Source organism: Oncorhynchus masou, chromosome 31 (assembly GCF_036934945.1).
Source record: "Oncorhynchus masou masou isolate Uvic2021 chromosome 31, UVic_Omas_1.1, whole genome shotgun sequence".
Classification (NCBI taxonomy): Eukaryota; Metazoa; Chordata; class Actinopteri; order Salmoniformes; family Salmonidae; genus Oncorhynchus; species Oncorhynchus masou.
In genome coordinates this window covers 6,950,223-7,217,078 of record NC_088242.1, presented here as the reverse complement: position 1 = coordinate 7,217,078, position 266,856 = coordinate 6,950,223, and the positions used below count along the sequence as shown (strand labels likewise).

Below are 266,856 nucleotides of genomic sequence, written 5' to 3'. Positions count from 1 at the left end.
CTGAATACGTCAGGTGTAGGTAGACCTTACAGTGAAATGATGAATACAACAGGTGTCGTAGACCTTACAGTGAAATGCTGAATACAACAGGTGTAGGTAGACCTTACAGTGAAATGATGAATACAACAGGTGTCGTAGACCTTACAGTGAAATGCTGAATACAACAGGTTTAGACCTTACAGTGAAATGATGAATACAACAGGTGTAGTAGACCTTACAGTGAAATGCTGACTTACAAGCCCTGCAACAATACAGTCTAAAGAAAATCCCCCCAAAAGTAAGAGATAAGAATAACAAGTAATCAAAGAGCAGCAGTAAATAACAATAGCAGCACTATATACAGGGGGTACTGGTACAGAGTCAATGTGGAGGCTATATACAGGGTGTACCGGTACAGAGTCAATGTGGAGGCTATATACAGGGGGTACCGGTACAGAGTCAATGTGGAGGCTATATACAGGGTATTACGGTACAGAGTCAATGTGGAGGCTATATACAGGGGGTACCGGTACAGAGTCAATGTGGAGGCTATATACAGGGGGTACCAGTACAGAGTCAATGTGGAGGCTATATACAGGGGGTACCGGTACAGTGTCAATGTGGAGGCTATATACAGGGGGTACCGGTACAGAGTCAATGTGGAGGCTATATACAGGGGGTACCGGTACAGAGTCAATGTGGAGGCTATATACAGGGGGTACTGGTACAGAGTCAATGTGGAGGCTCTATACAGGAGGTACCGGTACAGAGTCAATGTGGAGGCTATATACAGGTGGTACCGGTACATAGTCAATGTGGAGGCTATATACAGGGGGTACCGGTACAGAGTCAATGTGGAGGCTATATACAGGGCACCGGTGTCGAGGCAATTGAGGCAATTATGTACGTGTAGGTAGAGTTATTAAAGTGGCTCTGCATGGATAATAACAGAGAGTAGCAGCATCGTGGGGGTAAATGCAAATAGTCTGGGTAGCCATTTGATTTGTTGTTCAGGAGTCTTTATGGCTTGGGGGTAGAAGCTGTTTAGAAGCCTCTTGGACCTCGACTTGACCCTCCGGTACAGCTTGCCGTGCGGAAGCAGAGAGAACTGTCTATGACTAGGGTGGCTGGAATCTTTGACAATTTTTAGGGCCTGTGGCAGTGCACTCGGACCCTTTCACCCTTTTCCACATGTTGTTACGTTACAGCCTTATTCTAAAATGGATTTAAAATACATTCAAAAACTCTTCAATCTACACACAATACCCCGTAATGACAAAGTGAAAACCAGGGTTTTATAATTTTTTTACAAATGTATTAAAATAAAATACCTTATTTACATAAGTATTCAGACCCTGAAATTGAGCTCAGCTGCATCCTGTTTCCATTGATCATCTTTGAGATGTTTCTACAACTTGATTGGAGTCCACGTGTGGTAAATTCTGGAAAACTGTCAAATCCCTGAAGTGTTCTACTTCCTCTCTACCTCAACAAATTAATTCAGACACAATGGGGGTATTACTATTACACTCAACTGAACGACTCGATTAGCGTAGTGTCAGCTAGCTACATAGTTGTCTTCGCTGTCTTCGTATCCAAGATAATTGTGTAGTTTAGAGTGTGTAGACTTAGAGTGATTATCTTAATTTACCGAGGTTAGCTAGCCAGCTATTTGTCGTCCTTAACGTAGGAGATGCTGCTAGCTAGCTAGCCAACAGCTAGCCAACCTCTACCGAATTGAACTTCAACTACCCGGTCAACATTCCGCGTCGCTCCACAGGTAGTATCACATTTTCATTTCACTTCATTACAGTACAACGGTTTGATTTGTTTGATCGTAGCTAGCCAGCTACATAGCCGTCTTTGTATCTAAGACAATTGTGTAGTCTAGAGCGATTTTCTAGGTTAGCTGGCCAGCTATTGTCGTTCTTTTAACGTAGCTAGCCAGCTAGCCCCCGAATAGCAGCACTGTAGAAACTAGTACAGTACAACGGTTTGATTTGTTTGATCGTAGCTAGCTAGCTACATAGCCGTCTTTGTATCTAAGACAATTGTGCAGCCTAAAGCGATTTTCTAGGTTAGCTAGCCAGCTATTGTCGTTCTTTTAAGGTAACGTAACGCAATCAACCTGCTAGCTAGCCAGCTAGCCCCCGAATAGCAGCACTGTAGAAACTATTACACTCGACGGAACGACTTGATTAGTGTAGTGTCAACATCGCAGCCACTACCAGCTAGCCTACTCCAGCAGTACTGTATCATTACAATCATTTTAGTCAATAAGATTCTTGCTACGTAAGCTTAACTTTCTGAACATTCGAGACGTGTAGTCCACTTGTCATTCCAATCTCCTTTGCATTAGCGTAGCCTCTTCTGTAGCCTGTCAACTATGTGTCTATCTATCCCTGTTCTCTCCTCTCTGCACAGACCATACAAACGCTCCACACCGCGTGGCCGCGGCCACCCTAATCTGGTGGTCCCAGCGCGCACGACCCACGTGGAGTTCCAGGTCTCCGGTAGCCTCTGGAACTGCCGATCTGCGGCCAACAAGGCAGAGTTCATCTCAGCCTATGCCTCCATCCAGTCCCTCGACTTCTTGGCACTGACGGAAACATGGATCACCACAGATAACACTGCTACTCCTACTGCTCTCTCTTCGTCCGCCCACGTGTTCTCGCACACCCCGAGAGCTTCTGGTCAGCGGGGTGGTGGCACCGGGATCCTCATCTCTCCCAAGTGGTCATTCTCTCTCTCTCCCCTTACCCATCTGTCTATCGCCTCCTTTGAATTCCATGCTGTCACAGTTACCAGCCCTTGCAAGCTTAACATCCTTATCATTTATCGCCCTCCAGGTTCCCTCGGAGAGTTCATCAATGAGCTTGATGCCTTGATAAGCTCCTTTCCTGAGGACGGCTCACCTCTCACAGTCCTGGGCGACTTTAACCTCCCCACGTCTACCTTTGACTCATTCCTCTCTGCCTCCTTCTTTCCACTCCTCTCCTCTTTTGACCTCACCCTCTCACCTTCCCCCCCCACTCACAAGGCAGGCAATACGCTCGACCTCATCTTTACTAGATGCTGTTCTTCTACTAACCCCATTGCAACTCCCCTCCAAGTCTCCGACCACTACCTTGTATCCTTTTCCCTCTCGCTCTCATCCAACACTTCCCACACTGCCCCTACTCGGACGGTATCGCGCCGTCCCAACCTTCGCTCTCTCTCCCCCGCTACTCTCTCCTCTTCCATCCTATCATCTCTTCCCTCTGCTCATACCTTCTCCAACCTATCTCCTGATTCTGCCTCCTCAACCCTCCTCTCTTCCCTTTCTGCATCCTTTGACTCTCTATGTCCCCTATCCTCCAGGCCGGCTCGGTCCTCCCCTCCCGCTCCGTGGCTCGACGACTCATTGCGAGCTCACAGAACAGAGCTCCGGGCAGCCGAGCGGAAATGGAGGAGAACTCGCCTCCCTGCGGACCTGGCATCCTTTCACTCCCTCCTCTCTACATTTTCCTCCTCTGTCTCTGCTGCTAAAGCCACTTTCTACCACTCTAAATTCCAAGCATCTGCCTCTAACCCTAGGAAGCTCTTTGCCACCTTCTCCTCCCTCCTGAATCCTCCCCCCCCCCTCCTCCCTCTCTGCAGATGACTTCGTCAACCATTTTGAAAAGAAGGTCGACGACATCCGATCCTCGTTTGCTAAGTCAAACGACACCGCTGGTTCTGCTCACACTGCCCTACCCTGTGCTCTGACCTCTTTCTCCCCTCTCTCTCCAGATGAAATCTCGCTTCTTGTGACGGCCGGCCGCCCAACGACCTGCCCGCTTGACCCTATCCCCTCCTCTCTTCTCCAGACCATTTCCGGAGACCTTCTCCCTTACCTCACCTCGCTCATCAACTCATCCCTGACCGCTGGCTACGTCCCTTCCGTCTTCAAGAGAGCGAGAGTTGCACCCCTTCTGAAAAAACCTACACTCGATCCCTCCGATGTCAACAACTACAGACCAGTATCCCTTCTTTCTTTTCTCTCTAAAACTCTTGAACGTGCCGTCATTGGCCAGCTCTCCCGCTATCTCTCTCAGAATGACCTTCTTGATCCAAATCAGTCAGGTTTCAAGACTAGTCATTCAACTGAGACTGCTCTTCTCTGTATCACGGAGGCGCTCCGCACTGCTAAAGCTAACTCTCTCTCCTCTGCTCTCATCCTTCTAGACCTATCAGCTGCCTTCGATACTGTGAACCATCAGATCCTCCTCTCCACCCTCTCCGAGTTGGGCATCTCCGGCGCGGCCCACGCTTGGATTGCGTCCTACCTGACAGGTCGCTCCTACCAGGTGGCGTGGCGAGAATCTGTCTCCTCGCCACGCGCTCTCACCACTGGTGTCCCCCAGGGGTCTGTTCTAGGCCCTCTCCTATTCTCGCTATACACCAAGTCACTTGGCTCTGTCATAACCTCACATGGTCTCTCCTATCATTGCTATGCAGACAACACACAATTAATCTTCTCCTTTCCCCCTTCTGATGACCAGGTGGCGAATCGCATCTCTGCATGTCTGGCAGACATATCAGTGTGGATGACGGATCACCACCTCAAGCTGAACCTCGGCAAGACGGAGCTGCTCTTCCTCCCGGGGAAGGACTGCCCGTTCCATGATCTCGCCATCACGGTTGACAACTCCATTGTGTCCTCCTCCCAGAGCGCTAAGAACCTTGGCGTGATCCTGGACAACACCCTGTTGTTCTCAACCAACATCATGGCGGTGGCCCGTTCCTGTAGGTTCATGCTCTACAACATCCGCAGAGTACGACCCTGCCTCACACAGGAAGCGGCGCAGGTCCTAATCCAGGCACTTGTCATCTCCCGTCTGGATTACTGCAACTCGCTGTTGGCTGGGCTCCCTGCCTGTGCCATTAAACCCCTACAACTCATCCAGAACGCCGCAGCCCGTCTGGTGTTCAACCTTCCCAAGTTCTCTCACGTCACCCCGCTCCTCCGCTCTCTCCACTGGCTTCCAGTTGAAGCTCGCATCCGCTACAAGACCATGGTGCTTGCCTACGGAGCTGTGAGGGGAACGGCACCGCAGTACCTCCAGGCTCTGATCAGGCCCTACACCCAAGCAAGGGCACTGCGTTCATCCACCTCTGGCCTGCTCGCCTCCCTACCACTGAGGAAGTACAGTTCCCGCTCAGCCCAGTCAAAACTGTTCGCTGCTCTGGCCCCCAATGGTGGAACAAACTCCCTCACGACGCCAGGACAGCGGAGTCAATCACCACCTTCCGGAGACACCTGAAACCCCACCTCTTCAAGGAATACCTAGGATAGGATAAGTAATCCTTCTCACCCCCCTCCCCCTTAATGATTTAGATGCACTATTGTAAAGTGGCTGTTCCACTGGATGTCAGAAGGTGAATTCACCAATTTGTAAGTCGCTCTGGATAAGAGCGTCTGCTAAATGACTTAAATGTAAATGTAAATGTACTATTACATGCAGTACGTTAGGAAAGTGTCCAGACCAATTCCCTAGTTAATAAGGGTTAAAAAAACACATTATTTGGTCAATTTTGTTCCGCAAAAAATGCAGTGTATGATATAGAATTTTGTAGCTCTGAGTCTCTATTTTTATTATTTTATATTATTTATATTATATATATATATATTTTTATATATATATATGTATATTATTTTATATATATTTATATTATTTTATATTTTATATTATTATTTATCTATTTTTTATTTTTTTATCCAATGTAAAAAAAAAAACAATCAAATTTTGCTACATAAGACCGATTTGAGCCGGTCGGTCACATATAAGGTTAGTTGACAGTGCGTTTCAGAGAGGAAAAAAACAAAGCTGTGAGGTCAAAGGAATTGTTCGTCGCGCTCCGAGACAGGATTAGCAGATCTGTATATGTCCAGTACTTTCTGAATGCACTGTGTACTGTGTAAGGTTGGGGATTGTTTGCATATTGATGTTGTATATAGAGAGCGCATTTGTAAAAGACACCTAGGTTTCAATATATCTTCCCTACTAAAATAAAGGTTATAAATTAAATAAAAAAATTATTGCAAAAATGATCTTTCCAAAATCCCAGCACAGAAGGAAACTTTTGGCATTACAGTCAGTCAATATTATTTAAAATATCTCAATTACTTTTACATGCATTCAAAGTAAATATTCAGATATATTGTATTTAAAAAGTAAAGTAGTTAAATATTTTAATGTATTTGTAAATACACTTGGAAAGTATTTGAAAATACTCAAATACTCAAAGAATCTGAATTTGTCACACATTTATTTACTATTTTTCAGTGGCTAAGGATGTGGAATGCTGAACACAGTATACAATTAAACTGTGGTTCAATTCATCATAACTTACCTATAAGGAATCAATGCAGTGGTTAGAGCATTGGACTAGTAACCGAAAGGTTGCAAGTTCAAATCCCCTAGCTGACAAGGTACAAATCTGTTGTTCTGCCCCTGAACAGGCAGTTAACCCACTGTTCCTAGGCCGTCACTGAAAATAAGAATTTGTTCTTAACTGACTTGCCTAGTAAAATAAAGGTAAAATAAAAATTCCCTACAGTGGATACAATTTACCAAACAAACAAGTTCGGTAGTTTTGTGTTTCTTGGTATTTTACATATACCCACAGTCAAAAAACGAAATATTAGATGACTGTACATAATACCCACATCCAAATCAAATCAAATTGTATTGGTCAAATACAGATATTTAGCAGATGTTATTGTGGGTATGACAAAATGCTTGTGTTCCTAGCTCGGACAGTGCAGTAATATCTAACAAAATGCTTGTGTTCCTAGCTCCGACAGTGCAGTAGTATCTAACAAATCACAACAATGCACACAAATCTAAAAGTAAAAGAATGGAATTAAGAAATATATAAATAGTAGGATGAGCAATTGAGTGGCATTGACTAAAACACAGTAGAGTAGAATACAGGATATACATGAGATGAGTAAAGTGGTGTGTAAACATTATTTAAACATTATTAAAGTGTTCAATTATTAAAGTGGCCAGTGATTTTTTTGTCTATGAACATAGGGCAGCAGCCTCGAAGGTGCTGGGTTGAGTAACCAGGTGGTAGCTGGCTATTTAACAGTTTGATAGGGCTTGAGATGGAAGCTGCTCTCCTTCCCTTCTCCTCTCCTCTCCTATTCTTTCCTTTCCTTTCCTCTCCTCTCCTACCCTTCTCCTCTCCTCTTCTCTCTCAGCCTCCTCTCAACTCCACTCCTCTCCTCTCCTTCCAACACCTCCTCTCTTCCACTCCTCTCTACTCCTCCCCTCCTCTGCTTTCATCTCCACTCCTCTCCTCGCCACTCCTCTCCTCTCTTCCTCTCATCATCAGTGACACACAGCTACAGCCAAGCAGCCCAGGCACCTCCTCTCCTCCACTCCTCTCCTCTCTTCCTCTCATCATCAGTGACACACAGCTACAGCCAAGCAGCCCGGGCACCTCCTCTCCTCCACTCCTCTCCTCTCTTCCTCTCATCATCAGTGACACACAGCTACAGCCAAGCAGCCCAGGCACCTCCTCTCCTCTCCTCCACTCCTCTCCTCTCTTCCTCTCATCATCAGTGACACACAGCTCCAGCCAAGCAGCCCGGGCACCTCCTCTCCTCCACTCCTCTCCTCTCTTCCTCTCATCATCAGTGACACACAGCTCCAGCCAAGCAGCCCGGGCACCTCCTCTCCTGCACTCCTCTCCTCTCTTCCTCTCATCATCAGTGACACACAGCTACAGCCAAGCAGCCCGGGCACCTCCTCTCCTCCACTCCTCTCCTCTCTTCCTCTCATCATCAGTGACACACAGCTACAGCCAAGCAGCCCGGGCACCTCCTCTCCTCCACTCCTCTCCTCTCTTCCTCTCATCATCAGTGACACACAGCTACAGCCAAGCAGCCCGGGCACCTCCTCTCCTCCACTCCTCTCCTCTCTTCCTCTCATCATCAGTGACACACAGCTACAGCCAAGCAGCCCGGGCAACTCCTCTCCTCCACTCCTCTCCTCTTTCCTCTCATCATCAGTGACACACAGCTCCAGCCAAGCAGCCCGGGCACCTCCTCTCCTCCACTCCTCTCCTCTCTTCCTCTCATCATCAGTGACACACAGCTACAGCCAAGCAGCCCGGGCACCTCCTCTCCTCCACTCCTCTCCTCTCTTCCTCTCATCATCAGTGACACACAGCTACAGGCAAGCAGCCCGGGCACCTCCTCTCCTCCACTCCTCTCCTCTCTTCCTCTCATCATCAGTGACACACAGCTTCAGCCAAGCAGCCCAGGCACCTCCTGTGACAGTAAGATTCGCATGATGGATTGCCCTGCTGATCAAAGGGGGTCAAAGGTCAAATCTGGGGCTGCGCTATCTGAGCATGTGCAAGAGAGATGCACTGGACATGTGAAATCATCCCAGATAGCCACTTTAGATCTTGTCTCAAAAACAAAACGCTGTGAAATCTGGATTTGTATGATTTTGGATTTGTTTACAACATGTGTAATGGATTTATTTGATCAAAGCCACATTATTTGAAGTATGTTTTGGACTGTGAACATAAACAGTAATTGATATTTGGGGCTCATCACTATTATTGAAATTGATTGTGCCATGGGATATGTTACGGAGTGCAGTTGTATTAGTGATCGTCTCACTGAGAAACATTGCACAATGTTTCTCAGTTAAATGTCAATGTGTTTACAGACGACTGGTACTGAGAGTCACAAGGGGAAGATACTACGATCTGCACCCCATCTCCCCTCTCTCCTTTCTTTCCCTCCTCTCTTACCCTCACACACACACACACACACACACACACACAAATTTAATCTCCATCCAGGTCGGACTGAAGAGGCCCCCTCTGCTGAAAAGAGCAGACATCTAAAAGTTTGTGACATATGTGACAGTAGTATTGATCCGGTGATCGTGACATAGGGAGAGATGACAGCATTCCAGCCACAGAAGATAGCTCTGGGACATTCCCAGTTTGGTATGTGTCATGTCCTATTGTTGTCATGGTCACACATACAGTATCAACATGATGCAGAGGTCCGTACGTAAACAGCGCTGTTAAAAACAGTCCTGGTTTTAACTGGCACGTGTTTTAGGTAGGAGAAATTACATGTTTTTCTTTTAAGGGAATTTATCTTGGATATATTCCACATTTTTTGTATTTAAAGGTTTAACGAAATGACAAAAATTACTATGGGCCCCCCGATTTCGAGCCGAGTTAAGCGGGCCTAAATGGAACGGATTCCCTTTTCATGCACTTTTGTCTTGGTGACCTGGAACTTAACCATGATAACACCATTCTCCATGCACTGTAATGTACAACTTGATAAGAGCCAGGTAAATGATCCGTTTGGATAAGGGAATTGTAAATATAAATTAGATATCGATAGTTTTAGATATAGATCGTTTTAAATATATTTGACCTTATGATCGCTGGAGACAAATGTGAAATCATATGGCTGCAAACTGAAGCATATCAGCATATCAACATATCAGCATACCAGCATACCAGCATACCAGCATACCAACATATCAACATACCAACATATCAGCATATCAACATACCAACATATCAGCATATCAACATACCAACATATCAGCATACCAGCATATCAACATATCAGCATACCAACATACCAACATATCAACATACCAACATATCAGCATACCAACATACCAACATATCAGCATATCAGCATACCAACATATCAGCATATCAGCATATCAGCATACCAACATATCAGCATACCAACATACCAACATATCAGCATACCAACATATCAGCATACCAACATACCAACATATCAGCATATCAGCATACCAACATATCAGCATATCAACATATCAGCATATCAACATATCAGCATATCAACATATCAGCATATCAGCATATCAACATATCAGCATACCAACATACCAACATATCAGCATACCAACATACCAACATATCAGCATATCAGCATACCAACATATCAGCATATCAACATACCAGCATATCAGCATATCAACATATCAGCATATCAGCATATCAACATATCAGCATATCAACATATCAGCATACCAGCATATCAGCATATCAGCATATCAACATATCAGCATATCAGCATATCAGCATATCAACATATCAGCATATCAACATATCAGCATATCAACATATCAGCATACCAACATATCAGCATACCAACATATCAGCATATCAGCATATCAACATATCAGCATATCAGCATATCAGCATACCAACATATCAGCATATCAGCATATCAACATATCAGCATATCAGCATATCAGCATACCAGCATATCAACATATCAGCATATCAACATATCAACATATCAACATATCAGCATATCAGCATATCAGCATCTCAACATATCAGCATACCAACATATCAGCATATCAGCATATCAGCATATCAGCATATCAACATATCAACATATCAACATATCAGCATATCAGCATATCAGCATCTCAACATATCAGCATACCAACATACCAACATATCAGCATATCAGCATACCAGCATATCAACATATCAGCATATCAACATATCAGCATATCAACATATCAGCATCTCAACATATCAGCATATCAACATATCAGCATATCAACATATCAGCATACCAGCATATCAGCATATCAACATATCAACATATCAACATATCAGCATATCAGCATATCAGCATCTCAACATATCAGCATACCAACATATCAGCATATCAACATATCAACATATCAACATATCAGCATACCAGCATATCAACATATCAGCATATCAACTTATCAGCATACCAACATATCAGCATACCAGCATATCAGCATATCAACATATCAGCATATCAACATATCAACATATCAACTTTCCCACAGTGAAATCAAATCAAACCAAATCAAATGTTAATGGCCACATACACATGGTTAGCAGATGTTATTGGTCACATACACATGGTTAGCAGATGTTAATGGTCACATACACATGGTCAGCAGATGTTATTGGTCACACACACATGGTTAGCAGATGTTAATGGTCACATACACATGGTCAGCAGATGTTATTGGTCACACACACATGGTTAGCAGATGTTAATGGTCACACACACATGGTTAGCAGATGTTAATGGTCACATACACATGGTTAGCAGATGTTAATGGTCACATACACATGGTTAGCAGATGTTATTGGTCACACACACATGGTTAGCAGATGTTAATGGTCACATACACATGGTTAGCAGATGTTATTGGTCATATGCACATGGTTAGCAGATGGTCACACACACATGGTTAGCAGATGTTATTGGTCACACACATGGTTAGCAGATGTTATTGGCCACATACAAATGGTTAGCAGATGTTATTGGTCACACACACATGGTTAGCAGATGTTATTGGTCACACACACATGGTTAGCAGATGTTATTGGTCACACACATGGTTAGCAGATGTTATTGGTCACATACAAATGGTTAGCAGATGTTATTGGTCACATACACATGGTTAGCAGATGTTATTGGTCACACACACATGGTTAGCAGATGTTATTGGTCATATGCACATGGTTAGCAGATGGTCACACACACATGGTTAGCAGATGTTATTGGTCACACACACATGGTTAGCAGATGTTATTGGTCATATGCACATGGTTAGCAGATGGTCACACACACATGGTTAGCAGATGTTATTGGTCACACACACTTGGTTTGCAGATGTTACTGGTCACACACACATGGTTAGCAGATGTTATTGGTCACACACACATGTTTAGCAGATGTTAATGGTCACATACACATGGTTAGCAGATGTTATTGGTAATATGCACATGGTTAGCAGATGGTCACACACACATGGTTAGCAGATGTTATTGGCCACACACACATGGTTAGCAGATGTTATTGGCCACATACAAATGGTTAGCAGATGTTATTGGTCACACACACATGGTTAGCAGATGTTATTGGTCATATGCACATGGTTAGCAGATGGTCACACACACATGGTTAGCAGATGTTATTGGTCACACACACTTGGTTTGCAGATGTTACTGGTCACACACACATGGTTAGCAGATGTTATTGGTCACACACACATGGTTAGCAGATGTTAATGGTCACATACACATGGTTAGCAGATGTTATTGGTCATATGCACATGGTTAGCAGATGGTCACACACACATGGTTAGCAGATGTTATTGGCCACACACACATGGTTAGCAGATGTTATTGGCCACATACAAATGGTTAGCAGATGTTATTGGTCACACACACATGGTTAGCAGATGTTATTGGTCACACACACATGGTTAGCAGATGTTATTGGTCACACACATGGTTAGCAGATGTTATTGGTCATATGCACATGGTTAGCAGATGGTCACACACACATGGTTAGCAGATGTTATTGGTCACACACACATGGTTAGCAGATGTTATTGGTCATATGCACATGGTTAGCAGATGGTCACACACACATGGTTAGCAGATGTTATTGGTCACACACACATGGTTTGCAGATGTTATTGGTCACACACACATGGTTAGCAGATGTTGTTGGTCACATACAAATGGTTAGCAGATGTTATTGGTCACACACATGGTTAGCAGATGTTATTGGTCACATACACATGGTTAGCATATGTTATTTGTCACATACAAATGGTTAGCAGATGTTATTGGTCACATACACATGGTTAGCATATGTTATTTGTCACATACACATGGTTAGCAGATGTTATTGGTCACATACAAATGGTTAGCAGATGTTATTGGTCACATACACATGGTTAGCAGATGTTATTGGTCACACACACATGGTTAGCAGATGTTATTGGTCACATGGTTAGCAGATGTTATTGGTCACATACACATGGTTAGCAGATGTTATTGGTCACATACACATGGTTAGCAGATGTTATTGGTCACACACACATGGTTAGCAGATGTTATTGGTCACATGGTTAGCAGATGTTATTGGTCACATACAAATGGTTAGCAGATGTTAGTGGTCACATACAAATGGTTAGCAGATGTTATTGGTCACACACACATGGTTAGCAGATGTTATTGGTCACACGCACATGGTTAGCAGATGTTATTGGTCACATACAAATGGTTAGCAGATGTTATTGGTCACATACACATGTTTAGCAGATGTTATTGGTCACATAAAAATGGTTAGCAGATGTTATTGGTCACATACACATGCTTAGCAGATGTTATTGTTAAATAAGAGACATACATCAGCCAGGTCTATAAGAGATGTGTTAAATAAGAGACATACATCAGCCAATACTTCTATGGTACAGTAGAGACTTGCTGAGGACTATTGATTTAATGCCTGAATGGATTGTGTAAAATAACTTCATTTAGGACCAAAATGGGAGAGAATAAGAGAATAGGGCTCTAATTGTATTCTCAATCAGAGGGTATTGGGCAGGAGCAGACTTTGGCTGGTACCAAAACTGGCACCCTATTCCCTTTATAGTGCACTACATCCTATGGGCCCTGGTCACAAGTAGTGCACTACATCCTATGGGCCCTGGTCACAAGTAGTGCACTACATCCTATGGGCCCTGGTCACAAGTAGTGCACTACATATGGACAAGGGTGCAATTTTTTGTGGGGGGGGGGATTCATACTAAAAGGCAGTCTGGTTTTAAGATTAGTGACATTTATCACTTGTGAGAGAATATGGTATAATTAGCTTGCCAGTCTACTTTGGGCTGTGGTAGTGCTCGGCAGAAAGAAGGATGGACTGCATGCCGAAGGACCTGACAGCCAGTCGATAATGTGGCATTTAACGTCATCAATTATTCTAAAAGCCAATTATATCAAAATGGACACTGCGCTCTCCAGAAATAACTTAGTTCCCTACCATTTCCCCTCTAACAGCAGGCGTAGATTTCATTCTTTTTGTCTACAAACGGCACTAATTCAGTCATATGGTGAAACCATGATAATTAGGGATAGGATTTATACAGTAATTGTCATTATGTGCATTTGTACAGTCGATACATCATTTCTTTGTCACGTTTTTTTTTTCTCATCAATTTCTTTGTATAAATTGGAAAATGTCAAAACATATATTGTTCATACGGGCTGATACGTATTTAATTTTTTTCATCCAAATGAAATCTCTCGATCTCTTCTCATGTCCGGTCATAAAACAAAAATGCTTCTCCACCTCATAAAGAATGTGAGTCAGTAATTTAACGAGAATGGCAGTAATATATATCAGATATGTATCTCATTCTTCCGGGAGGCCTCGAGAGGCAGGGTCAAGCTGCCTGGTAATATATAGAGTAGACTGTGATGTCTGAAGGTCGTGTCAGTTCTCTTCTACGTAACGCATGGATCCTGTAACTCATCCTTCGGGGAGGCCTTGAGAGGTCAAGCTGAGTGTTAGTATATAGAGTAGACTGTGTCTCCCGTGTGGCGCAGCGGTCTAAGGCACTGCATCTCAATGATAGAGGCGTCACTACAGACCCTGGTTAGATCCCGGGCTGTAACACAACCGGCCGTGATCGGGGGTCCCATAGGGGATCGTTGCACAATTGGCCCAGCGTCGTCCGAGTTACGGGAGGGTTTGGCAGGGGCAGGCCGTCATTGTAAATAAGTATTTGTCCTTAACTGACTTGCCTCGTTAAATCAAGGTTAAATAAGAAGGTCGTGTCAGTTCTCCTCTACATAATGCATGGGATCCTGCAACTCAGACTAACTCCAATCTTCTGATCCTGAACTTTGGGGATGAACATTTTACTGAGGAAATCATCCGTCATGTCGGCACTTCTATCAACCCACCAATGTGCTACTGACAGGCGTGAATCATAGTAAATAATATCTTGTAAATGATAAAGCATGTTTTACCACTATGGGGTTTAGGGATAAATGTTGTTGGATACATACCGCCAGCTGTTTGCACTTATGGCGAGTTTGTTTTTTAGCAGAGTAGTAAGTAGTAAAATGGAATGTTGTGTTTTAGAGGGTTGGGCGTGAAGTACTAATAAACAACTAGGAAGTAGAGTAACTGGTGCCTTCTGGGGGCTTGTCAACGTACTGCTGTAATCAATCTAGCATATTCTCAGAATATAATAAAGTTGAGTCCTCGTACTGAATAATCTTTTTGGGAACATGGCATTTTTACCATGAAACCAAAGACCCTGAATATTGACTGTACAATATAGTCAATACAGTAAGGTCCACTACCAAGAGGTCAGAGTGCAACATGGTAAATCGCCTATATCTGGAAAAAGAAAAATGACTTCACATAGTGTCTTCTCAAGGTAGTCATCTCTGTAATATTGGATATGATGAATGTGTAATATGTTGCATTATATCTAACTGTAGTTACCTTATTATGGTTATATCTAACTGTAGTTACCTTATTATGGTCATATCTAACTGTAGTCACCTTATTATGGTTATATCTAACTTTAGTTACTGTATTATGGTTTTATCTAACTGTAGTTACTGTATTATGGTTATATCTAACTGTAGTTACCGTATTATGGTTATATCTAACTGTAGTTACTGTATTATGGTTATATCTAACTGTAGTCACCTTATTATGGTTATATCTAACTTTAGTTACTGTATTATGGTTTTATCTAACTGTAGTTACTGTATTATGGTTATATCTAACTGTAGTTACCGTATTATGGTTATATCTAACTGTAGTTACTGTATTATGGTTTTATCTAACTATAGTTACTGTATTATGGTTATATCTAACTATTGTTACTGTATTATGGTCATATCTAACTGTAGTTACCGTATTATGGTCATATCTAACTGTAGTTACTGTATTATGGTTATATCTAACTGTAGTTACTGTATTATGGTTATATCTAACTATAGTTACTGTATTATGGTCATATCTAACTGTAGTTACCGTATTATGGTCATATCTAACTGTAGTTACTGTATTATGGTTTTATCTAACTGTAGGTACTGTATTATGGTTATATCTTACTGTAGTTACCGTATTATGGTTATATCTAACTGTAGTTACCGTATTATGGTTATATGTAACTGTAGTTACTGTATTATGGTTTTATCTAACTATAGTTACTGTATTATGGTTATATCTTACTGTAGTTACCGTATTATGGTTATATCTAACTGTAGTTACCGTATTATGGTTATATGTAACTGTAGTTACTGTATTATGGTTTTATCTAACTATAGTTACTGTATTATGGTTATATCTAACTATAGTTACTGTATTATGGTTATATCTAACTGTAGTTACTGTATTATGGTTATATCTAACTGTAGTTACTGTATAGTTACTGAAAGAGGCAGAAATCATGCCTCGATTGACAGCATGGCCAATATTGAATGTTTATCCTTTTAAATTTAGAAAAGAGACCCTTAAACCCACACATCCACTCCACTGAATAGCAGGCTAATGATTTATTTGCAATGCTTGCAGTTAGCCACTGATTCCTTCCAAACCACTCACTATTGAATTGGCCATTTCCAAATGGTTGTGTAATGTTTATGTCCAATGGCCGATGAGCACCGATATGTTTCATCTATAATTTCTCTTGATTTGTCAGTAGATTGTCGAATTGATTCATGATGAAGACGATTTTGAAAGTATGATGTCCAATCAAAGCCACTGTAGATATAACGTGATTTAACGTCATGTTATGCTTATATGCAACTATAGTTACCGTATATGCTGATATCTAACTGTAGTTACTGTATTATGGTTATATTCAACTGTAGTTACCGTATATGCTGATATCTAACTGTAGTTACTGTATTATGGTTATATTCAACTGTAGTTACCGTATATGCTGATATCTAACTGTAGTTACTGTATTATGGTTATATTCAACTGTAGTTACTGTATTATGGTTATATGTAACTGTAGTTACCGTATATGCTGATATCTAACTCTAGTTACTGTATTATTGTTATATTCAACTGCAGTTACTGTATATGCTGATATCTAACTCTAGTTACTGTATTATGGTTATATTCAACTGCAGTTACTGTATATAGTTATATCTATCTGTAATTAATGTATATGCTTACTGTACACTTTTTAGGGTTGATATTTTGTCTTTGAAGCAGTGTAACACCCCCCCCCCCCAGGACACAGTGGTTCAAACATTGACACAACCGAGAGCTTTGATTTATGCATGCAAGCACTGAAACAAAGGAGTGGAAAATGTTGACCTTTCCAGATAACAGAAAAAGGCTTGAGGGCCTTGTGAAGAGCAGCAGGGCTTTCCCTTACATTTAGGGATCAAATGTTAATCTGTTACTGTTTGTACCCCAGAAAATGTACCAGTTGAAATAGGAACTGAATCACTTTGTTGTCTTTCTTTCCTACACCTGTATACTAAACCTTATTTTTTTCATTAATGCTAACCCTTTATTTTTTTCATTAATGCTAACCCTTTATTTTTTTCATTAATGCTAACCCTTTATTTTTTCATTAATGCTAACCCTTTATTTTTTTCATTGATGCTAACCCTTTATTGTTTTCATTAATGCTAACCCTTTATTTTTTTCATTAATGCTAACCCTTTATTTTTTTCATTAATGCTAACCCTTTAATGTGTGCACGCATGGTTATAATATTATATAAGAAGAAAAGGAAGGATTAGTGATATTAGAAGTGATCAAAATTATATTATGAACTGGATGGTTTGATCCCTGAATTCTGATTGGCTGAAAGCCGTGGTATATCACGGCTATGACAAAACGTGTATTTTTACTGCTCCAATTACATTGGTAAACTGTTTATAATAGCAATAAGGCACCTTTGGGGGTTTGTGGTACATTGCCAATATACCACGGCTGTAAGGGATTTCCTCCTCTTCTTCCGAAGAGGAGAGGCGAGAAGGATCAGAGGACCAATATGCGGCGTGGTAAGTGTCCATGGTTCTTTTAATACGAAATAGTACACATGAACAACTGAATACAAAAAAAACAATAAACGTGGAATGAACGAAACCCAAAACAGTACCGTGTGGTGAACAACACAGACACGGAAACAAAAACCCACAAACACACAGTGAAACCCAGGCTACCTAAGTATGATTCTCAATCAGAGACAACTAATGACACCTGCCTCTGATTGAGAACCATACTAGGCCAAAACATAGAAATACCCAAATCATAGAAAAACAAACATAGACTGCCCACCCCAACTCACGCCCTGACCATACTAAATAATGACAAAACAAAGGAAATAAAGGTCAGAACGTGACAACGGCTAAGGGCTGCATCCAAGCACGCCACTTTGCCTCGTGCGTAACAGTGGATTATTGGCCATATACCACACCCCCTCGGGACTTATTACTATTAACTGACGTTGGGTTTATTTAAACGTTTTGAAATGGTTGCAAAATCCACTAGTGTACCGGTCCTGTATTGTTCAATATTTCTGCATGCGTGCTACCAGGCCTGTGGAGTGAGAAACCTTCTCTTCTCATTCATTTCTGTATCAGAGAGGAACCTAATGCAAAATGAATGTAGCCCCTTGGCATAGAAGATAGAGGCACAGATCTAAAAGCCTTGGAACACCTGTGTAATAAAACGTATGGCTCCCCCCCCCCAACGATGTAGGCAATGTTCTCTTAGCCTTAAGTTAAGATGTCCAATGCAATATACCTTTGCCCTGAGGCTCTACTGTACCAGTCTGACTCTCAACATCTGTAAGCCCCCACCAGATCTACATGCGTTGGGTCTTTGTTATTGCAAATATTTTCTCAAACATTCAGCTTATTAGTGTAGAAACATTTAATAACATTTAACCAACCATATTTCAATATTCGGATTTTGTACCGAACATTTTTTTGGTGGTGTGGTAGTCTGCTAATTGCATATAATCAGTTGCCATTATAAAGATAAGCAGACCTTTGTAATATTGAAGAACAATACTTTCAGACATTCAGAAGAGATAATGTGGTCTGACATGGCGGTTCCATAAAGGTCATATCTGTGGGCTTACGTGCGTTGGTAAAAAATACAATAAAAAAGACTAAAAGAACAAGAAATACCAGTCGAGTTGAAAACAACGTGAGAGAAACAAGCTCCTCCATACCTGTTCCGTTGTTTCATTTCTGTTAAGGTAAAGATGTATCTGCTGTTGTTAATTTACTTCAGCTTCAAATAAAACAGCCCAAGGTCACGTTTTTTCCTCTCTCCTTCTGCCGGGCCCCACAGGATAACATTGTCGTGTCTCTCTAATAGGCAGCACAGGGAATCATTAGTTCTGCTCAGCTTTCTGCCTGATAGGCTTTTCAGACCAATCATCAGTCTAACTGCATCCCAAATTGCACCCTATTGCTTACCTAAGTGCACTACTTTTGCCCAGAGCCCAGGCTAATGTAAGAAATAGGCTGCCGACACAGACAAAGCCACAGCCGAGGGCTTCCCTCCACCAGCCAGCCAGGCAGGCAGTATTGACACTGTCAGGGCAACAGCTTCATCAGGCAGGACACTGTGAACATTGATTTGAGGAGCCTGGCGTAATGCTCTCCTTGTTTTATCCACAATGGTATTGATGCGCTAAGAGCCACCACTAGCTAGCTAGCTCACCTGCCACATTGTCATGGAAACTATGTGTGTGTGTGTGTGCGTGTGCTTGCGCAATCAACAGCCCCTCCGGTCCCCTCTCCTCTCGAGCCTCGGAGGTGTCAGACGGTAAATATTATTGGCATGCTGACAGTCCCCCGCCAAGCAGGGGTGTGTACATACGTTAATAAACAACATGATGGGCCCACTTCATCCCAAGGTGAGAACGCGGAGACTGTTTTATCAACCCTTATCCGCAGGCTGCACTGAGACAGCCAGGCCTCCCGTGTCCGATGATTTGTCTGGCAATCGTGAAGTGCCTTGTGTCAACAGGGAGCGAGGGCTCCGTCCCAAATGGCAGCCTGTGTACTTTACGGGCTTTGTAGAACACTAAATAGGGCATAGGGTGCCTTTTGGGCACGCAGACAGGGGAGAGTTTATATGGGACAGTGTTTGGTCTCTGCTGTGGTAGAGGTCAACAACGATCACATCCAAATGTACAGTACAGTATATAGCCTAAATCAGAAGACTGTACTGTATTCTTAAAATGTATAAATGGGTTTGACACTTCATGTGTACATGGGTTGATGCTTCATGTGTACATGGGGTTGATGCTTCATGTGTACATGGGTTTGATGCTTCATGTGTACATGGAGTTGATGCTTCATGTGTACATGGGTTTGATGCTTCATGTGTACATGGAGTTGATGCTTCATGTCTACATGGAGTTGATGCTTCACGTGTACATGGGTTTGATGCTTCATGTGTACATGGGTTTGATGCTTCACGTGTACATGGGTTTGATGCTTCACGTGTACATGGGTTTGATTCTTCATGTGTACATGGGTTTGATGCTTCATGTGTACATGGGTTTGAAGCTTCATGTGTACATGGGTTTGATGCTTCATGTGTACATGGAGTTGATGCTTCACGTGTACATGGGTTTGAAGCTTCATGTGTACATGGGTTTGATGCTTCATGTGTACATGGAGTTGATGCTTCACGTGTACATGGGTTTGATGCTTCATGTGTACATGGGTTTGATGCTTCATGTGTACATGGAGTTGATGCTTCACGTGTACATGGGTTTGATGCTTCATGTCTACATGGGTTTGATGCTTCATGTGTACATGGGTTTGATGCTTCATGTGTACATGGAGTTGATGCTTCATGTGTACATGGGTTTGATGCTTCATGTGTACATGGAGTTGATGCTTCATGTCTACATGGGTTTGAAGCTTCATGTGTACCTGGGTTTGATGCTTCATGTGTACATGGAGTTGATGCTTCATGTGTACATGGAGTTGATGCTTCATGTGTACATGGAGTTGATGCTTCATGTGTACATGGAGTTGATGCTTCATGTGTACATGGGTTTGATGCTTCATGTGTACATGGGTTTGATGCTTCATGTGTACATGGAGTTGATGCTTCACGTGTAAACTGAATTATTATGTATGTATTATATTCTTTCAACAACAGAAAATCTGATCACAAATGGCAATATGTAATAGAACACAATACAGCAGTTGTTTTAATTTGTGAAAAATACAAAACTAAATCATGTGCAAGATATTTACAATAATTTTGTAAAATACAATATACTGTATTTAGCATTCAGTATTGTACGTATGACATAGTCAGACATATTAAACTTAGCACTTGTCAGTGTCCTCAAATCAATGTGCTAAAATAGACAAACAAAACCAACTAGACTTCCAATGCCAAAACTCCCTCTTCACCCACAGTCTACTGTGTACACACATTAGGGATAATCCAACACAGCTTTTTGTTGACTTCTTGAAAGGACCAAGAAATGACAAAGAGGATCATTACTTGCTACATGCTAATCATCTTAATCTCCAAGGAATCTGTATATTCCCCATAATGTTTTACAATTAAATGTCTTTAAAAATATATGTACATGTTTTGATGCGAATGTGATGAGAGAAATATGTTATTTATTAAATTTGAACACTAAACTGGCAAGATATATCTAGATGTATCTATTGAAAATCAGGTGGTACAAAGTTTCACATTTATGTATAAACAGTTATAAATAACTATCTCCTCTGGTAATATCAATTTTAAATGCCCTGTTTTTATATAATTCCTATCTTGTTAAGCCACTTTTCGCTACAGTGGATCTTTATCCTGAGTCCTCCTTCGACGTTAACACTGCCGAGCACATTGCTGCCACAGAGGGGCGGCAGGGTAGTCTAGTGGTTAGAGTGTAGAGGTGGCAGGGTAGCCTAGTGGTTAGAGTGTAGAGGCGGCAGGGTAGCCTAGTGGTTAGAGTGTGGAGGTGGCAGGGTAGCCTAGTGGCTAGAGTGTAGAGGCGGCAGGGTAGCCTAGTGGTTAGAGTGTCGAGGCGGCAGGGTAGCCTAGTGGTTAGAGTGTAGAGGCGGCAGGGTAGCCTAGTGGCTAGAGTGTAGAGGCGGCAGGGTAGCCTAGTGGTTAGAGTGTAGAGGCGGCAGGGTAGCCTAGTGGTTAGAGTGGAGGGGCGGCAGGGTAGCCTAGTGGTTAGAGTGGAGGGGCGGCAGGGTAGCCTTGTGGTTAGAGTGGAGGGGCGGCAGGGTAGCCTTGTGGTTAGAGTGGAGGGGCGGCAGGGTAGCCTAGTGGTTAGAGTGTAGAGGCGGCAGGGTAGCCTAGTGGTTAGAGTGTAGAGGCGGCAGGGTAGCATTGTGGTTAGAGTGGAGGGGAGGCAGGGTAGCCTTGTGGTTAGAGTGTTGGACTAGTAACCAAAAGGTTGCAAGTTCGAATCACCGAGCTGACAAGGTACAACTCTGTTGTTCTGCCCCTGAACAGGCAGTTAACCCACTGTTCCAAGGCCGTCATTGAAAATAAGAATTTGTTCTTAACTGACTTGCCTAGTAAAATAAAGGTTAAAAAAATAAACAGAGACATGGAACGCTTGGATGTTCTCCATTCCAGCAAAATCCCACTTTCTTTCTGCAGATTCCCAACTTTTATTGGCTCCTTTGGGGGCAGGTACTACATTGGAGTCTCTGTATGCTTTAATATGCTAGTGTTGTTCTGGCCCTCACTGATCTCTCTTCACCACTGTCCACTTGGATGGTTAGGGGGGGAAACGGGGATCACGTTGAAGATATTTCTAAATGGTTAGGGGAGAAACAGGGATCATGTTGAAGATATTTCTAAATGGTTAAGGGAGAAAAAGGGATCATGTTGAAGATATTTCTAAATGGTTAGGGGAGAAACAGGGATCATGTTGAAGATATTTCTAAATGGTTAGGGGAGAAACAGGGATCATGTTGCAGATATTTCTAAATGGTTAGGGGAGAAACAGGGATCATGTTGAAGATATTTCTAAATGGTTAGGGGAGAAACAGGGATCATGTTGAAGATATTTCTAAATGGTTAGGGGAGAAACAGGGATCACGTTGAAGATATTTGTCATTTGTTGTTCACATGAAATAATTATTGTCTGACTCTTTCTCTCACAGTAGCTAAAAGTTGTTTATTAACAGAGATTAACAAACATGATTATGGTTTATAGACATATCAAATTAATGAACATGTTCATTCATTGAAGAGTCTTCAGTTTGAGTGTCAGTGATGTTACACCAAAACATGGTTAACCTGGCATTATAAAGCAGTGTACTGTAGTTAGACAAACTCTACATCTATGATTGAGGTGTTTCAGAGTATAACTACATCCGTAAAATTCTTCTTCTACTGTCTGAATACAACGTTGGGACTGGTCTTCTACTGTCTGAATACAACGTTGGGACTGGTCTTCTACTGTCTGAATACAACGTTGGGACTGGTCTTCTACTGTCTGAATACAACGTTGGGACTGGTCTTCTACTGTCTGAGTACAACGTTGGGACTGGTCTTCTACTGTCTGAGTACAGCGTTGGGACTGGTCTTCTACTGTCTGAGTACAGCGCTGGGACTGGTCTTCTACTGTCTGAGTACAGCACTGGGACTGGTCTTCTACTGTCTGAGTACAGCGCTGGGACTGGTCTTCTACTGTCTGAGTACAGCGTTGGGACTGGTCTTCTACTGTCTGAGTACAGCGTCTGGTCTTCTACTGTCTGAGTCAGCTTTGGACTTCTACTGTCTGAGTACAGCGCTGGGACTGGTCTTCTACTGTCTGAGTACAGCGCTGGGACTGGTCTTCTACTGTCTGAGTACAGCTTTGGGACTGGTCTTCTACTGTCTGAGTACAGCGTTTGGACTGGTCTTCTATTGTATGAGTACAGCTTTGGGACTGGTCTTCTACTGTCTGAGTACAACGTTGGGACTGGTCTTCTACTGTCTGAGTACAGCTTTGGGACTGGTCTTCTACTGTGAGTACAGAGCTGTGACTGGTCTTCTACTGTCTGAGTACAGCGTTGGGACTGGTCTTCTACTGTCTGAGTACAGCGTTGGGACTGGTCTTCTACTGTCTGAGTACAGCGTTGGGACTGGTCTTCTACTGTCTGAGTACAGCTTTGGGACTGGTCTTCTACTGTCTGAGTACAACGTTGGGACTGGTCTTCTACTGTCTGAGTACAACGTTGGGACTGGTCTTCTACTGTCTGAGTACAACGTTGGGACTGGTCTTCTACTGTCTGAGTACAGCGTTGGGACTGGTCTTCTACTGTCTGAGTACAGCGTTGGGACTGGTCTTCTACTGTCTGAGTACAGAGCTGGGACTGGTCTTCTACTGTCTGAGTACAGCGTTGGGACTGGTCTTCTACTGTCTGAGTACAGCGTTGGGACTGGTCTTCTACTGTCTGAGTACAGCGCTGGGACTGGTCTTCTACTGTCTGAGTACAGCGTTGGGACTGGTCTTCTACTGTCTGAGTACAACGTTGGGACTGGTCTTCTACTGTCTGAGGACTGGTCTTCTACTGTCTGAGTACAGCGTTGGGACTGGTCTTCTACTGTCTGAGTACAGCGTTGGGACTGGTCTTCTACTGTCTGAGTACAGCGTTGGGACTGGTCTTCTACTGTCTGAGTACAGCGTTGGGACTGGTCTTCTACTGTCTGAGTACAGCGTTGGGACTGGTCAGGGAGAACATCCACGCTTCTCCGGTGCCTCCATGCCAGGCCAGTGGTAGGCAAGCCAGCTCCAGGCAGGCAGGCCAGCGCCAGGCAGGCCAGTGGCAGGCAGTGCTTATAGCCAAAGGAGGACCTGTCTACAGGTATAGATAGGTGCATGAGCTCTGGTCCAGGGCGTTAGTGAGCATTCCTCTACTGTACGAAGAGACAGTTGCAATGGGACTGGAGCTACGGGTATTTATGCCCACTTTATGCAATATGTGACATGCTCGATCGTTCACCTCATCCTTGGTGTATGATGTTATCATCATTTTACAGTATAACCCACCCTTTTGGTTTCAGGTAGGCCTATCAAAGTCAATAAGATCTTGATAGGGCGGCAGGGTAGCCTAGTGGTTAGAGCATTGGACTAGTAACCGAAAGGTTGCAAGTTCAAATCCCCGAGCTGACAAAGGTACAAATCTGTCATTCTGCCTCTGAACAGGCAGTTAACCCACTGTTCCTAGACTGTCATTGAAAATAAGAATTTGTTCTTAACTGACTTGCCTGGTTAAATAAAGGTAAAATAATATATATAATATATATAGAAACAGCTCACATTTGGGTTATAGCATTGTCATTATAATGACAGGTCAAACGTGCCAAATGAATAGAGAATGTGTTTTTTATATGTATTTCCAGTGTCATTCCACCCACATCACACATTGCCTATATATATATATATATATATATATATAGAACATTTGCAGGTTGTTTGGGATTTGATATGAACACTAAAAAGGCAACAATCATACTGTCACTCAAACAAACTGGCCAATCAAAAGAAGGCTGGGGCCAGTACAATACCATGTACCATTCTGACATGAACTCTGACTATCAACCACAAACATAGATGGTGATTTTACTCTCATCCCAGTGACGGTCCACAAACGATCCGCTAATAATATGATTGGTGTGGGACTGCGTTTAACAGAAAAGACCGTCATAGCATATACCATTGTTTTGGATTGAATCTTACCTGGTTTGCCAAAAAACCCATGGAAGCAGTATGACTATTCAACCCTCAGTCGATACGTGTCAGTCTTCAAATGTCCAAATGTACAAATGAAAGTCAACAACGTATATATGGTTTTTATTGGCAAATAATCAGTCCAGTTTGATAACACTCCATTATAATGTTTCATCATATGTTATCTGGCATTGCGTTGCTTTGCTACTCTGACTGAAGCGACCCTCATTCTCCAAAATGGTTCAACTGATGGAGTCTGGTCACTATGGAACTGGCTGTGTAAACTACAGTGTTAGCATGAGTGACTGACTGACTTGTACATCTGATTGACATCGGATTGTATTTATATGTCTATTACTTCATGTACATGTATAGAACATGTCAAGAAGCCTGTTGGTATGATGTTACTGTAGCTACTGTACATACGCACTTTTCCATGAGGTTTATTATGCAGCATAGATGTTTTGATCATTCATTTATAAGTCCATAAATTGATGTAGCAACTAAGGATCCTAGCTTTAAATTGTTCTTCAGATTCCAGTTCCACTGGATCAAGGTCGAGTTCCATGCGTTCTCTAGGTGGGTTCTAGCTGTTCTTGTGTTCTAGTTCCATGCGTTCTCTAGTTGGGTTATAGCTGTTCTTGGGTTCTAGTTCCAGGTGTTCTGTAAGTGGGTTCGAGCTGTTCTTGTGTTCTAGTTCCAGGTGTTCTGTAGGTGGGTTCTAGCTGTTCTAGTTCCAGGTGTTCTGTAGGTGGGTTCTAGCTGTTCTTGTGTTCTAGTTCCAGGTGTTCTCCAGGTGGGTTGTACGGTAGGTCTCAACATTGGGTTCTGTAGTTCAGTATTCGTCCTCCACCTCTCTGATGGACGGGATGAGGTTGTTGGTGGATTTGTAAGGGTTCTGGTTGACTTGGTGGGTGACCTGGTGGTTGGCTGTGTGACTAGAGTGTGACTTCCTGGGGTAGGCTGGGTTCTCAGGCTCATCTATAAAGCATGTCTTTCCTGAGAAACAATGGGGGAGGAATCAAACAGTTAATGGTTTGTGGATGTCACTGGTTCCACACCAAATGGCCCCCTGCTCCTTATGCAGTGCACTTCGTTTGACCAGTGCCCATAGGGGTCTGGTCAAAGGTAGCGCCCTATATAATATGGTGCCATTTGTTACGTAATCACTGTGATTACTAGCTATTTCATTAGCATTCCAATTACTCTGAATAGAACCCATTGCCTAACGTCAGCGAGTGAACAATGCAAGCTCTTTTTAATGCAGTAGTTCGCCATGCTGTTGTATCGGTCAGCGGTCATGCAATGCAAATATCTCATATTGTGGCGTCAAATCAAATCAAAGTTTATCACATGAGCCGAATACAACAGGTGTAGTAGACCTTACAGTGAAATGCTGAATACAACAGGTGTAGTAGACCTTACAGTGAAATGCTGAATACAACAGGTGTAGTAGACCTTACAGTGAAATGCTGAATACAACAGGTGTAGTAGACCTTACAGTGAAATGCTGAATACAACAGGTGTAGTAGACCTCAACAGGTGTAGTAGACCTTACAGTGAAATGCTGAATACAACAGGTGTAGTAGACCTTACAGTGAAATGCTGAATACAACAGGTGTAGTAGACCTTACAGTGAAATGCTGAATACAACAGGTGTAGTAGACCTCAGTGAAATGTGAAATGCTGAATACAACAGGTGTAGTAGACCTCACAGTGAAATGCTGACTTACAGGCTCTAACCAATAGTGCGGAGGAAAAAAGGTATTAGGTCATAGAACAAAACAAACACTCAGTGCATACAGCTTAATCAGTAATCTGGGGAAGTTGGAAATGGACCCATCTTTGTTGTTGTTAGTGGGTTTTTTTTACCCCCTTTTTTCTCCCCAATTTCATGGTATCTCATTGTTAGTAGCTACTATCTTGTCTCATCGCCCGTACGGGCTTGGATGAGATGAAGGTATCCTCCGATACACAACCCAACCAAGCCGCACTGCTTCTTAACCCAGCGCGCATCCAAGGCGGAAGCCAGCCGCAACCAATGTGTTGGAGGAAACACCATGGGCCTTGGTTAGCGTGCACTGCGCCCAGCCCGCCACAGGAGTCACTGGTGCGCGATGAGACAAGGATATCACTACCAGCCAATCCCTCCCTAACCTAAATGACACTAGGCCAACTGTGCGTCGCCCCACGGACCTCCCGGTCGCAGCCGGTTATGATCGAGCCTGGGCGTGAACCCAGAGTCTCTGGTGGCACAGATGTTAGAATGATTTCAAACCTTGCACGCCCTTAACCACTGCGCCACCCGGAGGCCCGTGGACCAATCATTGATCAATATAGTTTTAGTCAAGGTTTGAACTCATTCTAATATCCTTTGTGTTTTATTATACGAGGGGATTCACTCTTTGGCTTGATGTAACCTGCCTTGTGAGGATCCAATTACACATACAAGACAAGTTGACAATTGATTTGATATCCCGCACTGTATATAATAAATGATTCAATGACTTATTCAACGACATTGTCCTAACAAGAGCATTTTCACAGAAACATATGGTGGTTGGTATGGAAAGATATAGAATGGTTGAAATCATTTACTCTAGTTTGTTTGAAGTATCATTTGTCTGAAAACAGATCAAAGTGGCATTAAACCATGTGGTTGTATAAAAGTATCCATCCTGTCGTATTAAAGAGGGACTGATGATGAGCTTATAGCCATGCAGGTCTGGGATACTGTTGAGTGAGGCAGCTATATCAGAAACACCAGAAGTTTCTTTGCCCCCTGCCATGTTCTACTTCATGCATATTCATTCATCGCATCCATACCGTGGCAAATTCTATTCATCCTTGTTGCATTTTAGAAAAAGAAGCATAAACTATGTCAGACAAATAGTCGCCATGTAGTGTAGTAATTATTGATATATAAAGTACATAATCGTAATAAGACTAAGCAATTAGTATATTAACATGTTTATCTGACCCCTAAAGATAATTAGCAATATACAAGAGACTATGGTTGAGTTACGGGTAATAAGCAATGAAGAAATGTCTGGGGATGGAATTCTAAATGCAAGTGTATTTCATTACTTTGTAAAATGATGAGACAATGGGGGGGGGGGGTGAGATCAACACAGAGAATGCTAAATTCCTAAGACAATACAGAAGACATTCATGCATACAATTGATAAGAAGACTGACTTCGGGGGGAATGGGCTGGCCTAGAACCATACATGTTAACACCATATGTCTAAAAACACTGGCTGGCTGGGATAGTAGACTGGACTGGGTACAATTCAGGTCCAAAATCTGCGACATGCGTTATTTTTAAAATGTTCTACTAGCCTGGTTTGGAAAGTACTAGCATCGGGCAAGCAAGCTAGCTTAACTGGCATCCCATCAAAAAGTTGCTCATGTTCTGAATACATCAAGGTAACATGGTTTCAACTCATTTTGCTGCTTAAAATGGTATACATTGATGTTACAGCATGTACACTGCATGTGTAATACACGTGCACATCAACTACAGCATGTACACTGCATGTGTAATACACGTGCACATCAACTACAGCATGTACACTGCATGTGTAATACACGTGCACATCAACTACAGCATGTACACTGCATGTGTAATACACGTGCACATCAACTACAGCATGTACACCGCATGTGTAATACACGTGCACATCAACTACAGCATGTACACTGCATGTGTAATACACGTGCACATCAACTACAGAATGTCCATGCTTGTTTCCAAAGCATTCTGAGAGTTGTCCATGCTATGCACAAGACTTGATTTTGCTGTAAATCCCAAATATGTATGAAAAGCGTGCAAGTTCCATAACAAAATCTAATCTAATATTAGTATTCTCTTTTTATAAAAAATGTTGTTTTTTTTAAAAAGCGTGATTAAAAAGAAATACAGGATAAACAAAAAACAAGCTTGGATGTCTATAATTAGTCTCACCCACAATACTAACCCCAGTAGTATTCACTCAGCAACCTCAGTAAATGGTTAAGATATCCTGTAAACCCATACTTCAACTTTAGTATTCTCACGGAGACCAAACACAAAATAATCATTATTAATAGTTCCTTGTTTATAGATCACATGAATTTTAATGTGTTATTATTCTGCATTATTTTCTGCTGTCATCGAGATGAGGTGATCTATGTGCCATTTTGACTTCTCTGTTATAGAGCAATCAGTGAGAAAAAACACTAGATTATTTAGAAATTATAAGAAATGCAGGACTTCATGACAGGCAGTTCACTACTGGACAAATACAAACAGACACGTTCTCTACGTCCCAAATGGCATCCTTATTTTCTTTGTTGTGCACTACTTTTGACCAGAACACATAGGGCTCTGGTCAAAAGTAGTGTACTAAATAGGAAATAGGGTTTGCCATTTGGGACGCAGTCATCTTCAGAGGAATCACATACTTTTGTTTATCCCGTGAGTCCCTGCTCTTGGTGCGGTTGGTGCGGTTGGTGGCGGGGATAGAATGGACGGAGGAGCTCTTTTTGCTGGAGGAATGGGAGGAGTGGGAGCTATGGGTGAGGCTGGCCTGGGACTGACCCGCGTTGTGGTCAAACTGCATCAGGCAGAAGATCAGGTCTGATGGCACCAGCTCAAAACCATACGGTGGGTTGGTTATTACATATCTGGAGAGGAGAGGAGAAGAGAGGAGAAGAGAAGAGATGAGCAGAGAGAGGGCAGAGAGAGGGCAGAGAGAGGGCAGAGAGAGAGAGAGAGAATCTGTTCATGTAGTCCTTAATATTAGCAAGCATGTCAGTTACAAACTAAATTCATATTTACAATGTTGGCCGGGCAAATGTAGATACAGTAATCAATATGAAGTTATCGATTTATCCAAATGTATCAAAACGAGCCATCTACAGTTATTTTAGTGGACAATATGTCAACAGTAACTCACCTCCTAACATACTCACCGTTTAGTGCATTGACTTGTATGACTTTGTGTGTTTAGATGGGCGTCCCTCAATCGGTAAATTCCAAAGCAAAGCATGTTGTATGTTTTTAACGCTTTACAAAACAAGTCACCGTAGCAACCACCATCCTGGAAGACAGAGGAGCAAAAGGTTTAACCTCTCTAGGCAAGGGGGCAGTATTTTCACGTCCGGATGAAAAGCGTGCCCAAAGTAAACTGCCTGACCAGAAACTAGGATATGCATATTATTAGTAGATTTGGATAGAAAACACTTGGAAGGTTCTACAACTGTTTGAATCATGTCAAGTATAACAGAACTTATTTGGCAGGCAAAACCCTGAGGACAACCCATACAGGATTTTTTGTTGTTGAGGGGACAGTGTTTTCAAATGAGAGTTCTATGTGGATCTAGATTTCTAAGGCACTTAATTCCAGTTCCCATTGCTTCCACTAGATGTCAACAGTCTTTAGAAATTGGTTGATGTTTTTCCTTTGAGTAATGAAGAAGTAGTCGTTTCCTATCTGGGTGGAGAGCTAAGTGTACTGTTGTGGTTGGGGCGCGCAATCTGAAAGCTCGCTCCACTCTGTTTTTATCCGCTATTATACTCAGTTTATCCCGTCTTAGATTTGATCGATGATTTCCATTTTAAAAAATACCTCAAATTGGATTAGGAAAGTTGTTTGAAATGTTTGAATAAAGTTTACAGGTAACTTATTAGATAATGTGTAGTCATGTCGGGCGAGTTGGAACCGGTGTTTTTCAGAATCAAACGCGCCAAATAAATGGACATTCTGGATATATAATGACGGAATTAATCGAACAAAAGGACCATTTGTGATGTTTACGGGACATATTGGAGTGCCAACAGAAGAAGATCTTCAAAGGTAAGGCATGAATTATATCGTTATTTCTGAGTTCTGTGTCGAGCCTGGCGGGTTGAAATATGATTGTCTGTGTTTGTTTGATGGGGTGCTGTCCTCAGATAATAGCATGGTTTGCTTTCGCTATAAAGCCTTTTTTCGAAATCTGACACAGTGGCTGGATTAACAAGAAGTAAAGCTTTAATTTGGTGTATTGCACATGTGATTGTATGAAAGTTAAATATTTCTAATAATTTAATTTGAATGTGGCGCTCTGCCATGTCACCGGATGTTGTCAAATCAATCCCGTTAACGGATTTAATCCCTAATAAGTTTTTAATGTTAAGTCTTGAGTCTTGTGGAATTCCTTTTGTGATTTCTCTGGAAACTACTGTAGATTTATGTCCATCCACATTGACACACAGTAGCCTCTGAAAATGAGCCTCACATTTCATTACATACACTGGATCCACTTCATATGTATGGTTCAGCATACCACAGAGGTTAGGACACATCATTCAGCCTCCTCTACAACCACAGAGGTCAGGACACATCATTCAGCCTCCTCTACAACCACAGAGGCCAGGACACATCATTCAGCCTCCTCTACAACCACAGAGGCCAGGATATACAATTCAGCCTCCTCTACATGCCTTGTCCTCCCCTACTGGTCTCAGTGAGTAAACAGCCCTGAAGGACTTTTCTGTACTGCAAGCAGAGGTGACAAAACACAACCAGTCACTTACCCCCAAGTCAGCGAAAGGCCCGTCGTACAAGGCTAGCTGTGCAACACGACACCTGTCCCGGTTAGCGAGGGTCTGCGGCGTGCTGTAGCCTCCCCGTAATGCGTTCTCCTCCGCCAACAGACCCTCCAGCTCCGGAGTGGCCCCCCCTGTTACCAGCGTCCGGATCAGGGTGAGGATATTATCATTGAAGTATGTCTGAAACGATGAATGAGACGAGAGAGAGAGAGAGAGCAAGAGGGAGAGATTGTTAAGCATGAATCCATGACATGCAGCCAGCCATCTAGGCCCGAAGAAATTCCAATTACTGCAGGTTTCTCTCCCTCTCTCTCTCCCCCTCCCTCCCTCCCTCCCCTCTCTCTCCCCCTCTCTCTCCCCCTCTCTCTCCCCCTCTCCCTCTCTCTCTCCCCCTCTCTCTCTCCCCCTCCCTCCCTCCCTCTCCCTCCCTCTCCCCCTCCCCTCCCTCTCCCCCCCCTCCCTCCCCCTCCCTCCCTCCCTCCCTCCCTCTACAGCCAGGCAGAGCCACAGTGACTTGTTTCTACACATATTCATGCTGTTGAGGTACTCTTAGGACTGGTAAGAATGAAGGGTTTGGATAGAGAAGGGACAGTACAACACTGTAGATTTAGTGAACATGTTCAGGTCTTCTTCTTTCTCTGTTCCGTCTGTCTGTCTCTGCCTGCCTGTCTGTCTGTCTGCCTGTCTGCCTGTCTGTCTGTCTGTCTGTCTGTCTGTCTGTCTCTGCCCGCCTGCCTGCCTGCCTGTCTGTCTGTCTGTCTGTCTGTCTGTCTGTCTGTCTGTCTGTCTGCCTGCCTGTCTGTCTGTCTGCCTGTCTGTCTGTCTGCCTGCCTGTCTGTCTGTCTGCCTGTCTGTCTGTCTGCCTGCCTGTCCTTGCTTGTTCTACACAGGAACATGTTCCTTGTCTGGGATGCTGTCAGGGCTCCAGAGTAGAATGACGGATGAGCCTTGTCTATTAGGTAACATGACCTTTGTCTACACCGAAACACACTTAAAGGCAGCTTCTGTTCCAGCCTCAGTCAAAGCGAAAGACAGACAGATGAAGCCATCGTACCAGGTAAAGTGCCAGGCTTTTTTCTTTACCATGGGGACATAACATTTTATTGTCCCAATGGGATTCAAAGACCTGGGATTTTAGTCAGTAACATCAGTAACACTTGAAGGTACACATATTAGACACAAATTGGTGGATTATAAGTGTGTATATAAGTAGCTTATAAGGCCTTTATTATGTCTTATACGACCCTTTCTTATAAGGTTTGATGATGTCTGTGTAGAGACCTTTTAGTCAGTAACATCAGTAACACTTGAAGGTACACATATGTATGACACAAATTGTCTTATAAGTGGATTATAAGTGTATTATGTCTTATAAGGGTGTATGTAAGTAGCTTATAAGGTCTGTATTATGTCTTATAAGGGTGTATGTAAGTATCTTATAATGCCTTTATTATGTCTTATAAACCATATATTAGTGTTCAAACATAAGTCATGTCTATTACTGGTCAGTCCTTCATAACCTCATTGTTAGTTACAATAAATGTTTATTACTAGTTAATAAAGAGCGAGTGACACAAGAAACAGGCTGTTAGTAAGCTGTCTCAATGTGGGGCTAATAAGGGCATAGTACCACTATATGTGTTCCCTGGTCTAAAGTGTGACCATATGTTGACTTGCCAAACTTTTTTCTAGAAATGACATCATTGGACAGAAAGGGGCCCGCCTCCTCTCATATACAGTATGCCATACAACCACCATTTAAGTTTAAATGTAATGCTTAATAACCTCATTAAACAAACAAGACATAATAAAGGCATTATAAGCTACTTACATACACTCTTATAAAGTATAATAAAGGCCTTATAAGCTACTTACATACACCCTTATAAGACATAATACAGGCATTATAAGCTACTTACATACACCCTTATAAAGTATAATAAAGGCCTTATAAGCTATTTACATACACCCTTATAAGACATAATACAGGCCTTATAAGCTACTTACATACACCCTTATAAGACATAATAAAGGCCTTAAAATAAAGTGTTACCGTAACATCTATAGTTTCCCATTCCTATTAACCGATTTCTTTTGTTGAGCATTTATGGTCTAAAATCTGGAAACCACAAGCTCTTTGCGTTACCAACTGGAGTCTGAAAGCGGGTCTCTTTGGGTCTGAAACCGGGTCTCTTTGGGTCTGAAACCGGGTCTCTTTGGGTCTGAAACCGCGTCTCTTTGGGTCTGAAACCGCGTCTCTGGCAAGCCACAATGCTGTGTGAGCCCACCTTGCTAAAGCCTATATAGGCAATCGCTCAGGGGAGCCAAACGTTAGCATTTCGCTTCACTCGCAAATAACATCTGCTAACCATGTGTACGTGAAAGAAAAAAAAATGTTGATTTGATTTGAAAAAGGATTCAAGTCTGTGTAGTTAGTGCATGTCTTACAGCACTCATCAGGGAATCCAGCACGCTGACTGCGAAAGCCGTCCCACAGGCGAAGGGCTGAGTGAGGTACAACTCTGTGTCAGGGTCGTCGTCGTCATCCTGGTCCAGGAACTGAACATTGGAGTCATTCACTGGTGGGGCAGACATTAAAACATGGACTCATTGATGTGTATGATACTACAGTGTTGTGGTATAGCATGACAGTCAGGCTGTTCAACATACAGTACACTATAACTAAAATCTGATCAACAGCTTAACCATCCAGCAGGAAATAGTTATCATGCATAACATATACTTTTACACACAGTCGTAATCTCAGACATTAATCACGTAAAACAGCGATTCTGAAGCATCATAGATTCAGTCATAGAACATAGACAATGCCAGATGGCACAGAGGGATTGCTTTAAACAGTCAATGGATGTGGATATATGGATTGTTAAAAGAGTCAGAGGGGATTTAATACGTAGGTATTCAAATCATTTGTTTACTTGGAGAAGATCTCAAATATTTACAGGCATCCTCCGTGGAAGCAAACATATTGTATGTGCGAGTTTTGTCTCTGGTTGGCTTTGTGGTCAGCTACAGAATTACAACCCATATCCCCAGGCCATTCATGGACTCATGACTTCATGCACATTAAAAGACTTAAGCTTTTGAATTTCAACATAAGCAATCATATCAACAACATCAATAAGATGGTGTTAAGTCTTGTAAATATAGCTATAGGTCCAGCTATAGTTATTCATTTGAAAAGAAAATATGCTAATATTTTTTTAAACACACCTTTGAGCACAAAAAACACCTAGAGCCTTAAAAAAGAAAGTATTGATGTTGTTTGGTTTCAGAAGTGCTACTCCAACCGTGTGCTAAGTAAAAATCAGCCAGACCTGACAAGAGTCAGATGAAAGGAAGGTCATTGGCAAGAGAAATGATCTATGAACAACTAAGATGATACTATGGAAACCGAACTAAGATGCTACTACAGAAAAAGAGATAAGATGCTCTAATGGAAACAGACCTAAGATGTTACTACGGAAACAGAACTACTATGGAAACAGAACTAAGATGATACAATGGAAACAGAACTATGATACTATGGAGACCGAACTATGATACAATAGAAACAGAACTAAGATGATACTATGGAAACAGATATAAGATGACACTATGGAAATAGAAATAAGACGATGCTATGGAAACAGAACTAAGATGATACTATGGAAACAGAAATAAGATGATACTATGGAAACAGAAATGAGATGATACTATGGAAACATAACTAAGATGATACTATGGAAACATAACTAAGATGATACTATGGAAGTGGAACTAAGATGATACTATGGAAACAGAACTAAGATGATACTATGGAAACAGAACTAAGATGATACTATGGAAACAGAACTAAGATGATACTATGGAAACAGAACTAAGATGATACTATGGAAACATAACTAAGATGATACTATGGAAACAGAACTAAGATGATACTATGGAAGTGGAACTAAGATGATACTATGGAAACAGAAATAAGATGATACTATGGAAACATAACTAAGATGATACTATGGAAACAGAACTAAGATGATACTATGGAAACAGAACTAAGATGATACTATGGAAACAGAACTAAGATGATACTATGGAAACAGAGATAAGATGTTCTTATGGAAACATAACTAAGATGATACTATGGAAACATAACTAAGATGATACTATGGAAACAGAACTAAGATGATACTATGGAAACAGAACTAAGATGATACTATGGAAACAGAGATAAGATGTTCTTATTGAAACATAACTAAGATGATACTATGGAAACAGAACTAAGATGATACTATGGAAACAGAACTAAGATGATACTATGGAAACAGAGATAAGATGTTCTTATGGAAACAGAACTAAGATGATACTATGAAACAGAACTAAGATGATACTATGGAAACAGAACTAAGATGATACTATGAAACAGAACTAAGATGATACTATGGAAGTGGAACTAAGATGATACTATGGAAGTGGAACTAAGATGATACTATGGAAGTGGAACTAAGATGATACTATGAAACAGAACTAAGATGATACTATGGAAACAGAACTAAGATGATACTATGGAAACAGAACTAAGATGATACTATGGAAACAGAACTAAGATGATACCATGGAAACAGAACTAAGATGATACCATGGAAACAGAACTAAGATGATACTACGGAAACAGAACTAAGATGATACTATGGAAACAGAACTAAGATGATACTACGGAAACAGAACTAAGATGATACCATGGAAACATAACTAAGATGATACTACGGAAACAGAACTAAGATGATACTATGGAAACAGAACTAAGATGATACTATGGAAACAGAACTAAGATGATACCATGGAAACATAACTAAGATGATACCATGGAAACAGAACTAAGATGATACTATGGAAACAGAACTAAGATGATACCATGGAAACAGAACTAAGATGATACCATGGAAACATAACTAAGATGATACTACGGAAACAGAACTAAGATGATACCATGGAAACATAACTAAGATGATACCATGGAAACAGAACTAAGATGATACCATGGAAACATAACTAAGATGATACCATGGAAACAGAACTAAGATGATACTACGGAAACAGAACTAAGATGATACTATGGAAACAGAACTAAGATGATACCATGGAAACAGAACTAAGATGATACTATGGAAACAGAACTAAGATGATACTATGGAAACAGAACTAAGATGATACTATGGAAACAGAACTAAGATGATACTATGGAAACAGAAATAAGATGATACTATGGAAACAGAACTAAGATGATACTATGGAAACAGAACTAAGATGATACTATGGAAACAGAACTAAGATGATACTGTGGAAACAGAAATAAGATGATACTATGGAAACAGAAATAAGATGATACTATGGAAACAGAACTAAGATGATACTATGGAAACAGAACTAAGATGATACTATGGAAACAGAGATAAGATGATACTATGGAAGTGGAACTAAGATGATACTATGGAAGTGGAACTAAGATGATACTATGGAAGTGGAACTAAGATGATACTATGGAAACAGAGATAAGAAGTTCTTATGGAAACAGAACTAAGATGATACTATGGAAACAGAACTAAGATGATACTATGGAAACAGAACTAAGATGATACTATGGAAGTGGAACTAAGACGTCTGCTACCGAGTGTTCTCACTATTTTGAAAAATGTCATATTGTAGGGCTTTCCTCATGTCCCTAAGATGCTACGACACTATCATAAGTAAAGGTTTAGATTTGTTCTTTAACGTCCCGAACAGTCATTCTGATTCCCATGTAAAATAGCTTTTTAAGTTACTAAATCATAACCCATATTATGTTTTCCTGATTAAAAATACTGAAACTAAAAGGAAAAATGACTTTTTCTCTCATGTAAAACTACCAGGAAGTGTGAATAGACAAACTGAATGGGCGGGGAGCAAGTAGGCAGTTATGTCAAACAACATGGACCATTTGCTGATACACAAAGCTGCTCAAACAACATTGAAATTGCATGCAACATCCAATTCTGTCATACATCACATCATGGTTTCACAAATTATTTGTTTATAGTGTTTGGCTATTGTAACAGCATCAATATAGACAAGATGTTGGCTATATAATTTAGTTAGCTAGCCCAAATGGAATGTTCAGCACTGTTTATCACGCTAGCTAGTTCATCTTGGACAATTTAAATTGAAACTTTACAGCACGTGTCAAACTCATTCAACAGAGGGCCGCATGTCTGTGGGTTTTCGCTCCTCCCTTGTACTTGATTGATGAATTAAGGTCCCTAATTAGTGAAGAACTCCCCTCACCTGGTTGTCAAGTTCTTAATAACTGAAAAGAGAAACTAAAAACTGCAGACACGGGGCCCTCCATGGAATGAGTTTGACCCTGCTTTACTGGGTAAGGTATATATAGGTATATATATATATAGGTATATATAGGTATATACAGTATAAAGTATAGATATATTGACTGTTAGACAATGTTCATATGTCATGATTATCAATGTCAAGAAGATGTCAAGAAGTTTATATGACATTTTTATTTAGCATGTCTCTTGACGTCATGACATGACAACTGTGTCTGAGTTTTGAGCAACCCTTCCCCCGTGTTTCTTCCATGCTGGCTGAAGACCTACAGTAGCTAGCCAGGTACTAGCTAACACCGGACACAGATGATAGCAGTAACCTAGAAGTATCTTTGCCTTATATGAATAGGGGAAACTTTAGTTATAATTGCTGACATGCTGCAGTCAAATGTTGGAGCTAGTAGATGTAAAACAGTGTGAAACACGCCTTCTACGATGTTCATTACCACGGCCATACTTATTTAAATAAGGTAAGAGAATAAGACATTACCATTGGTGCATTAAAATGGTGCTTTTTGTGATAACTGAAAGCCATGCCTCCGATATCATTTTCAGGTACGCCTTGCCTTTTCGAGTGAATTCTGGAGTTATCACCATGACTGTAATTTGTTAGAGATAGAGATGTGGTTTTTGAATTGGGACATTGTCAGTCCTGTGGTCTTCATCAAGGGACTTCCTAGGCATATGTCATCATTCAAATTAAACTCTTTATGACAATTTGTGATATATCTCATGAGGTCATATTTTGAGGCCTAATTTGACCCTAATACAGTGAACTGTAATTAATGGTTGACTGGCCACATCAGGCCGGCAAGTAGGATTTCAAAATGCTGGTAACCTTCCCCAAATTCTCAGATTTTCAACAAATCCTGGTTGAAGGATTTCCTGTTTATTCCCTCCTGTTTCCAGGAATCTTCCAACTGGGACTTCTGGGAAATGTGGTAAAGTTGCCAGTCACGTTATTCTGGGTTACAATGTGATGTGTAATTCCTATTGGAACAGGGACAGAATTAGGATAACCAACAGATGGCATTTTTATTCTCCCGCAACCTGCATTAATAAAGACTGCCATGGTTAGGAACATTGTGAGGAGACTACCTAAGCCATCTAAACTGGACAAGCATTTCAGGAATGGTGCAAAAAGACTGATTCGATAAGTTTAGAAAAATGTATGTTATTGTATCTTTGTGTAGCATAAGATTAATGAATAAATGAAACTACATGCAAAATCACAGATATTAAAAACAATTCTATAATCAACCTGCAGTAAAGCATTCTGGGAAATATGATAATAATTATTGTACAAATGTGCCTTTTTTTGGGTACCACCCCAGTGACAAACCCGTTAGTTCCTTTAGGTTACAAAAATGTTGTATTGTAACCGATGGTGGGTTTTGAGGGTACACAAACTACGCTTGTACCCTGGGAAACATTTATATTTTAGTAATTTAGCAGATACTCTTATCCAGAGCAACTTACGTGAGCAATTAGAGTTAAGTGCCTTGCTCAAGGGCATATCGAACTAGCAACCCTTGAGTTACTGGCCCAACGCACTAACCACTAGGCTTCCTGCCGCCCAGAAATGTACCTTCACACTGTACCTCTTTTGTTGAGAGTGTGATTATTGTACCTTTATATTCAAATTATTGGATACATAAATTATAATCTTCATCCACACATTACCCTAAAAAGTACCGAACTGTACCATGTGAGATTATAGGTGTACCTCTGAAGGTACATTAAGTGTTTTTAATATTGTTGTACAACAGGGAACAATACTATACCCTAACCATAACATTATTTCTAAGTGTATGAAAACAGAACTAAGATGCTACAATGGAAACAGAACTGCGATACTACTATGGAAACAGAACTAAGACGCTACCATGGAAACAGAACTAAGATGCTACTATGGAAACAGAAGTAAGGTGCTACTAAGGAAAAAGCCACGATGACTTGTATTGGGATCAAAGAGCCTAGTGATTCTCAGAAAAGAGAAATAGGCCAAAACAAGACAGACAATTCCAACAAGAAGAACCCAGAGTAACAGAGTACAATCTGCTCAAAGTGATACCCTGGGAATGAACCAGACTCGGGTTACATCCCAAATCACACCCTATTCCCTACATAATGCACTACATAAGGAATAGGGTTCAATTTGGGGTGCAACCTAGGCCTCTTGGACCAGGCAGAGAAATCAAAAGGAAGCTGGAGGGAGGACGAGGCGGCTCGGCGGCGGTAGTGTAACACCGAGACAGCGGCTTCTTACCCAGTTCTGTTATTATGTGTATGTTGATCCCACTGCTTGTATCCTGACTGAATGAAATCACAGGTAGGACTTTGCCTGCTGCTTTTACTAACGGTGCTACAGACAAGTGTTAGGGAGAAATAGTTACGAGGTTAAAGATTAGATAAATGTATTAGTCATGAATGGTTCAAAACATGAAAATCACCTTCAGAATGTGTTAGAAAGCATAGATTGACTGAGGAATTCTGGTCTGTTTACTGTATTAAAAATCTGAAATATCCGTACTATTACCACACTGGATTAGATTAGCAAAAATGTTTTATTCTCAATCAGGCAATTCATTTTTGTGGTTTTTCATCACCCTAAAACTATACAAAAAATGTACGTATATAATTCCATGAAACGTTCCTTTTCACCCATTTCACACTCTTTAAGGACAATGCCAGAGTGACATTTCATTCACACCTGCTGACATACCTAGTTCAGTGATGATGGGGACATTGGCTCCTGTTGTGATGGAAGCCTGTCGGACCAACCCCCCGTGAACTGGGCTGCTTTCAGGAGAGGACCTGTCCATGCCTGGCAGGGTGAAACCTACATGGAAACATACATAGAATGCTGATGACAGCCTACGACAGATGATAAAATGCCTTATGTAGCTGTTATAAAGGCCTTATGAATGCATACATTCGAGGCCTACAGTAACATGTTAACACAAAGCATATTCCTGTCATGAGGCACTTATCTATTCTCCAAAGGAAAGTATAGAAGTATAAGGAAAATGGAATTGATATGATTATTTATCAATACTGTATAACATATTTGAGCCATTCTTGGTCACGTTCAAGTCATTTGTAGTAAGCCCATATTACACAATGTTGAGTCAATTCAGCTGTATTCATGAGAGGTGCCTCCATCCGTAAATATCACAATATAAATGTTTACATGTCGCTCATTTTGTTTCCGTCAAAGTGGCGCCGTGTGAGTGGAGTCTTAAAAAAAAAAAAATCTTCTAATGCGAAAAAGTGTCATACACGCATAACACAGCCACGAAATAACAGAAACAAGTGACGTGAGAGTGAATCTAAATGGACTTGACATGCCCCTTTTTCCTCTCTCCCTGACAAGTAAAAACATGAATTCGGGGGCCGCTGCATGAATAATACACGGCCTGTGAATTTGACATCTGTCACTTGCTGCTGACTAAAGCCCAACCACTAGGTCATACAAGCATTACAGAGGAACAACCAGGTCAAGAGGTCCCTTAAAGTATTACAGTCAATGGCAGGACAGGAATGACAGTCCATTATTGAAGCCCGTTTCATTTCACTTCTACGTCTCACACGATGTCAGGAAATGTTTTGATATAATATTCATAAATGACTTACTGTATCATAAAAAAAAAAAATGATTACAGAACATTAGTAAGAATCAAATGTGTAAGATAATCTATAAATTAATTTGCTTAATGCCAGGATAGTATCAGGATAATGTCAGGATAATATCAGGATAATGTCAGGATAATATCAGGATAATGTCAGGATAATATCAGGATAATGTCAGGATAATATCAGGATAATGTCAGGATAATATCAGGATAATATCGTGATAATGTCAGGATAATATCAGGATAATATCAGGATAATATCAGGATAATGCCAGGATAATGCCCAGATAATGTCATGATAATGTCGTGATAATATCAGGATAATGTCATGATAATATCAGGATAATGCCAGGACAATATCAGGATACTGCCAGGATAATGATGGGATAACGCATAAGACAATGCCAGGATAATGTCAGGATAATATCAGGATAATGTCAGGATAATATCATGATAATTTCAGGATAATGCCAGGACAATATCAGGATACTGCCAGGATAATGATGGGATAACGCATAAGACAATGCCAGGATAATGTCAGGATAATATCAGGATAATGCATAAGATAATGTCAGGACAATATCAGGATAACACATGATATAATGTCGGGATAATGTCGGGATAATGTCAGGATAAGGCATGAGATAATGGCAGGGTTATGTCAGGATAATGTATAAGATTATATCAGGACAATGTTACGATAGTATCATGATAATGCATAGATATGCCCGAATAATGCATAATATATTGTTAGGATAATGCCACAATAATGTCAGGATAATGCATAATATAATGTCATGATAATGCCCAGATAATGCCAATTAACAACAAGTAGCCATAGTCATTGTAACCTGAGGAACAATCATCACCAGAGATTCCTGTCAAACACAGTGACATCAGGTCAAACACACGCACGCACGTGGACATGCACACACACACACACACACACACACACGCACACGCACGCACACACACACACACACACACACACACACACACACACACACACACACACACACACACACACACACACACACACACACACACACACACACACACACAGTGTTGTACAGCTAACCTTGTGGGGACACACAATTCAGTCCCATTCAAAATCCTATTTTCCCTTACCCCTAACCCTAACCTGTACTCTTACCCTAACCCTAACGTTAACCCTAACCCTAACCTTAACCCAAAAACCTAACCTTAACGCTAACCCTAACCCCTAACCCTAAACATAATTCTTACCCTAACTCTAATGTTAACCTTAACCTTAAACCCCCTAGAACTAACAAAATGTCCCCAGTTGGTCAAATTTTCTTGTGGGGATTTCTGGTCCCCACAAGTATAGTTAAACACGTCCACACACACACACACACACACACACACACACACACACACACACACACACACACACACACACACTAATCCCTAACCCATACCCTTACCTTATCCTGAAAACCTAACCTTAACCCTAAACCTAACCTTAAACCTAACCTTAACCCTAACCCTAACACTAAACCTAACCCTAACCCTAACCTTAACCCTAACCCTAGATCCTAACCCTAAAACCCTTCCTTACCTTGGGAGGTGGCCTGCAACACCCCGATGCTGTCGTCAAACTGCATAGACTTGATGTTGAGTGATGCCAGGATACATTCCTTGTCCTGCAGTGAAGCGTCGTCGATATTGCTCTGATTGGCCGACAGGATGACACACATGTCACAGAGGTTGATATTGACGGCCCTCAGATCGGCCCGGCTCAATGGTGTGCCCTGTGACAGGAGGTGAAACAAACATAATGCTATGTTATAATGACTCGTACAACACTGTACGTAAAAAAGACAAAGTCAATTTGGCATGGGCACGCAGATCCTTAGAAATTTATACACCATCGAGAGAAAATTGACTGGCTGCATCACAGCTTGGTATGGCAAATGCACCGCCCTCGACCACAAAGCGCTACAGAGAGTGGTGCGGACAGCCCAGTACATCACCAGGCTGAGCTCCCTGCCATCCAGGACCTCTATACCAGGTGGTGTCGGAGGACAGCCCGAAAAATTGCCAAAGACTCATAGACTGTTCACTCTGCTACAGTCCTGCAAACGGTACCGGAGCATCGGCTCTTGGACCAACAGGCTCCGAGTCAGATTCTACCCCCAAGCCATAAGACTGCTAAATAGCCAGACTGCTAAATAACCAGACTGTTAAATGGCCAGACTGCTAAATAGCCAGACTGCTAAATAGCCAGACTGCTAAATAACCAGACTCCTAAATAGCCAGACTGCTAAATAGCCAGACTGCTAAATAGCCAGACTGCTAAATAACCAGACTGCTAAATAGCCAGACTGCTAAATAGCCAGACTGCTAAATAGCCAGACTGCTAAATAACCAGACTGCTAAATAGTCAATTAATGGTATCAGACTATGTGCACTGAACCTACGCACACTCACTAGACTATATATATATATATATATATATATATATATATACATATATATATATATATATATACACTATATACACACTCACGAGAATATATATATACACTATATACACACTCACTAGATTATATATACACACTATATACACACTCACTAGAATATATATATACACTATATACACACTCACTAGACTATATATACACACTATATACATACTCACTAGACTATATATACACACTCACTAGACTATATACACACTATATACACACTCAGTAGACTATATATACACACTATATACATATTCATTGACATATACAACACATTGACAGTCCCACACAAACCCCACACACATTACCATACACTATATACACACATACATAACACACACACACACGCATTCCGACACAACACAAACACACGTACACGTTACACACACACTTTCACACTCATCATGTGTTCTTTATTGTATTGTAGTCTTACTGTTATCTATCCTGATGTCTAGTCACTTTACCCTGGCTTAAAGTACATATCTACCTCAAATACCTTATTATTATCTATCCTGATGTCTAGTCACTTTACCCTGCATTCATGTACATATCTACCTCTAATACCTTATTATTATCTATCCTGATGTCTAGTCACTTTACCCTGCCTTCATGTACACATCTACCTCAAATACCTTATTATTATCTATACTGATGCCTAGTCACTTTACCCTGCCTTCATGTACATATCTACCTCAAATACCTTATTGTTATCTATCCTAATGTCTAGTCACTTTACCCTGCCTTCATGTACATATCTACCTCAAATACCTTATTATTATCTATCCTGATGACTAGTCACTTTACCCTGCCTTCATGTACATATCTACCTCAAATAACTTGTTATTATCTATCCTGATGTCTAGTCACTTTACCCTGCCTTCATGTACATATCTACCTCTAATACCTCATTATTATCTATCCTGATGTCTAGTCACTTTACCCTGCCTTCATGTACATATCTACCTCTAATACCTCATTATTATCTATCCTGATGTCTAGTCACTTTACCCTGCCTTCATGTACATATCTACCTCTAATACCTCATTATTATCTATCCTGATGTCTAGTCACTTTACCCTGCCTTCATGTACATATCTACCTCTAATACCTCATTATTATCTATCCTGATGTCTAGTCACTTTACCCTGCCTTCATGTACATATCTACCTCTAATACCTCATTATTATCTATCCTGATGTCTAGTCACTTTACCCTGCCTTCATGTACATATCTACCTCTAATACCTCATTATTATCTATCCTGATGTCTAGTCACTTTACCCTGCCTTCATGTACATATCTACCTCTAATACCTCATTATTATCTATCCTGATGTCTAGTCACTTTACCCTGCCTTCATGTACATATCTACCTCTAATACCTCATTATTATCTATCCTGATGACTAGTCACTTTACCCTGCCTTCATGTACATCTATCAAATACCTTATTATTATCTATCCTGATGACTAGTCACTTTACCCTGCCTTCATGTATTATCTATCCCTGATGACTAGTCACTTTACCCTGCCTTCATGTACATATCTACCTCAAATACCTTATTATTATCTATCCTGATGACTAGTCACTTTACCCTGCCTTCATGTACACATCTACCTCAAATACCTTATTATTATCTATACTGATGCCTAGTCACTTTACCCTGCCTTCATGTACATATCTACCTCAAATTTCCTCGTACCGCTGCACATTTATCTGTTGTTGTACTTCCTGTATATAGATCCATTGTTGAGCATTTTATTCTTCGTGTTACTATTGCATTATTCATTTTTCGGAAGGGCTCGTAGAGCAAGCATTTCACGGTAAAGTCTGCACAAGTTGTATTCGGAGCATGTGACAAATACATTTTTATTTATTTATTTATTTAATTTATTTTTGTGTCTTTCTTCTGCAGGAAAACAAATTGAGGATATCAATTTTGTGATTTAACTCTACTCACAGGTAAGATGGAGACTTTGGGGAAGTTGTGAAGGGTCTCCCATTCCCTCTTCAGGTACTCCAGAGAACCCACAAACACGATGGGTTTCAGCTCGTGGTAGTGGAAGTTGCTAGCTCTCAGAGGCATCACAAGGTTCCTAAGGCCCACCAACGCGGACTTTGCGTCTCCAAATATACAGACGACCACGTGGCCGCTGAGAACAGTCATGGCAGCTTCGCTCCGGGTCTGCAATGGTCAGACAGAACCAAACGGGGATGTAAAATTACAACAATGCAACTTTGTCTAATTTATATTGTAAAATGTCTCTATTACCATTTAGCAATGTGTTCATATGATTTATTTTAGAGAAGAAATTGTCCATTAAAATGATAATTAGCCTACTGTAATATTTATAGACTGTCATTGTAATTAACAAAATTGCAATATAACATATTGATATAAGAGATGTCCTATACACAGGACCCCCTCAGTGGAGCAAATGGCATGTCAACCACCTCATTACAACGTGTTTAACTGCCCTGTTCATGTCTGGTGGAACTTTGTGACACGACAAATCTGTCACGGGGAGAGAGCCGTGTCCCAAATGTCACACTATAACCTTTACAGTGCACTACTGTTGACCAGGGCCCATACGGAAAATCCCAAAGTAGTGCACTATATAGGGAATAAGGTGATATAGGGCTCTGGTCCAAAGTAGTGCACTATATAGGGAATAGGGTGACATAGGGCTCTGGTCCAAAGTAGTGCACTATATAGGGAATAGGGTGACATAGGACTCTGGTCCAAAGTAGTGCACTATATAGGGAATAGGGTGACATAGGACTCTGGTCCAAAGTAGTGCACTATATAGGGAATAGGGTGACATAGGGCTCTGGTCCAAAGTAGTGCACTATATAGGGAATAGGGTGACATAGGGCTCTGGTCCAAAGTAGTGCACTATATAGGGAATAGGGTGACATAGGGCTTTGGTCCAAAGTAGTGCACTATATAGGGAATAGGGTGACATAGGGCTCTGGTCCAAAGTAGTGCACTATATAGGGAATAAGGTGACATAGGGCTCTGGTCCAAAGTAGTGCACTATATAGGGAATAGGGTGACATAGGGCTCTGGTCCAAAGTAGTGCACTATATAGGGAATAGGGTGACATAGGGCTCTGGTCCAAAGTAGTGCACTATATAGGGAATAGGGTGACATAGGGCTCTGGTCCAAAGTAGTGCACTATATAGGGAATAAGGTGCCATTTGGGACCCACCAAGATGACCTTCTCGATGTCTTTAGACTGGCACCAGTGGAACATCCCTGTGGAGTCGTACTTCTTCACGTTCACGTCCATGTTCTCGATCTGTTCGTTCCCCGGCATGAGGAGAGGGTCATGCCTAATCAAACAAAAGAAAGAGGGAGGAGAGAGAGAGAGAGAGAGAGAGAGAGAGAGAGAGAAATGGAGGGATGAGAGATAGACCTTGAGGGAGGATTGTAGGCTTGTCGTCGTTGTGTCATTTTAAAAACGTATTGAACTGGCGCGTTGTCGGCGGTCGCCGCTCAATATCTGAACATCAAGGTGAAGGGATTATTAGGCAATAAATTGAGAAGCATTATTTATACGCGGCCGTATAGCTGGAAAGTGGATCGTTGGTTGGTGAGACATATTCATCTGGTTGATATTTCATCTGAGCAGATATAGACACATGTACTGAATATCGTGCATAAAAGCAAGAGATTAAGGACGTCAGGATACTAAAGGATGTTTAGTCTACATCTCAGAAGAACCTTCAGGTAAGGGAACCTGACTGCTGCTTACAGTATGGATTTGTCCAAATGGCACCCTATTCCCTATATAGTGCACTACTTTGGATCAGAGCCCTATGTCACCCTATTCCCTATATAGTGCACTACTTTGGACCAGAGCCCTATGTCACCCTATTCCCTATATAGTGCACTACTTTGGATCAGAGCCCTATGTCACCCTATTCCCTATATAGTGCACTACTTTTGACCAGAGCCCTATTGGAAAGGGTCCCTTTGGGACACAAATTGTGTTCGCGCCCTATTTCACGGGTGTTAAGTGTCCCTGCACTCAACATAGCACTTTCCTTCCTTTGGGTTTTCACATATCAGCATGACTTCCCATCAAATGTCCGTTTCTATTCTCCAAACAGACTCATCAATATAACATTAGAAACATTTTAAAGGGGATCTGCAAACAAATCACATTTACTCAAAATCGAAGCTTTGTCATATACATTTTTTCCCTGCTTATTCCTGTCAGAAGCGATCAGTGGAGACGACAGTGGAGACGCCAACAAACTGCAGAATCATCAGAGTGAGTGACATCTAGGACAGCGGTGTGACGGAGGAAGGAAGGAGAATGCATCAGTACACTGCCACTTGATGCCTCCGAAATGGCACCCTAATTCCCTAAATATAGTGCACTACTTTGCACTAAGGCCCATGGGGCTTTGGTCCAAAGTAGTGCACTTATATAGGGAATAGAGTGCCATTTGGGACAAACCCTCTGACTGGCATGAGCATGGAGAATTACGGCCTCCTTACAGCTCTTCACAGTAAAGACTTACCAGAACTCACTTAATATTTCATCGATTTGCCCAAAATCATATTTTCTTTCTAAACTGAAGCCTATTAATGTTTAAGCATCCAAGCGTTGTGTGTGTGTGTATGTCAGGACCAAATAAACAATGTTACTAATTACGGAGAGAGGTTATGAGCATCTGAGCTTGATGCTATCGTACACTGACCACTGAAATGGTCTCAGAAACAAGGGTACCTATCTGTGGTTGTAGTGTGTGCTGATGCTAAAAAAAAAAAGGAGGTGAGATTTTGAAAACAGTTGTAATATTAATGTTGTGGAGGCAGATAGGGCAGAGGAAAGGCATCTCATTTCACATGGGGCCAATCTTAAAGCTCATTGTATATGTATATAATTAGGATATAATGACCAATCACCAAGTGCTACAGGCCGAGAAAAAAAAACATGTTTTAGTTCCATACATCGTCACTAGCTCTTGTTACAACATGGATTTGTCAAATTAGTGAAGATATATAGACAGGAAACATCTGCCTTCATCCCTAGACCTTTAAATACTTTATATATTTTATTAGTTAAGAGCACTGTACCTTTGCTCTGTATGGACATTAGAAGAACGCCACCCTAAGTAAGGTTTTAAGTATGACGGTGTCAGCATGAAACTGCAATCCCTCAGGCTCCATGAGACAGGAGAGCTAAAATGTCTGTCTGTGGGGATTTACCCCAAGGCTATAGCCATAATGTCCTCCCTCTCAGGAAGGTAGTTGGATAACGCAGGCAAACGTCTTCTTTAAAATGCCTTCTACTTCCCAACCTCCAATCTGTCAGGAGAACTCAATTTCACATTCAAAATGACCTGCATATATGAGAGACACAGAAAGGTTGTGTTAAAATGGGGCTAGCTGAGGTAAATGTGTTTAAATGGGGCTAGCTGAGGTAAATGTTGTGTTTAAATGGGGCTAGCTGAGGTAAATGTTGTGTTTAAATGGGGCTAGCTGAGGTAAATGTGTTTAAATGGGGCTAGCTGAGGTATATGTTGCGTTAAAATGGGGCTAACTGAGGTAAATGTTGTGTTTTAAACGGGGCTAACTGAGGTAAATGTTGTGTTTAAAAGGGGCTAGCTGAGGTAAATGTTGTGTTTAAAAGGGGCTAGCTGAGGTAAATGTTGTGTTTAAAAGGGGCTAGCTGAGGTAAATGTTGTGTTTAAAAGGGGCTAGCTGAGGTAAATGTTGTGTTTAAAAGGGGCTAGCTGAGTTAAATGTTGTGTTTAAACGGGGCTAGCTGAGGTAAATGTTGTGTTTAAAAGGGGCTAGCTGAGGTAAATGTTGTGTTTAAACGGGGCTAGCTGAGGTAAATGTGTGTAAATGGGGCTAGCTGAGGTAAATGTTGTGTTTAAAAGGGGCTAGCTGAGGTAAATGTTGTGTTTAAACGGGGCTAGCTGAGGTAAATGTTGTGTTTAAAAGGGGCTAGCTGAGGTAAATGTTGTGTTTAAATGGGGCTAGCTGAGGTAAATGTGTTTAAATGGGGCTAGCTGAGGTAAATGTTGTGTTTAAAAGGGGCTAGCTGAGGTAAAGGGTAAAGTTTTGGTTGTAATCATATATCGTGCATTACTTGAAAAGAGACACTTCATGATCAGAAATATGTGGACATCTGCTCGTCAAACATCTCATTCCAAAATAATGGCGATTAATATGGAGTTGGTCCCCCTTTGCTGCTATAACAGCCTCCACTCTTCTGGAAAGGCTTTCCACTAGATAATGGAACATTCCTGCAGGGACTTGCTTCCATTCAGCCACAAGAGCATTAGTGAGGTCAGGCACTAATGTTGGGCGATTAGGCCTGGCTCTCAGTCGGCGTTCCAATTCATCCCAAAGGTGTTCGATGGGGTTGACCTCTGTTAAGAGCCCTGACAATGCGCAAGTTCTTTCACACCAATCTCAACAAACCATTTCTGTATGGACTTTGTGCATGGGGGCATTGTCATGCTGAAACGGGAAAGGGCCAAACTGTTGCCACAAAGTTGGAGAACAGAATTACCTAGAATGTCATTGTATGCTGTAGCATTAAGATTTCCCTTCACTGGAACTAAGGGGCCTAGCCTGAACCATGACAAACAGCCCCAGACCATTATTCCTCCCTCCACCAAACTTTACAGTTGGCACTATGCATTCGGGCAGGGAGCGTTCTCCTGGCATCAGCCGAACCCAGATTTGTCCGTCGGACTGCCAGATAGTGAGGCGTGATTCATCACCCCCAGAGAATGCGTTTCCACTGCTCTAAACCACTCCAGCCGACGCTTGGCATTGCGCATGGGGATCTTAGGCTTGTGTGCGGCTGCTCAGCCACGGAAATCTATTTCACAAAGCTCCCGACGAACAGTCAACGTTACTTCCAGGGGCAGTTTGGAACTTGGTAGTGAGGACAGCCGTTAGACGTTTCCACTTCACAATAACTGCACTTGACCGGGGCAGGGCAGGGCAGGGCAGAAATTTGACAAACTGACTTGTTGGAAAGATGGCAGCCTATGACGGTGCCACGTTGAATGTCACTGAGCTCTTCAGAAAGGACATTCTACTGCCAATGTTTGTCTATGCAGATTGCATGGCTGTGTGCTCAATTGTATATGCCTGTAGTGGCTGAAATAGCCAAATCCTCTCATTTGAAGGGGTGTCCACATACGCTTGTATATATAGTGTATGTTAAACATTTATTTTTGTAATGAGGCTTGCTTCCCTCTTATGGCTAGAAATAAGCTTATTCAGGCCACTTTTCTCTCTGTTATTGATTATGGTGACTTGTTTTATATGCATGCAACCTCCTCTGTCTTACAGAGACTGGACTCTGTTAATCATGCAGCCTCCTCTGTCTTACAGAGACTGGACTCTGTTTATCATGCATTCCTGTGCTTCCCAGTCTCTCACCCGCCATTGCACATTGTATCAAATGGTAGGTTGGACCTCACTTTATATGCGCAGAAAGATACGTATGTTTTCATCTACAAAGCCCCTCTGTAGTCTGGTCTCCTTCACCACCAGCAGTTACCATACCCAGTCTGCTAGGTGGTTGCTATTTAAAGTCCCCAGGACATTTACAGTATTAGGCAACACTGCCTAATAGACTGCGTGTTGTTGTTGTATGTTTTAATTCTGTAATGTTTTGATTGTTGCTGCCTTCTTGGCCAGGTCTCCCTTGAAAAAGAGACTCTGGGTGTCATTGGGCTTTTCCTGGTTAAATAAAGGTTAAATTAATAAAATAAAATAAACATTTTAGGATAATACATTTTACAAAATTGGCCTTGCACTCACAATGGTTGATCATCACACAGAACCACTTTCATTGGCTTATCAACATATATTTTAGCAATTGGTCCAGTAGTTGCCTTCACTGTAAAACTTTCCCTTGTAAATTCACAGCAAAGTTGCCACATAAATACTGTAATTTTGCTTTACAGCAGGGATGCTGTATAATGTTTTATACTAAGAAAAACAGTTCTGTATTATACAATAACATTAATATGCTGGCAACTCTGCTGCCAGTATAATCCTGTAAATGTACACTACAGTATGTTACCATGATCCGTTTAACGATACCACTACACTTACTGTAATCTATTTTCTGTGATTGCAATTCATTCATTCATGTTTGAATTAATTAATTAAATTAATTGAGGGCAGGCAGGGTTTGTACGTTACTGTAAATGCAAGGGATTGGTGCAAGCAGGTTGACATCCAGGTAATGTGTTTACATATTACAGCATATCAAATATATATTAACATGTGGCTTTAATATCTCTTACACTTCAAGAGGCCTCAATACTCTAATAAAAATCTTCAGCTGGAGCACCTTTATTTGACCAATCAAGAGCAAATTGTTATTTACAAGACCGGCCTGACGTAGTGTTTTTTTTAATGCTCTGTGGGAAGGTGAGAGGAAGAACAGAACAGGTGTTAATATAAGAGTGAAAACATTTAGTGGTTTTTACACACACCCCCCCCCCCTACCCCCCCACCCCATATTTCATTACCAAGCACATTTCACCACTCACTCAGTGGAGGCCTGTCACTTCAATCTGCGCTCTCCGCCAATACTGGTGAGTGAGGCACAGACTATGTCTGCCAAGATAGCTATCTCTCACAGTCTCAGACACGGTGAGTCCCAAATGGAACTCTATTCGTTATATAGTGCATTACCTTTTGACCAAGGGTCCATCTGGTTATTAGTAATTCACTATGGTCGGGAATATGGTGCCATTTGGGACGTAGTCACTGTCAAACCTACACAGCCGCTCGCCTCAGCTGCACTGTTCCCGACATGACGTGTGTCGCGGTGCGGATGAGTGCGAGCTAACGCTGTGTGACTTTGTCTCATGACCCATAAGGGCTCTGTGGAAATAGAGTTCGTCTCAGCCAGGAGGAAATCACCAACGAGGGGGTAGATGTGACTTGTTACTTCAGTGACACGTCACATTCTCTCTCTGCCATCATCAGGCTATATCGCCATGTCCTTTTCTCAAATAGCACCCTATTCCCTACTTTTGATCAAAACCAAGTGCACTATGTAGGAAGGAGGGTTCTATTTGGGACACAGCCCCTATATATAATATCTCTACAGCTGATTCTACTTCCAGGGATAATTTCTATAGTTTTTGTCTTCATAAAGGTGTTTCTAAAGTGTGTTATAACTTCTTTTTTTTTACCAGGAGGCAGGTAGGCTAGCGGTTAGAGCATTAGGCCAGTAACTGAAAGGTCGCTGGTTTCAATACCCCAGCCGACAAGGTGAGAAAAATGTTGATGTGCCCTTGAGCAAGGCACTTAAGCCTAATTTACTCCAGGGGCATCGTACTACGATGGCTGACCCTGTAAAAGAACACATTTCACTATCTGGTGTATGTGACAATACAGCTATTATTATTGCTTTCATCAACACGCACTGTAGGCTATGTGTTTCATTATTTTCATTACGTAGATTGAGTGGAGTTGAAATTGTTGTGAATGACATGGGTTTCAGATCCAAATAAAAATAAATGTTTTATTTATTTTTTAAATTCGAATTAGTAAATATTTATTCTGACTAGCTACTGTACATTGTAGATTTATCACTGTGATGGATGGATTTTAGATTAACTTTCAACATGAAAGATAAAACATCAGTAGCATATAAAATCCATGCATTTTAGAACATAGGAGTTGACAGCTCAACTGAGTGGAAACTCTGCTAGAAGCTGGGCATTTTAAATGGGCTCTTCCAGCATTCCCTTTAGTAAGAGCACTGTAGCTCCTAGCTGTGAATGAGCATTCACTCCTCCCCGCTCCGCTCCAGCAGGCAATGGCTTTGAACCCCCCCCTCCCCCCCATCATACAAACTGACAAAGGCATGCTTTTCAAAAACCCACAGCCAATCTGTTGATCATTACTTATTTACAAGGGCCGAGGGGCCCCCAGGTCCTGTAGAAAACACATGGTATACGTATACCAGATGTTTTTTCTATCAGCTTGTAGAAATAAAGTATCCCTTAGGCTACTGCAAACAATCACTTCTTCGAGTTCACAGTGCAGGCAGCCAGACGATGCACCTTAGTATTTCATGAAAGATTAGGTCAGTATACATTATTAGATCAGATTCCACCTGTATACATTAATAGATCAGATCAGTATACTGTATTAGAATCAGATTCACATATATACATTATTAGATCAGATTCACCTGTATACATTATTAGATCAGATTCACCTGTATACAGTATTAGATCAAATCAGTATACAGTACTAGATCAGATCGTTATACTGTATTAGATTAGGTCCACCTGTATACCCAGCACTATTAGCATGGCTAACAGCGGAGTATGATAGGATGAACTTTCATGTCCAGGGGGGTAAAAATTGTCTTAGACACACAGTGCCGCTGTAAACAAAATAAACACTGTACATACACACTGCGGTGTGTTAGCGTCCATTTAGCTCAAGGCTATAACATGAAAAGTCTGAATGTCTGAATAGTATTAAAAGATCCCCAGAGCTTCGACTACCTTTCCAGGAGCCTCCGAAAGCGCTACTGTACAGCTCTGACGTTCACTTTGAAGCAAATCAGACGAGGCCAAATGCCTCCAAATAAATTTTACCAGTCAAACAGATCAAAGAAAACATGCATAAATGATGTGGTGAACACTGTATTAGATCATATATACTGTATTCACCACATATATACTGTATTAGAATCAGATTCACCTGTATACATTATTAGATCAGATCAGTATACTGTATTAGAATCAGATTCACCTGTATACAGTAATAGATCAGATCAGTATACTGTATTAGTTTAGTTACTGTACAAAGATGATTTTCCTCATGTAAGCAGGTGAGCAAATGTTTGTTGGTAACTGTAGGACTGTGGTATTATCATAAATAGCATCGAGTTACCTTCAATTACAACTTGCTTTTACACAAAGTATATACAATAGCAATGTACAGTAGAATTCAATCATATTTTATGCAGAGAGTTTTACAATTGTTCCACACTCTGCTATGTGACTTCCCTCTGATCTGGTTTGTCTATTACCTTTCCCCTTGAATGATAATGTCTCTTCTATTCCTTCTAATGGCCTCGTGTTGAATAGCAGTTGCTATCACCCGTCAAAATCAATAAACACTCAATTAATTCCATGGGACAAGATAAAAGCAAGGTAGCATTTGATTTTCAGTTTGTATGGCGATGAGACATATCACACGTGGTCTTGTGAACCAAAAATAGAACTCAAAGGGATCGCTACAATAGAGTTGCCGGGGGCGATAGAGCCACAGGAGTCTCTCTGATTGGTTGGTGCTGTCATTAGTGTCACTGATGTTTAAAGGTCCAGTACATGTGGATGGGACTGGGAGGGGTGACAGTTGAGGCCTTAAAGCTAGAGTATTACTCAAACCGCTTCTCGTGATCGGTCTGCCTCTCTCATGAAATAAATATTGAAGCTTATGTCTTGTCTTTTTAACAGCTGACAAATTGACAGCGTAGAAATGTTTCAGCTTTAGAGAGTTCTCTGTCTCGCTCTCGTTCTTATTCTGTGTAACGTGTATCATCAAGGAAGTTACGACTTGTGACTGAATTCAGGAAGGTGAACCTGTGTCAAATTTTGCAGACTTGGATTTAAGAAGAAAAAAAGTGAAGCTTGTGGTGCGTTAGCGTCCGGTTCAGCTAAAGCATGAAAAGGTCTTAGTCTGATTAAATCAAAATGGCATATCATACACTGCTGTTGGGGGGAAACATGGGAAAGTTATGCATCTTGTAAATTTGATAAACTTGTTCTCCCAATTTGGAGACAAGTAGGAGAAAAAAAATCACTTGAGTCAGCATCGTTCACACCCTCTTAATTAAGCCCCACTCATCTCCTTAAGAATAAACAAATGAGTCAGCATGGTATAGTCCTCCAGGAAGTAGTGTCTCTATTATTATCTCAGCCAATCAGGGATCCTGCCTTTCTCGCCAACATAGCTCAGTGCTTTCTCCTTGGCTAAACTAGGCTCATAATAATTTTTATGAAATTCATACAGTATTAACAAATCCCAGACCAGTCTGTAATCAATGCATACAAAAGTTTCCATGTTCAAGAAGGCATTTCTGCAAAAACAAATACATATTTTTTTAACGGCCCTACTGTGAAGTAGAAAATAGCGTCAAACGCCTATGATCCTGAATCCGAGCACATATAAAGAAACACTAACGGAACAGTACTGATAGATAGTGTTCTCTTGAAGCTGTTGTCTTACCTCATCATTTTTGGTGAACCGTTGGGTGAGTTCCTCGTGTTTCCATTGCCTTGTTTCTTTTTAGGCGAAACAGCTGACTGCTGCTCTTCTTCCACTGCAATAACAGGCGAGAGTGGGAGAAGCCGAGGAATGGCTAGGTGAGATCACATACAGTAAGTCTTATACATTAACTGTAAGTTAGTACACCAAGACAACACAGGACAATCGGTTCAAAGGTCAGAGAAGGTCCCAAAGCAAAAGAGGAAAGACAGTCAGGAACAGGAGACCACAGGGTGAGGAAGGGGAAAGGACGGGACGGATGTAATGCATGATAAAGTACGACCTGACAAATCCCCCAAAATGCAACTCAATAAAAATGCATGTGAACATCGTCTGAATTAGTTTAAACATAACGATACAACATGCCATCACCATCATGCTTCTCATTTAATATACCATTGATTTACTGTAAAAGTGACTTATTATAAAATGGACTTACTGTAAAAGTGACTTATTATCAAATGGACTTACTGTAAAAGTGACTTATTATAAAATGGACTTACTGTAAATCTGACTAATTATAAAATGGACTTACTGTAAATCTGGCCAATTATAAAATGGACTTACTGTAAAAGTGACTTATTATAAAATGGACTTACTGTAAATCTGACTTATTATAAAATGGACTTACTGTAAATCTGACTAATTATAAAATGGACTTACTGTAAAAGTGACTTATTATAAAATGGACTTACTGTAAATCTGGCTAATTATAAAATGGACTTACTGTAAATCTGGCTAATTATAAAATGGACTTACTGTAAAAGTCACTTATTATAAAATGGACTTACTGTAAATCTGACTTATTATAAAATGGACTTACTGTAAATCTGACTAATTATAAAATGGACTTACTGTAAAAGTGACTTATTATCAAATGGACTTACTGTAAATCTGACTAATTATAAAATGGACTTACTGTAAAAGTGACTTATTATAAAAAGGATTTACTGTAAAAGTGACTTATTATCAAATGGACTTACTGTAAATCTGACTAATTATAAAATGGACTTACTGTAAAACTGACTTATTATAAAATGAACTTACTGTAAATCTGACTTATTATAAAATGAACTTACTGTAAAACGGACTTATTGAATATCTTACAGTATCCTACATACTGTGCGTATAATATGATAACAACACAGTATCTATTTTATTAGGCAAGTCAGTTTATTAGGCAAGAACAAATTCTTATTAACAATGACGGCCTAGGAACAGTGGGTTAACTGTCTTGTTCAGGGAGTTAACCCACTACAGATTTTGACTTTGTCAGCTTGGTGATTCGATCTAGCAACCTTTCGGTTACTGGCCCAACACACAAACCACTAGGCTACCTGCCGCCCAAGTATTTTAACATCTCACGAAAAACCAAGCCCACAATTTAATGACATTTACAAATTATACTTTTCCATTTCTACCTTGATACTGTATATATCTGTTCAAGTTTTGTATATAAATTGTAATCATCCTCAAGCCATTTCTGAATCATTCTAGTTTAAAAACGTACAATGAAATCAACCCCTTGGAATAAGTATCACTAGGAGTGTGTGACTGACTGTGACACATGCATTAACCCCAGTATGTATGCTAATTCAGTAGACATATGTCCATGTCCTATTAAATCATTTCATTAGAAACTTAAAGGAACTGCCCAGGGACAATCCCTTGTAAAAGTTCATTCTCTGTTAACCTATATGCAAATAATGTTGTTGACTCGTTAAGTGTATTTGTGGCCAAAGCATATGGATAAGAGAAAAAAACACTTCAATAATCCCATCTCAAACTTGTATCTCAAACAGATCGTTTTAAAAAGGCATGCTATTTCCTCATAGAACATGATGTCCTCTCTCTGAGGTGGATGAGCTGGCCAATCAACTGTCTAGAGGAAGATGAGCTGGCCAATCAACTGTCTAGAGGAAGATGAGCTGGCCAATCAACTGTCTAGAGGAAGATGAGCTGGCCAATCAACTGTCTAGAGGAAGATGAGCTGGCCAATCAACTGTCTAGAGGAAGATGAGCTGGCCAATCAACTGTCTAGAGGAAGATGAGCTGGCCAATCAACTGTTTCGAGGAAGATGAGCGGGATAATCAGCACTCTACTCACATGAATATTTTTTATGACAGCTATAGGCCCACACCATTCTGTTATTGGGGTACGCCCACACCATTCTGTTGTTGGGGTACGCCCACACAAATCTGTTATTGGGGTACGCCCACACCATTCTGTTGTTGGGGTACGCCCACACCATTCTGTTATTGGGGGACGACCCGCACCATTCTGTTGTTGGGGTACGCCCACACCATTCTGTTGTTGGGGTACGCCCACACCATTCTGTGGTTGGGGTACGCCCACACCATTCTGTGGTTACGCCCACACCATTCTGTTTTTGGGGTACGCCCACACGCCCACACCATTCTGTTGTTGCCCACACCATTCTGTTGTTGGGGTATGCCCACACCATTCTGTTGATTGGTTGTTGGGGTACGCCCACACCATTCTGTTGTTGGGGTACGCCCACACCATTCTGTTTGTTGGGTTGGGGTACGCCCACACCATTCTGTGGTTGGGGTACGCCCCACACCATTCTGCCCACACCATTCTGTTGATGGGGTACGCCCACACCATTCTGTTGATGGGGTACGCCCACACTGTTGATGGGGTACGACCCACATCATTCTGTGGGGTACGCATTTCTGTTGATGGGGTATGCCCCACACCATTCTGTTGATGGGGTACGCCCACACCATTCTGTTGATGGGGTACGCCCACACCATTCTGTTGATGGGGTACGCCCCACATATTCGCCCCACACCATTCTGTTGATGGGGTACGCCCACACCATTCTGTTGATGGGGTATGCCCCACACCATTCTGGGGTACGCCCACACCATTCTGTTGATGGGGTATGCCCCACACCATTCTGTTGATGGGGTACGCCCACACCATTCTGTTGATAGGGTATGCCCCACACCATTCTGTTGATGGTGTACGCCCACACCATTCTGTTGATGGGGTACGCCCACACCATTCTGTTGATAGGGTATGCCCCACACCATTCTGTTGTTGGGGTATGCCCACACCATTCTGTGGTTGGGGTACGCCCACCATTCTGTTGTTGGGGTACGCCCACACCATTCTGTTGTTGCCCACACCATTCTGTTGTTGGGGTACGCCCACACCATTCTGTTGATGGGGTACGCCCCACGTTGATGGGGTACCCACACCATTCTGTTGATGGGGTATGCCCCACATTCTGTTGATTCTGTTGATGGGGTATGCCCACACCATTCTGTTGTTGGGGTACGCCCCACCATTCTGTTGATGGGGTACGCCCCACACCATTCTGTTGATGGGGTACGCCCATTCTGTTGATGGGGGGTACGCCCACATCATTCTGTTGAAGGGGTACGCCCACACCATTCTGTTGATGGGGTACGCCCCACACCATTCTGTTGATGGGGTACGCCCACACCATTCTGTTGATGGGGCCCACACCATTCTGTTGATGGGGTACGCCCCACACCATTCTGTTGATGAGGTACGCCCACACCATTCTGTTGATGGGGTATGCCCACACCATTCCAACAAAGAAAAGCTGTTTTTAACATACCAGATTAACAATTTTTGTAAGGAAAACTATTTTATATTTTATATTTCATAGAAATCTGAGAACCCCGGGCAGTTACTTCAAGATGCTTCTACTGCTGGCGATGCAAATCTCTCAGAACGTTCATCTAATGAAGATAATAAAGCATAAATATCACAGAGGTGACATCATAAATATGGGCCCTTTGTTCCAAAGTCTGAATGCATCGGAGATGGCTGGTCTTTAGTTTCCTCTCTCTTCCCAGGCCCTAATGACACTGACTGCCGATGCCCTTGGCTCGTGTAATTAGATTGGTCTGAGTGCCACTATGATTTATTCACAGCTCAGCTGCCCCTTGGACATCGTCTTTACCACTACATGAAACTACACCTACCCAGGGCTCTTCTCTTCGCGGGAAAAAAAAAAGAATGACAAGTTTCGCCTTCCAGTGAAAATGAATCAGGCTAATTCTTTACGCTAGCTGATATCACATTTCTACACGTGAAGAGAAAGCAGAAAGAACAGCTCCTCAGTGCCAGTTCAGTGAAAATGAAATAAAAACAGCAAGGTGACATCTAGCGACTTCTGTGGTGGGCCGGGCGCAGTGCGCGCTGACACAGTCACCAGGTGTACGGTGTTTCCTCCGACACATTGGTGCGGCTGGCTTCCGGGTTAAATGGGCATTGTGTCAAGAAGCAGTGCGGCTTGGTTGGGTTGTTCTTCGGGAGGACGCACGGCTTTCGACCTTCGCCTCTCCTGAGTACATACGGGAGTTGCAGCGATGAGACTGTAACTACCAATTGGATACCATGAAATTGGGGAGAAAAAGGGGTAGTGAGCAACAACAACAAAAATTACAAAAAAAAATATTCTGGTCCTCAGATGGACTAACCTCCAATCGCAATGCTGTTTATCTATGACAGTATAATGGAGCGAGTAATGAAGCAAAGGGAGGAGTGGCTGGAGATTCCTCAGTCAGTGTGTTCAATATTTAGTCGTTCCCAGCTGACAGCTGCACACACTGGGTCATTAGCAAGGAATGTTCCACGTGCAACCACTCCACCCCAGCAGTACAGCCTCTGCCTCAGTCACAAACACATGCGATGTGGCAGTGTCGAGCGGGGTGTAGTAAAGCCTAGCTACACCAGACCTCAAGGGGGCTTACAACCCCAGTGCTCTACTCCAGCCTAGCAGCAGCCTCAGTGTTGTGATGTTAGCTAGTATCATTGAGGTTCAACCCGAGGGCGCTTGCATCTACTCCACTCAGCTGCAGTCTAAAACACAACACGTTGTGTGTTGTTATCTAGTGGTGAGCAGGGGCCAAACTAGCCACGCCGTGCTGCATGGCACCACAAGTAGGGTTCTCACACGTACAGTGTGGTGTTACTGGATTGACGTCTGTATTTAACTAGCAGACTGCTGGCATCCTCTGCTGCCAGCCCCCTGGGCCAGCTCTCGGAGGCTATACATTAACACTGGGATGACTGCAGGGCCTGGAAGACTGCAAGCTTCCTTTACAGTTGTTGACCAGAGGAATTGACCCAGACATGGGCAATACTACTCCACTGTTTCTGCTTTATGGTGGGCTGCGTTGGTTGTGGAGTTGTAGTGCACTTATTGTTTATTTGTTTACCTTCATTTAATTAGCCAAGTCAGTTAAGAACAAATTCTTATTTAGAATGATGGCCAGCCCCAGGCCAAACCCTAACCTGGATGACACTGGGCCAATTGTGCGCTGCCCTATGGGACTCCCAATCATGGCAGGTTGTGATACAACCTGGAATCGAACCAGGGTCTGTAGTGACGCCTCTAGCACTGAGACGCAGTGCCTTAGGCCGCTGCCCCACTCTGGAGCCCCGAATAGACTGGTTTTGATAGGTTGACCTTTTGATAAAGGGGTCGTCTGTCGGACAGAGAAGAATGAAAATCAGCACTAGAGAAGAACCATAGATTATAGTCTATACAGTCTATACGGATATTCTATACAGTCTATACTGATAGACTATACAGTCTATACTGATAGTCTATACAGTCTATACTGATAGTCTATACAGTCTATACTGATAGTCTATACTGATAGTCTATACTGATAGTCTATACAGTCTATACTGATAGTCTATACAGTCTATACTGATAGTCTATACAGTCTATACTGATAGTCTATACAGTCTATACTGATAGTCTATACAGATAGTCTATACTGATAGTCTATACTGATAGTCTATACTGATAGTCTATACAGTCTATACTGATAGTCTATACAGTCTATACTGATAGTCTATACAGTCTATACTGATAGTCTATACAGTCTATACTGATAGTCTATACTGATAGTCTATACTGATAGTCTATACTGATAGTCTATACTGATAGTCTATACAGTCTATACGGATAGTCTATACAGTCTATACTGATAGTCTATACTGATAGTCTATACTGATAGTCTATACTGATAGTCTATACAGTCTATACGGATAGTCTATACAGTCTATACTGATAGTCTATACTGATAGTCTATACTGATAGTCTATACTGATAGTCTATACAGTCTATACTGATAGTCTATACAGTCTATACTGATAGTCTATACAGTCTATATTGATAGTCTATACTGTCTGTAAATTAGGTGCTGTGGGGTTGAATTCAACTGACTTTATAATGGACCGACTATCAGCGGGAGTTTTATTTGACAGACGTGTCATTCACCATTATTTTAAGTCGGGGTTCATTCTTTATGGCATAGAAATATGAATAGTTCAATAATTAAGACACTCATTGTTATTAAACACCACTTAAAACCACTAGAAGTAGACTCTTAAAATGAAAATGTTAGATATGACATTTACTTTGCTATTCATAATAAACATGAATTAGTCAACAGCAGGGCTTTCAGGTGTTTGATTGTTCTACTATTCTACTATGAGAATAATCACAACAGACACCTGAAAGAAACATATTTTATCACAACAAATCTAACAAATTGAATATTTTGAATCCCTAATTAAAGCTGCAAAATCAATGTGTTTATTTAGTTTTGACTGATCTAGTTTCCTAGTGTTAAAAAGATACTTTTTTTATTTTTATTATGACAAACAAATCTAACAATACCCTCAGGAGAAAGAAAATATCTTTCCACTTCTTCCAAAGCTAGCTGGGATCAGAAGCCAATTTGTATAGAGATGATTATTTAAACGGTCAGCTGTCCAACACATTACGGTTCTGGCTCTAAACCTCCTGCACTCATCTGTCCCACGTCAAACACGCACAGCTTTACAGCAGGGACAACACATTGTGGCAGATGTCCTGACTTTCTAAGACCCTCTACTTTAGATGGTCTATAGTAACGTTGTCTCGTCATCCAATACTTGGAATGAATTGTGAAATCGTAGAGAATAACGCTCAATAATTATGTTTTGTCAATCTAAAAAAAAAAATCTAAACAAGTGAATGGAATGAATTGGTTTTGAAAATCTGTTTGATTGGTTTTGGTAGTTTGATTGGTTTTGGTACCTGTTTGATTGGTTTTGGTACCTGTTTGATTGGTTTTGGTACCTGTTTGATAATTTTGATTGGTTTTGATAGCAATCTGTTTGATTGGTTTTGAAATTGGTTTTGGTACCTGTTTGATTGGTTTTGGTAAATTTAAACTGTTTGATTGGAGTTTGAATAATTGTTTGATCCATTGGTTTTGATAGCTGTTTGATTGGTTTTGATAGCTGTTTGATTGGTTTTGATAGCTGTTTGATTGGTTTTGATAGCTGTTTGATTGGTTTTGGTACCTGTTTGATTGGTTTTGGTACCTGTTTGATTGGGGTTTGATACCTGTTTGATTGGTTTTGATACCTGTTTGATTGGTTTTGATACCTGTTTGATTGGTTTTGATACCTGTTTGATTGGTTTTGATACCTGTTTGATTGGTTTTGATACCTGTTTGATTGGTTTTGATACCTGTTTGATTGGTTTTGATACCTGTTTGATTGGGGTTTGATACCTGTTTGATTGGTTTTGATAGCTGTTTGATTGGTTTTGATAGCTGTTTGATTGGTTTTGGTACCCGTTTGATTGGTTTTGGTAGCAGTTTGATTCCAGGTTCTCTTGAGATTCACCAGACATAACTGTTATCTGAGAACTACAACGCTTTACTCTACAGTGCAGTGATCTTAGCACTAATATCCAGAGATACACTACCTTAGAGCAGTAGCACCATCTACTGCTCAAATTAAAACGAATACTGACTGAAACAAAGTATTGGGATAAAACTGAAAAACACACATCGTTCTGTGTTATAAAAATGTAATGTTATCATGAAAGACATATACGTAGTTAATTTGCCTCACGTACCATGACAGCCATGACAGTATTTTCTGTCACAGGGCAACATCAGACAGACACTAACCTCCCTCCTAAAGACACACAGACCAGTCCAGTAATAGACAGTGTCTTTTTCAACGTCAGTGGTTGGAGGATGTGGGATTGTTGAGCAGTGAAACACAGCAACTGGCGAGCTGGGTTGAGGTCAATTATATAATTCTGTCAATTCAGGAAGTAAACAGAAATTCCAATTGGATTTTTTTCTCAAAGAAATCTAGGAAAACTGTAATTGGAAATTCCGTTTACTTCCTGAAATAATTATTTAACTGAAATGACCCCAAACCTGCTGACAAGCAAACAGGAAAATATGGAGAGTTAGATAGACACAGTCAGAAAGATGTAGGCAGGGAATGGACAGGGGACTGAGAGGAGGGTTAACGACGTTAAGAAACAAATTTAATAACAGAAACCATACATGGAAAATGAAAACTTACTTGATTTGATATATCCGTTATAGTTATTTTTTGCTGAGAAAGATGCAAAGACAATGAAAAGTTACAGGGTTGTTGCAATGAGAGCAAATTATATAGCCTGATAATACAGGGTATAACGGAAGGTTATAATGTCAGGTATAAAGCTGCTGTTGGGTTCAATCTCTTTAAGGCACTTCTGAACTGAGGTGTGCCTTGAAGACAAAAATGGACCAAGCAATGGAAAATAACAATTGGTTAGTAAAAAATAAGGACGTTTCGATGACTTGCGGTGATGCCGTCAGCTCAGCCAGATCTCACCATATTGACTTCAGTATTCAAAGTGTTTCCAGATCCCCAAGACGTTAGGAGATGCGCCCCCCCCCCCCACCCCACCCCCCCTGGACAAAGGTTTAATAATGAAGTCAGACTGTGATACTTCCTTGGTCAGGGAGCTGAAATTATGAATGGTTAACTTAAAATGATAAAGCGTATTGTTACTGACACATACAGTACCTCATACATCGTGACGGAGTCCTATAGAACAGTATATTTACAAAGGAAAGGTTTTGGGGAGTAGGTTTCCCTACTCCCCATGAAAAAGAGTATCCCAGATTCCACATGATTTACTTTCTGTAAGTCAGCTTTTTGGACCCCTGTAGAGTCCAACATATTCAACAATACCTTACCTATTGGACCCCTGTAGAGTACAACATAAAGCTCAGGTTTTTTAGCTAATGGCAGGACAGTGAGGTGACATGTTCAACCAGGGAGCATGCTGGTCCTGGCATCTGTCGCCTGAGATTGGCCGGCACAGAACTAACAGGCTAGCATCTGTCCCACAACAAGAGAATGAATAGAGGGACACCTAGTCAGTTCTGAATGCAGAGAACCGAAAAGTGTCTTTCACATTTAACCCAACCCCTCTGAATCAGAGAGGTGTAAGGGACAGCCTTAATCGACGTCCACAGCACCTAAGGAGCAGTTGTTGACGGTTAACTGAATTGCACAAGGGAGGAATGGCAGATTGTTTCACCTTGCCGCCCCGGGGAGTCTAACCAGCAACCTTTTGGTTACTGGCCCAATGCGCTGAACCGCTACGCTACCTGCCACCCGAAGAAGAGAGAGAGATGGGGAGAGCGATGGACTGGGAGAGAGAGAGAAATGGAGAGAGATGGAGCGAGAGAGAGAGAAATGGAGAGAGAGATGGAGCGAGAGAGAGAGAGAAATGGAGAGAGCGATAGAGTGAGAGAGAAAGAAATGGAGAGAGTGATAGAGCGATAGAGAGAGAGAGAGAGAGAGAGAGAGAGAGAGAGAAATGGGGAGAGAAAGAGAGAGAGAGAGAAATGGAGAGAGAGATGGGGCGAGAGTGAGCGAGAGAAGGAGAGGGGAGGGGAGAGGGGGCTCTGGGAGGCCTGGGGGTTAGGAACTGTCACCCTGAGTTTCATGACAACTGGTAACACTCTCAAAATGAAAATGCAAACATAATTTTCATGTCAGCCCGCATGAGGCCCTGCTCTCAGCGTTCAGCGCTCCGTGTAGACAGCGACTCTGGAGTATTCTCTGCTAACTTAGCCATGCAGCCAGACTACGGCTAGCCAGCTAGTCACATCCACAACAGTCCTAGCTGGAAGACCGCAGCTGAGGGGAGAGGACAGCCCCCAGAGACTAGACTATCTGCTTTTGATTTTATTAAACAAATGTGGACTGACTTAACATTTCAAAGTAACATGTACCAACACATTGCATATTCTGCTCTTCCCATGCCACGCAACATACACCAGTGTGGGTTGATGACGTCATGCTCCGACACACTCAGAGGAGATACAAAATGCCTTCGTTATCTGAGACTAAAGCCCCACCCCCCCCCACCCGGCTCCATGTCTGCATTTCTGTCTGTAGGGACTTGTTTCTTGGCAAACTGTGTTGTCTTTACAGCCCCTTGAATCTGAAAGCATCTACTATAATTGAGTGAGTGTGATTCAGGTCACTAGTAAAGAAATGTAAAAGTCCTACGGTTGGTAACACACAGGGTACAGTGGTATGAAACCCTACTACAATAACATTAGATTATAAACATTACAAATAATAAAGTCAAGCAGAATTTGGTATTTTCTCCACTAAAAAACATTGTAACATTAACAGAAATGTATAATATGGTCAATAAAGAGTTATTCTTCTATTTAAAGTATTTAAACCCACTAAATAAAGTATTTAAAGTATTTAAACCCACTAAATAACCAACTATAAAACGGTAAATGATGTGTCACTTACTAAAGGATAACCAAAACAGCATTAAAACACATTCCAGACGAACATAGCATGCTCTAGAAGACAACTAGGAGCAGGACAAAGACACGACAGGATAACCAACATCATCGTAACACTGATCTCCAACATCAATCAACAACATCAACAATCACGGCAGTCACTAAACAAAACTCACATATGTAGACTATTAGACTATTGATGCATTCTGACCGACACAGAAAACACACAAACCAAAGACTCTGTATTGCATGTTCATGCACACACAAACACACACACACACACACACACACACACACACACACACACACACACACACACACACACACACACACACACACACACACACATGGATGACACACGCTGTGTGTGTCACGTTGACAACTTACAGGCACGTAAAGTGGTTGAGCAATCATTAAGAGAGACAGGAGAGAGAGGGAAGCCACGCTGCTGAAGGGTGTCCTTCGCGTTACTATGGTGATGCACATTGGCTGACATGCGAGAGCAGTCACGCTCTGAACGGCCGCAATCAAAACAACATGCCAGCGTCATTCTCTTGTAGACGGACACCTTGGCTACAGTCATGGGACGGTTGGAGAGATGGAAGGATGAGAGGAAGGGGAGGAAAGGAAGCAGGTTAATGGCAAGGCAAGGTTATTCTGTAACCTAGTGAGGGGGGGGGAATTGGGAGAGACGTGGGAGGGGCGCCAACAAAAAGGAACAGGTGCAGAGTCGGACCCTAAATACCAAGTCACTGACTAGTACAACTTCTATTCTACAATCTGAGACAGACCAAAGTAGCTAAATCTCAACGAGGGCTTTAGGTTGAAAATATTCACTGATGCTAAACTTGTGTTGGTATGCACACAAAAGGAGGATCTTCAGTCAGTAGAGCTGTCGTCTCAGACGAGAGGACGTCCATATCAAAAGGTCAGCAGGTTAAATAGACTGTCAGGAACACTGCTTGACTGTACCCATCTAATAGATGAGAGGCTGAGTTACTGTGGATACAGTGAGTGACTGGGTTACTGTACCCATCTGATAGGTGAGTGACTGGGTTACTGTACCCATCTGATAGGTGAGTGACTGGGTTACTGTACCCATCTGATAGATGAGTGACTGGGTTACTGTACCCATCTGATAGGTGAGTGACTGGGTTACTGTACCCATCTAATAGGTGAGTGACTGGGTTACTGTACCCATCTGATAGGTGAGTGACTGGGTTACTGTACCCATCTGATAGGTGAGTGACTGGGTTACTGTACCCATCTACCAGGTGAGTGACTGGGTTACTAATGGGTGAGTGACTGGGTTACTGTACCCATCTGATAGGTGAGTGACTGGGTTACTGTACCCATCTAATGGGTGAGTGACTGGGTTACTGTACCCATCTGATAGGTGAGTGACTGGGTTACTGTACCCATCTGGGTTACTGTACCCATCTACCAGGTGAGTGACTGGGTTACTGTACCCATCTACCAGGTGAGTGACTGGGTTACTGTACCCATCTGATAGGTGAGTGACTGGGTTACTGTACCCATCTGATAGGTGAGTGACTGGGTTACTGTACCCATCTACCAGGTGAGTGACTGGGTTACTGATCTAGGTGAGTGACTGGGTTACTGTACCCATCTACCAGGTGAGTGACTGGGTTACTGTACCCATCTACCAGGTGAGTGACTGGGTTACTGTACCCATCTGATAGGTGAGTGACTGGGTTACTGTACCCATCTGATAGGTGAGTGACTGGGTTACTGTACCTGTATAAAAGGTGAGTGACTGGGTTACTGTACCCATCTACCAGGTGAGTGACTGGGTTACTGTACCCATCTAATGGGTGAGTGATTGGGTTACTGTACCCATCTGATAGGTGAGTGACTGGGTTACTGTACCCATCTAATGGGTGAGTGACTGGGTTACTGTACCCATCTGATAGGTGAGTGACTGGGTTACTGTACCCATCTGATAGGTGAGTGACTGGGTTACTGTACCCATCTAATGGGTGAGTGACTGGGTTACTGTACCCATCTAATGGGTGAGTGACTGGGTTACTGTACCCATCTAATGGGTGAGTGACTGGGTTACTGTACCCATCTGATAGGTGAGTGACTGGGTTACTGTACCCATCTGATAGGTGAGTGACTGGGTTACTGTACCCATCTGATAGGTGAGTGACTGGGTTACTGTACCCATCTACCAGGTGAGTGACTGGGTTACTGTACCCATCTGATAGGTGAGTGACTGGGTTACTGTACCCATCTAATAGGTGAGTGACTGGGTTACTGTACCCATCTGATAGGTGAGTGACTGGGTTACTGTACCCATCTGATAGGTGAGTGACTGGGTTACTGTACCCATCTGATAGGTGAGTGACTGGGTTACTGTACCCATCTACCAGGTGAGTGACTGGGTTACTGTACCCATCTACCAGGTGAGTGACTGGGTTACTGTACCCATCTAATGGGTGAGTGACTGGGTTACTGTACCCATCTGATAGGTGAGTGACTGGGTTACTGTACCCATCTGATAGGTGAGTGACTGGGTTACTGTACCCATCTAATAGGTGAGTGACTGGGTTACTGTACCCATCTACCAGGTGAGTGACTGGGTTACTGTACCCATCTAATGGGTGAGTGACTGGGTTACTGTACCCATCTGATAGGTGAGTGACTGGGTTACTGTACCCATCTAATAGGTGAGTGACTGGGTTACTGTACCCATCTGATAGGTGAGTGACTGGGTTACTGTACCCATCTGATAGGTGAGTGACTGGGTTACTGTACCTGTATAAAAGGTGAGTGACTGGGTTACTGTACCTATCTGATAGGTGAGTGACTGGGTTACTGTACCCATCTAATGGGTGAGTGACTGGGTTACTGTACCCATCTGATAGGTGAGTGACTGGGTTGCTGTGGATACAGTGAGTGACTGGGTTACTGTACCCATCTAAAAGGTGAGTGACTGGGTTGCTGTGGATACAGTGAGTGACTGGGTTACTGTACCCATCTGATAGGTGAGTGACTGGGTTACTGTACCCATCTGATAGGTGAGTGACTGGGTTACTGTACCCATCTAATAGGTGAGTGACTGGGTTACTGTACCCATCTAATAGGTGAGTGACTGGGTTACTGTACCCATCTAATGGGTGAGTGACTGGGTTACTGTACCCATCTAATAGGTGAGTGACTGGGTTACTGTACCCATCTGATAGGTGAGTGACTGGGTTACTGTACCCATCTAATAGGTGAGTGACTGGGTTACTGTACCCATCTGATAGGTGAGTGACTGGGTTACTGTACCCATCTGATAGGTGAGTGACTGGGTTACTGTACCCATCTAATAGGTGAGTGACTGGGTTACTGTACCCATCTAATAGGTGAGTGACTGGGTTACTGTACCCATCTGATAGGTGAGTGACTGGGTTACTGTACCCATCTGATAGGTGAGTGACTGGGTTACTGTACCCATCTAATAGGTGAGTGACTGGGTTACTGTACCCATCTAATAGGTGAGTGACTGGGTTACTGTACCCATCTAATGGGTGAGTGACTGGGTTACTGTACCTCTAATAGTATAAACCCATCTGATAGGTGAGTGACTGGGTTACTGTACCCATCTAATAGGTGAGTGACTGGGTTACTGTACCCATCTGATAGGTGAGTGACTGGGTTACTGTACCCATCTGATAGGTGAGTGACTGGGTTACTGTACCCATCTGATAGGTGAGTGACTGGGTTACTGTACCCATCTAATAGGTGAGTGACTGGGTTACTGTACCCATCTAATAGGTGAGTGACTGGGTTGCTGTGGATACAGTGAGTGACTGGGTTACTGTACCCATCTAAAAGGTGAGTGACTGGGTTGCTGTGGATACAGTGAGTGACTGGGTTACTGTACCCATCTGATAGGTGAGTGACTGGGTTGCTGTGCATCATACGTCTCGTACTGATCCACCGTATCACAGTTACACCACAGTTAAATCACATGGTATAATATGCAGCCTGGTGACCAGACTGCTCGCGCGCGTCTGTCCATGTGCACCATGTTGATTTTGTCCACTCACACCGGACACGCAGGTTGAAAAATCAAAATTAACTCTGAACCAAATATATTAATTTGGGGACAGGTTGAAAAGCATTAAACATTAATGGCAATTTAGCTTGCTAGCTTGCTGTTGCTAGCTTATTTGTCCTGGGATATAAACATTTGGGGTTGTTATTTTAGCTGAAATGCACTCCGAGAATTTATCCACAGATAAAAGTGTAAATCTGGTTAGTTTCTAGCAATTTCTCCTCCTTCAGGCTTCTTCTTCTGTGGACTTTATATGGTGGTTGGCAACCAACTTTGAAGTGCATTACCACCACCAACTGGACTGGAGTGTGAACCTCAGTTCATCTTTCAATCACCCACGTGGGTATATGCTCCTAAAAACCAATGAGGAGATAGGAGAGGCGAGACTTGCTTGCTCGTCAATCGTCACAAATAGAATCAAGTTCTATTTTAGCGCCTGGCTAAGCAGACGCTCGTTGACGCGCACAAGCAGTGTGTTGTTGCAATGATTGAATAACATGTATGTGTACATTTATTTTTTGCAACGCTCGTGCATTTGACGCGGGCAGTGTGGTCAGCATGTAAATGTTTAAATAAAACAGTTAGCTGGTTTCGTGATGAACATGCTCTGTAAGCATTTGGTAACCCAAGCAAAGCGGCACTGTGAAATCTCAATGTTACACTGAAGCATATGATGCTAGCTATATCTTCCTCATGTTGGTATCTGTCCACAGAGAAGTTCACATGATGTAGACGCAGGATGAGATGTTTAGCCACATACAGTAGAGCACACATGTAAGAACGTGGGACTGGGCACCGGTCTCCTGGCTGCACGGGACCGGTTTGACTCAATCAAAGTGCCCTATATAAAGCAGTCCTCACCTTTTTGGATTCATAATGTAAAAGTGTGCCCATCTATTCACGATCACTTGATCAAAGTCCAAATATCACTCACTGCAGCAAAGATCACTCACTGCAGCAAAGATCACTCACTGCAGCAAAGATCACTCACTGCAGCAAAGATCACCCACTGCAGCAAAGATCACCCACTGCAGCAAAGATCACCCACTGCAGCAAAGATCACCCACTGCAGCAAAGATCACTCATTGCAGCAAAGATCACTCATTGCAGCAAAGATCACCCACTGCAGCAAAGTAGCTGCATTTGCATTTGTTTAAGCTGTTTTCTAGTTATTTGGATACATCCAAATGGGCTAATGAGGTGCGATTTCGCCTGGCATAGAAAATGTGCTCTCTCGTCAGGACACTGTTGTTTAGAGGAGCTAGCCAACAACACAGCTAACACGATCATTTCAAACTGAGTCTGGAAAGACTGAAAACTAGCTGCACCTTCATTTAGTTCTACCTGTTTTCTAGTAACATTTCTTTGTATATATCCATAAAAATTATGCCAGCTGATTCATGATTTAGACTGGCTGAGAAACGTTGTCTGTCTGTCTGTCTGTCTGTCTGTCTGTCTGTCTGTCTGTCTGTCTGTCTGTCTCTCATCCCGACTCCCGACACGTTCATTACTATGGGACAGTTAGAGATCGAATTTGAATATTGAAACCATGTTGCAAATGTCAGAGAGACAGACAGCAAGGTTTATACAAATCTCCGCTGTTTGAAACTTAATGTTAATCTAAAACAAATGTGAGATAATGTCTAGATGCTTTTTATAGTGGAGATCAAGTGGTCTAGGGCACTGCAACACAACGCAGCGCTAGCTGTGCCACCAGAGACTCTGGGTTCGCTCCCAGGCTCTGTCTCAGCCGGCCGTGACCAGGAGGTCCGTGGGGCGAAGCACAATTGGCCTAGTGTCGTCTGGGTTAGGGAAGGTTTGGCCAGTAGGAATATCCTTGTCTCATTGCGCACCAGCGCCTCCTGTGGAGGGTCGGGCGCAGTGCACGCTAACCAAGGTAGCACAGTGTTTCCTCCAACACATTGGTGCTGCCGGCTTCCGGGTTGGAAGCGCGCTGTGTTAAGAAGCAGTGTGGCTTGGTTGGGTTGTGTTTCGGAGGAGGCAGGGCTTTCAACCTTCGTCTCTCTCCTGAGCCCGCACGGGAGTTGTAACGATGAGACAAGATAGTAAGTACTAACAATTGGATACCATGAAATCGGGGAGAAAAGGGGTAAAATAAAATAAGAATATATATATATATAAAAAAAGTTTATAAATTGTCTGGCTGGGCTGATGAGACAGTGGATTGCTCAGTCAGATGGAACAGAGTGAATAGGCATTTTAGCGTCATAGATTTAGCCGGTGGTAACTTGTGGAATCTGGTTGTAACCAATCAGCATTCAGGTTGTTGTATAAAGGCCAACAACTAAGTCAATATCCTATATTCAATATCCAATCATGTTTGCTGCTTTCACAGTATCTTTTGATTTATTTTGAGCATTTCTGAGTTCTAACCATTGACTCATTCTAAACTCATCCAGATTGTTGAAGTGTTAGGAGGACATCTGGTGGTAGTCTGCAGTAACTGTTTCAAGTGAAATTGAGTCCAGAGATATGGGTGGTACATTCTATCTTAGGTTTTTGACTGCATTCAATGTTCTCCTTGACCAGAGAGTAAAGCGTGCAAATGAGAAATGAATGAAGAACGCAGGCAGGTAGCAGTATTGACCTTCAACACATGCTATATGAATGAATAACGCAGGCAGGCTGCAGTATTGACCTTCAACACATGATATATGAATGAATAACGCAGGCAGGCAGCAGTATTGACCTTCAACACATGCTATATGAATGAATAACGCAGGCAGGCAGCAGTATTGACCTTCGCCACATGATATATGAAGAAAGGACGCAGGCAGGCAGCAGTATTGACCTTCAACACATGCGACATGGACAGTAATTTCAACAATAACAGAATTGATTCACATGGTATATGAAGTACTATGGAGGGGAATGGTAGGGTACCCATATCACTCACAATAGATCACTATAAGTGAACCGTTAACACATTGTTTAATGTTCCAAGGCAGCAGGAAGAGAACACATCAAGAGTTAGGGTCAATAGGTATGGACATAACATATAAAAGACAAGACAAGCGTCTCCAGTCAAGGCACACCGTTGAAAAAGCCTGTTTGAAATCACCAAAGGAGAAACCTAACACAGACATTAGACAGATTAAAACTGTTTTCGTTGCTGTTGAGACTGGTCCCAGATCTGTTTGTACTGTTGTGCCAACTCCTATAATCATTGTCACGCCAAAACTACAATACATTAATGTATTGATTATCATTATGTATTGATTATCATTATGTATTGATTGCTACATTAATGTATTGATTATCAGTATGTATTGATTGCTACGTAAATGTATTGATTATCATTATGTAGTGATTGCTACAGTAATGCATGGATTATCATTATGTATTGATTGCTACATTAATGTATTGATTATCATTATGTATTGATTGCTATGTTAATGTATTGATTATCATTATGTAGTGATTGCTATGTTAATGTATTGATTATCATTATGTATTGATTATCATTATGTATTGATTATCATTATGTATTGATTGCTACGTTAATGTATTGATTATCATTATGTATTGATTGCTACATTAATGTATTGATTATCATTATGTATTGATTGCTACATTAATGTATTGATTATCATTATGTAGTGATTGCTATGTTAATGTATTGATTATCATTATGTATTGATTATCATTATGCATTCATTACCATTATGTATTGATTGCTACGTTAATCTATTGATTATCATTATGTATTGATTGCTACGTTAATGTATTGATTATCATTATGTATTGATTGTGACGTTCATGTGTTGATTATCATTATGTATTGATTGTTACGTTAATGTATTGATTATCATCATGTATTGATTGCTACATTACTGTATTGATTATCATTATGTATTGATTATCATTATGTATTGATTATCATTATGTATTGTTATCAGTACGTATTGGTTATCAGTATGTATTGATTACTACATAAATGTATTATTTATCATTATGTAGTGATTGCTACATTAATGCATTGATTATCATTATGTATTGATTGCTACATTAATGTATTGATTATCATTATGTAGTGATTGCTACGTTAATGTATTGATTATGATTATGCATTGATTATCATTATGTATTGATTACCATTATGTATTGATTATCATTATGTATTGACTATCATTATGTATTGATTGCTACATTCATGTATTTATTATCATTATGTATTGATTGCTACGTTAATGTATTGATTATCATTATGTATTGATTGCTACGTTAATGTATTGATTATCATTATGTATTGATTGCTACGTTAATGTATTGATTATCATTATGTATTGATTGCTACGTTAATGTATTGATTATCATTATGTATTGATTGCTACATTCATGTTTTGATTATCATTATGTATTGATTGCTACGTTAATGTATTGATTATCATTATGTATTCATTGCTACATTAATGTAATGATTATCCTTATGTATTGATTGCTACATTCATGTTTTGATTATCATTATGTATTGATTGCTACGTTAATGTATTGATTATCATTATGTATTGATTGCTACGTTAATGTATTGATTATCATTATGTATTGATTGCTACATTAAATATGAATAAGGGTACGTTCCAAATGGTTCCCTATGGTTTATATAGTGCACTACATATATTGCACTACTTATGACCAGGGCCATGCGAGCCCATTTGAAACCCAGCCTTAGAACACAGATGGAAAATACATTTTCTGTCGACAGTTATTTATGCACTCACTGCTTGTTAAAAAGGGGCACTCTGCAGTTCTAACAAGAACAAAGTGACCCACCCTGCCACAGGTTTGGTAGCCAGTTGAGGGATGGGGCTGGAGAAATTTAACTACTCTCAAATTCATGAACAAAGTTATGGATACAAGGACTGACCATCTGTGATATCTACATGATCGTTATACTGATATTTTGAGGCTAGAAATATTTACATTATTTACAAATAAAGGAACGAGACAAGTTTATATTTTGGTTTCTGATGGGGTACGTCAGTTTAACTAAGCTCACGTGGCATCTATAAATTATATTCTTCAAGAATCAACGGGTCTATATATCATCAATTTGAATCTTAATCTTAAAATGGATATAAGAACTGCAGATTTGCCCCTTTAAACTAGTCCTACGGCCTTTCCAGATGCAGAGGTTAACTGGTTTTATCCTGTAAATTGTCAATAAAGGACTTAACTCTTTTACTGGCTATGTAGGTCATGTCAGGACAATGTCTGTATCCCCAATGACACCCTCTTTTCACTATATACTACACGTATTTTGACCGACGCCCCAAAGTAGTGCACTGTAAAGGGAATATGGCTCCATTTGGGACACAGGCCAACGACACTACAATGTTTATGCTAACGTTAGCTCTGCTTAAACCTAGACTGTACACAAATTCCTGTCAACACTCATCTATAGTATAGTATACACATAGTATAGTACACATATAGTACAGTACACATATAATATAGTATAGTACACCTATAGTATAGCGTAGCACACATATTGCATAGTATACATTTAGTATAATACACATATAGTATTGTAGAGTACACGTATAGTATAGCACACTTATAGTATAGTATACATTTAGTATAGTACACATATAGTATTGTAGAGTGCACATATATATAGTACACATATAGTACACTAGTATAGTACATGTATAGCATAGTATATTATATGTATAGTATTTTATAGTACACATATACGATTGCAGAGTACCTTCATAGTACACATATAGTATAGTATATTACATGTATAGTACATATATAGTATAGTATAATACATGTATATTATAGTACACAAAGTATGGTACGCATATAATATAGCACACATATAGTATTTCTAGAGTACACATATAGTATAGTAAACAAGTAAACATATAGTATAGTACACATATACTATAGTACAGTACACATATAGTATAGTACATGTATAGTATACACTGTGTTGAAATATTGTGCATTAAAACGCTCAATAAATATTATTTTTAAAGAACAGTAAATACTTACATCGTTTGCATCCACATTTCTTTATCCTTTTAGGATCTGTGATGTCATCGTGGCAAGCTTTGCAGTAGAAAAGTGCCCTATGAAAACACCCCGGACATATTTTAGTGTCCAACCATCAGTAAGTCCAAGACTAAGTTAACATAATTTGATGTCAAACTCTATTTGGAGGCTTTCTGAGTCTTTTCTACAGAGAACAATTAAATACTTTCACATACAGTGCATTCGGGAAAGTATTCAGACCCTTTGACTTTTTCCACAACCTTATTCTAAAATGTATTTTACCCCATAATTATACCCCATAATGACAAAGCAAAATAGGTTTTTAGAAATGTTTGATATGTGTAAAAAAAAATGGAAATATCACATTTACATAAGTATTCGAGTCTTCTTGGGTATGACTCTACAAGCTTGGCACACATGTATTTGGGGAGTTTTTCCCATTCTTCTCTGCAGATCCTCTCAAGTTCTGTCAGGTTGGACGGGAACTTTGCTGCACAGCTATTTTCAGGTCTCTCCAGAGATGTTCGATTGGGTTCAAGTCCGGGTTCTGGCTGGGCCACTCAAGGACATTCTGAGACTTGTCCTGAAGTCACTCCTGCGTTGTCTTGGCTGTGTGTTTAGGGTCGTTGTCCTGTTGGAAGGTGAACCTTCGCCCTAGTCTGAGGTCCTGAGCACTCTGGAGCAGTTTTTCATCAAGGATCTCTCTGTACTTTTCTCCGTTCATCTCTCCCTCAATCTTGACTCCCTGCCGCTGAAAATGCCCGTACAGCATGATGCACCACCAAGCTTCCCCGTAGGGATGGTGCCAGGTTTCCTCCAGACGTGACACTTGGCATTCAGGCCAAAGAGTTCAATCTTGGTTTCATCAGACTAGAGAATCGTGTTTCTCCTTTCCAAATCATCTCCAATCAATTGAATTGAACACAGGCGGAACCCAATCAAGTTAGAAACATCTCAAGGATGATCAATGGAAACAGGAAGCACCTGAGCTCAATTTCGAGTCTCATGGCAAATCTCTGAAAACTTATGTACATTTTTTTGATACATTTGCAAACAAATCTAAAAACCTGTTTTCACGTTGTCATTATGGGGTATTGTGATGTCATTATGGGGTATTGTGATGTCATTATGGGCTATTGTGATGTCATTATGGGCTATTGCATATAGATTGCTAAGGACATTTTTAATTTAATCAATTTGAGAATAAGGCTGTAAAGTAACAACGTGTAAAAAACATCAAGGGGTCTAAATATTTGCGAAGGCACTGTACAAGTACCTACCTCTTAACTTCTTTGGCATCGCTGGCGATAAAGAACCCCAAGGTTCCTTCCTGCATCTTCACATGGTTCCCGGGGTTGATGAGAGTGCTGTTGTAAATAGAAAAACAAAAATAGATGCTCGTCAAGGAGGAGAATCAATCTGTTACAGGCAGTTAGCATCCTAATGCTCTAAACACGAGGAATGGTACACACTTAGACAAGACCACTATCTGGTATGGACAAACAGAGGATGGTGACTGTAACGTAGCTCATGAGAGTCACTGTAAAACAAAATGTAAATCAAAGTTGACACTGGTATTATGAAATTGACTGCATCATCCAATGGGAATTTGTAATGATGTAATGATGTAATGATTATGACATATAGAACCTCCATCTGTCAAGGATGAGAATGAACATTCAGGTAAGGTTAGGTGTCTTAGAGAGAACAACATTAGAGCTAAGGTACTGTATTCTAGCCTGGTCACCCCAGACCAGTTTGAGCACAACCATACCTGTATTCTAGCCTGGTCACCCCAGACCAGTTTGAGCACAACCATACCTGTATTCTAGCCTGGTCACCCCAGACCAGTTTGAGCACAACCATACCTGTATTCTAGCCTGGTCACCCCAGACCAGTTTGAGCACAACCATACCTGTATTCTAGCCTGGTCACCCCAGACCAGTTTGAGCACAACCATACCTGTATTCTAGCCTGGTCACCCCAGAACTGTGACAAATCACATAATATATTACATGGACTCTGTTTTAAATTATATGGGTAGACATGATCTATGAATGACTAACCCTACATCTGCAAGGTCCCTGTTCCTCAGTCAAGTATTGAATGTCATTGTATTGAATTGTATTGAATTGAAGGACAGATTCAACCACAAATACCAGGGAGCTTTCAAATGCCTCATAAAGAAGGGCAGTGATTGGTAGATGGGTCACAATAACAAATCACACATTGAATATCTATTTAAGCATGGTCAAGTTAATAATTATGTTGTGGATTATGTATTAAACACCCAGATACATCAAAGAGGCAGGCGTCCTTCTGAACTGAGCTGCAGGACAGGAAGGAAACTGCTCAGGGATTTCACCATGAGGCCATTGGTCATTTTAAAACGGCTACAGAGTTCAATGGCTGTGATGGGAGAAAACTGAGGATGGATCAACAACATCGTAGTGACTCCACAATAATGACCAAAATGACAGAGTGAAAAGAAGAATACAAATATACAGAATAAAAATATTCCAAAACATGCATCTTGTATGCAACAAGGTACTAAATAATAAGTAATAGTGCAACAACAACAAAAATCACAGCAAAGGAATACACTTTTTTGGCATAAATACAAAGCCTTATATTTGGGGCGATTCCAACACAGGGGCTTCTCGAGTGGTGCAGCGGTCTAAGGCACTGCATCGTAGTGCTAGAGGCATTACTACAGATGCGGGTTCTATCCCGGGCTGTGTAGCAGCCGGCCGTGACCGGGAGACCCATGAGGCGGTGCACAATTGGCCCATTATCATCTGGGTTTGGCCAGCCGTGATGTCCTTATCTCATCGCTCTCTAGCGACTCCTGTGACGGGCTGGGCGTATGCACGCCGACACAGTTTCCAGTTGGACAGTATTTCCTCCGACACATTGGTGCGGCTGGTAAAGCAAGCAGTGTGTCAAGAAGCAATGCGGCTTGGTCATGTAGGGTTTCGGAGGATGCATGGCTCTTGACCTTCGTCTCTCCCGAGTCCGTACGGGAGTTGCAACGATGGGCCAAGACTGTAAGTGCCAATTGGGGAGAAAAAAAGTACTAAAAAACAACAACCACACATCACTGTGTAACTGCCTCATTATTTTCAAGCATGGTGGTGGCTGCATCATGTTATGGGTATGCTTGACATTATCAATACTGGGGAGTTTTTCAGGATAAAAAGAAAGGGGATGGAGCTAAGCACAGGCAAAATCCTAGAGGGAAACCTGCTTCAGTCTGCTTTATACAAGTCACTGGGAGAGGAACTTTCAGCAGGACAATAACCTACAACACAAGGCCAATCCTACACTGGAGTTGCTTACCAAGAAGACAGTGAATGTTCCTGAGTGGCCAAGTTAAAGTTTTGACTTAAATCTGCTTGATGTATATGTATTGCAAAACTTGAAAATTGCTGTCTAGCCATGATCCCCAACATCATGACAGAGCTTTAAGAAGTTGCAGAGTATGTTGTGAAGATTGTTCACCAAAAACATGACAATTAAATACATTTGTAACACAATAAATTGTGAATCCAAGGGGGTCTGAATACTTTTGCAAGGCACTGCATGTGTCATGCATGGCTGTGGGTCTGTTTGGAAAGATAGTATCAGCATTGTGACATTATGTCAGAAACATTCTGTCATAATTCACAAATGTTAACATTTGGCAAATGGATAACCTGTATCGCGCCGCATGTGACTTGTTCAACATTACATCAAGATGTACAATTGGCAATTTCTTCCCAGGTTCCTGCCTTTCTAAGGAGTTTTTCCTAGTCACCGTGCTTCTAAATCTGCAATGCTTGCTGTTTGGGGTTTTAGGCTGGGTTCCTGTATAGCACTTTATGACATCAGATGATGTAAGAAGGGCTTTATAAATACATTGGATTTGAACTGTACCTGCTTTCCCGTATATTAGACTTGTACTCGATAGCGATCAGTAGCAGCTTTAGCTTCACATAGCAGAGTCTGGAGAGGAGCATTCAAAAACATCAATATTATTAAACAATCAATGTGACACACAGAGAGAGAGACAGAGAGAGAGAGAGAGAGGGAGAGAGAAACAAAGACAGAGAGAGAGAGAGAGAGAGAGAGAGAGAGAGAGAGACAGAGATAGAGAGAGAGACAGAGAGAGACAGAGACAGAGAGAGAGGGACAGAGAGAGAGAGAGAGAGAGAGAGAGAGAGAGAGAGACAGAGACAGAGACAGAGACAGAGAGAGACAGAGGAATGTCGAGGGAACGAGGGAACGATGGAGAGAGAGACAGGTAGAGAGAGAATGAAAGTTGTAAGAGAGAGGAGAGAGACAGAAAGAGAGAGGTGGGTGATGGTGATTTGAATATAATTGATATAGTAGGGTACTTCAGAAAACAGCATCATACTTACTCACAAATGGTGGGGAAGGATAAGCCCACAAAGGCACTAGACAGGTACTCAGTGTACATTTCATTGGCTACTCCTTCCAGGTAATACTTCTGCCACGTGTCTTCTTCAATCTGAAACAATAACGGATAAAACATGGCAAATGACCCTGTAAGTGTATGTACATCAACGGTCACGTCTTATCAAGGTGGGTGGAATCAGGCGCAGAGAGCAGATTAGTGATACGACAGTTTATTCTCCGGCGAACAAAAAACACGGTCAACCCAAAACACACACAGGATGAACAATCCAACACAGGATCAAAGACAGACCGGAGAATAAAAACAGAAGCACGACACCAACTGACATGAATACAAATAAACAATCCCGCACAAAACAAGGGCGGGACAACCTACTACATATAAGGACGTTAATTAAACTAAAATACACACAGGTGAAACTAATAAGACAAAACCAACAGACAAACGAAAAAGGGATCGGTAGTGGCTAGTAGGACGGTGACGACGACCGCCGAGCACCACTCGAACAGGCAGGAGAGCCAACTTCGGCGGAAGTCGTGACATCAACGGTGTTGTCTTAAATATAAAACAAGTATTCTGAAATTACAAATACAGTCAGAATATGGAATAGTCTGTACAGTTGTGGCCAAAAGTTTTGAGAATGACACAAATATTAATTTCCACAAAGATTGCTGCTTCAATGTCTTTAGATATTTTTGTCAGATGTTACTATGGAATACTGAAGTATAATTACAAGCATTTCATAAGCGTCAAAGGCTTTTATTGACAATTACATGAAGTTGATGCAAAGAGTCAATATTTGCAGTATTGACCCTTCTTTTTCAAGACCTCTGCAATCCACCCTGGCATGCTGTCAATTAACTTCTGGGCCATTGATTCCAGCCCATTCTTGCATAATCAATGCTTGGAGTTTGTCGGAATTTGTGGGGTTTTGTTTGTCCACCCACCTCTTGAGGATTGACCACAAGTTCTCAATGGGATTAAGGCCTGGGGAGTTTCCTGGCCATGTTTTGTTCCCCGAGCAACTTAGTTATCACTTTTGCCTTATGGTAAGGTTCTCCATCATGCTCCATCGTGCTCCATCATGCAGGAAAAGGCATTTTTCTTCACTAAACTGTTCCTGGATGGTTGGGAGAAGATGCTCTCAGAGGATGTGTTGGTACAATTCTTTATTTGTGGCTGTGTTCTTAGGCAAAATTGTGAGGGAGCCCATTCCCTTGGCTGAGAAGCAACCCCACACATGAATGGTCTCAGGATGCTTTACTGTTGGCATGACACAGGACTGATGGCAGCGCTCACCTTGTCTTCTCCGGACAAGCTTTTTTCCGGATGGCCCAAACAATCAGAAAGGGGATTCATCAGAGAAAATGACTTTGCCCCAGTCCTCAAAAGTCCAATCCCTGTACCATTTGCAGAATATCAGTCTGTCCCTGATGTTTTTCCTGGAGAGAAGTGGCGTCTTTGCTGCCCTTTTCTTGACACCAGGCCATCCTCCAAAAGTCTTCGCCTCACTGTGCGTGCAGATGCACTCACACCTACCTGCTGCCATTCCTGAGCAAGTTATGTACTGGTTGTGCCCCGATCCTACAGCTGAATCAACTTTAAGATGTCCTGGCACTTGCTGGACTTCGTTGGGCGCCCTGAAGCCTTCTTCACAACAATTGAACCGCTCTCCTTGAAGTTCTTGATGATCCGATAAATGGTTGATTGAGGTGCAATCTTACTGGCAGCAATATCCTTGCCTGTGAAGCCCTTTATGTGCAAAGCAATGATGACGGCACGTGTTTCCTTGCAAGTAACCATGGTTGACAGAGGAAGAACAATGATTCCAAGCACCACCCTCCTTTTGAAGCTTCCAGTCTGTTATCCGAACTCAATCAGCATGACAGAGTGATCTCCAGCCTTGTCCTCGTCAACACTCACACCTGTGTTAATGAGAAAATCACTGACATGATGTCAGCTGGTCCTTTTGTGGCAGGGCTGAAATGCAGTGGAAATGTTTTTGGGGGGATTCAGTTCATTTGCATGGCAAATAGGGGCTTTGCAATTAATTGCAATTCATCTGATCACTCTTCATAAAATTCTGGAGTATATGTAAATTGCCATCATACAAACTGAGGCAGCAGACTTTGTGAAAATTAATATTTGTGTCATTCTCAAAACTTTTGGCCACGACTATATGTTTAAAATAGTCTGAATATTCTCTTCATTAGTCTTTACTAGGACCCAGGCACCTACAGACAAAGTGATTAAAGGATGAAGAACAATGCTGTACAAAAGCCTGTGGACAAGTGGAATAATCTCCAGCTCTTCCTGGTCATTCGAAATGGATTTGAACCAGCGACCTTAAGGATTCTGTTCAGGTCTCCCCAACATGTACCTTGATAAAGGACCTCATGGAGAAGAGGTTGGCCAGCATGGTGGAGAGGCCCTGAGCCAGACAACTCTGTGCGATGAAGCCAAGCTTCAGCTCAGCAAGGCAAATGGCATCGTCACCCTCCTTCCAGTTCCAACTGGGAATGTTCAAAAGGTGGGCCTGGGGACACGCAGGAAAGATGCAGAGAGATTAGGGTTCCAAAATGTCGGAAAGTGTCCCAAAATCTCCAGGCTTTGTAGCATTCCTGGTTGGAGGATTCCGAATGTCCTCTTAATCCATTATGATTCCTGGGAATCTGGAAAAACCTAGCAATTTTATGAAAGTTACAACCCTAAAATATATAATTGAGGTGCAGGAAGAATATCAGTAGAGATCTCATGTTCTCAGCCTGCCTCTGCTGGAGTTCAATGACACATTGTAATAACTCTGATGGGGTTGTACTGCACTCACCTTGTTGTGGTACTGCAACATCTGGGTAATGATTCTGATCTTCGGGTGGTAGTTCTTGATGGATATCACCCTGAGGTAATGTTAGAAGAAACAATGTAAGAACCCGTCTACAGGATCTTGGACTCAGTAGTAACACAGTTTTCTTGCTCAGGGAACTTGAGAGTTGACATTGGCATATTGTATGGCAGTCAGTTATAACAGTCAATTGTTTTTGGTACATTATCTATTGTCAATGCATTACTCCAGAATACATACAGTTGAAGTTGGACATTTACATACACTTAGGTTGGAGTCATTAAAACTCATTTTCTCAACCACTCCACAAACTTCTTGTTAACAAACTATAGTTTTGGCAAGTCGGTTAGGACATCTACTTTGTGCATGACACAAGTCATTTTTCCAGCAATTGTTTACAGACAGATTATTTCACTTATAATTCAATGTATCACAATTCCAGTGGGTCAGAAGTTTATATACACTAAGTTGACTGTGCCTTTAAATAGCTTTGGAAAATTCCAGAAAATTATGTCATGGCTTTAGAAGCTTCTGTTAGGCTAATTGACATCATTTGAGTCAATTAGAGGTGGACTTGTGGATGTATTTCAAGGCCTACCTTCAAACTCAGTGCCTCTTTGCTTGACATCATGGGAAAATCAAAAGAAATAAGCCAAGACCTCAGAAAAAAAATTGTAGACCTCCACAAGTCTGGTTCATCCTTGGGAGCAATTTCCAAATGCCTGAAGATACTACGTTCATCTGTACAAACAATAGTACAGAAGTATAAACACCATGGGACCATGTAGCCTTCATGCCGCTCAGGAAGGAGACGCGTTCTGTCTCCCAGAGAGACAGTGCAAATCAATCCCAGAAGGACCTTGTGAAGATGCTGGAGGAAACAGGTACAAAAGTATCTATATCCACAATAAAATGAGTCCTATGTCGACATAACCTGAAAGGCCGCTCAGTAAGGAAGAACCCACTGCTCCAAAACCGCCATTAAAAAGCCAGACTATGGTTGCACATGGGGACAAAGATGGTACTTTTTCGAGAAATGTCCCCTGGTCTGATGAAACAAAAATAGAACTGTTTGGCCAAAATGACCATTGTTATGTTTGGAGGAAAAAGGGGTAGGCTTGCAAGCCGAAGAATACCATCCCAACCGTGAAGCACAGGGGTGGCAGCATCATGTTGTGGGGGTGCTTTGCTGCAGGAGGGACTGGTGCACTTCACAAAATAGATGGCTGCATGAGGGAGGAACATTACGTGGATATATTGAAGCAACGTCTCAAAACATCAGTCAGGAAGTTAAAGCTTGGTTGCAAATGGGTCTTCAAAATGGACAATAACCCCAAGCATACGTCAAAATGGCTTAAGGCTTAAGGACAAGAAAGTCAAGGCATTGGAGTGGCCATCTCAAAACCCTGACCTCAATCCTATAGAAAAAGCGTGTGCGAGCAAGGAGGCCTACAAAACCTGACTCAGTTACACCAGCTCTGTCAGGAGCTTCCCCAACTTATTGTGGGAAGCTTGTGGAAAGCTCCCGAAACGTTTGACCCAAGTTGAACAATTTAAAGGCAATGCTACCAAGTACTAATTGAGTGTATGCAAACTTCTGACCCACTGGGAATGCGATGAAAGAAATAACAGCTGAAATAATTAATTCTCTCTACTATCATTCTGACATTTCACATTCTTAAAATTAAGTGGTGATCCTAACTAACCTAAGACGGGGGGATTTTACTAGGATTAAATGTCAGGAATTGTGGAAAACTGAGTTTAAATGTATTTGGCTAAGGTGTAGGTAAACTTCCGACTTCAACTGTATTCACATGCTTTCAAGTATAATTTTTGTCCTCTAGTCATGTTTCAATGGGATAGTAAATGTAATATGTTTTGTAAATCAACAATATCTTTGCAAGGTATATTTGTACAACACAATAGGTTGATAACGTTGTATCTGTACCTCATGATGTTGGAAGCATCCTCAGCATCAGGGTCTGCACAGTATTTATTAGCTAGGATCAAACAGGCATCTGCTGACTCTATCTGAGGGATGACAGAAGACTAGATAAGACCTGACTATCTGATGGATGACAGAAGACTAGATAAGACCTGACTATCTGAGGGATGACAGAAGACTAGATAAGACCTGACTATCTGAGGGATGACAGAAGACTAGATAAGACCTGACTATCTGAGGGATGACAGAAGACTAGATAAGAGCTGACTATCTGAGGGATGACAGAGGGACTAGATAAGACCTGACTATCTGAGGGATGACAGAAGACTAGATAAGACCTGACTATCTGAGGGATGACAGAAGACTAGATAATACCTGACTATCTGAGGGATGACAGAGAGACTAAGTAAGACCTGACTATCTGAGGGATGACAGAGAGACCAAGTAAGACCTGACTATCTGAGGGATGACAGAGGGACTAGATTAAGACCTGACTATCTGAGGGATGACAGAGACCTAGATTAAGACCTGACTATCTAAGGGAAGACAGAGAACTAGATTAAGACCTGACTATCTGAGGGATGACAGAGGGACTAGATTAAGACCTGACTATCTGAGGGATGACAGAAGACTAGATAAAACCTGACTATCTGAGGGATCACAGAGGGACTAGATTAAGAACTGAATAGATCTGGGGGATGACAGAGAGACTAGATAAGACCTGACTATCTGAGGGATGACAGAGAGACTAAGTAAGACCTGACTATCTGAGGGATGACAGAGAGACTAAGTAAAACCTGACTATCTAAGGGATGACAGAGAGACAAGATATGACCTGAATCTATCTGAGGGATGACAGAGAGACTAGATTAAGAACTGAAAAGATCTGAGGGATGACAGAGAGACTAGATTAAGAACTGGATATATCTGAGGGATGACATAGAGACCAGATTAAGAACTGAATAGATCTGAGGGATGACAGAGAGACTAGATTAAGAACTGGATAGATCTGAGGGATGACATAGAGACTAGATTAAAACCTGTTGAAACTCTGGGGGCGCTATATCATTTTTGGATAAAAAGACGTGCCCGTTTTAAGCGCAATATTTTGTCACAAAAAGATGCTCGACTATGCATATAATTGGTAGCTTTGGAAAGAAAACACTCTGACGTGTCCAGAACTGCAAAGATATTCTCTGTGCGTGCCCTAGAACGTGAGCTACAGGCAAAACCAAGATGAGACGGCATCCAGGAAATGAGCAGGATTTTTGAGGCTCCGTTTTCCATTGTCTCCTTATATGGCTGTGAATGCGAGAGGAACGAGCCTTCCCTTTCTGTCGTTTCCCCAAGGTGTCTGCAGCATTGTGACGTATTTGTAGGCATATCATTGGAAGATTGACCATAAGAGACCACATTTACCAGGTGTCCGCCCGGTGTCCTGCGCCGAAATTGGTGCGCAAAACTCAGCTGCAAGTATTTTTCCATGGAATTTAGAGAAGAAAGCAGGCTTCCACGAACGATATATCAATGAAGAGATATGTGAAAAAACACCTTGAGGATTGATTCCAAACAACGTTTGCCATGTTGCGGTCGATATTATGGAGTTAATTCGGAAAAAGTTTGACGTTGTAGGTGACTGAATTTTCGGTTCGTTTTGGTAGCCAAATGTGATGTACAAAACGGAGCGATTTCTCCTACACAAAGACGCTTTCAGGAAAAACTGCACATTTGCTATGTAACTGAGAGTCTCCTCATTGAAAACATCCGAAGCTCTTCAAAGGTAAATGATTTTATTTATTTGGTTATCTGGTTTTTGTGAAAATGTTGCGTGCTAAATGCTACTCAAAATGCTAAGCTAGCTTAGCATACTCTTACACAAATTAGTGAATTGCTATGGTTCAAAATCATATTTTGAAAATCTGAGATGACAGTGTTCTTAAGAAAAGGCTAAGCTTGAGAGTAGGCGCATTATTTTAATTTTATAAGCTAGCTTAGCATACTCTTACACAAATTAGTGAATTGCTATGGTTCAAAATCATATTTTGAAAATCTGAGATGACAGTGTTCTTAAGAAAAGGCTAAGCTTGAGAGTAGGCGCATTATTTTAATTTTATTTGCGATTTTCAGAAATCGTTAACGTTGCGTTATGCTAATGAGCCTGAGGCTTTAGTCACGATCCCGGATCCGGGATGGGGAGTTTCAAGAAGTTTTAAGAACTGAATAGATCTGAGGGATGACAGAGAGACTAGATTAAGAACTGGATAGATCTGAGGGATGACATAGAGACTAGATTAAGAACTGAATAGATCTGAGGGATGACAGAGAGACTAGATTAAGAACTGGATAGATCTGAGGGATGACAGAGAGACTAGATTAAGAACTGGATAGATCTGAGGGATGACAGAGAGACTAGATTAAGAACTGAATAGATCTGAGGGATGACAGAGAGACTAGTTTAAGAACAGATTCTATACAGACAGATTCTGAGTCCCAAATGGCATCCAATGGGCCATAATGCTCAGGACATTAGACAGATACCAACCGCCCTGGTGTCTAAAGACACCACAGCAGAATCAAAGAGATCACAACTACATCCATTCAGAGCTATGAACAGTAGCTATCATACGTCACAGAGCGTTAATTTCTGACTTCCAACAAAGTATTATGTTCCTGTCGTATCTAGCCTATTTATTTCCCCTTTATCAATCTCAATGATTTACCTGGCTGTGTCAACGAATGTTTGAAAGTTAAAAAAATGTTTATATAAAGGTAATCGATTTTTAACTCTTTATAAAGGTAACATTATCATAACTCTTCATAAACGCGACCGTATCGTAAGAGTGACCAAATTGACTTATACGATAAGGACCTGGTATAGTTCTTGAAGAGTTGGTTGGAGATGCCCTGTTGAGGCCGTTTTGCTCTGCTATAGCAGCTGTAAGGAATGAGTCAGGTAGGTTCATACATCATTGAAACAGGCCAGTTACCTTGACTCTGGCCAGGTCGTGTGGGTTGAGAACAGATCCCTGGTAGAACTCCACCTGGGTGAAGTGCCGCTTGAACAAGGCTTCCAGCTCAAGATTAGGGGAAATACTGGGACAGAAAGTAGAGTGTGTTAATGTTAACCGGGGCTTCCTGCTCAAGATTAGGTTGTGTGCTGAGACAGACAGTAGAGTGTGTTAATGTTAACCGGGGCTTCCAGCTCAAGATTAGGGGAAATACTGAGACAGACAGTAGAGTGTGTTAATGTTAACCGGGGCTTCCAGCTCAAGATTAGGTTGTGTACTGAGACAGACAGTAGAGTGTGTTAATGTTAACCGGGGCTTCCAGCTCAAGATTAGGTTGTGTACTGAGACAGACAGTAGAGTGTGTTAATGTTAACCGGGGCTTCCTGCTCAAGATTAGGTTGTGTGCTGAGACAGACAGTAGAGTGTGTTAATGTTAACCGGGGCTTCCAGCTCAAGATTAGGGGAAATACTGAGACAGACAGTAGAGTGTGTTAATGTTAACCGGGGCTTCCAGCTCAAGATTAGGTTGTGTACTGAGACAGACAGTAGAGTGTGTTAATGTTAACGGGGCTTCCAGCTCAAGATTAGGGGAAATACTGGGACAGAAAGTAGAGTGTGTTAATGTTAACCGGTGCTTCCAGCTCAAGATTAGGTTGTGTACTGAGACAGACAGGACACTTGTGTTAATGTTAGGGCTCTGAGTGAGGTCTCCTCCTCAGCAAGTCAAATTGCCATTCATTGTGTAGTAACTGAAGGGTAATGTATTCTAATGATGCAACGGGTTGGCTATACCAAACGGTTTCCACGGTTTCCATGGATCTCGGTGCTTATCAGGATATAGTCATTGTAGAGTCTGAGTATTCCAAAACAAGGAAAGGTGGTAGCAGCTCCCAAAAGGTTTTTGGGGTCAATTTTGGGAGCTGCTATCACCTTTCCTTCTCTGAAACACTCAGTATTGTTATGAGTCTTGGGGCCAGTTTCCCAGACTCAGATTAAACCCATAGTCCTGGAATAAAACACACTTTCAATGGACTTTCAATTGGTTTTTATGGTTTTTAGTCCAAGACTAGGTTTAATCTGGGTCCGGGAAACTGGCCCGTAAAGTGTAAGGAAAAAACATGGTACACTTACTTATGGAGAAAAACAATTTCTACATTGACATCATCCCTGTCCTTGTGTAGGAAGTCTTTAAGGAAGTTGGACACACTTTCAAGGGTAATATGACCACAGACCACGATGTGCCTATAGGAAATAAGATCCAGGAATAGTCATAAGATTTTAACTATGGTTTGCTAAAAGCTGCAGCCAAAATAAAGATGTTGATAGACTGCTGACGGATGTTTCACGTTCTTTCTTGACTCTGGAAAAAAAATATCATACGTTGGATCTGACAGATGTAAAAAAAAAAAATGTTTAAAGACCTGGAAAAGTCGGTTTCCGTGTAGACAACACACACAGCCAGCCAACTTTTTATTACCAAACAACACATCATTCTCCCTGACTTCTACGGTACATGTTCTTTGATGAACAATAGTCCATTGTTATGTGAACAGTTGACAGTACTATAGCCCTTTAGACTGTACAGTCCGTCCTATGTAAGGCCTGAAGGACAGGTCAAGAGCAGAGAGCATTCTGGCTTCCCACTAACAGATTAAAAATAATGACAATTTACATTGTTGGAGATTACGATGTGATTGCTACATTCTACAATCCAGAAAATAGATTATCTTTAGCAAGATTCATGTTGTCTCCACGGAGGGGGGGGGGGGTGGTAACCTTCCATCAGACAGTATCCCTGCTACAGGATAGTACCCACAGGATTGTGAGATAAACTCAGGATGGGGTTAAGAAGGGCATTTCTTTAAGCTTGTAATGATCAGTTCCATCACATATTGTACCAAACTTATTGGTTTGAAGATTTACAGTGGGGCAAAAAAGTATTTAGTCAGCCACCAATAGTGCAAGTTCTCCCACTTAAAAAGATGAGAGAGGCCTGTAATTTTCATCACAGGTACACTTCAACTATGACAGAGAAATGAGAGAAGAAAATCCAGAAAATCACATTGTAGGATTTGTAATGAATTTATTTGAAAATTATGGTGGAAAATAAGTATTTGGTCAATAACAAAAGTTTATCTCAATACTTTGTAATATACCCTTGGTTGGCAATGACAGAGGTCAAACATTTTTTGTAAGTCTTCACAAGGTTTTCACACACTGTTGCTAGTATTTCCTCCATGCAGATCTCCTCTAGAGCAATGATGTTTTGGGGCTGTTGCTGGGCAACACGGACTTTCAACTCCCTCCAAAGATTTTCTATGGGGTTGAGATCTGGAGACTGGCTAGGCCACTCCAGGACCTTGAAATGCTTCTTACGAAGCCACTCCTTCGTTGCCCGGGCGGTGTGTTTGGGATCATTGTCATGCTGAAAGACCCAGCCACGTTTCATCTTCAATGCCCTTGCTGAAGGAAAGAGGTTTTCACTCAAAATCTCACGATACATGGCCCCATTCATTCTTTCCTTTACACGGATCAGTCGTCCTGGTCCCTTTGCAGAAAAACAGCCCCAAAGCATGATGTTTCCACCCCCATGCTTCACAGGATCATTGTCATGCTGAAAGACCCAGCCACGTTTCATCTTCAATGCCCTTGCTGAAGGAAAGAGGTTTTCACTCAAAATCCCACGATACATGGCCCCATTCATTCTTTCCTTTACACGGATCAGTCGTCCTGGTCCCTTTGCAGAAAAACAGCCCCAAAGCATGATGTTTCCACCCCCATGCTTCACAGTAGGTATGGTGTTCTTTGGATGCAACTCAGCATTCTTTGTCCTCCAAACACGACGAGTTGAGTTTTTACCAAAAAGTTCTATTTTGGTTTCATCTGACCATGTGACATTCTCCCAATCTTCTTCTGGATCATCCAAATGCTCTCTAGCAAACTACAGATGGGCCTGGACATGTACTGGCTTAAGCAGGGGGGCACATCTGTCACTGCAGGATTTGAGTCCCTGTCGGCGTAGTGTGTTACTGATAGTAGGCTTTGTTACTTTGGTCCCAGCTCTCTGCGGGTCATTTACTAGGTCCCCCCGTGTGGTTCTGGGATTTTTGCTCACCGTTCTTGTGATCATTTTGACCCCACGGGGTGAGATCTTGCGTGGAGCCCCAGATCGAGGGAGATTATCAGTGGTCTTGTATGTCTTCCATTTCCTAATAATTGCTCCCACAGTTGATTTCTTCAAACCAAGCTGCTTACCTATTGCAGATTCAGACTTCCCAGCCTGGTGCAGGTCTACAATTTTGTTTCTGGTGTCCTTTGACAGCTCTTTGGTGTGTGACAGTTTGAGGTTGTGGACAGATGTCTTTTATACTGATAACAAGTTCAAACAGGTGCCATTAATACAGGTAATGTGTGGAGGACAGAGGAGCCTCTTAAAGAAGAAGTTACAGGTCTGTGAGAGCCAGATATCTTGTTTGTTTGTAGGTGACCAAATACTTATTTTCCACCATAATTTGCAAATAAATTCATAGAAAATCCTACAATGTGATTTTCTGGATTTTCTTTCCTCATTTTGTCCGTCATAGTTGAAGTGTACCTATGGTAAAAATTACAGGCCTCTCTCATCTTTTTAAGTGGGAGAACTTGCACAATTGGTGGCCGACTAAATACTTTTTGCCCCACTGTGGATACAAGTAATTTATACTAACAACTTCTCACATACCTGCACATGATTTTGAAATAAATCGAACATTGTGTATCTTATGACATTTCTTATTTATCATATTGTATCTTGTTTACATTATAGAATTGGGTCTTTATGTGAATATTACAGATACATTCTATTCATATTTGTATATGATAAGGTATGAAAAAGGGAATATACTAGGACAGTAGGACTGAGAATTAAGAATACGAATCACATGAAACAGAAATACACATCCTTCAGAATGCAGAAGAAAGGAGAAGAGAATAAATTACCAAAAACAGACACTGGCAATAGAGACTTGACTAAAAAAAATATATTAATTACCCTATCAGACGCTGGCTGAAGAGACTTGACTAAAAAAATATATATAAATTACCATATCAGACGCTGAAGAGACTTGACGAAAAGAAAGTCCCCCAAAAATGATCCACAACAAATTAAACAACAAAAAAATTGTAAAAACGAGCCAAGAGAAGTTTGTTCAGAGGGATGAGGCCGTAGGGATGAATCCTACTGTACTTTGAGATACACACATTGTAACTTGAATTTCTGCATATAATCATTCATTGATTGATGTCAATGGGAGATTTGCATGGAAATTTGAGTTATGAGCACACATCTCAAGGTAGTATTTGGTCCCTTAGGTTGTAGGTCTGACTGCAGATTAAGGCCAGGAATGTAGCAGGGCAAAGGAATATCAAATGAACTGGTGGAACCACACAACAAAAAAAAGGAAATAAAAGTAAACTGGAAGCAAGCGAGGAACATGCAAAAGCGTGGACATGAAAAGATAGACCACTTCATTAACATTCATTTGAAATAATCTGGGAATAAATTAGATTTAGATTAGCTGATTATTTAACTAAAGGTTAGTCCCGTTTTTGTAAGTCTGTTTCCTAGGACACTTAATTAAGACACTATTTTTTTTATTTTTAATTGTGAAGTATTTTCGATGACAACATCTCTGTCATTAAGATAGAGCATATCATGTTAAAAATTAAATATATTTGTGAATTTAGAAATGCTATATAAAATGACTACGACTCCAGTTGGAGTCAGTCCAGACTTTACGTGCCCCCCCCCCAAAAAAAAAACAAAAATAATAATAATAATATGTGCATTGTGGTGGGTGGTAAGATGCATATGACCGGCAAATACAAAACACAGACACAAACATGTAAGCATTCTAGTAAATAAATGAGTAAAACATTCAAGCATATAGCAAATAATGCTTTTGACACGATGAAGGCTAGCACACGAATACCGATACAAAACAACAGCATAAGCTTTTCATGGCCAAACTCTCCAGTCACCTGTGTGACTTAAAAATATATATATTTTGAAAAAGGTCTAAACTTTTCAATATAAAACATATTAGAATCATTTACTGGTACTCCTCTTTAGGAGAGGGGTGGGGGGAATTTGAGAAGTCACACCAAAACCAAACCTTTTACAATAATTTTGTTTGTTTGTTTATTTGTTTGACTTACTTTCTGCCTCGTGTCGAGTTATAACTCCCTCCGTATTTCTTCCGATTAAGGATGAGAGCAGCAATTTCTGGCACGTAGCGAGCAAACATGGCCTACATGCATGGAACAGAGAAAGAAAAGGGCATGCAGAGGACGATTCTACTGCGGCAGAGGCAGTAGAGCCTCCCGGTAATACTTACTTTCTCCCATTAACAGCACTATAGGAACCACCATATTTCTTGCGGTTTCCTATTAACTCTATGATTTCAGGGACGTAGCTCGCAAACATGGCCTAAGGAGAAGATAGGAGACAGAAGAAGAGACTAAAACAAAGATAGGCAAAGAGAGAGAGAGAGAGCAGGGCGTCTATTTTTGCTTCAAATATATCCGTAAAATCTGAAAATTCTAGAAAAAAATAAATTAAAAAAGAATAGAATATAAAATTTGCACACCAAAAAAGGTTAATTTCTCTCGATACAATTTGTTGACGGATAGAACAGAAGTCAGATTATTACATTATAGTAAAAGTTAGAACAAAATCTGAAATTATGTAAATGTTATCATATTCAGATTCTAGGGGGATAAAAGAATGATAAGCAAATGAAGAAAAAAAAAATGTCAGGAAATTTAACTTAACGAGCTTTTCCGGATATTTAGTTAGGATAAAAAGCAGGAAAAGAACACAGCTGACACGGTGTGCCAATCTGTTATTGATAATAATCATTATTAATAAAAAGGAAGGGAGAAAACCTTATATGCCATGTTTTGTCCAACAAACACTTATGCCAGGTTGATTTGAATAGCACAGCCTACCGTAGCATGTCTGCAAATTTAAATTAGCTGACAAATGTGTTTATCCAATAGATTTGAGGCCTTTATGCTTAAATTTGACTTGTAATTATAATATATAAACGTACAGTATATACAAAGTGTACATAACTGACTTGCAGTATTGTATACATGTATATAAAACTATATAATATAACTTACATAAATGTTACTGAACTTGGGTACAAGAGTGATTGGTAATGTCACTGATAAAACTCTGAACTACTGTAGTAGTACTGTCCTACTGTCTGAAATGACAACTGTAGTATTGTCCTACTGTCTGAACTGACTACTGTAGTAGTACTGTACTACTGTCTGAACTGACTACTGTAGTAGTACTGTACTACTGTCTGAACTAACTACTGTAGTACTGTACTACTGTCTGAACTGACTACTGTAATACTGTACTACTGTCTGAACTAACTACTGTAGTACTGTCTGAACTAACTACTGTAGTAGTACTGTACTACTGTCTGAACTGACTACTGTAGTAGTACTGTACTACTGTCTGAACTAACTACTGTAGTAGTACTGTACTTCTGTCTGAACTAACTACTGTAATACTGTACTACTGTCTGAACTAACTACTGTAGTACTGTCTGAACTAACTACTGTAGTAGTACTGTACTACTGTCTGAACTGACTACTGTAGTAGTACTGTACTACTGTCTGAACTGACTACTGTAGTAGTACTGTACTACTGTCTGAACTGACTACTGTAATACTGTACTACTGTCTGAACTGACTACTGTAGTAGTACTGTACTACTGTCTGAACTGACTACTGTAGTACTGTACTACTGTCTGAACTGACTACTGTACGACTGTCCTACTGTCTGAACTGACTACTGTAGTACTGTACTACTGTCTGAACTGACTACTGTACTACTGTACTAATGTCTGAACTGACTACTGTAGTAGTACTGTACTACTGTCTGAACTAACTACTGTAGTACTGTACTACTGTCTGAACTGACTACTGTAATACTGTCCTACTGTCTGAACTGACTACTGTAGTACTGTACTACTGTCTGAACTGACTACTGTACTACTGTATGAACTGACTACTGTAGTAGTACTGTACTACTGTCTGAACTAACTACTGTAGTACTGTACTACTGTCTGAACTGACTACTGTAGTACTGTCTGAACTGACTACTGTCTACTGTCTGAACTGACTACTGTAGTAGTACTGTACTACTGTCTGAACTGACTACTGTAATACTGTACTACTGTCTGAACTGACTACTGTAGTAGTACTGTACTACTGTCTGAACTGACTACTGTAGTAGTACTGTACTACTGTCTGAACTGACTACTGTAGTAGTACTGTACTACTGTCTGAACTGACTACTGTAGTAGTACTGTACTACTGTCTGAACTAACTACTGTAGTAGTACTGTACTACTGTCTGAACTAACTACTGTAGTAGTACTGTACTACTGTCTGAACGGACTACTGTAATACTGTACTACTGTCTGAACTGACTACTGTACTACTGTACTACTGTCTGAACTGACTACTGTAGTAGTACTGTACTACTGTCTGAACTGACTACTGTAGTACTGTGATACTGTGTGAACTGACTACTGTAGTAGTACTGTACTACTGTCTGAACTGACTACTGTAGTACTGTGATACTGTGTGAACTGACTACTGTAGTAGTACTGTACTACTGTCTGAACTGACTACTGTAGTACTGTGATACTGTCTGAACTGACTACTGTAGTAGTACTGTCCTACTGTCTGAACTGACTACTGTAATACTGTACTACTGTGTGAACTGACTACTGTACTTCTGTCTGAACTAACTACTGTAGTAATACTGTCCTACTGTGTGACCTGACTACTGTACTACTGTCTGAACGGACTACTGTACTACTGTCTGAACTAACTACTGTAGTACTGTCTCAACTGACTACTGTAGTAGTACTGTACTACTGTCTGAACTGACTACTGTAATACTGTACTACTGTCTGAACTGACTACTGTAGTAGTACTGTACTACTGTCTGAACTGACTACTGTAGTACTGTACTACTGCCTGAACTACCTACTGTAGTACTGTACTACTGTCTGAACTAACTACTGTAGTATTGTCCTACTGTCTGAACGGACTACTGTACTACTGTCTGAACTAACTACTGTAATACTGTACTACTGTCTGAACTGACTACTGTAGTAGTACTGTACTACTGTCTGAACTAACTACTGTAGTACTGTCTCAACTGACTACTGTAGTACTGTACTACTGTCTGAACTGACTACTGTAGTACTGTACTACTGTCTTAACTAACTACAGTAGTACTGTACTACTGTCTGAACTGACTACTGTAGTAGTACTGTACTACTGTCTGAACTGACTACTGTAGTACTGTACTACTGTCTGAACTGACTACTGTAGTAGTACTGTACTACTGTCTGAACTGACTACTGTAATACTGTACTACTGTCTGAACTAACTACTGTAGTACTGTCTGAACTAACTACTGTAGTAGTACTGTACTACTGTCTGAACTGACTACTGTAGTAGTACTGTACTACTGTCTGAACTAACTACTGTAGTAGTACTGTACTTCTGTCTGAACTAACTACTGTAATACTGTACTACTGTCTGAACTAACTACTGTAGTACTGTCTGAACTAACTACTGTAGTAGTACTGTACTACTGTCTGAACTGACTACTGTAGTAGTACTGTACTACTGTCTGAACTGACTACTGTAGTAGTACTGTACTACTGTCTGAACTGACTACTGTAATACTGTACTACTGTCTGAACTGACTACTGTAGTAGTACTGTACTACTGTCTGAACTGACTACTGTAGTACTGTACTACTGTCTGAACTGACTACTGTACGACTGTCCTACTGTCTGAACTGACTACTGTAGTACTGTACTACTGTCTGAACTGACTACTGTACTACTGTACTAATGTCTGAACTGACTACTGTAGTAGTACTGTACTACTGTCTGAACTAACTACTGTAGTACTGTACTACTGTCTGAACTGACTACTGTAATACTGTCCTACTGTCTGAACTGACTACTGTAGTACTGTACTACTGTCTGAACTGACTACTGTACTACTGTATGAACTGACTACTGTAGTAGTACTGTACTACTGTCTGAACTAACTACTGTAGTACTGTACTACTGTCTGAACTGACTACTGTAGTACTGTCTGAACTGACTACTGTCCTACTGTCTGAACTGACTACTGTAGTAGTACTGTACTACTGTCTGAACTGACTACTGTAATACTGTACTACTGTCTGAACTGACTACTGTAGTAGTACTGTACTACTGTCTGAACTGACTACTGTAGTAGTACTGTACTACTGTCTGAACTGACTACTGTAGTAGTACTGTACTACTGTCTGAACTGACTACTGTAGTAGTACTGTACTACTGTCTGAACTAACTACTGTAGTAGTACTGTACTACTGTCTGAACTAACTACTGTAGTAGTACTGTACTACTGTCTGAACGGACTACTGTAATACTGTACTACTGTCTGAACTGACTACTGTACTACTGTACTACTGTCTGAACTGACTACTGTAGTAGTACTGTACTACTGTCTGAACTGACTACTGTAGTACTGTGATACTGTGTGAACTGACTACTGTAGTAGTACTGTACTACTGTCTGAACTGACTACTGTAGTACTGTGATACTGTGTGAACTGACTACTGTAGTAGTACTGTACTACTGTCTGAACTGACTACTGTAGTACTGTGATACTGTGTGAACTGACTACTGTAGTAGTACTGTCCTACTGTCTGAACTGACTACTGTAATACTGTACTACTGTGTGAACTGACTACTGTACTTCTGTCTGAACTAACTACTGTAGTAATACTGTCCTACTGTGTGACCTGACTACTGTACTACTGTCTGAACGGACTACTGTACTACTGTCTGAACTAACTACTGTAGTACTGTCTCAACTGACTACTGTAGTAGTACTGTACTACTGTCTGAACTGACTACTGTAGTACTGTACTACTGTCTGAACTGACTACTGTAGTAGTACTGTACTACTGTCTGAACTGACTACTGTAGTACTGTACTACTGCCTGAACTACCTACTGTAGTACTGTACTACTGTCTGAACTAACTACTGTAGTATTGTCCTACTGTCTGAACTGACTACTGTAGTACTGTACTACTGTCTGAACTGACTACTGTAGTAGTACTGACTACTGTCTGAACTGACTACTGTAGTACTGTCTCAACTGACTACTGTAGTAGTACTGTACTACTGTCTGAACTGACTACTGTAGTACTGTACTACTGTCTTAACTAACTACAGTAGTACTGTACTACTGTCTGAACTGACTACTGTAGTAGTACTGTACTACTGTCTGAACTGACTACTGTAGTACTGTACTACTGTCTGAACTGACTACTGTAGTAGTACTGTACTACTGTCTGAACTGACTACTGTAATACTGTACTACTGTCTGAACTACCTACTGTAGTACTGTCTGAACTAACTACTGTAGTAGTACTGTACTACTGTCTGAACTGACTACTGTAGTACTGTACTACTGTCTGAACTAACTACTGTAGTAGTACTGTACTTCTGTCTGAACTAACTACTGTAGTAATACTGTACTACTGTCTGAACTAACTACTGTAGTACTGTCTGAACTAACTACTGTAGTAGTACTGTACTACTGTCTGAACTGACTACTGTCTGTACTACTGTCTGAACTGACTACTGTAGTAGTACTGTACTACTGTCTGAACTGACTACTGTAATACTGTACTACTGTCTGAACTGACTACTGTAGTAGTACTGTACTACTGTCTGAACTGACTACTGTAGTACTGTACTACTGTCTGAACTGACTACTGTACGACTGTCCTACTGTCTGAACTGACTACTGTAGTACTGTACTACTGTCTGAACTGACTACTGTACTACTGTACTAATGTCTGAACTGACTACTGTAGTAGTACTGTACTACTGTCTGAACTAACTACTGTAGTACTGTACTACTGTCTGAACTGACTACTGTAATACTGTCCTACTGTCTGAACTGACTACTGTAGTACTGTACTACTGTCTGAACTGACTACTGTACTACTGTATGAACTGACTACTGTAGTAGTACTGTACTACTGTCTGAACTAACTACTGTAGTACTGTACTACTGTCTGAACTGACTACTGTAGTACTGTCTGAACTGACTACTGTCCTACTGTCTGAACTGACTACTGTAGTAGTACTGTACTACTGTCTGAACTGACTACTGTAATACTGTACTACTGTCTGAACTGACTACTGTAGTAGTACTGTACTACTGTCTGAACTGACTACTGTAGTAGTACTGTACTACTGTCTGAACTAACTACTGTAGTAGTACTGTACTACTGTCTGAACTAACTACTGTAGTAGTACTGTACTACTGTCTGAACGGACTACTGTAATACTGTACTACTGTCTGAACTGACTACTGTACTACTGTCTGAACTGACTACTGTAGTAGTACTGTACTACTGTCTGAACTGACTACTGTAATACTGTACTACTGTCTGAACTGACTACTGTAGTAGTACTGTACTACTGTCTGAACTGACTACTGTAGTAGTACTGTACTACTGTCTGAACTGACTACTGTAGTAGTACTGTACTACTGTCTGAACTGACTACTGTAGTAGTACTGTACTACTGTCTGAACTAACTACTGTAGTAGTACTGTACTACTGTCTGAACTGACTACTGTAGTAGTACTGTACTACTGTCTGAACTGACTACTGTAGTACTGTGATACTGTGTGAACTGACTACTGTAGTAGTACTGTACTACTGTCTGAACTGACTACTGTAGTACTGTGATACTGTGTGAACTGACTACTGTAGTAGTACTGTACTACTGTCTGAACTGACTACTGTAGTACTGTGATACTGTGTGAACTGACTACTGTAGTAGTACTGTCCTACTGTCTGAACTGACTACTGTAATACTGTACTACTGTGTGAACTGACTACTGTACTTCTGTCTGAACTAACTACTGTAGTAATACTGTCCTACTGTGTGACCTGACTACTGTACTACTGTCTGAACGGACTACTGTACTACTGTCTGAACTAACTACTGTAGTACTGTCTCAACTGACTACTGTAGTACTGTACTACTGTCTGAACTGACTACTGTAATACTGTACTACTGTCTGAACTGACTACTGTAGTAGTACTGTACTACTGTCTGAACTGACTACTGTAGTACTGTACTACTGCCTGAACTACCTACTGTAGTACTGTACTACTGTCTGAACTAACTACTGTAGTATTGTCCTACTGTCTGAACGGACTACTGTACTACTGTCTGAACTAACTACTGTAATACTGTACTACTGTCTGAACTGACTACTGTAGTAGTACTGTACTACTGTCTGAACTAACTACTGTAGTACTGTCTCAACTGACTACTGTAGTACTGTACTACTGTCTGAACTGACTACTGTAGTACTGTACTACTGTCTTAACTAACTACAGTAGTACTGTACTACTGTCTGAACTGACTACTGTAGTAGTACTGTACTACTGTCTGAACTGACTACTGTAGTACTGTACTACTGTCTGAACTGACTACTGTAGTAGTACTGTACTACTGTCTGAACTAACTACTGTAGTAATACTGTCCTACTGTGTGACCTGACTACTGTACTACTGTCTGAACGGACTACTGTACTACTGTCTGAACTGACTACTGTAGTAGTACTGTACTACTGTCTGAACTGACTACTGTAGTACTGTACTTCTGTCTGAACTAACTACTGTAGTAATACTGTCCTACTGTGTGACCTGACTACTGTACTACTGTCTGAACGGACTACTGTACTACTGTATGAACTGACTACTGTAGTAGTACTGTACTACTGTCTGAACTGACTACTGTAGTACTGTACTACTGTCTTAACTAACTACAGTAGTACTGTACTACTGTCTGAACTGACTACTGTAGTAGTACTGTACTACTGTCTGAACGGACTACTGTACTACTGTCTGAACTAACTACTGTAGTACTGTCTCAACTGACTACTGTAATACTGTACTACTGTCTGAACTGACTACTGTAGTACTGTACTACTGCCTGAACTGACTACTGTAGTACTGTACTACTGCCTGAACTACCTACAGTAGTACTGTACTACTGTCTGAACTGACTACTGTAGTAGTACTGTACTACTGTCTGAACGGACTACTGTAATACTGTACTACTGTCTGAACGGACTACTGTACTACTGTCTGAACTAACTACTGTAGTACTGTCTCAACTGACTACTGTAGTACTGTACTACTGTCTGAACTGACTACTGTAATACTGTACTACTGTCTGAACTGACTACTGTAGTAGTACTGTACTACTGTCTGAACTGACTACTGTAGTACTGTACTACTGCCTGAACTACCTACTGTAGTACTGTACTACTGTCTGAACTAACTACTGTAGTATTGTCCTACTGTCTGAACGGACTACTGTACTACTGTCTGAACTAACTACTGTAATACTGTACTACTGTCTGAACTGACTACTGTAGTAGTACTGTACTACTGTCTGAACTAACTACTGTAGTACTGTCTCAACTGACTACTGTAGTACTGTACTACTGTCTGAACTGACTACTGTAGTACTGTACTACTGTCTTAACTAACTACAGTAGTACTGTACTACTGTCTGAACTGACTACTGTAGTAGTACTGTACTACTGTCTGAACTGACTACTGTAGTACTGTACTACTGTCTGAACTGACTACTGTAGTAGTACTGTACTACTGTCTGAACTAACTACTGTAGTAATACTGTCCTACTGTGTGACCTGACTACTGTACTACTGTCTGAACGGACTACTGTACTACTGTCTGAACTGACTACTGTAGTAGTACTGTACTACTGTCTGAACTGACTACTGTAGTACTGTACTTCTGTCTGAACTAACTACTGTAGTAATACTGTCCTACTGTGTGACCTGACTACTGTACTACTGTCTGAACGGACTACTGTACTACTGTATGAACTGACTACTGTAGTAGTACTGTACTACTGTCTGAACTGACTACTGTAGTACTGTACTACTGTCTTAACTAACTACAGTAGTACTGTACTACTGTCTGAACTGACTACTGTAGTAGTACTGTACTACTGTCTGAACGGACTACTGTACTACTGTCTGAACTAACTACTGTAGTACTGTCTCAACTGACTACTGTAATACTGTACTACTGTCTGAACTGACTACTGTAGTACTGTACTACTGCCTGAACTGACTACTGTAGTACTGTACTACTGCCTGAACTACCTACAGTAGTACTGTACTACTGTCTGAACTGACTACTGTAGTAGTACTGTACTACTGTCTGAACGGACTACTGTAATACTGTACTACTGTCTGAACTGACTACTGTAGTAGTACTGTACTACTGTCTGAACTGACTACTGTAGTACTGTACTACTGTCTGAACTAACTACTGTAATACTGTCCTACTGTCTGAACTAACTACTGTAGTACTGTAATACTGTCTGAACTAACTACTGTAATACTGTACTACTGTCTGAACTGACTACTGTAGTAGTACTGTACTACTGTCTGAACTGACTACTGTAGTAGTACTGTACTACTGTCTGAACTGACTACTGTAGTAGTACTGTACTACTGTCTGAACTAACTACTGTAGTACTGTACTACTGTCTGAACTAACTACTGTAATACTGTACTACTGTCTGAACTGACTACTGTAGTAGTACTGTACTACTGTCTGAACTGACTACTGTAGTATTGTACTACTGTCTGAACGGACTACTGTACTACTGTCTGAACTAACTACTGTAGTACTGTCTCAACTGACTACTGTAGTACTGTACTACTGTCTGAACTAACTACTGTAGTAGTACTGTACTACTGTCTGAACTGACTACTGTAGTACTGTACTACACTCTGAACTGACTACTGTAGTACTGTACTACTGTCTGAACTAACTACTGTAGTACTGTACTACTGTCTGAACTAACTACTGTAGTAGTACTGTACTACTGTCTGAACTGACTACTGTAATACTGACCTACTGTCTGAACTGACTACTGTAGTAGTACTGTACTACTGTCTGAACTGACTACTGTAGTACTGTACTACTGTCTGAACTGACTACTGTAGTACTGTACTACTGTCTGAACTACCTACTGTAGTAGTACTGTACTACTGTCTGAACTGACTACTGTAGTACTGTACTACTGTCTTAACTAACTACAGTAGTACTGTACTACTGTCTGAACTGACTACTGTAGTAGTACTGTACTACTGTCTGAACTGACTACTGTAGTAGTACTGTACTACTGTCTGAACTGACTACTGTAGTACTGTACTACTGTTTGAACTGACTACTGTAGTAGTACTGTACTACTGTCTGAACTAACTACTGTAGTAGTACTGTACCACTGTCTGAACTGACTACTGTAGTACTGTACTACTGTCTGAACTGACTACTGTAGTAGTACTGTACTACTGTCTGAACTAAGCCTTCTTCCATTGTTATCCATAAATAGAAATAATCAAGTCAAATGAACATAATAGTTTTGGGTGCAGCATGCTAAGGGTCTGCTGTGTGTAACTGGTCTAAACTGATGTGTCATGTTGACCATCCCGCTGGTCTATAGATCATTCCTTTCACTGTGTTTGTTGGAATTTGGGGAGGGGACCTCAAGCATTGAGTGATCTGAAATCACGCATTACTTTAGTTTACAGTGGAAATTATAAAAAACAATCTTATTCGGTTAGAACCATATAGCAATTCAGTATAAACTCAGAAATAAAACTATACAAAATATAATAATACATGTAAATGTGTATTCCGTCAGTACAATTATTATTTAATAAGTACTATAGGCGTATAATACTTACAAATATAATGAACTTGACAATAATAAACAGCGATGGGTAACTACAACTACAAGACAACAATAGAGAGCTTTGATTTTCAACAGGCTTTTTGAAGTGCAGAGACTTCCCAGCTGTTGTTAAGGGCAGCAGTGGATAGGTATCGTGATGGCTGGAGGTGTGATCGTATGCATGAAGGATAGAAGCGGGTTAGGTATAAATAAAATAAGAGAGTTTATTTATTTCTTTTACCAAACCACCGAGGATGAAGAACACCATGAAAAGTCGTCCCAGGGTAGTTTTGGCATACACGTCTCCATAGCCCACAGTGGACATGGTAACCATCAGTAAGTAGACACATTCCCAGTAGGAAAGTGACTGGGAGTTTTGGAAGTTTTCCCAAGGATCCCCTGAATTTTCCACCTAGAACAAAGGTCACAATACTGGATATTGAAAGAGAGGAACATACAGAGAGCCCTTTTTCTTGTACTCAATCTTGTATTACAACTTACTAACTCACTCTCAACTCACTCATCTGATTTAGTACTTACTTACTCAGTTATTTCTTAGTTACTTTCTGACTCACACCTTTATCAATGATGTGCTGTCTTCAGAACTGTAATACACATTTACATTTTCAGAAGCAATGACTATGCTACCATCTAGAGGCCCTACACATTCTAAAAACACTTATTCCACAGGTATAACATGCATCAAAGTACTGTAGCTATTTCTCTGTAGAATGTATCTGTATGTATACACTGTATGTAGGATATCTCTATAGGATCTCTGTAGAATATCTCTGTAGCTATATCTCTGTAGAATTTATCTGTATGTATCTACTGTATGTAGGATATCTCTATAGGATCTCTGTAGAATATCTCTGTAGCTATATCTCTGTAAAATATCGGTGTAGCTATGTCTCTGCAGGATATCTGTGTAGCTATATCTCTGTAGAATAGATCTGTAGGATATCTCTGTAGGATATCTCTGTAGCTATATGTCTGTAGGATATCTCTGTAGAATATCTACTGTATGTAGGATATCACTGTAAATATATCACTGTAGGATATCTCTGTAGGACATATCTGTAGGATATCTACTGTATTTAGGATATCTCTAAAGGATATCATCTGTAGGATATCTCTGTAGCTATATCTCTGTAGAATATATCTGTAGGATATCTCTGTGGCTATATCTGTAGGATATCTCTATAGCTGTATCTCTGTAGGATATCTACTGTTTGTAGGATTTATTTCTGTAGAATATCTACTGAATGTATGATATATCTGTAGGATCTCTCTGCATGATATCTCTGCAGCTATATCTCTGTAGGATATCTCTGTAGGATAACTACTGTATGTAGGATATCTCTGTAGCTATATCTCTGTAGGATATCTCTGTAGGATATATACTGTATGAGGATATCTCTGTAGCTATATCTCTGTAGGATTGCTACTGTATGTGTGATATCTATGTAAGATATCTCTGTAGGATATCTACTGTATGTAGGATATATCTGTAGGATATCTCTGTAGCTATCTGTCTGTAGGATATCTCTGTAGGATATCTACTGTATGTAGGATATCTCTGTAGGATATCTACTGTATGTAGGATATCTCTGTAAATATATCACTGTAGGATATCACTGCAGCTATATCTCTGTAGGATATCTACTGTATTTAGAATATCTCTGTAGGATATCTCTGTAGGATATCTACTGTATGTAGGATATCTCTGTAGGATATCTCTGTAGGATATCTACTGTATGTAGGATATCTCTGTAGGATATCTCTGTAGCTATATCTACTGTATGTAGGATATCTCTGTAGGTATATCTCTGTAGCTATATTGCCATAGGATATCTCTGTAGGATATCTCTGTAGCTATATCTACTGTATGTATGATATCTCTGTAGCTATATCTCTGTAGCTATAACTCTGTAGCTATATTGCTGTAGGATATCTCTGTAGATTTATCTACTGTATGTAGGATATCTCTGCAGCTATATCTCTGTAGCTATATCTCTGTAGGATAACTACTGTATGTAGGATTTCTCTGTAGGATATGTCTGTATTCCTATCCTGCAGGCAAATTACCATTCCACCCTCTAGTAGTGCCATTGGTACATATTTTTCACCATTTCCTATACTTTCTTTTTTTTTAACCTGAATATCCAGTGTTTCAATATCAAACGGTTGTATTATATTTCAGTCTTCTGTGATGTACATAAAGTGTAATATTGGGATTCAAACTCAAAATGAAATACATTGCAACGCTATATCTGACATGGTGCAGGTGTCTTCTTTATTTAAACCATGTGTGTGAGGTGGATACTTTTGTTTCAGAGTAGATTTGTTTAAGACCAAGAAACACTCTGTGTGACCCTGATTTAGCCCACTGCAGTATTAAATGGGCTAGGTTGTACAATACTTTACTTAAATTGATGTCTGTTAGATGTGTCAGAGACTGAATATTTACAATCATATAGTTCTTCTGTTTTGCCTTTATGGTGTTGGGTAACTCACCAAATGTATGAAGCCTGCAGCTGTTAGCCATGTGCTTATGAAGATTGAACACAAGTTCACCAGTTTTATGGAATTGCTATTGAAAACAAGAGAGCCAGACAATATCAATGAACATTGATAGTGTTGAACACCAAAAATACCTGCCTTGTGAAAGTTTCAAAGAAGTGTACAGGATCCATATTTGTACAGGACCCATATTTGGTTATAAAATGTCGGTAGCACTTCAATTGACCTGTTTGTCAGAACAGTGCCGTAATATAGTCATGAACATAACAAAAAGTAGTTTGGTTTCTCCAGTTGTTACTATATTCCCTTGCACTATAAGTGCCTACCGGGGATTTTGTTTAAAGAACATCCTTTGAGTAAAAAGGTGATATCTGGTGATATCTGGTTACAGAACCTCCTTTAGGATAAAGGGTGATATCTGGTGATATCTGGTTACAGAACCTCCTTTAGGATAAAGGGTGATATCTGGTGATATCTGGTTTCAGAACCTCCTTTAGGATAAAGGGTGATATCTGGTGATATCTGGTTACAGAACCTCCTTTAGGATAAAGGGTGATATCTGGTGATATCTGGTTACAGAACCTCCTTTAGGATAAAGGGTGATATCTGGTGATATCTGGTTTCAGAACCTCCTTTAGGATAAAGGGTGATATCTGGTTATAGAACCTCCTTTAGGATAAAGGGTGATATCGGGTGATATCTGGTTACAGAGCCTCCTTTAGGATAAAGGGTGATATCTGGTGATATCTTGTTACAGAACCTCCTTTAGGATAAAGGGTGATATCTGGTGATATCTGGTTTCAGAACCTCCTTTAGGATAAAGGGTGATATCTGGTTATAGAACCTCCTTTAGGATAAAGGGTGATATCGGGTGATATCTGGTTACAGAGCCTCCTTTAGGATGAAGGGTGATATCTGGTGATATCTGGTTTCAGAACCTCCTTTAGGATAAAGGGTGATATCTGGTTATAGAACCTCCTTTAGGATAAAGGGTGATATCTGGTGACATCTGGTTACAGAACCTCCTTTAGGATAAAGGGTGATATCTGGTTACAGAACCTCCTTTAGGATAAAGGGTGATATCTGGTTATAGAACCTCCTTTAGGATAAAGGGTGATATCTGGTTACAGAACCTCCTTTAGGATAAAGGGTGATATCTGGTTACAGAACCTCCTTTAGGATAAAGGGTGATATCTGGTTATAGAACCTCCTTTAGGATATAGGGTGATATCTGGTGATATCTGGTTATAGAACCTCCTTCAGGATAAAGGGTGATATCTGGTGATATCTGGTTACAGAACCTCCTTTAGGATAAAGGGTGATATCTGGTTACAGAACCTCCTTTAGGATAAAGCGTGATATCTGGTTATAGAACCTCCTTGAGGATAACGGGTGATATCTGGTTAATGAACCTCCTTTAGGATAACGGGTGATATCTGGTTATAGAACCTCCTTTGGGATAGCGGGTGATATTTGGTGATATCTGGTTACAGAACCTCCTTGAGGATAACGGGTGATATCTGGTTAATGAACCTCCTTTAGGATAAAGGGTGATATCTGGTTACAGAACCTCCTTCAGGATAAAGGGTGATATCTGGTTATAGAACCTCCTTTAGGATAACTGGTGACATCTGGTTACAGAACCTCCTTTAGGATAACGGGTGATATCTGGTTATAGAACCTCCTTTGGGATAGCGGGTGATATCTGGTGATATCTGGTTTCAGAACCTCCTTTAGGATAAAGGGTGATATCTGGTTATAGAACCTCCTTTAGGATAAAGGGTGATATCGGGTGATATCTGGTTACAGAGCCTCCTTTAGGATGAAGGGTGATATCTGGTGATATCTGGTTTCAGAACCTCCTTTAGGATAAAGGGTGATATCTGGTTATAGAACCTCCTTTAGGATAAAGGGTGATATCTGGTGACATCTGGTTACAGAACCTCCTTTAGGATAAAGGGTGATATCTGGTTACAGAACCTCCTTTAGGATAAAGGGTGATATCTGGTTATAGAACCTCCTTTAGGATAAAGGGTGATATCTGGTTACAGAACCTCCTTTAGGATAAAGGGTGATATCTGGTTACAGAACCTCCTTTAGGATAAAGGGTGATATCTGGTTATAGAACCTCCTTTAGGATATAGGGTGATATCTGGTGATATCTGGTTATAGAACCTCCTTCAGGATAAAGGGTGATATCTGGTGATATCTGGTTACAGAACCTCCTTTAGGATAAAGGGTGATATCTGGTTACAGAACCTCCTTTAGGATAAAGCGTGATATCTGGTTATAGAACCTCCTTGAGGATAACGGGTGATATCTGGTTAATGAACCTCCTTTAGGATAACGGGTGATATCTGGTTATAGAACCTCCTTTGGGATAGCGGGTGATATTTGGTGATATCTGGTTACAGAACCTCCTTGAGGATAACGGGTGATATCTGGTTAATGAACCTCCTTTAGGATAAAGGGTGATATCTGGTTACAGAACCTCCTTCAGGATAAAGGGTGATATCTGGTTATAGAACCTCCTTTAGGATAACTGGTGACATCTGGTTACAGAACCTCCTTTAGGATAACGGGTGATATCTGGTTATAGAACCTCCTTTGGGATAGCGGGTGATATCTGGTGATATCTGGTTACAGAACCTCCTTCAGGATAAAGGGTGATATCTGGTTATAGAACCTCCTTTAGGATAAAGGGTGATATCTGGTGATATCTGGTTACAGAACCTCCTTCAGGATAAAGGGTCATATCTGGTTATAGAACCTCCTTTAGGATAACTGGTGATATCTGGTTACAGAACCTCCTTTAAGATAACGGGTGATATCTGGTTATAGAACCTCCTTTAGGATAACGGGTGATATCTGGTCATAGAACCTCCTTTAGGATAACGGGTGATATCTGGTTACAGAACCTCCTTTAAGATAACGGGTGATATCTGGTTATAGAACCTCCTTTAGGATAACGGGTGATATCTGGTCATAGAACCTCCTTTAGGACAACGGGTGATATCTGGTCATAGAACCTCCTTTAGGATAACGGGTGATATCTGGTTATAGAACCGCCTTTAGGATAATGGGTGATATCTGGTCATAGAACCTCCTTTAGGACAACAGGTGATATCTGGTCATAGAACCTCCTTTAGGATAACGGGTGATATCTGGTCATAGAACCTCCTTTAGGATAACGGGTGATATCTGGTTAGAGAACCTCCTTTAGGATAACGGGTGATATCTGGTTACAGAACCTCCTTTAGGATAACGGGTGATATCTGGTGATATCTGGTTACAGAACCTCCTTTAGGATAACGGGTGATATCTGGTTACAGAACCTCCTTTAGGATAACGGGTGATATCTGGTTACAGAACCTCCTTTAGGATAACGGGTGATATCTGGTTACAGAACCTCCTTTAGGATAACGGGTGATATCTGGTGATATCTGGTTACAGAACCTCCTTCAGGATAAAGGGTCATATCTGGTTATAGAACCTCCTTTAGGATAACTGGTGATATCTGGTTACAGAACCTCCTTTAAGATAACGGGTGATATCTGGTTATAGAACCTCCTTTAGGATAACGGGTGATATCTGGTTACAGAACCTCCTTTAGGATAACGGGTGATATCTGGTTACAGAACCTCCTTTGGGATAAGGGCTGATAGCTGGTTACACACTGAGCTGCTCAACCCACAATATTATGTAACAGCAACAAAACAACAATTTTATGATGTTGCGGTCTTTACTGTGTTTTCCTATGGTAATGTTACAGTCTTTACTGTGTATTCATATGGTAATGTTACAGTCTTTACTGTGTTTTCTTATGGTAATGTTACAGTCTTTACTGTGTATTCCTATGGTAATGTTACAGTCTTTACTGTATATTCCTAAGGTAATGTTACAGTCTTTACTGTATATTCCTATGGTAATGTTACAGTCTTTACTGTATATTCCTAAGGTAATGTTACAGTCTTTACTGTATATTCCTAAGGTAATGTTACAGTCTTTACTGTATATTCCTAAGGTAATGTTACAGTCTTTACTGTGTATTCCTATGGTAATGTTACAGTCTTTACTGTATATTCCTAAGGTAATGTTACAGTCTTTACTGTATATTCCTAAGGTAATGTTACAGTCTTTACTGTATATTCCTAAGGTAATGTTACAGTCTTTACTGTATATTCCTATGGTAATGTTACAGTCTTTACTGTATATTCCTATGGTAATGTTACAGTGACTTGCATTGTCCTGTCCAGTATTAGTCTGGCCTGACCCCAGCCCATTTATGCACTGTTTGTTCTGTCCTGCTCTGCCCTTACCTTCATCACAGTTAATGAGTCTGGAGATTATTCTGAAGCATTTTGTTGAGCTATAAGCTCTTCCTGACATCTGTGCCTCACAAAGCTTTAATTCTAAGCAGTAGGGTAAATGATATAATTCATCATGCTGCATCATGTCCAATAGGTTTCCAAGAGCAGAATCATCAATTCAGAATTAATTTGGAATTGAAGAAAAATTGAATCTAGGATATATTATACATCCTAAAGAACAACATGTAATCCCTTTAGTTTTTAAAAGTGAAATAGATGATTTGCTTGTTATCATAGCAGTACAATATAATATAATACGGTAAGTGATTTAATTCCCCAAATATGACAGAAATATACCGAACTGTTCCCTCAGTTATCCAGCAGGACTGAAAGTAGGCCATGCTCACTTGACTAGCTGTCAATAACAAAAAATATTTGATCCAATAACAAAGTTGCACAAGTTCTGAGATTAAGTTCTATATTTAACACATGTTCAGTAGCTACTGTGCATTAAAAAGCCCACTGTGCATTAAAAAGCCCACTGTGCATAAAAAAGCCCACTGTGCATAAAAAAGCCCACTGTGCATAAAAAAAGCCCACTGAGCATCAAAAAGCCCACTGTGCATTAAAAAAGCCCACTGTGCATTAAAAAAGCCCACTGTGCATTAAAAAGCCCACTGTGCATTAAAAAAGCCCACTGAGCATTAAAAAGCCCACTGTGCATTAAAAAAGCCTGCAGACGAGCCAGTAGATGTATTGTATAATTGTAAAACTGCGTCAATATTCATCACAAATGAAGTCAGAATTAGAAACGTTGTCATAACATAGCGCATGCAAATATTTGAAATACTACTAATTACAATGAATACAAATATAATTCTAGTTAACCTAAAGACACAGAATGTGGAGAAAATTAAAATGCACTTACCTTGTTTTTAATATATTCAAAAACTGTAAGATTTCTGAGAACTGTATCAATCTTAAGGCCCTTAAAAACCGTAAGCCTGTGTAAGAGAAAAGTACAAGTTACTCAGAGTGAATTCTTTGCACATGTTATTTACATCGAGTCATTGTTATTCGCCTGTACACAGTAAAGCAAGTAAAATCACAGCAAACCAAATTGCATACCTTTGAGGCCTTCATCCATCTTTAACATCTTTAATGGACTCATAGATAATAACTAATGAGCCCTTAAAAAAAATAGCAGCACCAAAGCACAACCAAGGTATAGGTCTCTCAAAACATCAGCAGAGAAGCAAGTAGCAGAAACTACAAACAAAACAAAAATATTTAAAAACCTTATTCAAAACAACTCAGTCTGCATCAAAGAATCTTCTGAGGAATAAATACACTGGCAATGTCTCATACAGAGCAATACATCTCAGGAGACTCACTAAATCACAAAGCACCAGCATCTACCAGAATCATTTTTCATTACGAAAAGGACTAAAAGAGTGAAAAAGCGGATTAGTCGGACCAAAGACAGGTGGACCGGCCCAGTTTAGACGGGTCAACAGCCATGACGTCAAATAATCCCACAGTTGTAGCCATAAAAAAAAAATATCTAAGTACCTTTCCAAGAGCTCAAGGTCAAAGGGTGAATAGCCACAAGCTGTTGCATCATTACCTTCAAAGGTCTGTGCCACACACACACACACACACACACACACACACACACACACACACACACACACACACACACACACACACACACACACACACACACACACACACACACACACACACACACACAGACACACAGAGAGAGTATAATCTGATCATCCAACAAATGGATGTGAAATAATTAATTGCTTATTGTTATAGCACCGAGGGCTGTTGCAGTATGGCATGCTACTGTATTTTAATCCCACAATGCCCTGCTGGGGATAACTGTGTACTACAGCAGATGCACTGTACACGTAAGCCTACTGTGTTGTCAACGTTGTGTTCCACTGAGAATATTTATTTACGTTTGTTTTAGAATTGTATTTTCCTCCTTTCTCAATGATTATTGTCCATAAATCCCTAAAGTATAACATCAGATTATGTAACTCATAATAAACTTGGATAGTTAATGAAATGCCCTCAAAACAAAAATGTGTTGACTGTGTCAATCCCAGACAGTTACTAAAACAAAACATTCCAATAATGCACAATTCTAGGCCACTAAAACCTCTTACATGTACTCTACCAGCACTAGAGCTGTGTACCATGGTGTTCATGACTCACTCTGAAAAATGTGTCAACTGGTTACAAGTAAATTAGTTCTTAATTGAAATACACTAAATTTGTCGATACCAAATAAATGATTCTATGCTGTTATATTTGATTATTAACAAACCGATATTTTAAGTTGTAACCTATTTTTTTCCCTCAACCAAATTTCCCCTTTGTGTTAAATAAGATAAATACTCACTAATGTATATACCAAGTAGATTTTTCACTTCAGAATAACAGAATAATCCACATTTCTTACATTTCTTCATTTCCTGTTGATCAAATATTAAATTGGTTCCATAACATGAAAAAATGGCTAGAAACACTTTCTTTACATAACACTGTCACATTAACTGTACTTGTAATTTACTGGCAGCCAGTCTTGTCGCTGCAACTCCCGTACGGACTCGGGAGAGGCGAAGATCGAGAGCCATGCGTCCTCCCAAACACGACCATGCCAAGCCGCCCTTGCTTCTTGACACACTGCTTGCTTAACCTGGAAGCTAGCTGTACCAATGTGTCGGAGAGAACACCTTCCAACTGACAACCGAAGGTACCTGGCCTGCCACAAGGAGGCGCTAGAGCACGACGAGACAAGGACAACCCGGCTGGCCAAACCCTCCCCTGACCCGGGAAAACGCTGCGCCAGCTGTGAAAGAAGCAGGAAGACGCAGGTTGTCCCGGTCCTCTTTCTCCACGACCTGCTGCTGTTGTTCCGTCTTGACCCTGTAGCCGTTCTGGAAGAGCACGACTTCTTATGACGCTGCGTGTTCTGAAACGTCGCAGAGCGCGTGCCCCCGTCGGGCCCTCTGTACACTAACAACTTAGTCAGAATCATGATGTCTAATATCTCCTAAGACTGACAAATAATTACGTCGGGAAAAGCTTCATGAAATCCATAGTACGTTTCCCAGTTGTTGAGTTTCTCGCTGAGTCAGTGTGTAGATATGGTTCTGTTTAAGGCTTCACAACATCCCTTGGATCCAGCGTAACCCAATTCCTTACAACAGCTTAGTCTATCTATCCCATGCTTCTTTCCCCTTCCTTTATCACACAGCAAATCAATCACAGGCTCTCCGTATCCACCTCCGACAGCAGAGAAGAAGAGGAGCAGGTGGGCACCACATGTCTCTGTCCACCAAGAAGAGATCAAATAAAACATGTTCTGTAGGCGTGTTGGGATCAGATTTCCCACAGATACTGTAGTGTCCTCGTTGTGATCATCAGAGGTGTAGGTCAAACGGAAAACAAGCCCCTGTTCTGTTCCATCGGGATATTACAGCATAAGCTCCTTGTTTGAGTTCCTTGTTTGAGCTCCTTGTAACGTAACATAACGTAACGTAACGTAACGTATTGTAACGTAACGTAACGTAACGTAATGTAATGTAATGGAACGTAATGTAATGTAATGTAACGTAATGTAACGTAACGTTAACGTAATTTAATGTAACTTAATGTAATGTAATGTAATGTAACGTTAACGTAATGTAACGTAATGTAATGTAATGTAACGTAATTTAATGTAACGTAACGTAATGTAATGTAACGTAATTTAATGTAATGTAACGTAACGTAATGTAATGTAACCTAACGTAATGTAATGTAACGTAATGTAATTTAATGTAATGTAATGTAACGTAACGTAACGTAATGTAACGTAACGTAATGTAACGTAACGTAACGTAACGTAATGTAATTTAATGTAATGTAATGTAACGTAATGTAATGTACTGTAATGTAACGTAATGTAACGTAACGGTAACGTAATTTAATGTAACGTAATGTAACGTAATGTAACGTAACGTAACGTAATGTAACGTAATGTAATGTAACGTAACGTAATGTAACGTAATGCAATGTAACGTAATGTAATGTAATGTAACGTAATGTAACGTAACGTTAACGTAGTTTAATGTAACGTAATGTAACGTAATGTAATGTAACGTAATGTAATGTAACGTTAACGTAATGTAACGTAACGTAACGTAATGTAATGTAACGTAATTTAATGTAACGTAACGTAACGTAATGTAATGTAATGTAACGTAACGTAATGTAATGTAATGTAACGTAACGTAATGTAACATAACGTAATTTAATGTAATGTAATGTAACGTAACGTAACGTAATGTAACGTAATGTAATGTAATGTAACGTAATGTAACGTTAACGTAATGTAATGTAATGAAATGTAACGTAACGTAACGTAACGTAATGTAATGTAACGTAATTTAATGTAACGTAACGTAATGTAATGTAACGTAATGTAATGTAACGTAATGTAACGTAATGTAATGTAACGTAATGTAACGTAATGTAACGTAATGTAGCGTAATGTAACGTAACGTAATGTAATGTAACGTAATGTAATGTAATGTAATGTAATGTAACGTAGCGTAATGTAATATCATGTAATGTAATGTCATGTAATGTAATGTAACGTAACGTAACGTAATGTCATGTAATGTAACGTAACGTAACATAATGTAATGTCATGTAGCGTAACGTAATGTAATTTAATGTAACGTAATTTAATGTAACGTAATGTAATGTCATGTAATGTAACGTAACGTAACGTAACATAATGTAATGTCATGTAGCGTAACGTAATGTAATTTAATGTAACGTAATGTAATGTCATGTAATGTAACGTAACGTAATGTAGCGTAACGTAATGTAACGTAATGTAATGCTTTTCAGTCTGTTGTACAGTAGGATTGCTGCCTTTTCCTGCTTTGAGATACTATGTGGTATGTGACAATAGCTAGCAGTTATCTTTAATAACATCAGTTGTCATTAATTCAGGGTCACAATGAATGATTGCTAAAGCCTCTCAGCTCTAGACGGAGTTTGACTCGGGGCATTGCTGCCTTTTCCTGCTTTGAGATACTATGTGGTATGTGACAATAGCTAGCAGTTATCTTTAATAACATCAGTTGTCATTAATTCAGGGTCACAATGAATGATTGCTAAAGCCTCTCAGCTCTAGACGGAGTTTGACTCGGGGTGATACGCATTCTTTCTGGTGACAGTTTTGAGGAGTTACGATACGTTCTACCCTAAAATGACTGTCTATGACAGAAGGTGACTGCTGTCTGATGAGATGTACTGTACATTGTCTGGTAGTAACGGGGCAGACTTGCCTCACACAGTCTGATTGGTCTCTGTCTTTTCCTGTATGGGTCTGCTAAGTCATATCAGAACATCGTAGGCCTATAGATTTCCAGTGAAATCACAATGTCCAGAATCAAGCACAACATAAAACCTGTCCAGCGAGATTAACAGAATAAAACATTTTCAAAAGCATCTCTTTAAGTGCAATCGTTAAGGCTTCAGTGGACAGCTGGACGGTAAAAGCCTATTTCTGTGTTTACTTGTAAAGCTCATGAGTAAAAAGCTGAAGCATTTGGAACAGACTTTTTTTTTTACATTTATTTAACCAGGCAAGTCAGTTAAGAACAAATTCTTATTTTCAATGACATCCTGGGAACAGTGGGTTAACTGCCTGTTCGAGGGCAGAACGACAGATTTGTATCTTGTCAGCTCAGGGGTTTGAAATCACAACCTTTTGGTTACTAGTCCAATGCTCTAACCACTAGGCTACCCTGCCTCCCTACATCAGCTGCTGTCTTTTCTAAAATGGGTAATGTTCTGTTGCTCCCTGGGTTTCTTCCATACAAGGCTCTTACAAAGTTGCTTACTACAACAGCAATGGCTTGAATTTAATTGGAATGACAAACTGGTTTTATTTTCTGTCCAGAGGTGTCAAAAACGAAATCCGTTGAACTTCCAACTAAGAATCATTCGGCATGGAAACTCCACTTGCAGAGTAGCTAGGCAACAGCAATCAACAGAATTACTTAGTATGTTGCCACGGGTAGCCTATAAGCAGTTAGCTACAGAACCATCTTGGAGGGTAGCCTATAAGCAGTTAGCTATAGAATTATCTTGGAGGGTAGCCTATAAGCAGTTAGCTATAGAACTATCTTGGAGGGTAGCCTATAAGCAGTTAGCTATAGAATTATCTTGGAGGGTAGCCTATAAGCAGTTAGCTATAGAACTATCTTGGAGGGTAGCCTATAAGCAGTTAGCTATAGAATTATCTTGGAGGGTAGCCTATAAGCAGTTAGCTATAGAACTATCTTGGAGGGTAGCCTATAAGCAGTTAGCTATAGAATTATCTTGGAGGGTAGCCTATAAGCAGTTAGCTACAGAACCATCTTGGAGGGTAGCCTATAAGCAGTTAGCTATAGAACTATCTTGGAGGGTAGCCTATAAGCAGTTAGCTATAGAACTATCTTGGAGGGTAGCCTATAAGCAGTTAACTATAGAACTATCTTGGAGGGTAGCCTATAAGCAGTTAGCTATAGAACTATCTTGGAGGGTAGCCTATAAGCAGTTAGCTATAGAACTATCTTGGAGGGTAGACTATAAGCAGTTAGCTATAGAACTATCTTGGAGGGTAGACTATAAGCAGTTAACTGTAGTAGTATCTTGGAGGGTAGACTATAAGCAGTTAACTGTAGTAGTATCTTGGAGGGTAGACTATAAGCAGTTAACTGTAGTTCGAGGACAGAACAGGTCTTATTTGGGTCATTCGAGGACAGTATATCTCTCATTTGGGTCGTTCGAGGACAGTACAGCTCTCATTTGGGTCGTTCGAGGACAGTATATCTCTCATTTGGGTCGTTCGAGGACAGTACAGCTCTCATTTGGGTCGTTCGAGGACAGTACAGCTCTCATTTGGGTCGTTCGAGGACAGAACAGCTCTCATTTGGGTCGTTCGAGGACAGTATATCTCTCATTTGGGTCGTTCGAGGACAGTACAACTCTCATTTGGGTCGTTCGAGGACAGTATATCTCTCATTTGGGTCGTTCGAGGACAGAACAGGTCTTATTTGGGTCGTTCGAGGACAGTATATCTCTCATTTGGGTCGTTCGAGGACAGTACAGCTCTCATTTGGGTCGTTCGAGGACAGTATATCTCTCATTTGGGTCGTTCGAGGACAGTACAGCTCTCATTTGGGTCGTTCGAGGACAGTACAGCTCTCATTTGGGTCGTTCGAGGACAGTACAGCTCTCATTTGGGTCGTTCGAGGACAGTACATCTCTCATTTGGGTCTCGAGCTGAAAAAAGCTAAAGAACCTCTGGTCTAGACTGATGCCAGCCCAGCAAGTAATGTACGCCACAACATTGTGAAACCAGAAACCATTAAAACTAGGTAAACACAACATTGTGAAACCAGAAACCATCAAAACTAGGTAAACACACCATTGAGAAACCAGAAACCAATTAGAACTAGGTAAACACAACATTGCTGTCAGCCAACAACCAACACCATTATCACAGTCAGAATAGTCCCAAATGGCACCCTATTCCCTTATTAGTGCACTACTTTTGACCAGGGCCCTATGGCCAATGGCACCCTATTCCCTTATTAGTGCACTACTTTTGACCAGGGCCCTATGGCCAATGGCACCCTATTCCCTTATTAGTGCACTACTTTTGACCAGAGCCCTTCAGTCAACACAAGCAGCTACTCCCTGTGTCTTTTAAAAAGAGGGAGGCTGTCCAAGATAAGATAAGCAGGTCAAACCAGAGACAAAATCCACGTGCCTCAACTGGAAAATAATTTAACAATTCAACGATCCAGTTTAAGGCAGTGTAATACACAGAATATCCACTGGGGCGCGCTGCAGACCTGGTCTCAATCAAAGCTGAACTGGAACACCACTCCCACATTTGGCAGGCGCTATATACTGGTGCTGTACTTACCAAGCCAGCTCCTGTTGAGATAGACGGACACGAACACCGGGGGAACAGTGAAGAAGTCTACCACCGAGTTCACCTCCAGCCAGAACCACAGCTTGTCATTGGCCGCTATGAACTGTGGGGGATAGAGAAAGATATCAGTTAACTATATTCCACCATCCTACTTTTTAATGTTGATACATGACTGTAGGTTGTTCAGGGTACAAAAGGCATTAAAGAAAGTCATGAAAGACAGCCACAAAACTGTTGAATGCTTCCACAGTTTTATTGAGTGCAATGTTTTGACTTTAATGCCTATATTATGTCTGGGTATATTTAAGCAATAAGGCATGGGGGTGTGGTATATGGCCAATATACTACGGCTAAGGGCTGTTCTTAGGCACGAGGCATCGCAGAGTCCCTGGACACTGAACTCTGCCGTGGTATTTTGGCTGTATACCACAAACACCAGAGGTGACCTAATTGCTATTAATAAACTGGTTACCAACGTAATCATGGCAGTAAAAATAAATGTTTTGTCATACCCGCGGCATATGGTCTGATATACCACAGCTGTCAGCCAATCAGCATTCAGCGTATAAATATCTTTATTGGGGCGGCAGGGTAGCCTAGTGGGTAGAGTGTTTGGCTCATAACCAAAAGGTTGCAAGCTCAAAGCCCCGAGCTGACAAGGTAAAATTCTATCGTTCTGCACCTGAACAAGGCAGTTAACCCACTGTTCCTAGGCCGTCACTGAAAATAAGAATTTGTTCTTAACTGACTTGCCAAAGTAAATAAATATCTTTATTCCACAATTGAAACTACACTAGCATAACAACTTGTGTACATGTCTACCGTAGCATTTTCCTCATTTACCCGTAGACCAAAGTACAAGAGGAAGAAGACGTTGAAAGCCATGTCGATCTGTAGCGTGAAGTCTTTGTAGAAGTTCTGACAGGACTCGATGGGGCTGTCAGAAACACACAGAAAACACACATGTTAGAAACATCTCACTTATTGAACATGCACTTAAAGAATAAAAGGAAATCAAAAGGTGCGACATTTTGCATTTTCTAAATAACATTAAAAAAGACACGTAACTATAACGTGTTCTTCTATCCTGATTAAAAGACCCTTAGAGAACCGTGAACTTTACTCTTCTGAAAATCGCTTTGACATAGAAGAAATGAATAAGTAGTGATTCCTTCAATATCCTCACAGTACAGTGTGTACAGTAGAAGGGTTATGGCTGGGTGGAGGGGGGGGGGGTGTTTTAGTACATCAAAAGGCTATTTTGACACGGGAATAAGAAGGACCGTTCGGGATCTTTAACGCTAGAGGTGGGTACAGTGCAGTGGCAGTAGTCTAAGGGTTAATAGCCACGCAGGGGTTTTGGTGTCTTTCATGTCATCAAAGCAGCCATAGCAGATGCTAATAATGCCATAGCAGATGCTAACAATGCCATTGCAGATGCTAGCAATGCCATAGCAGATGCTAACAATGCCATAGCAGATGCTAACAATACCATAGCAGATGCTAACAATACCATAGCAGATGCTAGCAATGCCATAGCAGATGCTAACAATACCATAGCAGATGCTAACAATACCATAGCAGATGCTAACAATACCATAGCAGATGCTAACAATTCCATAGCAGATGCTAACAATACCATAGCAGATGCTAACAATGCCATAGCAGATGCTAACAATACCATAGCAGATGCTAACAATACCATAGCAGATGCTAACAATGTGCTGTAGCAGTCTCACCCTCAACGCTTCTACCTGGCACGAAGAATTAAATCAAATTTAAAAATAAATAACCAATGATATGTTATGAGTTTGGAATTACTGTCACCACTATACATCTTGTGAACGAAATCCAGGTATGTGTAATGACAGTCCAAGCTTATTGTCAACATCATTTGAGGTTACAGTACAGACATATAGCTCTATAGTGCATCTCACGTGGATACAACCTACCATATTGTGTGAACACATATAGTGCCTGACCTACATAACTAGGTAGGCTATATCCTAAAATATGTCAGAGAGCCGTGTATCTGGCCAATAGAGTAGACAACATGAGACAGACAGCCCCCCCCCCCCTCCCCCCAAAGTCATACAGTCACCAAATACACTCCTCAAGTAGAAGCCCTGGACACAGGCTAAACTGCCCAGATCTAAGAGTGTGTTATACATTTGTCTAATCGTTTATACAATAAGATACATTATTGTGTCAATAAATAGGCATATAAAGCTTATGATGCCAGTTATTCTATGTATTATCAATAACAGCAACTGCCAATTCTGAGAATAGTCCAAGCATTGTGAATATTTCAACCCTTCACTTCAGGTGATAATAATTACAGTATATCTAGAGCGCATCCCAATTGGAGCCCTATTCCCTATATATAGGAGCACTAATTTTGACCAGAGCCCCTATCTATGTAGCCTAAAGGGAATAGGATGCAAGGCAGGATTCATCCCAGTGTGAATCCTCAACGGTAGCTAGATAACAGAGAAGAGTAATGACCATAGGAAGGCCAGATCTGGGCTGCTCAATAATTGAGTGGCTGGTCAGGAAGTGGTGGCTTAGTTTCTATAACAGCCATAAAACACAGAGGGAAAAGGCTGCCAGTGGCGACCTGCCTTTAACCCAAAGATGCATGAACAGTGAAGGAGACTGAATATAATGGAAATGTTATGATATTCAGCAACTCTTGGTAGGACAATGGAAATGTTATGATATTCAACAACTCTTGGTAGACAATGGAAATGTTATGATATTCAACAACTCTTGGTAGGACAATGGAAATGTTATGATATTCAACAACTCTTGGTAGGACAATGGAAGCTTGATGATATTCAACAACTCTTGGTAGGACAATGGAAGCTTGATGATATTCAACAACTCTTGGTAGGACAATGGAAGCTTGATGATATTCAACAACTCTTGGTAGGACAATGGAAGCTTGATGATATTCAACAACTCTTGGTAGGACAATGGAAGCTTGATGATATTCAACAACTCTTGGTAGGACAATGTAAGCTTGATGATATTCAGCAACTCTTGGTAGGACAATGGAAGCTTGATGATATTCAGCAACTCTTGGTAGGACAATGGAAGCTTGATGATATTCAGCAACTCTTGGTAGGACAATGGAAGCTTGATGATATTCAACAACTCTTGGTAGGACAATGACATTCTATCTTTTATTGTTAAAATCTTCTTCATAAAAACCCTCTGAGCGCTCTCTATCCACTTCCTTGTACTCAGAGGCATGGCCGTGCATGAGTCACTGAGAGTAGTAGCATTTTGGCCAAACTGTGGAATTGTTAATTGGCTCAGATACATGTTTATTTACAAAATGTAAAACAAAGGACGCTGTTGTACACAAATGGTAATCTGAGGATATCAATTCAACCAAAACTTAGATCAGAGAAAAACGATTATTTGGGCCAAAAAACAAGTGTTTTTTGCTTGAGATAATGTCAAAAGACTAACACGCTAAAAAAAAAAAGAGAGAGAGAGAGAGAGATTGGTTGCAACTTGGTTCTGATATAAAGCTAGCCTTATTCTAGGTCAAGTGTCCACAGGCCAGCCTGCCAGCTGGATAGATCTCCTCCTTCTCGCTCTCTTTCTGTGCTTAATGGTGTTATTTATGAGGACAGAATAGTGTTGACTTTTCTCAGTTGCTTCCTGGTGATTTTTGCAATGAGATCTGTCAATACTAAGGTGTACATTTGAGGACATTCTCAGCCTTTTAAGAGGTTGACAATTCACTCAAGGATGATTGAGACTTGAGGCTGAGAGTGTCCTAAAATGTACACCGCACTCTGTCTGTCGCAAATACTGTTTCAGTAGACCTCCAAGGCTAATTACAGGAAGTTCACATATCTGTTACAACCTGCTGTCACTGAACACACAACACGCTAACCAACAGGTTGCTGCTGCTGTGTGTGTGCCAAAGTGAGACTGAGGCAAGCAGAGAGCCTTGTTGTTAATGACATTGGGTCAGTTAACGACATTGGGTCAGTTAACAACATTGGAACAGTGTCACGGTTTTCATATGGTGAAGGAGAGTCGGACCAAACTGCAGCGTGTCTATTGTGATCCATGTTTAATAAAACAAACGAAACACGAATCCATACAAAACACTACAAAACAAATAAACGAAAACAGCCTAAACTGGTGTCAACTAACACAGCACAAGGACATCAAGACACTAAGGACAATCACCCACGACAAACTAAAAGAATATGGCTGCCTAAATATGGTTCCCAATCAGAGACAACGATAAGCACCTGCCTCTGATTGAGAACCACTCCAGACAGCCATAGACTTTGTTAGATAACCCCACTAGCTACAATCCCAAATACATACACACCAAAACCCCAAGACAAAACACACCACAATACAAAAACTCCATGCCACACCCTGGCCTGACCCAATACATGAAGAAAAACACAAAATACTTAGACCAGGGCGTGACAGACAGATAAAAGTGAGATGACACCTGCATGACAGGGGGAGATTACACCTGGATGACAGGGTGAGAATACACCTGGATGACAGGGTGAGATTACACCTGGATGACAGGGTGAGAATATACCTGGATGACAGAAGGAGATTACACCTGGATGACAGGGTGAGATTACACCTGGATGACAGGGTGAGATTACACCTGGATGACAGGGTGAGATTACACCTGGATGACAGGGTGAGAATACACCTGGATGACAGGGTGAGATTACACCTGGATGACAGGGTGAGAATACACCTGGATGACAGGGTGAGATTACACCTGGATGACAGGGTCAGAATACACCTGGATGACAGAGGGAGAATACACCTGGATGACAGGGTGAGATTACACCTGAGTCCTGTGATGACAGGGTGAGATTACACTGGGGCCACCCATATGGATGGCCCCAGCAGGGTGAGATTACACCTGGATGACAGGGTGAGAATACACCTGGATGACAGGGGGAGATTATACCTGGATGACAGGGTGAGATTACACCTGGATGACAGGGTGAGAATACACCTGGATGACAGGGTGAGATTACACCTGGATGACAGGGGGAGATTACACCTGGATGACAGGGTGAGAATACACCTGGATGACAGGGTGAGATTACACCTGGATGACAGGGTGAGAATACACCTGGATGACAGGGTCAGAATACACCTGGATGACAGAGGGAGAATACACCTGGATGACAGGGGGAGATTACACCTGGATGACAGGGTCAGAATACACCTGGATGACAGAGGGAGAATACACCTGGATGACAGGGTGAGAATACACCTGGATGACAGGGTCAGAATACACCTGGATGACAGAGGGAGAATACACCTGGATGACAGGGGGAGATTACACCTGGATTACAGGGGGAGAACACACCTGGATGACAGAGGGAGATTACACCTGGATTACAGGGGGAGAACACACCTGGATGACAGAGGGAGATTACACCTGGATGACAGGGGGAGATTACACCTGGATGACAGGGTGAGATTACACCTGGATGACAGGGGGAGAATACACCTGGATGACAGGGTGAGAACAGAATACACCTGGATGACAGGGTGAGATTACACCTGGATGACAGGGTGAGAATACACCTGGATGACAGGGTCAGAATACACCTGGATGACAGAGGGAGAATACACCTGGATGACAGGGGAGATTACACCTGGATGACAGGGTCAGAATACACCTGGATGACAGAGGGAGAATACACCTGGATGACAGGGTGAGAATACACCTGGATGACAGGGTCAGATTACACCTGGATGACAGAGGGAGAATACACCTGGATGACAGGGGGAGATTACACCTGGATTACAGGGGGAGAACACACCTGGATGACAGAGGGAGATTACACCTGGATTACAGGGGGAGAACACACCTGGATGACAGAGGGAGATTACACCTGGATGACAGGGGGAGATTACACCTGGATGACAGGGTGAGAATACACCTGGATGACAGGGTCAGAATACACCTGGATGACAGAGGGAGAATACACCTGGATGACAGGGTCAGAATACACCTGGATGACAGGGTCAGAATACACCTGGATGACAGAGGGAGAATACACCTGGATGACAGGGTGAGAATACACCTGGATGACAGGGTCAGAATACACCTGGATGACAGAGGGAGAATACACCTGGATGACAGGGGGAGATTACACCTGGATTACAGGGGGAGAACACACCTGGATGACAGAGGGAGATTACACCTGGATGACAGGGTGAGATTACACCTGGATGACAGAGGGAGATTACACCTGGATGACAGGGGGAGATTACACCTGGATGACAGGGTGAGATTACACCTGGATGACAGGGGGAGAATACACCTGGATGACAGGGGGAGATTACACCTGGATGACAGGGGGAGATTACACCTGGATTACAGGGGGAGAACACACCTGGATGACAGAGGGAGATTACACCTGGATGACAGGGGGAGATTACACCTGGATGACAGGGGGAGAATACACCTGGATGACAGGGGGAGAATACACCTGGATTACAGGGGGAGAACACACCTGGATGACAGAGGGAGATTACACCTGGATGACAGGGGGAGAATACACCTGGATGACAGGGGGAGATTACACCTGGATGACAGGGGGAGAATACACCTGGATGACAGGGTGAGAATACACCTGGATGACAGAGGGAGAATACACCTGGATGACAGGGTGAGAATACACCTGGATGACAGGGGGAGAATACACCTGGATGACAGGGGGAGATTACACCTGGATGACAGGGGGAGAATACACCTGGATGACAGGGTGAGAATACACCTGGATGACAGAGGGAGAATACACCTGGATGACAGGGTGAGAATACACCTGGATGACAGGGGGAGATTACACCTGGATGACAGGGTGAGAATACACCTGGATGACAGAAGGAGATTACACCTGGATGACAGGGGGAGATTACACCTGGATGACAGGGTGAGATTACACCTGGATGACAAGGGGAGAATACACCTGGATGACAGGGTGAGAAGACACCTGGATGAGAGGGTGAGAATACACCTGGATGACAGGGGGAGAATATATCTGGATGACAGGGTGAGAAGACACCTGGATGAGAGGCTGAGAATTCACCTGGATGACAGGGGGAGAGTACACCTGGATGACAGGGTGAGATTACACCTGGATTACAGGGGGAGATAACACCTGGATGACAGGGTGAGATTACACCTGGATGACAGGGTGAGATTACACCTGGATGACAGGGTGAGATTACACCTGGATGACAGGGTGAGAATACACCTGGATGACAGAGGGAGAATACACCTGGATGACAGGGTGAGAATACAACTGGATGACAGGGGGAGATTACACCTGGATGACAGGGTGAGATTACACCTGGATGACAGGGTGAGAATACACCTGGATGACAGGGTGAGATTACACCTGGATGACAGGGGGATAATATATCTGGATGACAAGGTGAGATTACACCTGGATGACAGAGTGAGATTACACCTGGATGACAGGGGGATAATATATCTGGATGACAGGGTGAGAATACACCTGGATGACAGGGGGATAATATATCTGGATGACAGGGTGAGAATACACCTGGATGACAGAGGGAGAATACACCTGGATGACAGGGTGAGAATACACCTGGATGACAGGGGGAGATTACACCTGGATGACAGGGTGAGAATACACCTGGATGACAGAAGGAGAATACACCTGGATGACAGAAGGAGATTACACCTGGATGCCAGGGGGAGAATACACCTGGATGACAGGGTGAGAATACACCTGGATGACAAGGGGAGAATACACCTGGATGACAGGGTGAGAAGACACCTGGATGAGAGGGTGAGAATACACCTGAATGACAGGGGGTGAATATATCTGGATGACAGGGTGAGAAGACACCTGGTTGAGAGGCTGAGAATTCACCTGGATGACAGGGGGAGAGTACACCTGGATGACAGGGTGAGATTACACCTGGATTACAGGGGGAGATAACACCTGGATGACAGGGGGAGAACACACCTGGATGACAGGGGAAGATTACACCTGGATGACAGGGTGAGAATACACCTGGATGACAGGGGGAGAACACACCTGGATGACAGGGGGAGATTACACCTGGATGACAGGGTGAGAATACACCTGGATTACAGGGGGAGATTACACCTGGATGACAGGGTGAGAATACACCTGGATGACAGGGGGAGAACACACCTGGATGACAGGGGGAGAATATATCTGGATGACAGGGGGAGAACACACCTGGATGACAGAAGATTACACCTGGATGCCAGGGTGGGGAATACACCTGGATGACAGGGTGAGAATACACCTGGATGACAAGGGGAGAATACACCTGGATGACAGGGTGAGAAGACACCTGGATGAGAGGGTGAGAATACACCTGGATGACAGGGGGTGAATATATCTGGATGACAGGGTGAGAAGACACCTGGTTGAGAGGCTGAGAATTCACCTGGATGACAGGGGGAGATTACACCTGGATGACAGGGTGAGAATACACCTGGATGACAGGGTGAGAAGACACCTGGATGACAGGGTGAGATTACACCTGGATGACAGGGTGAGATTACACCTGGATGACAGGGTGAGATTACACCTGGATGACAGGGTGAGATTACACCTGGATGACAGGGTGAGATTACACCTGGATGACAGGGTGAGAATACACCTGGATGACAGGCTGAGAATTCACCTGGATGACAGGGGGAGATTACACCTGGATGACAGGGTGAGAGTACACCTGGATGACAGGGTGAGAATACACCTGGATGACAGGGGGAGAATACACCTGGATGACAGGGGGAGATTACACCTGGATGACAGGGTGAGAATACACCTGGATGACAGGGTGAGTTAGCCCTGCAAGCTCAGCTAGCCCCTCACACCTTGAGTCCGACATGGCAACCAACAATGTTGACGACCTAAACCAGAACCAGAGCAAAGGGGTCTTGGAAGCAATCTCTGCCATGAGGGCAGACCTTTCCACCAAACTTGAAGCTGTCCTAACGTGGATTAGTGAGGTTAAACGTGACCTTCAAGTCTACTCCACGTGCTTGGACAAAGCAGACGAGCGCATTAGCACAGTGGAAGATACTGTAGTCACTGTCAAAACAACAGCTCCTACAGGCCCGAGAAGCCACCCCTCTTCCAGAGTCCTTATCATGAAGTTTCTCAACTTTCAAGACAAAGTCAGAGTGATGCGGAAAGCCAGGGCTAAGGGCAAGGTGATGAACGGGGACCAAGAGATCATGTTACATCTACGGACCTGCATCGAAAAAGAAAAGGCTACAATGGGGTCAAACGCCAGCTTCGGTCCCTCAATATATATATATTTTTTAATATATATATTTTTTCTACTGTGTTATTGACTTGTTTATTGTTTACTCCATGTGTAACTCTGTGTTGTTGTCTGTTCACACTGCTATGCTTTATCTTGGCCAGGTTGCAGTTGTTCTCAACTAGCCTACCTGGTTAAATAAAGGTGAAATAAAATAAAATATAAATAAAATATTGCCTATGTAATAGCATTTCCAGCTAAATTAAGTCTGACAAACAATGGATGGTCACACAAGTTTGAACCTCCCTTTGAAGCCGAGGCGTTCATCTGTGACATACAACATGAATCTTCTTCCTAGCCTTGGATAATGTGGATAATGTGGATAATGTGACTGTTGGCTAGCTAACTGAAACTAGCGAGCTAGCATAACAGTTTGCTAAGTGAATAATATGGCGAGCTAGCCCACTCAAAGTTTCCTTATATTATATTATTAAATAAATGTATTAAGCCATAATCTATGGATTTCATGGGAAAGGCCTAGTCAGTTGTACAACTGAATGCCTTCAACTGTATGTGTCTACCGCATTTAACCCAGCCCCTCTAAATCAGAGAGGTGCGGGGGACTGCCTTAATCGACATGTCTTTGGCACCCAGGGAACAGTGGGTTAACTGCCTTGCTCAGGGGCAGAACAATATATTTTTACCTTATCAGCTTGGGTTTTCAGGTTTAGAAATTACAGCATTTCATTAAGGACTTAAATGTATGTGATCATAGAGGACTCAGAACCCAAGTAACAGGGATTATTCAAGTTACTCGTCAACATTTAAATCATATTCTCGTAGACTACTTTTTATTTTCTTGCTCATTGTTTCCCAATGTAGCAGGAAGTGGATAAGATAATATTGTTCTGAGTGACCATTCCCGTGTCATTATTCTACAGGGATACAAAATTCGTCAAAGGATCCTCTAGATGGCGCTTGCACCCAGGTGTTTACAGGACCCAGACTTGTTACATTACGTTGTGCATGTAGTGCATGTAGATGTTTATTTTAGATTTTACATTGAACACTGATCAAACATCAGCGAGTACCAGATGGGAGGCTTTCAAAGCATATATTAGTGGGCAAATGAACCGTTTTACCAGTTTCAAATAAAATCAATTAAATCTGAAAATGAGAGAGATGCTTCCCGGGTGGCGCATCAGTCTAAGGCACTGCATCGCTACAGCCCCGGGTTCGATCCCAGGCTGTGTCACAGTCGGCCGTGACCGGGAGACCCATGAGGCAGCACACAATTGGCCCAGCGTTTTCCGGGTTAGAGGAGGGCTTCGCCGGTCAGGATTTCCTTGTCCCATCACGCTCTAGCGACTCCTAGTGGCAGGGCGGGTGCCTGCAAGCTGACTTTGGTCACCAGCTGTACAGTGTTTCCTCTGACACATTGGTGTGGCTGGCTTCTGGGTTAAGCAAGCAGTGTGTGAAGAAGCAGTGCGTCTTGGCAGGGTCGTGAGGATGCATGGAGTTGCAGCGATGGGACGAGACTGTAACTACTAATTGGAGAAAAAGGGGTAAAAAGTACACAAAAAAAACAGTAAAATCTGAGATTTGGAGAGAGAAGTAAACCAGGAATTATTTGTTCTTAAAGCTCAAAGCTCAATGAAGAACTTTCCACTTCAATGTCTGCAAACTGCTTAGCGAGGCTGAAACAGTCCTTCTATGACCAAGGTGAAATGTCCAGTAAATTGCTGGCCTGGCGCATTAAGAAGCTAAATTCAGACAGAGTCATTAATGCAATTCATAATTTACAAGGACAATTATCAATGGATCCTGTAGATCTAAACCAAATATTTACTTCCTACTACAACACACTTTACAATTGTGAATCTCCTGAGAACTTATATAATCAGACATCATTTTTAGATGGTCTTGATTTTCCCTCTATTTCAGAAGATACAAAATTGGATCTGGAGAAGGAATTGGACGATGTTGAAGGGAGTTAAAGCTTCAGGTCCAGATGGGCTCCCAATAGATATTTATAAGACATTTAAGGCCAAACTTCTAGGTCAAATTTTGGATACTGTATGTATGTGGAATCCTTTCAACAAGGATGCTTCCCTTCCTCTCTAAGGAGTGCTTTCAAATCACTCTTATTCTGAAACTTGATAAATTCCCAACAAAATGTGAAAGTTACAGACCCATATCTAATACACAAAGACCAAAATGGCTTCGTGAAAATCCCTCAAGGTTGAGTGTGAGGAGAGTGCTAAACATATCACATGTGTGAAGGGTCCCTGATACTGTCATACTCTCACATGTGTGAAGGGTCCCTGATACTGTCATACTCTCTAAAGTGTGAAGGGTCCCTGATACAGTCATACTCTCTCTTGATGCAGAGAAGGCATTTGATAGAGTTGAGTGGTCTTGTTTATTTTAAGTGTTTAAGAGATTTGGGTTTGGGAAATACTTCTGTAAATGGATTAAGATATTATATACAGACCCGACTGAAGAAGTTGCCACTAACAACTTCATTTCACAACCTTTTTTGGGGGGGGGAATGAGACAAGGGTGTCCAGACAGTCCAGGATTCTTCCTTGTAGCTATAGAAGCCTTTGCCATTGCAGTGTGAGCCAGCCTGTCAGTTAGTGGAATTAAAACATCAGATTTTGAACATCGAGTGGCCCTGTTCCTAACAGATCTAAAGAATTCTATCTCTTCCCTCTCCAATTTAATTAATAACATCGGTCAGTTTTCTGGGTTTAAAGTGAATAAAACCTAATCTTCTATCATTTTCCTCAACAAGCAAGATAAACTGAATCCATTTGTACAGCATCCATTTGTGAATACAGAACAAGGTTTTACACATCTTGGTATTCAAATCACACCAGAAAATTGCTCCTTGAGATCGACAAATTCTGAACCCATGGTAACGAGTGTAACAAAAAACATCAACAGATAGACATCATTATATCATTACGTGGTGGTATTTCGCCTAGTGGTTAGAGCATTGGACTAGTAACCGAAAGGTTGAAAGATTGAATCCCTGAGTTGACAAGGTAAAAATGTGTCATTCTGCCTGTGAACAACGCAGTTAACCCACTGTTCCTAGGCCCTCATTGAAAATAAGAATTTGTTCTTAACTGACTTGCCTAGTTAAATAAAGGTAAAATAAATAGCCTGTATATACAGTGCCTTGCGAAAGTATTCGGCCCCCTTGAACTTAGCGACCTTTTGCCACATTTCAGGCTTCAAACATAAAGATATAAAACTGTAATTTTTTGTGAAGAATCAACAACAAGTGGGACACAATCATGAAGTGGAACGACATTTATTGGATATTTCAAACGTTTTTAACAAATCAAAAACTGAATTTTTTTTTTTTTGCAAATGTATTAAAAATAAAAACAGATACCTTATTTACATAAGTATTCAGACCATTTGCTATGAGACTCAAACTTGAGCTCAGCTGCATCCTGTTTCCATTGATCATCCTTGAGATGTTTCTACAACATGATAGGAGTCCACCTGTGGTAAATTCAATTCCTCAGTAAAAGGCACATGAGAGCCTGCTTAGAGTTTACCAAAAGGCACCCAAAGGACTCTCAGACTATGAGAAACAAGATTATCTGGTCTGATGAAATCAAGATTGATCTCTTTGGCCTGATTGTCAAGCGTCACCTCTGGAGGAAACCTGGCACCATCCCTACAGTGACGCAAGGTGGTGGCAGCATCATGCTGTGGGGATGTTTTTCAGAGGCAGGGACTGGGAGACTAGTTAGGATCGAAGGAACAATTAACAGAGAAAAGTACTGTCACGCCCTGGTCTATATTTATTATGTTATCTTCATTTATTGGGTCAGGCCAGGGTGTGACATGGTTTTATTTGTAGTGTGTTTCGTCTTGGGGTTGTGTGGGGTGTGTAGATTGGTCTGTGGCTGCCTGAGGCGGTTCTCAATCATAGTCAGGTGATTATCGTTGTCTCTGATTGGGAACCATATTTAGGTAGCCTGGGTTGCTTGTGGGTGATTGTTCCTGTCTCTGTGTTTGTTGCACCAGTCAGGGCTGTTTCGGATTTCGACGTTTGTTGTTTTGTATTGTTCGTGTTCTTCATCATTAAAGATGTATCTAACGAACCACGCTGCATTTTGGTCCGATCCTTGTTCCACCTCTTCGTCAGAGGAGGAGATGGAAGAAACCCGTTACAAGTACAGAGATACCCTTGATGAAAACCAGCTCCAGAGTGCTCAGGACCTCAGGCTGTGGCAAAGGTTCCAATGCTACCGCACGGCAAGTGGTACTGGAGCGCCAGGTCTAGGTTTCTACCCCCAAGCTACTATTTGCCCTCCCCCCCACTAGGCTGCTGTTACTCTCTGTTATTATCTATGCATCGCCGCTTTGACAACCCCACCTGCATGTACATAATTATCTCAAATATCTCTACACCGGTGCTCCCAGTACATTGACACAATGACTCTGTACCAGTACCCCCCTGTATATAGTCTCCACATTGACTCTGTACCGTAATACCCTGTATATAGCCTCCACATTGACTCTGTACCGGTACCCCCTTATATAGCCTCCACAATGACTCTGTACCGGTACCCCCTGTATATAGCCTCCACATTGACTCTGTACCGGTACCCCCTGTATATAGCCTCCACATTGACTCTGTACCGGTACCCCCTGTATATAGTCTCCACATTGACTCTGTACCGGTACCCCACATGTATATAGCCTCCACATTGACTCTGTACCGGTACCCCCTGTATATAGCCTCCACATTGACTCTGTACCGGTACCCCTGTATATAGTCTCCACATTGACTCTCTGTACCGGTACCCCCTGTATATAGCCTCCACATTGACTCTGTACCGGTACCCCCTGTATATAGCCTCCACATCGACTCTGTACCGGTACCCCCTGTATATAGACTCCACATTGACTCTGTACCGGTACCCCTGTATATAACCTCCACATTGACTCTGTACCGGTACCCCCTGTATATAGCCTCCACATCGACTCTGTACCGGTACCCCCTGTATATAGACTCCACTTTGACTCTGTACCAGTAGCCCCTGTATATAACCTCCACATTGACTCTGTACCGTAATACCCTGTATATAGCCTCCACATTGACTCTGTACCGGTACCCCCTGTATATAGCCTCCACATTGACTCTGTACCGGTACCACCTGTATATAGCCTCCACATTGACTCTGTACCGGTACCCCCTGTATATAGCCCCGCAATTGTTATTTACTACTGCTCTTTAATTATTTGTTTTTCTTTTCTCATACTTTTTTTAAAACTTTTTTTTTTAGGTATTTTCTTAAAACTGCATCGTTTTAAGGGCTTGTAAGTAAGCATTTCACTGTAAGGTCTACCTGTTGTATTAGGCATGTGACAAATTACATTTGATTTGAAAAAATATATATTTGAAGACAACGTGGCTTTGGGACAAGTCTCTGAATGTCCTTGAGTGGCCCAGCCAGAGCCCGGACCTGAACCCGATCGAATATCTTGATAGACCTGAAAATAGCTTTGCAGCATGTCACGTTCGTTGATTCGAGGAGACCAAGGCGCAGCGTGATGTGAATACATTCTTCTATTTATTAACAAAGAAACACTAAACAAACTATACAAAACAACAAAACGAACGTGACGCTATATATAAATAAGTGCAGACACAGGCAACTAACCATAGACAATAACCCACGAAATATCCAAGGAATATGGCTGCCTAAATATGGTTCCCAATCAGAGACAACGATAAACAGCTGCCTCTAACTGAGAACCTAGGCAACCATAGACATACATAACAACTAGACAGGAACAAAAACACATACATCACCCATGTCACACCCTGACCTAACCAAAATAATAAAGAAAACAAAGAATACTAAGGTCAGGGCGTGACAACCTGATACAGCTTTACATTTAATTTGATACAGCTTTAGAGGATCTGCAGAGAAGAATGGGAGAAACTGTAATCGCTGGCAAAGGTGCTTCAGCAAAGTACTGAGTAAATGGTCTGAATACTTATGGAAATGTGATATTCCATTCTTTTTTTTTGTAATAAATGTGCAAACATTTCTAAAAACCTGTTTGTGCTTTGTCATTATAGGGTATTGTGTGTAGATTTATGAGGGGAGGGGGGGTAAAAAAAAAAAGAATTGAAACAATTTTAGAATAAGTAACAAAATGTGAAAAAAGTCTAGGGTCTGAATACTTTCCGAACACATTGTGTATTACACGAAATACATCCAATTTAAAACAAAACAATTTGGTGTTTAAAGAAACATATTGTTAAAGTCATGTACTTATATAAAGATAAAGGGCTCATAAATGTTTAGTTTAAAGAACTCAAGAGCAAATTCATCTTACCACAAGTGCATTTTTTTCAAATCCTTACATTTGGAAGCTGTATTTTTTTTCCCAGTCTAAAGCAATCTGCAACCTCCTTTGACCACTTTAGAAACACTCTCTGTGTTATGGGAGAGGTCACATGACGTTACTACGAGCTTGGCACACCTGTATTTGGGGGAAATGGTAGCGACTCTTTAAAGACAACCTCAACAAGAAGATGTTTCAGAAGAGAACTGTGAGTACAGCTAGCTCTAGAGCTCAGATACAGACAATAAACACCTGCCTGAGACTGTTGCAATACAGAAGGATAATAAGAACATATCACCCCTGTTAAGATCTACAAATTTGACCCTAATAACCCAGACCTATATTTGTATTTATTTATTATTCATTATGGACCCCTATTAGCTGCTGGGGTCCAGCAAAACGAAGGCAGTTATACAATCCCTGTGTGTTAAACATAACACGCACTAGGCACCTTGTATCATTGCCTGTGGGTGTGTGCTGAGATACAAATGTTGTGGGGCTCAGTACTGCTCTATATCTCTGAGATTACCTCTACCCCATTACCACTAATCCCTAAACTATGCATCCTAAACCTTTACCCAGTTAATATCTCTTTACATACAGTATGAGAAAAAATAAAAGGTTTGACCTCTGTCTATTACAAGCTAGACGCTCAATTGCTCTCCACTGGAAGTGTGCCAGTTGCCCCTCACTTGGTCATTGGTTCAAATAATTCACGTCAAGCCTGGCTCTTGAAAAATGTAACTATATACCCAAAAATAAAGCCCCAGAGTTTCATGATATTTGGGATCTTTTTTTAAAAATGTTTTCAAACAGGTGATGTTATAGAACCATCAGAAATCTGTATATTCTCTCTATTTTTATGTGAATATTGGCTATAGGACTTAATGTTGGGTTGTTGGAAATGTGAGGATTTAATGTTGGGTTGTTAGAAATGTGAGGATTTAATGTTGGGTTGTTAGAAATATGAGGATTTAATGTTGGGTTGTTGGAAATGTGAGGACTTAATGTTGGGTTGTTAGAAATGTGAGGACTTAATGTTGGGTTGTTAGAAATGTGAGGACTTAATGTTGGGTTGTTAGAAATGTGAGGACTTAATGTTGGGTTGTTAGAAATGTGAGGACTTAATGTTGGGTTGTTGGAAATTTGAGGACTTAATGTTGGGTTGTTGGAAATGTGAGGATTTAATGTTGGGTTGTTGGAAATGTGAGGATTTAATGTTGGGTTGTTAGAAATGTGAGGATTTAATGTTGGGTTGTTAGAAATGTGAGGACTTAATGTTGGGTTGTTGTCGGTTATGTTTTTGTCTTTGTTTTTTTGGGAGGGGGGGTAAAAAATAAGAAAATGGAATTTCTGTAACTGTTGATTTTCCTATTTGCAACTAATAAATATACGTGTATAAAAAAAATATATAAATATAAATATATACTGTATATATATATATATAGCCCTTTGTAACGTGTACGCTAATAATTGGGATGCAAGTACAGCGAGTGAATTGAATACATAAATGAACATGGAACAAAACAAGGAACACGAGTAGAGTACAGACATGAAACGTGTAAACAGAAACAAAACGCCTGGGGAAAGAACCAAAGGGACTGACAGACGTAGGGGAGGTCATCAGGAAGGCGATGGAGTCCAGGTGAGTCTCATGAGGCGCAGGTGCGCTTAACGATGGAGGCAGGTGTGTGTAATAATGAATAAACTGGCGACGTCGAGCGCCGGAGTGGAGGGGAGGGAGTAGACGTGACACTCTTTTAATGCAAAACATCTGAAAGGGATTTTATAGAGCAGGAACTCTGGTCTCTACTGTCTGTTCTGTTCTCTCTCTCTAACTAATAACTCTATAGATCAGGAACTCTGGTCTCTACTGTCTGTTCTGTTCTCTCTCTCTCTCTAACTAATAACTCTATAGAGCAGGAACTCTGGTCTCACCTGTCTGTTCTGTTCTACTCTGTTCTGTTCTCTTTCTCTAACTAATAACTCTATAGAGCAGGAACTCTGGTCTCTACTGTCTGTTCTGTTCTCTTTCTCTAACTAATAACTCTATAGTTCTCTACTGTCTGTTCTCTCTCTCTAACTAATAACTCTATAGATCAGGAACTCTGGTCTCTACTGTCTGTTCTGTTCTCTCTCTCTCTAACTAATAACTCTATAGAGCAGGAACTCTGGTCTCACCTGTCTGTTCTGTTCTACTCTGTTCTGTTCTCTTTCTCTAACTAATAACTCTATAGAGCAGGAACTCTGGTCTCTACTGTCTGTTCTGTTCTACTCTGTTCTGTTCTCTCTCTCTAACTAATAACTCTATAGAGCAGGAACTCTGGTCTCTACTGTCTGTTCTGTTCTACTCTGTTCTGTTCTCTCTCTCTAACTAATAACTCTATAGAGCAGGAACTCTGGTCTCTACTATCTGTTCTGTTCTCTCTCTCTAACTAATAACTCTATAGAGCAGGAACTCTGGTCTCACTGTCTGTTCTGTTCTACTCTGTTCTGTTCTCTTTCTCTAACTAATAACTCTATAGAGCAGGAACTCTGGTCTCTACTGTCTGTTCTACTCTGTTCTCTCTCTAACTAATAACTCTATAGTTCTCTGGTCTTTACTGTTTGTTCTCTCTCTCTCTAACTAATAACTCTATAGAGCAGGAACTCTGGTCTCTACTGTCTGGTCTCTACTGTTCTGTTCTACTCTGTTCTGTTCTCTCTCTCTAACTAATAACTCTATAGAGCAGGAACTCTGGTCTCTACTGTCTGTTCTGTTCTGTTCTGTTCTCTCTCTAACTAATAACTCTATAGAGCAGGAACTCTGGTCTCTACTGTCTGTTCTGTTCTACTCTGTTCTGTTCTCTCTCTAACTAATAACTCTATAGAGCAGGAACTCTGGTCTTTACTGTCTGTTCTGTTCTACTCTGTTCTGTTCTCTCTCTCTAACTAATAACTCTATAGAGCAGGAACTCTGGTCTCTACTGTCTGTTCTGTTCTACTCTGTTCTAACTAATAACTCTATAGAGCAGGAACTCTGGTCTCTACTGTCTGTTCTGTTCTCTCTCTCTAACTAATAACTCTATAGAGCAGGAACTCTGGTCTCTACTGTCTGTTCTGTTCTACTCTGTTCTGTTCTCTCTCTCTAACTAATAACTCTATAGAGCAGGAACTCTGGTCTCTACTATCTGTTCTGTTCTACTCTGTTCTGTTATGCTCTGAACATCTGAAAGGGATTTCTATAGAGCAGGAACTCTGGTCTCTACTGTCTGTTCTGTTCTCTCTCTCTCTAACTAATAACTCTATAGAGCAGGAACTCTGGTCTCTACTGTCTGTTCTGTTCTCTCTCTCTAACTAATAACTCTATAGAGCAAGAACTCTGGTCTCTCCTGTCTGTTCTGTTCTACTCTGTTCTGTTATGCTCTGTTATGCTCTGTTCTGTTCTGTTATGCTCTGCTCTGGTATGCTCTACTCTGTTCTGTTATGCTCTGTTATGCTCTGCTCTGTTATGCTCTGCTCTGTTATGCTCTGCTCTGTTATGCTATGCTCTGTTATGCTATGCTCTGTTCTGTTATGCTCTGTTCTGTTATGCTCTGTTCTGTTATGCTCTGTTCTGTTATGCTCTGCTCTGCTCTGTTATGCTCTGCTCTGTTATGCTATGCTCTGTTATGCTATGCTCTGTTCTGTTATGCTCTGTTCTGTTATGCTCTGTTCTGTTATGCTCTGCTCTGTTATGCTCTGCTCTGTTCTGTTCTACTCTGTTCTGTTCTGTTATGCTCTGTTCTGTTCTGTTATGCTCTGTTCTGTTCTGTTATGCTCTGTTCTGTTCTGTTCTGTTATGCTCTGTTATGCTCTGCTCTGTTCTGTTATGCTCTGTTATGTTCTACTCTGTTCTGTTCTACTCTGTTCTGTTCTACTCTGTTCTGCTATGCTCTGTTCTGTTATGCTCTGTTCTGTTCTGTTCTGCTCTGTTATGCTCTGCTCTGTTCTATTCTACTCTGTTCTGTTCTGTTGTGCTCTGCTCTGTTCTGTTCTGTTCTAATCTGTTCTGTTATGCTCTGTTCTGTTCTGTTATGCTCTGTTATGCTCTGCTCTACTCTGTTCTGTTATGTTCTGTTATGCTCTGTTCTGTTATGTTCTACTCTGTTCTGTCATGTTCTACTCTGTTCTGTTGTGCTCTGTTCTGTTCTGTTCTGTTCTAATCTGTTCTGTTATGTTATGTTGTGCTTTGTTATGCTCTGTTATGCTCGGTTCTGTTCTGCTCTGTTCTGTTCTGTTCTACTCTGTTATGTTCTGTTCTGTTCTACTCTGCTCTGTTCTGTTATGCTCTATTCTGTTCTGTTATGTTATGCTGTTCTGTTCTACTCTGCTGTTCTGTTCTACTCTGTTGTGTTCTGTTGTGCTCTGTTCTGTTCTGTTGTGCTCTGTTCTACTCTGTTCTGTTATGCTCTGTTCTGTTATGTTCTGCTGTGTTCTGTTCTACTCTGTTTTGTACTGTTATGTTCTGTTCTGTTGTGCTTTGTTATGCTCTGTTCTGTACTGTTCTGTTCTGTTCTGTTGTGCTTTGTTATGCTCTGTTCTGTACTGTTCTGTTCTGTTATGTTGTGCTTTGTTATGCTCTGTTCTGTTTGGTTCTGTTCTGTTCTAATCTGTTCTGTTATGCCCTGTTCTGTTCTGTTATGTTCTGCTGTGCTCTGTTCTACTCTGTTCTGTTCTACTCTGTTCTGTTATGCTCTGTTCTGTTATGCTCTGTTCTGTTCTGTATGTTGTGCTTTGTTATGCTTTGTTCTGTTATGTTGTGCTTTGTTATGCTCTGTTCTACTCTGTTCAGTTCTATTATGTTGTGCTTTGTTATGCTCTGTTCTGTTCAACTCTGTTCTGTTCTACTCTGTTCTGTTCTACTCTGTTCTGTTCTGTTATGCTCTGTTCTGTTCTGTTATGTTCTGCTGTGTTCTGATCTACTCTGTTCTGTACTGTTATGTTCTGTTCTTTTGTGCTTTGTTATGCTCTGTTCTGTTCTGTACTGTTATGTTCTGTTCTGTTGTGCTTTGTTATGCTCTGTACTGTTATGTTCTGCTGTGTTCTGTTCTGTTCTACTCTGCTCTGTTCTGTTATGCTCTGTTATATTCTGTTATGTTCTGCTGTGCTCTGTTCTGTTATGCTCTGTTCTGTTACGCTCTGTTCTGTTATGCTCTGTTCTGTTCTGTATGTTGTGCTTTGTTATGCTTTGTTCTGTTATGTTGTGCTTTGTTATACTCTGTTCTAGTTCTGTTCTGTTCTGTTGTGTTGTGCTGTGTTCTGTTCTGTTATGCTCTGTTCTGTTCTACTGTTCTGTTCTCTGCTCTGTTCTGTTATGCTCTACTCTGGTCTGTTATGCTCTGTTCTGTTATGCTCTGTTCTGCTCTGTTCTGTTCTGTTATTTTATGCTCTGTTCTGTTGTGTTCTGTTCTGTTCTGTCTGAGAGCCTCTGATCCTTGCATTATAGAGATTAAACAATTTCATCTGTGAGTAAAGGATTGTCGGCGGTGGGCGCTCTGTGTCGTTGAAATGTTTTGTAAGCCCGGTTACCTGGAAAGGATTTATCTCTCTAATGAAGAGATGACAGGAAGGACAGGAGAGGACAGGACAGGAGAGGACAGGACAGGAGAGGACAGGAGAGGACAGGACAGGAGAGGAGAGAACAGGAGAGGACAGGAGAGGAGAGAACAGGAGAGGACAGGAGAGGACAGGAAAGGAGAGAACAGGAGAGGACAGGACAGGAGAGGACAGGAGAGGACAGGACAGGAGGGGAGAGGACAGGACAGGAGGGGACAGGAGAGGAGAGGACAGGACAGGAGAAGACAGGAGAGGAGAGGAGGGGACAGGAGAGGACAGGAGAGGACAGGACAGGAGAGGACAGGAGAGGACAGGAGAGGACAGGAGAGCACAGGAGAGGACAGAAGAGGACAGGACAGGAGAGGACAGGAGAGCACAGGAGAGGAGGTGACAGGAGAGGACAGGATAGGAGAGGAGGGGACAGGACAGGAGAGGAGAGGAGAGGAGGGGACAGGAGAGGAGAGGACAGGACAGGAGAGGACAGGAGAGGACAGGACAGGAGGGGACAGGAGAGGACAGGAGAGGAGAGGACAGGGCAGGAGGGGACTGGACAGGACAGGAGAGGACAGGACAGGAGAGGACAGGACAAGAGGGGACAGGACAGGAGAGGACAGGACAGGAGAGGACAGGACAGGACAGGAGGGGACAGGACAGGACAGGAGAGGACAGGACAGGAGGGGACAGGACAGGAGGGAACAGGACAGGACATGAGGGGACAGAAGAAGACAGGAGAGGAGAGGACAGGACAGGAGGGGACTGGACAGGACAGGACAGGAGAGGAGAGGACAGGACAAGAGGGGACAGGACAGGAGAGGACAGGAGAGGACAGGACAGGAGGGGACAGGACAGGAGAGGACAGGACAGGAGGGAACAGGACAGGACATGAGGGGACAGGAGAGGACAGGAGAGGAGAGGACAGGACAGGAGGGGACAGGACAGGACAGGACAGGAGAGGAGAGGACAGGACAGGACAGGAGGGGACAGGACAGGAGAGGACAGGAGGGAACAGGACAGGACATGAGGGGACAGGAGAAGACAGGAGAGGAGAGGACAGGACAGGAGGGGACTGGACAGGACAGGACAGGAGAGGACAGGAGAGGACAGGACAGGAGAGGACAGGAGGGGACTGGACAGGACAGGAGAGGACAGGACAGGAGGGGACTGGACAGGACAGGAGAGGACAGGACAGGAGGGGACTGGACAGGACAGGAGAGGACAGGACAGGAGGGGACTGGACAGGACAGGAGAGGACAGGACAGGACAGGGGACTGGACAGGACAAGAGAGGAGAGGAGGGGACAGGAGAGGACAGGAGAGGAGGGGACTGGACAGGAGGGGTCAGGACAGGACAGGAGAGGACATAAAGGACAGGAGGCAGGACCCGTGCTCCGATGTACAGCAGCAATCGGAGTTATAACTAGAGCGTGTGCTGAGGATGAATGATACAGTACAGTGTACAGGTGTGTGAAAGGTCTAGAGGTCTCAGGGTAATAAGTAACAATACATACATCTGTTCCAGTGCATTTTGGCCTATTACTCACAATACCCATCCTGAAGTACAGAAATGATTTAGAATCGACAGGAAACCACAACGGCATCACCACAGACATAACTGCCTGACAGTATGGACAATCTACAGTTACCGTTCTACTATCTACTGAGCAGGTTCATCAAAATGTTCCATATGTGTAAAAGAGCATCTATTCAATTTCAGATCTCGTATTACAGCATCTTTATAAACCAGGTTACAGCCTCGTTACATCACATTACTCCTCCTCCTAATATTTCACCAGATTAGATGTGGATCCCATTGACCGAAAAAATTAAAAAAAAAAAGAGAATCTCATTGTTGAGTTGAAAGCTCCGTCACAGTGTAAAAAAAACAACCTTCTGGTAGATTATCAGAACAACAAGCATCATATAACCTGTCAAGGTAATAGGTCCTAACTGTAAAAGGAATACTTACTCAGAGGAATCGATGAAGTATATTACAAGGGCTCCGATGCTGAGGGCAAAGACAAGCACCACCTGAAAAGGAGAGAGAGATGGAGAGAGAGAGAGAGAGAGAGAGAGAGAGATGGAGAGAGAGAGAGGGAGAGAGAGAGAGAGAGATGGAGAGAGAGAGAGAGAGAGAGAGAGAGAGAGAGAGAGAGATGGAGAGAGAGAGAGGGAGAGAGAGAGAGAGAGAGGGGAAAAGTTGGTCTCTAAACTTTGAACTATTAAAAAATAAAGACCATTTCATGCAGGGTTTCCTAAACTCAGTCCCCCCCTCCCCCCTCCGATACACATGTTGGTTTTTGCACTAGCATTACACAGCTGATTGAAATAACAAACGGCTGGATGATGAGTCAGTCACTTGAATCAGCTGTGTAGCGCTGGGGGACCCTGGTCTAATGCATTCACAGGGGAGACATTATTAAGTAGCACACTGACAGGTAACATTTAGTATAAAGGTCCCAGTAATTAGCCTGTTCTGGGGATATCACATTCACTGAGGTGGATCATATGTTTATTAAGGCCAAGGATAAATCATTCATAACCGGCACTGTCACAGTCTAGGTATTAGCTGCACATCACATCACATCACAGTCTAGGTATTAGCTGCACATGACATCACAGTCTAGGTATTAGCTGCACATCACATCACATCACAGTCTAGGTATTAGCTGCACATCACATCACAGTCTAGGTATTAGCTGCACATCACATCACAGTCTAGGTATTAGCTGCACATCACATCACAGTCTAGGTATTAGCTGCACATCACATCACAGTTTAGGTATTAGCTGCACATCACATCACAGTCTAGGTATTAGCTGCACATCACATCACAGTCTAGGTATTAGCTGCACATCACATCACATCACAGTTTAGGTATTAGCTGCACATCACATCACAGTCTAGGTATTAGCTGCACATCACATCACAGTTTAGGTATTAGCTGCACATCACATCACAGTCTAGGTATTAGCTGCACATCACATCACAGTCTAGGTATTAGCTGCACATCACATCACAGTCTAGGTATTAGCTGCACATCACATCACAGTCACTGCACATCACATCACAGTCTAGGTCACAGTTAGGTATTAGCTGCACATCACATCACATCACAGTCTAGGTATTAGCATCACATCACATCACAGTCTAGGTATTAGCTGCACATCACATCACATCACAGTCTAGGTATTAGCTGCACATCACATGACATCACAGTTTAGGTATTAGCTGCACATCACATGACATCACAGTTTAGGTATTAGCTGCACATCACATCACAGTCAGGTATTAGCTGCACATCACATCACAGTTTAGGTAGTCACAGTCTAGGTATTAGCTGCACATCACATCACAGTTTAGGTATTAGCTGCACATCACATCACAGTTTAGGTATTAGCTGCACATCACATCACAGTCTAGGTATTAGCTGCACATCACATCACAGTCTAGGTATTAGCTGCACATCACATCACAGTTTAGGTATTAGCTGCACATCACATCACAGTCTAGGTATTAGCACATCACATCACAGTCTAGGTATTAGCTGCACATCACATCACAGTCTAGGTATTAGCTGCACATCACATCACAGTTTAGGTATTAGCTGCACATCACATCACAGTCTAGGTATTAGCTGCACATCACATGACATCACAGTCTAGGTATTAGCTGCACATCACATGACATCACAGTCTAGGTATTAGCTGCACATCACATGACATCACAGTTTAGGTATTAGCTGCACATCACATCACATCACAGTCTAGGTATTAGCTGCACATCACATCACAGTCTAGGTATTAGCTGCACATCACATCACAGTCTAGGTATTAGCTGCACATCACATCACAGTCTAGGTATTAGCTGCACATCACATCACATCACAGTCTAGGTATTAGCTGCACATCACATCACATCACAGTTTAGGTATTAGCTGCACATCACATCACAGTTTAGGTATTAGCTGCACATCACATCACAGTCTAGGTATTAGCTGCACATCACATGACATCACAGTCTAGGTATTAGCTGCACATCACATCACAGTCTAGGTATTAGCTGCACATCACATCACAGTCTAGGTATTAGCTGCACATCACATCACAGTCTAGGTATTAGCTGCACATCACATCAGCTCATTCTGACAGGGTAAATAAAGATAGTGCTAGGATACACCTACACCTGGGAACACACACACACAGTGAAACAAGGAGAGGAGAGGAGAGGAGACAGTGACACGCAGTGAAACAAGGAGAGGAGAGGAGACAGTGACACGCAGTGAAACAAGGAGAGGAGAGGAGACAGTGACACGCAGTGAAACAAGGAGAGGAGACAGTGACACGCAGTGAAACAAGGAGAGGAGAGGAGACAGTGACACGCAGTGAAACAAGGAGAGAGGAGAGGAGAGGAGACAGTGACACGCAGTGAAACAAGGAGAGGAGAGGAGACAGTGACACGCAGTGAAACAAGGAGAGGAGAGGAGAGGAGACAGTGACACGCAGTGAAACAAGGAGAGGAGAGGAGAGGAGACAGTGACATGCAGTGAAACAAGGAGAGGAGAGGAGACAGTGACACGCAGTGAAACAAGGAGAGGAGAGGAGAGGAGACAGTGACACGCAGTGAAACAAGGAGAGGAGAGGAGAGGAGACAGTGACACGCAGTGAAACAAGGAGAGGAGAGGAGAGGAGACAGTGACACGCAGTGAAACAAGGAGAGGAGAGGAGACAGTGACACGCAGTGAAACAAGGAGAGGAGAGGAGAGGAGACAGTGACACGCAGTGAAACAAGGAGAGGAGAGGAGAGGAGACAGTGACACGCAGTGAAACAAGGAGAGGAGAGGAGACAGTGACACGCAGTGAAACAAGGAGAGGAGAGGAGACAGTGACACGCAGTGAAACAAGGAGAGGAGAGGAGAGGAGACAGTGACACGCAGTGAAACAAGGAGAGGAGAGGAGACAGTGACACGCAGTGAAACAAGGAGAGGAGAGGAGAGGAGACAGTGACTCGCAGTGAAACAAGGAGAGGAGAGGAGAGGAGACAGTGACACGCAGTGAAACAAGGAGAGGAGAGGAGACAGTGACACGCAGTGAAACAAGGAGAGGAGAGGAGAGGAGACAGTGACACGCAGTGAAACAAGGAGAGGAGAGGAGAGGAGACAGTGACACGCAGTGAAACAAGGAGAAACAAGAGAGGAGAGGAGAGGAGACAGTGACAGGCAGTGAAACAAGGAGAGGAGAGGAGACAGTGACAGGCAGTGAAACAAGGAGAGGAGAGGAGACAGTGACAGGCAGTGAAACAAGGAGAGGAGAGAAGACAGTGACAGGCAGTGAAACAAGGAGAGGAGAGGAGACAGTGACAGGCAGTGAAACAAGGAGAGGAGAGGAGATAGTGACAGGCAGTGAGACAAGGAGAGGAGAGGAGATAGTGACAGGCAGTGAGACAAGGAGAGGAGAGAAGACAGTGACAGGCAGTGAAACAAGGAGAGGAGAGGAGACAGTGACAGGCAGTGAAACAAGGAGAGGAGAGGAGAGGAGACAGTGACACGCAGTGAAACAAGGAGAGGAGAGGAGAGGAGGCAGTGACAGGCAGTGAAACAAGGAGAGGAGAGGAGAGGAGACAGTGACAGGCAGTGAAACAAGGAGAGGAGAGGAGACAGTGACAGGCAGTGAAACAAGGAGAGGAGAGGAGACAGTGACAGGCAGTGAAACAAGGAGAGGAGAGAAGACAGTGACAGGCAGTGAAACAAGGAGAGGAGAGGAGATAGTGACAGGCAGTGAAACAAGGAGAGGAGAGGAGATAGTGACAGGCAGTGAGACAAGGAGAGGAGAGGAGATAGTGACAGGCAGTGAAACAAGGAGAGGAGAGAAGACAGTGACAGGCAGTGAAACAAGGAGAGGAGAGGAGACAGTGACAGGCAGTGAAACAAGGAGAGGAGAGGAGATAGTGACAGGCAGTGAGACAAGGAGAGGAGAGGAGAGGAGACAGTGACACGCAGTGAAACAAGGAGAGGAGAGGAGAGGAGACAGTGACACGCAGTGAAACAAGGAGAGGAGAGGAGACAGTGACACGCAGTGAAACAAGGAGAGGAGAGGAGACAGTGACACGCAGTGAAACAAGGAGAGGAGAGGAGAGGAGACAGTGACACGCAGTGAAACAAGGAGAGGAGAGGAGAGGAGACAGTGACACGCAGTGAAACAAGGAGAGGAGAGGAGAGGAGACAGTGACACGCAGTGAAACAAGGAGAGGAGAGGAGAGGAGACAGTGACACGCAGTGAAACAAGGAGAGGAGAGGAGACAGTGACACGCAGTGAAACAAGGAGAGGAGAGGAGACAGTGACAGGCAGTGAAACAAGGAGAGGAGAGGAGACAGTGACAGGCAGTGAAACAAGGAGAGGAGAGAAGACAGTGACAGGCAGTGAAACAAGGAGAGGAGAGGAGACAGTGACAGGCAGTGAAACAAGGAGAGGAGAGGAGATAGTGACAGGCAGTGAGACAAGGAGAGGAGAGGAGATAGTGACAGGCAGTGAGACAAGGAGAGGAGAGAAGACAGTGACAGGCAGTGAAACAAGGAGAGGAGAGAAGACAGTGACAGGCAGTGAAACAAGGAGAGGAGAGGAGACAGTGACAGGCAGTGAAACAAGGAGAGGAGAGGAGAGGAGATAGTGACACGCAGTGAAACAAGGAGAGGAGAGGAGAGGAGACAGTGACAGGCAGTGAAACAAGGAGAGGAGAGGAGAGGAGACAGTGACAGGCAGTGAAACAAGGAGAGGAGAGGAGACAGTGACAGGCAGTGAAACAAGGAGAGGAGAGGAGACAGTGACAGGCAGTGAAACAAGGAGAGGAGAGAAGACAGTGACAGGCAGTGAAACAAGGAGAGGAGAGGAGATAGTGACAGGCAGTGAAACAAGGAGAGGAGAGGAGATAGTGACAGGCAGTGAGACAAGGAGAGGAGAGGAGATAGTGACAGGCAGTGAGACAAGGAGAGGAGAGAAGACAGTGACAGGCAGTGAAACAAGGAGAGGAGAGAAGACAGTGACAGGCAGTGAAACAAGGAGAGGAGAGGAGACAGTGACAGGCAGTGAAACAAGGAGAGGAGAGAAGACAGTGACAGGCAGTGAAACAAGGAGAGGAGAGGAGATAGTGACAGGCAGTGAAACAAGGAGAGGAGAGAAGACAGTGACAGGCAGTGAAACAAGGAGAGGAGAGGAGACAGTGACAGGCAGTGAAACAAGGAGAGGAGAGGAGATAGTGACAGGCAGTGAGACAAGGAGAGGAGAGGAGATAGTGACAGGCAGTGAAACAAGGAGAGGAGAGGAGACAGTGACAGGCAGTGAGACAAGGAGAGGAGAGGAGACAGTGACAGGCAGTGAGACAAGGAGAGGAGAGGAGATAGTGACAGGCAGTGAGACAAGGAGAGGAGAGGAGAGAAGACAGTGACAGGCAGTGAGACAAGGAGAGGAGAGGAGACAGTGACAGGCAGTGAGACAAGGAGAGGAGAGGAGATAGTGACAGGCAGTGAGACAAGGAGAGGAGAGGAGAGAAGACAGTGACAGGCAGTGAGACAAGGAGAGGAGAGGAGAGAAGACAGTGACAGGCAGTGAGACAAGGAGAGGAGAGGAGATAGTGACAGGCAGTGAGACAAGGAGAGGAGAGGAGATAGTGACAGGCAGTGAGACAAGGAGAGGAGAGGAGACAGTGACAGGCAGTGAGACAAGGAGAGGAGAGGAGATAGTGACAGGCAGTGAGACAAGGAGAGGAGAGGAGAGAAGACAGTGACAGGCAGTGAGACAAGGAGAGGAGAGAAGATAGTGACAGGCAGTGAGACAAGGAGAGGAGAGGAGATAGTGACAGGCAGTGAGACAAGGAGAGGAGAGAAGACAGTGACAGGCAGTGAGACAAGGAGAGGAGAGGAGATAGTGACAGGCAGTGAAACAAGGAGAGGAGAGGAGAGAAGACAGTGACAGGCAGTGAGACAAGGAGAGGAGAGGAGACAGTGACAGGCAGTGAGACAAGGAGAGGAGAGAAGACAGTGACAGGCAGTGAGACAAGGAGAGGAGAGGAGACAGTGACAGGCAGTGAAACAAGGAGAGGAGAGGAGATAGTGACAGGCAGTGAGACAAGGAGAGGAGAGGAGACAGTGACAGGCAGTGAGACAAGGAGAGGAGAGGAGATAGTGACAGGCAGTGAGACAAGGAGAGGAGAGTAGAGAAGGCAGTGACAGGCAGTGAGACAAGGAGAGGAGAGAAGACAGTGACAGGCAGTGAGACAAGGAGAGGAGAGGAGATAGTGACAGGCAGTGAGACAAGGAGAGGAGAGGAGAGAAGACAGTGACAGGCAGTGAGACAAGGAGAGGAGAGAAGACAGTGACAGGCAGTGAGACAAGGAGAGGAGAGGAGATAGTGACAGGCAGTGAGACAAGGAGAGGAGAGGAGATAGTGACAGGCAGTGAGACAAGGAGAGGAGAGGAGACAGTGACAGGCAGTGAAACAAGGAGAGGAGAGGAGATAGTGACAGGCAGTGAGACAAGGAGAGGAGAGGAGATAGTGACAGGCAGTGAGACAAGGAGAGGAGAGAAGACAGTGACAGGCAGTGAGACAAGGAGAGGAGAGGAGATAGTGACAGGCAGTGAGACAAGGAGAGGAGAGGAGACAGTGACAGGCAGTGAGACAAGGAGAGGAGAGGAGATAGTGACAGGCAGTGAGACAAGGAGAGGAGAGGAGATAGTGACAGGCAGTGAGACAAGGAGAGGAGAGGAGACAGTGACAGGCAGTGAGACAAGGAGAGGAGATAGTGACAGGCAGTGAAACAAGGAGAGGAGAGGAGACAGTGACAGGCAGTGAGACAAGGAGAGGAGAGGAGATAGTGACAGGCAGTGAGACAAGGAGAGGAGAGGAGATAGTGACAGGCAGTGAGACAAGGAGAGGAGAGGAGACAGTGACAGGCAGTGAGACAAGGAGAGGAGAGGAGACAGTGACAGGCAGTGAAACAAGGAGAGGAGAGGAGACGGTGACAGGCAGTAAAACAAGGAGAGGAGAGGAGACAGTGACAGGCAGTAAAACAAGGAGAGGAGAGGAGAGAAGACAGTGACAGGCAGTGAAACAAGGAGAGGAGAGGAGACAGTGACAGGCAGTGAAACAAGGAGAGGAGAGGAGACAGTGACAGGCAGTGAGACAAGGAGAGGAGAGGAGATAGTGACAGGCAGTGAGACAAGGAGAGGTAACCAGGTTAAACTTAGTGGCCTGGGGTATCCAGGCTAAACTTAGTGGCCTGGGGTAACCAGGCTAAACTTAGTGGCCTGGGGGTATCCAGGCTAAACTTAGTGGCCTGGGGGTATCCAGGCTAAACTTAGTGGCCTGGGGTAACCAGGCTAAACTTAGTGGCCTGGGGGTATCCAGGCTAAACTTAGTGGCCTGGGGGTATCCAGGCTAAACTTAATCAGTCTGTTTGTGAATCCCTATTCCCTTTACTGCATACTTTTGACCACACTTCAGTGCTCTACATAGGGTGCCATTAGGGATGCAACCTGTGAGTGGCCTTGGGTAAAATGACTGAGCAAGCAGTTAACTGCAGTTAAATAAGGCCAAGAATTAGATATCATTTTAGGGCACTCTCTTTTTTATTAGGTAGTCCGTTGGCAGGACAACGGGGAAGAAGGAAATCAACTTGAGACTGCAGCCTCTATCTTTAAAAAAAAATATTTTTCCCCCCCTAAAGTATGAAAAACTCCACACAAACATCAAACGTTATTAAAAAGCCCATTAGGGACAATTATAGTTGTCTTTCGTCTTCTTCTTCTTCCATAAAGGAAAGGAGTAGGGCCGTTTATTAGATAGGAGGATAGGAGGAGAGGTAGGGTGGAATAGCAGTGGGTTGGATTCAAGCCCACGCTCGCACAGGACAGGTAGGCTTCATGTATTCTGAAGGCAGTGGCTTTTAGTTCACCAGTCCACAATACTAAGAATATTATAAGTTACAAAATGAACGACCCAAATCCCTCAAAATGAAAACCCCCAGGGCATGTAATGTGGTCCGGCCAGTACGCCACAGTACTGTAGTTCTGAGAAACTCCTCTCACAGAGGAAGGATCCACACCTGGGTTCAAAAAATATTCAGAGGTCTTCAAACGCTTTTGTGCTTCTACTTAAAGTAGAACTGGCAGCGTTTTAACGACTTTGCAGATATAAAACAAAACAATCATATCAGTAAATAAATATAATATTCTCAGTTTATGCTACAAAAAAACTTTAACTTTAGTTTTAAAAAATAGGTTCTATCTGACAAACAACTATATGATGTAGGGTAAGGTATTGTTGTCAGAATAGATGGATGCAGTTCAATGCATGATTAATATAATTCACCAATACAGTCCTTGGTAGTCTAAAACATACTGCTATCAGGTTGTAAATCACATCTGGTACATTGTTTGCTGCCTGCATTCGGGATGCACTGTTTCAGTTTCCATTACTAAATATTTTAGGCAAAAAAATGGATGTATGTAACTAAGGCTGGGAATGTCAATACAATCAAACTAGCAAAGGCAATGATCACAAGTCAGTTATAACGTGGCTAATTTGCTAGCATATTTATTTTTGTGACATGCTAAAAACACTGAGCCTAATGTTAGCTAGATAGCTAGCTGCTAGTAGGATGTCATGCCATTGGAGGAGAGGGTGAATGACTGACCATTTTCTCCTCATATTGTTTTTCAGGGGCTATACACAGCTAGAGATGCAGGTGTCATTTGGTTAGCTAGCAAGAACTTGAATGACTGTTATCCAATTATCATATCCTTAGCGTTCGAAAAATCACATTGGCTATCTACTCAGATTTCAGCGCACTCTCGTCAGAGTGTAAACACCTGCTGAATGTATATATATATACTGTATATATATATTTAAAAAAATATTTTACCTGTTTACCTGACCACACGACTGAACAGTAGTCCAGGTGTGACAGAACTAGGGCCTGTAGGACCTGCCTTGTTGATAGTGTTGTTTAGAAGGTAGAAACTAGGGCCTGTAGGACCTGCCTTGTTGATAGTGTTGTTTAGAAGGTAGAAACTAGGGCCTGTAGGACCTGCCTTGTTGATAGTGTTGTTAAGAAGGTAGAAACTAGGGCCTGTAGGACCTGCCTTGTTGATAGTGTTGTTAAGAAGGTAGAAACTAGGGCCTGTAGGACCTGCCTTGTTGATAGTGTTGTTTAGAAGGTAGAAACTAGGGCCTGTAGGACCTGCCTTGTTGATAGTGTTGTTAAGAAGGTAGAAACTAGGGCCTGTAGGACCTGCTGTCACGTCCTGGTCTATATTTATTATGTTGTCTTCATTTATTGGGTCAGGCCAGGGTGTGACATGGATTTATTTGTAGTGTGTTTCGTCTTGGGGTTGTGTGGGGTGTATAGATTAGTCTATGGCTGCCTGAGGCGGTTCTCAATCAGAGTCAGGTGATTATCGTTGTCTCTGATTGGGAACGATATTGAGGTAGCCTGGGTTTCACTGTGTGTTTGTGGGTGATTGTTCCTGTCTCTGTGTTTGTTGCACCAGTCAAGGCTGTTTCGGTTTTCGACATTTGTTGTTTTGTATTGTTCGTGTTTTCTTCATCATTAACTACTTGAAACTCTAGGGGCGCTATATCATTTTTGGATAAAAAGACGTGCCCGTTTTAAGCGCAATATTTTGCAACAAAAAGATGTTTAGAAGGTAGAAACTAGGGCCTGTAGGACCGGCCTTGTTGATAGTGTTGTTAAGAAGGTAGAAACTAGGGCCTGTAGGACCTGCCTTGTTGATAGTGTTGTTAAGAAGGTAGAAACTCGGGCCTGTAGGACCTGCCTTGTTGATAGTGTTGTTTCGAAGGTAGAAACTAGGGCCTGTAGGACCTGCCTTGTTGATAGTGTTGTTTAGAAGGTAGAAACTAGGGCCTGTAGGACCTGCCTTGTTGATAGTGTTGTTTAGAAGGTAGAAACTAGGGCCTGTAGGACCTGCCTTGTTAATAGTGTTGTTTAGAAGGCAGAACAGCACTTTATTACGGACAGACTTCTCCCCATTTTAGCTACTGTTGTATCAACATGTGTTGGCCATGACAGATTACAATTCCAGAGTTACTCCAAACAGTTTAGCCCCTTAACTTGTTCAATTTCCACACGATTTATTACAATATTTAGTTGAGGTTTGGGGTTTAGTGAATGATTTGTCCCAATTACAATGCTTTTAGTTTTAGAAATCTCCGGACTAACTTATTCCTTGCCACCCACTCGAAAACTAACTGCAGCTCATTGTTAAGTGTTGCAGTCATTTCAGTCGCTGTAGTAACAGTAGCTGACATTTACAGTATAGTGTTGAGTCACCCACATACATAGAAAAACTGGCTTTGCTCAAATCACCTAATTCTACCTGGATTATGTTGGAGAGGCTTCCAACAAAGAACACCCTATCTCTCTGTATCTCTCTCTTTCTCTTTCTCTTTCTCTCAGTACCTCTCTCTTTCTCTCTATCTGTATCCCTTTCTCTCTCTCTCTTTCTCTCTCTCTCTGTATCTCTCTATTTCTCTTTCTCTCTCTCTCTTTCTGTATCTCTTTCTCTCTCTCTCTGTATTTCTCTTTCTCTCTCTCTTTCTCTCTCTCTCTCTCTGTATCTATCTCTTTCTCTCTCTGTATCTCTCTTTCTCTTTGTATCTCTCTCTTTCTCTTTCTCTCTGTATCTCTCTCTTTCTCTTTCTCTCTCTCTCTGTATCTCTCTCTTTCTCTTTCTCTCTCTCTCTCTGTATCTCTCTCTTTCTCTTTATCTCTTTCTCTTTCTCTCTACCTCTGGATCTCTATCTTTGTATATCTCTATTTGGAAGATGTCTGGAAAAGTCCCATACAGATCATTTACATGAGAATACAATGGGTTTTCAGAAACAGGAACCCCTGTAAACTAAACAAGCTAAACATCTTCTTCGACCCGTTTTGAAGAGATAACACAGTGCCACCGACGCGGCCCAAGGACTGAGGGCTCTCCTTCTCCGTGGCCGACGTGAGTAAAACGTTTAAGCGTATTATCCCCTCGCAAGACTGCCGGCCCAGGCGGCATCCCTAGCCTCGTCCTCAGAGCATGCGCAGACCAGCTGGCTGGAGTGTTTACGAACATAGTCAATCTCTCCCTTTCCTAGTCTGCAGTCCGCACTTCCTTCAAGATGTCCACCATTTTTCCTGTACGCAAGAAAGCAAAGGTAACTGAACTAAATGACTATCGCACCATAGCACTCACTTCTGTCATCATAAAGTGCTTTGAGAGGCTAGTTAATAAGAATGATATCACATCTACCTTACCCAACACACTAGACCCAATTTGCTTACCACCCCAATAGAGTCACAGACGATGCAATCGCCATCGTACTGCACACTGCCCTATCCCATCTGGACAAGGGGAATACTATAGCTCAGCATTCAACACCATAGTACCCTCCAAGCTCATCAATAAGCTCGGGGCCCTGTGTCTGATTCCCGTGCAACTGGGTCTTGCACTTCCTGATGGGCCGCCCCCAGGTGGTGAAGGCAGGAAGCAACACCTCCACTTTGCTGATCCTCAACACAGGGGCCCCACAAGGGTGCGTGCTCAGCTCCCTCCTGTACTCCAAGTTCACCCATGACTGCGTGGCCAAGCACGCCTCCAACTCAATCATCAAGTTTGCAGACAACACAACAGTAGTAGGCCTACATTTACATTTACATTTAAGTCATTTAGCAGACGCTCTTATCCAGAGCGACTTACAAATTGGTGAATTCACCTTCTGACATCCAGTGGAACAGCCACTTTACAATAGTGCATCTAAATCATTTAAGGGGGGGTGAGAAGGATTACTTTATCCTATCCTAGGTATTCCTTGAAGAGGTGGGGTTTCAGGTGTCTCCGGAAGGTGGTGATTGACTCCGCTGTCCTGGCGTCGTGAGGGAGTTTGTTCCACCATTGGGGGGCCAGAGCAGCGAACAGTTTTGACTGGGCTGAGCGGGAACTGTACTTCCTCAGTGGTAGGGAGGCGAGCAGGCCAGAGGTGGATGAACACAGTGCCCTTGTTTGGGTGTAGGGCCTGATCAGAGCCTGGAGGTACTGCGGTGCCTAATTGCCAACAATGACGTGACAGCCTACAGGGAGGAGGTGAGGGCTCTGGCAGAGTGCGGCCAGGAAAATAACCTCTCCCTCCACATCAACAAAACAAAGGAACTGATCGTACACTTCAGGAAACACTACCCCATCCACATTGATGGGACCGCAATGGAGAAGGTGGAAAGCTTCAAGTTCCTTGGTATACACATCACTGACAATCTGAAATGATCCAACCACACAGATAGTGTGGTGAAGAAGGAGTAACAGCACCTCTTCAACATCAGGATGCTGAAGAAATTTGTCTTGGCCTCTAAGGGCCTCAGAAACTTTTACAGATGCACAATTGAGAGCATCCTGTCGGGCTGTATCACGGCCTGATACGGCAAGTGCACCGCTCGCAACCGCAGGGCTCTCCAGAGGGTGGTGCGGTCTGCCCAACGCATCAACGGGGGCAAACTACCTGCCCTCCAGGACACCTACAGCACCCGATGTCACAGGAACATCGGCTGCCTCAGTTGACTCCACAAGTTACCACGCCTTAGCTGGCTCGACAGGTTCCCGCACCTTAGCTGGCTCGACAGGTTCCCGCGCCTTAGCTGGCTCGACAGGTTCCCGCGCCTTAGCAGAAACGATCGACCTGGGAAAAATGTTAGAGACAATGTACTAGTTTTTCTTGTTTTGTTCCATATTTGTTTATTTATTAAATTCACCACCTATACTTGCTTGCCGATTCTTAGCGTAAACGTTACACAATGACCCGAGTCACGGCCAGTACATCCCGCTATCACCCAGAAGGCGAGGTCAGTACATGTGCATCAAAGATGGGACAGAGAGATTGAAAAACAGCATCTTATCTCAAGGCCATCAGACTGTTAAATAGCCATCACCAGCTGGCTACCAACTGGCTACTCAACCCTGCACCTTAGAGGCTGCTACCCTATGTACATAGACATGGAATCACTGGTCACTTTAATAATGTTTACATACTGATTCACTCATCTCATATGTATATACTGTATTCTATTCCACTGTATTTACTCAATGCCACTCTGACATTGCTCATCCTAATATTTCTACATTTCTTAATTCCATTCTTTTACTTTGAGATTTGTGTATTGTTGTGAATTGTTAGATATTACTGCACTGTTGGAGCTAGGAACACAAGCATTTCGAAACACCCGTAATAACATCTGCTAAATATGTGTATGTGACCAATAACATTTAATTTGATTTAAATTATGTTGTATGTTAATGAGAAAAGACAGATAACCGAAAAACAATGCCATGCTATTCTATAGTTCATTCACTGTATAACTAGGGTGTGTACCTAAAGTAGAATCCTACAGTACGAACAGACACGAAAAACATCCTTCCCTAATTGGTTGACCCTCAGCCGTATCCCTCCCTAGACCTGTAGCCCTCAGTCACTAAACATGCCTACTACAGGGAACTAGCCTGTAGCCCTCAGTCACTTAACATGCCTACTACAGGGAACTACTAGCCTGTAGCCCTCAGTCGCTAAACATGCCTACTACAGGGAACTAGCCTGTAGCCCTCAGTCACTAAACATGCCTACTACAGGGAACTAGCCTGTAGCCCTCAGTAACGAAACATGCCTACTACAGGGAACTAGCCTGTAGCCCTCAGTCACTAAACATGCCTACTACAGGGAATTACTAGCCTGTAGCCCTCAGTAAAGAAACATGCCTACTACAGGGAACTATCCTGTAGCCCTCAGTCACTAAACATGCCTACTACAGGGAACTACTAGCCTGTAGCCCTCAGTAACGAAACATGCCTACTACAGGGAACTACTAGCCTGTAGCCCTCAGTAACGAAACATGCCTACTACAGGGAACTAGCCTGTAGCCCTCAGTCACTAAACATGCCTACTACAGGGAACTACTAGCCTGTAGCCCTCAGTAACGAAACATGCCTACTACAGGGAACTAGCCTGTAGCCCTCAGTCACTAAACATGCCTACTACAGGGAACTAGCCTGTAGCCCTCAGTCACTAAACATGCCTACTACAGGGAACTACTAGCCTGTAGCCCTCAGTAACGAAACATGCCTACTACAGGGAACTAGCCTGTAGCCCTCAGTCACTAAACATGCCTACTACAGGGAACTAGCCTGTAGCCCTCAGTCACTAAACATGCCTACTACAGGGAACTATCCTGTAGCCCTCAGTCGCTAAACATGCCTACTACAGGGAACTAGCCTGTAGCCCTCAGTAACGAAACATGCCTCCTACAGGGAACTAGCCTGTAGCCCTCAGTCACTAAACATGCCTACTACAGGGAACTAGCCTGTAGCCCTCAGTCACTAAACATGCCTACTACAGGGAACTAGCCTGTAGCCCTCAGTCACTAAACATGCCTACTACAGGGAACTACTAGCCTGTAGCCCTCAGTAACGAAACATGCCTACTACAGGGAACTAGCCTGTAGCCCTCAGTCACTAAACATGCCTACTACAGGGAACTAGCCTGTAGCCCTCAGTCACTAAACATGCCTACTACAGGGAACTATCCTGTAGCCCTCAGTCGCTAAACATGCCTACTACAGGGAACTAGCCTGTAGCCCTCAGTCACTAAACATGCCTACTACAGGGAACTAGCCTGTAGCCCTCAGTAACGAAACATGCCTACTACAGGGAACTAGCCTGTAGCCCTCAGTCACTTAACATGCCTACTACAGGGAACTAGCCTGTAGCCCTCAGTCACTTAACATGCCTACTACAGGGAACTAATAGCCTGTAGCCCTCAGTAAAGAAACATGCCTACTACAGGGAACTATCCCGTAGCCCTCAGTCACTAAACATGCCTACTACAGGGAACTACTCGCCTGTAGCCCTCAGTAACGAAACATGCCTACTACAGGGAACTACTAGCCTGTAGCCCTCAGTAACGAAACATGCCTACTACAGGGAACTAGCCTGTAGCCCTCAGTCACTAAACATGCCTACTACAGGGAACTATCCTGTAGCCCTCAGTCACTAAACATGCCTACTACAGGGAACTAGCCTGTAGCCCTCAGTCACTAAACATGCCTACTACAGGGAACTAGCCTGTAGCCCTCAGTAACGAAACATGCCTACTACAGGGAACTAGCCTGTAGCCCTCAGTCACTAAACATGCCTACTACAGGGAACTACTAGCCTGTAGCCCTCAGTAACGAAACATGCCTACTACAGGGAACTAGCCTGTAGCCCTCAGTCACTAAACATGCCTACTACAGGGAACTAGCCTGTAGCCCTCAGTCACTAAACATGCCTACTACAGGGAACTAGCCTGTAGCCCTCAGTAACGAAACATGCCTTCTACATGGACCTAGCCTGTAGCCCTCAGTCACTTAACATGCCTACTACAGGGAACTACTAGCCTGTAGCCCTCAGTAACGAAACATGCCTACTACAGGGAACTACTAGCCTGTAGCCCTCAGTCACTAAACATGCCTACTACAGGGAACTAGCCTGTAGCCCTCAGTCACTAAACATGCCTACTACAGGGAACTAGCCTGTAGCCCTCAGTCACTAAACATGCCTACTACAGGGAACTATCCTGTAGCCCTCAGTCACTAAACATGCCTACTACAGGGAACTAGCCTGTAGCCCTCAGTCACTAAACATGCCTACTACAGGGAACTAGCCTGTAGCCCTCAGTAGCCCTCAGTCACTGCCTAAACATGCCTACTACACTAAACATGGGAACTACTAGCCTGTAGCCCTCAGTAACATGAAACATGCCTACTACAGGGAACTAGCCTGTAGCCCTCAGTCACTAAACATGCCTACTACAGGGAACTAGCCTGTAGCCCTCAGTCACTAAACATGCCTACTACAGGGAACTAGCCTGTAGCCCTCAGTAACGAAACATGCCTTCTACATGGACCTAGCCTGTAGCCCTCAGTCACTTAACATGCCTACTACAGGGAACTACTAGCCTGTAGCCCTCAGTAACGAAACATGCCTACTACAGGGAACTACTAGCCTGTAGCCCTCAGTCACGAAACATGCCTACTACAGGGAACTAGCCTGTAGCCCTCAGTCACTAAACATGCCGACTACAGGGAACTAGCCTGTAGCCCTCAGTCACTAAACATGCCTACTACAGGGAACTAGCCTGTAGCCCTCAGTCACTAAACATGCCGACTACAGGGAACTAGCCTGTAGCCCTCAGTCACTAAACATGCCTACTACAGGGAGAAAACATGTGTATATTGCTGTCTGATTCTGTGAGCAGTGTTCTTTCCTTTGTACTGATTTAAAACACATGCAAATAATTGAGCCACACTCACATTCATCAATGAACACGTAGGTTGTCATTCCAGAATGAAACCCCTAGGGTAGGTTTCACGTGCACATTTAGGAATAATGCTTTCTCTATCATAATGCTTTTTGCATTATAATCAGGTGCTGAGATTTCCTCCTGCAACTGCCAATCAGAAACTGGCACACACACACACACACACACACACACACACACACACACACACACACGTACGTAGCCTCTGGGTCTGTGATAGAACTGGCTAATGCAGAAAGACCAGTGATATTATTTTCATAACACAGTTCCTGGTTTAGTCAACCAATGCCAACCAATCAAAATCTCACAGAAAGGTATATGTATGGATGAAGCCACAGGGTCAGTATCATTTCGAAAAATGGCTGGTGTTGTCAGGGACATGTATGAAGGAGTAAATCAGAATATATGGACGATAAGAATGAGAGAAGCACACAGAAGACAGCAGTTAAGAGAAAATGTTGATGTTCTCTTCAGAATATATAGAACAGTCAGTACCAGAACGAACGTGCATGTATTGTTATGCAGACCGAGTAAACAACCTGAAAGGATGACTCGAATTCTCCGGACGTACATCACGAACAATAAATTACATGTGTCTCTACAGCTGACATCCAGAATCGAATCAGAAGATCATAGAGTGGAAACAATATCAATTAGTGGAAAACCAAATCAGTTGACAACTTATGTGATGAGTTCCCTACCTTGTTAACAGATATGGGAATAGGAGCTGCCAGGTACAATCCTCTGTCCTTTGAGTTTATGTTTGACTTGTTGGATTTTTAACATTCCAAGACTAATGTCACATTATAATGGGTTGGCTTGATAGATATTGCAATAGGTTAAAATAAAAGTTCCACCTGCCGTAGGTTAGTAATAATGTTCCATGTCACTCCTCAAAGTGAAGTGGTTATTATATCCATCGCTCTCTGTTTCCTCTCCATTTTACAGAGCTGAGGAATAGGAGGCTGAAAATCAAGACGTCAAAGAAGAAGATGATGATGATGATGATGTCATAATACAACATGGATTCTACTCTCTGATCTGATTTGAAAAATAATTCTACTCCCTTTTTCTGTGTCAAAGCCATCTGCCTGTCTTAGAAAAACAATCCAAATCTGACCCACTGTTTCTAATGAGCCATAATGAGTCATAATAAATCATATTTGATTGAGACGAATGTGTGATGATGATTTTTTCATATCAGACAATGTGGAGGAAATTATTTAATTACCTACTATGCTGTTTAATAAGACCCACTATGCCATTTTACTTGGACAATTGTCCATTGTTATATGTTAGTATTTTGCTGATACAGGCTTGTCATGTGACTTAGTCATAAGTCTGGGTGTACAGATATGAGCCGTTTGGGGTGCGACTGCAGTATGTGACATCCTGTTTTCACTACTGTGTTGTGACAAGGTAGGGGTGTGTCGTGCCTTTACTATCATTAAATTAAGACTTTTAGTTTTTATCAAAGATTCTCTGTAATTAGTATTACGCGATCAAACTGATTAATCATGTAACTGTAATTAACTAGAAAGTTGGGCCACCAAGGAAAATATTCAGATTACAAATTTATAATTTCTTAATATAATCTTTCAGATATTTTCATATCTGATCCATAGTCTTCTGATTAATGAATTATTGACTTTACCTCACATTAGTCTCATTCAAAACGTCGTAAATTGTTGGTTATCTGCACAAACCCAGTCTTCACTATGAGTCATCCATACATCAATTGTCTTAAATAATTTATTTATTACTAACTTAGTCATTCACAGAAATACATAAACAAACAAACAGGGTAAATGTGGTTACATGAAATGATAGGAGAATGTGCCCTAGTGGGCTGAACCGGCATGGTGGCTTGTTAGACAAAAGGGGAAGTGGGGGTCGACTAAGAAGTCACTACAGAGTAATAATTATAACAATTGAAATGCTAATCCTTTACACATGAACGCTCACTCATTTGGGAACAATTGCAATCAATTTATATATTTACACTCAGTGTGTCGTCTTGATCGCTGTTGAAAAGTGTGTTTCTTTTGTAGAATTCTCTCTCTGTCGTGGTTATAGTGTTTAGTTCAGAGTGACATTCATTCATGTTGTTGTAGAATGGATGTTTCGGCGGTTGTCGTTCTTCGCGTTCAATGATACCGAATTCTTAGCTGCAGACTAGTAATTAATATCAAAGACTTGTTCTTATTCTGTCGGAATCGATAGTCTAAGAATTTAACCACGTGGTATGGTTAAAAGATTCAGCAATGGTCTGCAACCTTTGTCCCTTGTCCATGATTGAGAGAAACATGGTCTCCTGAGAATTTCTCATAGTTGGGTTTTATGCGGAATTGCAGAAAAGGGGCTGTCCCAGGATGCCTGACCCTAACTGGGCTCATGGGTGGTCCTCTGATTTAGTTAAACTCAAAAGGGAATTGGAGTTTCCTTCATTAAAGAGTCCAAAATCACCTTACACAATTTTTACAAACAGTATCATACTCACTTATTCATCTTATACAACAATTAGATGTAAACCTCATATCTGAGTCTATTATATAAACAGCGTTATGGTAATGTGGCCACACCGTCTCCCATGAGCTTCCCCAAGTTGTAACAAACGGACCAGTTCGATTCTTCACCGATCTTTTATACCTTCTCCTGAGCATGAAATTTGTTCGGACCTCAAGTTCTGTGAGGAGGAAGAAATTCCTTTGTTCTCTATGAAAATTAACTCTGTCTCTGATACTGTGTGGCAGGGAGAGTGGGATGGTGCTTGCTGTACCCAAAGAGGGCAACATCATGACAGATGGTATACAAAAGATAGCCCTATTTGGTAAAAGACCAAGTCCATATTATGACAAGAACAGCTCAAATAAGCAAAGAGAAATGACAGTACATCATTACATTATGACATGAAGGTCCACCTGGAAAATTTCAAGAAGTACAGTCGCAAAAACCGTCAAGCGCTATAAGGAAACTGTCTCTCATGAGGACCGCCACAAGAAATGAAGACCCAGAGTTACCTCTGCTGCAGAGGATAAGTTCATTAGAGTTAACTGCACCTCAGATTCCAGCCCAAAATAAATGCATCACAGAGATCAAGTAACAGACACATCTCAACATCAACTGTTCAGAGGAGACGTGAATCAGGACTTCATGGTCGAATTACTGCAAATAAACCACTATTAAAGGATACCCATAAGAAAAAGAGACCTGCTTGGGTCAAGAAGAAACACGAGCAATGGACATTAGACCTGTCCTTTGGTCTGATGAATGTAGTGGTTATTTCTTTATCATCAAATGAGGAGAGACAAACTTATCACACAAGTCAGAGTTATACTTAAACTAAATCTTTATTCACTTATTAATAAGGAAAGCATGTCACACCACACACACAAGTGAATGATGTAAATGCTCTGCAATAACGATGGCTGGTTGACAAACCAGCGTTAGATGATTTGTTGAGAGCCCCGACACAAAGAATACAACTATCTTTTATAGCAAAGACACATGACAAACAACAGATGTATGGAATGGTCACAAGGTAAGGATTTGTATGAATAAAATTCTAACTCACAGCAGACAGAATCTGCTGTAAAGACTGTTCTCATTGTGTGGAAAGGTTCCTTTCCTCATTATCCATACCCGAGCCATCTCCACCCTGGTACCTCCCAGTACACAAACACCAACTCATGCTATGGAATGAGGTCTTTAGGTTTTATCTCCAAAGGCATCGTAATCCACTGTCAGCATTAAGCCCCAGAGGCCCAACTCAGAAGACCACACACAGAGAGTGTTCTAAGAACCCTATTCTATTCCATAAAACAACAATTTGATGCATTAACAGTATTGTGACATAATCTTGTAATTTTGTTCTGACATGAGTGCATTTTTTGGTTCCAACCGCTGTGTCTTTGTGAGGTGCAGAGTAGGTGAATGGATGATCTCTGCATGTGTGGTTCCCACCATGAAGTATGGAGGAGGAGGAGATGTGATGGTGTGGGGCACACTTAACCAGCATGGCTACCACAGCATTCTGCAGTGATACGCCACTCCATCTGCTTTGCGCTTAATGTGACTATCATTTGTTTTTTAACAGGACAATAAACCAAAACACACCTACTGGCTGTGTAAAGCCTATTTGACCAAGAAGGAAAGTGATGGAGTGCTGCATCAGATGGCCTGGCCCTCCACAATCACCCAACCTCAACCCAATTGAGATGGTTTAGGATGAGTTGGACTGCAGAGTGAAGGAAAAGCAGCCAACATGTGCTCAGCATATGTGGGAAACTCCTTTAAGACTGTTGGAAAAGCATTCTTCATGAAGTTGGATTTGTAATGTTTAGGCAGATACAAATGTACTGATATAAGTGGATGCACGTAGCATTCTGGCAAATCTTAGACAAAACATCTTAGTTGTGCCTGTTGTTCACACGCGTATCTGCCCTGTCATTGGCTAGAATGGTACTGCCTGATCTTACCTCCTCCCACCTACCTTCCATGTTTGAGCACATATATTGTACTTTTGGTGGAGACCAACTTCAGCGCTGCGCAATTGGTGGCCATTTTGGCGATGCAGGTGGTGACTCTACTTCCTTCCTCTGCCTTATTTTTCTTGGCGGATGGGACACTTTCTTTTGCCTATGAATACAGTGTGAACTGGCAGACTAAACCCATTGGTTGTTGCATCCCCTCGTCTTAGCTGTAGGAACACGCCTACAGTTTTCATCAAACTGTAAGGACACGTGTATGTGCATACCTGGGTTCAGATACATTCAACACTCAAAGTGCCCTCAAAGCTCTTCACTAAGCTAAGGACCCTGGGACTAAACACCTCCCTCTGCAACTGGCTCCTGGCCTTCCTGACAGGCCGCCCCCAGGTGGTAAGGGTAGGAAACAACACATCCGCCACGCTGATCCTCAACACTGGGGGCCCCTTAGCGGTACGTGCTTAGTCCTCTCCTGTACTCCCTGTTCACCCACAACTGCGCAGCCGCGCATGACTCCAAAACCATCATTAAGTTCACAGACGACACAGCGGTGGTAAGCCTGAACATCGACGACGACGAGACAGCCTACAGGGAGGAGGTCAAAGACCTGGCAGTGTGGTGCCAGAACAACAATCTCTCCCTCAATGTCAGAAAGACAAAGGAGCTGATCGTGAACTACAGGAAACTGAGGGTTGAGCACGCCCCCATTCACATCTACTGGGGTGTAGTGGAGTGCTTCAAGTTCCTCGGTGTCCACTAAGGATCTATCATGGTTCACACACACCAACACAGTCGTTAAACTTCTTATGGCTGCAGGGGCAGTATTGAGTAGCTTGGATGAAAGGTGCCCAGAGGTGCCCAGAGTAAACAGCCTGCTCCTCAGTCCCAGTTGCTAATATATGCATATTATTATTAGTATTGGATAGAAAACACTCTGAAGTTTCTAAAACTGTTTGAATGATGTCTGTGAGTATAACAGAAATCATATGGCAGGCAAAAACCTGAGAAGAAATCCAAACAGGAAGTGAGAAATCTGAGGTTGGTCAATTTTCAACCCATCCCATATTGAATTCACAGTGGGATATGGATGAAGTTGCACTTCCTAGGGCTTCCACTAGATGTCAAACGTCTTTAGAAACTTGAATGAGGCTTCTACTGTGTTGTGGGACTGAATAAGAGGGGAATGAGTCAGATTACTGGCAGAGAGCCATTTCCTGGTCACGCGCATTTCACATGATAGCGACCTGCGTTCCATGGCTCCTCTACACACAAAGGAATTCTCTGGTTGGAACATTAGTGAAGATTTATGATAAAAACATCCTAAAGATTGATTCTATACTTAGTTTGAAATGTTTCTACGACCTGTAATATAACTTTTTGAAGTTTTTGTCCGACGTTATGCCTGACCTGCACGGGCGTTTTGATATGTGTACCTAAAGCCCTAACAAAAGTAGCTACTTGGACATAAATAATGGACATTATCAAACAAATCAAGCATTTATTGTGGAACTGCGATTCCTGGGAGTGCATTCTGATGAAGATCATCAAAGGTAAGGGAATATTTATAATGTAATTTCTGATTTCTGTTGACTCCAACATGGCAGAAAATTGTATTTGTTTTCTGAGCGCCGTCTCAGATTATTGCATTGTTTGCTTTTTCCGTAAAGTTCTTTTTAAATCTGACACAGAGGTTGGATTAAGGAGAGGTATATCTATATTTCCATGTCTAACACTTGAATTTTCATCGACATTTATAGAGTATTTCTGTAAAATGATGTGGCTCTCTGCAATATCACCGGATGTTTTTGGAACTAGTGAACGTAACACACCAAAGTAAACTCAGATTATTTTATATAAATATGAACTTTATCAAACAAAACATACATGTATTGTGTAACATGATCTGATGAAGATCATCAAAGGTTAGTGATGAATTCTTTCTCTATTCGTGCTTTTTGTGACTCCTCTCTTTGGCAGAAAAAATGGCTGAGTTTTTCTTTGGCATGATGGTGACCTAACATAATCGTTTGTGGTGCTTTCGCAGTAAAGCCTATTTGAAATCGGACACTGTGGTGGGATTAACAACAAGATTAACTATAAAATACATGTATGTTTGAGGAATTTTAATTATGATAATTATGTTGTTTTGAATTTGGCGCCCTGCACTTTCACTGGCTGTTGTCTTATCGATCCCGTTAACGGGATTGCAGCCCAAAGAAGTCTTAAGAGGGCACGAAAAAGTCTCTTCCCCCTCAGGAGTCTGAAAAGATCATCAAAAGGTTCTACAGCTGCACCATTTGAGAGCATCTTAACTGGCTGCATTACCGCTTACTATGGCAAATGCTTGGCATCCAACCACAAGTCACTGCAGAGGCCAGTGCGTACGACCCACTACATCACTGGGGCCATCCAGGACCTCTATACAAGATGGTGTCAGACAAAGGCCCGAAAAATTGTCAGACTCCAGCCACCCAAGTCATAGAGTGCTCTCTCTGCTACCGCATGGCTAGCGGTACCGTTGCACCAGGTCTGGAACCACCAGACCCTGAACGGCTTCTACCCCCTAAGCTGACATATGGAATTGTTTTAAGAATGACATCTCTGTATCAATCTGTTTAACCTCTAAAGGTTGGGGGTTCTACTAATCTAACATATGGAGTTGTTTTAAGAATTACATCTCTGTATCAATCTGTTTAACCTCTAAAGGTTGGTTCCACTAACCTAACATATGGAATTGTTTTAAGATGGTCATACTATTAGATCATTTAGCTATTTTGATTTGGGATTTTTAGCACCTCTTTAGTTATCCCCAAAAAATATATTTAAAAAGTATTTGATACATTTGGTAGAGAAACGCATTGAATAATACATTCAGAAATGGTAAAAAAAGAAAAAAGAAATAAGAAAGTTCAGGAAATATTTTTAGTTTTTTTTTTACACATACAGTATTTAACCCATTTTTGGGCTAGGCACAAAACCACCTTCATACCTTCATTCATTTGTTCACCTGTTCCATTTACCTTCAAACAAGAGCAAAACAGAGAATACCACCGTGTTTGTGAGAATCTCCCATTTCCACAGCGGGGTCACCTTTAGTTTGTAGCACAAACGGTTGGGAGACTACAACCAGCAGTGTGGGATGCACACATACAGTACAGCAGTGGCATCAGCTGCTTGTCTATCTCTCTCAATGGAGCTTGTGGGAGAAAAATAGTAATAGACCACTGACAACTGAAATACGAAAATGACAAATTAGCCTCTCTGTCTGCCTGTACCTCTTGATTATATTCTTTGGATTTTGACTTGGGGAAATCAGTCAAAGAAATTATCATCTGTTTCGACCCGGAAAGAGGCTTTAGGCATTGTTTATTATGAAACACTGTGTGGACAGTTGTGCCGTTACAGCGACCAATGGAAAGTCTGGTTAACACACACAAATAGTACCGCATAGGGATTATTTGACTTGTAGCCGTAGTGAAAGCCTTTTTAGTGCTATATGGATCCTTTTTTTTAGAACCTTCTAAACCTTCTAAATGGAACCTGTATGGTGCTATTAAGAATTGTAGAACCTTTATGAAGAAACATACCGGGTTCTGGTTACACATATTATACACATATTATATTGTTACAATTCCATAGGTTTTATTACGTAATTTTTTTTAACCATAATTTAACTAGGCAAGTCAGTTAAGAGCAAATTCTTATTTACAATGACGGCCTAGCAACAGCAGGTTAACTGCCTTGTTCAGGGGCAGAATGACAGATTTGTACCTTGTCAGCTCAGGGATTCAATCTAGCAACCTTTCAGCTACTGGCCCAACGCTCTAACCACTAGGCTACCTTCCGCCCTAATTGACCAGATGAATCAAGAGAACCACATCTGGAATAGCTGGGGCTCCCCTGGGGAGAGAATTAAGAACTGCAGATTTAGTCAACTGTTCTCATTTGACACAAGGCCATACGTGAGTCTTTCACAAGACACCCTCACCAGCCATTGTCATATATAATATGTACTAGCATGACACAACAGATTAGATCAACTGGAATGACACTCTCACTCACGGTTGCACAAAAAGGGCTGTGAGCAAACCACACCCCCAAAATATTCTAACAGTGGAAAGAACCCTTTTTCTAAACTGTAAAGGACCACTGAAGTTCTAAAATGGTTCTTTGGGTCAGTATAGTTCCACATAGAACCATCACCCTTCCCAAAGAACCCTTGAGGAATCCTCTTTTCTTAGTGTGTACTATATGCTTAGGCCCTGTGTGCCGGTAGTGACAGCAGGACACAACCTGCATACTAATAAGGCCTCTAACAACACAACAACACTCCCATCCTCTCTGCGGGCCTGGCTAGCATCCCCATTTACACCCTATTCCTTATGTAGTGCACTTCTTTTGACCAGGGGCCATAGTACTGAAAAGGGACTATGGCACCATTTGGGACTTACATCCTGGATTCCTCAAACAGTATTTTTATATAACCTACATAGCATGTGTTTCACAAACATCTTATTTCACCCAAACCTAGCAATCTGCCAGGAGGGAACATTGGAAACACAGGAGGGAACAGATTCACTGATATTCAAGTCACTCTGGAATCTTCATCTAGATTCTAGAATCTTCATAATCACACAAAGAAAATGGAGGGCAGGGCAGGAACTTGGCAAGTACATACCAATTCAGTAAGTGATACTTAATATTCTTTAACACCCATGCCAACATTAAAGTAACTTTGATACAAAGTGCCATTGCTACCATAAATAAATCCCTAATGGAACTTCTATAATAAAATGTTGCCTTAGTCCTAATGCCCTATTCCCCATCCTTACCCACCCAGCAGGAGAGCTGTGCTTTTCACCAAAACATTATCCTCCCTAATGCACAGCAGCCCTAGTAATGAGTTTGCTGTCAGTTTGATGCATGCCATTTAACTTTTCCATTCATCTTCCACACAGAGAACTGAACAGAGAGAAAGAGAGAGAGAGAGAAAGAAGAGAGAGAGAGAGAGAGAGAGAGAGAGAGAGAGAGAGAGAGAGAGAGAGAGAGAGAGAGAGAGAGAAAACGACACAATGGACACAAGGCCAAGAGAATCTCTAGCCCCAATTACACCTGGTACTAAGATGCGTCTGTTGTCCTGATCTTTTTCCACATTCTGATTCTGCCCACATTTGTCGACAGGTGCGAACAATCAAAAGACACATTGTAATCTGATTGTGATTAGATCTTCCTGACCAGGTAGTCGAAGACGCATCTTGTACGGATATCCTTGAAGTGTAAACAAATCCGTATACATTTGGGCGATGTCAAGGTTGTCCCACCCTCTCAAAACAATCACACGTGTGGGTGTCGTGTGGATGAGTAGTTTCCCGATGTCAACATTGTGAACAGAGTGCCCCATGGTGGCGGTGGGGTTATGGTGTGGGCAGGCATAAGGTACAGAGAACGAAAACATTTGCATTTTATTGATGGCAGTTTGAATGCACAGAGATACCGTGACGAGGTCCTGAGGCCCCATTGTCGTGCCATTCATCCACCGCCATCACCTCATGTTTCAGCATGATAATGCACGGCCCCATGTCTTAAGGATAGTTACACAATTCCTGGAAGCTAAAAATATCCCAGTTCTTCCCTGGCCTTCATACGCACCAGACATGTCACCCATTGAGCATGTTTGGGATGCTCTGGATCGATGTGTACGACAGCGTGTTCTAGTTCCCGCCAATATCCAGCAACTTCGCACAGTCATTGAAGAGGAGTGGGACAACATTCCACAGGCCACAATAAACAGCCTGATCAACTCTATGAGAAGGAGATGTGTCGCCCTGCATGAGGCAAACAATGGTCACAACAGATACTGACTGGTTTTCTAATCCTCGCCCCTACCTTTAAGGTCTCTGTGACCAACAGATGCATATCTGTATTCCCAGTCACGTAAAATCCATAGATTTTACATAGAACCTAATGCATTTATTTCAATTGACTGATTTCTTTATAAACTTTAACTCAGTAAAATCCTAGAAATTGTTGCGTTTTATATTTTGGTTCACTGTACTATATTATATTCTGTAAATCTTTAGAGTATTTACCAGCTATCAATAAAGTGCAGAATGTGTCTAAACTGATGTGTAAATGTGCATAGCTTTCTGTAAGCATGAGCCAGGCCACTGTCCAATAAGCTTCAATAAGGACCCTTTAGACTACTCTAAGAGGTTTCATCCATGCATTCAGCTCAGGGATTCGATCCAGCAACCTTTCAGTAACTGGACCTATGCTCTAACCACTAGGCTACCTGCCCCCCTAAAATAAAACAGTTAGGAAGTCTACTCTACAGCGTGTCCCAAATCATACCCTTTTCTCTATATAGTGCACCACAGGTCCCATAGGGCTCTGGTCAAAAGTAGTACACTACAGTACACAGGGAATAGGGTGTAATTTGGGACGCATACCCTATAGATGGCTCATATTGGCAAGGTCAAACGTGCCACAGCCCTCTGAACTGCAGGGTCAGCCAATCACAGCTCTCAGTCCTGACTCTGTCACAATGCAATGATGACACTCTGACCCCACCCTAACAGCTGACAGCCCTCTTCTCCAGTCCTCTATCCATGGAACCTTATTGCTTTACAGTGCACTCGTTTTAAACAGGACCCATAGGGTCAAAAGTAGTGCACTATATAGGGAATAGGATGTCATTTGGGACACAAGCCAAGTCAAAGAGGACTCTACAGTGGAGCTAAAGCAATAACATTTCAGTTTAGTACCAAGACTCAGTAAGTCCAAATAAAGCACAATGATAGACAATATGCAAAGATTTACACTAAGATACTTATTACAGCCAGACATCTTCATGTGCTCCTCTAGTGCATGGCTGTTCTAGCTCAGGACAACAGGCTATAGTGAAAAATTAGGGCTGTCCCAATATAGAACTAATTTTAGTCGATGACAGTCGTCTGTTCTTTCAACCAATCGATTGGTGTATTTTTTCCAAAAATAGACACACCCTATGTTTGAATACTGTCAACTATAAGCAGGCTACTGAGCTTGTCTGGTACTTCAAGCACTGCGAATTTAAAAAAAATGAAGAGACACAAATTACTAAAGAGGGTGCCAGAGATCAATATAGCCTAACCAGAAGAAGAAGAAAAAAACCTGTTCCCTAACATCTTCCTCCTCCTCCTCACGCTGCTGCTGGCCGTCAAAGATTCTGCCATTATGCTCAAGAAGTCTGCAAACTTTTCCATTTGGAGTGCCAAGTCATCATACCATTTCTACTGATCTGCCTTTGCCAGTTATGATATTCATCTGCACATTTTCTTGGAACAGTTTCATTTATAATAAAGTCTTTGTATCTCAAAATCAATGTCATGTCGGTTAATTAAAATTATATCAAAAATGGAAAAAATACAAATCTAAAAGTAACTTTTATTGCCATTGTGTAAAAATAGCATAAATAAAGCAAAACAAATATACCCGTAGGTATTACATTGGCTAAGCCTGTCTGCAAAGAACTTGAAACATTGTATTAACTATTGGTCCAGAGCAAACTTGCTCAAATATTCTGGGCCTCAAGCGTTTCCATACCAGCGAGCTGCGGACAGGCAGACACAGCTGTAGGCTATTTGTGCAAGGGATAAGAAGTACTCAGGTTTATTTTATGACGTTTCCACCACATCAGAGCATGATGTCCCCCCCCCGGTAAATGTACGACTGGTGATACAGGTGTGCCATCACCGCGCAACCCAATGGATCAGTCCAGTCCACTTAGACAGGTGTGAATCAGACAGGTGTCTTGTGTGCCATCATTTTTTTTTATATATATATATATTTTTTTTTTTTACATATATTTGCCATTGCTCAACGACAACAACAACCATCTTGGTTCGAACAACAGCCTATCCAACAAGCAATGGACCTGTGGACAAAATGTGGTCAGCACTAAATGAAGTACTCCCTTCATATGCTTTAGATAGATTCAGATAAAACAGTAAGATACAGACGCTCAGTTAGACAAATCTTAACACTTTTACCAACATTTCTCAATTATATTATCTAACGTGATATGTCGGTTCGCTATTTGTTTCTATTTATTTTTTGCAATTAATAACATAATAGTCAAACAAGAATGTACAATATGATGCATTGTGATAATATTGGTGAAATTAATACTTCAATGTCTCCTCCTGCATTACAGGAGCAGGATGGCAACATACTAATACACACACAGACAGACACACACATTTCAAATTATGTCTATATACGGTGTTGTAATGATGTGCAAATAAATACATTTCACCTAATAGATATGGGAGTTTATCAAGATTGGATTTGTTTTTGAATTCTTTGTGGATCTGTATAATCTGAGGGAAATATGTGTCTCTAATATGGTCATACATTGATTTGGCAGGAGGTTAGGAAGTGCAGCTCAGTTTCCACCTCATTTTGTGGGTAGTGTGCACATAGCCTGTCTTCTCTTGAGAGTCATGTCTGCCTACGGCGGCCTCTCTCAATAGCAAGGCTATGCTCACTGAGTCTGTACATAGTCAAAGCTTTCCTTAAGTTTGGGTCTGTCACAGTGGTCAGGTATTCTGCTATTGTGTACTCTCTGTTTAGGGCCAAATAGCATTCTAGTTGTCTCTGTTTTTTTGTTAATTCTTTCCAATGTGTCAAGTAATTATCTTTTTGTTTTCTCATGATTTGGTTGGGTCTGATTGTGTTGCTGTCCTGGGGCTCTGTGGGGTCTGTTTGTGTTTGTGAACAGAGCCCCAGGACCAGCTTGCTTAGGGGACTCTTCTCCAGGTTCATCTCTCTGTAGGTGATGGCTTTGTTATGGAAGGTTTGGGAATCGCTTCCTTTTAGGTGGTTGTGGAATTGAACGTCTCTTTTCTGGATTCTGATAATTAGCGGCTAATGGCCTAATTCTGCTCTGCATGCAATATTTGGTGTTTTATGTTGCACACTGAGGATATTTTTGCAGAATTCTGCAGGCAGAGTCTCAATGGAATTTGTACTTGTGGTCCTGGCAACTGAACCATTTTTGCATCATTTTTGTCTTACTGAGATTTACTGTCAGGGCCTAAGTCTGTGCAGAAGATCTGGGTGCTGCTGTAGGCCCTCCTTGGTTGGGGACAGAAGTACCAGATCATCTGCAAATAGTAGATATTAGACTTCAGATTCAGAGACAGCCTGACAGACAGACAGACAGACAAACAGACAGACAGACAGACAGGCAGACAGACAGACAGACAGACAGACAGACAGACAGACAGACAGACAGACAGACAGACAGACAGACAGACAGACAGACAGACAGACAGACAGACAGACAGACAGACAGGTTTGATAGGTTTTGTATTTTTGTCTATGACGTGATGCGCAAGACACGTGGGGGTAAAATCTCTCAGCTGAGGAAAGAGGATTTCTCTCTCATCTTGTCAATGAAAGAAGATTATTATTCTGTCCTGTGCTTTTATTCTATGAAGCCGTAGCCTCATCATCCTCTTTGTCCTGTATCTGAATGTTACCAGAATCATAGATCCCTCTATAATAAGAGGATCCAATATTCAGTAATGCCTTTTAAAAATACATGCACTGACAGTGGAAACGGATTGGGCTATAATTATATGGAAATTTAATTGTACATATAAACATAAACACCAGATCACGTTTTGATTGTACTTTATTTAGGATCCCTATAAGCCGACGCCAGTGGCAACAGCTCGTCTTACTGGGTTCACACACACACACACACACACACACACACACACACACACACACACACACACACACACACACAGACAGAACACACACACACAGAGAGAACACACAGAACACACACACACAGACAGAACACACAGAACACACACACACAGACAGAACACACATAACACACACACACACAGACAGAACACACAGAACACACACAGACAGAACACACACACACAACACACAGAACACACACACACACACACACACAGAACACACAGAACACACACACACACAGACAGAACACACAGAACACACACACACAGACAGAACACACAGAACCCACACACACAGACAGAACACACATAACACACACACACACACAGACAGAACACACACACAGACAGAACACACAGAACACACACACACACATGCAAGCAGATCAAGGACAACAGACAACGCCCTCTGTGACGTGATGTTGTTGGGAGAACACCGTCAGCAGTGGAGAGAGTAGAATTGAACCAGGGGAGAAAAGGGAGACAGCTGATGTGTATTCTTCTGTGTTGTGTTTATGATGACCCAACACCCTCCATGGGCGGAGATTTTATTTGATCAGCTTTTCAACAAGCCTAACATCTGCCCTTTTTTTTTATGAATATAAACCCAAACATTATCGTAATCTCACAGATTGACTCGACATTAGGGACAAATTGGCACAACAACAACTGAACCAAATGTAGAAACCCTTACATTTATTTAAAGCCATTTCACAGAGAGAAAAAACATCTCTCGATGTAAAATAGTCCGTCAGGAGTTCTACAGGAGATATCTGGGTATTGTGGGTAGTTGTCTACATGCACTGTATTTCCTGATTATTCAAACAGAACAAGTACCTTTCAAATATTTTAATACCTCTATAATGACTATTACAGAGAAGTATGAATGAGAAAACAACCGATAGATAATGAACAGATGAAGTCAGGCTATTCTGTTATGTCACACGTTTTATAGTTCCAGTGCTCTATATACAATAAGACAAAGTGGATGGACTGTAAATCCTATAACTTACTGTAAATCCTAAAACTTACTGTAAATCCTAAACCTTACTGTAAATCCTAAACCTTACTGTAAATCCTAAAACTTACTGTAAATGTTCAAACTTACTGTAAATCCTAAAACTTACTGTAAATCCTAAAACTGGAACACATCCGGTAAAGATGGTTTGTAATTCTAACAGTTTTAGACATTACATATCTAAGACTGTAAATAGGCCAAACACATCTACAACACTCAACAAAATCTTACAATTTACCACAAGATGTAAGTCAAAAATAACTGGCATACATTTCCTGACAGCTGGTGTCCAAATTCCAAGTGCAGCTTGCTGGGTAAAGTGCTCACCAAATCCAGACACAGGGAAATGATCTGTTGTAAGTAGTGTCCTGCCGACACGACGAGCCACTGATTAAAGGGAACAACCAAACACTCCAGAAGGAACAGCTTGGCCTGAGAGAGACACACACCATTTAAAATCTCTCTCAGACACTCACTAGTCCTACCACAAAGACGTGTACCACTTGTATGTATCTGGTGCTACCAGCTCCTGATTGAAACAATGACAAACACTAGGAGTGTCATGCTACTACAGATACCATTCTGCTATAGACACGGACACAAATCGATACAAACATCACATTAAAATATTACATTTATTCTACATATGACTTCACCTACTCACGTGCCGAATTCAACAGGATGTCAAAACGACAAGTAGGCCATATGAGACTCCTACTTTTCCATATGAGTGTCGTGTTCAACGCACCAGGGGAAAGGTTACTAGCATCTCTGCTGTGCTTTGGTGTATAAAGCTAATTGCTAGCCTGAGGGTAACTAGCTTTCCGGAGGGACCTGGATGGCCACAGGCTCTCTCTGACTCACTAAATAAAACATCAAGCCCCAACGGGACCTAAACAATGCCCGGGTGGACAGACGGGCGTGCGGACAGGCGGGCAGGCAGACAGATAGTTGACAGACATACAGACCAACAGACAGACGAGTGGACGGGCAAACAGTAGCTCATCTATACTTCTTAGGAAGAAGAAGAACTATATCAATATATTCAACAACATTCTCTCCTGACTCCAGCAACATTCTATCCTGACTACAGCAACATTCTCTCCTGACTCCAGCAACATTCTATCCTGACTACAGCAACATTCTCTCCTGACTCCAGCAACATTCTATCCTGACTACAGCAACATTCTCTCCTGACTCCAGCAACATTCTATCCTGACTACAGCAACATTCTCTCCTGACTCCAGCAACATTCTATCCTGACTCCAGCAACATTCTATCCTGACTCCAACAACATTCTTTCCTGACTCCAGCAACATTCTATCCTGACTCCAACAACATTCTTTCCTGACTCCAACAACATTCTATCTTGACTCCAACAACATTCTATCCTGACTCCAACAACATTCTATCCTGACTCTAACAACACCAAAAAGAGTTATGGATCTCACCCAAGCAAGCTGACAGATGAATGGTGTTTTACATCAGAAAGAAAACGTGTTACTTTGAAAGGATGCACCACAAATACATGTTTTATCTACCCACCCATCCAGCAATGATTGGTTTCAGGTATGTTCTAAAGGTCTTGTGAACTTACGATAGCATAAAATTGCATGCTTTTCCAGGTAAATGCAGCATAAACGCAACACCGCACCCAGAACATTCAAATGTTACTTGACTGGACTCCTTCCAAATGTATTCAACAAAACAAACCTATTCATTATTTGGCATTGAGTACATTTTGTGAGTCATTTTGACAGCAACTGGAGACTGCCATAGCTTACAGTAAGTGCTGCAGAAACCCCAGAGGTTGAAGCACTTAGAAATTGGACACTCAATCAAAGCTTTGGCAGATACACTATTTTGAGCTGCTCGGGTTGTGGTTCATGTGGCGGTGTAACACTGTAACTACTCAGGTTGTACTTCGGGGCGGCAGGGTAGCCTAGGGGTTAGAGCGTTGGACTAGTAATCGAAAGGTTGCAAGTTCGAATCCCCAAGCTGACAAGGTACAAATCTGCCCCTGAACAGGCAGTTAACCCACTGTTCCTAGGCCGTCACTGAAAATAAGAATTGCTGACTTGCCTAGTTAAATAAAGGTAAAAAAAAAAAAAAAATGTGTAACACTGTAATGACTCAGGTTGTATTTCATGTGTAACACTGTAATGACTCAGGTTGTATTTCATGTGTAACACTGTAATGACTCAGGTTGTATTTCATGTGTAACACTGTAATGACTCAGGTTGTATTTCATGTGTAACACTGTAATTACTCAGGTTGCATTTCTGGCGGTATTGTCGGATGGGACCACAGTCTCTCCTGTCTCAGCCTCCAGTATTTATGCTGCAATAGTTTGTGTTGGAGGTCTAGGGCCAGTCTGTTATATCTGGAGTATTTCTCCTGTCATATACGGTGTCCTGTGTGAGTTTAAGTATGCTCTCTTTTTCTCTCTCTCTTCCTTTCTTTCACTCTTTCTTTCTTTCTCTCAGAGGACCTGAGCCCTAGGACCATGCCTCAGGACTACTTGGCCTGATGACACCTTGCTGTCCCCAGTCCACCTGGCTGTGCTGCTGCTCCATTTTTCAACTGTTCTGCCTGCGGCTATGGAATCCTGACCTGTTCACCGGACGTGCTACCTCTCCAAGACCTGCTGTTTTCAACTCTCTAGAGACAGCAAGAGTGGTAGAGAAACTCTGAATGATTGGCTATGAAAAGCCAAATGACATTTACTCCTGAGGTGCAGACCTGTTGCACCCTCGACAACTACTGGGATTATTATTATTTGACCCTGCTGGTCATTTATGAACATTTGAACATCTTCGCCATGTTCTGTTATAATCTCCACCCGGCACAGCCAGAAGAGGACTGGCCACCCCTCAGAGCCTGGTTCCTCTCTAGGTTTCTTTAAAGGTTCCGGGCTTTCTAGGGAGTTTTCCCAAGCCACCGTGCTTCTACACCTGCATTGCTTGTTGTTTGGGGTTTTAGGCTGGGTTTCTGTACAGCACTTTGTGACATCAGCTGATGTAAGAAGGGCTTTATACAGTAAATACATTTGATTGAATGTGGGGGTGTAACACTAAATATACAGGTTGTATTTCATGTTTAACCCTGTAACTACTCAGAGCCTGAAACACATCACTCTGTTTTATTGCTTAAGGTAATACAATGTACAATGAGGAAGCTGACCAGGGCTGAGTTATACCCTAACACAGAGTTGTTAAGAAACTCCTGGTTTACAGGCCACATCAGGCTTGCAAGTCAAATTATGCTGGCTTGCAAAGTAATGTGTAATTCCTATTGGAATCCAGCCAGAGTGAGAATATCCAACAATTGGAACTTTAAATCACCTGCAACCTGCATTCAGAACATGTAGCATAATATTAAATCTACCAAAGAAATGTACATGAAAAAACACAAATATTGAAACAAACAATTTGGAAAATCAACCCGCAATACAGCACACTGGGAAATATGATGATAAGGTGCGTGGTTCAGAGTATTTTACTCAACACGGAGTAAAAATGACACAAATATCACACTCAACTCTGGTTATTAACACCAACACTTAGGTTCTATTACATCACTGAGAGTCAAGTTAACGCAACTTCTGAATCCACACTAGAAATGTTACCCAGATAAATCAACACAAGGTAAAATAGCTAATTTACCGTGTATCCTACAATAGACTGCTGGTTATTCATACTCCCGTCTATTGTCCAACTCTCTGCTTAATAAAATCAAAGAAAACACAAATTTGAAAAATGATGGCAAAAATATAAACTATGTCAGTAGTGTATATGTAAAATGATTAAGAGACACATATTCCAATACATATACAATTTAAAACATTATCACACCCATCTTTTTAAACTGATCAGATTCCTCAAGTCCTGATGTTAAACACTGAGGTAAACACTAATGTTCAGGCAATATGCATTATGGGAAGAGAAATACAAGACTGTTGCTGCAAAACAGCAAGTGGCAAAGGTTAGAGTTGACATATAAATACCCCCTAGATTTATGCCCAGTGGTTGAAAGAAAGAAAATGGATTATTGCACGAGTGAGCCCATAGGTCAATCAGCAAGAATGGTGAAATAGCCTTAGTGTGCCATGCCCATAGTCTGGAGTTAATAGGTGAAGGACATTCAGTACATTTGCTAATAGTAAAGAGAAGAGAGACATGAAGCTTTACTAATGAGGTAACATTATAACACCACAATATAAATACCAGCTATACTGATTTTTCTTTCTCCCAAGATGCGTAGCAGTGTAGACGTGGTTTGTCGTTCTTCACTGTACATTTTGTATTTTGTATTTTTCGTCTTTTTTTGTATCTATTCCAATACATTTTCAACCTCTTTTCCATTTTTAAATTAAATATACCTTCCGGTTACCCGCCTCACCGAATTTGATACGGATCCGCTATTTTTAGACCTTTTAGCCAGAACCTTCATCAGCAGCAAGCCATCAGTAGCTAACCAGCTAATTGGCTACTAGCTATTTAGTTGTTGTCAGCCACTGCTAGCTGCCTTTACCTTCGGCACAGACTCCAGACGCTTTTAGCCTTGATAACATTTGCCAGCCTGCCAGTATCGAACTGTTTTCTCCACTACAATGCTGGATTCGTGCCATAAGCCCTGGACCATTACTCCTAATCATCACAGCTAGCTAGCTGCCACTGAGTCCGAGTGGCCCAGCCCCGAAGCTAGCTATGAGCCAGGTCCACCTCCCGGCCTGCTCAGTGATATCTCGGCTACACAGCTGATGCCTCCCGGACTCTTCCCCCTCAGTGCTAAAACTCCACTACTCCAACGGATCCTTGCCATAAGCTCTGGACCTTTGCATTGGATCATCTCTGCTAGCTAGCTGCTACCGAGTGGCTATAGTGGCTAACGCCCCTGTCCCGAAGCTAGCACCAGTTAGCCGCGAGCCAGGCGCATCTCCCGGCTAGCAAACAAAATTACTACAGCAACAATACCTCTTTTCGCAAACTGGCCTGGACCCTTCTGTCGACACGAAGCCCCGCCGTTCCACCACGACTGGTCTGCCAACACAACTCCATCCACTGTGCACCCAATCGGACGTCGGAGCAGGCACTTCTACTGGCCCTGGCCTGCTAACTTTAAACGCTGTGTCTCCGGCTTGCTAGGTAGTAACGACTACCCAGCAGCTTCCCTGTTCCATCTACTGCTGTTCACTGGAATCTATGATCACTTGGCTACATAGCTGATGCCTGCTGGACTGTTCATTAATCACGGTACTCCATTTTGTCTATTTTTTTTTCATTTATCTGTCGGCCCCAGCATCGAACTCAGGCCCTGTGTGTAGTTAACTGACCCTCTCTGCCCATTCATCGCCATTTTACCTGTTGTTGTTGTCTTCGCTGATTAGCTGTTATTGTCTTACCCGTTGTTGTCTTAGCTAGCTCTCCCACCCAATACCTGTGATTGCTTTATGCCTCGCTTTATGTCTCTCTCAAATGTCATTATGCCTTGTATATTGTTGTTAGGATAGTTTTCATTGTTTTAGTTCACTGCGGAGCCACAGGTCCCACTCAACATGCCTCGGATACCTCCTTTGTCTCACCTCCCACACATGCGGTTTCCTCACCCAGCATAACTACTATGTCCAGAGATGCAACCTCTCTTATCGTCACAAAATGCCTGGGTTTACCTCCACTGTACCCGCACCCCACTATACCCCTGTCTTTACATTATGCCCTGAATCTATTTGCCCAGAAATCTGCTCCTTTTATTCTCTGTCCCCAACGTACTAGACAACCAGTTGTGATAACCTTTAGCCGTACCCTCATACTACTCCTCCTCTGTTCCTCGGGTGATGTGGAGGTTAACCAAGGCCCTGCGTGTCTCCAGGCACTCTAATTTGTTGACCTCTGTAACCCGGAAAAGCCTTGGTTTCATGCATGTTAACATCAGAAGCCTCCTCCCTAAGTTTGTTTTACTCACTGCTTTAGCACACTATGCCAACCCTGATGTCCTTGCCGTGTCTGAATCCTGGCTTATAGGAAGGCCACCAAGAATTCAGAAATTTCCACCCCCAACTACAACATTTTCCGTCAAGATAGAACTGCCAAAGGGGGAGGAGTTGCAATCTACTGCAGATATAGCTTGCAAAGTTCTGTCATACTTTCCATGTCTATGCCCAAACAGTTCGAGCTTCTAATTAAAAAAATTAATCTCTCCAGAAATACGTTTCTCACTGTTGCCGCCTGTTACAGACCCCCTCAGCTCCCAGCTGTGCCCTGGACACCATATGTGAATTGATTGCCCCTCCTCTATCTTCAGAGTTTGTTCTGTTAGGTGACCTAAACTGGGATATGCCTAACAGTCCATCAATCTAAGCTAGATGCCTTCAATCTCACACAAATTATCAAAGAACCCACCACAACACAAAATCCGTAAACATGAGCACCCTCATAGATTTGATCCTAACCAACTTGCCCTCCAAACACACTTCTGCTGTTTTCAATCAGGATCTCAGCGATCACTGCCTTATTGCCTGCATCCGCTATGGGTCTGCGGTCAAACGACAACCCCTTGTCACTGTCAAATGCTCCCTAAAACGCTTCTGCGAGCAGGCCTTTCTAATCAACCTGGCCCGGGTATCCTGGAAGGATATTGACCTCATCCCGTCAGTCAAGGATGCCTGGTCGTTCTTTAAAAGTAATTAAATAAGCATGCCCTTTCAAAAAATTTAGAACTAAGAACAGATAAAGCCCTTGATTCACTCCAGACCTGACTGCCCTCGACCAGCACAAAAACATCCTGTGGTGGACTGCAATAGCATCGAAAAGTTGTTTCAGGAACCAATTCAAACAGAAATTTTCATCCTGTAGCGCTAACTCCAAAAAGTTTTGGGACACTGTAAAGTCCATGGAGAACAAGAGCACCTCCTCCCAGCTGCCCACTGCACTGAGGCTAGGTAACACTATCACCGATGATAAATCCACGATCATTTCAATAAGCATTTCTCTACGGATGGCCATGCTTTCCTCCTGGCTTTCCCAACCCCGGTCAACAGCTCCGCACCCCCCGAAGTCACTTGCCCAAGCCTCCCCAGCCTCTCACTCACCCAAATCCAGATAGCAGATGTTCAGAAAGAGCTGCAAAACCTGAACCCGTACAAATCAGCTGGGCAAGACAATCTGGACCCTCTCTTTCTAAAATTATCCGCTGCCGTATTTGCAACCCCTAGTTACAAGTCTGTTCAACCTCTCTTTCGTATCGTCCGAGATCCCTAAAGATTTGAAAGCTGCCATGGTCATACCCCTCTTCCCCTCTTTCAACTGTGTCAATCACCGTATTCGTATCGGGAGACTCAACAGCCTTGGTTTCTCAAATGACTACCGTGCCTGGTTCACCAACTACTTCTCAGACAGAGTTCAGTGTGTCAAATCGGAGGGCTTGTTTTCTGGAACTCTGGCAGTCTCTATGGGGGAGGCACAGGGTTCAATTATCAGGCCGCCCCTTTCTCTGTATATATCAACGATGTCGCTCTTGCTGCAGGTGATTCCCTGATCCACCTCTACGTAGACGACATCATTCTGTATACTTCTGGCCCTTCTTTGGACACTGTGTTAACAAACTTCCAAACAAGCTTCAATGCCATACAACTCTCCTTCCATGGCCTCCAACTGCTCTTAAACGCTAGTAAAACTAAATGCATGCTTTTCAACCGTTCGCTGCCCACACCCGCCCGCCCGTCTAGCATCACTACTCTGGACGGTTCTGACTTAGAATATGTGGACAACTACAAATACCTAGGTGTCTGGCTAGACTGTAAACTCTCCTTTCAGACTCATATTAAACATCTCCAATCCAAAATTAAATCTAGAATCGGCTTTCTATTCTGCATCAAATCCTCCTTCACTCATGCTGCCAAACATACCCTAGTAAAACTGACTATCCTACCCATCCTCGACTTCACCGATGTCATTTACAAAATAGCCTCCAACACTCTACTCAGCAAACTGGATGCAGTCTATCACAGTGCCATCCGTTTTGTCACCAAAGCCCCATATAACCACCCACTACTGCGACCTGTATGCTTTAATCGGCTGGCCCTCGCTACATATTCGTCGCCAGACCAACTGGCTCCAGGTCATCTATAAGTCATGGCTACGTAAAGCTCCGCCTTATCTCAGCTCACTGGTCACGATAACAACACCCACCCGTAGCACGCGCTCCAGCAGGTATATCTCACTGGTCAACCCCAAAGCCAACACCACCTTTGGCCGCCTTTCCTTCCAGTTCTCTGCTGCCAATGACTGGAACGAATTGCAAAAATCACTGAAGCTGGAGACTTATATTTCCCTCACTAACTTTAAACATCAGCTGTCCGAGCAGCTAACCGATCGCTGCAGCTGTACATAGTCCATCTGTTTCTTTTGTTCTATTGTGTTATTGACTGTACGCTTGTTTATTCCATGTGTAACACTGTGTTGCTGTTTGTGTCACACTGCTTTGCTTTATCTTGACCAGGTCGCAGTTGTAAATGAGAACTTGTTCTCAACTAGCCTACCTGGTTAAATAAAGGTGAAATAAATAAATATATATATATATATATATATATATATATATATATATATATATATATATATATACACATATAAATACCAGCTATACTGATGAGTGAGATAGGAAGCAATGTGACTTTGTATGTGTTTACTAGATTAATTAAAAGTGACAAGCCATTCAGACCAGCCTTTCTGATTGAACTTTGGTAAACTACATCACTGTGAGGGTTCAACCCCCTGTGTGCAGAGAGTCAAGCCTCAGGAGAGTCTCAGTAGGCTATGCTCTGCAGATGGCTAAAGACACAGGTCATGTAAACGTGTCAGGAAAAAAGCGACGGGCCTGATTGTATCTGTAGGGTAGATCTGAGACTTATGCTACAACATTAGAACAGACACCATGAAATAACCAACAGATGGAGTATGGATGAGAAATAGTAAGAACCACAGATTCCCAGCATCAGCATCAGCTACAGCATCCGCATCACTACAGCATCAGTACAGCATCAGCTACAGTATCAGCTACAGCATCAACTACAGCATCAGCATCAGCTACAGTAAAACATCAGCTACAGTAAAACATCAGCTACAGCATCAGCTACAGTAAAACATCAGCTACAGCATCAGCTACAGTAAAACATCAGCTACAGCCTCAGCTACAGTAAAACATCAGCTACAGCATCAGCTACAGTACAACATCAGCTACAGCATCAGCTACAGTAAATTGTCAGCTACAACATCAGCTACAGTACAACATCAGCTACAGTAAAACGTCAGCTACAACATCAGCTACAGTAAAACATCAGCTACAGTAAAACATCAGCTACAGCATCAGCTACAGTAAAACATCAGCTACAGCATCAGCTACAGTACAACATCAGCTACAGTAAAACATCAGCTACAGTACAACATCAGCTACAGTAAAACATCAGCTACAGCATCAGCTACAGCTACAGTAAAAAATCATCAGCTACAACATCAGCTACAGTAAAACATCAGCTACAGCATCAGCTACAGTAAAACATCAGCTACAGCATCAGCTACAGTACAACATCAGCTACAGTAAAACATCAGCTACAGTACAACATCAGCTACAGTAAAACATCAGCTACAGCATCAGCTACAGTACAACATCAGCTACAGTAAAACATCAGCTACAGCATCAGCTACAGTAAAACATCAGCTACAGCATCAGCTACAGTACAACATCAGCTACAGCATCAGCTACAGTAAAACATCAGCTACAGCATCAGCTACAGTAAAACATCAGCTACAGCATCAGCTACAGTAAAACAGCTACAACATCAGCTACAGTAAACATCATCAGTAAAACATCAGCTAGCATCAGCTACAGTAAAACATCAGCTACAGCATCAGCTACAGTAAAACGTCAGCTACAACATCAGCTCACAGTACAACATCAGCTACAGTCACAACATCAGCTACAGTAAAACAACATCAGCTACAACATCAGCAACATCACAAACATCAGCTACAGCATCATCAGCTACAGTACAACATCAGCTACAACATCAGCTACAAAAACATCAGCTACAGTAAAACATCAGCTACAACATCATCAGCAACATCAGCTAAGCATCAGCTACAGTACAACATCAGCTACAGTACAACATCAGCTACAGCATCAGCTACAGTACAACATCAGCTACAGCATCAGCTACAGTAAAACATCAGCTACAGCATCAGCTACAGTAAAACATCAGCTACAGCATCAGCTACAGTAAAACATCAGCTACAACATCAGCTACAGTACAACATCAGCTACAGTAAAACATCAGCTACAGCATCAGCTACAGTAAAACATCAGCTACAGCATCAGCTACAGTAAAACATCAGCTACAGCATCAGCTACAGTACAACATCAACTACAGTACAACATCAGCTACAGCATCAGCTACAGTAAAACATCAGCTACAGTAAAACATCAGCTACAGCATCAGCTACAGTAAAACATCAGCTACAGCATCAGCTACAGTACAACATCAACTACAACATCAGCTACAGTACAACATCAACTACAGTACAACATCAGCTACAACATCAGCTACAGTACAACATCAGCTACAGCATCAGCTACAGTACAACATCAACTACAGTACAACATCAGCTACAACATCAGCTACAGTAAAACATCAGCTACAACATCAACTACAGTACAACATCAGCTACAGCATCAGCTACAGTACAACATCAACTACAGTACAACATCAGCTACAGTAAAACATCAGCTACAACATCAACTACAGTACAACATCAGCTACAGCATCAGCTACAGTACAACATCAGCTACAGTACAACATCAACTACAGTAAAACATCAGCTACAGTAAAACATCAGCTACAGCATCAACTACAGTACAACATCAGCTACAGCATCAGCTACAGTACAACATCAACTACAGTACAACATCAACTACAGTAAAACATCAGCTACAGTAAAACATCAGCTACAACATCAACTACAGTACAACATCAGCTACAGCATCAGCTACAACATCAACTACAGTAAAACATCAGCTACAACATCAGCTACAGTAAAACATCAGCTACAGTAAAACATCAGCTACAACATACAACAACTACAACATCAGCTACAGTACAACATCAGCTACAACATCAGCTACAGCTACAACATCAGCTACAGCATCAGCTACAGTACAACATCAGCTACAGTACAACATCAACTACAGTACAACATCAACTACAGTACAACATCAGCTACAACATCAGCTACAGCATCAGCTACAGTAAAACATCAGCTACAGTACAACATCAGCTACAGTAAAACATCAGCTACAACATCAGCTACAACATCAGCTACAGTACAACATCAGCTACAGTAAAACATCAGCTACAGCATCAGCTACAGTAAAACATCAGCTACAGCATCAGCTACAGTACAACATCAGCTACAGCATCAGCTACAGTACAACATCAACTACAGTACAACATCAACTACAGTAAAACATCAGCTACAGTAAAACATCAGCTACAACATCAACTACAGTACAACATCAGCTACAGCATCAGCTACAGTAAAACATCAGCTACAGCATCAGCTACAGTAAAACATCAGCTACAGTAAAACATCAGCTACAACATCAACTACTAGTACAACATCAGCATCAGCAACAACATCAACTACAGCATAACAGTACAACATCAGCTACAGTCAGCTAAACAGTAAAACATCAGCTACAGTACAACATCATCAGCTACAGCATCAGCTACAGTACAACATCAGCTACAGCATCAGCTACAGTAAAACATCAGCTACAACATCAGCTACAGCATCAGCTACAGTAAAACATCAGCTCCAGTACAACATCAGCTACAGCATCAGCTACAGTAAAACATCAGCTACAGTACAACATCAGCTACAGCATCAGCTACAGCATCAGTAGTCAACAGATACAGTGAAGAAGAACTTTAGGCAAACTAACAGTTTCTAAGCATAAAAATAAACAGATATTAATAGCACACAACTTTGCATCCAGATATGATATGTGTTTATTTATACAGTTTGAAGTCGAGGAGGAGACAGTGACAGTGATGGTAACCCAGGGAATGTGTCCCACATGGCATTGTTTTCCCTAAGACAACAGACCAGTCCAGGCAGCTGCCACCAAATTAAAATAGTAGGCTGGGGAGTTCACACACACGGACAAACACACACACACACACACACACACACACACACACACACACACACACACACACACACACACTGGTTGTGCTAGCTGGGCACTAGAGGGTTATTTGCAGTGAGGTGGGAGGAATGCCAGAAGCAGTCAGAGAGGTGAAAGTCAAACACAAACACACACACACACACACAAAACACACGGACAAACACACACACTTACACACCCTCCCTAATCCTGCTGGCATCACAGGCCACAGGTGGCACAGTGCCATATCTCCACTGTCAAAGGACACTGACGCTAGTCACTGACTCTGGTGACTGATGCTGGTGACTGACGCTGGTGACTGACACTGGTGACTGACTCTGGTGACTGACTCTGGTGACTGACTGGTGACTGACTGGTGACTGACTGGTGACTGACGCTGGTGACTGACTGGTGACTGACTGGTGACTGACTGGTGACTGACTGGTGACTGACACTGGTGACTGACTCTGGTGACTGACTCTGGTGACTGACTGGTGACTGACTCTGGTGACTGACTCTGGTGACTGACTGGTGACTGACTGGTGACTGACTGGTGACTGACGCTGGTGACTGACGCTAGTGACTGACACTGGTGACTGACTGGTGACTGACTGGTGACTGACTGGTGACTGACAGGTGACTGACTGGTGACTGACGCTGGTGACTGACTGGTGACTGACTCTGGTGACTGACGCTGGTGACTGACGCTAGTGACTGACGCTGGTAACTGACTCTGGTGACTGACGCTAGTGACTGACGCTGGTGACTGACGCTGGTGACTGACTGGTGACTGACGCTGGTGACTGACGCTGGTGACTGACGCTGGTGACTGACGCTAGTGACTGACTGGTGACTGACTCTGGTGACTGACTCTGGTGACTGACGCTGGTGACTGACTGGTGACTGACGCTGGTGACTGACGCTGGTGACTGACACTCTGGTGACTGACTCTGGTGACTGACTGGTGACTGACTGGTGACTGACTGGTGACTGACGCTGGTGACTGACGCTAGTGACTGACGCTGGTGACTGACTGGTGACTGACTCTGGTGACTGACTCTGGTGACTGACTGGTGACTGACTGGTGACTGACTGGTGACTGACTGGTGACTGACGCTGTTGACTGACGCTAGTGACTGACGCTGGTGACTGACGCTGGTGACTGACTGGTGACTGACTCTGGTGACTGACGCTAGTGACTGACTGGTGACTGACTCTGGTGACTGACTGGTGACTGACTGGTGACTGACTGGTGACTGACTCTGGTGACTGACTCTGGTGACTGACTGGTGACTGACTGGTGACTGCCGCTGGTGACTGACGCTGGTGACTGACTGGTGACTGACGCTGGTGACTGACGCTAGTGACTGACTGGTGACTGACGCTGGTGACTGACTGGTGACTGACTCTGGTGACTGACGCTAGTGACTGACTGGTGACTGACTCTGGTGACTGACTCTGGTGACTGACTGGTGACTGACTGGTGACTGCCGCTGGTGACTGATGCTTATATGTGACTGACTGGTGACTGACGCTGGTGACTGACGCTGGTAACTGTTTGTGACACCAATGAGGGCTCCACTCTCCACCACATAACGCCGGCAGCAGTACTACCCTCGAGCCAACAGTCAACAGAGCATGCTTCAGAAATTTAGAGGAGAGGATAGGAGAGGAGAGGAGAGGAGAGGAGAGGAGAGGAGAGGAGAGGAGAGGAGAGGAGAGGAGAGGAGAGGAGAGGAGAGGAGAGGAGAGGAGAGGAGAGGAGAGGAGAGGAGAGGAGAGGAGAGGAGAGGAGAGAGTTTTCCTGTGGTTAGAGCTGTAGAGATTTGTACTGAGATGGAACATGGATTGAAGATAAAACACTTTTCAGTTGTATAATGTATCATGTCTCTTCAGGCACGGCTTAGTTTCCTCTCCCATCACTTTCCAATGACACCTAGGATGTTCCTCTTTGCAATATAGTGCTGTTTTCAGTCTCACCTCAGATAATATATCTGTCTCTCTCGCTTACACACACACACACAACCACACAATCCCTCTCTCTCTCCCTACCTCCCTCCCTCACCCCCCTTTGTCCCTGGTTTCTCATCAGACTGAAAGCTTTTTGTTGTAGTGCTTTGCTCTCAGCTGTAGCTCATTCATGCTTTTTGAGGATAAGTGTCAGCCCTGCTGATGAAAACGTCCTTCTGGTCGACGCGTAAACTACATCACCTATCAAAGTAAAATCCTTCTTCCAAAGACAAAAACATATTTCAATTGTCTAGTCTTTCTAGAGGCCAGAGGCCAGAGGCCAGAGGCCAGAGCCCAGAGACTAGAGTGCAGAGGCCAGAGCCCAGAGACTAGAGACTAGAGTGCAGAGGCCAGAGACTAGAGTGCAGAGGCCAGAGGCCAGAGCCCAGAGACTAGAGACTAGAGTGCAGAGGCCAGAGCCCAGAGACTAGAGACTAGAGTGCAGAGGCCAGAGCCCAGAGACTAGAGTGCAGAGGCCAGAGGCCAGAGCCCAGAGACTAGAGACTAGAGTGCAGAGGCCAGAGCCCAGAGACTAGAGTGCAGAGGCCAGAGGCCAGAGCCCAGAGACTAGAGACTAGAGTGCAGAGGCCAGAGCCCAGAGACTAGGGTGCAGAAGCCAGAGGCCAGAGAAAATCTTGTTTGTTTGAACACAAGTAAAGAGCAGCTTGAAGACACTTCTAAGGAAAAGGAAAGAGAGATGAAGATATACAGTGGGACAAAAAAGTTTTTTTTTTTATCCAGAAAATCACATTGTAGGATTGTTTATGAATTTATTTGCAAATTATGGTGGAAAATAAGTATTTGGTCAATAACAAAAGTTTATCTCAATACTTTGTTATATATCCTTTGTTGGCAATGACAGAGGTCAAACGTTTTCTGTAAGTCTTCACAAGGTTTTCACACACTGTTGCTGGTATTTTGGCCCATTCCTCCATGCAGATCTCCTCTAGAGCAGTGATGTTTTGGGGCTGTTGCTGGGCAACACGGACTTTCAACTCCCTCCAAAGATTTTCTATGGGGTTGAGATCTGGAGACTGGCTAGGCCACTCCAGGACATTGAAATTCTTCTTACGAAGCCACTCTTTCGTTGCCCGGGCGGTGTGTTTAGGATCATTGTCATGCTGAAAGACCCAGCCGCGTTTCATCTTCAATGCCCTTGCTGATGGAAGGAGGTTTTCACTCAAAATCTCACAATACATGGCCCCATTCATTCTTTCCTTTACACGGATCAGTCGTCCTGGTCCCTTTGCAGAAAAACAGCCCAAAAGCATGATGTTTCCACTCCCATGCTTCACAGTAGGTATGGCGTTCTTTGGATGCAACTCAGCATTCTTTGTCCTCCAAACACGACGAGTTGAGTTTTTACCAAAAAGTTATATTTTATCTAACCATATGACATTCTCCCAATCTTCTTCTGGATCATCCAAATGCTCTCTAGCAATCTTCAGACGGGCCTGGACATGTACTGGCTTAAGCAGGGGGACAGTGTGTTACTGATGGTAGGCTTTGTTACTTTGGTCCCAGCTCTCTGCTCTCTGCAGGTCATTCACTAGGTCCCCCCATGTGGTTCTGGGATTTTTGCTCACCGTTTTTGTGATAATTTTGACCCCACGGGGTGAGATCTTGCGTGGAGCCCCAGATCGAGGGAGATTATCAGTGGTCTTGTATGTCTTCCATTTCCTAATAATTGCTCCCACAGTTGATTTCTTCAAACCAAGCTGATTACCTATTGCAGATTCAGTCTTCCCAGCCTGGTGCAGGTCTACAATTTTGTTTCTGGTGTCCTTTGACAGCTCTTTGGTCTTGGCCATAGTGGAGTTTGGAGTGTGACTGTTTGAGGTTATGGACAGATGTCTTTTATACTGATAACAAGTTCAAACAGGTGCCATTAATACAGGTAATGAGTGGAGGACAGAGGAGCCTCTTAAAGAAGAAGTTACAGGTCTGTGAGAGCCAGAAATCTTGCTTGTTTGTAGGTGACCAAATACTTATTTTCCACCATAATTTGCAAATAAATTCATTAAAAATCCTACAATGTGATTTTCTGGATTTTTTTTCTCATTATGTCTGTCATAATTGAAGTGTACCTATGATGAACATTACAGGCTTCTCTCATCTTTTTAAGTGGGAGAACTTGCACAATTGGTGGCTGACTAAATATTTTTCAGCCCCACTGTGTGTGTATATATATATATATATATATAGAGAGAGAGAGAGAGAGAGAGAGAGAGAGAGAGAGAGAGAGAGAGAGAGAGCCTACAGCAGCACCTAGACCTTGGACCCTGACAGTAAATCGAAAGAAGAATGGTGTTTCAAAAAACATCCCGTTGCCAGGACCATGGTTGTGAGGTCTGGGGTCCGCTCACCAACCAAGAATTCACAAAATGGGACAAACACCAAATTGAGACTCTGCCTGCAGAATTCTGCAAAAACATACTCCGTGTACAATGTAGAACACCAAATAATGCAGAATTAGGACGATTCCTACTAATGATCAAAATCCAGGGAAGAGAAATAACAACCACCTACATTTACATTTTAGTAATTTAGCAGTATGGGTTATAGCGCCCTAAACGGAAGCGATTCCCAAACCTTCCATAACAAAGCCATCACCTACAGAGAGATGATCCTGGAGAAGTGTCCCCTAAGCAAGCTGGTCCTGGGGCTCTGTTCACAAACACAAACAGACCCCACAGAGCCACAGGACTGCAACACAATAAGACCCAAACAAATCATGAGAAAACAAAAAGATAATTACTTGACACATTGGAAAGAATTAACAAAAAAACAGAGCAAACGAGAAAGCTATTTGGCCCTAAACAGAGAGTACACAGTGGCAGAATACCTGACCACTGTGACTGACCCAAAATTAAGGAAAGCTTTGACAATGTACAGACTCAGTGAGCATAGCCTTGCTATTGAGAAAGGCCGCCGTAGGCAGACATGGCTCTCAAGAGAAGACAGGCTATGTGCTCACTGCCCACAAAATGAGGTGGAAACTGAACTGCACTTCCTAACCTCCTGCCAAATGTATGACCATATTAGAGAGACATATTTCCCTCAGATTACACAGATCCACAAAGAATTCGAAAACAAATCCAATTTTGAAAAACTCCCATATCTACTGGGTGAAATTCCACAGTGTGCCATCATACAGCAAGATTTGTGACCTGTTGCCACGAGAAAAGGGCAACCAGTGAAGAACACACACCATTGTAAATACAACCCTTATTTATGTTTATTTATTTTAATCTTGTGTCCTTTACCATTTGTACATTGTTAAAACACTGTATATATATATATATATATATATATATATATATATATATATATATATATATATATAATATGACATTTGTAATGTCTTTATTGTTTTGAAATTTCTGTATGTGTAATGTTTACTGTTAATTTTTATTGTTTATTTCACTTTTGTATATTATCTACCTCACTTGCTTTGGCAATGTTAACACATGTTTCCCATGCCAATAAAGCCCCTTGAATTGAATTGAGAGAGACAGAGAGACAGAGAGACAGAGAGACAGAGACAGGGGGAGAGAGAGACAGAGACAGAGACAATACTCTGCCTCTTCTGTTTTATCTGGGAGTACAGGGGGACCTACTGCTGATCTCAAACAGATCCACTTTTTATAGATAGAGAAGAGCAAGGATATTCTAATCAAATACATCTAAATGCTTTGTTTGATATTTTCTGTAAAGACGGGCCCCAGGCTTCTGCAAAAGAACAGATACTGTTTATTGAGCCTGGCATTCTGAGGTGAGAGACACACCAGTCTGTCTGTCAGTCTGTCTGTCAGTCTTTCTGTCTGTCATTCTCCTGCTGTCTCAAATGTAAACACACAGTTTAGTTTCTGTCTGAGGCTCAGACAGAACATTTTTAATTTATACCCGATTCTATTCTCTCATAGACCTAAGACCCAAAATACACCCTCAGATGGCCCAGAAACAGGTTTTAATTTGCCCCCTAAACAAGCTGACACAGAATACACACATCTGCCATTCTTAGGTAAGCTGCTGTTGCCATGGTGACGGTCGGGGACTCACCAAATAGTGGCGGTCGTCTCCACTATTGCCATTACTGTTAAAGCTGCACTGGAACCCTCATAGAGAAACCACACTAGTCCTTATATGACCACACACACACACACATGCACACACACTAATTCTCTCTAAATCGTCACAGACAGGCTGAGGACAACATACACATTGTTATATGTACAAACATACACACACTGGCATGAACATACACTGAAACACATACACTCATTGACACACATGCACACACAGACACACAGAGTGACATGAACATACACTGACACACACACACACACACACACACACACACAATTACACTAATTCTCTCTAAATCGTCACAGACAGGCTGAGGACAACATAGACATTGTTATATGTAGCTGTTGTCGAGCCACTTCCTCTCTGTTTTACCTCATGTAAGTCCCCCACAAGGAATTGCTCTGGGGTGCCTGTATGGTGCACATGCAGGACTTTTATTTTGACATGAGTTATTCCTCTGCTGTGCTTGTATGGTGCACATGCAGGACTTTTATTTTGACATGAGTTAGCAGAGAGGAAGTGGGACCACAACAGACCCACGTTCGGAAAATCTGTTTAATAATACGTTCCTTTAGGTGTTTTGTAGGACTGTGACGATACCAGTATCGCAATGTTTTTTCCATGGCAACAACAACAACAACAAAAAACGAAGGAAACCAAACTATTTGGTCTTTTAAAAACCTACTGTATGTAAAATATTGTGTGCCTATAGCCTTAAAAACAAAAGTGACCTTGGATGACAACAAAATGATGTTTTGTTTCCAACATTAGGGCTGTTATCCTAAAGAACTTAAATCCGCTTTGTGTTTTGTTTCCAACATTAGAGCTGTTATCCTAAAGAACTTAAATCCGCTTCGTGTTTTGTTTCCAACATTAGGGCTGTTATCCTAAAGAACTTAAATCCGCTTCGTGTTTTGTTTCCAACATTAGGGCTGTTATCTTAAAGAACTTAAATCCGCTTTGTGTTTTGTTTCCAACATTAGGGCTGTTTTCCTAAAGAACTTAAATCCGCTTCGTGTTTTGTTTCCAACATTAGGCCTGTTCTCCTAAAGAACTTAAATCCGCTTCGTGTTTTGTTTCCAACATTAGGGCTGTTATCCTAAAGAACTTAAATCCGCTTCGTGTTTTGTTTCCAACATTAGGGCTGTTATCCTAAAGAACTTAAATCCGCTTCGTGTTTTGTTTCCAACATTAGGGCTGTTATCCTAAAGAACTTAAATCCACTTCGTGTTTTGTTTCCAACATTAGGGCTGTTATCCTAAAGAACTTAAATCCGCTTCGTGTTTTGTTTCCAACATTAGGGCTGTTATCCTAAAGAACTTAAATCCACTTCGTGTTTTGTTTCCTTGCCATAATACTAACGAGTATCATGATACTGGTATCATCCCAGCTCTAATATTTTGCATCAAATTCATCGAGGTATAAGGACCAACCATGCAGACAACTGGCATAGGGCTCTGGTCATAAGAGTGCACTATGTCGGGAATAGGCTGCCAATTGGGATTCAAATGTAACATAGAGAGAGAACAAGGACGCTTTCTGGCTAAATCCTCTTTCAGGAGACTTTATCCACTTTTGTTTCCAGACAGAATAGAGGACAGTACTTACTAGAGGACAGGACTTACTTCGAGGACAGGACGGACTAGAGGACAGGGTGGATGAGAGGACAGGACGCACTAGAGGACAGGACAGACTATAGGATAGGGTAGACTAGAGGACAGGACACACTAGAGGACAGGACGTACTAGAGGACAGGATAGCCTATAGGACAGGGTGGACTAGAGGACAGGACGGACTAGAGGACAGGACACACTAGAGGACAGGACAGACTATAGGACAGGACGGACTAGAGGACAGGACGGACTAGAGGACAGGGTAGACTAGAGGACAGGGTGGACTAGAGGACAGGACAGACTATAGGACAGGGTGGACTAGAGGACAGGACAGACTATAGGACAGGACGAACTAGAGGACAGGACACACTAGAGGACAGGACAGACTATAGGACAGGGTGGACTAGAGGACAGGACGGACTATAGGACAGGGCAGACTAGAGGACAGGGTGGACTAGAGGACAGGACGGACTATAGGACAGGGTAGACTAGAGGACAGGACAGACTAGAGGACAGGACGGACTAGAGGACAGGACAGACTATAGGACAGGACAGACTATAGGACAGGACAGACTATAGGACAGGGTGGACTATAGGACAGGACAGACTATAGGACAGGACAGACTGTAGGACAGGACACACTATAGGACAGGACAGACTAGAGGACAGGACAGACTAGAGGACAGGACAGACTAGAGGACAGGACGGACTAGAGGACAGGACAGACTAGAGGACAGGATGGACTATAGGACAGGACACACTATAGGACAGGACGGACTAGAGGACAGGACGGACTAGAGGACAGGACAGACTAGAGGACAGGACAGACTATAGGACAGGACGGACTATAGGACAGGATGGACTATAGGACAGGACGGACTAGAGGACAGGACGGACTAGAGGACAGGACGGACTAGAGGACAGGACGGACTAGAGGACAGGGCAGACTAGAGGACAGGACGGACTAGAGGACAGGACAGACTAGAGGACAGGACAGACTAGAGGACAGGACGGACTAGAGGACAGGACAGACTAGGGGACAGGACAGACTAGAGGACAGGGCAGACTAGAGGACAGGACGGACTAGAGGACAGGACAGACTAGAGGACAGGACAGACTAGAGGGGCTGGATAATGCCATTTTATTACTCCCTCATCCCCAGTCATCCCTCCATCATCCCCCCGTTATCCCTGGTCCATAAGGTAGCTTTGCTAAGCACTTATAGATGAATCACCAATGACGGCATCATTCCTTTTAAGGAACAGATGCACTGTCAACCACAACCAGTCTGATGTCAAGCTGATATAGAACCTTCTAGAGGAGAGGGCTGAGTAGAGAGGACTGTCCTTGACTATGGTCCCCTAGATTGGCAGAATACACAGGATGCCTTCCAAATGGCACCCCATTCCCTAATATAGTGCCCTACTTTGACCAGAGACCTATAGGTTTCCCTATGGGCCCTGGTCAAAAGTCATGAACTTTAAAGGGTTCCGTTTGGGACGTGACCGTGTCAACGGGACGCGGTTAAAGTGAAATGAGGAGCGTCTCTCTAATCTGACGTTGGTTAAATCTCTTCTCTTAATCCTACAATATAATGAGGGTAACGGAGGACAGAGTGGAGGGGGAAACAGCATGTGTTCACCATGAGACACACTTACTTTCTCAACGGTAGAATAGATGGATGTCGCCATTGAACGGCGACCACTTCGACCGGGCCGGCTTACCAGATCTAGGTTAACACACTTGATCTGCCCTCAATTAAGATAGCTTGGCATGATGGACCAATCGAGTAGTTACAAAACAATCCCATCTGGCACTGCAGGTGGGCTAAAGAGAGAAAACACACTAAGTATTGAAATATTTAAGACATAGTTTGAACCCAGGTCGGCTGGCTGACTAAATGGATGTGGCTAAACTAAACTATGGGATGGTGGGGTGGGGTCTGAATGATCTCATTTTACTAATACACTCCTCCACTTAGTCACAAGTCACCCTGGCGTTGTTGTGACTGATCGAATGTAAATGGCTAAACATCTCTCTCTCTCTCTCTCTCTCTCTCACAAATGTTTGATAATCGCTTCATTTTAGGTGGTTTTATCATTTAAAGGCTCTTTTCTGGATTTTGATCATTAACAGGTATCGGCCTAATTCTGCTCTGCATGCATTATTTGGGGTTTTATGTTGCACTCTGAGGATATTTTTCTGAATTCTGCAGGCAGAGTCTCAATTTGGTGTTTGTCACATTTAGTGAATTTTGCTTGGTGAGCGGAACCCAGACCTCACAACCGTAAAGGGCAATGTGTTCTATAACTGATCCAAGTCATTTTTGCCAGATCCTAATTGGTATGTATGTTCCTGTTGATGGCATAGAAGGCCCTTCTTGGCTTGTCTCTCAGATCGTTCACATCTTTGTGTAAGGTACCTGTGGCGCTGATGTTTAGGCCGAGGTATGTATAGTTTTTTGTGTGATCTAGGGCAACGATGTGTACATGGAATTTGTATTCGTGATCCTGGGATCTGGAACTTTTTTGGAACACCATTATTTTGGACTTACTGGGATTTACTGTCAGGGCCCAGGTCTGGCAGAATCTGTGCAGAAGATCTAGGTGCTGCTGTAGGCCCTCATTGGTCGGTGACAGAAGCACCAGATCATCAGCAAACAGTAAACATTTGACTTCATATTCATATATATGTTGAAGAGGGTGGGGCTTAATCTGCATCCTTGTCTCACCCCCCAACCCAATGATTTTTTTGCTAATTTTACCAGCACACTTGTTGCTTGTGTACATGGATTTTATAATGTTGTATGTTTTCCCCCAACACCAATTCGTATAGCAGGTCCTCCTCTTTGTTTTGGTTTGTTTGTCAATTAGGGTGTGCAGGGTGAATATGTGGTCTGTCGTAAAGTAATTTGGTTAAAAGCTCAATGCTCAGTACATTGTTTTCACTGAGGAAATGTACAAGTCTGCTGTTAATGATAATGCAGAAGATTTTGTCAAGGTTGCTGTTGACCCATATCCCACAGTAGTTATTGGGGTCAAATTTGTCTCCACTTTTGTGGATTGGGGTGATCAATCCTTGGTTCCAAATATTGGGAATATGCCAGAGCTGAGGATGATGTTAAAGAGTTTAATTATAGGCAATTGGAATTTGTGGTCTGTATATTTTATAATTTCATTTAGGATACCATCACCCCCACAGGCCTTTTAGGGTTGGAGGGTTTGTATTTTGTTCTGTAGTTCATTCAATGTAATTGGAGAATCCATTGGGTTCTGGTAGTCTTTAATAGTTGATTCTAAGATTTGTATTTGATCATGTATATGTTTTTGCTGTTTGTTCTTTCTTATAGAGCCATAAGTATTAGAGAAGTGGTTTATCCATACATCTCTGTTTTGGATAGATAACTGTTCGTGTTGTTGTTTGTTTAGAGTTTTCCAATTTTCCCAGAAGTGGTTAGAGTCTATGGATTCTTCAGTTACATTGAGCTGATTTCTGACATGCTGTTCCTTCTTTTTCCGTAGTGTATTTCTGTATTGTTTTGGTGATTCACCATAGTGAAGGCGTTTTCTGGATCTCTATATCTTTGGTTTGATAGGTTTCTCAATTTCTTTCTTAGGTTTTTGCATTCTTCATCAAACCATTTGTCATTCTTGATCATTTTCTTAGGGTTTCTGCTTGAGGCGGAGAGGTCAAATATACTGTTAAATTTTTCTACTGCTATATTTAAACCTTCACTATTACAGTGAAACATTTTGTCCAGGAAATTGTCTAGAAGGGATTGAATTTGTTGTTGGTAGATTTTGTTGGGGTAGATTCCCACACTACTTTCCTTTCATCTATAGCATTTCTTAATATTATTCAGTTCCTTTGGCTTTGATGCCTCATGATTGAGTATTGCTCTGTTCAAGTAGACTGTGATTTTTCTGTGATCTGATAGCGGTGTCAGTGGACTGACTGAACGTTCTGATAGACTCTGGGTTGCGGTCAGTGATAAAGTAGTCTACAGTACTACTGCCAAGAGATTAGTTATAGGTGTACCTACTGCAGAAGTCCCCTCGAAGCTTATCATTGACTATGTACATACCCAGTGTCCGACAGAGCTGCAAGAGTTGTGACCCATTTTTGTTGGTTATGTTGTCGTAGTTGTGTTTAGGGGGGCATATGGTGGAGGGAATGCTGTTACCTCCAGGTAGGTGTTTGTCCCCCTGTGTGCTGAGGGTGTCAGGTTCTTGTCCTGTTCTGGCTTTTAAGTTGCCACAGTCTAGTACATGTCCCTGGGCCTGGAAATTGTTGATCTCCCCCTCTAGGATGGAGAAGCTGTCTTCGTTAAAGTATGGGGATTCTAGTGGGGGGATATAGGTAGCACACAGGAGGACATTTTTCTCTGTTGAGATCGTTTCCTTATTAATTTCTAGCTAGATGTAAAATGTTCCTGTTTTGACTAATTTAATAGAGTGGGTTAGGCCTGCTCTATACCAAATTAGCATGTCCCCTGAGTCTCTTCTCTGTTTCACACCTGGTAGTTTGGTGGATGGGACTACCAGCTCTCTGTAATCTAGAGGGCAACCAGTAGATCTGTCTCATTTATACCATGTTTATTGTATGACAATGTCTGTTTGCAATTTATTTGATAAAGTCTGGGTTCCTGCTCTTTATGACAAAGGCAGATGACCCCAGGCCTTGTATATTCCAGGATGAGATAGTAAAAGCTTTGTGTTCCATAGTGTCTAGTGTTGTTTTTGTGTTTGTAAGGCCCGGACCACCACAGTAGGTGTGAACAGAGCATGTTGAGCCTCTGATACATACCTCTTAGGTATCAGGATGGGGCTTGGCCAGGTGTATTAGCGGGGGTTGGGCCAGGTGTAATAGTGGGGGTTGGGCCAGGTGTAATAGTGGGGGTTGGGCCAGGTGTAATAGTGGGGTTGGGCCAGGTGTAATAGTGGGGGTTGGGCAGCAGGCAGGTGTGAGTACATCTGCACGCACAGTGAAGCGAAGACTTTTGGAGCATGGCCTGGTGTCTAGAAGGGCAGCAAAGAGCCACTTCTCTCCAGGAAAAACAACAGGGACAGACTTATATTCTGCAAAAGGTACAGGGATTGGACTGCTGAGGACTGGGGTAAAGTCATTTTCTCTGATGAGTCCGCTTTTCAGCCAAGGGAGTGGGCTCACTCACAATTTTGCCTAAGAACACAGCCATGAATAAAGAATGGTACCAACACATCCTCAGAGAGCAACTTCTCCCAACAATCCAGGAACAGTTTGGTGATGAACAATGCCTTTTCCAGCATGATGGAGCACCTTGCAATAAGGCAAAAGTGTTAACTAAGTGGCTCGGGGAACAAAACATCGATATTTTGGGTCCATGGCCAGGAAACTCCCCAGACCTTAATCCCATTGAGAACTTGTGGTCAATCCTCAAGAGGCGGGTGGACAAACAAAAAACCCACATATTCTGACAAACTCCAAGCATTGATTATGCAAGAATGGGCTGCCATCAGTCAGGATGTGGTCCAGAAGTTAATTGACAGCATGCCAGGGCGGATTACAGAGGTCTTCAAAAAGAAGGGTCAACACTGCAAATATTGACTCTTTGCATCAACTTCATGTAATTATCAATAAAAGTCTTTGACACTTATGAAATGCTTGTAATTATACGTCACTATTCCATAGTAACATCTGACAAAAATATCTAAAGACAATGAAGCTGCAAACTTTGTGGAAATTAATATTTGTGTCATTCTCAAAACTTTTGGCCTCAATTGTACTCCTTGCTACATTATGGTCTGTGAAACAGGATTTCCACTGCATAATAATAAATAAATAAATATATTAAATGAATAAATAAATATATATATATATATACACTACCGTTCAAAAGTTTGGGGTCACTTAGAAATGTCCTTGTTTTTTAAAGAAAAAAAAATGTCCATTAAAATAACATCAAATTGATCAGAAATACAGTGTATACATTGTTATTGTTGTAAACGAACATTGTCGCTGGAAAAGGCAGATTTTGTATGGAATATCTACATAGGTGTACAGAGACCCATTATCAGCAACCATCACTCTTGTGTTCCAATGGCACGTTGTGTCAGCTAATCCAAGTTTATCATTTTAAAAGGCTAATTGATCATTAGAAAACCCTTTCACAATGATGTTAGCACAGCTGAAAACTGTTGTCCTGATTAAAGAAGCAATAAAACTGGCCTTCTTTAGACTAGTTGAGTATCTGGAGCATCAGCATTTGTGGGTTCGATTACAGGCTCAAAAGGGCCAGAAAAAAATAACTTTCTTCTAAAACTTGTCAGTCTATTCTTGTTCTGATAAATGAAGGCTATTCCATGCAAGAAATTGCCAAGAAATTGAAGATCTCGTACAACGCTGTGTACTACTCCCTTCACAGAACAGCTCAAACTGGCTCAAACCAGAATTGAAAGAGGAATGGGAGGCCCCGGTGCACAACTGAGCAAGAGGACAAGGACATCAGAGTTTCTAGTTTGAGAAACAGACTCACAAGCCTCACAAGTCCTCAACTGGCAGCTTCATTAAATTGTACCAGTCTCAACATCAACAGTGAAGAGGCGACTCTGGGATGCTGACCTTCTAGGCAGCGTTCCAAAGAAAAAGCCATATCTCAGACTGGCCAATAAAAGACAAATATAATATTGAGATGAGCAAAAGAACACAGACACTGGACAGAGGGACTTTGCCTTCATAGTGTTTCATCATAGTATTTCATCATAGTGTTTCATCATAGTATTTCATCATAGTATTTCATCATAGTATTTCAAGGTAGTTTTGTTATGCTCATTCGCTTTACCTCAGCACTGTTCTAAAGGTTATGTGGCTATTTGTGCCGGTGTGGCAGCCAAAACTGCCTGTCCAAAAGACAGAGTGTTTTTTGGGGGGGAAAACATATAACTTCTTTTATATAATATTTTTATTTTACCTTTATTTAACTAGTCAAGTCAGTTAAGAACACATTTTTATTTTACCTTTATTTAACTAGGCAAGTCAGTTAAGAACACATTTTTATTTGACCTTTATTTAACTAGGAAAGTCAGTTAAGAACAAATTCTTATTTTCAATGACAGCCTAGGAACAGTGGGTTAACTGCCTGTTCAGGGTGAGAATGACAGATGTTTTACCTTGTCAGCTCAGGGGTTTGAACTTGCAACCTTCTGGTTACTAGTCCAACACTATAACCACTAAGTTACCCTGCCGCCCCAGGGTCATGGGGCACAGGGAAGATTTGGACGAAGAATATCCTTTTAGCTGACCTTTTTCCCAGTCGTTCTAAACCAAACCAAGGGACATACCACTGTAAAAGCACCACGTCAGACTGTGTGAGACATATTGTAAACGGTGGCAATGACAAAGGCTCTTTATTATAATAAGAACAGAACATGAGTGTACAACTTCCCTTTTCATTCGTATATATAGACATAAATACATCAAGTATTTTATCTGAGAGTGAGCTTATGTAGCCTACCAAAATAATTAAATCATTATTAACTTCTCATATCAACTAATGCAGCAAATGAACAGGCCTCAGAACAAATGACATATTTCAGCACTTTGCATGAGAATATTCTGAAGAATTGTATGCCGGTGTTTCCCTTTCAATGGTCTCTGGGGATAACACCTTTTTTTACCACCTACACCTACTACCCAGAACAACATGAGACACAGGCTCACCAGGTCCTAACATGGACACCATACAGGTGACTACGCAACATGCAACTCACCAGGACTCTGCCCGTCAGTGTCTGGGCTGATATCATGACCCCGGCCCAATCTTTGACGGAGGTCATCCAGCCCACCTCGCTGAGTGCAGCCACCGTCTCCTTGGTGTGCTTGACGCCATCCCCATGGGAGATAGGGTGATGGACCCGATGAACATTCTGGAAGAAAAGGGGAAATGGAGGGGGAGGGAGGGAGCGAGGAAGAGAGAGAGGGGGGAGATAGAGAGGGGGAGAGAGAAAGAGAGAGAGAGAGAGAGAGAGAAGAGAGAGAGACAGAGACAGAGAGAGAGAGAGAGAGAGATAGAGAATACAGAGGCAGAGAGAGACAAGAGAGAATACAAGAGAGGAATACAAGAGACAGAGAGAGAGAGGACGAGAGGAATACAAGAGATAGAGAGAGAGAGGACGAGAGGAATACAAGAGACAGAGAGAGAGAGGACAAGAGGAATACAAGAGACAGAGAGAGAGAGGACGAGAGGAATACAAGAGATAGAGAGAGAGAGGACGAGAGGAATACAGAGACAGAGAGAGAGGACGAGAGGAATACAGAGACAGAGAGAGAGGACGAGAGGAATACAAGAGACAGAGAGAGAGAGAGGGGACGAGAGGAATACAAGAGACAGGGAGAGAGGACATAGAGAGAGAGAGGACGAGAGGAATACAAGAGACAGAGAGAGAGGGGACGAGAGGAATACAAGAGACAGAGAGAGAGGGGACGAGAGGAATAAAAGAGACAGAGAGAGAGGGGACGAGAGGAATAAAAGAGACAGAGAGAGAGAGAGGACGAGAGGAATACAGAGACAGAGAGAGGCGGGATGAGAGGAATACAAGAGACAGGGAGAGAGGACGAGAAGAATACAAGAGACAGAGAGAGAGAGAATGGGAGGAATACAAGAGACAGGGAGAGAGAGAGAGGACGAGAGGAATACAGAGAGAGAGAGGACGAGAGGAATACAAGAGACAGAGAGAGAGAGGATGGGAGGAATACAAGAGACAGGGAGAGAGAGAGGACGAGAGGAATACAGAGAAAGAGAGAGGACAAGAGGAATACAAGAGACAGAGAGAGAGGACGAGAGGAATACAAGAGACAGAGAGAGAGAGGGGGACGAGAGGAATACAGAGACAGAGAGAGAGAGGGAGGATGAGAGGAATACAGAGAAAGAGAGAGGGGACGAAAGGAATACAGCGACAGAGAGAGAGGACGAGAGGAATACAGAGACAGAGAGAGAGGACGAGAGGAATACAGAGACAGAGAGAGAGAGAGAGGGGACGAGAGGAATACAGAGACAGAGGGAATAATATTATTTATTACTAATCATGTAATAAATTCTTCAGAGCAAAAATGTCTCAAATGAATGCACTATCACGCTCCACCAGATCTACAGCACGATACACGGACCAGACCTCAGCAGCCTGTTGTGCCCTCCGTACTTTAACTCACACGTTAGCATGAGACAAGCAAGCAAGACAAACACAAAGCCAACCTGTGTGTGTGTGCGTGTGCGTGTGCGTGTGTGTGTGTGCGTGCGTGCGTGCGTGTGTGTGTGTGTGTAGGTTTGAGTATCAATGAATGTGTGTGACCATGTGTATGTGTGAGGAGTGCCTCCACGGTAGCCAAGCAGCCATAGAGCTCTTCTCCTGCTACCTCAGTGAATAGACTAGGCTATCTGCTACCTGAGTGAATGGGCTGTCTGCTACCTCAGTGAATAGACTAGGCTATCTGCTACCTGAGTGAATGGGCTGTCTGCTACCTCAGTCAATAGACTAGGCTGTCTGCTACCTGAGTGAATGGGCTGTCTGCTACCTCAGTGAATAGACTAGGCTGTCTGCTACCTCAGTGAATAGACTAGGCTGTCTGCTACCTCAGTGAATAGACTAGGCTGTCTGCTACCTCAGTGAATAGACTAGGCTGTCTGCTACCTCAGTGAATAGACTAGGCTGTCTGCTACCTCAGTGAATAGACTAGGCTGTCTGCTACCTCAGTCAATAGACTAGGCTGTCTGCTACCTCAGTCAATAGACTAGGCTGTCTGCTACCTCAGTGAATAGACTAGGCTGTCTTCTACCTCAGTGAATAGACTAGGCTGTCTGCTACCTCAGTGAGTGGACTAGGCTGTCTGCTACCTCAGTGAATAGACTAGGCTGTCTGCTACCTCAGTGAATAGACTAGGCTGTCTGCTACCTCAGTGAGTGGACTAGGCTGTCTGCTACCTCAGTGAATAGACTAGGCTGTCTGCTACCTCAGTGAATAGACTAGGCTGTCTGCTACCTCAGTGAATAGACTAGGCTGTCTGCTACCTCAGTGAATAGACTAGGCTGTCTGCTACCTCAGTGAGTGGACTAGGCTGTCTGCTACCTCAGTGAATAGACTAGGCTGACTTCTACCTTAGTGAGTGGACTAGGCTGTCTGCTACCTCAGTCAATAGACTAGGCTGTCTGCTACCTCAGTGAATAGACTAGGCTGTCTGCTACCTCAGTGAATAGACTAGGCTGTCTTCTACCTCAGTGAATAGACTAGGCTGTCTTCTACCTCAGTGAATAGACTAGGCTGTCTGCTACCTCAGTGAATAGACTAGGCTGTCTTCTACCTCAGTGAATAGACTAGGCTGTCTGCTACCTCAGTGAGTGGACTAGGCTGTCTGCTACCTCAGTGAATGGGCTGTCTGCTACCTCAGTGAATAGACTAGGCTATCTGCTACCTGAGTGAATGGGCTGTCTGCTACCTCAGTCAATAGACTAGGCTGTCTGCTACCTGAGTGAATGGGCTGTCTGCTACCTCAGTCAATAGACTAGGCTGTCTGCTACCTCAGTGAATAGACTAGGCTGTCTGCTACCTCAGTGAATAGACTAGGCTGTCTGCTACCTCAGTGAATGGACTAGGCTATCTGCTACCTCAGTGAATAGGCTGTCTGCTACCTCAGTGAATAGACTAGGCTGTCTGCTACCTCAGTCAATAGACTAGGCTGTCTGCTACCTCAGTGAATAGACTAGGCTGTCTGCTACCTCAGTGAATAGACTAGGCTGTCTGCTACCTCAGTGAATAGACTAGGCTGTCTGCTACCTCAGTGAATAGACTAGGCTGTCTGCTACCTCAGTGAATAGACTAGGCTGTCTGCTACCTCAGTGAATAGACTAGGCTGTCTGCTACCTCAGTGAATAGACTAGGCTGTCTGCTACCTCAGTGAATAGACTAGGCTGTCTGCTACCTCAGTCAATAGACTAGGCTGTCTGCTACCTCAGTCGATAGACTAGGCTGTCTGCTACCTACCTCAGTGATAGACTAGGCTGTCTGCTACCTCAGTGAATAGACTAGTGTCTGCTAATGGGCTTGGCTGTCTGCTTCCTCAGTGAATAGACTAGGCTGTCTGCTAATAGACCTCAGTCAATAGACTAGGCTGTCTGCTACCTCAGTCAGACTAGGCTGTCTGCTACCTCAGTCGATAGACTAGGCTGTCTGCTACCTCAGTCAATAGACTAGGCTGTCTGCTACCTCAGTGAGTGGACTAGGCTGTCTGCTTCCTCAGTGAATAGACTAGGCTGTCTGCTACCTCAGTCAATAGACTAGGCTGTCTGCTACCTCAGTCAGAATAGACTAGGCTGTCTGCTACCTCAGTGATAGACTAGGCTGTCTGCTACCTCAGTCAGTGAGTGAATAGACTAGGCTGTCTGCTACCTCAGTGAATAGACTAGACTAGGCTGTCTGCTTCCTCAGTGAATAGACTAGGCTGTCTGCTACCTCAGTGAATAGACTAGGCTGTCTGCTTCCTCAGTGAGTGGACTAGGCTGTCTGCTACCTCAGTCAATAGACTAGGCTGTCTGCTACCTCAGTGAATAGACTAGGCTGTCTTCTACCTCAGTGAATAGACTAGGCTGTCTGCTACCTCAGTGAATAGACTAGGCTGTCTGCTACCTCAGTGAATAGACTAGGCTGTCTGCTACCTCAGTGAATAGACTAGGCTGTCTGCTACCTCAGTGAATAGACTAGGCTGTCTGCTACCTCAGTGAATAGACTAGGCTGTCTGCTACCTCAGTGAATAGACTAGGCTGTCTGCTACCTCAGTGAATAGACTAGGCTGTCTGCTACCTCAGTGAGTGGACTAGGCTGTCTGCTACCTCAGTGAATAGACTAGGCTGTCTGCTACCTCAGTGAATAGACTAGGCTGTCTGCTACCTCAGTGAATAGACTAGGCTGTCTGCTACGTCAGTGAATGGGCTGTCTGCTACCTCAGTGAGTGGACTAGGCTGTCTGCTACCTCAGTGAATAGACTAGGCTGTCTGCTACCTCAGTGAATAGACTAGGCTGTCTGCTACCTCAGTGAATAGACTAGGCTGTCTGCTACCTCAGTGAATAGACTAGGCTGTCTGCTACCTCAGTGAATAGACTAGGCTGTCTGCTACCTCAGTGAATAGACTAGGCTGTCTGCTACCTCAGTGAATAGACTAGGCTGTCTGCTTCCTCAGTGAATAGACTAGGCTGTCTGCTACCTCAGTGAATAGACTAGGCTGTCTGCTACCTCAGTGAATAGACTAGGCTGTCTGCTACCTCAGTCAATAGACTAGGCTGTCTGCTACCTCAGTGAATAGACTAGTCTGCTACCTCAGTGAATAGACTGGCTGTCTGCTACCTCAGTGAATAGACTAGGCTGTCTGCTACCTCAGTCAATAGACTAGGCTGTCTGCTACCTCAGTGAATAGACTAGGCTGTCTGCTACCTCAGTGAATAGACTAGGCTGTCTGCTACCTCAGTGAATAGACTAGGCTGTCTGCTAGTGAATAGACTAGGCTGTCTGCTACCTCAGTGAATAGACTAGGCTGTCTGCTACCTCAGTGAATAGACTAGGCTGTCTGCTACCTCAGTGAATAGACTAGGCTGTCTGCTACCTCAGTGAATAGACTAGGCTGTCTGCTACCTCAGTGAATAGACTAGGAATAGACTAGGCTGTCTGCTACCTCAGTGAATAGACTAGGCTGTCTGCTACCTCAGTGAATAGACTAGGCTGTCTGCTACCTCAGTGAATAGACTAGGCTGTCTGCTACCTCAGTGAATAGACTAGGCTGTCTGCTACCTCAGTGAATAGACTAGGCTGTCTGCTACCTCAGTGAATAGACTAGGCTGTCTGCTACCTCAGTGAATAGACTAGGCTGTCTGCTACCTCAGTGAATAGACTAGGCTGTCTGCTACCTCAGTGAATAGACTAGGCAGTGAATAGACTAGGCTGTCTGCTACCTCAGTGAATAGACTAGGCTGTCTGCTACCTCAGTGAATAGACTAGGCTGTCTGCTACCTCAGTGAATAGACTAGCTGTCTGCTACCTCAGTGAATAGACTAGGCTGTCTGCTACCTCAGTGAATAGACTAGGCTGTCTGCTACCTCAGTGAATAGACTAGGCTGTCTGCTACCTCAGTGAATAGACTAGGCTCAGTGAATAGACTAGGCTGTCTGCTACCTCAGTGAATAGACTAGGCTGTCTGCTACCTCAGTGAATAGACTAGGCTGTCTGCTATGTCAGTGAATAGACTAGGCTGTCTGCTACCTCAGTGAATAGACTAGGCTGTCTGCTACCTCAGTCAATAGACTAGGCTGTCTGCTACCTCAGTGAATAGACTAGGCTGTCTGCTACCTCAGTGAATAGACTAGGCTGTCTGCTACCTCAGTGAATAGACTAGGCTGTCTGCTACCTCAGTCAATAGACTAGGCTGTCTGCTACCTCAGTGAATAGACTAGGCTGTCTACCTCAGTGAATAGACTAGGCTGTCTGCTACCTCAGTGAATAGACTAGGCTGTCTGCTACCTCAGTGAATAGACTCAGTGAATAGACTGGCTGTCTGCTACCTCAGTGAATAGACTAGGCTGTCTGCTACCTCAGTGAATAGACTAGGCTGTCTGCTACCTCAGTGAATAGACTAGGCTGTCTGCTACCTCAGTGAATAGACTAGGCTGTCTGCTACCTCAGTGAATAGACTAGGCTGTCTGCTACCTCAGTGAATAGACTAGGCTGTCTGCTACCTCAGTGAATAGACTAGGCTGTCTGCTACCTCAGTGAATAGACTAGGCTGTCTGCTACCTCAGTGAATAGACTAGGCTGTCTGCTACCTCAGTGAATAGACTAGGCTGTCTGCTACCTCAGTGAATAGACTAGGCTGTCTGCTACCTCAGTGAATAGACTAGGCTGTCTGCTACCTCAGTGAATAGACTAGGCTGTCTGCTACCTCAGTGAATAGACTAGGCTGTCTGCTACCTCAGTGAATAGACTAGGCTGTCTGCTACCTCAGTGAATAGACTAGGCTGTCTGCTACCTCAGTGAATAGACTAGGCTGTCTGCTACCTCAGTGAATAGACTAGGCTGTCTGCTACCTCAGTGAATAGACTAGGCTGTCTGCTACCTCAGTGAATAGACTAGGCTGTCTGCTACCTCAGTGAATAGACTAGGCTGTCTGCTACCTCAGTGAATAGACTAGGCTGTCTGCTACCTCAGTGAATGGACTAGTGAATAGACTGTCTGCTACCTCAGTGAATGGACTAGGCTATCTGCTACCTCAGTGAATAGACTAGGCTGTCTGCTACCTCAGTGAATAGACTAGGCTGTCTGCTACCTCAGTGAATAGACTAGGCTGTCTGCTACCTCAGTGAATAGACTAGGCTGTCTGCTACCTCAGTGAATAGACTAGGCTGTCTGCTACCTCAGTGAATGGGCTGTCTGCTACCTCAGTGAGTGGACTAGGCTGTCTGCTACCTCAGTGAATAGACTAGGCTGTCTGCTACCTCAGTGAATAGACTAGGCTGTCTGCTACCTCAGTGAATAGACTAGGCTGTCTGCTACCTCAGTCAATAGACTAGGCTGTCTGCTACCTCAGTGAATAGACTAGGCTGTCTGCTACCTCAGTGAATAGACTAGGCTGTCTGCTACCTCAGTGAATAGACTAGGCTGTCTGCTACCTCAGTGAATAGACTAGGCTGTCTGACTAGGACTGGCTCTGCTACCTCAGTGAATAGACTAGGCTGTCTGTACCTCAGTGAATAGACTAGGCTGTCTGCTACCTCAGTGAATGACTAGGCTGTCTGCTACCTCAGTGAATGGACTAGGCTGTCTGCTACCTCAGTGAATAGACTAGGCTGTCTGCTACCTCAGTGAATAGACTAGGCTGTCTGCTACCTGCTACCTCAGTGAATAGACAGTGAATAGACTAGGCTGTCTGCTACCTCAGTGAATAGACTAGGCTGTCTGCTACCTCAGTGAATAGACTAGGCTGTCTGCTACCTCAGTGAATAGACTAGGCTGTCTGCTACCTCAGTGAATAGACTAGGCTGTCTGCTACCTCAGTCAATAGACTAGGCTGTCTGCTACCTCAGTGAATAGACTAGGCTGTCTGCTACCTCAGTGAATAGACTAGGCTGTCTGCTACCTCAGTGAATAGACTAGGCTGTCTGCTACCTCAGTGAATAGACTAGGCTGTCTGCTACCTCAGTGAATAGACTAGGCTGTCTGCTACCTCAGTGAATAGACTAGGCTGTCTGCTACCTCAGTGAATAGACAGACTAGCTGTCTGCTACCTCAGTCAATAGACTAGGCTGTCTGCTACCTCAGTGAATAGACTAGGCTGTCTGCTACCTCAGTCAATAGACTAGGCTGTCTGCTACCTCAGTGAATAGACTAGGCTGTCTGCTACCTCAGTGAATAGACTAGGCTGTCTGCTACCTCAGTGAATAGACTAGGCTGTCTGCTACCTCAGTGAATAGACTAGGCTGTCTGCTACCTCAGTGAATAGACTAGGCTGTCTGCTACCTCAGTGAATAGACTAGGCTGTCTGCTACCTCAGTGAATAGACTAGGCTGTCTGCTACCTCAGTGAATAGACTAGGCTGTCTGCTACCTCAGTGAATAGACTAGGCTGTCTGCTACCTCAGTGAATAGACTAGGCTGTCTGCTACCTCAGTGAATAGACTAGGCTGTCTGAATAGACTAGGCTGTCTGCTAGTGAATAGACTAGGCTGTCTGCTACCTCAGTGAATAGACTAGGCTATCTGCTACCTCAGTGAATGGACTAGGCTGTCTGCTACCTCAGTGAATAGACTAGGCTGTCTGCTACCTCAGTGAATAGACTAGGCTGTCTGCTACCTCAGTGAATAGACTAGGCTGTCTGCTACCTCAGTGAGTGGACTAGGCTGTCTGCTACCTCAGTGAATAGACTAGGCTGTCTGCTACCTCAGTGAATAGACTAGGCTGTCTGCTACCTCAGTGAATAGACTAGGCTGTCTGCTACCTCAGTGAATAGACTAGGCTGTCTGCTACCTCAGTCAATAGACTAGGCTGTCTGCTACCTCAGTCAATAGTCAGATAGCTAGCTGCCTGCTACCTCAGTGAATAGACTGTCTGCTACCTCAGCCTTCTGCTACCTCAGTGAATAGACTAGGCTGTCTGCTACCTCAGTGAATAGACTAGGCTGTCTGCTACCTCAGTGAATAGACTAGGCTGTCTGCTACCTCAGTGAATAGACTTGGCTGTCTGCTACCTCAGTCAATTGTCTGCTATCAGTGACTGTCTGCTACCTCAGTGAGTGGACAGTGAATAGCTGTCTGCTACCAGTGAATAGACTAGGCTGTCTGCTACCTCAGTGAATAGTGTCTGCTACCTCAGTGAATAGACTAGGCTGTCTGCTACCTCAGTTTGTGGACTAGGCTGTCTGCTACCTCAGTCAATAGACTAGGCTGTCTGCTTCCTCAGTGAATAGACTAGGCTGTCTTCTGTCTCCAGGGACTCATGATTCACCAGGAAATCTAGACAGGATGGAAGATGTTACCCTTCACTACCTCGTGAAACGCCCCGCGGCCCAGCAGCCCCGCCACGGTCAGATAGCTAGCTGCCTGCTGCTTCTCGCCTTTCTACCCATAATCCCCCTAGACTGCACTTTGCCGCCCAATGACTACACTCCGTCAGATGTTGGTTGCTTCCCAAATTATACCCTAATCCCTATATACTTTTGAGTAGTAGTGCTATAAAGGGAATAGGGTGCCATTTGAGTCAACCCTATTCCCACAGCAACCTCAGGACCTGTGAGTAGAGCTCAGAACCTGTGAGTAGAGCTCAGGACCTGTGAGTAGAGCTCAGGACCTGTGAGTAGAGCTCAGGACCTGTGAGTAGAGCTCAGAACCTGTGAGTAGAGCTCAGAACCTGTGAGTAGAGCTCAGGACCTGTGAGTAGAGCTCAGGACCTGTGAGTAGAGCTCAGGACCTGTGAGTAGAGCTCAGGACCTGTGAGTAGAGCTCAGGACCTGTGAGTAGAGCTCAGGACCTGTGAGTAGAGCTCAGGACCTGGACCTGAGTAGAGCTCAGGACCTGTGAGTAGAGCTCAGGACCTGTGAATAGAGCTCAGGACCTGTGAGTACAGCTCAGGACCTGTGAGTAGAGCTCAGGACCTGTGAGTAGAGCTCAGGACCTGTGAGTAGAGCTCAGGACCTGTGAGTAGAGCTCAGGACCTGTGAGTAGAGCTCAGGACCTGCGAGTAGAGCTCAGGACCTGTGAGTAGAGCTCAGGACCTGCGAGTAGAGCTCAGGACCTGTGAGTAGAGCTCAGGACCTGCGAGTAGAGCTCAGGACCTGTGACTAGAGCTCAGGACCTGTGAGTAGACGCTTGATGTAATTTCACGGTTGAGAGGCCAATGTGAACATGTTCACTGAAGGGAGAAGAATACACAACAAAATGCTTGTGTCCATGTTTTCTCACAGGGAGTAAAGCTACTCTGCTTTGTTGATGAAGGCTGTGTGTGTGTGTGTGTGTGTGTGTGTGTGTGTGTGTGTGTGTGTGTGTGTGTGTGTGTGTGTGTGTGTGTGTGTGTGTGTGTGTGTGTGTGTGTGTGTGTGTGTGTGTGTGTGTGTGTGTGTGTGTGCGTGCGTGCGTGCGTGCGTGCGTGCGTGCGAGCGTCTTCCCACCATCTTCCCAGTAGCTGGTTAAACAATGCCACGTTTATTGGAATCAGAGTGTGTTGCCTCTCGTGTGTTTTGTTGCAGTGTTTATGCCCAGGATTACAGCATGCCGTGCTCCCAACATGCACTTGGGTGTTGTGTGTCTCCTGGCATGTAACAGGGCAGCAGCATGTGCTGTGCTACAAGCATTAACAGCTGGGGAATCACCATGGCAACCACACAACGCAAAGAATGTATGAATGGAAGTGCTAGGCTACTAACAGAACACACACACACACACACACTGAACACGACAAAGATAAATATTATTCTTGACAGCAGTCTCCTCTTTTTTTTAAACGAGCATGACGAGTGATTTTCAATTGAACTAAGCTTTCCTGCTGGTCTTGTTGAAGCTCTTTCAGTTCCTTTTCAAGAGCCTGCTTATTTTCTGTGGCTGTGTTAATAGATAGTCGTCTTCATGAAATTGTGTGTATGTCTGTGAACAACAGACAGTCAAGTATATCTAATCTCATATCTGAACAGATATTTCTGAAACAAGAAGATTCATATTATCCGAGAGGATAGGATCATTCTTCGGCCTTCTGGTCTTTCATGAGGAAATTCAAACCATTTTGAAGTGATTAATACCGACACTGATAATGATATGTAGAAATGTGCCAAACCCAACATGAGTAAACACAGCTTGGCTTTACTGCAGCTGTTCCACAAATATACCATTTGGATCGTGTGGGAAAACAAACTCCTACTGGACACGGCACACACAAACAAACACTCGCACACATAAACAGTTGCAGGTGCTGTTGTTCTCCTGTGTTTGTTTACTGTTTACTGTTGACCAAGTTCAACAGTTCATTTAAAAGCAGTGATATTGTTGTTGTGAATGTTGTCGCGGTTGTTATTGTGGTTGTTGTTGTTGTTGTGGTTATTGTTGTAGTTGTTGTCGCAGTTGTTGTTGTGGATGTTGTTGTGGTTGTTGCGATTGTTGTTGTTGTGGTTGTTGTTGCAGTTGTTGTTGCGGTTGTTGTCGTGGTTGTTTTCGAGGTTGTTGTCGCAGTTGTTGTTGTCGCGGTTGTTGTGGTTGTTGTTGCAGTTGTTGTTGCGGCTGTTGTTGTTGTTGTTGTTTTTGTGGTTGTTGTTGCGGTTGTAGTTGTTGTTGCGGTTTGTTGTTGTAGCAGTTGTTGTTGCAGTTGTTGTTGTGGTTGTTGTCGTGGTTGTTGTGGTGGTTGTTGCGGTTGTTGTTGTTGATGTGGTTGTTGTTGCAGTTGTTGTTGTTGTTGTTGATGTGGTTGTTGTTGCGGTTGTTGTTGTGGTTGTTGATGTGGTTGTTGTTGTAGTTGTTGTTGCGGTTGTTGTTGTTGTTGATGTGGTTGTTGTTGTGGTTGTTGTTGTGGTTGTTGTTGCGGTTGTTGTTGTGGTTGTTGATGTGGTTGTTGTGGTTGTTGTTGTTGTTGCGTTGTTGTTGTGGTTGTTGTTGTGGTTGTTGATGTGGTTGTTGTTGCGGTTGTTGTAGTGGTTGTTGTTGTGGTTGTTGTGGTTGTTGTTGTTGTGGTTGTTGTTGTTGTGGTTGTTGTAGTGGTTGTTGTTGTGGTTGTTGTAGTGGTTGGTGTTGCGGTTGTTGTTGTTGTGGTTGTTGTGGTTGTTGTTGTGGTTGTTGTGGTTGTTGATGTGGTTGTTGTTGCGGTTGTTGTAGTGGTTGTTGTTGCGGTTGTTGTTGTGGTTGTTGTTGTTGCGGTTGTTGTAGTGGTTGTTGTTGCGGTTGTTGTAGTGGTTGTTGTTGCGGTTGTTGTAGTGGTTGTTGTTGCGGTTGTTGTTGTGGTTGTTGTTGCGGTTGTTGTTGTGGTTGTTGTAGTGGTTGTTGTTGCGGCTGTTGTAGTGGTTGTTGTTGCGGTTGTTGTTGTGGTTGTTGTGGTTGTTGTTGTTGTTGTGGTTGTTGATGTGGTTGTTGTTGCGGTTGTTGTAGTGGTTGTTGTTGTGGTTGTTGTGGTTGTTGTAGTGGTTGTTATTGCGGTTGTTGTAGTGGTTGTTGTTGCGGTTGTTGTAGTGGTTGTTGTTGCGGTTGTTGTTGTTGTGGTTGTTGTTGTGGTTGTTGTGGTTGTTGATGTGGTTGTTGTTGCGGTTGTTGTAGTGGTTGTTGTTGTGGTTGTTGTTGTGGTTGTTGTTGTTGCGGTTGTTGTAGTGGTTGTTGTTGCGGTTGTTGTAGTGGTTGTTGTTGCGGTTGTTGTAGTGGTTGTTGTTGCGGTTGTTGTTGTGGTTGTTGTTGCGGTTGTTGTTGTGGTTGTTATAGTGGTTGTTGTTGCGGCTGTTGTAGTGGTTTTTGTTGCGGTTGTTGTTGCGGTTGTTGTTGTTGTTGTGGTTGTTGATGTGGTTGTTGTTGCGGTTGTTGTTGTGGTTGTTGTGGTTGTTGTTGTGGTTGTTGATGTGGTTGTTGTAGTGGTTGTTGTTGCGGTTGTTGTAGTGGTTGTTGTTGCGGTTGTTGTAGTGGTTGTTGTTGCGGTTGTTGTTGTGGTTGTTGTCGTGGTTGTTGTGGTGGTTTTTGCGGTTGTTGTTGTTGATGTGGTTGTTGTTGCAGTTGTTGTTGTTGTTGTTGTTGTGGTTGTTGTTGCGGTTGTTGTTGTGGTTGTTGATGTGGTTGTTGTGGTTGTTGTTGTTGTGGTTGTTGATGTGGTTGTTGTTGTAGTTGTTGTTGCGGTTGTTGTTGTTGTTGTGGTTGTTGTTGTGGTTGTTGTTGCGGTTGTTGTTGTGGTTGTTGATGTGGTTGTGGTTGTTGATGTGGTTGTTGTTGCGGTTGTTGTAGTGGTTGTTGTGGTTGTTGTTGTTGTGGTTGTTGATGTGGTTGTTGTAGTGGTTGTTGTAGTGGTTGGTGTTGCGGTTGTTGTTGTTGTGGTTGTTGTTGTGGTTGTTGTGGTTGTTGATGTGGTTGTTGTTGCGGTTGTTGTTGTGGTTGTTGTTGTTGCGGTTGTTGTAGTGGTTGTTGTTGCGGTTGTTGTAGTGGTTGTTGTTGCGGTTGTTGTAGTGGTTGTTGTTGCGGTTGTTGTTGTGGTTGTTGTTGCGGTTGTTGTTGTGGTTGTTGTAGTGGTTGTTGTTGCGGCTGTTGTAGTGGTTGTTGTTGCGGTTGTTGTTGTGGTTGTTGTGGTTGTTGTTGTTGTTGTGGTTGTTGATGTGGTTGTTGTTGCGGTTGTTGTAGTGGTTGTTGTTGTGGTTGTTGTGGTTGTTGTAGTGGTTGTTGTTGCGGTTGTTGTAGTGGTTGTTGTTGCGGTTGTTGTTGTGGTTGTTGTTGCGGTTGTTGTTGTTGTGGTTGTTGTGGTTGTTGTTGTGGTTGTTGTTGCGGTTGTTGTAGTGGTTGTTGTTGTGGTTGTTGTTGTGGTTGTTGTTGTTGCGGTTGTTGTAGTGGTTGTTGTTGCGGTTGTTGTAGTGGTTGTTGTTGCGGTTGTTGTAGTGGTTGTTGTTGTGGCTGTTGTTGTGGTTGTTGTTGCGGTTGTTGTTGTGGTTGTTATAGTGGTTGTTGTTGCGGCTGTTGTAGTGGTTGTTGTTGCGGTTGTTGTTGCGGTTGTTGTTGTTGTTGTGGTTGTTGATGTGGTTGTTGTTGCGGTTGTTGTTGTGGTTGTTGTGGTTGTTGTTGTGGTTGTTGATGTGGTTGTTGTAGTGGTTGTTGTTGCGGTTGTTGTAGTGGTTGTTGTTGCGGTTGTTGTAGTGGTTGTTGTTGCGGTTGTTGTTGTTGTGGTTGTTGTGGTTGTTGTTGTTGTTGATGTGGTTGTTGTTGCGGTTGTTGATGTGGTTGTTGTTGCGGTTGTTGTTGTGGTTGTTGTTGTTGCGGTTGTTGTAGTGGTTGTTGTTGCGGTTGTTGTAGTGGTTGTTGTTGTGGTTGTTGTAGTGGCTGTTGTTGCGGTTGTTGTTGCGGCTGTTGTTCCGGTTGTTGTTGTGGTTGTTGTAGTGGTTGTTGTGGTTGTTGTTGCGGTTGTTGTAGTGGTTGTTGTTGTGGTTGTTGTTGCGGTTGTTGTTGTGGTTGTTGTGGTTGTTGTTGCAGTTGTTGTAGTGGTTGATGTTGCGGTTGTTGTAGTGGTTGTTGTTGCGGTTGTTGTTGTGGTTGTTGTAGTGGTTGTTGTTGTGGTTGTTGCGGTTGTTGTTGTGGTTGTTGTGGTTGTTGTTGTTGCGGTTGTTGTAGTGGTTGCTGTTGCGGTTGTTGTTGTGGTTGTCGTTGCAGTTGTTGTTGCAGTTGTTGTGGTTGTTGTTGTGGTTGTTGATGTGGTTGTTGTTCTGGTTGTTGTTGCGGTTGTTGTTGTTGTGGTTGTTGTTGAGGTTGTGGTTGTTGTGGTTGTTGTTGCGGTTGTTGTAGTGGTTGTTGTTGCGGTTGTTGTGGTTGTTGTGGTTGTTGATGTGGTTGTTGTTGCGGTTGTTGTTCCGGTTGTTGTTGCGGTTGTTGTTGAGGTTGTTGTTGTGGTTATTGTGGTTGTTGTTGTGGTTGTTGTAGTGGTTGTTGTTGTGGTTGTTGTAGTGGTTGTTGTTGTTGTTGTTGTTGTTGTTGTTGTGGTTGTTGTTGTAGTGGTTGTTGTTGCGGTTGTTGTTGTGGTTGTTGTCGTTGTTGTAGTGGTTGTTGTGGTTGTTGTGGTGGTTGTTGTTGCGGTTGTTGTAGTGGTTGTTGTTGCGGTTGTTGTAGTGGTTGTTGTTGCGGTTGTTGTAGTGGTTGTTGTGGTTGTCGTTGCGGTTGTTGTTGCGGTTGTTGTTGTTGTGGTTGTTGTTGTTGTTGTGGTTGTCTATGTGGTTGTTGTTGTTGTGGTTGTGGTTGTTGTTGCAGTTGTTGTTGTTGTTGTTGTGGTTGTTGATGTGGTGGTTGTTGTTGCGGTTGTTGTTGTTGTTGTGGTTGTTGATGTGGTTGTTGTTGAGGTTGTTGTTCCGGTTGTTACATTTACATTACATTTAAGTCATTTAGCAGACGCTCTTATCCAGAGCGACTTACAAATTGGTGTTGTTGTTGCAGTTGTTGTTGTGGTTGTTGTAGTTGTCGTTGTTTGTGTTTTTAGATCTTTTGCAAACCGTTTTTAGTAAAGTACCGTAACAGTTGGAAAGTACAGAACAGCTAAGAACAGAAAACAGCATATTTAGTCCAATCTACTCCAAAATGTTCTGACAGCGTCAGTGTACTAATGTGAAATCTAGTTTGCATCCACAATTATATTCTATTCCCTATCTAGTGCAATACTATTAACCAGAGCTCAATAGGTAATAGTGTGTGTCCTCTAGCACACACACCCCCACACACACACACACACACACACACACACACACACACACACACACACACACACACACACACACACACACACACACACACACACACACACACACACACTGAGCCAAGCCAGGAGTCCTCTAAAGACCAGACAAATCACCACGATACATCTCCTACAGGGATCAGCTTTGGTCTGGCCAGGGATCTGATATGGTCTGGTCAGGGATCTGATATTGAGTCTGTAGGTGGTTAAAGCCTTGGGGTGTGACTGAGTCTGTAGGTGGTAAAGCCTAGGGGTGTGACTGAGTCTGTAGGTGGTTAAAGCCTTGTGATGTGACTGAGTCTGTAGGTGCTAAAGCCTAGGTGTGACTGAGTCTGTACATGGTTAAAGCCTTGGGGAGTGACTGAGTCTGTAGGTGGTTAAAGACTAGGGGTGTGACTGAGTCTGTAGGTGCTAAAGCCTTGTGGTGTTACTGAGTCTGTAGGTGGTTAAAGCCTTGGGATGTGACTGAGTCTGTAGGTGCTAAAGCCTAGGGGTGTGACTGAGTCTGTAGATGGTTAAAGCCTTGGGGAGTGACTGAGTCTGTAGGTGGTTAAAGCCTAGGGGTGTGACTGAGTCTGTAATGGCCAAAGCCTTGGGGTGTGACTGAGTCTGTAGGTGGTTAAAGCCTTATGATGTGACTGAGTCTGTAGGTGGTTAAAGCCTTGGGGTGTGGCTGAGTCTGTAGGTGGTTAAAGCCTTGTGGTGTGACTGAGTCTGTAGGTGGTTAAAGCCTTGGGGTGTGACTGAGTCTGTAGGTGGTAAAGCCTAGGGGTGTGACTGAGTCTGTAGATGGTTAAAGCCTTGGGGAGTGACTGAGTCTGTAGGTGGTTAAGGCTTAGGGGTGTGACTGAGTCTGTAAGTGCCAAAGCCTTGGGGTGTGACTGAGTCTGTAGGTGGTCAAAGCCTTGTGATGTGACTGAGTCTGTAGGTGGTAAAGCCTAGGGGTGTGACTGAGTCTGTAGATGGTTGAAGCCTTGGGGAGGGACTGAGTCTGTAGGTGGTTAAAGCCTAGGGGGTGACTGAGTCTGTAAGTGCCAAAGCCTTGGGGTGTGACTGAGTCTGCAGGTGGTTAAAGCCTTGTGATGTTACTGAGTCTGTAGGTGGTTAAAGCCTTGTGATGTGACTGAGTCTGTAGGTGGTTAAAGCCTTGGGGTGTGACTGAGTCTGTAGGTGGTTAAAGCCTTGTGGTGTGACTGAGTCTGTAGGTGGTTAAAGCCTTGTGGTGTGACTAATGTTACCCAAAAAATTCTGTGAAACTTCCATTGTGCGTTTACTGTGAACACTGAGGCTGTACCCGCTTTAAGTTACAGTTTTAACAGGGCCAAGTTGGCTACTGTGGCAATTTGATCATAATCACTCTACTCAGCAAACTGGATGCAGTCTATCACAGTGCCATCCGTTTTGTCACCAAAGCCCCATATTCTACCCACCACTGCGACCTGTATGCTCTCGTTGGCTGCTCTCGCTTCATATTCGTCACCAAACTCACTGGCTCCAGGTCATCTATACGTCTTTGCTAGGTAAAGCCCCACCTTATCTCAGCTCACTGGTCACCATAGAAACACCCACCCGTAGCACACGTTCCAGCATGTATATTTCACTGGTCACCCCCAAAGCCAACTCCCCCTTTGGCCGCCTTTCCTTCCAGTTCTCTGCTGCCAATGACTGGAACGAACTGCAAAAATCACTGAAGCTGGAGATCTCCCTCACTAACTTTAAGCATCAGCTGTCAGAGCATCTTACAGATCATTGCACCTGTACATAGCCCATCTGTAAATAGCCCACCCAACTACCTCATTGTCATATTGTTATTTATTTTTTGCTCCTTTGCACCCCAGTATCTCTACTTACACATTCATCTTCTGCACATCGATCACTCCAGTGTTTAATTGCTAACTTGTAATTATTTTGCCACTATGACCTATTTATTGCCTTACCTCCCTAATCTTACTTAATTTGCACACACTGTAAATAGATTTTACTATTGTGTAATTGACTGTACGTCTGTTTATTCCATGTGCAATTCTGTGATGTTGTTTGTGTCGCACTGCTTTGCTTTATCTTGGCCAGGTCGCAGTTGTAAATGAGAACTTGTTCTCAACTGGCCTACCTGGTTAAATAAAGGTGAAAAAAATATATATAAAAAAATACTGTTTGTGGCACTATAATCTCTGTAAAGCTTGAAGCCCTTTTGATCTAGTCTACTGCAACCTGTCTTCAATATAGACGAGAGCATAGGCATCATTCAACCATTGATTTAGCAGGTTAAAAAAAAGACATGTTGTAGTCATGAAGTGTTATATACTAATACACTTACGGAAATGAACCTCCAATTGAGCACTCAGGTGTCAGATACAGCTAGATACCAATCCGTGGTTCTCTCCACATTGATCTAAACCAGGGGTCAGTTGAGCTCTCAGATGTCAGATACCAATCCGTGGTTCTCTCCACATTGATCTAAACCAGGGGTCAGTTGAGCTCTCAGATGTCAGATACCAATCCGTGGTTCTCTCCACATTGATCTAAACCAGGGGTCAGTTGAGCTCTCAGATGTCTCCGATCCGTGGTTCTCCCCACATTGATCTAAACCAGGGTCAGATACCGATCCGTGGTTCTCCCCACGTTGTTCTAAACCAGGGGGGTCAGATACTGATCCGTGGTTCTCCCCACGTTGTTCTAAACCAGGGGTCAGATACCGATCCGTGGTTCTCCCCACGTTGTTCTAAACCAGGGGTCAGATACTGATCCGTGGTTCTCCCCACGTGGTTCTCCCCACGTTCTAAACCAGGGGTCAGATACTGATCCGTGGTTCTCCTCCCACGTTGTTGTAAACCAGGGTCAGATACTGATCCGTGGTTCTCCCCAAACTAAACCAGGGGTCAGATACTGATCCGTGGTTCTCCCCACGTTGTTCTCAGAACCATCCGTGGTTCTCCCCACGTCCAGGGGTCAGATACTGATCCGTGGTTCTCCCCACGTTGTTCTAAACCAGGGGTCAGATACCGATCCGTGGTTCTCCCCACGTTGTTGTAAACCAGGGGTCAGATACTGATCCGTGGTTCTCCCCACGTTGTTCTAAACCAGGGGTCAGATACTGATCCGTGGTTCTCCCCACGTTGTTCTAAACCAGGGGTCAGATACTGATCCGTGGTTCTCTCCCACGTTGTTCTAAACCAGGGGTCAGATGATCCGTGGTTCTCTCCACGTTGTTCTAAACCAGGGGTCAGATACCGATCCGTGGTTCTCCCCACCCCAGGGGTCAGATACTGATCCGTGGTTCTCCCCACGTTGTTCTAAACCAGGGGTCAGATACCGATCCGTGGTTCTCCCCACATTGTTCTAAACCAGGGGTGTTCTAAACCAGGGGTCAGATACTGATCCGTGGTTCTCCCCACGTTGTTCTAAACCAGGGGTCAGATACTGATCCGTGGTTCTCCCCACATTGTTCTAAACCAGGGGTCAGATACTGATCCGTGGTTCTCCCAGGGGTTAGATACTGATCTGTGGTGTTCTAAACCAGGGGTTGAGCTCTCAGATGTCAGATACCGATCCGTGTTCTCTCCACGTTGTTCTAAACCAGGGGTCAGTTGAGCTCTCAGATGTCAGATACCGATCCGTGGTTCTCTCCACGTTGTTCTAAACCAGGGGATACTGATCTGTGGTTCTCCCCACATTGTTCTAAACCAGGGGTTAGATACTGATCTGTGGTTCTCTCCACGTTGTTCTAAACCAGGGGTCAGATACTGATCCGTGGTTCTCCCCAAAAACCAGGGGTTAGATACTGATCTGTGGTTCTCTCCACGTTGTTCTAAACCAGGGGTCAGATACTGATCCGTGGTTCTCCCCATGTTGTTGTAAACCAGGGGTCAGATACTGATCCGTGGTTCTCCCTACATTGTTCTAAACCAGGGGTTAGATACTGATCTGTGGTTCTCCCCACGTTGTTGTAAACCAGGGGTCAGATACTGATCTGTGGTTCTCTCCACGTTGTTCTACCAGGGTGTTCTAAACCAAACCAGGGGTCAGTTGAGCTCTCAGATGTCAGATACCGATCCGTGGTTCTCTCCACGTTGTTCTAAACCAGGGGTCAGTTGAGCTCTCAGATGTCAGATACCGATCCGTGGTTCTCTCCACGTGGTTCTCTCCAAAAACCAGTCCAGTTGAGCTTCCAGATACCGATTGTTCTAAACCAGGGGTCAGATACTGATCCGTGGTTCTCCCCACATTGTTCTAAACCAGGGGTTAGATACTGATCTGTGTTCTCTCCACGTTGTTCTAAACCAGGGGTCAGATACTGATCCGTGGTTCTCCCTACATTGTTCTAAACCAGGGGTTAGATACCAGGGGTCAGATACTGATCCGTGGTTCTCCCTACATTGTTCTAAACCAGGGGTTAGATACCGATCCGTCTAAACCAGGGGTTAGATACCGTCCGTGGTTCTCTCCACGTTGTTCAGATAATCCGTGGTTCTCTCCACGGTTCTAAACCAGGGTCAGATACTGATCCGTGGTTCTCCCCAAAACCAGGGGTCAGATACTGATCCGTGGTTCTCCCCACATTGTTCTAAACCAGGGGTCAGGAAAACGTTCAGTGGCTGTTTGATTGACACGTGACATTTACACAACACCTGGTCAATTTGTACCCTGAGCGGAGATAATGACTGGGCAGTAAAAAAAAAAAAAAAGAGAAGATGATGAAGGAAAAGGTAAAAAAAAAAAAAAAAAAGGTCATGTTAAAGGGTGATGAAGAAGGTTAAGTTAAATGGTGGCATTAAATACATATAATTGGCTTCACACTGTGATCCTCTCAGCTAGTTAATGAGCAGGTCTAAAAATGTAGAATGAAAAAAGCCTTTCTCTATGAATTGTTAATGTCAGAAATGGCAGAGTTCAGAGATAAATGGCCAGCGGTGATATCAGACATCCCTCAGACCAATTAGTTTAGTGAAAAGATCACCTCATAAATCAAAGATGGCCGCCTGGCTTCATCTTCAGAGGGAAAAGATCGCCGCTCTCACCTTTAGGGGACCGAGGATGTGAACATCCTTTTCATTTCTACTGGATTCGCAATTTATAATACCATATGAATTAATAAAGAATGAATGAGGCAAGCAGAAATCGTTGTGTGGTTGTGGTCAGTAGTTGTGTAATGTTATTCTATACATTTTGTCATGAGGCTAAGAGAAAACATTGCAGCTTTAAAGCAAATTTCCCACAATGTTACACTTTTTGCCCTTAGGCAGGGAAAGAATGTGCTGTTTTATAGCTCATCTCATGCTTTTGCTGATATTTTTTGCCATGAGGCTGAGAGAACATTTTGCATTTTTAAAGCTAATTTCCAGCAATTCTACACATTTTTCTATCTTATTCTATATGGGGGCCCCTTACCTCCAGGGAGGCCCCAACCCCCCAAAAATGTGGCCGTTTGGTAATCCCGCCCTACTGGCTGGCAGTGGGTTCCGAACAACAATGACAAAATAAAGGAAACAAAGAAATTCTACCACCAAATTCTACCACCACCCAAGAGGGAACTTTGGAGACTGGAAGGCCAAAGGGGCATGTGCTCTGCAAAGGTACAGCCCTATCTGTACACGTGCCTGAAGAATAATCTGTGACAATCCAGTCTCTGAAATACCGGTAGGCCTAATCCATTCCAGGCCTATTGCGTCATCTAAAAGTTGCCTATTTATTCATGTTCAGATGAGAGCTCAGATTTGTATGTGACATCAATAGTGTTTCTTTACTGTACATTTATGCTAAGATCAAGTTATCTTATTTTACCACCCCAAGAAAACACTGTTTAGTTGGTAACATTCCTACCGCAACTCACCAGCTTGAGAATCTCGTGGCAGTGGGCATTCTGGAGAGCGTGCCCATCTCTACTTTACCTGTGGCGTGCCCATCTCTACTTTACCTGTGGCCTGCCCATCTCTACTTTACCTTACCTGTGGCGTGCCAGTCTCTACTTTACCTGTGGCCTGCCAGTCTCTACTTTACCTGTGGCGTGCCCATCTCTACTTTACCTGCGTGCAGTCTCTACTTTACCTGTGGCGTGCCCATCTCTACTTTACCTGTGGCCTGCCCATCTCTACTTTACCTGTGGCGTGCCCATCTCTACTTTACCTGTGGCGTGCCCATCTCTACTTTACCTGAGGCCTGCCAGTCTATACTTTACCTGTGGCCTGCCCATCTCTACTTTATCTGTGGCCTGCCCATCTCTACTTTACCTGCGGCGTGCCCATCTCTACTTTACCTGTGGCCTGCCCATCTCTACTTTACCTGTGGCATGCCAGTCTCTACTTTACCTGTGGCCTGCCAGTCTATACTTTACCTGTGGCATGCCAGTCTCTACTTTATCTGTGGCCTGCCAGTCTCTACTTTATCTGTGGCCTGCCAGTCTATACTTTACCTGTGGCGTGCCCATCTCTACTTTACCTGTGGCCTGCCCATCTCTACTTTACCTGTGGCGTGCTCTCTACTTTACCTGTGGCGTGCCATCTCTACTTTACCTGTGGCCTGCCAGTCTCTACTTTACCTGTGGCGTGCCAGTCTATACTTTACCTGTGGCCTGTCCATCTCTACTTTACCTGTGGCCAGTCTCTACCTGCCCATCTCTACCTGTGGCCTGCCCATCTCTACTTTACCTGTGGCCTGCCCATCTCTACTTTACCTGTGGCGTGCCATCTCTACTTTACCTGTGGCTCCCATCTCTACTTTACCTGTGGCGTGCCCATCTCTACTTTACCTGTGGCGTGCCAGTCTCTACTTTACCTGTGGCCTGCCCAGTCTCTACTTTACCTGTGGCCTGCCAGTCTCTACTTTACCTGTGGCCTGCCCATCTCTACTTTACCTGTCTCTCTCTACTTTACCTGTGGCCTGCCCATCCTGTGGCCTGCCAGTCTATACTTTACCTGTGGCCTGCCAGTCTATACTTTACCTGTGGCATGCCAGTCTCTACTTTATCTGTGGCCTGCCAGTCTCTACTTTATCTGTGGCCTGCCAGTCTATACTTTACCTGTGGCGTGCCCATCTCTACTTTACCTGTGGCCTGCCCATCTCTACTTTACCTGTGGCGTGCCAGTCTCTACTTTACCTGTGGCGTGCCCATCTCTACTTTACCTGTGGCCTGCCAGTCTCTACTTTACCTGTGGCGTGCCAGTCTATACTTTACCTGTGGCCTGCCCATCTCTACTTTACCTGTGGCCTGCCCATCTCTACTTTACCTGTGGCGTGCCAGTCTCTACTTTACCTGTGGCCTGCCCATCTCTACTTTACCTGTGGCGTGCCCATCTCTACTTTACTGTGGCGTGCCCATCTCTGTGTGGCCTGCCAGTCTATACTTTACCTTTACTCTGTGGCCTGCCCATCTCTACTTTACCTGTGCTCTCTACTTTACCTGTGGCCTGCCCATCTCTACTTTACCTGTGGCCTGCCAGTCTCTACTTTACCTGTGGCCTGCCAGTCTATACTTTACCTGTGGCCTGCCAGTCATCTCTACTTTACCTGTGGCCTGCCAGTCTCTACTTTACCTGTGGCCTGCCAGTCCTTTGGCCTGCCAGTCTCTACTTTACCTGTGGCCTGCCAGTCTATACTTTACCTGTGGCCTGCCAGTCTATACTTTACCTGTGGCGTGCCAGTCTATACTTTACCTGTGGCGTGCCAGTCTATACTTTACCTGTGGCGTGCCAGTCTCTACTTTACCTGTGGCCTGCCAGTCTATACTTTACCTGTGGCGTGCCAGTCTATACTTTACCTGTGGCGTGCCAGTCTCTACTTTAGCTGTGGCCTGTCCATCTCTACTTTACCTGTGGCGTGCCAGTCTCTACTTTACCTGTGGCCTGTCCATCTCTACTTTACCTGTGGCGTGCCAGTCTCTACTTTACCTGTGGCCTGTCCATCTATACTTTACCTGTGGCGTGCCAGTCTCTACTTTAGCTGTGGCGTGCCAGTCTATACTTTACCTGTGGCGTGCCAGTCTCTACTTTACCTGTGGCGTGCCCATCTCTACTCTACCTGTGGACTGCCCATCTCTACTTTACCTGTGGCGTGCCAGTCTATGCCAGTCTCTACTTTACCTGTGGCCTGCCAGTCTCTACTTTACCTGTGGCCCCATCTCTACTTTACCTGTGGCCTGTGGCCCAGTCTATACTTTACCTGTGGCCTGCCAGTCTATACTTTACCTGTGGCCTGCCAGTCCATCTCCAGTCTACTTTACCTGTGGCGTGCCCATCTCTACTTTACCTGTGGCGTGCCAGTCTCTACTTTACCTGTGGCGTGCCAGTCTCTACTTTACCTGTGGCGTGCCACTCTACCCTGTGGCCTGCCAGTCTATTTACCTTTACCTGTGGCGTGCCCATCTCTACTTTACCTGTGGCCTGCCCATCTACTTTACCTGTTGCCAGTCCTTTACCTGTGGCGTGCCAGTCTCTACTTTACCTGTGGCGTGCCCATCTCTACTCTACCTGTGGCCTGCCAGTCTCTACTTTACCTGTGGCGTGCCCATCTCTACTCTACCTGTGGCCTGCCAGTCTATACTTTACCTGTGGCGTGCCCATCTCTACTTTACCTGTGGCCTGCCCATCTATACTTTACCTGTGGCGTGTGGCGTGCAGTCTCTACTTTACCTGTGGCGTGCCCATCTCTACTCTACCTGTGGCCTGCCAGTCTATACTTTACCTGTGGCGTGCCCATCTCTACTTTACCTGTGGCCTGCCCATCTATACTTTACCTGTGGCGTGCCAGTCTCTACTTTACCTGTGGCGTGCCCATCTCTACTCTACCTGTGGCCTGCCAGTCTATACTTTACCTGTGCGTGCCCATCTCTACTTTACCTGTCTATCTATACTTTACCTGTGGCGTGCCAGTCTATACTTTACCTGTTACCTACTTTACCTGTGGCGTGCCCATCTCTACTCTACCTGTGGCCTGCCAGTCTCTACTTTACCTGTGGCGTGCCCATCTCTACTCTACCTGTGGCCTGCCAGTCTATACTTTACCTGTGGCGTGCCCATCTCTACTCTACCTGTGGCCTGCCAGTCTATACTTTACCTGTGGCGTGCCCATCTCTACTCTACCTGTGGCCTGCCAGTCTATACTTTACCTGTGGCGTACTCGCTCATTATTTGGGATAAGCTATTCTGAAATGTCAGTGACATAATATGGTTGTGCTATTTAAAATGCATAATATTATTACCAATTACTATTTTATTTGTTGATGTAAAAAAAAGTTGATTGTATCTTGTTTAGAGTTTGAGAGGATCTGCAGAGAAGAATGGGAGAAACTTCCCAAATACAGGTGTGCCAAGATTGTATTTTTTGTATTTTATTTAACCTTTATTTAACTAGGCAAGTCAGTTAAGAATACATTCTTATTTACAATGACGGCCTACCAGAAAGGCAAAAGGCCTCCTGCTGGGGCCGGTGGCTGAGATGAAAAACAAGTAAATAAAAGAAAAATATAGGACAAAACACACATTACGACAAGAAAGACAACACAGCACTACATAAAGAGAGACCTAAGACAACAACATAGCAAGGCAGCAACACATGACAACACAGCATGGTAGCAACACAACATGACAACAACAATGTTCTCAGGTAAGCCTGAGTCTGTCACGCCCTGGTCTATATTTATTATGTTATCTTCATTTATTGAGTCAGGCCAGGGTGTGACATGGGTTTATTTGTAGTGTGTTTCGTCTTGGGGTTGTGTGGGGTGTACAAATTGGTCTATGGCTGCCTGAGGCGGTTCTCAATCAGAGTCAGGTGATTATCGTTGTCTCTGATTGGGAACCATATTTATGTAGCCTGGGTTTCACTGTGTGTTTGTGGGTGATTGTTCCTGTCTCTGTATTTGTTGCACCAGTCAGGGCTGTTTCGGTTTTCGACGTTTGTTGTTTTGTATTGTTCGTGTTTCGTCATAATTAAAGATGTATCTAACAAACCACGCTGCATTTTGGTCCGATCCTTGTTCCACCTCTTCGTCAGAGGAGGAGTTGGAAGAAATCCGTTACAGAGTCTTTCTGGAGTTTTTGCAGTTCTGATGTCAATTTTGCGCTGATGAAAAAATTACTTCGTTTTTTTAAATCATAATTGTACCCCGTAAAAATGTCATTAATAACATGTCAATGGAACTTTCAAGCATACATCCATACATCACCAACCACTGTAACAGCACTAGCTTGGTAACTGATCAGCTTTCTGATGATGTGATACATTATGTATTCCGTCTAAATTTAGGTTACACTTTCATCCAGCCTAACTCTAGGCTCTACCAGATCTGACAGTAGATGTCACTGATCAGCCCTATGACCATATCCTCCCTGGATCCCTCAACATCGTTTCTCAAAGGGAAGGAGTCTTTAAACAGAAAGAGAACGTGTCCCTCCACCGGACACAATTTCTTTGCATTATTCAAAAAAAAACGTATTACGACACGTGTCACAAAATCTGGATTATAAATGAATCCGTTCTCAATGGAGAAGAAAATTAAAAAGACGAAGGAAGAATACAAAATAATAATAATAATAAATAACATAAAATAGTAGTATTCAAGCTACTGTACGTTGGGCTACGGTCTAATAAGTGCAATATCCTATTTTTGTCCAGTTAATTAATTAGAAACTCCGTCAGGCTGCTTAGTGCTGTGCTCATTATAGTATTTCTGTTCTGTGAAACTCCGTCAGGCTGCTTAGTGCTGTGCTCATTATAGTATTACACTTCTGTGAAACTCCTTCTGTGAAACTCCTTCTGTGACTGCTTAAATTTGAACATTTCCAGAACATCTTCATTCATTCCCATTCTTGTTTTTGACCCATAATCCTTTTCAACTCACCTAGTTTCACATCCTTCACAGAGAACAGGAATAAGGGCCCTATTCAATCCGTGTCGCAGTAATTCAGCGCTAAAACCCAATTGATGTTGAAAAGGCAATATTCCCGGTGTTACTGGAGACTGCATTCACTGAAAATGCTGCACGTGTCGGGGTCAATTGGAAATTATCTTTACATTTTCAATCGCTCAATCTGTAACGCTTCGGCGAAACAGACTGTATAGAGCCCATATAACTCTTTTCATGTAAGAATTGAACTGTCGTGTGCAATCTCTCTCCCTCTTCCTCTCTCAGCTACAGTTGAATCTATTTCAATGTATGGCTTATAAAACAGACATAACCAGTGAAATGAGGTACTGAAATGAGTGCTAATAAACAACTCACTTGTTGATCATTGGTTGTATTTCATTAATTGTATAATTATTGCCTTATTATATCTACATTAAGCTTTTTGTTGGTTTAAATGTGGATTAAATCTCAGTACAGTCAATTTGATTAACAGGCTTTAGGGTTTATTGTAGGTTTAAATGTGGATTAAATCTCAGTACAGTCAATTTGATTAACAGGCTTTATTGTTGGTTTAAATGGGTTTATTGTTGGTTTAAATGTGGATTAAATCTCAGTACAGTCAATTTGATTAACAGGCTTTAGGGTTTATTGTTGGTTTAAATGTGGATTAAATCTCAGTACAGTCAATTTGATTAACAGGCTTTAGGGTTTATTGTTGGTTTAAATGTGGATTAAATCTCAGTACAGCACCAGTCAATTTGATTAACAGGCTTTAGGGTTTATTGTAGGTTTAAATGTGGATTAAATCTCAGTACAGTCAATTTGATTAACAGGCTTTAGGGTTTATTGTAGGTTTAAATGTGGATTAAATCTCAGTACAGTCAATTTGATTAACAGGCTTTAGGGTTTATTGTAGGTTTAAATGTGGATTAAATCTCAGTACAGCACCAGTCATTCTGAAGAACAGGCTTCAGGGTTTTGGGCTAAAGTCTCTCTTCAGGTTGCATGTGTGGTGTTTCATCAATAAACAACATAGTGAGTATCACTAAGACAGTGTGTCAGTCTAGGGACATGCCTGTGGTGTGAACATGGGATTGTGTGTGTACACGGTTCGAGGTCTGATCCGTTTGGCAGACCAGTCACCAGATGTGAATCAAACAGAACGCCCCCTCTCCTCCTCCCTCCATCCCTCCTCCTTTCCTAATTCTCTCTCCTCTCTCATCTTCCTGTCTCTTCACCCTCCTCTCTCCTCTCCTCTCCTCATCCTCCTCTCTCCTCTCTCATCCTCCTGTCTCTTCACCCTCCTCTCTCCTCTCCTCTCCTCATCCTCTTCTCTCCTCTCTCATCCTCCTGTCTCTTCACCCTCCTCTCTCCTCTCCTCTCCTCATCCTCCTCTCTCCTCTCTCATCTTCCTGTCTCTTCACCCTCCTCTCTCCTCTCCTCTCCTCATCCTCCTCTCTCCTCTCTCATCCTCCTGTCTCTTCACCCTCCTCACTATCTCCACTCTCATCCTCCTGTCTCTTCACCCTCCTCACTATCTCCTCTCTCATTCTACTGTCTCTTCACCCTCCTCACTATCTCCTCTCTCATCCTCCTGTCTCTTCACCCTCCTCTCTCTCCTCTCTCATCCTCCTCTCTCTCTCCTCTCTCATCCTCCTGTCTCTTCACCCTCCTCTCTCTCTCCTCTCTCATCCTCTTGTCTCTTCACCCTCCTCTCTCTCTCCTCTCTCATCCTCCTGTCTCTTCACCCTCCTCTCTCTCTCCTCTCTCATCATCCTGTCTCTTCACCCTCCTCTCTCTCTCCTCTCTCATCCTCCTGTCTCTTCACCCTCCTCTCTCTCTCCTCTCTCATTCTACTGTCTCTTCACCCTCCTCACTATCTCCTCTCTCATTCTACTGTCTCTTCACCCTACTCTCTCTCTCTTCTCTCATCATCCTGTCTCTTCACCCTCCTCTCTCTCTCCTCTCTCATTCTACTGTCTCTTCACCCTCCTCTCTCTCTCCTCTCTCATCCTCCTCTCTCTCTCTTCTCTCATCATCCTGTCTCTTCACCCTCCTCTCTCTCTCCTCTCTCATTCTACTGTCTCTTCACCCTCCTCTCTCCTCTCTCATCCTCCTCTCTCTCATCATCCTGTCTCTTCACCCTCCTCTCTCTCTCCTCTCTCATTCTACTGTCTCTTCACCCTCCTCTCTCCTCTCTCATCCTCCTCTCTCTCTCCTCTCTCATCCTCCTGTCTCTTCACCCTCCTCTCTCTCTCCTCTCTCATCATCCTGTCTCTTCACCCTCCTCTCTCTCTCCTCTCTCATTCTACTGTCTCTTCACCCTCCTCTCTCTCTCCTCTCTCATCATCCTGTCTCTTCTCCGTGCCTATGGTTCTAGACTTGATCAGACCAGACATGAAGCAGACAGATCCATCGCCCTCTCTCCTCATCCATCCCCCTCTCTCCTCATCCATCCTCTCACACTACCCCCTCCATCCTCCCTTGTCCTCTCCAGTCGTCCTCTCTCCCCACCCTCCTCTTCCTCCTCCCCCTCCTCCACCCGACCTCCCCTCCTCCCTCCACATCTCTAGACATTCTGAGTCACTCAGCAGTGATACACATTGATTAGAGAGGGCATGGATGGGGCCATGGTTAACCCAAATCCCCATCAGTTTAAGGGAGCATCCCAAATGACACCATATTCACTTCATAGTGCACTACTTTTGACTAGGACCACCCTAAAAGTAGAGCACTATATAGGGAATAGAGTGCCATTTGGGATGCAAATTCAATTTCAATGCAGACAGTCTAAATTCCAATCCAATTCCAAGTAAATTCTCCACTTCCTGCTTGAAATCCAGACTTTAGTTTGGAATTAGAAATGTAATTGTAATTGACCCCAACCTGCTTCACACTGTGAAGATGATGGGTCCTTGTCCTCCTAGTCAACTTACTGAATGGCTATATGGACCAAACATGTTCCTTATCTCTTTAATGTCTGTTTTTATTAAACATGAACTGTTCCGTATCTCTCTCGTTATTATTAATTATAAACTGGGTGGTTTGAGCCCTGAATGCTGATTGGCTGACAGCCATGGTATATCAGACCATATACCATGAGTACGACAAAACATGCATTTTTACTGATCTAATTATGTTGTTAACCAGTTTATAATAGCAGCAAGGCATCTCGGAGGTTTGTGGTATATGGCCTATATACCACGGCTAAGGGCTGTGTCTAGGCACTCTGCTTTGCGTCGTGCGTAAGAACAGCCCTCAGCCGTGATAGATTGGCCATAGACCACACCTACTCGTGCCTTATTGCTTAAACATGCTCTGTTCCTCATCTCTGTTCCACATCTCGCCCGTTGTTTACCCCTACACAGTTGTCTCAGATCTATGAAAGAGCAGGTAACGAGGGCAGAGGGGAGGGATTACAGTCAATCTAGGGAATGCATCCAAAATAGCACCCTATTCCCTATATAGTGCACTACGTCTGACCAGAGCCTATGTGGGCCCTGGTCAAAAATAGTGCACTATAAAGGGAATAGAGTGTCATTTGGGAATCAGCCCAGAAGTAGAGCTCCCCCATTCTAGAACACTGGAGTGGGTGGGTGGGGGGATATCTCGTTCAGAGAGAGAGAGAGAGCAACCAACTAAAAACAACAAGAAGAAACAGAACAGATGATTTAGGAAACTAAAAGACCCTGCTCTTATCTCGCTGTTTTGCTTGTGATGCTAATCACATGACTGGGTGGGGGTGGGTGGGAAACGGTGTCTCTACACTAACTGTCTCTCTGCTACCCAAGCTAGATCCTGAGCCTAAACAATTGCATAAAGGGTAGGATTTTGTCTTATAATGAAATACTTTGTTTGTTGCTTAGCAACCCCCCAAAAGATAGTATACATATATGTGCCTGTAGCCTGGTGACTGACTGACATTACATCTGTTGCCTGGTGACTGACTGACATTACATCTGTTGCCTGGTGACTGACTGACATTACATCTGTTGCCTGGTGACTGACTGACATTACATCTGTTGCCTGGTGACTGACTGACATTACATCATCAGTTGCCTGGTGACTGACTGACATTGGTGACTGACTGACATTACATCAGTTGCCTGGTGACTGACTGACATTACATCTGTTGCCTGCCGACTTACTGACATTACATCTGTTGCCTGGTGACTGACTGACATTACATCTGTTTCCTGGTGACTGACTGACATTGCATCTGTTGCCTAGCGACTTACTGACATTACATCTGTTGCATGTCGACTGACTGGCATTACATCTGTTGCCTGGTGACTGACTGACATTGCATCTGTTGCCTAGCGACTGACTGACATTACATCTGTTGCATGTCGACTGACTGGCATTACATGTGTTGCCTGGCGACTGACTGACTGGCATTACATGTGTTGCCTGGCGACTGACTGACATTATATCTGTTTCCTGTCGAATGAATTACATTACATTTGTTGCCTGTTGACTGACTGGCATTACATCTGTTGCCTGGCGACTGACTGACATTGCATCCGTTGCCAGGCGACTGACTGACATTACATCCGTTGCCTGCCAACTGACTGACATTGAATCTGTTGCCTGGCGACTGTCTGACATTACACCTTTGTGTGTGGGTGTGTGATTATTGGGGGGGGGGTAGTGGAAGAGAGAAGACATGACAGGAGCGAGTGAGTGAGAGAAATGCAAAAGAGGAGAGAGCAGAAGGGAGGGAGAGATGGATGGCACGCGGTGGAGGAAGAGTGATTCATGTTCGTTCGATATGGTTCAGAAAAGTCACTGGCTTACTCATTATTACCTAGTATTTCAGTCTCTCTGTGATTTAACCAACTCCTAGTGTTCCAGTCTCTCTGTGATTTAACCAACTCCTAGTGTTCCAGTCTCTCTGTGATTTAACCAACTCCTACCTAGTGTTCCAGTCTTCTGTGATTTAACCAACTCCTACCTAGTGTTCATCTATACTGGTTCAGGTCTCTTAGTGTTGTCACTACAGTAGTAGTCATCTATACTGGTTCAGGTCTCTTAGTGTTGCATCAGTAGTACATCTATACTGGTTCAGGTCTCTTAGTGTTGCCACTACAGTAGTAGTCATCTATACTGGTTCAGGTCTCTTAGTGTTGCCACTACAGTAGTAGTCATCTATACTGGTTCAGGTCTCTTAGTGTTGCCACTACAGTAGTAGTCATCTATACTGGTTCAGGTCTCTTAGTGTTGCCACTACAGTAGTAGTCATCTATACTGGTTCAGGTCTCTTAGTGTTGTCTCTATACTGGTTCAGTCTCTTAGTAGTCATCTATACTGGTTCAGGTCTCTTAGTGTTGCCACAGTAGTAGTCATCTATACTGGTTCAGGTCTCTTAGTGTTGCCATACAGTATAGTCATCTATACTGGTTCAGGTCTCTTAGTGTTGCCTCTACAGTAGTAGTCATCTATACTGGTTCAGGTCTCTTAGTGTTGCCTCTACAGTAGTAGTCATCTATACTGGTTCAGGTCTCTTAGTGTTGTCACTCTAGTAGTCATCTATACTGGTTCAGGTCTCTTAGTGTTGCCACTACAGTAGTAGTCATCTATACTGGTTCAGGTCTCTTAGTGTTGCCTCTACAGTAGTAGTCATCTATACTGGTTCAGGTCTCTTAGTGTTGCCTCTACAGTAGTAGTCATCTATACTGGTTCAGGTCTCTTAGTGTTGCCTCTACAGTAGTAGTCATCTATACTGGTTCAGGTCTCTTAGTGTTGCCTCTACAGTAGTAGTCATCTATACTGGTTCAGGTCTCTTAGTGTTGTCACTACAGTAGTAGTCATCTATACTGGTTCAGGTCTCTTAGTGTTGCCTCTACAGTAGTAGTCATCTATACTGGTTCAGGTCTCTTAGTGTTGTCACTAGTAGTCATCTATACTGGTTCAGTCTCTTAGTCATCATCTATACTGGTTCAGGTCTCTTAGTGTTGCACTACAGTAGTAGTCATCTATACTGGTTCAGGTCTCTTAGTGTTGCCTCTACAGTAGTAGTCATCTATACTGGTTCAGGTCTCTTAGTGTTGCCACTACAGTAGTAGTCATCTATACTGGTTCAGGTCTCTTAGTGTTGCCACTACAGTAGTAGTCATCTATACTGGTTCAGGTCTCTTAGTGTTGCCACTACAGTAGTAGTCATCTATACTGGTTCAGGTCTCTTAGTGTTGCCACTACAGTAGTAGTCATCTCATCTGCTATTGAAAGTCAACACATCAAAATGAAATACACTGATGTTTATTTTCTTAAGTAACTCAAATCTGTGTTCTCAAATAAATCCACGCTGATTAGAGTGATTGAATGATCTATAGTAGACATGGTTGATACAATGATTGGTAACAGTGAGAGAGCAGGAGAACAAGAGAGAGAGAGAGAGAGAGAGAGAGAGCGAACACAATTAGACCAAAACGAATCATGAGAAATCAAAAAGATAGGATACTCATTTTCAATGTGCCAAGTAATTAAGAAAAAACAGAGAAAACTAGAATGCTTTTTGGCCTGAAACAGAAAGTACACAGCGGCAGAATACCTGACCACTGTGACTGACCCAAAATTAAGGAAAGCTTTGACTATGTAAAGACTCAGTGAGCGTAGCCTTGCTATTGAGAAAGGTCGCCGTAGGCAGACATGGCTCTCAAGAGAAGACAGGCTATGTGCTCACTGCCCACAAAATGAGGTGGAAACTGAGCTGCACTTCATAACCTCCTGCCAAATCAATGTATGACCATATTAGAGACACATATTTCCCTCAGATTATACAGATCCACAAAGAATTTGAAAACAAATCCGATTTTGATCAACTCCCATATCTACTGGGTGAAATTCCACAGTGTGCCATCACAGCAGCAAGATGTGTGACCTGTTGCCACAAGAAAAGGGCAACCAGTAAAGAACAAACACCATTGTAAATAAAAACCCATATTTATGCTTATTTATTTGCCCTTTGTACTTCAACAATTTGCACATTATTACAACACTGTATATAGACAAAGTTTGATTTTTGAAATGTCTATTCTTTTTGTGTGATTGTAATATTTCCTGTTGACTTTGTTTATTTCACTTTTGTTTATTATCTATTTCACTTGCTTTGGCAATGTGAACATACGTTTCCCATGTCAATAAAGCCTCTTGAATTTAAATGAATTGAGATGGAGAGAGAGCGAGAGAGAGCGCGAGAGCGAGAGCGAGAGAGAGAGCGAGAGAGTGAGAGAGCGAGAGAGATCACTGAAGGTCAGAGGATTGTCCTCCCCTCCCTTTGCCATCTCTCTCACTAATGTGCATTAGGCTGGGAGATCATTACTACACTGGAGGATTCAACTAGGAACTCACTGTCTAGCCACATCTTTGATGAGTTGTTACCTGTACTGAACAATGTATTCGATTTTTCTACAAGTTTAGAGGATAAGAATAGGGATTTATCCAAAATGGCACTATCTATCAATACACACCGCTCTCTCGGTGTCTATCTATCTATCAATTTATCTACAGTGGGGAGAACAAGTATTTGATAACCTGCAAAATTGGCAGGTTTTCCCACTTACAAAGCATGTAGAGGTCTGTAATTTTTATCATAGGTCCACTTCAACTGTGAGAGATGGAATCTAAAACAAAAATCCAGAAAATCACATTGTATGATTTTTAAGTAATTAATTTGCATTTTAATTGCATGACATAAGTATTTGATACATCAGAAAAGCAGAACTTAATAGTTGGTACAGAAACCTTTGTTTGCAATTACAGAGATCATACGTTTCCTGTAGTTCTTGACCAGGTTTGCACACACTGCACCAGGGATTTTGGCCCACTCCTCCATACAGACCTTCTCTAGATCCTTCAGGTTTCGGGGCTGTCGCTGGGCAATACGGACTTTCAGCTCCCTCCAAAGATTTTCTATTGGGTTCAGGTCTGGAGACTGGCTAGGCCACTCCAGGACCTTGAGATGCTTCTTACGGAGCAACTCCTTAGTTGCCCTGGCTGTGTGTTTCGGGTCGTTGTCATGCTGGAAGACCCAGCCATGACCCATCTTCAATGCTCTTACTCAGAAAAGGAGGTTGTTGGCCAAGATCTCACGTTACATGGCCCCATCCATCCTCCCCTCAATACGGTGCAGTCGTCCTGTCCCCTTTGCAGAAAAGCTTCCCCAAAGAATGATGTTTCCACCTCCATGCTTCACGGTTGGGTTGGTGTTCTTGGGGTTGTACTCATCCTTCTTCCTCTAAACACGGCGAGTGGAGTTTGGCCCAAAAAGCTCTATTTTTGTCTCATCCGACCACATGACCTTCTCCCATTCCTGCTCTGGATTATCCAGATGGTCATTGGCAAACTTCAGACGGCCCTGGACATGCGTGCGCTGCAGGATTTTAATCCATGACGGCGTAGTGTGTTACTAATGGTTCTCTTTGAGACTGTGGTCCCAGCTCTCTTCAGGTCATTGACCAGGTCCTGCCGTGTAGTTCTGGGCTGATCCCTCACCTTCCTCATGATCATTGATGCCCCACGTGGTGAGATATTGCATGGAGCCCCAGACAGAGGGTGATTGACCGTCATCTTGAACTTCTTCCATTTTCAAATAATTTCGCCAACAGTTATTGCCTTCTCACCAAGCTGCTTGTAAATTGTGCTGAAGCGCATCCCAGCCTTGTGCAGGTCTACAATTTTATCCCTGATGTACTTACAAAGCTTTCTGATCTTGGCCATTGTGGAGAGGTTGGAGTCTGTTTGATTGAGTGTGTGGAAAGGTGTCTTTTATACAGGTAACGAGTTCAAACAGGTGCAATTAATACAGGTAATGAGTGGGAGCAGGATGGGCTTCTTAAAGAAAAACTAACAGGTCTGTGAGAGCCGGAATTCTTACTGGTTCGTAGGTGATCAAATACTTATGTAATGCAATTAAATGCAAATTAATTACTTAAAAATCATACAATGTGATTTTCTGGATTTTTGTTTTAGATTCCGTCTCTCACAGTTGAAGTGTAACCTATGATAAAAATTACAGACCTCTACATGCTTTGTAAGTAGGAAAACCTGCAAGATCGGCAGTGTATCAAATAGTTGTTCTCCCCACTGTATCTATACATACCGCTCTCTCTGTGTCTATCTATCTATCCATCTATCCATACATACATACACTCTCTCTGTTTCTATCTCTCTTTCTCTATATATACACTACGATTCAAAGGTTTGGGGTCACTTAGAAATGTCATTGTTTTTGAAGGAAAAGCAATTTTTGTCCATTAAAATAACGTCAAATTGATTAGAAATACAGTGTAGACATTGTTAATGTGGTAAATGACTATTGTAGCTGGAAACGGCAGATTTTGAATGTAATATCTACATAGGCGTCCAGAGGCACATTATCAGCAACAATCAATCCTGTGTTCCAATGGCACGTTGTGTTAGCTAATCCAAGTTTATAATTTTAAAAGTCTAATTGATCATTAGAAAACCCTTTTGCAATTATTTTAGCACAGCTGAAAACTATTGTCCTAATTAAAGAAGCAATAAAACTGGCCTTCTTTAGACTAGTTGAGTATCTGGAGCATCAGCATTTGTGGTTTAGATTACAGGCTCAAAATGGCCTGAAACAAATAACTTTCTTCTGAAACTTATCAGTCGATTCTTGTTCTGAGAAATGAAGGCTATTCCATGCGAGAAATTGCCAAGAAACTGAAGAAAACTTTCTGGAATATTCCAAGCTGTTTAAAGGCACAGTCAATGTAGTGTATGTAAACTTCTGACCCACTGGAATTGTGATACAGTGAATTATAAGTGAAATAATCTGTCTGTAAACAATTGTTGGAAAAATTACTTGTGTCATGCACAAAGTAGATGTCCTTACCGACTTGCCAAAACTATAGTTTGTTAACAAGACATTTGTGGAGTGGTTGAAAAATGAGTTTTAATGACTTCAACCTAAGTGTATATAAACTTCCGACTTCAACTGTATCTCAGATTGGGTGGGAGTGTGGCCTTAGAGGGTTTTATAAATAACCATCAACCACTGGGTCTTGCGACGGGCATACAGAAATGACCAGTTTACAGAGGAGTATAGAGTGCAGTGATGTGTCCTATAAGGAGCATTGGTGCCAGATCTGATGGCAGACTGGTAAAGAACATCTATGTGTAGTGTCATACCCAAGAACACTTGAGGATGGAATCGCTGCCCAAAGGTGCTTCCACAAAGTACTGAGTAAAAGATCTGAATACTTATGTAAAAGTGATATTTCAGTGTTTTATTTTTTAATAAATTAGCAAACATTTCTAAAAAAAATTAAAAAAATGTTAAAGCTGTTTTTGCTTTGTCATTATGTGTTATTGTGTGTAGATTGAATGTTTATTTTATTTTTATCAATTTTTGAATAAGGGACAATAACATTTGGAAAAACTCAAAGGGATCTGAATACTTTCCGAAGGCACCTTCGAAAGTGGATTCGGGCTATTTCAGTCACACCCGTTGCTGACAGGTATATAAACTCGAGCACACAACCAATGCAATCTCCATAGACAAACAGTGGCAGCAGAATGGCCCGTACTGAAGAGCTCAGTGACTTTCTATGTGGAACCGTCATAGGACGCCACCTTTCCAACAAGTCAGTTCGTCAAATTTCTGCTCTGCAAGAGCTGCCCCAAGTCAACTGGGGCGGCTGGATAGCCTAGTGGTTAGAGCATTGGACTAGAGCATTGGACTAGAGCATTGGACTAGCAACCGGAAGGTTGCGAGTTCAAACCCCCGAACTGAAAAGGTACAAATCTGTCGTTCTGCCCCTGAACAGGCAGTTAACCCACTGTTCCCAGGCCGTCATTGAAAATAAGAATTTGTTCTTAACTGACTTGCCTGGTTAAATAAAGCTTAAAAAAACTGTAAGTCTTGTGAAGTGGAAACGTCTAGGAGCAACAACGGCTCAGCCGCAAACCGATGTTTAGCCGACACCCACATGGTTTCGGCGGAGACGGAGGTGGACCTACGTTAGAGCTGTCAAATCCACAAGTAGCTCCCGGTTTTATACCTAAAGCATCAACAGAAATTACATTAACAGTGAGAAGTAATATCTCCATTAGGATGATAAAAGTCCTGATTTTTTCGTGTTAAAAAAAGAAGATTAAGTTCACTTTCTCGATGTGAACATCTAACGCGAGTGGGGCGGGTTTGGTTTCGTGAAAATGATCGCAAGAGCAACTGCTCACCAACGCAGTTCCACCATCCGACACAGCCAAACCATTGTCTTTGAGGGTGTCAGCTATCGCCGGTTAACGAGGGTGTCAGCTATCGCCGGTTAACGAGGGTGTCAGCTGTCGCCGGTTAACGAGGGTGTCAGCTATCGCCGGCTAATGAGGGTGTCAGCTATCGCCGGGTTAATGAATGTGTCAGCTATCGCCGGTTAACGAGGGTGCTAGCATTATCCCAGCTAGCACTATCCCAGCTAGCACTATCCCAGCTAGTACTATCCCAGCTAACATTATCCCAGCTAGCATTATCCCAGCTAGCACTATCCCAGCTAACATTATCCCAGCTAGCATTATCCCTGCTAGCATTATCCCAGCTAGCACTATCCCAGCTAGCACTATCCCAGCTAGCATTATCCCAGCTAGCACTATCCCAGCTAGCATTATCCCAGCTAGCATTATCACAGCTAGCACTATCCCAGCTAGCATTATCCCAGCTAGCATTATCCCAGCTAGCACTATTCTGGACTGACTGACGGAAGCCTGTCAACTGTGTGTGTGTGTGTGTGTGTGTGTGTGTGTGTGTGTGTGTGTGTGTGTGTGTGTGTGTGTGTGTGTGTGTGTGTGTGTGTGTGTGTTGTGTTCTTACAACCTCCAAGTCCCCACAAGGATAGTAAAAACAAGGAAAATCATCCCTCATGAGGACAAGGGTTATTTAAAGTTTAATTTTAAGTTGAATCAAATCAAAGAGTAGCAGTGGTGTAGAAGGTGGAGGGGGGGGGGGCAGGGCAATGCAAAGGGGAGGGGGGGGGGGGTAGGGCAATGCAAAGGGGAGGGGGGGTAGGGCAATGCAAAGGGGAGGGGGGTAGGGCAATGCAAAGGGGAGGGTAGGGCAATGCAAAGGGGGGCAGGGGGGAGGGCAATGCAAAGGGGAGGGGGGGTAGGGCAATGCAAAGGGGAGGGGGTAGGGCAATGCAAAGGGGAGGGGGAGGGGCAATGCAAAGGGGAGGGGGGGGGTAGGGCAATGCAAAGGGGAGGGGGGGGGTAGGGCAATGCAAAGGGGGGGGGGGTAGGGCAATGCAAAGGGGAGGGGGTAGGGCAATGCAAAGGGGAGGGGGGTAGGGCAATGCAAAGGGGAGGGGGTAGGGCAATGCAAAGGGGAGGGGGGTAGGGCAATGCAAAGGGGAGGGGGTAGTGCAATGCAAAGGGAAGGGGGGGGGTAGGGCAATGCAAAGGGGAGGGGGTAGGGCAATGCAAAGGGGAGGGGGGTAGGGCAATGCAAAGGGGAGGGGGGGGTAGGGCAATGCAAAGGGGAGGGGGTAGGGCAATGCAAAGGGGAGGGGGGTAGGGCAATGCAAAAAGTCTGGGCAGCCATTTCACTAGATGTTCAGGAGTCTTATGGCTTGGGGTAGAATCTGTTTAGGAGCCTCTTGGGCCTAGACTTGGCATTCCGGTACCGCTTGCCGTGTGGTAGCAGAGAGAACAGTCTATGACTAGGGTGGATGGAGTCTTTGACCATTTTTAGGGCCTTCCTCTGACACCGCCTGGTATTGAGGTCCTGGATGGCAGGAAGCTTGGCTCCAGTGATGTACTGTACCGTACGCACTACCCTCTATAGCATCTATAGCACCTGGTATAGAGGTCCTGGATGGCAGGAAGCTTGGCCCCAGTGATGTACTGTACCGTACGCACTACCCTCTATAGCATCTATAGCACCTGGTATAGAGGTCCTGGATGGCAGGAAGCTTGGCTCCAGTGATGTACTGTACCGTACGCACTACCCTCTATAGCATCTATAGCACCTGGTATAGAGGTCCTGGATGGCAGGAAGCTTGGCTCCAGTGATGTACTGTACCGTACGCACTACCCTCTATAGCATCTATAGCACCTGGTATAGAGGTCCTGGATGGCAGGAAGCTTGGCCCCAGTGATGTACTGTACCGTACGCACTACCCTCTATAGCATCTATAGCACCTGGTATAGAGGTCCTGGATGGCAGGAAGCTTGGCTCCAGTGATGTACTGTACCGTACGCACTACCCTCTATAGCATCTATAGCACCTGGTATAGAGGTCCTGGATGGCAGGAAGCTTGGCCCCAGTGATGTACTGTACCGTACGCACTACCCTCTATAGCATCTATAGCACCTGGTATAGAGGTCCTGGATGGCAGGAAGCTTGGCTCCAGTGATGTACTGTACCGTACGCACTACCCTCTATAGCATCTATAGCACCTGGTATAGAGGTCCTGGATGGCAGGAAGCTTGGCTCCAGTGATGTAGTACTGTACCGTACGCACTACCCTCTATAGCATCTATAGCACCTGGTATAGAGGTCCTGGGTGGCAGGAAGCTTGGCCCCAGTGATGTACTGTACCGTACGCACTACCCTCTATAGCATCTATAGCACCTGGTATAGAGGTCCTGGATGGCAGGAAGCTTGGCCCCAGTGATGTACTGTACCGTACGCACTACCCTCTATAGCATCTATAGCACCTGGTATAGAGGTCCTGGATGGCAGGAAGCTTGGCCCCAGTGATGTACTGTACCGTACGCACTACCCTCTATAGCATCTATAGCACCTGGTATAGAGGTCCTGGATGGCAGGAAGCTTGGCCCCAGTGATGTACTGTACCGTGGCACTACCCTCTATAGCATCTATAGCACCTGGTATAGAGGTCCTGGATGGCAGGAAGCTTGGCTCCAGTGATGTACTGTACCGTACGCACTACCCTCTATAGCATCTATAGCACCTGGTATAGAGGTCCTGGATGGCAGGAAGCTTGGCTCCAGTGATGTACTGTACCGTACGCACTACCCTCTGATATACAGGTCCTGACACCTGCTCTGACACCGCCTGGTATTGAGGTCCTGGATGGCAGGAAGCTTGGCTCCAGTGATGTACTGTATAGTACGCACTACCCTCTGATATACAGGTCCTGGATGGCAGGAAGCTTGGCTCCAGTGATGTACTGTACCGTGCACTACCCTCTGATATACAGGTCCTGTATGGCAGGAAGCTTGGCCCCAGTGATGTACTGTACCGTACGCACTACCCTCTGATATACAGGTCCTGGATGGCAGGAAGCTTGGCCCCAGTGATGTACTGTACCGTACGCACTACCCTCTGATATACAGGTCCTGGATGGCAGGAAGCTTGGCTCCAGTGATGTACTGTACCGTACGCACTACCCTCTGATATACAGGTCCTGTATGGCAGGAAGCTTGGCCCCAGTGATATACTGTACCGTACGCACTACCCTCTGATATACAGGTCCTGGATGGCAGGAAGCTTGGCTCCAGTGATGTACTGTACCGTACGCACTACCCTCTATAGCATCTATAGCACCTGGTATAGAGGTCCTGGATGGCAGGAAGCTTGGCCCCAGTGATGTACTGTACCGTACGCACTACCCTCTGATATACAGGTCCTGTATGGCAGGAAGCTTGGCTCCAGTGATGTACTGTACCGTACGCACTACCCTCTATAGCATCTATAGCACCTGGTATAGAGGTCCTGGATGGCAGGAAGCTTGGCTCCAGTGATGTACTGTACCGTACGCACTACCCTCTATAGCATCTATAGCACCTGGTATAGAGGTCCTGGATGGCAGGAAGCTTGGCTCCAGTGATGTACTGTACCGTACGCACTACCCTCTATAGCATCTATAGCACCTGGTATAGAGGTCCTGGATGGCAGGAAGCTTGGCTCCAGTGATGTACTGTACCGTACGCACTACCCTCTATAGCATCTATAGCACCTGGTATAGAGGTCCTGGATGGCAGGAAGCTTGGCTCCAGTGATGTACTGTACCGTACGCACTACCCTCTATAGCATCTATAGCACCTGGTATAGAGGTCCTGGATGGCAGGAAGCTTGGCCCCAGTGATGTACTGTACCGTACGCACTACCCTCTATAGCATCTATAGCACCTTGTATAGAGGTCCTGGATGGCAGGAAGCTTGGCCCCAGTGATGTACTGTACCGTACGCACTACCCTCTATAGCATCTATAGCACCTGGTATAGAGGTCCTGGATGGCAGGAAGCTTGGCTCCAGTGATGTACTGTACCGTACGCACTACCCTCTATAGCATCTATAGCACCTGGTATAGATGTCCTGGATGGCAGGAAGCTTGGCCCCAGTGATGTACTGTACCGTACGCACTACCCTCTATAGCATCTATAGCACCTGGTATAGAGGTCCTGGGTGGCAGGAAGCTTGGCCCCAGTGATGTACTGTACCGTACGCACTACCCTCTATAGCATCTATAGCACCTGGTATAGAGGTCCTGGATGGCAGGAAGCTTGGCCCCAGTGATGTACTGTACCGTACGCACTACCCTCTATAGCATCTATAGCACCTGGTATAGAGGTCCTGGATGGCAGGAAGCTTGGCCCCAGTGATGTACTGTACCGTACGCACTACCCTCTATAGCATCTATAGCACCTGGTATAGAGGTCCTGGATGGCAGGAAGCTTGGCCCCAGTGATGTACTGTACCGTACGCACTACCCTCTATAGCATCTATAGCACCTGGTATAGAGGTCCTGGATGGCAGGAAGCTTGGCTCCAGTGATGTACTGTACCGTACGCACTACCCTCTATAGCATCTATAGCACCTGGTATAGAGGTCCTGGATGGCAGGAAGCTTGGCTCCAGTGATGTACTGTACCGTACGCACTACCCTCTGATATACAGGTCCTGACACCTGCTCTGACACCGCCTGGTATTGAGGTCCTGGATGGCAGGAAGCTTGGCTCCAGTGATGTACTGTACCGTACGCACTACCCTCTATAGCATCTATAGCACCTGGTATAGAGGTCCTGGATGGCAGGAAGCTTGGCTCCAGTGATGTACTGTACCGTACGCACTACCCTCTGATATACAGGTCCTGACACCTGCTCTGACACCGCCTGGTATTGAGGTCCTGGATGGCAGGAAGCTTGGCTCCAGTGATGTACTGTATAGTACGCACTACCCTCTGATATACAGGTCCTGTATGGCAGGAAGCTTGGCTCCAGTGATGTACTGTACCGTACGCACTACCCTCTATAGCATCTATAGCACCTGGTATAGAGGTCCTGGATGGCAGGAAGCTTGGCTCCAGTGATGTACTGTACCGTACGCACTACCCTCTATAGCATCTATAGCACCTGGTATAGAGGTCCTGGATGGCAGGAAGCTTGGCTCCAGTGATGTACTGTACCGTACGCACTACCCTCTATAGCATCTATAGCACCTGGTATAGAGGTCCTGGATGGCAGGAAGCTTGGCCCCAGTGATGTACTGTACCGTACGCACTACCCTCTATAGCATCTATAGCACCTTGTATAGAGGTCCTGGATGGCAGGAAGCTTGGCCCCAGTGATGTACTGTACCGGCATCTATAGCACCTGGTATAGAGGTCCTGGATGGCAGGAAGCTTGGCTCCAGTGATGTACTGTACCGTACGCACTACCCTCTATAGCATCTATAGCACCTGGTATAGAGGTCCTGGATGGCAGGAAGCTTGGCTCCAGTGATGTACTGTACCGTACGCACTACCCTCTATAGCATCTATAGCACCTGGTATAGAGGTCCTGGGTGGCAGGAAGCTTGGCCCCAGTGATGTACTGTACCGTACGCACTACCCTCTATAGCATCTATAGCACCTGGTATAGAGGTCCTGGATGGCAGGAAGCTTGGCCCCAGTGATGTACTGTACCGTACGCACTACCCTCTATAGCATCTATAGCACCTGGTATAGAGGTCCTGGATGGCAGGAAGCTTGGCCCCAGTGATGTACTGTACCGTACGCACTACCCTCTATAGCATCTATAGCACCTGGTATAGAGGTCCTGGATGGCAGGAAGCTTGGCCCCAGTGATGTACTGTACCGTACGCACTACCCTCTATAGCATCTATAGCACCTGGTATAGAGGTCCTGGATGGCAGGAAGCTTGGCTCCAGTGATGTACTGTACCGTACGCACTACCCTCTATAGCATCTATAGCACCTGGTATAGAGGTCCTGGATGGCAGGAAGCTTGGCTCCAGTGATGTACTGTACCGTACGCACTACCCTCTGATATACAGGTCCTGACACCTGCTCTGACACCGCCTGGTATTGAGGTCCTGGATGGCAGGAAGCTTGGCTCCAGTGATGTACTGTACCGTACGCACTACCCTCTGATATACAGGTCCTGGATGGCAGGAAGCTTGGCTCCAGTGATGTACTGTACCGTACGCACTACCCTCTGATATACAGGTCCTGTATGGCAGGAAGCTTGGCCCCAGTGATGTACTGTACCGTACGCACTACCCTCTGATATACAGGTCCTGGATGGCAGGAAGCTTGGCCCCAGTGATGTACTGTACCGTACGCACTACCCTCTGATATACAGGTCCTGTATGGCAGGAAGCTTGGCCCCAGTGATGTACTGTACCGTACGCACTACCCTCTGATATACAGGTCCTGGATGGCAGGAAGCTTGGCTCCAGTGATGTACTGTACCGTACGCACTACCCTCTATAGCATCTATAGCACCTGGTATAGAGGTCCTGGATGGCAGGAAGCTTGGCCCCAGTGATGTACTGTACCGTACGCACTACCCTCTATAGCATCTATAGCACCTGGTATAGAGGTCCTGGATGGCAGGAAGCTTGGCTCCAGTGATGTACAGGGCCGTACGCACTACCCTCTGATATACAGGTCCTGGATGGCAGGAAGCTGGGCCTCAGTGATGTACTGGGCCGAATGCACTACCCTCTGCAGTGCCTTGCTGTCGGAGGCCGAGCAGTTGCCATACCAGTCAATGATGCAACCAGTCAGGATGCTCTTGATGGTGCACTTTTGAGGATCTGAGGACCCATGACAAATCTTTTCAGTCTCCTGAGGGAGAATAGGTTTTGTCGTGCACGCTTCACGACTGTCTTGGTGTGCTTGGACCATGTTAGTTTGTTGGTGATGTGGACACCAAGGAACTTGAAGCTCTCAACTTGCTCCACTGCATCCCTGTCGATGAGAATGGGGGCGTGCTCGGTCCTCTTTTTCCTGTAGTCCACAATTAACTCCTTTGTCTTAATCACATTGAGGGAGAGGTTGTTGTCCTGTCACCACACGGACAGGTCTCAGACCTCCTCCCTATCGGCCGTCTCGTTGTTGTCGGTTATCAGGCCTACCACTGTTGTATCATCTGCAAATTTAATGATGGTGTTGGAGTCGTGCCTGGCCGTGCAGTGAACAGGGAGCGCAGTAGGGGCTTAGCATGCACCCTGAGGGGCCCCTGTGTTGAGGATCAGTGTGGCGGATGTGTGTGTTACCTACCCTTACCAAATCAAATCAAATCAAATCAAATTTTATTTGTCACATACACATGGTTAGCAGATGTTAATGCGAGTGTAGCGAAATGCTTGTGCTTCTAGTTCCGACAATGCAGTTGGGGGCGGCCCGTCAGGAAACCCAGGATCCAGTTGCAGAGGGAGGTGTTTAGTCACAGGGTCCTTAGCTTAGTGATGAGCTTTGTGGGCACTATGGTGTTGAATACTGAGCTGTAGTCAATGAAAAGCATTCTCACATAGCTGTTCCTTTTGTCCAGTTGGGAAAAGGCAGTGTGGAGTGCAATAGAGATTGCATCATCTGAGGATCTGTTGGGGCGGTATGCAAATTGGAGTGGGTCTAGGGTTTCTTGGGTGATGGTGTTGATGTGAGCCATGACCAGCCTTTCAAAACACTTCATGTCTACAGACGTGAGTGCTTCGGGTTGGTAGTCATTTAGGCAGGTTACCTTAGTGTTCTTGGGCACAGGGACTATGGTGGTCTGCTTGAAACACGTTGGTATTACAGACTCGGTCAGGGACAGGTTGAAAATGTCAGTAAAGACACTTGCCGGTGTACACTTGATCGGAGTACACGTCCTGGTTATCCGTCTGTCCCTGCGGCCTTGTGAATGTTGATCTGTCTAAAGCTCTTACTCACATCGGCTGCGGAAAGCGTGATCACACAGTCTTCCAGTACAGCTGGTGCTCTCATGCATGTTTCAGTGTTTATTTGCCTCGGCGAGCATAGAAGTAGTTTAGCTCGTCTGGTAGGCTCGTGTCACTAGGCAGCTCTCGGCTGTGCTTCCCTATGTAGTCTGTAAGGGTCTGCAAGCCCTGCCACATCCGACGAGTGTCAGAGCTGGTGTAGTACGACTCGATCTTAGTCCAGTATTGACGCTTTGCCTGTTCGATGGTTCGTCGGAGGGCAGAGCGGGATTTCTTCAAAGCTTCCGGGTTAGAGTCCCGCTCCTTGAAAGCGGCAGCTCTAGCCTTTAGCCCAGTGCGGATGCTGCCTGTAATCCATGGCTTCTGGTTGGGGTATGTACATACGGTCACTGTGGGGATGAAATCATCAATGCATATGTTCCGAATCCCGGAACATATGCCAGTCTGCCAGCAAAACAGTGCTGTAGTTTAGCTTCCGCTTCATCTGACCACTTTTATTGATCTAGTCACTTCCTGCTCTAATCTTTGCTTGTAAGAAGAAATCAAGAGGATGGAATTATGGTCAGATTTGCCAAATGGAGGACGAGGAGAGCTTTGTATGCATCTCTGTGTCTGGAGTATAGGTGGTCCAGAGTTATTTTCCCTCTGGTTGCACATTTAACATGCTGATAGAAATTTGGTAAAACTGATTTAAATTTCTCTGCATTAAAGTCCCTGGCTACGAGGAGCACCGCCTCTGGGTGAGCGTTATGTTTGTTTGCTTATGGCGGAATATAACTCATTCAATGCTATCTGAGGTGATATGTAAACAGCTACGAAGAATACAGATGAGATCTCACTCGGTAGGGGTTAGGGGTTAGGTTTAAGGTTAGGGTTACAATTAGAGTTACAATTAGGGTTAGGGTAAGTGGTTGGTGGTTGGGTTTAGGGTTAGGAGTTAGGTTTAGGGTTTGGGTAATGGGTTAAGGTTAGAGTTATGGTAAAGGTTTAAAACAGGCCTAAATTGCAGGCCTACTGGTGTCAATGGCCTTAACAATTTTCTTTGGCTCTAATTCTGCTCATGTAATTTGAGATAACGAGATGACACATGGTTGTAAGAGATACTAATGTGTTTGTTCATTCTCAACCAACATTATGCAAAATATGGCCTAAAAAAATAGTGTCCTACGTAACCGGTAACCGGTGTGAAATGGCTAGCTATTTAGCGGTGCGTGCTCGTAGCGTTTCAATCAGTGAGGTCACTCGCTCTTAAAATATTTATGCACGCAAGTAGTTGTTTCCCTTGCTCTGTAAGGGCCGCTGCTTTTGTGCGGCGATAGGTAACGATGCTTCGAGGGTGACAATGTTATGCATTTGTTATAACTGTGTTACGGGTTAGAACTGTTATTGTTTCATTTGGGGGAAAGGAAACAATGCTGTTCCTGGTGATTTTTTGGTGGGGAAACATTATTGCACAGGGACTGTCAGGATCATAGGCTTATAGCAAATAATAAAACACACAAATCCTGAATCCAAATGGTATGAAGCCACAGTACCACACTAAAACAGCGACACAGACAATAGTTCATTTCTGTCACAAGTTGTGAATGCATTGGAAAAGTGCTGCTGTGGACACATGGATATGACTAACCTTTTTTTTGGTATTACAGTGGCAGCAGACGGTCCACAGGTAGTTGAGAGATCTCCAGAGCAGAATGATGAAGAGACCACCAAAGAACGTAACCATGGAGGAGGCAAGGAAAGCCCACCACATGCGCTGCCCGTTGCTATCACAGGGCACATCTGGGGAGAACGGGATGATCACATCCATCTTGGATATGCGGATAGAGGGAGAGTCCGGATAGTAACTCTGTTTACCTTTAGGCATTATTCTGAGGCTACGGATGCTCAGGGATATGTTGCCATGTTCTATAACTAGCATCCAGACTCTTTGAGTAGTTCCAGACAGTGTCCCCTACCCCACAATTCAGCCATATTGCTTAAACTAACTACCTTCTTCTTCAGCTACTCTGCCCGGTTCGTTTTCATCAGTTCTTCTTCTATGTAAATGTTGTGTTCTCAGCGACCTGTTACGCACAAACTTCACTTCAAATGACAGGATCTGTTCGTTCCATATGCAGCAGTCATTCACACATCGTTAAAGAAGACATATCTAAATGCGAATTGTGTGTAAAAAAAAAATCTGATATTTCTTTAAAACTCTTTCATTTAATTCCATATAGGAAATCCAATTTACTGTTCTTCTTTGCTTGTTTGTTCTGGTGTAACGGTTTAATACTTCCAGAAGAGGCAGCTCTTATCTTCGCGCAACCTGTCGATCAGGTTCCTGCATCTGGTAACCGAATAGCGTAAAGCGCAATCGATGGGTAGCCCTCGCTCACAAAACTCCACCTTGTTGAGAACCAGGTCCGTTACTTCTGGTACATTTAGCGGTCTCGCTAGCTGTTGAAGACTACTTTCTCTCTTTATAACCGCGATTTTCTCATTTATTCCCTTTCAGAAAAGATTTGCGATAACGCTTTCCATAGGTTTGTTGTCCTCTTCTTGCTTCAGCGGCGGCCAGCTGATATGCGGCTACCGGGTCAGATCTGTTTGGAAGATGGCTAGGGAGATGTACAGGTAGCAGGGGTGGAGCCATCAACAACATCTGACCGACTCATATGTTTCGGTGGTCCTCAAACATTATCCTGTCAGTGATTCTACGGCGACGTCCCTTCTCATTCGATTCGTAGTTATTTTAAAAATATATTTATGAGCACTTTCTACAGGCTATTAAGATAGCAAGATAATAGATACACTGGTTTTATTTATCTGCGTATCGGCGTAATTCTACAATGGATTATATTATACTATTATTATTTATTATTTACAATAGCCTACATGTCTTGCTTCGAATGCGCACAAAAATATGCCCAAAACCCATTATTTTAAAAGCGTTTCGTGTCTGAGGGAGGATGAGGAGAGGCTGCATTTACAACAGGACCATGCTGTCCACACCTCGGCCTTGAATAGGACCTGTTGATTAGTCACGCTAAGCAATCTGTTGCTCTTTTTGTTGTTGTCAAGAAAACAAGTCGGCTATCTATAATTTCCGTGGTAATAGCTTTGCCACATGTAAACTAAAATAATGGTCAAACAACATGTTTAATTTAAAGCATGATTAAATTAATTACTTTTAAAGATGTACTAGGATGATATAATGAAGCAAATATGCAATTAAATCAATTCATAGCTCGGGAAAATTATGCTGTTACACGTGTAGTTTTAAATATATAAATAAAGCGTTTTTATTCTGCACTTTTAGTCCCCGAAAAAAATGTATATGAATTTACAAATCTATGAACCGGAGATTTTGCTCTCCCTGGTGGTCACACGTTGCATCTATTGCCTCATCTTTGGATTCATGAGCCTGCTGCGGCAGAGAAGACATGCACGCCTCGATTCAAATTCCCAATGGATTGGATCGGGAAATAGGACAGAACATTTACGCACACATCCAAAGTACAGTTTCACGTGGCGTCTCTTCTACGTCTTTAAAGAAGAAACCATAGAAGAAGAAAAACAACATGATTCAAAAGGAGACTATAGAAAGATGCAGATACGAGATGGTATGTTTGTTGGTACAGTTAGACTATTCATTTAAATCAATCACATTCATTTTATAGAGCCCTTTTTACAACAGCAGTTGTCACAAAGTGCTCTACAGATACCCAGTCTAAAACCACAAAGAGCTCTACAGAAACCCAGTCTAAAACCACAAAGAGCTCTACAGATACCCAGTCTGAAACCACAAAGAGCTTTACAGATACCCAGCCTGAAACCACAAAGAGCTTTACAGATACCCAGTCTAAAATCACAAAGAGCTCTACAGATACCCAGTCTAAAACCACAAAGAGCTCTTACAGATACCCAGTCTGAAACCACAAAGAGCTCTACAGATACCCAGTCTGAAACCACAAAGAGCTTTACAGATACCCAGTCTAAAATCACAAAGAGCTTTACAGATACCCAGTCTAAAACCACAAAGAGCTCTACAGATGCCCAGTCTAAAACCACAAAGAGCTCTAAATACCCAGTCTGAAACCACAAAGGAACTCTACAGATACCCAGTCTAAAACCACAAGGAACTCTGCAGATACCCAGTCTGAAACCACAGAGCTTTACAGATGGCCTGAAACCACAAAGGCTTTACAGATACCCAGTCTAAAACCACAAAGAGCTCTACAGATACCCAGTCTAAAACCACAAAGAGCTCTACAGATACCCAGTCTGAAACCACAGAGCTTTACAGATACCCAGTCTGAAACCACAGAGCTTTACAGATACCCAGTCTGAAACCACAGAGCTTTACAGATACCCAGCCTGAAACCACAAAGAGCTTTACAGATACCCAGTCTAAAACCACAAAGTCTCTACAGATACCCAGTCTAAAACCACAAAGAGCTCTACAGATACCCAGTCTAAAACCACAAAGAGCTTTACAGATACCCAGTCTAAAACCACAAAAGGCTTTACAGATACCCAGTCTAAAACCACAAAGAGCTCTGCAGATACCCAGTCTAAAACCACAGAGGTGGCTTTACAGATCCCAGTCTGAAACCACAGAGCTTTACAGATACCCAGTCTGAAACCACAAAGAACTTTACAGATACCCTAGTCTAAAACCACAAAGAGCTTTACAGAAACCCAGACTAAAACCACAAAGAGCTTTACAGATACCCAGTCTAAAACCACAAAGAGCTCCTCAGATACCCAGTCTAAAACCACAAAGAGCTCTACAGATACCCAGTCTAAAACCACAAAGAGCTCTACAGATACCCAGTCTAAAACCACAAAGAGCTCTACAGATACAGTCTGAAACCACAGAGCTTTACAGATACCCAGTCTTTAAACCACATAGCTTTACAGATACAGTCTAAAACCACAAAGAGCTCTACAGATACCCAGTCTGAAACCAGAGCTCTACAGATACCCAGTCTGAAACCACAGAGCTCTACAGATACCCAGTCTGAAACACAGAGCTCTACAGATACCAGTCTAAAACCACAAATCAGCTCTACAGATACCCAGTCTAAAACCACAAATGGCTCTACAGATACCCAGTCTAAAACCACAAAGGCTTTACAGAAACCCAGTCTAAAACCACAAAGAGCTTTACAGATACCCAGTCTAAAACCACAAAGAGCTTTACAGATACCCAGTCTAAAACCACAAAGGCTTTACAGATACCCAGTCTAAAACCACAAAGAGCTTTACAGATACCCAGTCTAAAACCACAAAGAGCTCTACAGATACCCAGTCTAAAACCACAAAGAGCTTTACAGATACCCAGTCTGAAACCACAAAGAGCTTTACAGATACCCAGTCTAAAACCACAAAGAGCTCTACAGATACCCAGTCTAAAACCACAAAGGCTCTACAGATACCCAGTCTAAAACCACAAAGTGCTCTACAGATACCCAGTCTAAAACCACAAAGGCTCTGCAGATACCCAGTCTGAAACCACAGAGCTTTACAGATGTGTCTAAAACCACAAAGAGCTTTACAGATACCCAGTCTAAAACCACAAAGAGCTTTACAGATACCCAGTCTAAAACCACAAAGAGCTTTACAGATACCCAGTCTGAAACCACAAAGACATTACAGATACCCAGTCTAAAACCACAAAGAGCTTTACAGATACCCAGTCTAAAACCACAAAGAGCAAGGAATGCAGAGGCAGAACCAAAGTGGAAAAACTCCGTGAAAGGCAGGAACCTCGGAAGAAACCTACAGAGGAACCAGGCTCCTAGGGGTGGCCAGTCCTCTTATGGCTGTACCAGGTCCCAAGCTCCTAGGGTGACCAGTACTCTTATGGCTGTACCAGGTAGAAGGAGCCAGGCTCTAGGGGTGAAAAGTCCCCTTATGGCTGTACCAGGTAGAGAGGAACCAGGCTCCTAGGGGTGGCCAGTCCACTTCTATCTATACCAGGTAGAGAGGAACCAGGCTATGAGGGGTGGCCAGTCCTCTTATGGCTGTACCAGGTAGAGAGGAACCAGGCTCCTGGTCCCAGTCCTCTTCTATCTGTACCAGGTAGAGAGGAACCAGGCTCCTTGGCCAGTCCTCTTCTATCTGTACCAGGTCAGAGGAACCAGGCTCCTAGGGGTGGCCAGTCCTCTTCTATCTGTACCAGGTAGAGAGGAACCAGGCTCCTAGGGGTGACCAGTCCTCTTAAGGCTCCTCAGAGGAACCAGGCTCCTAGGGGTGGCCAGTCCTCTTCTATCTATACCAGGTAGAGAGGAACCAGGCTCCTTGGGGTGGCCAGTCCTCTTATGGCTGTACCAGGTACAGATGAACCAGGCTCCTAGGGGTGGCCAGTCCTCTTCTATCTGTACCAGGTAGAGAGGAACCAGGCTCCTAGGGGTGGCAGTCCTCTTCTATCTGTACCAGGTAGAGAGGAACCAGGCTCTAGGGGTGACCAGTCCTCTTATATCTATACCAGGTAGAGAGGAACCAGGCTCCTAGGGGTGGCCAGTCCTCTTCTATTATACCAGGTAGAGAGGAACCAGGCTGTACCATGGCTGTACCAGGTAGAGAGGAACCAGGCTCCTAATCAAATGACCAGTCCTCTTCTATCTGTAGCAGGTAAATAGTAGAACCAGGCTCCTCATCTGTACCAGGTGAGAGGAACCAGGCTCCTAGGGGTGGCCAGTCCTCTTCTATCTGTACCAGGTAGAGAGGAATCAGTCTCCTAGGGGTGACCAGTCCTCTTATGGCTGTACCAGGTAGAGAGGAACCAGGCTCCTAGGGGTGGCCAGTCCACTTCTATCTGTACCAGGTAGAGAGGAATCAGTCTCCTAGGGGTGACCAGTCCTCTTATGGCTGTACCAGGTAGAGAGGAACCAGGCTCCTAGGGGTGGCCAGTCCACTTCTATCTGTACCAGGTAGAGAGGAATCAGGCTCCTAGGGGTGGCCAGTCCTCTTATGGCTGTACCAGGTAGAGAGGAACCAGGCTCCTTGGGGTGGCCAGTCCACTTCTATCTATACCAGGTACCAGGCTCCTAGGATAGTCCTCTTATGGCTGTACCAAGTAGAGAGGAACCAGGCTCCTTGGGGTGGCCAGTCCACTTCTATCTATACCAGGTAGAGAGGAACCAGGCTCCTAGGGGTGACCAGTCCTCTTCTATCTGTACCAGGTAGAGAGGAACCAGGCTCCTAGGGGTGGCCAGTCCTCTTATGGATGTTCCAGGTAGAGAGGAACCAGGCTCCTAGGTGTGTCCAGTCCTCTTATGGCTGTACCAGGTGTAAAAGAGACATCATTAACATACAGACATGATGGACCTAAAGTATATGACATCACATCCTGTATGGACACATTGGCTTCGTCTATAGACCAGTCCAAATACACCAGTACCAAAGGGGACAGAGTGTAAGTCAGATGAGGAGTGGGATGTCTTGGACTGTTACTCCTGTGGCCAGACCTCCATCTGAGTGTTCATCACACTTGGTCCTCAACACTCTTGGTCCTCAACACTCTTGGTCCTCAACACTCTTGGTCCTCAACACTCTTGGTCTTCAACACTCTTGGTCCTCAACACTCTTGGTCCTCAACACTCTTGGTCTTCAACACTCTTGGTCCTCAACACTCTTGGTCTTCAATACTCTTGGTCCTCAACACTCTTGGTCCTCAACACTCTTGGTCCTCAACACTCTTGGTCCTCAACACTCTTGGTCCTCAACACACTTGGTCCTCAACACTCTTGGTCCTCAACACACTTGGTCCTCAACACTCTTGGTCCTCAACACTCTTGGTCCTCAACACTCTTGGTCCTCAACACACTTGGTCCTCAACACTCTTGGTCCTCAACACTCTTGGTCCTCAACACACTTGGTCCTCAACACTCTTGGTCCTCAACACTCTTGGTCCTCAACACTCTTGGTCCTTTACATTGTACCATTGTACCATTGGTACAATATAAATGCTAATTACAATTCAAACTAATCAAATGAACTTTCATAACATAAATAGTAGAATTTCATTGAGAAGTGAAGTTATAACTATAGGCTACTTCTCTGTTAATACCAAAATGAGAAGATGAAATGTTGTAATTAAAAAATTTAAAAAGTAAAATATTGTCTACATTTTCTTATGGTGAAACTATCGTACCTAAGGTTAAAAATGCTTGGACAGTATGTGTTTATTTTGGCCCAACGTACAGAAGGAAACATTGAGAACTCGGGAATAACCTCAGAGTTTATTAGCAAACAATGTTGTTGTTATATTATTGACCAGGTTTGAACACGTACCCATGGATAAGTCATACAATTAACCTTTATACAAAGTGTTTGTTTCTTTATTACCTTTATTTAAGCAGGCAAGTCAGTTAAGAACAAATTTGTATTTTCAATGACAGGCCTAGGAACAGTGGGTTAACTGCCTTGTTCAGGGGCAGAATGACAGATTTGTACCTTGTCAGCTCGGGGCTTGAACTTGCAACCTTCCGGTTACTAGTCCAACAGTATAACCACTAGGCTACCCTGCCGCCCCTGTAGATAGAAGCAACTATGAATCTTCTAGAGAACTCCGTCAGGAATCCAAAGGGCTTCACTTTGTTCTTGGTCCAATATAGTCATGATCTGTGCAAATGTATGACAGGCTTCCCCCTTGGACGATACCTGCAATACAAAAAGACGGTTTGAAAATCTGGACCGTAAAGTGTCTCAGTGTAAAGTGATCTATGATCAGGTCCACCTCTGTCTATGTAATCTTAATCATTATGATTAGGGATATCTCTATGTAATCTTAATCATTATGATTAGGGATATCTCTATGTAATCTTAATCATTATGATTAGGTTACCTCTATGGAATCTTAATCATTATGATTAGGGATATCTCTATGTAATCTTAATCATTATGATTAGGGTATCTCTTATGATAATCTTAATCTTAATTATGATTAGGTATATCTCTGATGGTTTATGTTCATCATTATGATTAGGGATATCTCTATGTAATCTTATTCATTATGATTAGGTATCTCTATGTAATCTTATTCATTATGATTAGGTCCCTGTGCTTTGGTTTTGTTTAGTGACTGAACTAAGATGGTTCAGCCTTTTAGATTATAAGTGGGCCCTACAGTATGTTTTGGTTAATCATGTCACATGGTTAAACCATCCATCCTCATACAATTACATTTATATTTTTGTTGTCGTCTAATTCTCACTTCTGGAAAGCTTAAAATAAAGGTTAAATCCAGGTCATGTGACGTGATTAACCAAAACAATACAGGGCCCTACTTATGCTTTAAAAGGCTGAACTGATGTTGATCAACAGTCCTACTACTCTGAGACACTGTCCCCTGAAGTCACACTGTCGGTATATACAGTATGACTGGCCTTCTCACACATCAACAAACTGAAACATGTTATGGTGGTTTATGTTGATGGTTGTGTTGATGGTTGTGTTATGATGGTTATGTTGATGGTTATGTTGATTATGTATGTTGATGGTTGTGTTGATGGTTGTGTTATGTTGATGGTTATGTTGATGGTTATGTTATGATGGTTATGTTATGATGGATTATGGTTATGATGGTTATGTTGATGGTTATGTTATGATGGTTATGTGGTTATGATGGTTATGTTGATGGTTATGTTGATGGTTATGTTAATGATGGTATGTTGTTGATGGTTATGTTTATGATGGTTATGTTGATGGTTATGTTGATGGTTATGTTGATGGTTTATGTTGATGGTTATGTTGATGGTTATGTTATGATGGTTATGTTGATTGTTATGTTATGATGGTTATGTTGATGGTTATGTTGATGGTTATGTTGATGATTATGTTGATGGTTATGTTTATGATGGTTATGTTGATGGTTATGTTGATGGTTATGTTGATGTTTATGTTGATGGTTATGTTGATGGTTATGTTGATGTTTATGTGGATGGTTATGTTGATGGTTATGTTGATGGTTATGTTATGATGGTTATGTTATGATGGTTATGTTGATGGTTATGTTACGATTATTATGTTGATGGTTGTGTTATGATGGTTATGTTGATGGTTATGTTATGATGTTTATGTTGATGGTTATGTTATGATGATTATGTTATGATGGTTATATTGATGGTTATGTTGATGGTTATATTATGATGATTATGCTACGATGGTTATGTTGATGGTTATGTTTATGGTTATGTTATGATGGTAATGTTGATGGTTATGTTGATGGGTATGTTATGATGGTTGTGTTGATGGTTATGTTGATGGTTATGTTGTGGATTATGTTGATGGTTATGTTGATGGTTATGTTGATGGTTTCTCCCCTTACTCATCTGTCTATCGCCTCCTTTGAATTCCATGCTGTCACAGTTACCAGCCCTTTCAAGCTTAACATCCTTATCATTTATCGCCCTCCAGGTTCCTCGGAGAGTTCATCAATGAGCTTGATGCCTTGATAAGCTCCTTTCCTGAGGACGGCTCACCTCTCACAGTCCTGGGCGACTTTAACCTTCCCACGTCTACCTTTGACTCATTCCTCTCTGCCTCCTTCTTTCCACTCCTCTCCTCTTTTGACCTCACCCTCTCACCTTCCCCCCCTACTCACAAGGCAGGCAATACGCTCGACCTCATTTTTACTAGATGCTGTTCTTCCACTAACCTCATTGCAACTCCCCTCCAAGTCTCCGACCACTACCTTGTATCCTTTTCCTTCTCGCTCTCATCCAACACTTCCCACACTGCCCCTACTCGGATGGTATCGCGCCGTCCCAACCTTCGCTCTCTCTCCCCCGCTACTCTCTCCTCTTCCATCCTATCATCTCTTCCCTCTGCTCAAACCTTCTCCAACCTATCTCCTGATTCTGCCTCCTCAACCCTCCTCTCTTCCCTTTCTGCATCCTTTGACTCTCTATGTCCCCTATCCTCCAGGCCGGCTCGGTCCTCCCCTCCCGCTCCGTGGCTCGACGACTCATTGCGAGCTCACAGAACAGGGCTCCGGGCAGCCGAGCGGAAATGGAGGAAAACTCGCCTCCCTGCGGACCTGGCATCCTTTCACTCCCTCCTCTCTACATTGTCCTCCTCTGTCTCTGCTGCTAAAGCCACTTTCTACCACTCTAAATTCCAAGCATCTGCCTCTAACCCTAGGAAGCTCTTTGCCACCTTCTCCTCCCTCCTGAATCCTCCTCCCCCTCCCCCCCCTCCTCCCTCTCTGCAGATGACTTCGTCAATCATTTTGAAAAGAAGGTCGACGACATCCGATCCTCATTTGCTAAGTCAAACGACACCGCTGGTTCTGCTCACACTGCCCTACCCTGTGCTCTGACCTCTTTCTCCCTCTCTCCAGATGAAATCTCGCTTCTTGTGACGGCCGGCCGCCCAACAACCTGCCCGCTTGACCCTATCCCCTCCTCTCTTCTCCAGACCATTTCCGGAGACCTTCTCCCTTACCTCACCTCGCTCATCAACTCATCCCTGACCGCTGGCTACATCCCTTCCGTCTTCAAGAGAGCGAGAGTTGCACCCCTTCTGAAAAAACCTACACTCGATCCCTCCGATGTCAACAACTACAGACCAGTATCCCTTCTTTCTTTTCTCTCCAAAACTCTTGAACGTGCCGTCCTTGGCCAGCTCTCCCGCTATCTCTCTCAGAATGACCTTCTTGATCCAAATCAGTCAGGTTTCAAGACTAGTCATTCAACTGAGACTGCTCTTCTCTGTATCACGGAGGCGCTCCGCACTGCTAAAGCTAACTCTCTCTCCTCTGCTCTCATCCTTCTAGACCTATCGGCTGCCTTCGATACTGTGAACCATCAGATCCTCCTCTCCACCCTCTCCGAGTTGGGCATCTCCGGCGCGGCCCACGCTTGGATTGCGTCCTACCTGACAGGTCGCTCCTACCAGGTGGCGTGGCGAGAATCTGTCTCCTCGCCACGTGCTCTCACCACTGGTGTCCCCCAGGGCTCTGTTCTAGGCCCTCTCCTATTCTCGCTATACACCAAGTCACTTGGCTCTGTCATAACCTCACATGGTCTCTCCTATCATTGCTATGCAGACGACACACAATTAATCTTCTCCTTTCCCCCTTCTGATGACCAGGTGGCGAATCGCATCTCTGCATGTCTGGCAGACATATCAGTGTGGATGACGGATCACCACCTCAAGCTGAACCTCGGCAAGACGGAACTGCTCTTCCTCCCGGGGAAGGACTGCCCGTTCCATGATCTCGCCATCACGGTTGACAACTCCATTGTGTCCTCCTCCCAGCTTGCATCCGCTACAAGCTCGCATCCGCTACAAGACCATGGTGCTTGCCTACGGAGCTGTGAGGGGAACGGCACCGCAGTACCTCCAGGCTCTGATCAGGCCCTACACCCAAACAAGGGCACTGCGTTCATCCACCTCTGGCCTGCTCGCCTCCCTACCACTGCGGAAGTACAGTTCCCGCTCAGCCCAGTCAAAACTGTTCGCTGCTCTGGCCCCCCAATGGTGTAACAAACTCCCTCACGACGCCAGGACAGCGGAGTCAATCACCACCTTCCGGAGACACCTGAAACTCCACCTCTTTAAGGAATACCTAGGATAGGATAAAGTAATCCTTCTCACCCCCCCCCCTTAAATGATTTAGATGCACTATTGTAAAGTGGCTGTTCCACTGGATGTCATAAGGTGAATTCACCAATTTGTAAGTCGCTCTGGATAAGAGTGTCTGCCAAATGACTTAAATGTAAATGTACGTTAAATGTTATGTTGATGGTTATGTTATGATGGTTATGTTGACGATTATGTTGATGGTTATGTTGATGGCTATGTTATGATGGTTATGTTATGATGGTTATGTTGATGGTTATGTTATGATGATTATGATATGATGGTTATGTTGATGGTTATGTTGATGGTTATATTATTATTATTATGTTATGATGGTTATGTTATGATGTTTCTGTTGATGGTTATGTTGATGGTTATGTTATGATGGTTATGTTATGATGGTTATGTTATGATGGTTATGTTGATGGTTATGTTGATGATTATGTTGATGATTATGTTGATGGTTATGTTATGATGGTTATGTTGATGCTTATGTTGATGATTATGTTGATGCTTATGTTATGATGATTATGTTGATGGTTATGTTGATGGTTATGTTGATGGTTATTTTGCCTATTATGTCTATGGTTATGTTTATGGTTATGTTATGATGGTTATGTTGATGGTTATGTTATGATGTTTATGTTGATGGTTATGTTGATGGTTATGTTGATGGTTATTTTGCCTATTATGTCGATGGTTATGTTTATGGTTATGTTATGATGGTTATGTTGATGGTTATGTTATGATGATTATGTTATGATGGTTATATTGATGGTTATGTTATGATGATTATGTTATGATGGTTATGTTGATGGTTAGGTTGATGGTTATGTTGATGGTTATATTATGATGATTATGCTATGATGGTTATGTTGATGGTTATGTTATGATGATTATGTTATGATGGTTATGTTGATGGTTAGGTTGATGGTTATGTTGATGGTTATGTTATGATGGTTATGTTATGATGGTTATGTTATGATGGTTATGTTGATGGTTATGTTGATGTTTATGTTGATGGTTATGTTGATGTTTATGTTGATGGTTATGTTGATGGTTATGTTGATGGTTATGTTGATGTTTATGTTGATGGTTATGTTTATGGTTATGTTGATGATTATGTTGATGGTTATGTTATGATGGTTATGTTGATGGTTATGTTGATGGTTATGTTATGATGGTTATGTTGATGGTTATGTTGATGTTTATGTTGATGGTTATGTTTATGGTTATGTTGATGGTTATGTTATGATGGTTATGTTGATGGTTATGTTATGATGGTTATGTTGGGATGGTTATGTTATGATGATTATGTTGATGGTTATGTTGATGGTTATGTTGATGGTTATGTTATGATGATTATGTTGATGATTATGTTGATGGTTATGTTGATGGTTATGTTGATGTTTACGTTGATGGTTATGTTATGATGTTTATGTTGATGTTTATGTTGATGGTTATGTTGATGGTTATGTTATGGTTATGTTGATGGTTATGTTAATGTTTATGTTGATGGTTATGTTTATGTTATGTTGATGTTTATGTTGATGGTTATGTTATGTTGATGTTATGTTGATGGTTATGTTGATGTTTATGTTGATGGTTATGTTGATGTTATGTTGATGGTTATGGTTATGTTGATGTTTATGTTGATGGTTATGTTGGTTATGTTGATGGTTATGTTGATGGTTATGTTGGTTATGTTGATGGTTATGTTGGTTATGTTGATGGTTATGTTGATGGTTATGTTGGTTATGTTGATGGTTATGTTGACGGTTCACAGTGAAGCTGTTGTTATTCTCTGTATTATTAATATTATATATGATTTACCTCGGTTAAATAAATGAAGCAAAGATTTAGAACTTTTTTTCTTTTATGGCACCGACTGGCCTATAGATGGCGCTGTTGTAAGCAGTCTCACTTAAACCCTCATATCCTTTGTTTGTTATTACACACAATTCATTGAGACTGAAGTGCATGTGTACTTGTAAAACATAGTTTGAAAATGAGGCTATAAAATGTTGACAGTTTGATGCTATGAAAATCTAGAGAGCTTGAGACTATGAAAATGTAGACAGCTTGAGACTATGAAAATGTAGACAGTTTGAGACTATGAAAATGTAGACAGTTTGAGACTATGAAAATGTAGACAGTTTGAGACTATGAAATTGTCGACAGCTTGAGACTATGAAAAACTAGACAGCTTGAGGCTATGAAAAAGTAGACAGCTCTAGGCTATGAAAAAGTAGACAGCTCTAGGCTATGAAAATGTAGACAGTTTGAGACTATGAAATTGTCGACAGCTTGAGACTATGAAAAAGTAGACAGCTTGAGGCTATGAAAAAGTAGACAGCTTGAGGCTATGAAAAAGTAGACAGCTTGAGGCTATGAAAAAGTAGACAGCTTGAGGCTATGAAAATGCAGTGCAAGAGGTGTCACTGCTGTTCCTGGTTCGAATACAAGCTGCATTCCATCCGGCTCTGATTGGGAGTCCCATACGCCGGCGCACAGTTGGCCCAGCATCGTCCGGGTTTGGCTGGGGTAGGCTGTCATTGTGAATAAGAATTTGTTCTTAAAACTGACTTGCCTAGTTAAAAAAATGTTTTAAATGGTGTTATACAGAAGATAAAACGTTCATATAGGGGTGGTAATTTTGAACTCAGTCTTCTCCAGACAGAATGCAGGTGGATGTTCTATTTAAAAACGTCCTACCCATCAGGCATGTTACCAGTTGATGTTATTCTTCAATAACACAGACCCCAAAGCAAATCCGGAGGAGGAAAATAGGTTAATTTAAATTGAACAAACCGTGTGGAGAGGTACGTATATCAGGGGAGATGTTCATTCTCCCCTGTCCTCAGTGATTCTCTCCAGTGATTCTCTCCACAGAACAAAGCGACAGGATGTATTTTTATTACCCAGCCCTAGCCTGTGGTTGACCAATTAGAATTCATCGCAATAAAACTGGGCCAATGGCCAAATAACAAGTATCCTATTTCAGATTCAATGTATAAACAATTTGGACCAATGAGAACTTGCCATGTAGCGAGTCCTGGACTGACATTCCTAACAGATTCTAAACAGTTGTTGAACTGAAAAACAACTATTTCCGTTGATCGTTAATTCTAGTCGTCTTGTCCTCTGCGTCATGTGGGTCTCCATCTCTTCACGTATTCTTATTTTGACTCCTACACACCTGGAACAGACACTATTCACTAGAGAGGATCTATGAGGTTGGAATAATACTGTGAAATTGTGAAAATTATGATCATCCTTTTTTTTTGAGAGCTGTTTGAATAGACTGCCTGAAACGTCAGCCTGTTTTGGCGGGATGGACTTGTGACATCACCAGGCGGTACATCAGTTAATAGACCAGCAAGAAAGACTTCCAAACGTCAGCCTGTTTTGGCGGGATGGATTTGCGGCCTGCTTGGTGACATCACCAGGCGGTACATCAGTTATTTTTATTTTATTTTTTTCATTTTTTTTTTCACCTTTATTTAACCAGGTAGGCTAGTTGAGATACAAGTTCTCATTTGCAACTGCGACCTGGCCAAGATAAAGCATAGCAGTGTGAACAGACAACACAGAGTTACACATTGAGTAAACAATAAACAAGTCAATAACACAGTAGAAAAAAAGGGTCTATATACATTGTGTGCAAAAGGCATGAGGAGGTAGGCAAATAATTACAATAGACCAGCAAGAAAGACTTCCAAACGTCTCTGCCAATAACAGCAATTTTCCAGTTTTCCCCCCCTCACTTCGACCACTCCCAGACAGTCTTAGAAAAAATTATTGCCTGAGGAATTGCTTCTTTGCTCAGAAAGTAATTTTGTTTTCACTTAAAATTGTCAAAAAGAAACAATCACAGTAAGGTACTTAATTGTTACCCAGAAATGTTGAGATAAAACGGCTCCATTAGACCTTTATAGGGGCAGTGCAGTCGAAAACCTGTTATTTTTAATTATATTTCCACACTCTGAGGTCTAAATAATAATAATTTAGAAAATTATGACCATGCCCTTTTTGTGTAAGAGCAACTTTTTATTTTTTAAAGGGCCTGGAATTTCAGCCTGTTCAGGTGGGTTGGTTACATGCTCTGGAGAGGTAGCCAGTTATGCATGGCCAAAAGCAAGAGAGATTGTTCAGGATATACTGTCTGCAAGGCAGCAATTGTTTCTTTGCACTGTTTTCTATCAGAACAATCACACTTTTTGGCAGTGGATTTGCTAGCAGCGTCATCCATCCTGCTCCATCGAGGTTCTGTTCTGGCCCGTACATATTGCATCCGGCAGAGTCCGTGCAACTTATTATGTGACTTGTTAAGTGCATTTTTACTTCTGAATTTATTTAGGCTTGCCATAAAAAAAGGGGTTGAATACATATTGACTCAAGAAATTTTCAGCTTTTCATTTTTAATTAATTAAACATAATTCCACATTGACATTATGGGGTATTGTGTGTGGGCCAGCGACAAAAAAAATCACAATTTGATCCATTTTAAATTCAGGCTGTAGCACAACGAAATGTGGAAAAAGTCAAGGGATGGGAATCATTTCTGAAGGCACATCAGGTGGTTCACAAGTAGAATACTGTCGTGTACCAAGATAACAGCACTGAATGGGCGTCACATGATAATTTGTTTCTCAGGCTATGAGTAGGCTATCTCAGTGGTGTGATTACGGCACAGTGTAGATGGGTAGTTTATTTTTCATTTATCAAGGTGGCAGGTTTATCATGCCTCAGCGATGACGTCAGGAATGAGACATATGGGAAATAAGCCCTACCGCGATTTTCTGAGAAGCTATTTCAGTAAGGTGTGCCTGCTATAGCCTACACATAGTTTTACCTTCATGCTACACATAGCATCATACAGATGACATTGCTGAATTATCTCTAAGCTCTTAAATGGTGTGGTTCTGCCATACACACAGTTTGTTGTCTGGCAGTGGTTCTGTTGTTTTGGGGATTGGTACAGTGTACCTTGCTCACTGCCTGTAATTACTATCTTAACATGATGACATTCTAGCGGTGAGAAACCCCGAAGTAGCAGAGCTCTGGCGGTGAGATACCCTGAAGTAGCAGAGCTCTGGCGGTGAGATACCCCGACGTAGCAGAGCACTGGCGGTGAGAAACCCCGAAGGAGCAGATCTCTGGCGGTGAGATACCCCGAAGTAGCAGAGCTCTGGCGGTGAGAAACCCTGAGTAGCAGAGCTCTGGCGGTGAGAAACCAGAGCTCTGGTGGTGAGATACCCTGAGTAGCAGAGCTCTGGCGGTGAGATACTCCTGAGCTCTGGCGGTGAGATAGCAGAGCTCTGGCGGTGAGATACCCCGAAGTAGCAGAGCTCTGGCGGTGAGATACCCCGAAGTAGAGAGCTCTGGCGGTGAGATACCCTAGCAGAGCTCTGGCGGTGAGAAACCCTGAAGTAGCAGAGCTCTGGCGGTAGGATACCCCGAAGGAGCAGAGCTCTGGCGGTGAGAAACCCCGAAGTAGCAGAGCTCTGGCGGTGAGATACCCCGAAGTAGCAGAGCTCTGGCGGTAGCAGAGCAGAGCTGGCGGTGAGATACCCCGAAGGAGCAGATCTCTGGCGGTGAGATACCCCGAAGTAGCAGAGCTCTGGCGGTGAGAAACCCCGAGCAGAGCTCTGGTGGTGAGATACGGTGAGATACCCTGAAGTAGCAGCAGAGCAGATCTCTGGCGGTGAGATACCCTGAAGTAGCAGAGCTGGTGAAGTAGCAGAGCTCTGGTGGTGAGATACCCTGAATAGCAGAGCTCAGGCGGTGAGATACCCCGAAGTAGCAGAGCTCTGGCGGTAGGATACCCTGAAGTAGCAGAGCTCTGGCGGTAGGATACCCCGAAGGAGCAGAGCTCTGGCGGTGAGATACCCC

The 266,856-nt window shown here is 42.9% G+C and overlaps 1 protein-coding gene and 1 long non-coding RNA gene across 9 annotated transcripts; one reads left to right on the top strand and one right to left on the bottom strand.

Moving 5' to 3' along the window:
- Positions 1-25,665: 25,665 nt before the first annotated feature.
- Positions 25,666-251,007, bottom strand: LOC135523378 (calcium-activated potassium channel subunit alpha-1a). Of its 8 annotated transcripts, XM_064950010.1 has the most exons (31): positions 250,013-251,007; positions 203,207-203,362; positions 143,845-143,906; positions 121,456-121,549; positions 120,604-120,715; positions 113,539-113,614; positions 108,295-108,370; positions 106,019-106,189; positions 95,254-95,345; positions 91,010-91,120; positions 89,858-89,963; positions 86,874-86,956; positions 84,911-84,980; positions 84,464-84,619; positions 82,067-82,176; positions 81,582-81,650; positions 78,947-79,033; positions 77,667-77,743; positions 65,331-65,363; positions 56,897-56,990; positions 47,850-47,973; positions 46,598-46,822; positions 43,730-43,922; positions 41,241-41,357; positions 40,785-40,880; positions 34,584-34,714; positions 32,121-32,315; positions 30,515-30,642; positions 30,005-30,226; positions 29,539-29,583; positions 26,512-26,557 (listed from the first exon to the last, which is right to left on the bottom strand). In XM_064950010.1, exons 1-30 carry the CDS (start codon positions 250,301-250,303, stop codon positions 29,574-29,576), a joined length of 3,567 nt encoding a protein of 1,188 aa, XP_064806082.1. In that variant the 5' UTR covers positions 250,304-251,007; the 3' UTR covers positions 26,512-26,557; positions 29,539-29,573. The 8 variants fall into 8 exon arrangements, with proteins under 8 accessions (XP_064806089.1, XP_064806081.1, XP_064806084.1 ...); XM_064950009.1 differs by lacking the exon at positions 29,539-29,583 and having other exon boundaries at positions 26,412-26,557; positions 250,013-251,006; XM_064950017.1 differs by lacking the exons at positions 29,539-29,583; positions 40,785-40,880; positions 65,331-65,363 and adding an exon at positions 29,855-29,861 and having other exon boundaries at positions 25,666-26,552.
- Positions 33,170-49,367, top strand: LOC135523380 (uncharacterized). Its single transcript, XR_010452825.1, has 3 exons — positions 33,170-33,192; positions 46,553-46,599; positions 48,864-49,367. It is a non-coding gene; the product is annotated as an uncharacterized LOC135523380 (long non-coding RNA).
- Positions 251,008-266,856: the final 15,849 nt, after the last annotated feature.

Bases quoted from the DNA above. Each gene is read 5' to 3' on its own strand.
- LOC135523378 (XM_064950017.1), bottom strand. From the start codon at position 250,303: ATGCTAGTTATAGAACATGGCAACATATCCCTGAGCATCCGTAGCCTC. The intron at 143,907-203,206 runs GTGAGTTGCATG...TCTCCTTTTCAG, and splicing joins CACTGACGGGCAGAGTCCTG to GTGGTGCTTGTCTTTGCCCT. The intron at 43,923-46,597 runs GTGAGTAGAGTT...CTCCTGTCACAG, and splicing joins CCAAAGTCTCCATCTTACCT to GGCACACCATTGAGCCGGGC.